Here is a 288,358-nt window from a genome sequence, read left to right on the forward strand (position 1 = left end):
AATTCAACATGTGGTTTCATTTTTGCAGCAGCATGTGTACAGCCTTAAGCAGCTGCATTTATGGGTTTAGGTGGTTGTTAAAACCACAGCTCAGCTACTCCCTTTTACCACTCCCTGGGTACCCAGGTGAACAAGTCCTTTGGCACAGCCCACGTGGTAAATTCGTACTTGGACTGTATAGTATAATGTGTGAATTACCCATCCTTCTGTGTACCACCAAAGCAAACTGTTTTAAAACCGATCGTTCTTTTCATGTTTCCTGGCACATGTGTAAATGATCTTGTCATCTTAGGATCAAACCAGATGAAAAGCCACGGGTTAAACCTTTACTGGTGCAGTGGTACACTGATTTGAAATCCATCTAAAGTGATGAATTGGGCAGTACCGCTAAGTGGTTGGCACTTCCGCCTGGCAGCACTAGGGTCATTGGTGTGAATGCCACCCATGGCGCTACCTGCCTGGAGTTTGCATGTTCTCCTTGTGCCTGCATGAGTTTCCTCCCACACTCCAAAAAGCATGCTGATAGGACCTTAGATTGTAAGCTCCTTGAGGGCAAGGACTGATGTAAATGTACAATATATACACATAAAAAGCTGCGCAAATTGACAGCGCTATAAAAGTACCTGTAATAAATAAAAATTAAAACGAAATCCCTGGTTGTCACCAGAAGTGGTTTCCCCTTTGGAAGATTCTACAGAGAATATGGTCACCAGGACAGATAGAGAGGGTGAATCTGTGTAACAAGCACACAGACAGCAATAAAAACCTGACAGGTCTTCTAATCCAGATATTATTAGACTGTCCTATTTGAAGCACACCTTAACCACTTTCAGACCGGACCATTTTGCTGGTCAATGACCAGAGGTCTTTTTACAATTTGGCACTGCGCTGCTTTAACTGGTAATTGCGCGGTCATGCAATGTTGTACCCAAACAAAATTTGCATCCTTTTTTTCCCACAAATAGAGCTTTCTTTTAAAGGTATTTGACTGACTCTGCGATTTTTATTTTTTGCGATATAAACGTAAAAAGACCTCAAATTTTGAAAAAAAATGATATTTTCTAATTTTTGTTATTAGAAAAATCCAATAAACTCAATTTTAGTCATACATTTAGGCCAAAATGTATTCAGCCACATGTCTTTGGTAAAAAAAAAAGTCAATAACTGTATATTTATTGGTTTGCACAAAAGTTGTCACATCTACAAACTAAGGTACTTTTTCTGGAATTTACGCAGCTTTTAGTTTATGACTGCCTATCTCATTTCTTGAGGTGCTAAAATGGCAGGGCAGTACAAAACCCCCCCAAATGACCCCATTTTGGAAAGTAGACACCCTAAGGAAATTGATAAGAGGCATGTTGAGCCCATTGAATATTTTATTTTTTTGCCTCAAGCGATTGAATAGTGACAAAAAAAAAAAAATTTTTTTTTTTTTTACACAAAGTTGTCACTAAATGATATATTGCTTACACATGCCATGGTTATATGTGGAATTGTACCCCAAAATACATTCTGCTGCTTCTCCTGAGTACGGAGATACCACATGTGGTCAACTTTTTGGAAGCCTAGCCGCGTACAGGGCCCCAAAAACCAAGCACCGCCTTCAGGATTTCTAAGGGCGTACATTTGTAATTTCACTCCTCACTACCTATCACAGTTTTGAAGGCCATAAAATGCCAAGATGGCACAAAACACCCACAAATGACCCCATTTTAGAAAGTAGACACCCCAAGCTATTTGCTGAGAGGCATGTTGAGTCCATGGAATATTTTATATTTTGCCACTAGTTGCGGGAAAATTACAAACTTTTATTTTATTTTTATTTTTTTTCACAAAGTTGTCACTAAATGATATATTGCTCACACATGCTATGGGCATATGTGAAATGACACCCCAAAATAAATTCTGCTGCTTCTCCTGAGTACGGGGATACTACATGTGTGAGATTTTTTGGGAGCCTAGCTGCGTACGGGGCCCCGAAAGCCAAGAACTGCCTTCAGGCTTTCTAAGGGCGTAAATTTTTGAGTTCACTCCTCACTACCTGTTACAGTTTTGAAGGCCATAAAATGCCAAGATGGCACAAAACCCCCACAAATGACCCCATTTTAGAAAGTAGACACCCCAAGCTATTTGCTGAGAGGCATGTTGAGTCCATGGAATATTTTATATTTTGCTGCAAGTTGCGGGAAAATTACAAACTTTTTTTTTTTTTTTTTCACAATGTTGTCACTTAATGATATATTGCTCACACATGCCATGGGCATATGTGAAATGACACCCCAAAATAAATTCTGCTGCTTCTCCTGAGTACGGGGATACCACATGTGTGGGATTTTTTGGGAGCCTAGCCGCGTACGGGGCCCCGAAAACCAAGCACTGCCTTCAGGATTTCTAAGGGTGTAAATTTTTGATTTTACTCCTCACTACCTATCGCAGTTTTGAAGGCCATAAAATGCCAAGATGGCACAAACCCCCCCCAAATGACCCCATTTTGGAAAGTAGACACCCCTAAATTTAGGGGTACACTAGTGAGACTCACAGGTAAAAAAGCACCTAGGCTGTCAGCGACTGTATCAAAACGCTACAAAAAAAACTGTTAGCGATCGCAGGGATCAGGCCTGACTCTGCGAACGCTGCAGTTATGTGTGTTTTTTGTAAGTGACAGTGATCGATCGATACTGCACTTGGGTGGGCTGGTCTGGGCTTGGCGGAGGGGCTAAACGCAGGTGCTAGCAGGTATCTGGGCTGATCCCGCTAACAATGCGTTTTGGGAAACCTAAACTGCTGGCGACGCTAATATAGATCTGATCAGATACTATATTACTAAGGGAGGTGTATGCTTTGCGCGTGGGTGTTAGCGGTACTGGCACTAACCTGACGCTGCCTGGGGCGACGCAGACCTTATCTGACCCTCAAACTTATATCACCCGCCGGGTGATCAGGGGGTTAAACCTTTATTAGGTAATAATGGCGGGTGCCCTGAAACTATAAAAAAATAACTAACCAACCAGCGTCACCTGTAACAGTTATATGGTGATCACTGGTGAAAGGGTTAACTAGGGGGCAATCAGGGGGCTTTATGCGGTAGTATATGGGGGTCCCTGGCGCTATAAAAAGCTGCGGCGAACCTAAATACCTACCTGCCTAACTAGCGTCACCTGTGACACTAATACAGCGATCAGAAAAACGATCGCTTATTAGGCTGGGTTCACACTGGAGCGATGCGGGAACGCCACAAATCCGCGGCGGGTTCCCGCATCACACTGCCCTATGCGAACTGCTGGGAGTGTCAGTGAAATGTTAATGACACCCCCAGATCAGTTCGCATATCGCAGTGCGATCTGCAAACTCGGACAGGAATCGGATCGCATGGTGTGAACACCCATGCGATCCGATTCTGCTGCAGACCAAAAAAAGGGTCCCGTGCGAGTTTGCTGCGGGTGCGACGCGAATTCAGCCATACTATCTGTATGGCTGAACTCGAATCGCACAGAGATCGGATGTGATTTGCACTGCAGTGCGGTGCGAATCACATCCGTTCTCATAAACCGCTGCAATGTGAACCCAGCCTTAGTGACACTGGCGACGGGGGGTGATCACGGGGTTAAACCTTTATTGGGGGGGTTAGGGGGGTACCTTAGAACTAAAGGGGGCTAACCCTAACTGCCCTAACAGTTATTACAGTCACAAATGACACCAATGCAAAAAAAAAAAAAAAATGCAATTGGTGTCACTGTGACTGGGGGTGCAGGGGTGATTGGGGGGGTGATCGGGGGGTGAAGGAGGGGTGAGAGTGTGCCTGGCATGTTCTACTGTACGTGTGGTGTGTTGGTGCAACTCACCGATCCTCTCTCCTCGGTGCCGGAACGAAAAATACCGACACGGAGGAGAGATTACATCACTTCCTCTGCCTGTGTTTACATTACAGGAGAGGAAGTGATGTCACGCTTCACTTCCATTCGTCAGGAGCGATCGCGAGGGGGTGGCCATGAACGAATGGCCGCCCCCTCATCCCGGATCGCTCCTGAACAGATACCGACCGCCGCTGGCACCGGGGGGGGGGGCCCGATCGGGCCCCCCACCCGCGGGAAGGCAGGGACGTACATGTACGCCCATATGCCTGCCCGTGCCATTCTGTCGACGTACATCGTCGTGCGGCGGTTGGCAAGTGGTTAACAAAGTATTATAAATACTAGAAATAATTTCACAGACAAGTAAAAGAAGCAATTGTTCTTTATTAACATTTAAGAAAATATCCAATTCTGCATCATCAAAAAGTCAATAAAACATAATTAAACCATCTACTATATATAAAAAAAACATCTAAATGTCTTGTGGCAAAACATACAGAAAAGACTGTTGTATCAGAGAAATGTCACTACTCTATTAGAGATGGACTCCAGGCAGATATAATACACAAATTAATGCAATTCTGTATTCATTAATAAATCATTAACCACTTGCTTACTGGGCACTTAAACACCCTTCCTGCCCAGACCAATTTTCAGCTTTCGGTGCTCTCACACTTTGAATGACAATTACTCAGTCATGCAACACTGTACCCAAATGAATTTTGTGTCCTTTTTTTCCCACAAATAGAGCTTTCTTTTGGTGGTATTTGATCACCTCTGGGGTTTTTATTTTTTGCGCTATAAATGAAAAAAGACCGAAAATTTTGAAAAAAAACGCATATTTCTTTGTTTCTGTGACAGAATTATGCAAATTATTAATTTTTCTTCATAAATTTTGGCCACAATTTATACTGCTACATATCTTTGGTAAAAATAACCCAAATTAGTGGATATTATTTGGTCTTTGTGAAAGTTAGAGAGTCTACAAGCTGTGGTGCGAATCGCACAAAATTGATCACATCTGATGTACTGGTGGCCTATCTCGCTTCTTGTGACCCAAACAAGTCAGGAAAGTACAAATACCCCCCAAATGACCCCTTTTTGGAAAGTAGACATTCCAAGGTATTTAGTAAGAGGCATGGTGAGCTTTTTGATGTTGTCATTTTTTTCCCACAATTCTTTGCAAAATGAAGATTTTTCATTTTCTTTATTTTTCTCCACAAAATTGTCATTGTAATAGGTTATTTCTCTCACGTGGCATGTGTATACCACAAATGACACCCCCCAAAAAATTCTGCTACTCCTCCTGAGTATTACAATACCACATGTGTGGGACTTTTTCGCAGCCTGGCCACATAGAGAGGCCCAACATGCAGGGAGCGCCATCACGTGTTCTAGGAGCATAAATTACACATCTAACTTGTTGACTACTTATTACACTTTTGAAATACCAGGACAATGACACGTGACACTGATGACAGATGGCACTGATACGTGGCAATGATGACACTTATACGTGGCACTGATGACACGTGGCACTGATGACAGATGACACTAATATGTGGCACTGATGACACGTGGCACTAATACGTGGCACTGATGACACGTGGCACTAATACGTGGCACTGATGACACGTGGCACTAATATGTGGCACTGATGACACATGGCACTAATACGTGGCACTGATGACATGTGGCACTAATACGTGGCACTAATACGTGCCACCGGTGACAGATGGCACTAATACGTGGCACCAATGACACGTGACACTGATGACAGATGGCACTGATAAGTGGCATTGATGACACGTGACACTGACAACAGATGGCACGTGACACTGACAGGTGGCACTGATGACAAATGGCACTGATACGTGGCACTGATGACAGATGGCACTAATACGTGGCACTGATGACAGATGGCACTATGTGGCACTAATAACACGTGGCACTGATGACAGATGCCACTTATACGTGGCACTGATGACAGATGGCACTGGGGACAAATGGCACTGACAACAGGTGGCACTGGGGACAGATAGCACTGCGGGCAGGTGGCACTGGGGTGGGGTGGATTGCACTGGGGTGGATGGCACTGGGGCGGATGGCACTGGGGCGGATGGCACTGGGGCAGGATGGCACTGGGGCGGATGGCACTGGGGCAGGATGGCACTGGGGCAGGATGGCACTGGGGCAGGATGGCACTGGGGCAGGATGGCACTGGGGGGGGGCATGGCACTGGGGGGGGGGGGGGGTGGCACTGGGGGAGGATGGCTCTGGGGGAGGATGGCACTTTTTATTAAACTTTTTTTTTACTTTTTTTTTTTTTTTTTTACTTTTTTACACTGACGGCTGCTGCAGCCGTTCTTCTCTCCCCTCTCACACGCTGTCTGTGTGAGGAGGGAGAGCGGCGCTGAGAGATGATCTCATATGTTTACATATGAGATCATCTCCCATTGGACACGCCGATCACGCTGTAAACGGCCGCTGTGATTGGCCGTTTACAGCGATCTGTGTTTGCCTGTCCCCGGGGGACACGGCAAACACAGAACTTCCGCGATGCGCGCCCGCGGCGGCGCGCATTGCGGAAGTAAACACCAGGCCGTCCAGGGACGGCCAGGCACGGGAAGCCGCCCGCCCGAAGGCCGGCATTCGGCTATAGGGCGGGCAGGAAGCGGTTAAACTGGAATTCAAGTCTAGATCTAACTAAGCTTAAATCTGCTCCCACCTATACTAATAGTAGGAGGAAGATTTATGCACTTGCCTATTCTCAGGGCGCTCCGGTCCGGTCACGTGATCTCCCCACCAGTTGGCTTCAGATGAGAGGAGAGCTCGCCAACATAATAACTTCTCTTTGGGATCAATAAGGTATTCTGTATCTGAAAAGAGGAATCGCCTGATCGGAGACGTCACCCATAGGCTTACTATGGGACGTCTGTTGTTGGCTGTCCCTTCTGTCTCCTGAAATCGCCGCTGGGGAGATCATGTGACGGAATGGAGCGCATGCTAGAATAGCTAACTACAGTATATGCGTCTTCCATCTACAAGGTATTTAGAATAGGAGTTAAAAAGCTAGCAGCATTAGCTATAGAAAGCTGTAGCTGCCGAATGAATAGTAGACTGCAGTAGCGTTTTTCAGCCTTTTTTTTTTTTTTTTTTTTTTTAGCTGTAGTGTTTTTTTTTTTTTTTAACAAAATTATACTCCCACAAAAGCTTATGGCCTAAAAACACTGATAAATGCCAAATAGCCATGCTTTTCAGCATTTTTAAGCTTTTTTCAGAGTTAGAGCGTTTTTGCAGCTTAAAAGCTCCTCTTAAAACCCACTAGTACTGGGTTTTTTTGTCCAGCCAGAAAACGCCCCTGACAAAAACTGCTGATAACAGCCTATGGGAGTTATTTACTAAAGGCAAATCCACTTTGCACTGCAAGTGCCCTGCAAGTGCACTTGGAAGTGCTGTCGCTGTAGATCTGAGGGGTAGATCTGAAATGAGGGGAAGCTCTGCTGATTTTATCATCCAATCATGTGCAAGCTGTTTATTTTCCTTGCATGTCCCCCTTGGATCTACAGTGACTGCTCTTCCAAGTGCACTTGCAGTGCAAAGTCGATTTGCCTTTTAGTTAATAACCCCTTATGTGTGCATGGACAAATGGGATAACATGCTGGGGAGTTTACTAGCTGTAGAAAAAACAAACAAACATCTGAAGCCAAAAACAGCAGCTGTAAAAATGCCCAGTGTGCATGAAGCCTAGTTAGATCTAGCCTGAACTTCAACTTTCTATCTATTAAATTCTCTGCCCTTGTTGTTTTAACTTTGGATAGTAAAACAGTAAAAGTTTTTTTTTTCTGCCAGTAAATACCTTATACAGCCCACTTCCTGTTTTGTGTCTGGTAAATAGCCTAGGCTTATGACACCATGCACAACTCTCGTGAGAGTTTTCCAGGAAGGGAGGGAGGGTGAGCCAAAGAGAGCTGCAGGGCTGGAGGTGTGCATCTGTGTGTCTGTGTAAATCCAGGAAGTGAACAGGCAGCAGCGTGCTGCCCACAGTTAAAATGGCTGCAGCCAGACTTAGTGGAGGGAGATTTCTGCAGCATATTTGGCAAGTACAGAATCACATTCTATATAAAATAATATGCAAAGTGGTTGGAGGGAAACTTCAGAATGGCAAAAATGTTTTTATTACAAATTATGTGAGCAGACTGTAGTTCCCCTTTAAGTGTGCTACATGCAAATGTGATGACAAGGAAGCAGAGAACAAAGTGAACAGAGGGATGGCATCATGATCTTGCTGCTTCCCTTTCACTGCCCAGACAGCAGACAATTTATGTAGAGATGTTGCCACTGTATTCCCTACCTGTCTGTATACACTCCTTCATTACCAGGCAGCTTTTTAAGTGCTGTAATTGTTTGACTGAATTACTTGGTCGTGCAACACTGGACCCAAATAAATGTGATATATTTTTTTAAACAAAGTTTTCTTTTGATAACAGTTACTAAATACTGTTTTGTTTTTTGCTATATAAAAGGAAAAAAATACCTTTGCTTTCCTTACTTTCTGTTTTAGAACATATTAAAGCGGAGTTCCACCCAAAAGTGGAACTTCCACTGATTGGATTCCTCGCCCCCCCTCCGGTGCCACAATTGGCACCTTTCAGGGGGGAGGGGGGTGCAGATACCTGTATAATACAGGTATCTGCACCCACTTCCGGGAATAGACTCCCACTGGAGTCAGGCCCCTTCCCGCACTCCCCCCCCCCCGCTGTCTCCTGGGAAACACACAGGTCCCAGGAGATAGCGGCGACCACTTACACGTGCAGCATGACTCGCGCATGCGCAGTAGGGAGCCAGGAAGTGAAGCCGCAACGCTTCACTTCATGATTACCTCAATGAGAATGGTGGCGGCAGCAGCTGAGAAAAAAACATGGCATGCTGGTATTGCGGTGGTTAAAACATGGAGCTTGGCAATGGTGCACTAGGTACAATGCATACTGGTGAAAACATGTGACATACATAGGCAGGATGGGGAAGTTAATAGGCAGGATAAGGTATATGAATGATTTACAAGGCACTACAGAGACAGCATGGTGATGATGTGTACAGGAGAGGATGAAAGGGTTAAAAATGCTCCCACATTACAATAAATCAAATTAACAAAATCTGCTGCTGTCTATCCTGCACTGATTAATTATTTATTCATAAAATAAAGTAAGAGGAGGGCTCTCAGATGTAAACAGTTGTACTGTTTACATTTGTGATCACTATGATTGGCTAGTAACCACTGCCACTCTGGTTCTCTACATTTTTCCTATCATCTGTGCCATCTAATGACAGCGTGATCATAGCAATTGGGCACAGGCACACAAAGGAAACACAGTGCTGTTTTAAAATGGCACCCCAGAACACTGCGGCCTCCATTCCGCTATTTTGAAATGCATCGCAGTGATGAAGTGGTTAAAGCAGATTTAAACCCAGTTACTAAAATCTTCTATAAGCTTTAATAATGTCATTTTAAAATCATCAATCATTTGAAACTTTCAACAAGATAATACCTGGGGATCCTGCCAGGAGGGTCCTTGCTCAGTCACTTCCTGTTATGGGGCAGCAACTCTCTCCCACATGTATTCTACACTGTCAGCCTGTTATATGTGACTCTATTAGACTACAAGCAGCTATGCCATCACACTATTTACAGACATGGGCCACCATGGTCACTATTAAGAAACTGATCCAGAGACATTATGGGGTCGATTTACTAAAGGCACTCTGCAAGCGCAGTTTCTCCAAAGCTTAGTAAATTAGGTAAAGGGTCACTTTGCAAAAAAATACCCAATCAAAATATATAACAAAAAACAACAACTTATTTTTGCTTGCATATACTTGGATGATGGAAGTCAGCAGAGCTTCCCCTCATTTACTAAGCTCTGGAGCAACTGCTCTTGTAAAGTGCACAGTGCATTTGTCTTTGGTAAATCAACCCAATGCTGGAGTGAGTTCACGTAGACAAGAAGTGGCTGGAGGAGATCAGCGGCTGTGAGATGCAAAAAGGATAAAAAAATTATTTTATAGGAAACAAAATGGGATTATTTTATTTTAACCACTTGCCATCCGCTGCACACAGATATACGTCGGTACAATGGCAGCGGTGGGCAAATGGGCGTCTTTTTACTTCCCCTTTAAGAGCTGGGGATAGCAGGTGTGCACACGCAGCATGACTGTGCCCGCGGGACCGGCGGACTCAATATCTGCCAGTCTCCCAGCAATTGTGTCACGGAGCCTCAGAGCAGGGAAGTGCCTTTGTAAACAAGGCGTTTCCCCATTATGCCTTGTGTCATGACAGAGATCACTGCTCCCTGTCATCAGGAGCAGTGATCGCTGTCATGTGACTTGAAGCTCATCCCCTCCACAGTTACAATCACTCCCTAGGACACACTTAACCCCTTCATCGCCCCCTAATGGTTAACCCCTTCACTGCCAGTGTCATTTACACAGTAATCAGTGCATTTTTATAGCACTGATCACTGTATAAATGACAATGGTCCCAAAGTAGTGTCAAAAGTGTCCGATGTGTACCCAAATGTTGCAGTCCCAATAAAAATCGCAGATCGCTGCCATTACTAATAAAAAAAAAAAAATCAAAAATGCCATAGAACTATCCCCTATTTTGTAGATGCTATAACTTTTGCGCCAACCAATCAATATACACTTATTGCGATTTTTTTTAACCAAAAATATGTAGAAGAATACATATCAGCCTAAACTGAGGAAAAAAAATGTTTTTTTATATATTTTTGGGGGTTATTATAGTAAAAAGTAAAAAATAATGCGTTTTTTTCAAAATTGTTGCTCTTCAATTAAAACTGCAGAAGTGATCAAATAGCACCAAAAGAAAGATCTATATGTGGGGAAAAAAAGGACGTCAATTTTGTTTGGGTGCCCCGTCGCGCGACCACGCAATTGTCAGCTAAAGTGACGCAGTGCCGAATCGCAAAAGTGCTCTGATCAGGAAGGGGGTAAAATCTTCCGGGGCTGAAGCAGTTGAGGGTAGGATATATTAGGGTATTTATGATGCACAGTTTTTTAGCAAACTAAATGTTATCCGGTTGGGTTTACATCAGCTTGTAAAGTGGTGTCATGAATCTGCTTCTGCTGTATGGCAGAGCTGAGTAAATCTCATGCCACGGACACACGACTGGTCTTCCCGACGGACTTTCGGCGGAGGTCCGATGGACTTTCTGAGCGAACGGACTTGGCCACACACGACCAGACTAAGTCCGTTCGAAAATACATTTTTAAACGTGATGGCGTAAACGGGACTAAACAAGGAAGTTCAGTAGCCAGTAGCCAATAGCTGCCCTTGCGTCGTATTTGTTCCGTCGGACTAGCACACAGACGAATGTTTTTTATAAAAAGCAGTCAGACTAGCCCACACAAGATCGGACTGTCCGACGGACTGATCCTGTTGGACCTAGTCTGCCGGAAAGTCTGGTCATGTGTACGCGGCATCAGAACTAGATAGACAGAAATACAGATCTTTTTGCAGGTAGAACTATTGCCCTTTTATATGTATTGCAACTCTATTAAATGTTTGCCTGGAGTTCAGTATTAATAAAAAAAAATAGAGCATAACATCAGTTTACAGGAAACTGCCGTTCTTCCAATGTCCCTTCATGGTGTATCCTGGAGTAAGACACATATGAAAAACAGATTCAAGCAATATCTCAAAATAAAGCATCACATTCATTTTTTCTCCTAATCAATCCGATTTCACACCTATACCTCAACCAGAGCAATTTGTGAGATTTATTGATCTGTTCGTCAGACCATGTATATCATCCCCTACATTAGTCTTGGACATGTAAACTGTTGATCCGTACGTTTATTAGCTAGGCCGTCCTTGCTGCAATACTGCGAACTGTCACTCCCGGCCCGGGGAATCCGTCATTTTTATTGCTGTGTTTTCATTTTATTCCGGAAATTATTCCAATTGATGCTGCTCCCCATATGACTATTATTGAACTGCTGAATGATGATCTCTGTTCAGCCACACGGAGCACCTGCAGGTAGGACTATATAAATAATTTTTATCAGTGTCAACAAATGAAAATGTTTCATGAGCTTATTTATTTGACTCTACCCACAATGCATCGCTTTGACATGGTGCGATTCAGATACTGGAGAGCGGCTTGAGGCAGATGGATTAGAGCTGGTCTGTGCTTATCAACAAGCTCAAAAGGAGCTGATAAAAGATAGACGCAGTTCAGAGGTGTGTACATTCACGAAGGGGGCTGTAGGTGGCGCTGTTGTTCAACAAGAGATGACTAGCGAGTTGGCCAAGGACTGCGCTTTGCTGTCTTTATTCTCCTGTTGGCTCTGGAGTGGCTCGCAGACTGACAGTTCATGACGCAAAGTGTCCAAGACTTCATAAATATGTTCTTTTCCTAGAAAATAAAAGGGTTTGAACAATGCGGAAAATGTGACAAATTATCTCTGGCATTTCACTTGCAACCTCAGTCTGCTGGAATTACAATAAAGATCGCATTCAGACTTTTCTCAACAAAGACATTATTTTGATATAAAGTTCTTAAAAAACAGTACCTGGCAAAGCCTGGAAGTCCATAAAATATACTTTGACATGAATTTTGGATCATTTTCCCACTGACAGATTAAGTAGGGCTTTTAGTGCTGTGACCTCTTGCTGTCATTCTGAACCGCTCTTTCCCGCGGCCTCCGGTAGGAAGAGGATCGAGGGTGTAAATCATTTCTTTCCAGTGCCCGAAATTACAATGGACTGTCTGAGGATGCATATAACTGGCACATGCGGGAATATTAGGATATATGCTGTTTTGAAGTAGAACTGATTTTAAAGTGGTACAGGCATACCCCACTTTTAAGTACACAATGGGGTTTATTTACTAAAGCTGGAGAGTGCAAAATCCGACTCACTTCTGCATAGAAACCAATGAGCTTCCAGGTTTTATTACCAAAGCTTAATTGGACAAGCTGAGGTTAGAAGCTCATTGGTTTCTATGCAGAAGTGAGTCTGATTTTGCACTTTCCAACTTTAGTAAATAACCCCATTGTGTACTTAAAAGTGGGGTATGCCTTTATTAACCCAAAACCAAAAATTTAATATATTGCAGTTTACCAATCATTAGATATGGTGGCTGCATTTGTTTTCTCTTTTTATCCTTTCTCCCCTCCCTTTGTCACCAACCTCCTGTATTAGAATGCCCCACTCTGGATATAGGAGAACGGCGGGCTTATTTGAACATCAGCATTTGTTAATCTGGGGAGAGGTGAATGTTATATATACTAGCAGACTTATGTCCTGTACACACGGTCGGACTTATAGATGGAAAACGTGCGATCAGATCCTGTTGTGGGAAAATCCGATCGTTTGTGGGCTCCATCAGCCTTTTTCTGTTGGAATTTCCAATACACAAAGTTTGAGAGCTGGATCTAAATTTTTCCGACAACAAAATGCGATCATTTAAATTCCGATCGTGTGTAAACAATTCCAAAGGACAAAGTACCACGCAAGCTCAGAATAAATTACGAGACGAAAGCTATTGGCTAATGGCCCATTTATAAACCCGTCGTAAGTGTTCTGCGTCTACGTCGTTCTGAACGATCGGATTTTCCGACAACATTGTGCGACCGTGTGTATGGGTCATAAGATACATCAATATATTAACCTCTTCAGCCCTGGAACATTTTACCCTCTTCCCGACCTGAGCACTTTTTGCGATTCGGCACTGCGTCACTTTAACTGACAATTGCGTGGCCGTGCAACATTACACCAAAACAAAATTGATGTCCTTTTTTCCCCACAAATAAAGCTTTCTTTTGGTAGTATTTGATCACCTCTGCGGTTTTTATTTTTTGCGCTATAAACAAAAAAAGCGACAATTTTGAAAAAAAAAACAATATTTTTTACTTTTTGCTATAATAAATATCCCCCAAAAATATATTTAAAAAAAACATTTTTTTCCTCAGTTTAGGCTGATATGTATTCTTCTACATATTTTTGGGTAAAAAAAAAAAATTGCAATAAAGGATAATATATTGATTGGTTTGCACGAAAGTTATAGCGTGTACAAAATAGGGGATAGATTTATGGCATTTTTTTTATTAGTAATGGCGGTAATCTGCGACATTATGGCAGACCCATCGGACACTATTTTGGGACCATTGTCATTTATATAGCGATCAGTGCTATAAAAATGGACTGATTACTGTGTAAATGATACTGGCAGGGAAAGGGTTAAACACTAGGGGGTGATCAAGAGGTTAAGTGTGTCCTGGGGAGTGATTCTAACTGTGGGGGGGGGGGTGGGTGGGCTACCACTGACATGACAGCGATCACTGGTCCCGATGACAGGGAGCAGTAGATGCAGGGAAATGCCTTGTTTACATAGGCATCTCTCCGTTCTGCGGCTCTGTGACACGATTGCGGGACACCGGCGGAAAATCGAGTCCACAGGACCCGCGGGCATGGCCACGCTGTACGGGGGATGTACAGGTACGCCCATTTGCCCACCGCTGCCATTGCGCCAACATATATTGGTGTGCAGCGGTCGGCAAGTGGTTAAAGTCAAACACCAGCTCACACTGCAGTTACACAAGCATTTTTTGGGGGGTATAAAGGTTTTCCATGAATAAATAAAAGCTGATCACCACCTCTGCTGTTTGCTGACGTCACAAAGTTGGTCCAGAGTCTACAGGGATCTCGTCAATAACGTCAGGATCCATCTACATGCCTGACTAGCAGATAGATCAGCCTTTCAGTGTGTCCCCTGCACAGCCCAGCGCTCTAGTGAGTGCTGGAGGGGCAGAGCACAGAGCAGTAACTGAGACACTGTGCTCAGAGCAGACCAGAGAACTGAGTGATCAGCAGTATTTGATCACTCAGTTCCCAGTGTAGAGGTAGCAGCAGACAGATGCAGCATCAGACCAATGCTGCATCCATCTAGGTGAGTGCGAACAGTCTTTTTTCAAATTCTGCACTTCTTTAGGCCACGCTTTAATGCGCATTGAGTTAGGACAGCCCATTCATTTGACTGGGCTACCTAACACACTAAAGCGCACATACGGTATTTTTGGGCAGCACAACACAGGTGGTGCTGCATGTAACATAGGAGCGTCTCAATGAATAGCACCACATCACATCAATGCAGTAATGTGCGCATTACCACAGCACAATAGTGTGAACAGGGCATAAAAGGATAACAACACTACCTTCTCTCTCTCCATCCAGCAGCATGCCAATCCCAGAACAGCTGTATCAATTTATATATAACGTGATTTAGACACACAGCTGCATGTGTGTGATCTCTCCTTAAATCCCCAATGCCATTTAAGCAATAAAAGCCAAAGATATTGGACTGCATTACAAATTATTCTAGTCCCATTGTGAATAATCTCTGAACTACACTGCATACAAATATCTTCTGTCCAATGTAGCCTTGGAAACCTCTCCGCTCCTCCGACATGAAACTCTGACATGATTTCCTCATAGGCTTTCTAGGTCAAATGTTTAAACTGGTCAGCCATGTGACTACACGTGACTACAAAGCAAATCAGCACACATGAATGTTATGTGCTTGCACGGTAACAGCGGCAAAGCAAGCAGCACACACATTCATTAATGCGATGTATGTGAGCCATATGTGCGTTTACTACACGTGTGGATATAAATGGCCAAGCTGGCAGACCTAATTCCTCGAAATTAAAACTCACAGAATCTGGAGCGCCCCCAGAACTCTGGAAATGTATCTCTCCATCTGTTTCTCATTTCATTCATCTTCCTATGCTAGAAATACTGCAACTTGTTTTAAAGCTCTAGAGTCAGCACTCTACAGAACTTTGATGACTGCCTTGAAAATAAAAATAAAAGTCCACCGACTAAAGTGCAAATTCCATTTTATTTTATAACGGTGAATGCAAACCTGTTATTTACCCATACAGGACCACCACAGCTGTATATGCTCACCTTTCCTTCACTCCCGCTCTGCTCCATTCAGGAAACAAAACCCTATGTAAGATCAGATAAAAGGTGGAGTTGAGGCGCTGAACACAGATCCTTTGCCCAGAATGAGGAATTCCTTGTAATGCCCAATGGTCCGACTTTGGCAGCTCTCCACAAAGCATAGTCAAAGAGACTCACCAAAAAAGGGGGTAATCTTCACACAAAAAAATTGAAAAAAAATTGTGCACCAAAATCCTTTATTATTAATTACACATGACAACAGAACACCAAACGATAGTCAATGCGTTTCTGGGGGCTATAAAGCTCTCCTCAAAGTTTGGACAAGGTAGACTTATAGCAAAAGTTCCTAAATATAACCCTCCGGCAGAAGTAAGGACTGATGTGCAATTGTGCCTTCCTCTATAGCCAAAGCCAAGTAAGGCCCATTAATACGTCCCACTGTCAGAGTTCTAACCAATCCTTTTGCTTTGAGTCCAAAAGATACCTTTTTGCTATATTGTCCAAGCCTCGAGGAAGGGGATTGTTGGCCCCCGAAACACGCTGGCTGTCTTTTGCCATTCCTGTTGTCAAGAATAACTAGCAATAAAGAATTTTGGATGTTTGAGATGATCATTTGATGCTCTTTTTTCTTAACATTGACTGTGTAATCCTCTAACCACGTGACAGCGCTGAACCAACTCCCATGTACCAGCATTGTCACAGAAAAAAGGGGGAGTGAGGCTCCTCCCTCCCCAGACAAATGGGGTGATTTAATTCTATCCATCCCTGTGTCAGATTTTCCCTACCTTCATGTCTGATAAAACATTTTAAGCAAGCCAGGAAGACCGGGGGAAATCTTTTAACTTATGGCCCAGATAGAAGTTGTAACCTGACATGGGGGGGGCTAATCCTTTCCTATGCTATACAAAACGAAGAAAAAAACTTTTTGGCTAGACATACACTTTTGTGCCCTGTATACACGGTCGGAGTTTCCAACGGAAAATGTGCGATCAGACTGTGTTGTTGGAAATTCCAATCATGTGTGGGCTCCATCTGTGGACAATACCGACACACAAAGTGCCATGCATGCTCAGAATAAATTACGAGAAATTAAAAAGCTATTGGCTACTGGCATCTTTAGAGTCTCGTCGTACGTGTTGTACGTCACCTCGTTCTGAACGATTGGATTTCCCGACAACTTTGTGCGTCCGTGTGTATGCAAGACAAGTTTGGGCCAAAATCCATCAGGAAAAATCTGACGGATTTTGTCGTCGGAACGTCCAACCGTGTGTACAGGGCATAAGTTATTAAAATGAAATGACAATCCATGAGATAGTGATAACTTGGTTCCCAGTACATAATGACGTTCATACCTTGCTGGGGTTCCCTGCATATCTCCAAGGTGTTCAGTAACACCCTTCCCAATTCCTGCTGGGAGATTTCCTGTAAAGAGCAGAGAAACATGAATAGAGTAAAATAAGTGAACTGTCAGTGATCAATCATTTAGATATAAAAAACTTGAAATCTCTATACTGTATGCAGATAACATTACCTTTCATACAGAACTGATTTATTGCAATATTACACAGCAGCATACACACAAAATATAATGAGAAAAGGACAGAATAAGCCATTCTATATTGCCGGTGGACATATTTTGATGAAGCTTCATCTTGGATAAGGAGGCAGCATCTACTTTTTGTCATTTTAATCATGTCTTAAATCTGAACTTTAGATAATAACCTGCATATGCCTATTTATATAGAAAGAGAAATATACACATAAACATTCTAGAATTCTGTTTTATGATCCAGATACCCCTGCCAGACAGCACAGCCTGGTCCTCCCGTCAAAGTATACTGGAGATAAGTAATACTGCCTGGTGCAGAACACACCCTAGCCTGTCATTTGACAATGAACAGAACTGCAGTATACTGATGAGATCATTCCTTTGTTCTATCCTCCTGTAAGCATGTTCACATGTGCAAATCCGCTGCGCATAATTTATTCAGGGTTTTGGCCTGCACCCTTTCAGCTTGCTTTGCAGATTACAGATGGCGGATATCAGAAAAGATTTAAGTACTTATGTTGGTTCCATGTGAAATATGTTTAACGATTTTATCAATGATTCATAACTGGAATACTTGTTTTTTTTTATATTTATGTAGCACCTTCCTAGATAGGCTTTTTTGCTCTTCTGTTATCAATGGAGCAGCTGCTGATTGTTTGAACTGATTGGGTCTCACAGACTGCAGACTTGATTGCTTCTTCTTGCCTTCTGAACGACTCCAGAACATAGAAGTGGAGCAGGTCAAAAAGGTACCCTGAATATTTATGGGTCAGCAAATCCCTGGGGAGGTGTGCCCAGTAGGTGGATGCAGAGCACATAAATAGCCTGGGGTCTGGAGCAGGCTTGTTCTTGTACAGTAGGAGAGGTTCCCAGCCTGAAAGACTTCTGCCCTTATGGATAGCCCAGCTAAAGATTCTACCTGTGCTCATTGAGGTCCCAGCTGTGGCAGAACTGGGGGGGCTGTTCTGCTTAATAAAAAAAAAAACTTTCACGTTAAGGTAGTGACTGTTGCTGCTGCTATCTCTAGCATATCAATACTAGTGTTTTCCTGGCCTTGGACATTATTGGAGGCACCTCGGTGTTGTCCATTTTTTTTGGCCTCTGCTGGAGGAACTGTACTGAGAAGTAGTATTACAGTGAGGAGTATCCTCGATTTATTGCTCAATGTTCATAGAGTAGCCAACTGCTACCTATGCCCTATCCAGCAATAGATTCCAAAAAGGCAACACCTGCACTGTTTATTGAGCCAGAAGAATGACTATTGCTGTGTGCCTGGCTGCTGCTACCCTAATCTGGGGTAAAACCCCGGGGCAAACCAGTGTGCCCTACATCTTTGAATTATAATTTAATTAACTGGAAAGGGGTTGATAATAAGAAGCATGAATTAAGATTAAACCCATAAACAATTTAAAGTACTTACAAACGTAACTATATGGTAGGAGCGTGGCACTACAGATTGAAGACCCCCTAAGGGCATCCCTACCAGGAGCTGAGGTGGCGTAGAGCTGCCCAAAGCCCAGCGAGGACAGCATCCAGGGGGGTAGATTTCCAAGAAGTGAACAATAATCATGAATAGCCATGGATGCTGAAACCAAACAAGGACTGTTATGAAAATAGTATAGTTTGTATATTGTGCAAAGTGTTCTATACTTGGTAAAGGGTAAGACAAATAATATTTTTATTATAATAAGAAGTGTCAGTGAGGTCCAAGCATGTGCAGGGAGGTTACATAAATAGTGAAGGTTGGAGAGTAGAGTCATGTGAGAAGTTGGATAGAGACCAGATACCTAAAATTGGCAAATGAAAATAATGGTGAAAAGAAATGACCTGAAACTGAACAATAAAGTTCCAGTCCAGAGTGATACAAAGGTGAACCATATAGATTAGGTAAAACCACCAAGGTGAATCAACCTCCCATGAATGGAGCCTATAAGGACATATAAGGACACATGCCCACCAACGTCACGCAGGAATGCACCTAGGGAGAGAAGCCCCAACAATCGGACGGACAAGCCGTTCAACGTTCACACCAAAACATCCCTCCCAGCAGTCACCGGGTGAATAGACAGTGCCGGCGAGGCAGACATGCTATATGACACCGCATATCCGGCAAAGAAGGCGTGATGTCGGCACACGGCCAAGGTGCCTCAGGTCCCATAATCTACATTATGGAAAAGTTACGCAGAAACACCACAAGTTGACTTTAAAATGGCCAAGATTTCTTGTTGCTGGTGGGAGATAGTTGAAGCCAGCAATGTGTTGTATGCCTGACAGACAATTGATGAACACCCCCATATACTGCACTTTGCTCTGGGAGTTTTTTTTAAAGGGACTCTTGTCCTGATGAAGGCTGACTTGTCTCCAGCTTCAGTATCTTATGAGCCAATCTGGAACAAGCAAGTGGCCAGTAAGTAGAAATTAGCTAATCAGTCTGTGCTTGTCAGAATCCGAGCTAAGGTTTATCTGGGGAAGCCATGATACACAATGATGACAAACCCATCATTTTCAGCAGACTTCATAGGAAGACTTTTTTTTCAAAGATTTGAAACTTAAATATCTTCCTCGTCGGCTATTCAGGAAGCATTGAAGCCAATGCCTCAAAAATGCATCTAGACGAGTAACATTTTTAGAAGGAGAGATTAACAGATCTGCTCGTTATATATATTTATTTTACAAATACTCATTTCACACAGAGTGCACTTATAACATGCAAAGCATCAAGTGTGAAACTATAGCAGTAGCTTTTTCCTTTCAGATTGTCCAGCTCTAATTGAAGGGAGGCCATACAGAGCACAGATGGATATGGGAGAGGGAGTTAAGAGTCACCAAATAACATTCAACTATGGGTGAAATGTGAGCATCAGCTATTGAGCTTGGTAAATTACTTTTTACAGAAAGCAGTTAAGATTGGTCTGGAAAACATTTAAAAAAAAAAAGCACAGAGCTGGGAGCAACATTTAACAAATTACATATCAGGAAATTAAATTTTTGGGGAGTTGTGTATATATAACTTAAAGCGGAGGTTCACACAAAAAATGTAACCTCCGCTTTTTGGAACCATCCCCCCCCTCCAGTGTCACATTTGGCACCTTTCAGGGGGAAGGGGGGTGCTGATACCTGTCTAAGACTTTGCACCCACTTCCGGGCATAGACTCCCATGGGAGTCTACGCCATTTCCGCCCCCCGTGCTGTCTGCTGGGACACACAAGGGTCCCAGGAGACAGCGGGAACCAGTTGGGATGCGCAGCGCTACTTGTGCATTCGCAGTAAGGAACCGGGAAGTGAAGCCGCAACGCTTCTCTTCCTGATTCCCTCATGAAGGATGGCGGCGGCACCAGCCGAGAGCAGAGCAATTGATCGGCTTCGGCTGCCGACATCGGGAGCACCCTGGACAGGTAAGTGTCCATTTATTAAAAGTCAGCAGCTGCAGTATTTGTAGCTGCTGGCTTCTAATTTTTTTTTTTTTTTTGAGTGGACTCCCGCTTTAAAGTCTTAAAGTTCAGCTTTGGAACATGTTATGTTCCTGCCTCCGTATTTAGGGTGGAACATGTAACATGTTCCAGCTCCTGCCTCATCTCTGCCCTAATCCTTCCTCCCTGTGACAGTGGTCGGGGTTTCTCTCCCGCACCTGCTACCACAATTTAAAAACAGTGCGGATGTGTGGGGCTCCGCCCACACAGCCGCTGATCGTGGGTGCAATGCCTTATAGGCTGCAGTGAAAAAAAAAACAATAAATGCACATTTTGTTTTGTGTAAAAAAAGTGCATTTATTCTTTTTTTAAAAGGTGAACTTATTGTTTAATTCTTTTGACAAAAAAATAAAAGCTAGGTGGATTGCCTCATTGGCACCTGAGGAGAACATTTATGTAACAATATTTTATTAGAACGATTGCTCAGCGGCCATGACATACATACATACATACATACATAGCTCACTGCTATTCAATGTTTAAAAAATGGAAACTTAAGCACCACACCACTGCTAAGAGGTCCAGATACAATTTTTTTTCCATTTTACTCATCTGTCCAGTGTTTATAGACAGCCAAAAGGAATATGTTGAGCAGACTGAACACTAATCCTGGTCATCTCCATTAAACTTGCTGCTAATTATCTTTTGGGTTATTTGAGCTTATCGCATCCCTTTCTGTCTTGTCTCTGCAGGATGTTAGGTCTGCATAAAATTACTGTATGCGGAGCTCTAAAACGACATAAACAGAGGCTTTGTTCAGGCAGTGAGTCACAGAGACAGCACATATGCGCTTCGCATCGCCTCTGGTACATCAATAGGGCACCGCTGCCCCGTGCTAATGTCTGATTTAAATAGACAGATTTCTAAAATACAGAAGTATAGAGAGGTTGAAAAGCTGTTGCAAAACAGCTGTTGTCTTCAAAACTGCACAACAAATATGCTTCTATTTTTTCTGCTAGAGCGAATTACATAGCCTTGGTAAGGTCAGTGAAAATAACTTGGCTTTAGAAAAAAAAAGTTAAACACAATAACTGTTCCCACACCTTAAATACATGTAAAGTAAATGTAAAATGAAATAATACATTTGCTAAAGTACTGTAGAGCAAATAATTGCCTTTTTTTCTATGCAATATTTTTATTGGGTTGTCATATTGAATAGTAAAAACACAAGGGCAAAGACATAGACATTTCATAATGAATAATTCAAAATAATAATTTTTAAAATACAATACTGTTTTCAAGTGTATCTGTGGTCCAAATGTAAAATCATATATTCCACATTGTATTTCAATTCATTCTAGCCAAATCATTTTGAAGTTTGAAAACGTACGTTTTGGAGAACCACACATATGTATTTCCTTCTGTGACACATATTCACTATGCCTTATGAGTAGGCACTGCCATGTCACACATTTCACAGAGCCTGCCTTCTGATCTACAGAGGTGGTGGAAGTAGGTTTGCCACCTGTCTGGGAAAAACCCGGACAGTTCGAGTTTTGAATCATGTGTCCAGGTTTCAGTCCGCCTGAAACAGAATATTTAGACAGCAATATGACTCAGAATAGGGCCTGATAGGCGGGTGAGGGGGCATGATGCATGCCACATTATTATTCTCTTTGGAGCGCCCAAAGGTGTCCCAGGTTGGTTACAGTTCTATAGCGTATGCTAAAAAAACTTTTTTTTTCTGTGTGCTGCTAGAGTGTTTGGGTTTGGCATATTTAGTATTTAGTGGCAAAAAAACCCCCAAAAAAACCCAAAGGCACAAGCAGAGGAGAAGCTGTAAAGCATATCGTGAATTCAGGAAGTTGTGGAAAGAGATGGCCAGCAGACAGGAAGCAATTACAATGTGAAAGGCAATTTTTCAAGTAAGCTTATATTGTATTGTCAAAAACATTTTTTAAATTTCATTTACAATGTTGGTGTTATTGATCTCCTGCAGTCTCTTTCTGTTTACATGACATTACTTCAGCAACTTCTGCATATCATTCCTTGATAGTGACAATAGCGCACAATTCCTGACTAATGTGTTTTGAAATAGACATTTGCTGTCCCAATTAGAAGCCCAACTGGGAGACAAAAGACAGTTTTCATTTAATAACTGTAAGTACCTAAAAAGAATGTACATGGCAGGATTATTCTAATGAAAGCTGCAGATTTAGGAAGATTGAAAACGGCTCCTGAAATACATTAGCATGTTAATGTTTATGTGGGATTTTAGTGCTTGGTTTAACATATAAGCTGAACTCCAGGAAACTTTAAAGTCCGTATTTGCAGTGAAATGGCACCCACACTGGAAGGTTTAGCTCAGCCTTTCTCAACCTTTTCAACATGGAGGAACCCTTGAAATAGTTCTCCGGGTCTCAGGGAACCCTTGCTAAAAATTAGAAATCTACAACTCAGGATACATAAAGCCCCATTCACACTATCAGATTGTCTGCTGATTTTTTCCTTCAGGTTTACCAAAACCATGTAGTACAAGGGCCTGCCTGATTGAATACACATTGAAACCCCTAAGGTTTGACCTCATATTATATGGTTTTGGTAAATCTGATGGAAAAAATCAGCACACAATCTGATAGTGTGTATGGGACTTTAGTGTGATGGTCAGTGGGAAGAATGTTCCTTAGGCCGCGTACACACGCGGGGACTGTTCGCCCAACTTTGTCCGCTGAACAGTGTTTCGGCGGACAGTCCGCTCGTGTGTGGGCTTTCAGCGGACAGTTTCAGCGAACAGTCTGCTGAACAAAGTTTTTCGGAAATTCCGAAAAACTGTCCGCTGAAACTTTGTTTCAGCGAACAGTCCCCTCGTGTGTAGGCTTGTTCGTCAAACTAAGTTCCGCGCATGCTCAGAAAGGATTTACACGCCGAAAGTTGTATTGCAGTGTATAGGACGTCGTATTTTTCGTCCCGTCGTACGTGCCGTTCACGTCATCGCGCACGGTTTCAGCGGACTGTTCGTTCGTCGTGTGTGGGCAAGTCCGTCCATGCTAATTTTGAGCGGACTGTCCGCTGAAACTGTTTGACGGACAAAGTTGAGCGAACAGTCCCCGCGTGTGTACGCGGCCTTACACTTGTGGTCATAAGAATTACCTCCTTACAGATAGCTAAAAAGATCAATGGTATCAGTGAGAACTTATCTGAGAGGCAGAAATTGCTGAAGGAACCCCTAGAAACCTCTGGAGGAACCCTGGTTGAGAATCACTGGTTTAACTGTTCTTAGAGACTTGGTAAAGCACTTATACTTACTCAACCCTCTGCTCCTGCAAGCTCCTCTGTGCTACTAGACCAGTCCCTGCAGGCTCTTCTTCCTTAAGCTCCAATGGACAAATGACCTCTAATGCAGTGGTCATCAACCCTGTCCTCAGGGCCCACTAACAGGCCAGGTTTTATGTATTACCTTGGGGAGATGCAGATTATAATACTGCAATCACTGAGCAGCAAACAATATCACCTGTGATGTATTTCAGTTATCTTGCAAACCTGGCCTGTTAGTGGGTCCTGAAGACAGGGTTGATGACCACTGCTCTAACGTCATCAAAACCAGTGCAGGGACCAAAGTACTTCTCAGCATCATCACATCCACGTCCAAAGCTCTAGAGCAAATATGTCGAACACAAGGCCCGCAGGCCAAATTTGGCCAACCAGGCCTTGCCGTGTGGCCCTCATTCCCAGTTTTGCTGCCGAAACGTGGTGGAATTCCATTTCGCCACCTATGGCTCTCACCCTCCACTCCTCCCTGCTGTCATTTGTAAACACAGAAGCCTTCTGTATTTACAAGGGACAGCTCTGCTCTCAGCAGCTGCTGGTACGAACAGATCCCTGTACATACTCATGGCAGAGACAGATCTCCAGAATCTTAGAGAGATAACGATCTCACTGCAAGGAGAGGCAGAGCCACCTACACAGGGAGGTAGGGAGATGCAAAAAGCTTTAGTAGATTGGGGTTGCACACTGTGCACAGCACCCCTAAACCCTGCACTCTGTACACAGCACACCCTGAACTCTGCACTCGGTACATAGGGAACCCGTGGAACAACACTCTGTACATAGCAAACCCCTAAACTCTGCACTCTGTACATATCACACTCCTGAACTCTGCACTCTGTACCTAGTCCACCCCAGATACAACAGGTTCTCCGAAGGCAACCATACTGCTGATGTGGCCCTTGATTAAATTCAGTTGACATCACTGCTCTAAAGCCACTGCCCTTGCAAAGTACATCCTTTAGTTAGTGCCTAGTAAATCAATTCCAAAGTGTTCTCTGACTAGAAGAGGTTTAGAGAGTGACATCACCTCTGTCTCTCCACCTTGTCCAGTCAGAAAATGGTTTGTATTTATTTAGAAAATGCAAAACATTCTCTGAATTGCACCTTAGCCGAGCGGCTGACTTCCTGTGTGCAAAATACAGCAGGGCAGCTGCTCAGCATGGGACCCGGAAGCAAGTGGAGATCACAGCGACAGAAGTAGCAGTGACTTCTTCAGGGATTTCCAGCTTCCAGCGTGATCAGCCAGGTATGGTATGGTCCAAGCTAGTCCAATGTAACAATGTATAAAATATCTACTGTATACCTGGAATTCTTGTTCAAAGCATCACAGACCAAATGTCTTTTTATTTGGATATGCATAGAGTGGAGAGGGATTAGAACACCTGTCAGTTTGTATTGCTGTCTGTGCCCCTGTTAGGGAGAGCCACTCTCTCAATTTGCCCTGTTTACCGTTATCATTGAAAGTGAAAGAAAAAGAAAATCCAAAGTTTTGGGTTGACATGGTAACAAGAACAGAGGGGAAAACTCAAAACGGGGACACTAGTTCTGGTGACCCTGGGGACAACCAGGGATTCCCTCACTTTGGAGGAATTTCATCTCACTTCCAATCTTGGCTATGGGACAGGAAGAGAGGGAAAATGTCCCCAATGGGACACACATGGCAAAAAAAAACTGAAAGCAGTTATAACCCTACATTATTATATCCAAAATGAAAATAAAAAATGTTGCACTAGTGACTCTTTAATTTGGGTACTTGCAATGAATAGGCTAATTGTTGTGCTTATACTTAAAAGTGTTACTAAACCCAGGACCATGCATTCACTATATCTGGTCTCCCACAGTACAAAGAACATGGAAATGCAATTATTTTAGTAATTATTTATTTTAGAAACTGCTAAATACTTTTTCTCATTAGTATATAGCAGTCTTGTGACATCTATCAGTGCCTGGTTAAAGCTTGTAGGAGGAGTTTTCATTTTCCCTTGATTGTCCTATCAGGCTGCAGGACCCCTGACCCTCTGTCTGGACAGTACTGATTGGCCCTGTCACGATCACATGCATCCTCCCAAGAAAAAAAAACTCTCTAGCAATACACAGCAAACTGAGCATGTGCAGCCTGTCTCCAGTAATGCTGTCTTATCCGAACATGTTCTGAAGTCAGTGGAAGAAGAGGAGGATCAGAGAAGACAGGATCAAAGAGCCTTTTTTACACAATGCAGCGGATTAATCCCTTGGATTCCACAGTGAGTATAACAAGCAAGCTTTACTGCATATACAGGCTGATTTTACTGTTCTGGGTTTAGTAACATTTTAAAATAGGGATTTTTTTTTTTTTTTTCGTTTTTTTATTCCTTGGTTGTCTTAAGCTTTAGTTTACTACTGAAGATTTATTTTAGCTCCTATAAATCCCCTTTACTGTTTGATATATGAGTTTATTTTTTAATTTGCTGAGGTCTGAACAATGCATCCACAAATCACGTCACTGCAACTTATTTGTTTTCTAAATTTATACAAACAGCTACAAATAAGAAAATGATACACATTTATTATTATAGCAGGCTGCAGTTTTGCGAACAAAAAGATTGACGGCATCTTTATGAATGCTTACAAGACGGCATACAAACTGAAATATATAAACAGTTTAATTTGCAGGACACAAGTAAACTCTCATTTCCATTAGGCTTTCTGAATCAGAATCTAACACAGATAAGCATTTTATTTCCAGCGTGTACAGCAGTAATGGGCTGCCATTGTTTTAGGATTCTCCATCCTAGCTCCATCTCATTACCTAAATTTAAAAGGAAAATATTTATTTCCATCTTCGCGGTTGAGAGTCATACGCATACATATTCATAACAAATATCTGAGAAAAGTCACAGCAGAGGGAGGTGAGAGGCTCCAGAAATTTAAATAATTCTTGATGAGAGATGATGAAATCCATAAGACTCTAACAGCTCGATGTCGAAGTTTAAGTCAAGGTCATAAAAGGAGAAGTTTTCAAAACATTTTTGTACATTGCTGTACTACAGTTCTGATTTTACATGATCTGCAGTGGTAGCTTTGAAGCGCAAGTTTAGCCAAAACTTTTCTATTTGTTTTGAAAAGAATTGGGTACAATTTTTAACCACTGTAAGGTTTTCAATGCTATTCAGGCCTCCGTTAGCGAGACTTACCCTAAACAAACCTTGGTGACAACAGTTTCGCTAGACAGTCAGGGCTCTTTCACATTGGTGGCAGTATGTGCCACCCTTTGAAAAGTGATCCACAGTAAATTACGTTTGAAAGAGAAGTTTGAGATCTAAACAAAACAACCATTTATACTCACCTAGGTGGATACAGCATTGGTCCGATTCTGTCCCCTGCCACCTCTAGACCGAGAACTGACCAAGCAAAGACTACTAATCATTCAGTTCTTGATGTTCAGTGAGCAGAGAGCCGACAGTCAATCCCTGGCTCTCTTCTCTGCCCCTCCAGTGCTCACTGGAGCTCCGGGCTGTGGAGAGGCAGGAGTGGCTGGCTTAGTTTCTGAGCGACTTGCTGAGAGGTCCCAGGCATCTGGGTTGATTACTGGTTACTGGCCCAGGCATCTGGGTTGATCTCTTCGGAGCCTGGACTGGCTGAGTGACACATCAGCCAACAGCGGACTTAAGCCCGCTGCTGGCTGAATATGAGTCACAGGAGTACAGAACTAAGTGCACTCCGATGACCCATAGAAGAAGTATGGCCAAAGGAGTTTTGGCCATACATCTCCCTTAAAGCGGAGTTCCACCCAAGAATCAAACTTTCACTTTAAGGGAGGTGACCCCCTGACATGCCACTTTTGGCATGTCATTTTTAGAGGGTCCCAGCTCCCACTTCCTCTCAGCGCACCGCGGCACCGGAAGGGAGATCACCTCTCCTCCTTTCCTCTTGGCAATCATTTGGGACATGTCACAGGTCCCAGGTGATTGTAAACTACAGTAGACACAATGCAATATGCTAGAATCAATATTAAATCTGCAAGCTGTATTTTATTATTCTACTAAAAGACCACATTGTGGTTGACTTACTAAAGGCAAATGGGCTGGTCACTTGGCAAGGGAAGTTGCACATTGTGAGGAAATTCTCTGCAGAACTTAGTGGATGCAGTGAAGCTCTGCTGATGTCCATCATCCAATCATGTACAAGCAAAAATGCTGTTCTTTTATTTTCCTTGCATGTGACTGGGTATTTTTTTAAAGTGAAATTTCACCACATTCATCAAGCCCTGGGGAATATTCCCTTGCAATGTGCAGTTTCTTTCAAAGTAAATAGTCAGTATGTCTTTAGTAAATCAGCCCCACTGAGTTGTCTCTTACCAGGTCACGTAGTTGCTGAAGAAGCTGTAGAACATCAAGAAGCTTCTCCTCAATCAGAGATAGCCTAACTCGCTCTGTTTCCAGCATCTGAAGATCTATCCTCATCAACTCAATTTCCTCAGCTTTCCTTTCCAGTTCTTCAATGAATGGCGTCTTCATCTAGAAAAAGTGAATATATTAATGACCAGGTTACTATATAAATATTTCTTGGGAATTACAACCTGTTGAGTTAGTCAACCACAAAATGAGAGCTGCAAGATGTGTTTGTACAGCTTCTTCACACAGAAGAGAAGGTTACACATAGCAGAAGTGATGCTTCAGGAAGAAGTATTTTCCAGCATTGAGACACAGATAATGGTAAATACACAAAGGCAAGCTGGACTACTGCATATGTGTCAGCAATCAATAAAACTTTATTGAAAGGAACAGCCCATCAAATTTCACTCTTTAGCTGGAAACACACTATTACATTTTTTTCATAGTGTGTAGGGGCTGAACTAAAAAAAAAAAAAAAAAATGCACAGATTTCTATACAGCGCAGATAGCTGAATCTCCTTGCTGGGCTATTGTATTGAGACAGATGATGGTGCCAGATGTCAATCTACAATAGCTACAGTTGACTGAATGCAGCCGCTCTTTATCGGGCAATTTTCCACCCGGCTACAAAGGATGTCGGATGGGATATGGTCACCAGAGCCACCCACTAATCAAATTCAAACAATATATGGCCAGCTTTTCTCTGATGTGTTTTACCCCAGACTCGGGGCTTGGTCATAGAGATGAAAGTAATGAAAATGGGTAGAGATTTATATACAAACAAAAAGAAGGAGAAGCGGAAAACATTGCTCATAATATAAAATATTCCATTCAAAATTGAAACTTTGCTGCATTCCACTATTCAGGGTAAAGGTCTAAAATATGTTTCACTTATTTAAAGGCATTGTACACTTTCCCTGTTTTAATGAGGTAATGGTGTAGTTACGCATATTCCCTGTGCTGTTTGTTTGCCTTACCTTGTGACGATGGGCTGTAATAATATTTATGTGTATTAAAATTGGAATCAGTGGTATATTTCTAGGGGGGAGGGGGGTAGCAATCTATCCACCAACCCCATCTCCTATTCCCCCCCCCCAGGTTGGTCGGCCCCAGCACTTACCCTATCTAGGCTGCGGGGTCACTCCAGTCAGTGGGCCTCTGTGCCTCCTCCTTCCTCTGCTTCAGGGCTGCATGGTTTCTCCTGCGTCTCCTCCCTCCTCTTCCATGGCAGAGGTAGAAGCAACTCAATAGGATCGCTTCTCCTCTCTGCCAATCGGGTCTCAGGACCCCCTTCCTGAGCCGGGATTGGCTGGGCGGAGAAGCAGAGAGACAATAGTGGATATTAATTTGCTATTGTCACACAAGTCCACCCTTTTTTGAAGCCAATTAGAGCCCAAGGCTCTAATCATGTGCTTCTAAAAAAAAAAAACACCTCCTATTGAAATCCATGCATCCGTCGCCCTGCATGTAAATTAGGGGCCGAGCACATGGATTAGCTGCCGCTAATTGGAATATTAATGTTGTGGCTACAGTTTGTAGTGTTATGACTGATCAGTTTCCCTATGCCCATGTATTCATAAAGCTAGCTTGTCCCTAGGGACAAGCAGCTTCTAAATCCGTGTCACACCATGCCCAATGCATGCCTCACCATTTCCTCTGTAGCATATTACAAATGTAGAATTGCTAATGTGATGAAACATCTCTTCCAGCTACATAGCAAGCTCTCTGTTAATTGCTCTGCCTATTTGTGTCTGTTTTAGATTTAATTACTGTTTAACTCTCACCTGCACCAGCATTAAACATAGAGTTCCAGGAAATGTCAGTTCTCACACTACAGACAGAGGTCATACACTAACTTGTTCATGTTATATCACTAAGAGAAACTTCTGATACAGGAATGTCAATATTGAATCCACTATAGGCTGCGCGGACAGGGCAACAAATGACACCATGAAACTACATGATGAATGCACATCTTATTCATGTGAAAAACTCAAGGTGCAGGTAAAAAGCTTTATAATGCCTTTAACCTCCTGTTGGTAAACACAACACACAGATCTGGCTGGATTTCTCCCTGCTATCATTCACCATTCAAAACTGAAAGCAAAGAGAGACCCAACCAAATGATCTGTGGGTAAATGCAGCCCACATAGTTTTTTTTTAATACTAAAACTGGAGAGTGCAAAATCAGTCTCACTTCAGCATAGAAACCAATCAGCTTCCAGGTTTAATTGCCAAAGCCTAATTTAACAAGCTGAGGTTAGAAAATTATTGTTTTTTCAGCAGAAGTAATACTGATTTTGCACTCTCCAGCTTTAGTAAATAAACCCCATATACTTGCATACACTTGTTAGGCACAAAGCTAACCCTTTGTTTGGCCTACTGATCACTCCTGTCACCCAGCCAGGATCATTACTACGGTGTACAGTATCTGTCACCAACGACATCAGTGTCAGTTAGTCAGTTAACTGTACTTGTGTTCCAATAGTATAGTATCCCCAAAAATGCAATGATAGCAGATCAACCCTGATCACTATAACAAAATAAATTTCAGCCTAATTTTATGAAGAAATTACATTTTTATTGGATATGTTTTATAACAGAAAGAAGAAATATTTTTTATCAAACTTTTCTGTAATTTTTTGTTTATAAAATAAAAAATAAAAAACCCAGTGGTGATCAAATACCAAAAGAAAGCTTGATTCATGTGAAAAAAGTGATACAAATTGAATTTGCGTACAGTGTTGCATGAGCCAAAAATAGCATAGAGCTGAATAGCAAAAATGTTCCTGGTCACGAAGGGAGTAAAACCTTCTGGAGATGAAGTGGTTAAAGTAAATGTTTTGGATAGACAGAAATAGTTAAAATCCTGTGATTGTTTTTTTTTTGCTGAAAGTGTTCTGTTAGGGAAGTCTCCTTTCACTTCTTGTCCCAGAAAAGTATCAGAGATGTAATAGGAACAGGTGCTCTTATTTGTAGATATGCCCTCAACATTTGTTGACAGCTCTAAAATGATAGAATTATAGATTGCCCCTCGTTTTCCGTCTTGGTGACAATGATCCAAAAGAATAACACAGTAATAAAAGCTTAATGGAGGGTCTAACCCTTTACCACTCTCTACAAAACAGAAAGAAAAAAATTTACCTTTACATAGACTTTTAAAGAGGAAGTAAACCCTTACAAACCACTTTGACCTACAGGTAAGCCTAGATTAAGGCTTACCTGTAGGTCCAAGAAATATCTCCTAAACCTATATGGTTTAGGAGATATTTGCCCGAAAACGGGCAACGCTGTCTACGGCGCATGCGCCGTAGACAGCGGCGCGCAGGCGCACTAAACGCGGCAGTTCCAAGAATGGAGCTGCCGTATTTGTCGACTCCCGTGCGCATGCGCGGGAGTGACGTCATCGCGGCTTTGCCGAATGACAGCGGCGGAGCTGCGAGACGCCACTCCCGTGCGCATGCGCGGGAGTGACGTCATTGCGGCTTCGCCGCTGTCATTCGGCAGAGCTGCGAGACGCCACAAGCAAGATGGATGCGGCGGACTACAGGGGACAGCGGCGACTTCGCTGGCTCCTGTGTCAGGTAAGTGACACATAATGGGCTACTATGCGATGCATAGTAGTCCATTATGCTTTACCTTTGCAGGGAAAAAAAGAGAAAGTAAACTCATCAGGGTTTACTTCCTCTTTAAACATAAAGAAATCTCCTCCCCACGTCGCTTTATTAACTTGTTCTATTATTTGTAATTATAAGGAATTCATCTTTAAGTTCTGTTTCTGTATGAAGTGAATTTTCTCAGTTTTGTATATGTATAAAAAGTGTTCCCAAAGTAGAACTTGCAGCCTCCTGGCAGTCCTATCAGCATATTGAATCTGACGTTCTTCGCAGATCATTATGTAAATGATAAAAAAAAGGGTATTGCAATGTACTTTTAGGTCAGTTCAGTACTGCTATATTTTATATGATGTGTTTCTCAACACCTAGATGAGAAACATTTAAAAATTCTATTATTTTCCTTCTGTTAAAAAAAAACAACAACAATTCTATTATTTCCTAATCATTTCTCATTTACTATAAAGAGGCTAGGTAAAAGGTAAACCACTCATGGTAGGTGCTTTCCTAGAATCAAACTGTATTCCTGTTTTAAATATAACAGATAAAGGTGACATCTCCTATCACCACCTGCACACAAATCACTTCTGATGCTGACCAGTCCTTACCTCTTCCATTAGAGCCTCCAGATCCTTCATTTCCTGTTCCTTAACTGCCAGCTCTTCTTTCATATTCGCAACCTTCTTGACCCATAAGACAAGCATATTCTTGTAATTATTACCATCAGACCTGATATCACACAGGAACTTTCGTATTCTCCTGTCTTCACACCTAGCAAAATAAATTCACAAGTTAATGTGCCCTTCAGATATACTCTCCCCCTCATTATTGTCAAGCCTGCTAAAAAATGAGAACATTCTAAGTAATCCGAAGTTCAAATGCAGCTTAGTTCTGCAATATTACACACTATTCCATTTTCTGCAAATTTTGGTCTTCAGATTTACCAAAACCATGTAGTACAAGAGCCTGCCTGATTGCGCTCAAAAACTCTTAAGGGCCAATACACGATCAGAAAATCTGAAGTTAAATTTCGTCCGATGAACAATCTGCTGATTTTCTGATTGTTGGTATGCTGCTTTTGACAGCCAATTACGAATTTTCTGTAGACAAAAACTGGATGTGCAGGCTCCAAAATTTTTGTCTGATCATACAGCGCTATCATTGGGCTGTCCACATGACTAGAGTAGTAGACTGGAATGTCCATGACCAGTGCAAAAGCTGGGTGAATCTTGAAAAACAAATTACGGACGTGGAACTGGGTGTGATGCCTTGGGTATCCAAACCATTGACACCATCTAAATTGCGCTCACATCCTCTTATTGGGACAACACTCCAAGCTTGCTAGAAGGCATGCAAGACCCATGCAATGTCTACTAAGGAATGCCCGATCACACCTATTAGGGGCAACCCAGACTTAGACTCAGTTACATTAAAAACAAGACAATGGAAAATTAACCCCCCTGGCGGTATTCCCGAGTCTGGCTTGGGGTGGAATTTTTCTACCAAAAGCGGTAACCCAGAGCCAGACTCGGGACCGCATCGCTGGATCCAGGAGGACGTTTACTTACCTTTTCCCCTGGATCCAGCGATGCCCCTGCGCTGTACGAGTGGCTCGTCCTCCGCTCAATTCATCATGGAGCCGATCTCCGTTCCCTGCGAGCGTTGCGCCAAATTCAAAAAGTGAAACACACAGTATACATACAGTATAATGTAATCTTACAAATTACATTGCTGGATGTAATTATTTCACACCCCCTTTGTCCCTAGTGGTCTGCCCTGTGTCCTGCATGCAGTTTTATATTATAAAAACTGTTCTTTATGCCTGGAAACTGGAGATTGTCCATAGCAACCAAAACTATCCCTTTACATCAAAAATGATTTTAGACCAGCTACAAAACAGCGATAATAAATTGGAATCACGCGCAGAATTGAGTGATAGCGATTTGTGTGGAGATCTGTCATCAATTACTGAAAAGTAATGACAGTGACAATTCTGCAACTGAGCAAATTTCTGTGTTTTTGATTTGATTACATTATTGAATAATTTTTATTATTGTTATATTATTATTTGGTACAATTATTTATAATTATTTATTATATTATAATTTATGATTTCATATTTCAAACTTTATCATACCCGGGATGTCTGCTAGACTTTGGTTTGGACAGATTAAAGTGAGTTATTGCTAAGAATTACAGGACTACAATATAAAACACCAAATTTTCATGCAAAATAATTGTACCGCTTTTAGCACCTAAAATCCGAAATAATCGTGCTGCCAGGGAGGTTAACAAGGGACACCAACATAGTTGTATCTTTGATCTTAAAAACCACGGGATAATAGTGTTGTGGTAACCTCCCCAAAAAATCAAACAACAATAATATTATTTATATCACTACAAAACAAATGCCTTTTAAAATATGTTTGCCATAACTACATGAGTATCACCGGCGAAGCAGCATTATTATTATCCCATTAAAGAAGATGAGAATGTGCGCTGCATATTGACATTTCATCAATTGCCGCGTCATGAATGTTAATTCTACATTATGAATGGTAGTTTACAAAACCGAACTCTACCGGGTCATTCCTTGATTCCGATCATGCGCGTTTGTACGTTCGACTTTTGTGTGATGATTTCTGTACTGACCATCTGAAAATTAGACGTTGAGCTGTCGTTTGTCAAAAATTTACTAGTCTGTTCATCCAGCTTAAGAAAAATGAAAGCCGGATGTCGAAAGGAGCATACTGATGGTAAGAATTTCAGATGGCTGGCCGTCGAATGACAATTCCCTTCTGAAATTGACACAGTGTGTACGGGCCTTAAGAATTGATGCTGCATGAAGCCAAAGTGTAGTCACACCAAATATTGATTTTATTTAGATTTCTCTTCTGTTTGCTCACTTTGCATTTTTTAAATTGAATAAAATAAACAATTAAATATATATTTTTGAAAGCACTCTTACTTTACAGCATCTCTTTACACCTTCCTAAAATGTTTGCACATTACTGTATGTCCCAGGTTGGGGCCTCAGATGGTTTTGATTTAGGGATCACACAAGAAAAGCAAATTTAAAATAAACATATTTTTTTACCCGTAAATTAAGAAAATGATATAACTGCTGTAAAAAACAAAAAGGGTAATTAAGCATCTTTTTATTTTTCAATGGTGACTGTATTTTACCTTTTGTCTAAACTGAGCGTACTCACCCACTTGCACAGCATGAGACATTGGACAGAATCTGTCGTACTTCTGCTGCGGTTTCCCCTATCCACCTGTCCTCCTCTTCATCAGATGCAGCTTGCCCTTCTACTGAGCGAAACAACTGATCATCTACTTGAAAATAGAAAAATAGACGGTTCTAAGACATGTTTCAGCTCTTTTTAAAATATATATATAGAAGTTCCCTGCATGGATGGCTGCTTTCTGTATTCAGTCTCCAGTTTTAGTACTTAGATGACAAGCTAGATAAGGTCAAGTATGCTTATAACCATTACAACATTTGTGATGGATTGGTTACCATGAAATGCTCTTCATTTGGTAGTTCATATAATTTCTAAAGATCACTAAGGACATGACTGACAAAGAGAAGTAAATATTACTGAAAGAATGAAAGCTTTTATCCACTGCAAAATATAGTAGTTCAAAATCCCCCAATGGACTGAGGGCTTTACATACTTACCATTTATCCACAATCAATAATATAAATGCATCTGGGTTGTTATAAATAATATACAAAATCCCATTAGAATTGTCACAAATGCATCAAGTTAGATGTTTAGTGTATAAATTAGTGGATTTTATAATCAACTAAGCCCATCAAAATGATGTTGGCCAATGGACATTCAACACCTTTAATGAAGATGGCAAAAGGAAGGTTGTAGAACCATAGGTGGAAGGGGAGTTGCACGTAGCATGTTTGTGTATAAATGTGTAATTATGTAATGTTGGTGGTGATGTGGTGTTGTCATTGTGTTGACACACACACACATTGGAGGATATAAATTATAGACACACAAGCAAGCAGCAGAAATTTTCATGAACAAAAGTGCACCATACATATCCTTCACAATGCATCGTCCTCTGATGAATATAGATAATTGAAAATTAAATATGTTAATTTGAAGAGTGATAGCAAATGCAGATTGAGAAAAAGAAACAAGAGTGACATCTATAAAAAGGAATAATAAAGTTGACTTATTAGAAAGAGAAATCAGGACAAGTGGGAGTTTGGGAGAGTAAGTATTAGGACTTTAAGATATATATATATATATTTTTTTTATTTAGCGGGTAAGACTATCTGGAGTTTTTATTCAAATAAATGTGGAGTTCCCCACCTCTCGCACTATCACTTGCCTTCTCGATGGGGAAGATACTTGTTGCATATTGCTATTTTGACAGGATCCCAAGAGATGCACCTTTTACAAAATGTTTGTCCATTGGAAGAATACTATATGGACCTTTTTTATTTTATTTTTAAAGCAATGTTTATGTCTTGTAATTGTTTTTTTTTCTTAAATTGAATAAAAAATAATTGAAATAGAAAGAGAAATCAATCTAATCCCCAGATATAGAAAGTCCTAAATCTTGAAAATATAAAGTCACTTAAATCCCTTTTCGTCCCTATTCTGAAGCTTGGCTTGTACATCAGCAAGTCATCTTCTAGATGCCTAAATGCACTGAGCTGATGCCATGTGATTGGCTGATTAGCAATTTATGTTACCAAGCAATTGAACAGGTGTACCTAATAAAGTGGCAGATGAGCGTATGTGTGTATATATTTGCCAGTTCCTGAAGAAGACACCTTTACCCTACTTTCACACCTATGCGTTTTTTAGTGGGTTTTGCAGTTTACAGCCCATTTAACATGGTTTCCTATGGTACTAGCCCACATCTATGCGCTTTGTGGCTGGTGTGTTTCTGGAAAGGGTCAGGGACTTTTTTCCCGTGATTTGCGGCAAATAGATTTCAATGGAGCTGCACAAGAAACGCAAGTGGTGCATTTGTGATGCGATTTTTTTATGTGTTTTGCAATTTTTTTTTACCACTGTATATATATTTACCGCTGGTTGAAAGCAGGGGGCCGGGAAGCGTCCTTGGCAAAAAAAAATTGTGAAAAAAGCGGCGTAGAGTCACCTCTGGGGGGGGGGGGGGCATTTTTTGGCATGGGGCCCCATGCCAAAAAAAACAAAATGGGCGTATGACCCCCCAAAATCCATACCAGATCCTTATTCGAGCATGCTGCCCGGCAGGTCAGGAAAGTAAGGGGATGAGAGACCCCCCCCCTGAACCATACCAGGCCCCATGCCCTCAACATGGGGGTGTATGGGTGCTTTCCCGACAACCCTTGCCCGATGGTTGTCGGGGTCTGTGGGCGGGGGTCTTATCGGAATGTGGAAGTCCCCTTTAACAGGGGGACCCCAGATCTTGGCCCCCACCCTATGTGAATGGGTATGGGTACATCGTACTCATATCTATTCACCAAAAAAGCAGTGAAAAGTTTAAAAAAACAAGAGCAAGATTTTGACAATTCCTTTATTGGTAAAATAGCTCTTTTTTGGTGAATGGGTAGGGCTACGATGTACCCGATACCCATTCACATAGGGTGGGGGTCGGGATCTGGATGTCCCCTTGTTAAAGGGGGCTTCCAGATTCCGATAAGCCACCCCGCCCGCAGACCCTGACAACCACCGGGCAAGGCTTGTTGGGAAGAGGCTATTGTCCTCACCAACATGGGGCATGCGGCCTAGTATGGTTCGGGGGGGGGGGGGCGCTCATCCCTTTCCTGACCTGCTAGGCATGCTGGGATAAGGGTCTGGTATGGATTTTTGGGGGGATCGTACAGCATTCTTTTAAAATGTTGGGGGGTCCCCTCCGAATCCATACTAGACCCGAAGGGCCTGGTATGGACCTGGGGAGAACCCTATGCCGTTTTTTGGACATTCAGCTTTCAGTAGGGAATCCCGCTGACAGCTGATGACTCATCGGTTGCTAAGGATGTGGTGGCCGGCTTCCTGGCCCCCTCCTTAGCAACAAGCTTTATACAGTGTGTTTTACTGTTTGAAGAAAAAGAAAAAGATGTAAAATGCATGAAAACTGCATGCAAAAACACATAAAAAACGCTGGTTTAAAAATGCTAAATGCACTGAAAAAAACGTATCAAACCCAGCTGCATAGGTCTGAACCTAGATTTACAGGTATATGTGCCAATAAACATGAGGTGAACATATAAGATATTATTTTAATAAACTAAAGTTATATTATAGCATCACATGGGTTAGATATATGGAATAGAGATGGCCAAAATAAAAATATATATTTTCACTTCAAGGTTGTACTATTGTTCGGATAACATAGTACAACACTCTACTGCAAGTGCACCTCAGTAGATATCACACAGCTATCAAAGGACACAGAACCCCTTCAAATTAGTTTTCTACATTCAAAAATTTGAAGTGCACTTCGACCAGTTTTTGTGATTCTCAGTTTCAAACTGCTTTCATAACAGCATCTTGAATTTTTTTTATTTTTTATGCATCTGTCACTTTGAAGATGCCTCTTTCCCCGCTCCGAGACTAGCAGATGAGTCATCAGTGTGTAAAACATGCTAAAGGTTTCTTACACTGATTAACAAGCTCTGCACTCTACTATAAATACTATAAAGAATGAGAATTAAAAGCAATCATTCCTATTTACAGTGTACTAACTTATATGAGATTCAGTAATAAGATATCATTAATACGTCTTCAAGTGTTATCTTACATAGAAATAATAGATGATCACTGATGACCTTATTATCCCTGAAGAACCTCAGCTTAAACTTTAAAAATGTTAGCAGACCATAGGAAGTGTGCTTATAATCTCTCTCGAGCAGAAGCTAGAGAATCTTCAAAGCTTGTGAAAACTCTCTGAACTAATATGAAATATGTAATAGACTTGATTTTTTTCAAAGACAGAATTTCAGTTTATTATATTATTTATTATATATTGCAGTAGCCCCCAATGGTTTGCTACTATTCAGAACAACCTGAAAACAGCACAACACGCTATTGACTTTAGAGACTATTCAAAGCCAACTCTTTTTTTTTCTCTACTTTTTATGTCTGTGTCCCCCAATGGTAAGAGTCTATTTGTCTTGTCATATTTTCTAAATGTCACTGGAACAAGAGGTGAGGGGAAATCTGACAATGGCGGCACATTCTGATGACATCTAACAGGGTAATTTTCCTCACTTTACAGAGATTTCCTGTTGTTTCTTCAAGACAGAAAGTGAAAGGAACATGCAGGATAAAAACCTGACGGGTTTTAACCATTCCCTACTTAATTCAAAAAACTTTAAAAAAAGTTTTAGGTTTAGATATACTTGAATGATAAATCCACTGTATCTGATAAAATATCTGTATACTATTTTGATCTCTCTGAAGGGGCATATACTGGCTTCTAAGGAGCCACGTGGTCATATTGTATATTCATAATCAGTCCTTGAGGATGATCGTCTATTGTCTATAACATATTGTTGTCATGAATCACCAGTAATACCTTCAAGCCCTGTCTGTCTGCTTACCTGGTCTGTGTATCAGCCTTGGGCCTGCACTCTCACACCTGCATGGTTAAGTAGTCTTCCCTCAGTGTGGCTCCACCCTAGTCTCTAGAGGATACACTATTTAACACTATGCTGTCTAAGTCTGCCCTGCCCGAGCAATATTGTGTGTTTGGTTTCCTGTCTCCTGCTTGTTGTGTGCTCTACGTCTGTTTCTGTTACCGAACTTGGCTTGTTCTTGGACTATCTCTGCCTGCTTGTTACCCTGACCTTTGGCGTGTTCTATGTCTGCTAGTTGCCTCGACCTTTGGCTTATCTCCTGACTATCCCTTGTTGTCCTGGGCTGCTGTTTCCTATCTAGCGTGAGCTAAGAGACCCTGGGGGCCACGACCTGGAGCCAGTTGCAGCGCAGTCCATCCTCACCACTAGAGGCTCTGGTGAACACCTGCTGGCTCTTAGACTCTGCACCCTGGGGAATCCCAGTGGGATCCGTGTTGGTGCTCCAATGGACCTGCTTTCCTGAGCCACCCAGAGTTCCATCCGCAGCAGTCAGCCATAGGGTCCACTACCTTAGCGGTGCACTCCTGGCCCCAACAGAGTGCATCTGTCACCTGGCCTCAGGTGACCTCCTGACAATTGTGTTGTTCGCTTGAATGGTTATGTCCGTGTATTTAATTAGGAGCTACATTTCTTACTGGTGCTGATGCATTGTAGTGTTGTATGTTGTTGACTGTTTTTCTATTTTGTACTTGTATAAAGCAATAAAAATAAGTTATAAAAATTTATAATCATATATTAAATAAATATATTTAAATAGGGAGTGAGCCTTGTTTTTCTTTGATTTATGATATAATTGATGACACGTAAACAACCCCAGACCATGCAAAGATGAAATTGCCTGTGGCTACCAGGTGCATTTTGGATGCCTGACATTAGAGACTGCAGAGAATCTATTATTTTCAACCAGACAGACCTTAGCAGTAACATCAGAAAATTATCAGGAAGCAAAGCTTGCTTATGTAATGAAAAATTATGGCTGCCCATGTGCTTACAGAATTATGAACTATACTTAAAAATCAAAAATATTAACACTGTTTTACATTTATCTGACTTTTTTTCTACTTTATAGATAAAAAAAAACATTACAAATGCTATAAACCATCTTGTAGTAAGCTCTGCTGTACTGAAAATGGATAAATATAAGTGTAGGGCATCTACTTACCACTCTGAACATGATCCATATCTTCAGTGGGGAATGTGTTCTCTACTTTTCTGACTGGAGGACCTGATCTCATGGTGAACATTTTCTGCTTCTGTGTCACTGAGCTAATCATCCCTTCTGACCTGAAAAGAGAAGAGCGCATAATAGTTTAGAGACACCTAGTACACGAGAATGGAAAAGATAACATGCTCAAAATGTGGATAAAAGTCTCAGTTGCGCACTGCCCAATGCCAATATATGATGCCATTCCTATGATAACAAGGACCAATCATTTGCCAACATATTTTAGAAAGATAGACACATGTTCTATCAATAGAATACTGGCTTGCTTGCTATTGGGATAGAAATGTAGCACCCCTGCCTTGGGCTGGCTACATTTAGTGATATGGCTTTGCTGTAGCCAGCTTTTATAGGTCTGCTCAGGTTTTTCCCTAAACCTTGTGAGTGACTGCTCATTTCTACTGCTGGAAGAATATTCCAGCAAATAGAGTGAGAGGTTCAATCACTGTGGTTATGAATGTTTATTGGACCCTAGCCAATTCCTAGGAGACTAACCCAGGAGGTATTGCTAGGGAAAAGATAAATATTTGGGAGGATCTAATCAAAGGCTCTTTCTCCCCTGGGGATCCCCCTAGGAGGAAGTATGTGTGTTCCAGAGAAGCCACTGCTACAAGACCTAAACGGGTGCCATGTGCTGTGGAAGCTTACCTGTGGAAGTTGGACTGAAGAGGGAAATGGAAGATTTTTTAAGGGGAGCTGGACAGTTGACATCTGAACATTGTGAATAGGACCCTTCACCCATAGCTCCAGGTACTGAAGCCTTCATTGAGGGTTAGGACAATAGCAGGTGCTACTAAGGGGTTGTGACTGCTCACAAAGTTTCACAGATTTGCCTGGCTGTCTTATTTCCATCAGCATTATTTTTGAGGCTACTACTAAATGGCCTACTACTAATACTGCTGGGATAGTATATTCAGGAAAGTTTTTTTCCTGAAAATTATTCTCAGAGAGTTTTTTATTTGCTTTCAACACCATGCACCTCTCCAACCCTCCTCCCTGCATTTTTGTTCAAGGCCTGCAATAAATATTAAAAAGACCTCTAGACTGGAGCCTAAGTTTGTTGGTGTGTTATTGGAATGGGAAAAAAGAGCAGGAAACCTCTGAACAGGTAAGGGTAACCCAATTTATTTCCAGTGACCCCTTTGGGGGGTCATCGCTTTAGAAATATAGTACAATAATAAATAAAGGCAAATTAACTAAAGCCCACTTTTTGTTTTGATGCACCTGAAATTAAAAACATCTAATTTAAAAACCGAGAGTTCAATTGGGCTTTAAAATCCTACACAAGACATTTTGTAGTTTAATGTTGCAAATTACATCTATAACTTTCTATTTCAAGTCAGCAACTATGGCAACAGTAAGGAGACATTTTATGTACTCTTTGGGGTTGATTTACTTAAGGGCCACAGACATGGGCTGAACATGAGATAGCATCAATAGACCAGCCAACATTTGGCCCACGTGTACGGCACCTGGTCTGACAGAAGCCAGCCATTTGGCCAGCTTCGGTCGAAGGGGCATGACCGAAAAAGGTTTGCTGATCAGCCAAGAGCGCTGAGCGGAATGTTCTGTTGGGGGTGGGGGGGCTCATCCCGTTAGAACACAATAGCTCAGCGGGCAAGAACGGTGTACTAACATTGGATTATTAGTACAGCGGCTCCTCCTGAGCTTTTCCGTTTTTTTTTTCCTTCAGCTCGCTGGCTTGAACAAAAAAAAATTGTTAGTATATGCCAGGCTTAAAACTAGAGAGTGCACAATCTAGTGCAGATGTGCATGGCAGCCAATCGGTTTCTAACCTGTTCAATTAAGCTTTGACAAAAAAAGAACTGGAAGCATTCTCTCAAGTTTTAGTAAATCAACCCCTTTGTGTACTAAACACATCCAAAACTCCAATTTCCTGCTCGTGACATTGGCTTTTCCCAGCAGTTTTCCTCCTATTAGCATACTGCGATTAGTCAGATGATTAAAGTGGGAAGACTTGCCTACTTAGAACTCCAAATTCTTATTGCATCCTAAAAAAGCCGAGGAGCTTGTGGAGGTCTTCAGAACAGGCTTATATACTAGAAGTACATGCATTCCAAAATGAACCGTGCTAAGAAAGTTATGTCAATGGTCTGTCTGAAAGTCCTAAAGAGCAGAATCTGCAATGAACTCGCAATGAATATGTATACAATTTTGTACCTTACTTGCAGAGAATTGTGTTTTTAACAACTCTTTAAAATTCATAAAATACTACAATGCATGTTTTTTTTTTCTTTGTTACTGGTTGTAAACCTGTTTTATAAATACATAAATAGAAGTAACAGATGCTGAGTCTGTCATCTCCCTTTCATTTTCATAGAATGTCAATGTTATTAAACAAACAAAATGTGCAACATTGGCCAAATGTTTGCAATAGAGATCTATTTTTGTTGGCCCCTAATATACCTTCTTGACATCAGGAAAATCCAAGTCAAAATACCAATTTCATCAGTCAATATAGATATCTTTTTAATCTGTACGTGATTTTTGTTGTCAGATGATACAAAATACAGCACTACAACAGCCTGCAATTGATTAAATATCCCCTGGATGACAGCTGCTTACTTGCTGTGGTGACAGCTATACATTGCAGAAAGGGCAATCTTTAAAAAAAAAAAAAAATGGGTGTCTTCCATGAACCTGCATTTAAATCTCACTGATCTGTTTTTTAGAGAGGGCTGAATCACCCCGTCTATCACCACAGACTCGTCACATGCATGCAGAATAACATCATGACAAAGGACATCATGTCGCTTTATATTGCTAAACCCCACTTCTAGGGGACACATTCTATGCTTGTCTGCCCATTTATTCATTACTACTTAAAGTGATTGTAAAGGATTTATTTTTTTTAATAATAAAAATATGTACCCTTCATTTGATTGTACCCTTCATTTGGAGAAGAAAAAACCTCTATCAAATTTTCCCTTTACTTTACTCCTTCTATTGTCTTACTCCTTTTTCATGACCCTTTCCCTTTTATCAGTTGTTATGTGGTACTCACAGGACAGGGTGGTTTTCCAGACCCATTGAAATGTACTTTTGCTTTACTTGTTTTTAATCAGACTGACAGTCAAAAATCTACCTTTCTCTTTCTTTTCAATTAAATGACATTTTTGACATTTGACTTTGACTGTCTATTTGATGCTTATATAGTGCAATATTGCATTTGAATTTTTATTTGTCTCTTTCCAATTGAAGTAGTTTGTTACCCTTTGAATATGTACCACAATCTTTGTAAAATTCTGATTGTTCTGAATAACAAACATGTCTATACTTATGTGCTCTGTGCAATTAAATTCTATATGTCTATATACACCTGCTCTGTACAAAATGATTGCCAAAACATTTTTTACCTTAATGCAAAAAAAGTAAAAATGTTTAAGCTTTAGAACCATTTTAAACTGGAAATTAAGTCCTGATAGATCACTTCAAGCTGACCCCTTTTGCAGGTATAGCTATATAAAACATTAAATATAAGTGCCTATACTGTTTAAAATCTAGTAATACACTGGGGTTGATTTACTAAAGGCAAATAAACTGTGCACTCAAGTGCAGTTGCTCCAGAGCTTAGAAAATAAGGGAGAGCTCTGCTGACGTCCATCATCCAATCATGTGAAAGCAAAAATGCATTTTTTTTTTTAGGTTTCCTTGCATGTGACTGTGTATTCTTTGTAACATGAAGCTTTAACTCTTTTACTAAGCTCTGGAGCGACTGCACTTGCAGAGTGCAACTACACTTGCAAAAGTACATAGTCTATTTGCCTTTAGCAAATCACCCCACCATCTCACCCTGCTCTGTACATGCTCAGTTGCTCTCCGTGTTAAGGCACTCAGTCAAAAATGTAGAGGCCGATCTGTTGACAGCATAAAGATTTACTGCTCAGGGGCTCCGAGCTTCAGCAAAATGGTAGCCTCCGGCAAGAAGAAACAGGAACAGTGCTTGAGACAATTCACAGTGCACACAAATTTTGGTAGCATAATTAATAATGTGGTATGTATGTTCCTTGCTAAAGAACATTCATTTTTTTATCAAGTTGTTATGGGCAAAGTTCTGCTTTAAGAGTGGACTGGCACCTGGGTACAGTACAGTGCTTCTGGTTCCCTATCTAAGCTATGCCTACACATTTAGCAGGTTGGCAAACAGCAAAAAGGCACTAGAAGCGGCATATGTAAACATTAAAGTGAAATGACACCAGGTGAATTTATAAAGAGTTTCTACAAGCTCTTTAGAATTCCATCCTGCCTCCACATTTTAAATGTCATTGCAAGCAACACATTCATGTACCTGTTAAAAAAAATACATAAATTTGGGGCACAGACCATGTCCATATAGACACGCCATCCTCAGAGCAGACATCATAGCAGCCAAGGAGTTTTATAGCTGGGTGGGTGATACTGGTTCCCCATCAGGTCCACTACCCTTGTAATTGACAGCAATCAGTAGGTGAATTCCAGAACCAATAGACCACCTGCTTCTTACTATAAAATCCCTCATTGCCTGCTGTCAAACGCAAGGAAAGAGAAGACCTGATTGGGAATTAGTCCCTCATCTTACCCATCAGGCTCATCTTACCCATCAGCTGTGAAGCTGACAGCATCCTTAGAAACCAGTGACAGGTGAGGAGGGGAGCAGTTAGAGGTTAGCAGTTCGCTAAAGAGCAGCGTATCGAGACAGGCACTTTAACTGTCTCTGTAATCCAAGTTATAGTTGGTGTTAATTACCACCAGTTTTATTATCTATGAATTGGAGGTAATTATTTTTTAAATTTAGTGCAGCCATAGCGACATGTTATAAAAGCAGGAACTACCAGAATCTGCCGCATGTTTTGGCAAAGATCCCAAAATGGGCAGCAGGTATTTCTGATTTTTTTTTTCTTAATAATTGACAATTTTTATTAGGTTTTAGTATTTTCAATACAAAGGTGTAAAACACAATTGAGGGCGGTAAAAAGAAAGAGAAGTGGTAATAACAAACAACTCTGGATAGGCGACCTTCATACATTAGGATTGACACAGAGTCTGATGGCATAGTTAGCTAGGTTACAACTCTATAGAACAGGAGGACACAATGCTGCAGAAATAACAGTGAGAGCTTCTCTGTCAGACATTGCATTAGCATATTCTGTAATTTATAATTGTGCGGCCCGCTTTTTCAGAGGAAGAAGAAAAAAAAAGGAGAGGAGAGGGGGAGAGAAAAGAGGAAAAAAGAGGGGAAAAGATGTAAGAAAACACCAATCAGCTTGGCTCGTCTTGTCTCTCCTGGGCTCCGAGTGCTTACAGTATACTGGGCGGGGGGTCTCATAGAATCAAGGGGGATCCATCCGTTGACACCAAGGATTCCATGTTGCCATGTGTCAGTCCACCCGGTCAATTAGTCTAGCTGACATGGACTCCATAACTGGACTCCATGGACTCCACGTCCTTGATTCTGCACTAAAGGTCAGATAGTGTCGGGGGGTTTCTTTGTTTCCATTGAAGAGCCACTAGACACCTAGCCACCATTAATACATTTTAGGCCAATTTTTTGGCTAATCTGGGTAATTTAGGAGGGGGAAGGCCCAATAAAAAAAACTTAGGAGAGAGAGGGATATCCACCTCAAACAGCCAATGGAGCAGTCCCTGGACCGAATGCCAGTAAAGCTGGAGGGATGGGAAATTCCAGTAGATGTGGAATAGCGTGCCCCAATCCTGGAGACATCTCCAGCAGCCATCCATGGCTGATGGGTATATAGCGTGTAGGCGAGATGGTGTCAGGTACCAGTAGAAGAGCACCTTGTATGTGTTCTCTTTATAGCGCGTGCACATAGAGCTGTTGGCCGCCCAAGACCATATAGTGGACCATTGTTTAAGGTGCAATTCCTCTCTGACATGTTCTTCCCATCTGCGCATGTATCTCTGTCTCCCCTGAAAGACCATATCATAAGAGTTTAAAAGTTTATATATGTTTGAAGTCAGTCCTTTCTGTGTGGGACCTGATAGGATTAAGCATTGGAATGGGGATGGCTTAGAGAATTGGAGGACTGGGGTGATGGTAAGTGCATAGTGCCGAATTTGGAGGTAGCTAAAGAAGGCACTACGGGGAGCTCATGCTTAGTTCTGAGTTCATCAAAGGGTAATAAGACCCTAAACACTGGATTCACCCAGTGTCTATAATGAAAGAAGTTTCTCTGCAACTATGGAGAAATCATCTGAATGGTTAAGCATTCGGGTAATTTAGGGTTGTAGAGGAAAGCCATAACTAAGGAGTCCTCAGATTGTAGGGGAGTGTTGCAGTTTAGTTGTCTCCAGTTTGTAGCAAGTTCATAGTGTGTAGCAGGGAGGTGGGGGAGAACATCAGAATTGGTGTTACATAATAGGTTGTTCAGGTGGATGGGAGCTAGCCATAATTTGTCTATTTGGGTCCAGCGGTTATAGGCCGGAAGGGTAAACCAGGATGCTATAGCTCTCAATTGGGCAGCATAGTAGTAATGATGGAGAAGCAAACAAGACTAGAGTTTGTAGAATTTTGGGAACAAAACATTATGGAGCAGGCTATTCGGTGTTGTTTATAATTCCACGTGAAACTTAGGAGGTCATTCTGAAGTTTTCTGAGCTGAGCAGATGGGATAGGCACTGGGAGAGTCAGAAAGCAATACAAGAATTTAGGTAATATAGTAATTTTAACCGAGACAATGCGTCCAAACCAAGATATTTGGTAATGTCCCCATTTAGCCAAAAGAGACCGTATAGATGCAAATAGGGGTCTGAAGTTTGCATCATATAGGGATTCATAATTAGTAAGATACACCCCCAAATATTTAATGTCATGGGATTTCCACGTATATGTAAAATTATCCGAAAGACGATCCGAGGGAGGTAAATTTATTGGGAGGGCTTCTGATTTAGAGGGGTTAACCTTGTATCCCGATAGGGACCCATATTCCTCCAGGAGTTTATGTAACTTAGGGAGGGTCATGTGCAGTCATATTACAGTTAGGAGTATGTCATCTGCAAACAACGAGACCTTAAATTCGCGACCCCTAACCATTATACCGTTGATGTTGGGGTCCTGTCGGATCTGGGCCGCCAGGGGTTGAATACACAGGGCGAAAAGCAACAAAGAGAGCAGAAAACCTTGCCTAGTTCCATTCGAAATGGGAAAGGAGGTAGATGCTGCAAAAGGTGTTTTGATAGAGGCGGATGGAGCTGCATATAGGTGCCTAACCGCCCTGAGGAACAGCCCCTGAAAGCCCAGATATTCAAGGGTGGAGAACATAAAAGGCCAGCTAAGCCTATCAAAGGCTTTCTCAGCGTTTAAGCTGAGCAAAAATGCTTCCTCTTTTTGCCTATTAATGATGTCTATTAAATTGATGACTCTTCTGGTATTGTCTCCTGCCTGACGCCCCAGGACAAAGCCCACCTGATCCATTTGTATCAAGGTGGGAAGGACTTCATTCACTCGGAAGGATAGTAGTTTCATAAAAAATTTCAGGTCTGAATTCAGTAAAGCTATGGGTCTATAATTTCCACACAGTGGGTGGTCTATCAGGTTTGGGTATGAACGTGAGGTGTGAAGTCTGCATGTCCCATGGGATTTTGTCCTTGCCCATGAATCCATTAAATAAAAGAGTCAAATGTGGAAGTAGGCTGGTCAGAAAAGTTTTGTAATATTAATACGTAAGGCCATCAGGGCCCGGGCCTTGTTATTTGGGAGGAGCTTCTCAAATCTCCTCATCGGTGATCAGAGAGTTGAGAGACTGTAGGGCCTCTGCTGGTAAAGTGACCACTCTGCTGGATGCGAGGCAAGCTTGCACGGGGTCAGTGAAACTTGCTTGGATCGGTAAGTGCGGTATAGAGGGGTTGTTGTAGAGATCCAAGAAGTAATCTCAAAATAATTGGGCAATGCACTCATGGTGAAAGTGAAGCATCTCAGCAAGGTACTTGCTAATAAGGTGTGGGCTTTGTTGCCTTTATCATAGTATAGCTGACGTAGTTTCTGAAGGGCTTTTTCAACTTTGCCTATAGCTATACTTTTGAGAACTGCCTGTAGGCATATAATTTCTCTCAAGAGACGGATTTAGGATGAGGCCATAAGTCTAGATTCTAAGTCCCATAGTCGCTGTGCTGTCTGCTGACTCAGTTGCCTGGTATTTTTCTTCCAACGTGTCTGTCATAATGTCGCAGTCCCAATAAAAATCGCAGATCGCTGCCATTACTAATAAAAAAAAAAATTAAAAATAAAAATGCCATAGAACTATCCCCTATTTTGTAGACACTATAACTTTTGCGCAAACCAATCAATAAACGCTTATTGCGATTTTTTTACCAAAAATATGTAAAAGAATATGTATCGGCCTAAACTGAGGAAAAAAATGTTTTTTTATATATTTTTGGGGGATATTTATTATAGCAAAAATCTAAAATATTGTGTTTTATTTTCAAAATGTATGCTCTATTTTTGTGTATAGCGCAAAAAATAAAAACCGCAGGGGTGATCAAATACCACCAAAAGAAAGCTCTATTTGTGGGACAAAAGGACGTCAATTTTGTTTGGGAGCCACTTCGCACAACCATGCAATTGTCAGTGAAAACGACGCAGTGCCGAATCACAAAAAGGGGCCTGGTCCTTAGCTGCAAAATGGTCCGGGGCTTAAGTGGTTAAGGAACAATTTGCGCATGTAGTCAGAAACATGCATGATGCGAGAAACAGTGGCAAGGTCATCCGCACCCAGGCCGAGCGCCAGGAGAGCAACCTCCCTGATGAGGCGGCCCAGATGGCAGCAAGCCTGCCGGAGGATAGGCCATCCAGGAGGGATGAAGGCCATCCCTTGCAGGGAGAGGACAACAAACTGGGGAGGAAAAGGTAAATCAGTCATTGCAGATATAAACTTCAACTTCGGTTAACGGTGCAAAGACAAAGTGTTCCTCCAGGGTTGGGCCTGTCATCTGTAAAAATAGAGCAAAAAGGGCATTATTAGCCATGGCAGTTCTCAGGGTGGCCATTGGTTGGGATTCTTATGGGGTGAGTCAGGGGGTCATCCCCTCCTCTTCATAGGAATCCTTTGCTAGCCAGTCGATAGGGGAGGAGGAGGAGGGGGATGATATGCCAACCCAGGAGGTCCGGAGTGGGGATCTTGAGGGTCTCACATAAGAAATAAATGCCCTCAGGTACTAGAAGTGTCGCCATGTTTCCAGCATGCATAGTCATCAGGCTAAAGGGGAATACCCAATGATAAGTGATAGTGTTATCCTGCAAGGAGTGAAGGAGCGGTTGAAGTAGCATACGCTTCTGTAGAGTGATCCAGGATAGATCAGGAAAGAGTTGGATTGGAGTGCCATCCACAAGGATTGATTTAATCCCCAGGGCTTTGAGCATGATGTCCTCATGTAAAGTGAATGAGTGCACTCTGCAGATGCTTGGTCCTTAGGCTTCAAAGCTCTGTGGGCCCTGTCCATTTCGATGTGTGTGGAAGCAGGGACTCCCAGCAAGTTGTTGAAAATTGTTTGGAGGACCAATTGCAGATCCTCTGGGCCAGAAGACTCTGGGAGGCCCCAGATCCTGATGTTGCGGCGGTTGGGATTGTCCAAATCTTCCAAGTGGCATTGCATGTCACGGAGCATAAAGAATTCATTTGTCTGCTGGGATTGGACTCAATGGACAGTGAGCTTAGTGGCTTGCAGGTCCTGATCTAGGTGCTCCACCTGAGTGGCCAGCTGATGGAAGTCTGCTTGCAGAGTTTTAATCTCACTAGAACAGGCTTCTTTGACCTCAGATATCAGTGGCTTAGAGTTGTCTTTGTTGGGTAGTGAGTGTATTTGTTCCCGCCAGGAGACGAGTTCATCTGCTGTAAGAATGGATGGTATTCTGGGCAGAGCCTGATGGTGGGCTAGAGCCTGTGAGGGCAAGGCCCTGGTTCAAACCACTCTCTCTGGTACTCCATCTGTATTGGTGGTGATGGACGCAGATGGGGTCAGGCGGGGGAGCAGGGGAGGGAAAAAGCTCCGGGCAGACCTCAGTTAAACTATAGTGCTGGATTTGCAGGAGTGAAGCAGTCTCTGTGGCTTTGGTGAGCCAGGGACTGAAGATAGGGTCTGGGATGCAGGAGAAACAGGCCGCAGCCATGGCAGGGATTGTGAGAGGCCCGATTGGGATGGAAGACCGGTGGGGTGCCCCGAAGGAAGAGGGAGTCAAGTCCAGGGCCATTAGAGGGTGAAGGAACAGGAGATGGACTCACCCGCAGAGCCAATGAAAATGTCCTGACGTCCTGTCAGCAAGATGACGGCGGTTGTTCCTTGTGGTGTGGTGGAGGTGGGCTGTGCAGGGCTGGCAGGGGTGATATATGTGCGGCGGGCCAGTTGCGGGTTGACATACCGATTGAGATAGTGTCCGTGGGACCTGTGGTAACCGTCAGCATCATTCCCAGAGCTTCTGAAGGAGGAGGAGATGGCTGTGTGGGACGATGTGCCGCCATGTTGTCTGCCTCCCACATTGGTGGATCCCGGGAGCAGGGAGAAGTAGGTCTGGATAGGGGGACCTTGTGGATTAAGGTGTCCTGAGGTTCCCCCATTTCTGCGAACTGCTGACTCAATTTCTGCTCTTCGGTCTGAAGCTGTTTCCCCATTAGAAGCTTCACTAAAGCAGGTCCATGGAGATCACATGTCCATCACACTCAGCATCCAGCCACGCCCCGAGTAATTCTGAATCTTATATTGAATATTAACTAATTTGTCATACATTTCACAGAACCTACTTTCTGAACTATAGAGGTGCTTGAAGGGAGGAGTTTCAAGAGGAGGCATCAGTACAGGAATGTAGTCCTTAGAATTTGAAAGTAAACTGCAGAAGAGATGCTGCAAAGCATGCAGGTAATCCAGTAAGTTGTGGAAAGAGACAGGCAGCACTCACAACATGAAAGGATAGTTTTCATGAAAGCTAATATTGGATTGCCAATTATAACTATCATTTGTATTGGTATTACAATGCTGATGTTATAAATGAAGGTGTATGCAGTGACCATTGAACTCCATTAAACATATTTTGTTTTTCTTAATTAAAATTTGTCTGTCTGTATTTCTCAGACTCTGAATAACAGCTGCAGTGCTTTACTGTGCCCAAAATAACTGCCTTAGTAAAAGGCAAAAGCAAATAAGTAAACTACTAATTATGTAGCAAAATGCCGAACTTGCGAGGGGAGGATCATGACGTGTTAGAAGGCCAGACCTCTAACAGAAAGTTCAATGCTTAGTAATTTCTCAGTGAAATGACACTACAGTACTGATTATGTACTGCTACAAAGGTCTGGAGCACAGATAAAGGGAGAGCTTCTGGGAAAAATTGTGTTTAATCTAACAGCTGCTGTCAATTTGTTAAAGATCAGCCAGAACATGGCACAAATCCTGGCATCTGGAGCCACCTCCCGGGACCGATGAGACAAACTCAAATTTGCTTTCCTAGGAAGAATTTAAAGTTTTTCAACAAACAAATGATGTATTTCGCTGATCAGATTTATTAATATGACACCTGTTAAATAAGTTTACTGTTAGTAATGAGGGATAAAATCTGCCAAATGGAATTATTGGAGGGAAAGGGAATTTTCCTGTATTGGCAGATACATCCGTGCCAAGTGTTTTCTATATCAAGGAGTTGATAAGCCATTACTGTAAAATATTCACCATTTTTCTACATGTACATTAGTATGGGTGTCCTATACAACAAGTTGAAATAAAAGACAGAACATAGAAGCCTATCCAAGGGATGTCTGTTGGAAGCTAGTCAATAATTAGGCAATACACGTCGTTAAAACTTAAAGTTAGTAAATATTTTTTACATCAACACAAGGGATGGTACTTACATTACATAAGGAGTAGCACTTGTTCTGGTGGCTGCTGCCTTTATTTAAATCTTCAGTCCTCTATCTTCCCCCCTTCCCCTCCCCGGTAATCTTCCAGTGCTGCAGGAGATCAATACTAGCCTCTGGACCCATCATAGGCACTCATCAAAGGTGCCGGTTATGCCTGCCCTTTCCACCTTCCTCCTCCATTCAAAAAAAACTGTAGCATGGTTTCTGGCAATGGAAAGTGCTCTATGAATTAAGGGCACGGGGATGAATGAAAGGTCTGCCTCCTCCATTCATAGAGCACTTTTCACTGCAGGAAGCTATAGTATGTGCCTAGGACAAGTTTGATGGCATGTACTAACCCTCGCAGAACTGGAAGATTACCGCTTTAAGGGGGTTTGCAGAGGACTAAAGATTTAGACAAAGAGAACAGCACAAATTACACTTCTCATTCAATGTAAATACCATACTTTGGATTTAAAAACCAACTGAATAAAAACTTTTAAAATGTAAACCCCTAAAAACAAAATACTACAGATTTATGGTCTTTACACAGGGTGGTATATTTTTTGGGCTGTTTTTCTTTTTTAAAGTCATTCTAAAGGATAGACATTTTTTTTACCTCCCGCCCCCCAAATACTTACCTAAATCCTGTATTGACCTAGTGCTGTGCCTGGCTATATCTGTTCTCTCTCTTCTCCCCACTTCTACAAGCTTGGCCAAGAATAACAACAGCCATTGTCAGTTCTTAACAACCAGTAAACAACATAGTTGTTAAGGAGCGAGCAGACGCCGTGTCCTTAACAACTGATGAGTCATCAGCTGTCAGCGGAGTTCCCTGCTGACCGCTGAATGTAAAAAAAGAATTGGCGGCAATTAAAAATGAAAGTGATTGTAAAGTCTCATTTTAAAAAAGAAATAAAATAATAACAAAACATGTTATATTTATTTCCTTTACTTCCTTTGTGCAGTTGGTTTTGGACAGAGCAGCCCAGATCCTCCTCTTCTCGGGTCCCTCTTCACTGCTCCTGGCCCCTCCCTCCAATCGAGTGCCCCCTCCCCCCACAGTCAACAGCTTCCTCTGGGGGGGACTGAAGCCAAGTAATAGCGTTGTATCCCCAAAAAACTGTGTCTTTTCCTATATATATGCAGATATCTACCAAATACATGACAATCCCATGTTCAAAGCCTGCAATATGGGGCCTGCTCCACTTGGAAACGCAAAGGGTGTTTCACAAGTCCTATCTCTATTTGAACCAGACTCTGGAAATCTGAAACCTTTTAAGGTCCTCACTGCCACTTATGATCTCCCAGACCAAAAATCAATGTTGTTTACTGGTTGTTAAGAAAGCCAGCGGCTGCCAATTCCTTAAATATCGCATGCCGGGACCACTACTTATTTATCCCATGCATTTATTTTCTTTTTTCTTTTTTTTTTAATTGACTAACTCCTATTTTATGCGTTATTTGCCAAGAGTTATTGCTTTATGCGGTAAATACTGCATAAAGCAATAGTTAATTGACATTTTCAGGATCGCGTGCGGTATTTGGGAATACTCTATATGAACTGCTTTTGTGACTGGAGCCCAATATTACTATTCTATTTCTCCACATGCCTAAACTTTCTAACAAGTAGCTTACCCATCTTTAATACCAGGCATAATTAAACCGTGTACCATGAAAACAAAACAGATGTAAGACCCCTTAAAGACATTTAATACAAACTGGCTTGTATAAGTTTGAACAGAACCATTGTCTATGACTGTTCTTTTGGCCCACAGTAAAATGACATTACTGTTCTATATCTCAGAAGTTTGGGAGAGACCTGAGGGGCGGATTTGAGTTTGCTTAGAGCAAAGATCAAGACAGAGGCGACGAAGAAACTGCATGAGAATCTGCCCATGGATTCTGAATGGTTGGAGGTGGGGGGTTGTGTTTCTATGGCGATGTTCAAACAGATCTCATTCATCCTTCTGCCTTTGTGTCTGGGGAAAATGTGTTGGGGAAAAAATGAAAGCTAGACAACATGGGAATCATGCATGAAATGGGTTTTGTGGGGGTTCAAGATTAAGTCAATGGCTATAAACAACCAGTACCGGGGATGAAGCAACTGAAATTAATGTAGACATTGTGTTCTTGGCTATTCCATTTCTACCACTGAAAATGGGAAATATTTATATTCTTTGGAAGTCTTACAGCGTGCTGTTATTTACAAAGGTATAAACAATGTGAACTTTTAATCAAAGAAGAAAGAAGTGCTTAAAAAACTCATTAAAATAATTTTTTCTGTAAGGAAGCTAGATACAATTGTCGGACAAAACAATACTTTTTGAAGCCCCGTTTAAAGTGGTTGTAAACCATAGAAAAAAAACAAAAACAAAACAAAAAAAACCTGCAATAGCATACTAGCTCATTATGAATTACATACCTGAGATCAAATCCCCTGCAGCAGTCCTCGTACCCCGCTCCGGGGCCGACATTGGTCCCTGAGTTACTTCTTGGTATCATGGGCTCCGGCACTGTGATTGGCTGGACCTGAAATCAAGCCCCTCCCGTCCATGCGCGTGGGAGCTGCCGGTAACGGCACAGTGTATCTGAAGCAACGGCATGTATGTGCCGTTGCTTCAGTTTGCCCTGGGGCGCATGTGCCGATGACATCGGCACATGCAAATACAGGGGATATCTCCTAAACTGTGCAGGTTTAGGAGATATCCAGTGTAGCTACAGGTAAGCCTAATTATATGCTTACCTTTAGCAAAAAACGATTGAATTTCTTTTTTTCAGAGGCTGTGCCATTTTAATGACAGCAGACTCATACCATTCTCTTGCAGTTTGTGCCTTGTAAAATTATACTTCTTGGATGGGTCTCCAATTTGTCACCTCTGGTGACAGACTGGTTTTGACGAACTAAAAAAGCGAATCTCCTATGAGAAAATATTGGAGGCATGCTCTTTTATGGTCGAGGTAGCCAGAAGCACCAGGAGAAGAAAATGACGGTAAATCTTTGTGAAAAAACTAAGGACAGTCTAGGCCAGTGATGGCGAACCTTGGCACCCCAGATGTTTTGGAACTACATTTCCCATGATGCTCAACTACAATTCAGAGTGCATGAGTATCATGGGAATTTTAGTTCCAAAAGATCTGGGGTGCCAAGGTTCACCATCACTGGTCTAGGCCTTGAGTAAACTGGGGGCCATAACAGCAATTTTGATTCTGTACAGTTTGGAACTTTGATATATAATTTCCACTTACCAAGCTGTAAGCAAACTGTATGCTGTGAAATGTTCATAGTATTTTGAAACAAGGAAGTTTGTCTGTGTCCTTGTCCGTATCTCCAAATTTGTGCTAAATTCCTTTTCTCCATTTTTTTGTAAATCTGCCTCATTGTGTAACAAATGCATTTCAAGCATGGCTGTTTTTAAAATGAAACTTCATAAAGAAACCTTTAGGTAAAAGGTAGATACTGTAGTTAATGCTCCTAATATTTAGTATTACATCCTATGACTAGGGATGAGCTTCGTGTTCGAGTCGAAGTCCGAACATTTTGGTCCGTTCGTGCCAAATTCGTGTGGCGCTCACGGCCCACAATGCACTGCGATGGCGCAGTGCATTGCTGGCTCATGATTGGCCAAGCATGCACTGTGACCCCGCATGCTTGGCCAATCGCAGCGCCAGCAGCGAGGAGAGCCATGATTGGCCACAGGCAGGATGCCTGTGGCCAATCATAGCTCAGGCTGTGTAGTGCACGCCCCACACTATATAAGGCCGCCAGCACGGCGGCCTTGTGTAGTGTGTTGGCGTCTGAAGCAGTGGGTGTTCTGTGTACCTTCAACACAGTACACACCGATCGTTTTCGGCCGATTTTCGATCTTGCTGTTGTGTAGTGGTTATTGTCTGCGTGCCCTGACTGCAGTATACACTGCTATATTCACCTCACCTATATAGCTAGTGATCTATCTTTTATAATAGAGCTTGCAGTCAGTAGTGTTAGGAGCTAGTGCGTGCTGTCTGCGTGCTCTGTACCCAGTACATACCGCTATATCCACCTACATAGCTCTTCTCTATTTGAGACCACTTGCCATCTGCAGGAGTTATTGGAAGTTGTGTGTGCTTCCAGCACAGCACAGTTCAACACAGTACACACCGATCGTTTTCGGACGATTTTCGATCTTGCTGTTGTGTAGTGGTTGTTGTCTGCGTGCCCTGACCGCAGTATACACCGCTATATTCACCTCACCTATATAGCTAGTGATCTATCTTTTATAATAGAGCTTGCAGTCAGTAGTGTTAGGAGCTAGTGCGTGCTGTCTGCGTGCTCTGTACCCAGTACATACCGCTATATCCACCTACATAGCTCTCCTCTATTTGAGACCACTTGCCATCTGCAGGAGTTATTGGAAGTTGTGTGTGCCTCCAGCACAGCACAGTATACATCTGTATATACCCCTTTATCTCTGGTGTTCTATAATAAAGGCATCTGCAGGAGTTAGTGGGTGTTGTGTGCCTCTAGCACAATATACACTACCCAACTGCTGTTTTACCCAACTCCCTTCAGGCCATTACCATGTCTGGAAGGCCAGCAAGGAGAGGCAGACAGGCGCGAGCCGATAAAAGAGGGCAAGCAGGCTCTGTGTCTAGAGACAACAGTGCTGGTCGTGGACGCGGTGCATTGTCATCAGCACGTGGCCATGGGACACGCTTGTCCTTCTTTTCGGCAGCTGGACATGTTGAACCGCAACATGCCAACGACTTGGTAGAGTGGATGACCAAGCCCTCTTCATCCTCCTCATCCTCTCTCACCCAGTCTCAGGGTACTAGCAAAGCAGCTGCCAACGCATCATCTTCCCTCCTCTCAATGTCATCATCAGTGACTCCTTCCCTAGACCCACCACGTCCTCCTGAGGAGTCTCCTGAACTCTTTGAGCACAGTGTTGGGTACATGCTCCAGGAGGATGCCCAGTGTTTTCTGGGCTCTGATGATGACACTCAGCTAGAGGAAGGCAGTAGCGTGAGCGCAGAGAGAGGGGATGCTCAAGAAGGACAGCAATCTGGCAGTCATGTTCCACAAGCTGCAGCATACTGCCAGGTTTGCTACAGCGATGAAGAGGGAGGGGATGATGAGGGCACTGACTCCACGTGGGTGCCTGGAAGGAGAGAGGAGGAGGAGGAGGAGGAGGAGGCACATGTCCAACGAGGCAGGATGCCCTCCGGGGGCCAGCTTAGGGGCAGCACACCGACTGAATCACACCGCAGAGCTCCGCCTGTGCAGAGCGCTGCCTTTGCACGTTATTCTAAAAGTTCTTTGGTGTGGGCCTTTTTTGAGACGAGTGCATCAGATCGCACCGCTGCTATTTGCAACATATGTCTCAAGCGTATCTCACGTGGCCAAAACATCAGCCGCTTGGGCACCACATGCTTGACCAGACATATGTTGACCTGCCATGCAGCTCGTTGGCAAGCGTACCTCAAAGACCCACACCAAAGAACAAAGCGGACCTCTCCTTGCTCCTCATCAGCTAGCATCTCCAACCCCACTAGACCTTCAGTCCTCTCTGAAACCTGCTCTGAGAGGAATGAAGGTGTAGAATTAGGTGTGTCACAGCCAAGTGCTTCTGGGCACTCTGCTAGCAGTACACCCACGTCCGATTATAGCAGGCAAATGTCCCTGCCCCAGCTGCTGGACCGGCGAAAGAAGTTCACTCCCAGCCATCCACATGCCCAGCGGTTGAATGCTAGCTTGGCTAAATTGCTAGCACTTCAACTGCTGCCTTTTCAGTTGGTAGACTCGGCCCCCTTCCGTGAGTTTGTACAATGTGCGGTTCCTCAGTGGCAGGTCCCCAAACGCCACTTTTTCTCACGGAAGGCGATTCCGGCTCTCTACCGGCATGTGGAAGGCAATGTCCTTGCCTCGCTGGACAGGGCGGTCAGCGGTAAGGTGCATATTACCGCTGACTCATGGTCCAGCAGGCATGGACAGGGACGTTACCTGTCTTTCACGGCCCATTGGGTCACTCTTCTGGCAGCTGGGAAGGATGCAGGACAAGGTGCAGTAGTGTTGGAGGTTTTTCCGCCACCACGCCTCCAAAATGCTACTATTGGTTGTGACACACCTCTCTCCTCCACCCCCTCCTCTTCTTCTTCCTCCATGGCCTCTTCCAGTGCTCTGTCCTCAGAACCAGCGGTGCTCCGTAGGCGTTCCAGGGGCTACGCAAGTACGCAGGCAAAACGATGCCATGCCGTGCTTGCGCTGGTTTGTTTGGGGGACAGGAGCCACACTCGGGCGGATGTTTTGTCAGCTCTACAGGGGCAGGCCGAGAGGTGGTTGACGCCACGCCAGCTTAAGCCAGGAATGGTGGTTTGCAACAATGGCACCAACCTCCTCTCCGCCCTCCGACAGGGACAACTGACCCATGTGCCCTGTGTAGCTCACGTCCTTAACCTGGTGGTGCAGCGGTTCTTGGGCAGGTACCCCGGCTTACAGGATGTTCTGAAGCAGGCCAGGAAAGTCTGTGTGCATTTCCGCCGATCATTTAATGCCTGTGCTCGGCTGGCTGAGCTCCAAAAGGAGTTGAACCTGCCCAAGAACCGCCTTATATGTGACATGCCCACCAGATGGAACTCAACATTGGCCATGCTGCAGCGGCTGCACACGCAGCAGAGGGCCATCAATGAGTACCTGTGCGACTACGGCACCAGGACAGGGTCAGGGGAGCTCGGTTTTTTCTCACCACGCCAGTGGGGCATGATCAGGGATGCATGCACTGTCCTGTCACCGTTTGAGGAGGCCACAAGGATGGTGTGCAGTGACAGTGCATGCATCAGTGACACTGTACCTCTTGTCCACCTCTTGGAGCATACGCTGCGTGGAATAATGGACAGGGCACTTGAGGCAGAACAGAGGCAGGAAGAGGAGGACTTCCTTGCCTCTCAAGGCCCCCTTTATCCAGACAGTGTTCCTGCTGTGCCACCCATCACACAGGAAGAGGATGAGGAGGAGGAAGAGGAGGAGGAGGATGATTGTGTCAGCATGGAGGTGGAGGCTGGCACTCAGCATCAGCATCAGCAGCAGCAGCAGCAGTCTTGTAGGGATGATTTACAGTCCCAAGAAACACGTGGACTTGTACGTGGCTGGGAGGAGGTAGCTGCGGATTATGTTGTCCTTAGTGACCCAGAGGACTCCGGACCGAATGCCTCAGCTAACCTACGCTGCATGGCCTCCCTAATCCTGCAAAGCCTGCGGAAGGATCCTCGTATTCTTCGGATCAAGGAGAGGGACCATTACTGGCTGGCCACTCTCCTTGATCCACGGTACAAGGGTAAGGTTGCCGACCTTATCTTGCCATCGCAGAGGGAGCAGAGGATGAGACATCTCTGGGAGGCCTTGCAGAAAGGTCTGTGCAACGGGTTCCCAGAGACTGGGAGGTTACAAACTCCTGGTCCTGGTTAACGTGTTGCTGAGGCATCGGTCAGAAGGAGCGGTGGAGAAGGTGGCCGTCTGACTGATGCTTTCAGACAATTTTTTAGTCCGCAGCCCCAAGGTATGATCGGTTCCAGCACCCATCGCCAGCGTCTGATTTACATGGTGCAGGAATACCTAGGGGCAAGGTCAGACTTGGACACCTTTCCCACCGAAAATCCTCTGGCTTACTGGGTCTTGAGGATGGATCACTGGCCAGAGCTTGCACAGTATGCAATTGAGCTACTGGCCTGTCCTGCATCCAGCGTTATTTCGGAACGCACCTTCAGTGCTGCTGGTGGCTTTGTTACCGATCACAGGGTGCGCCTGTCCACCGAATCAGTTGATTGACTGACCTTCATCAAGATGAATCAGTCTTGGATCACCCACAGCTACCAAGCACCTGAAGCTGATGTAACAGAATCATTTTTTTTTTGAAATATCACATCCCTTCAAGACTGCCTATGCTGATGCTGAGTGACTGTCCTGTTATGTTGATTGTCTATCCTCTTCCTCCTCCGCTGATATGTTGGAAGAACATTTCTGGTTCTGGTTGATGCCATCAGCCCAATTTTTCTGCCCCTGTTTAACAGGGGCGTTTAATTACAATTTTTGATGCAATGCTTTGCAGCAGGGCTAATTCCTGCAATCAAACAAGAGTATATGGGAGAGGTTGCAGTGTGGTGGCACCAGCACCAGTGCCTAAGGCCCAATTTTTCTGCCCCTGTTTAACAGGGGCGTTTAATTACAATTTTTGATGCAATGCTTTGCAGCAGGGCTAATTCCTGCAATAAAACTAGAGTATATGGCAGAGGTTGCAGTGTGGTGGCACCAGCACCAGTGCCTAAGGCCCAATTTTTCTGCCCCTGTTTAACAGGGGCGTTTAATTACAATTTTTGATGCAATGCTTTGCAGCAGGGCTAATTCCTGCAATAAAACTAGAGTATATGGCAGAGGTTGCAGTGTGGTGGCACCAGCACCAGTGCCTAAGGCCCAATTTTTCTGCCCCTGTTTAACAGGGGCGTTTAATTACAATTTTTGATGCAATGCTTTACAGCAGGGCTAATTCCTGCAATAAAACTAGAGTATATGGCAGAGGTTGCAGTGTGGTGGCACCAGCACCAGTGCCTAAGGCCCAATTTTTCTGCCCCTGTTTAACAGGGGCGTTTAATTACAATTTTTGATGCAATGCTTTGCAGCAGGGCTAATTCCTGCAATAAAACTAGAGTATATGGAAGAGGTTGCAGTGTGGTGGCACCAGCAGCAGTGCCTAAGGCCAAATTTTTCCGCCCCTGTTTAACAGGGACATGTAATTACAATTCTTGATATAATATTTCACAGGAGGGCCCCTTCCTGTGCCCACCCAGAGTAACGGTGAGGACTTATAGTGTTGTGGCACCAGCACCACAACCACCAAAGGTAAATTTTTCTACCACTGTTCAACAATGGCATGTAATTACAATTCTTGATATAATCGTTCACAGCAGGGAGCTCCAGTGCCCACCAAGAGTCACTTTGAGGGCTTACAATGTTGTGGCAAAACCAACACCTTGTTCCGCCATTTCTGCAGAGCATATAGGGCAGGCCCCTACTTTCAAACATCCAATTTACAAACATCTCCTACTTGCAAACGGAAGGAGACAACAGCAAGTGAGATGAAAAAAGATGGACAACAAAACAAATTATACAGGGGTGATAACCCTTCCCTATGTTTTCCAAAAAGCTTAAAAATAGTTTTTTTGACTGGAGCTACACTTTAAAAATGTACCAGTTGAAAATTACAAACAGATTCAACTTAACACAACAAACCTACACAGTCCCTGTCTTGTTTTCACCGCCTGTATACTGCTGTTCTGAGTATATAGGGCCTGGGGGCCACACACATTTCCTTTTTTTAATATGGGTACAGGGTTCCCCTTAATATGCGTACAAGACCCAAATAGGCTGGTAATGGGCAGGGAGGGCTACCCATGCCATTTTTCTCAATGATTTTCAACCATATTGCAGGAACCAGATATAACATTAAAACCGCAAGCAGTTTTAAATGGTGTTATTTCCGTTTAATGTCATTTTGTGCAGGGACTGTTCTAAACATGGGAAACACGTGGCACTTCACAGGCATACTACAGACACCCCCCAGGCACCATATTTAAAGGAATATTTCACTTTTTTTTCACTTTAATCGTCATTAAAATCAGTGTTCCCGCCAAAACGGCCATTTTTAAAAACATTTTAGGCACTGACCCCTTGTCCCCTGGGGCAGGAGCCAGGTCCCCAAACCCTTTTAAGAACAGTATCTTGCATATTAGCCGTTAAAATTAGCACTTTTCATTTCGAACGTTCGAGTCCCATAGACTTCAATGGGGTTCTAAAGTTTGTTCGAATTTGGGGTCCGTTCGAAAGTTCTGGTGCGAACCGAACCGGGGGGTGTTCGGCTCATCCCTACCTATGACACTAACGTCTGCCCATTTTGCCCAAAAGGAGAATAAATGAGCAGAAGTTAGAAAAGTATTACGTAAGATACTAAGATGGGAATTACATCTTATATGATGTTGTTTTACAACAATCACAGTGCCAAACTGCCACACTGTCATGTATTAACTGTTGAAGAAATTAATCTATAATACAAAATACAAGATGAATGGCACACAGGGGATGCATTTGCATTACTCTCTGCTCCTTCCAGCTTCATTCATCAAAATGAATCTTGCTAAAACAATAAATAAAAGTCTTTTTTTTTTACATTAAAAAAAAGGGGATTTACATGTTATCAGACCCAACAGAGATCCAAAAAACAACAGGCTTGTTCTTTAATTCATGATAGCGGGTGAATCCATGCAAACCATTCCTTTTCAAACTGTACTACCATAATTGCCGATGCACAGGACAGATGAAGGTTTGGTTCAGTTTGCCCTTTTCACTGTGATGGTTAAAACTATACAAGCTATTCACTAGAGACTAGAACCCCCATAATGTATTTACTATTGCTGGATTATGGTGAGTTTTTTTGCATGGTTCTCTTGGAGTAGAGGCAGAAAAACCCTGCTAAGCTTTGGCTGTCAACCATTCATCTACTGGAAAACATGTAAACATGGGGCTAATTTTAAGCAAGATATATGATCATTCTGAAGAATGTGCAAACTTTATCTTTAAGGCCTCGTTCACATCATGGTGCAGAGATGTCAGTTTTTCTGCACGCATTCTGTGAGGGCACACAAAAAACAATTGTTTTCTATGTGCCCTGTTCACACCACTACGTGCTGATTTTTTTCTGCGCAGGAATCTGCAATGTGTATGCAGTTACCTCACAGGAAAAAAAACTGATGTGACATCAAGATTGGCGTGAATAGGGCACATAACTGACGTGCATTAAAACTGATGTCAACATGCATAAAAACTGACTAAAACACGCATGAAAACTGATGTAAACTGATGTGAAACTGATGTCTCTGCAAGTGGAATCTGTGCAGTTTTCCCATAAGTTCCCATCAGTTTCCATGCATGCATGGTGTGAATGAGCCCTAACTGTCAAAACTTTATTCACTTTTGGAAAGCCATGATTTATTTTCTATGGCTACACCAGACACCTGTCAGATGATAACACGCTCTAGGAGAAAATGGTCAGACAAGTTTGAATCCATTGTTTATTCCATGTTGCTCTCAGCTGTAATGTCTGGATACTCTTCAAACCTCTAGACACCATCCCCACTAGAATAAATTATGTCTGTTCAAGGTAAGCCAAGTGCTTAGTGATTCTAAATTTTACAGCTGTCACCTAAACAAGAGGTGATGAAGAATATTGGTCGACAGGTCCAACAGTTTTGGTCAGTTGATTGCCTCCCATGGCTGTCGATATCATCTTTACGTGGACGACACCCAAATCTACCTCTCACCCCCCCAACTTATTCCAACTGTCTCCTCACGCATCACCAACCTACTAACCGATATATCAGCCTGGATATCACATCACTTCCTCAAACTCAACCTATCCAAAACCAAGCTCATGATATTTCCTCCCCCACATGCCACTTCCCCTGATTTCTCTGTCAAAATCAATGGCTCGACCATCAACTTGTCCATCCATGCCAAGGTCTCAGGTGTAATCCTGGACTCTAAACTATCCTTTGTCCCCACATCCAATCACTGTCCAAAGCTTGCCACCTCAACCTCCGCAACATCTCCGAGATACGCCCTTCCTAACCAATGTCACCACAAAGCTTATAATCCACTCTCAGGTCATCTCTCACCTCGACTACTGCAAATCCCTCCTCAATAGCTTACCTCTAAATAGGCTATCCTCCCTTCATTCCATCATGGGCACTGCTGCCAGGCTCATCCACCTTACAAACTGCCCGGCATCTGCTACCCCTCTCTGCCAATCCCTCCATTGGCTGCCACGCAACCAACAAATTAAATTTAAGATACTAACAGTAACTTACAAAGTCGTCCACAACCTGGCCCCCAGCTACATCTCTAACCAAATCTCAAAATACCAACCAAACCAACCTCTTCACTCCTCCCACGGCCTCCTGCTCTCTAGCACCCTTGTCATCTCACCCCATGCTCGCCTCCAGGACTTCTTCCGAGCCTCTGCTATCCTCTGGAATGCAGTACCCCAATTAGTCTGACTATCTCCTACTTTCAGGCGATCTCTGAAAACTCATCTCTTCAGAGAAGCCTATCTGGCCCCCACCTAACAACTGTCCATTTATTTTCTCCATCAGCACATCCCCCACAGTTATTACCTCTTGTATCTCTTAACCATCCCTCTTAGATTGTTAGCTCTAGCAAGCAGGGCCCTCTGATTCCTACTGTATTAAAGTGTATTGTATTTGTACTGTCTACCCTCAAGTTGTAAAGCGCTGAATAAACTGTCAGGGCGATATATAAATAAATAAGAAGAAAGCCATTTAATTTAGAGTGGACTCATCTTTTTGTGGCTTCAGCAGCAATTCTACACCAAACCAATATCCTTAACTTGCTGCCTGTGAAAAAGTCTGAAATGGAGAGGTAGCCAGGGAACCCATCCATTCTTTCGACTAGCCAGACTTTAGATTCTGCATGATACAGAATCCCCTTTACCGTTCGTCTTTTCTCCCCCCCGCCCCCGGGGTCTTTTATATGATCCACAGTCTGGATGAAAATACACTTCACACACTACTAAAAAACGGTGTCATCCATGGCCATTTGTCACAATATGTATATTTAATGTATCTAGAATAAAGACAGTATTTGTATGTAGAACCAAAGCTATCATTGTTTCAGCTTGTCAAGATTCATTCCTGTTGTGAACCGTAGACAAGTCATTTGAATGAGTAATTTAACCTTTGTAACAGAATTAGCAAACCCATTAAGGCTGCCAGTTGATTTGAGTGATAAATCAAGACTAAATTATATTTCTCTTTGATATTATATCAAATCTGAAGGTAACAACAGACCTGCTGCAGAGAGAAAGAAAAGATCTAATTCTGGATATCCTGCTATTGTATATAAACACAGCCATGCTCATTTCAATAAAGCACAGCATTCCTTTGTATATAAGCTGTCAGAGAGCTATTGAATCTTAAATTAGCCTTCTTTGAATGTAAAAAAAAAATCAACACATGTTGTGTATATTGCAAGACATTAATAAACTGAATGACTCAAAATACGATGTAATATCTCATACACTGTAATTAACGCACTGTAGATGTGAGATACATTATAACGGAAAATTTAAAGAGCTCTCTAAGGCAACAAGTAAAGTGAATCAGTAAATTGCGACTTTTGTGCAGAAAACATCGCAGCCGTGCTAGAGGCAGAAGGCCTTCCCAGCTTATATTTAGCTGGAGATTAATATAGACTATTGTGGCTAGATTCAGCAGGTCTCTTGTGCGAACTTCTGGGCAAGTATGCAGCTTCTTGTCACATGATCCTACTCTCTGCAATCTTAAGCCTTGGTGTCTTAAGTCATTTTTGAACTTTTTGTTGATCATTTATACATTATACATTGAGCTTCAGTGCTTTTATTTTAGCTAGTTACAAGGAGGGTGAAGCGGTTGTTAGGCACAAATCTGTGCAAAAAACGCACAGTACACACAATTTTCAGCTACATCCATTGTCTATTGGGACCAAAAAATGCGCGATCATGTCCAAAAGAAGCTCCTGTACTTTTATGAGCGTTGAGATGTTGCTCAGATGTGAATGTGTGGATAAAGGAAAAGGTCTGGTGTCCCCAGCGACACACTTCCATCCCTGTAATATACAACAAACAACAAAGGATTCACCCTGGGACTTTAAATGAAGTGGGCACTGTTTCCGCCAGTAAACATAACAGTAGTAAATATAGTATACTATATTTACTACTGTTATGTTTACTGGCGGAAACAGTGCCCACTTCATTTAAAGTCCCAGGGCGAATCCTTTGTTGTTAGATGTGAATGTGTATGATAGAATAATATGGAATCTGAGTGTCTAGCATAGAAGCGCTTCTGGAAATGTGCATCCAATCGCTCAGGTGTAAATGGGGGGCTATTCTGATACAATTGAGGCTGAAGTAGGCAAACAAAAGATGTGATAGAACCAAATAAAAGTGGTGACAAATCCAAGGAATGTTCTGCCTTGAATTTTCACTGGCTTAGGTTTAGTTGTATTCAAAACACATTGAAAAGATATCGACCCTCATGGAAGATTTATCATTCTGAAATGTTCCCTATTTGCTAAATCTCTCACCTTAGTTAACATCTATGCTCCCAACTCGGGTCAGCTTACCTTTTTGTCCTCAGTCTTTGACGTTCTAGACCGCTTTGCTCAACCGTTTATGATTTTAGGAGGTGATTTTAATATGACAATGTCGTCAGACAAGGATAGACGCACTCTTTTCCCCTCGGCTTCCCCACCCCGAGCCACTCAATTGTCTAAATCATTTCGCAAGCTGATCAGGTCTAGAGGCTTGTTAGACATCTGGAGGATAAAACACCCTACTCACAAACAGTACACTTTTTTTTCACATCCTCACAAGCTTTATTCCAGGCTAGACCACTTCTTTATCTCCTCGCCCTTGTTAACATCAGCAGTCTCCTCTGAAATCAACCCTATGACGTGGTCCGACCACTCTTCAGTCCACTTAGACGTCCACCTTTCATCTACGTTTCCTAAGACCTGCCATTGGAGACTGAATGAGACATTTCTTCACTCTCCAGAAACTAAAAGTCTTTTGACAGATGGACTCACAGAATACTTCCAACTTAACACAGGCTCGGTCACGGGTCCCTCCACCCTGTGGGAGGCCCACAAGGCTGTTTTTAGCGGTCGGTGCATAGCGCTGGGATCCCGTCTTAAAAAAGACGCGGCATCCCAGCGCTTTGCCATTATGACCGATTTGCGCTTAGCAGAGAGACTGCTGTTGGCCTCCCCCACGGTGGACAAGCTCCGAAAAGTCATCTCCCTGCGTAATCGGCTCAAATCCCTAGCAATGAGCAAAATAGACAAATCTCTTCTGTGGTCCAAACAGAAGTTTTATGAATTCTCAAACAAACCTCATAAGCTGCTGGTAAATAGGTTGAAACCACGTCCTTTTCAACCCTCTCCCGACTTTTTACGACATCCTGATGGTACACCTACTTATTGCCCCCTGACTATGTCACGGATCTTCGGAGACTTCTACCATAATTTATATAACTGCCTACAGAAAGACCCAAATTATGACTTTTCACAAGGGAGATTTGACCTCTTTTTTGAACACTTGAAATTACCTAAACTCCTCCCCGACCATCTTGCAACCCTAAATTCAGCCATATCACCCGACGAACTTGAAGCAGTAATCACACAACTCCCCAGCCAAAAAGCCCCGGGCCCCGACGGGTTACCCTATTCCTATTACAAAACTTTCCTACCTGTCCTGAGTCCCCACATGATCTCGCTCTATACTTCCCTACTTAAAGGCTCCACTCCACACGCCCAATTCCTACACGCTCATGTTTCGGTCATACCAAAACCTGGTAAAGATCCCTCCTTACCTGACAATTATAGGCCTATAGCGCTATTAAACTCAGACTATAAAATTTTTACAAAGATCCTGGCTAATAGGCTGACCCATATAATCCCTACACTCATCCATAGAGATCAAGTTGGCTTTGTACGCACTCGTCACGCAGGTGATAATACCAGACGCACAATAGACCTGATTGATTTATTGAACAAAACCTCCCGTCCAGCCCTTATACTTAGTCTAGATGCTCAGAAGGCCTTCGACAGGCTTAGCTGGCCGTATATGTTTGCTACTCTTACAAGATATGGTTTCACAGGCCCTTTTGTTTCAGCTCTTGAAGCCCTTTACTCCTGCCCCTCTTCCCAGGTCAAATTGGCATCCTACCTATCGTCCTCCTTCCCTTTGAGCAACGGCACGAGACAGGGTTGCCCCCTGTCGCCTCTTCTTTTTATCCTCTGCCTCGAACCCTTGGCGGAGGCCATCCGCGTTCACCCAGACATTAGAGGGATATGCCTACGCCACAGGGAATATAAAATGTCCCTATTTGCAGACGACATCCTCCTGACATTGACCAATCCCCATATCTCACTTCCGAACCTGTTGTCCTTGCTGAAAGATTTTAGCTCGATATCAGGGTACAAGATTAACACCAGTAAAACTGAAGCTTTACCTATACACATTCACTCTTCTGCTCTCACAATACTGCAAGACAACTATTCCTTTCACTGGTGCACAGACTCCATTAAATACCTGGGGATTAACATTACTCCCTCTTATTCGACCTTATACTTGGCTAACTACCCCCCACTTTTTCGTGACATTGCTAGGCTTTTGAAGCAATGGGATTCGCTTCCCCTCTCACTTTTGGGTCGTATCAATGTCCTAAAAATGTCAGTGATGCCTAGACTCCTCTATCTTTTTGATACTCTTCCAATCCCAATCCCTATGTCCCAACTTAAGGCTGTCCAAAGAGCTTTTCTTAACTTCATTTGGCATTATCGAGCGCATAGGGTTGCAGGTCCGGTGATGTTGGCTCCTAAATGGCGTGGAGGTCTGGGAGCCCCAGATCTGATCAAATATTACTATGCTACACACCTTAAACCAGTTATTACCTGGTCATCCCGGAAAGCCCCTACAGTGTGGGCTGAAATTGAGATGAGCATCACCGGGCCTGCACACATCTGTGCCATGCTTTGGGCAGACCTTAAAACCTCCATGGGTCCACTTCGTAGCATTTGTCTGGCCCCGATGCTGTTTTCCTTGGAAATCTGGAGGAAATGCCTAAAGTTGTTTCCTCTGGCCTCCCAATGCCCTCCTTTGCTAAACATACTGTTTAATCCAGATATCCCAGACAGCCTAGCATATGATAGAGTGATTCCTTGGTCCGAAGCTGGTTTGTTTCAACTCCGCAATATAGTGCATCCGCTCACCAGGAGGCTTCTATCATTCGCGGAATTGCAGAAACAGCACCAAATTCCCAAACAACTCTTCCACTTTTATCTGCAAATCAGACACTACTTTGCTTCTAAATCCCCCACTCTCGGTCTTGATAAGCCAACTCCATTTGAATTTTTATGTGCTCAGGGCCCATACCAGGCCCATTTAATCTCTGACATTTATAGAATACTCCATGAATCGGTGCCCATTACGGAATCTTCTCATTCATATATGCGTAAGTGGTCGCAAGTGTTAGAACATCCCATCCTACTCCCACAATGGCAGAGAATCTGGGAGGCCGTCTCTAAGACATCCCGCTGTGTGGAACAGAAGGAAACGGCTTACAAGATTCTGCTCTTTTGGTATAGAACGCCTGAAATTTTAAATAAATATGATCCCAAGACCCCTGCGATGTGCTGGAGATGTCGGGGAGATATAGGTTCCCATTTCCATATCTTCTGGGCATGCCCATTGATCCGCCCATTTTGGATTACAATACAATCCTTCGTCCAAGACTTGAGATTTCCCTCCCATTAGACCCTCTGTATTTCTTACTAGGGTTACCGATTCCTGGACTCTCTAGACATGCTCAGAAGCTCGCCACCTTTATTTTGTTAGCAGCTAAGAGAGCTATCCCTACACGGTGGCTATCACGTACCCCGCCCACTTTCCCCCAAGTCTTGCAGAACCTAGAACATATCGGCCGTATGGAAAAGCTTACAGCCATAGTCCATGACACTATGCCTCAGTTCTCTATGATTTGGGATCTGTGGTATCGCTCTAAACTATATACTGCTACTTAATATAGTCTTCTGATTTTGGACCTCCTACGCTGAGTTTAAGGCTCAAATTGAACGTTCACACTGTTCCATGCCCTTCTAAAGGAATGAAGTTTCCACATTTCCTGCTCACTGTCCTATGCCTATTTGATTGTGACGATTGCTGTTTTGTACCACAAATAATTGTTAATTTATGTGAGGATATACTGAATGTGCTGAAATCTCCTGCCTTCCCCCCCTCTCCCCTTTCTTCCCTCCCCTCTCCTCCCTCCCCCCCCCTCTCTGTTTCTGATTTGTCTTATATGATGGACTTACTGTTTACCTGTGCATATATGCAAACACTTTGCCATTGTTATCTTTATATTTTCAATAAAAATACAATTTAAAAAAAAAAAAAAAAAAAGAAAAGATATCAGCACTATAAAGGTTTCAGCAGGGCAGCCAGGGGCAAATGTTGAACACTTGGATGAGGTGTCTGAAATCAGTCAATGGGGTTAATATACTAAAGGAGTGCAAAGTGATCACTTTGCAAAGAGAATTTTCACTTAGAGAATAAGGTGAGTAATATTTAAAAAGGGCCCAAAATACATCTCTGGGAATTACAGACCAGTTAGCCTAACATCAATAGTATGTAAACTCTTGGAGGGGATGATAAGGGAATATATACAAGATTTTAGTAATGAGAACGGTATCATTAGCAGTAATCTGCATGGATTCATGAAGAATCATTCTTGCCAAGCCAATCTATTAACCTTCTATGGGGAGGTGAGTTGCCATCTAGATAAAGGAAGGCCAGTAGACGTGGTGTATCTGGATTTTGCAAAAGCATTTGACACAGTTCCCCATAAACATTTACTGTACAAAATAAGGTCCGTTGGCATGGACCATAGGGTGAGTACATGGATTGAAAACTGCCTACAAGGGAGAGTTCAGAGGGTGGTGATAAATTGTGGGGATAAATGGGGAGTGCTCGGAATGGTCAGGGCTGGGCAGTGGGGTCCCCCAGGGTTCTGTGCTGGGACAAATCCTGTTTAATTTGTTCATAAATGACCTGGCGGATGGGGTAAACAGTTCAATCTCTATATTTGCGGATGATACTAAGCTAAGCAGGGCAGTAACTTCTCCGCAGGATGTGGAAACCTCGCAAAAAGATTTGAACAAATTAATGGGGTGGGCAACTATATGGCAAATGAGGTTCAATATAGAAAAATGTAAAATAATTCATTTGGGTGGCAAAAATATGATTGCAATCTATACACTGGGGGGAGAACCTCTGGGGGAATCTAGGATGGAAAAGGATCTGGTCCTAGTAGATGATAGACTCATCAATGGCATGCAATGCCAAGCTGCTGCTAACAAAGCAAACAGAATATTGACATGCATTAAAAAGGGGATTAATTCCAGGGATAAATTGATAATTCTCCTGCTCTACAAGACTCTGGTCCGGCCACACCTAAAGTATGCTGTCCAGTTCTAGGCACCAAGGATGTACTGGGGCAAGTACAAAGAAGGGCAACAAAGCTAATAAACGGTCTGGAGGATATTAGTTATGAGGAAAGGTTGCGAGCACTGAAATTATTCTCTCTAGAGAAGAGACGCTTGAGAGGAGATATGATTTCAATATACAAATACTGTATTGGTGACCCCACAATAGGGATAAAACTTTTTAGAGGAAGAGAGTTTAACAAAACTTGTGGCCACTCATTAAAATTAGAAGAAAAGAGGTTTAACCTTAAACTACGTAAAGGGTTCTTTACTGTAAGCCCCTGTACACACGGTCGGAGATTTTGCCAACCAAATCCGTCGGATTTTGCCCGTCGGATTTAGTCCGACGGATTGTGTCCGAAACTGTTGCATACACACGGTCGGGCCAAGTTGGCGAAAAATCCGATCTTTCAGAACGTGATGATGCAATTTCGTTACGATGGGACTACATTCAGGCCAGTAGCCAATAGCTTTGATGTAGGAATTTGATCTGAGCATGCGTGGCACTTGGTCCGATGAAAATGCTCTACAGATGATCGGATTAGGTCCGTCTGGCCCAGTTGGTCGAGAAATATTTCCAACATGTTTGAAAATTGGGTCGGATGGAGATTCGGACGGAATCAGTCCGATGCATACCACACACAGTCGGATTATCTGACGACACGGTCCGATAAGACTCATTCCGACAGATTCTCCGACCATGTGTACAAGGGCTAAGAGTGGCAAGGATGTGGAATTCCCTTCCACAGGCGGTGGTCTCAGTGGGGAGCATTGATAGTTTCAAGAAACTATTAGATAAACACCTGAACAACCGCAACATACAGGGATATACAATGTAATACTGACATATATGGTAATCACACACATAGGTTGGACTTGATGGACTTGTGTCTTTTTTTGACCTCACCTACTATGTAACTATGTAAGAGTACTTCATTCTTACTATCATGTGCAAGTAAAAAATGCTGTTTTTTTACATTTTTATGCACATGACTCTATAAGCTGGGCATAATACATTTTCACTTAGCTTTCCATTACAAAGTGAACATGCTCTAATCCTTTCGTAAATCCTATGTTAGCGTGCAAGTGTAGGTAGATATAAAAGATCCCTGTTTTTTTTTATCCAGGTACACATGCATTAAAGTGGTTCTAAAAGCAGAAGTTTTTTTTTTATCTTAATGCATTCTAAAAACCTGCAGTATGCAGCAACCCCCTTTACCCCCCTAATATTTACCTGAGCCCCATTTCGATCCAGCAATGTTGCACCACAACCTTGGTTGTCCAGGACTTTCCCTCTTGATTAGCAGAGACCCAGCAGTGGGCGCTACTGGCTCCCACTGCTGTCAATCAAAGACAGTGAGCCAATGCGGAGAGAGAGGGTGTGGGCCAAGCTGTGGCTCCATGTCTGAATGGGCACACAGAGCAGCTGCTCGGGTGCCCCCATAGCAAGATGCTTGCTGTGGGGGCACTTAGCAGGAGGAAGGGGCCAGGAGCATCGACGAGGGACCTGAGGAGGATCTGTACTGCTCTGTGCAAAACCACTGCACAGAGCAGGTAAGTGTACGAAGTTTGTTATTTTTAAACTTAAAAAAAAAAAAGACTTTAATATAACTTTAAAAAAACTTGAATGTATATTTAATAGTACCGCAATCTGTCTTCTTATTACCCTTCTGTACTCCCCTGCTCCTTTGTCCTGAGATTGGAATAAGGGACAGCACTGTAAGCCAATCAGACTTTACTGCATTACACAGTGCTGTAATTCTAACAAATAGAGCTTGCCTATTAAAGGATAGAGCACAGAAATATCTTCATCAGACAACAGCTGTTTTTTTATTATCCAATACTCACCTTGGCCCAGCTTGCTTTGACTGCAGTGAACAAAAGTAATTGGTCAGGACCTTGTACAGTGTCTGGCAGGGGTGTCTGAATTAAACAAAACTAGCCTTTTTGTGGGTTTGTCTTTACCATGTCAGCAGCTACAAAACCCAGTTTCATCTTTCTTCTGTGTTTAAATTGTCGTTCAGGTTTGTCTGTATATAAGCTTTAACTCCATGCAAATATATAAAACAATCCTCTAATTTGATGTATAGTACTTTAAACAAAAATGTATGACTTTTTACCACTATAAATACCAGAAGCCTTGGCATTAGCTTTTAATAATCCTAATAATAAGCTCTACTGATTTGTACAGAGCTGTCAAGTTAACAATGGAAACTGTTACAAAAGGGATCGAGCATGTAGAGGGTTCACTGACCAATCAGCAGTCCAGGTGTCAGAAGATGATCTGGAACCTTTGGCAGCCAGCTTTTCTTAGTCATTTACGTGGATAAGTCACGCTATTGCAATTTCAGGAAATTGGACAGCGTCAAAGCTGAACTGCAGGAATTCTGCTACTTTTAGATTGTGCTGGTTTGCAGGGTCTAAGTCCAGTGAGGTGCATGCTAGCTTGTGGACTTATCTCTTTAATTTACATTTCATATGTTTTCTGAGTGCCAGGAGCAGATCTATCGCTGGACCTCCTGGTCTCAACTCCCAAGGCTGTAGAGTCACATACAGCCACTGTGCCCACCCCTCCTCTCTTCCTGCCCAATCACATAGGGCTTTGTATTAAGTAAACTCATTCACAGAAGACAAAGACTTCTGTGAATGAACAGCAGAGGTCATTGGCAGGCAGAGATGCTATGTGTGTGAAAACGCATCATCCTTCCTGTCAGAGCTCCAGGAGTTTAGTGATGTCTGTGCTCCCAGAGCTCCGTAAATCACGGTGGCCTACATCTCCTTGGACTTAACTCATAGTACCTTTTACAAAGTGGCTGAATTCCTAGAGGTCAGCTTTACTGTGCACATGCAGGGCACTCTCAGCTATAACTGCCTGGATTTCCACTTTAACCACTTTCAGACCGGACAATTTTGCTGGCTTAAGACCAGACCATTTTTTGCAATTTGGCACTGGGTCGCTTAACTGACAATTGCGAGGTCATGCGACGTGGCTCCCAAACTAAATTGACGTCCTTTTTTCCCACAAATAGAGCTTTCTTTTGGTGGTATTTGATCACCCCTGTGTTTTTTATTTTTTGCGCTATAAACAAAAATAGAGTGACAATTTTGAAAAAAACTCATTATTTTTTACTTTTTGCTATAATTAATATCCCCCAAAAATATATAAAAAAACATTTTTTCCTCAGTTTAGGCCGATTCTTCTACAGGCCGTATTCTTCTACATATTTTTGGTGAAAATTTTTTTTACAATAAGCGATTATTGATTAGTTTGCGCAAAATTTATAGCGTTTACAAAATAGGGGATAGTTTTATGGCATTTTTATTAATATTTTTTTTTTACTAGTAATGGCGGCGATCAGTGATTTTTATTGTGACTGTGACATTATGGCGGATACATCGGACATTTTTGACATATTTTTGGGGCCATTGTAATTTATACAGCAATCAGTGCTATACAAATGCACTGATTCCTGTGTAAACGACACTGGCAGTGAAAGGGTTAACCAGGGGGTGGCAATATAGGGGTTAAGTGTGTCCTAGGGGCGTGTTACTAACTGTGGGGGGCTGGGCTGTGTGTTAGTGAACACTGATCTCTGCTCCAATCACAGGGAGCAGAGATCAGTGTCACTTGTTGCTAGGCAGAATGGGGAGATGCCGTTTCCATCGGCATCTCCCCATTCAACCTCCCCGTGAGACGATCGCGGGTATCCCTGCGGCGTTCGAGTCCGTGGGACCCACGACCGGACTCACGGGGGTCCCCACCGGCACACGCGCTCACTGCCGGCGGCGCGCAATGCGATGGCAGGGCGGCCATTACAAATGGACGTACAGTACCTGTACGCCAATTTGCCTGCCCGTGCCATTCTGCCGACATACATCGGCGTGCGCCGGTCGGGAAGTGGTTAATATTAAATACAATGGGGCTAATTTTAAGATGAGAATTACACACAGGGAAATCCACAGTTATCTTGTTTTCATTATCGCACCCATAGCCCTATTCTAAACCTCCCATCTCTTTATTCTCTTAATCTAAATATATTGTCTTACATTAGACAATACTCATTGACCTGGAGGCAGGCAGCAGAATCTGACAACCGAGGGCCTAGCCTGTAGCTGATACTCTAGCTCCACATATCAGGGCTTGGGATGAGCCGAACACCCCCCGGTTCGGTTCGCACCAGAACTTTCGAACGGACCCCAAATTCGTACGAACTTTAGAACCCCATTGAAGTCTATGGGACTCGAACGTTCGAAATTAAAAGTGCTAATTTTAATGGCTAATATGCAAGATACTGTCCTAAAAAGGGTTTGGGGACATGGGTCAATGCCTAAAATGTTTTTAAAAATGGCCGTTTTGGCGGGAGCACTGATTTTAATGATGATTAAAGTGAAAAAAAAAAAGTGAAATATTCCTTTAAATATCGTGCCTGGGGGGTGTCTGTGTTATGCCTGTGAAGTGCCACGTGTTTCCCGTGTTTAGAACAGTCCCTGCACAAAATGACATTAAACGGAAATAACATCATTTAAAACTGCTTGCGGTTTTAATGTTATATCTGGTTCCTGCAATATGGTTGAAAATCATTGAGAAAAATGGCATGGGTAGCCCTCCCTGCCCATTACCAGCCCCTTTGGGTCTTGTACGCATATTAAGGGGAACCCCGTACCCATATTAAAAAAAGGAAATGCGTGTGGCCCCCAGGCCCTATATACTCAGAACAGCAGTATACAGGCGGTGTAAACAAGACAGGGACTGTGTAGGTTTGTTGTGTTAAGTTGAATCTGTTTGTAATTTTCAACTGGTACATTTTTAAAGTGTAGCTCCAGTCAAAAAAACTATTTTTAAGCTTTTTGGAAAACATAGGGAAGGGTTATCACCCCTGTATAATTTGTTTTGTTGTCCATCTTTTTTCATTTCACTTGCTGTTGTCTCCTTCCGTTTGCAAGTAGGAGATGTTTGTAAGTTGGATGTTTGAAAGTAGGGGCCTGCCCTATATGTTCTGCAGAAATGGCGGAACAAGGTGTTGGTTTTGCCACAACATTGTAAGCCCTCAAAGTGACTCTTGGTGGGCGCTGGTGCGCCCTGCTGTGAACGATTATATCAAGAATTGTAATTACATGCCATTGTTGAACAGTGGTAGAAAAATTGACCTTTGGTGGTTGTGGTGCTGGTGCCACAACACTATAAGTCCTCACAGTTACTCTGGGTGGGCACAGGAACGGGCCCTCCTGTGAAATATTATATCAAGAATTGTAATTACATGTCCCTGTTAAACAGGGGCAGAAAAATTGGGCCTTAGGCACTGGTGCTGGTGCCACGACACTGCAATCTTTCCTATATACTCTAGTTTTAGTGCAGAAATTAGCCCTGCTGCAAAGCATTGCATCAAAAATTGTAATTAAGCGCCCCTGTTAAACAGGGGCAGAAAAATTGGGCCTTAGGCACTGGTGCTGGTGCCACGACACTGCAACCTCTCCCATATACTCTAGTTTTATTGCAGGAATTAGCCCTGCTGCAAAGCATTGCATCAAAAATTGTAATTAAACGCCCCTGTTAAACAGGGGCAGAAAAATTGGGCCTTAGGCATTGGTGCTGGTGCCACGACACTGCAACCTCTCCCATATACTCTAGTTTTATTGCAGTAATTAGCCCTGCTACAAAGCATTGCATCAAAAATTGTAATTAAACGCCCCTGTTAAACAGGGGCAGAAAAATTGGGCCTTAGGCACTGGTGCTGGTGCCACCACACTGCAACCTCTCCCATATACTCTCGTTTTATTGCAGGAATTAGCCCTGCTGCAAAGCATTGCATCAAAAATTGTAATTAAACGCCCCTGTTAAACAGGGGCAGAAAAATTGGGCCTTAGGCACTGGTGCTGGTGCCATGACACTGCAACCTCTCCCATATACTCTAGTTTTATTGCAGGAATTAGCCCTGCTGCAAAGCATTGCATCAAAAATTGTAATTAAACGCCCCTGTTAAACAGGGGCAGAAAAATTGGGCCTTAGGCACTGGTGCTGGTGCCACGACACTGCAACCTCTCCCATATACTCTAGTTTTATTGCAGGAATTAGCCCTGCTGAAAAGCATTGCATCAAAAAGTGTAATTAAACGCCCCTGTTGAACAGGGGCAGAAAAATTGGGCTGATGGCATCACCCAGAAGCAGAAATGTTCTTCCAACATATCAGTGGAGGAGGAAGAGGATAGACAATCAACATAACAGGACAGTCACTCAGCATCAGCATAGGCAGTCTTGAAGGGATGTGATATTTCAAAAAAAATTATTTGGTTACATCAGCTTCAGGTGCTTGGTAGCTGTGGGTGATCCAAGACTGATTCATCTTGATGAAGGTCAGTCGATCAACTGATTCGGTGGACAGGCGCACCCTGTGATCGGTAACAAAGCCACCAGCAGCACTGAATGTGCGTTCTGAAAGAACGCTGGATGCAGGACAGTCGGTGGGAAAGGTGTCCAAGTCTGACCTTGCCCCTAGGTATTCCTGCACCATGTAAGTCAGACGCTGGCGATGGTTGCTGGAACCGATCATACCTTGGGGCTGCGGACTAAAAAATTGTCTGAAAGCATCAGTCAGACGGCCACCTTCTCCACCGCTCCTTCTGACCGATGCCTCAGCAACACGTTGTCCAGAACCAGGAGTTTGTAACCTCCCAGTTTCTGGGAACGTGTTGCACAGACCTTTCTGCAAGGCCTCCCGGAGATGTCTCATCCTCTGCTCCCTCTGCGATGGCAAGATAAGGTCGGCAACCTTACCCTTGTACCGTGGATCAAGGAGAGTGGCCAGCCAGTAATGGTCCCTCTCCTTGATCCGAATAATACGAGGATCCTTCCGCAGGCTTTGCAGGATCAGGGAGGCCATGCAGTGTAGGTTAGCTGAGGCATTCGGTCCGGAGTCCTCTGGGTCACTAAGGACAACATGATCCGAAGCTATCACCTCCCAGCAACGTACAAGTCCACGTGTTTCTTGGGACTGTAAATCATCCCTACAAGACTGTTGCTGCTGATGCTCAGTGCCAGCCTCCACCTCCATGCTGACACAATCATCCTCCTCCTCCTCCTCTTCCTCCTCCTCATCCTCTTGCTGTGTGATGGGTGGCACAGCAGGAACACTGTCTGGATAAAGGGGGCCTTGAGAGGCAAGGAAGTCCTCCTCTTCCTGCCTCTGTTCTGCCTCAAGTGCCCTGTCCATTATTCCACGCAGTGTATGCTCCAAGAGGTGGACAAGAGGTACAGTGTCACTGATGCATGCACTGTCACTGCTCACCATCCTTGTGGTCTCCTCAAACGGTGACAGGACAGTGCATGCATCCCTGATCATGCCCCACTGGCGTGGTGAGAAAAAACCGAGCTCCCCTGACCCTGTCCTGGTGCCGTAGTCGCACAGGTACTCATTGATGGCCCTTTGCTGCGTGTGCAGCCACTGAAGCATGGCCAACGTTGAGTTCCACCTGGTGGTCATGTCACATATAAGGCGGTTCTTGGGCAGGTTCAACTCCTTTTGGAGCTCAGCCAGCCGAGCACAGGCATTAAATGATTGGCGGAAATGCACACAGACTTTCCTGGCCTGCTTCAGGACATCCTGTAAGCCCGGGTACCTGCCCAAGAACCGCTGCACCACCAGGTTAAGGACGTGAGCTACACAGGGCACATGGGTCAGTTGTCCCTATCAGAGGGCGGAGAGGAGGTTGGTGCCATTGTCGCAAACCACCATTCCTGGCTCAACCACCTCTCGGCCTGCCCCTGCAGAGCTGACAAAACATCCGCCCCAGTGTGGCTCCTGTCCCCCAAACAAACCAGCGCAAGCATGGCATGACATCGTTTTGCCTGCGTACTTGCGTAGCCCCTGGAACGCCTACGGAGCACCGCTGGTTCTGAGGACAGAGCACTGGAAGAGGCCATGGAGGAAGAAGAAGAGGAGGGGGTGGAGGAGAGAGGTGTGTCACAACCAATAGTAGCATTTTGGAGGCGTGGTGACGGAACAACCTTCAACACTACTGCACCTTGTCCTGCATCCTTCCCAGCTGCCAGAAGAGTGACCCAATGGGCCGTGAAAGACAGGTAACGTCCCTGTCCATGCCTGCTGGACCATGAGTCAGTGGTAATATGCACCTTACCGCTGACTGCCCTGTCCAGCGAGGCAAGGACATTGCCTTCCACATGCCGGTAGAGAGCCGGAATCATCTTCCGTGAGAAAAAGTGGCGTTTGGGGACCTGCTACTGAGGAACCGCACATTGTACAAACTCACGGAAGGGGGCCGAGTCTACCAACTGAAAAGGCAGCAGTTGAAGTGCTAGAAATTTAGCCAAGCTAGCATTCAACCGCTGGGCATGTGGATGGCTGGGAGTGAACTTCTTTCGCCGGTCCAGCAGCTGGGGCAGGGACATTTGCCTGCTATAATCGGACGTGGGTGTACTGCTAGCAGAGTGCCCGGAAGCACTTGGCTGTGACACACCTAATTCTACGCCTTCATTCCTCTCAGAGCAGGTTTCAGAGAGGACTGAAGGTCTAGTGGGGTTTGAGATGCCAGCTGATGAGGAGCAAGGAGAGGTCCGCTTTGTTCTTTGGTGTGGGTCTTTGAGGTACGCTTGCCAACGAGCTGCATGGCAGGTCAACATATGTCTGGTCGAGCATGTGGTGCCCAAGCGGCTGATGTTTTGGCCACGCGAGATACGCTTGAGACATATGTTGCAAATAGCAGCGGTGCGATCTGATGCACTCATCTCAAAAAAGGCCCACACCAAAGAACTTTTAGAATAACGCGCAGAGGCAGCGCCCTGCACAGGCGGAGCTCTGCGGTGTGATTCAGTCGGTGTGCTGCCCCTAAGCTGGCCCCCGGAGGGCATCCTGCCTCGTTGGACGTGTCTCCTCCTCCTCCTCTCTCCTACCAGGCACCAACGTGGTGTCAGTGCCCTCATCATCCCCTCCCTCTTCATCGCTGTAGCAAACCTGGCAGTATGCTGCAGCTTGTGGAACATGACTGCCAGATTGCTGTCCTTCTTGAGCATCCCCTCTCTCTGCATTCACGCTACTGCCTTCCTCTAGCTGAGTGTCATCATCAGAGCCTACAAAACACTGGGCATCCTCCTGGAGCATGTACCCAACACTGTGCTCAAAGAGTTCAGGAGACTCCTCAGGAGGACGTGGTGGGTCTAGGGAAGGAGTCACTGATGATGACATTGAGACGAGGGAAGACGATGCGTTGGCAGCTGCTTTGCAAGTACCCTGAGACTGGGTGAGAGAGGATGAGGAGGATGAAGAGGGCTTGGTCATCCACTCTACCAAGTCGTTGGCATGTTGCGGCTCAACATGTCCAGCTGCCGAAAAGAAGGACAAGCGTGTCCCATGGCCACGTGCTGATGACAATGCACCGCGTCCACGACCAGCACTGTTGTCTCTAGACACAGAGCCTGCTTGCCCTCTTTTATCGGCTCGCGCCTGTCTGCCTCTCCTTGCTGGCCTTCCAGACATGGTAATGGCCTGAAGGGAGTTGGGTAAAACAGCAGTTGGGTAGTGTATATTGTGCTGGAGGTACACAACACCCACTAACTCCTGCAGATGCCTTTATTATAGAACACCAGCAATAAAGGGTAGATAAAGGGGTATACTGTACTGGAGGCACACAACACCCACTAAGCCCTGCAGATGGCTCTATTAGAGAACAGCAATAAAGGGTAGATACAGGTGTATATTGTGCTGGAGGCACACAACACCCACTAACTCCTGCAGATGCCTTTATTATAGAACACCAGAGATAAAGGGGTATACTGTACTGGAGGCACACAACACCCACTAAGCCCTGCAGATGGCTCTATTAGAGAACAGCAATAAAGGGTAGATACAGGTGTATATTGTGCTGGAGGCACACAACACCCACTAACTCCTGCAGATGCCTTTATTATAGAACACCAGCAATAAAGGGTAAATACAGATGTATACTGTGCTGTGCTGGAGGCACGCACAACTTCCAATAACTCCTGCAGATGCCTTTATTATAGAACACCAGCAATAAAGGGTAAATACAGATGTATACTGTGCTGTGCTGGAGGCACGCACAACTTCCAATAACTCCTGCAGATGGCTCAAATAGAGAAGAGCTATGTAGGTGGATATAGCGGTGTGTACTGGGTACAGAGCACGCAGACAGCACGCACAAGCTCCTAACACTGACTGCAAGCTCTATTATAAAAGATAGATATATCGCTAGCTATATAGGTGAGGTGAATATTGCGGTGTATACTGCGGTCAGGGCACGCAGACAACAACCCCTACAGAAGAGCAAGATCGAACAATCGGCCGATAACGATCGGTGTATACTGTGTTGAAGGTACACAGAACACCCACTAACTGCTTCAGACGCCAACACACTACACAAGGCCGCCGCGCTGGCGGCCTTATATAGTGTGGGGTGTGTACTACACAGCTTGAGCTATGATTGGCCACAGGCAGGATGCCTGTGGCCAATCATGGCTCTCCTCGCTGCCGGCGCTGTGATTGGCCAAGCATGCGGGGTCACAGTGCATGCTTGGCCAATCATGAATTTGGCGCGAACGGCCCATAATGTTCGGAATTCGCCGAACGGGCGAACAGCCGATGTTCGAGTCGAACGTATGTTCGACTCGAACACGAAGCTCATCCCTAATCAGGGCTTACAATATCCAGTTAATATGTGCTTACAGGGTAATTAAAGGGCCAGCCTGTACAGATCTGTCAAGATAAATGCTAAATTTCAGCACTGGTGAAAAATGTCTACACCCTTGATTACTGGGTTCACTGATCTTCATTAACCAATGACCTCATTTTAATTAATAATCTGCTAAATGATTTCAGACTAGAAACTTTCATCTCTGTTACACAGCATAAAGTGGATTTTGCTTTTCATCTGAAGCAGCGTATATAATTTAATCACTATGATAGAATCAGCAGTGTCATGGAGCCAAAATGGGTGAGGACACTAAAGGAGCTGGAGGGGAGACGGAAGCAGATTTAGTTCAAATCTGTCTCCAATCAGTTTTGACTATCACATGGTACTATCTACTGTTTGCTGCCCCTTCTTAGTCCAAACTGTCTCGCATTGTGTACATCAGAGCTTGTATTTTAACTTTTGTATTACCTTGATGTCCAATTGTCTCTTAATGAATAAAATTAATATATTTTTTATGGAAAAAATATTTTTTGACTCCTATTTGCTGCTAAAAAGCCCCATGGGAAATTCTGCACTTCCATTCAAACAGGAATATAAGTGTGGCCACTGGAGCGTTGTCATGCTGTTCATCACCTCCCTGCCCTGGAACAATCACATAGACAGTGAAGTCTGAACTCCCAGTCTTAATGCTTGTTACAGGTCAGTGACTTATTAGTTAGTGAAGCCAAGATCCAGATGACAGCCTTCACAATGATCCACAATTTCATTGATCATTGCAACTGTTGAAAGCTGTAACAGGTATGCTCAAAGCCTACAAAATGAATTGCTGGCAAAATGCACGTATGAGAGCAAAAATAATGTTTTTCAGTTCAGCGTGTGACAAGATGGATACATGCTGTAAATACACGTTATGACTATTGTCTCATCTGTCACTCCCCCCATGTAGTCTATATAAAAAGATTGTTCTCTCCCTTTGTCACTGTGAAGAGTCTGAACATTACCACAGAGACAGAATACAATAACTAGGTTAATGACAGAAAACTGTCCAGCACTGCAATACAAAGGATAGCAAAACACCAGCTGCAAGCATTAATGCCGCTTCAGAACGGCACACCAGACATCGAAACTATTTCTGATTTTGGCAATATTTACAAGAATAAAGGTAGAGCTACAGTCGCCATCCGCAATTACATAATCATACGTATCTATTTGGTGTAATCTTAAGTACATTTCTAGTAAACAATATATCAAATGAACCATAGGTGTAGCTTGAGGTTTGTGGGCCCCGATGCAAAAGTTGACCTGCCCCCCCCCCCCACTACTTCCAACATGCGTGCAGATACATCCACCGCACGACAAGATACTCAAAGTGGCTTAAGAGTTTTGCATTCCCAGATTTCCTCTTTACATCAGAGCACAGAGATCACCGCTGGAGAATCAGAGGACAGGGACCCCTGGCAGGTCCCTTGGCAGAGCTCCTTTACCATCCCAGCACTGTAAACAGCCCCCCCCCCCCACACACACACACACACACACACTACACAGGGCTGAAATCACATTCCTTTACACCATACAACCATACTCAGCTGTACCCAGCTATACCATCCATACCCAGCCATCCCATCCATACTCAGCCGTACCCGGCCATACTCATTCATGCTCAGTAATCCCATCCATACTCAGCTATCCCCATTCATGCTCATCCATGCCACATCAGTTCTCATCCATGCCACATCCATGCCACTAGAGTGCCTCACAAAGTGTAATAGGTAGTCAAATAAGATTTGAAAGTTATGCCCCTAGAACACCTGATGGTGCTCCCTGCATGTTGGGCCTCTCTATGTGGCCAGGCTGTGTAAAAGTCTCCCACATGTGTTATTGCTTTAGGAATATGAGAATCTATTTTGGGGTGTCATTTTTGGTATGTACATGCTACGTGTTAGAAATATTGTATAAATGGCCAACTTTGTGTATAAAAAATGCGTTTTCATTTTCTTTACACATATTTCAAAAACTTGTAGAAAAAAATGACATGTTCAAAAGGCTCAATATGCCTCATAGATTATACATTGGGTTGTTTTCTTTCCAAAATTGGGTCATTTTTGGGGCATTTCCATTGTCCTGGTGCTCCAGAGCCTGAAAAAGTGTAAGAGGTAGTACATAAATGTGTAATGTATGCCCCAAGAACGTCTGATGGTGCTCCCTGCATGTTGCGCCTCTGTATGTGGCCGCACTGTGTAAAAGTCTCACACATGTAGTGTCGCCATATTTAGGGGGATTAGTAGAATGTGTTTTGGAGTGTAATTTGTGCTATGCGTATGCTGTGAGTGAGTATTAACCTGCTAATATAACAATTTTGTGAAAAAAAATCTTGATTTTGCAAAGAATTGTGGGAAAAAATGACAACTTCAAAAAACTCACCATGCCTCTTACTAAATATCTTGAAATGTCTACTTTCCAAAAAAGGGGTCATGTGGGGGTATTTGTACTTTCCTGGCTTGTTAGGGTCTCAAGAAATGAGGCCGTCAGTACATCAGGTGTGATCAATTTTCTGAGATTGGTACCATAGCTTGGGGACTCTTTCACAAAGACCAAATAATATACACCAATTTGGGTTATTTTTACCAAAGATATGTAGCAGTATAAATTGTGGACAAAATTTATGAAGAAGAATTACTAATTTGAAATTTTTTATAATGGAACATTTTTTCTTTTATAGCGCAAAAAATAAAAAACCCAGCGGTGATTAAATACCACCAAAAGAAAGCTCTATTTGTGCAAGAAAAAAAAGACAAAAAATTCATATAGGTATAGTGTTGCATGACTGAGTAATTGTCATTCAAAATATGAGAGAACCGAAAGCTGAAAATTGGTCTGGTTAGGAAGGGGTTTAAGTGCCTGGTGGTCAAGTGGTTAATGTTTAAACTGCTGGCAACAAAAGTGAGTACACCCCTATATGAAAATGTCCGAATTGGGCCCAAAGTGTCAATAATTTGTGTGCCCACCATTATTTTCCAGCACTGCCTTTACCCTCTTGGGCATGGAGTTCAACAGAGCTTCACAGGTTGCAACTGGATTCCTCTTCCACTCCTCCATGATGACATCACGGAGCTGGTGGATGTTAGAGACCTTGCGCTCCTCCACCTACCGTTTGAGGATACCCCACAGATGCTCAATAGAGTTTAGGTCTGGAGACATGCTTGGCCAGTCCATCACCTTTACCCTATGCTTCTTTAGCAAGGCAGTGGTCATCTAGGAGGTGTGTTTAGGGTTGTTATCATGTATGAATACTGCCCTGCAGCCCAGTCTCCAAAGGGAGGGGTTAATGCTCTGCTTTAGTATGTCACAGTACATGTTGACATTCATGATTCCCTCAATGAACTGTAGCTCCCCAGTCCTGGCAGCATTAATGCAGCCCCAGACCATGACACTTCCACTGCCATGCTTGACTGTAGGCAAGACACCCTTGTCTTTGTCCTCCTCACCTGGTTGTGGCCACAAACACTTAACACCATCTGAATCAAATAGGTTTATCTTGGTCTAATCAGACCACAGGACATGGGTTCAGTAATCCATGTTCTTAGTCTGCTTGTCTTCAGCAAACTGCTTGTTGGCTTTCTTGTGCATCTTTAGAGTGGCTTCCTTCTGGAACGACAGCCATGCAGACAAATTTGATGCAGCTTGCGGAGTATAGTCTGAGCACTGACAGGCTAACCCCCCACCCCTTCAACCTCTGCAGCAAAGCTGGCAGCACTCATACGTCTATTTCCCAAAGACAACCTCTGGCTATTATGCTGAGTACGTGCACTCAACTCCTTTGGTCGACCATGGCGAGGCCTATTCTGAGTGGAACCTGTCCTGATAAACCGCTGCATGGTCTTGGCCACCATGCTGCAGCTCAGTTTCAGGGTCTTGGAAATTTTATATTAGCCTAGGCCATCTTTATGTAGAGCAACATTTTTTTTTTTCAGATCCTCTGATAGCTCTTTGCCATGAGGTGCCATGTTGAACTTCCAGTGACCAGACTGGTGAGAGTGAGAGCAATAACACCAAATTTAACTGCCCCCCATTCACACCTGAGACCTTGTAACATTAACAAGTCACATGACATCGGGGAGGGTGCCATTTGTACATTTTCACTTTTGTTGCCAACGGTAACCACCCCAGTCCTAAGAAATGTATAAGGACACCTGGGTAAGCACATCTTTTGAACTTTATATATATTAAATGTCCTCCCTGGCTGCTTTCTGCAGCTAGGGTGTGCCTTTTGTGTTTTGATCCCCCATATGCGCAGATATACATATCTTTATATGTTTCCTTCTAGAGCTAAATATTGCTTAAGGCATGAGAAACCGCTGATTGGTGGATGATTCTGCCCGGCCCGCCTGTGTATATTGTTTCTTATATTTTGCTTTATTGTCTATACTATCACTAAATAATTGTTATATTTTAATTTTAATGTTAAATACATTGTTTGGCTGCTTCTGTTTTTAATTTTCTATTTCTCATGATTATTAGATTGCCATCTCCTGAAGAAGCCCTTAAGGACATGCAACATGTAGAGGTAGTGTTTTCTTCATCACGCCTCTACCACCAACCAGCTTTTCCTCTAATAACATCACCTCAATTGAATCAGTTTGATCGATTTTTTTATTGTGGTAACAGTTAGTTGTGTTAGGTGGTGTGAGCGTTGTTTAGACCAAACACCATGTTTTGTTTTTAACATGTTATGCCAACAATGTTATTTTTAATCCTGAAAAAATAACATTTCTATTTTTTATTCCAACGCTATGGGTGTGCCTCTAAAGTCCATGTCTTTTCGTCTCTAATAATTTTGCAATTAATGGCTGTGCGTTGTGTTATATTGAGGGGACAGCAAATTTATACTGTTATACAAGCTGTACACTCACTACTTTACATTGTAGCAAAGTGTCATTTCTTCAGTGTTGTCACATGAAAGGATATAAGAAAATATTTACAAAAGTGCAAGGAGTGTACTCTCTTTTATTAGATACTGTATATGGTAAAAAGCCACAGGAAGCTTAACATTCAACATCTAGGTCAGTCTACATGTTTCACAGCAATTGAGCTTCTTCATGTCTGAAATGTTAAGCTTTCCTAAGAATAGCATAGGAAAGCTATGTTTCAGTCCTGAAGAAGCAGAAGCATAGTGAAATGTGTTGCTGAGATAGATGATAAAAGTTAAGCTTCCTGCAGCGTTTACCACATTTCCCATTACCAGACTTTCCTATAGACACACTCCTAAATCTTGTGGACAGCCTTCCCATAAGAGTTGAAGCTGTTAACATACAATATATATATATATATATATATATATATATATATATATATATATATATATATATATATATATATATATATATATATATATATATATATATATATAAATGTATATAAATATATATACACACACTACACACACACACACCGTTGTGCTCATAAGTTTACCCTGGCAGCATTCATGATTTCTTGGCCATTTTTCAGAGAATATGAATAACACAAAAATATTTCTCCCATTCACGCCTAGTGTTTGGCTGAAGCCATTTATTATCAATCAACTGTGTTTACTACTCTTTTAAAATCATAATCACAACAGAAACTACCCAATGACCCCGATCAAGAGTTTACATATCCTGGTGATTTTGGCCTGATAGCATGCACACATGTTGACACAAAAGGGTTTGAATGGCTATTAAAAGTTAACCAACCTCACCTGTGATCTGTTTGCTTGTAATTAGTGTGTGTATATAAAAGGTCAATGAGTTTCTGGACTCCTGACAGACCCTTGCATCTTTCATCCAGTGCTGCACTGACGTTTCTGGATTCTGAGTCATGGGGAAAGCAAAAAAGTTGTCAAATGATCTGCGGGGAAAAGGTAGTTGAACTGTATAAAACAGGAAAGGGATATAAAAAGATATCCAAAGAATTGGGAATACCAATCAGTAGTGTTCAAACTCTAATCAAGAAGGGGATCTGTTGAAACCAAACCACGGTCAGGCAGACCAACTAACATTTCATCCACAACTGCCAGGGAAATTGTTTGGGATGCACAAAAAGGAGGCACTTGAAGAAAGCCATTACTACACAAATGCCACAAAGTATCCCGCTTAGAATACACCAAACAGCACAGAGACAAGCCTCAAACCTTCTGGCACAAAGTAATTTGGAGTGATGAGATCAAAACGTAGCTTTTTGGTGACAACCATAAACACTACGGTGGAGAGGAGTCAACAAGGCCTATGATGAAAGGTACGGAGATGGATTGCTGATGTTTTGGGGATGTATGAGCAACAAAGGCACAGGGAATTTGGTCAAAATTGATGGCATGATGAATGCAGTATGTTATCAAAAAAATACTGGAGGAACATTTTCATTCATCAGCCAGGAAGCTGCCCATGGGACGTACTTGAACATTCCAACATGACAATGATCCAAAACACAAGGCCAAGTTGACCTGTCATTGGCTACAGCAGACTAAAGTGAAGGTTCTGGAGTGGCCATCTCAGTCTCATTGAGCCACTCTGGGGAGATCTCAAATGTGCAATTTGTGCAAGACAGCGCAAGAATTTACAGGAACTGGAGGCTTTTCTGCCAAGAGAAATTGGCAGCTTTACCATCTGAGAATATAAAAAGCCTCATCCACAAATAACACAAAAGACTTCAAGCTGTCATTGCTGTTAAAGGGGGCAATACACAGTATTAAGAATTGGGGTATGTAAACTTTTGATCAGGGTCATTTGGGTAGTTTTTGTTGCCAATATAATTTAAAAATAGTTAACACAGTTGATTGATAATAAATGGCTTCAGCCAAACACTAACTATGAGGAGTGAAAGAAAAGTTTTTGTGTAATCATTCATTATCTCTGAAAAATGGGCAAGAAATCAAATTCAAATTCTGCCAGGGTATGTAAACTTATGAGCACAACTGTAATTTTATATATATATATATATATATATATATATATATATATAAAATATATACACACACACATACACAGTATATATATATATATATATATATATATATATATATATATATATACATATTTTGTACACATGCATATACACTCACTGACATCTTTATTAGTTACACCTTGCTAGTACCGGGACCCACCTTTTGCCTTCAGAACTGCCTTAATTCTTTTAGATTCATAGATTCATAGATTCAACAAGGTGTTGGAAATATTCCTCAGAGATTTTGGTCCATATTAACACAATAGCATGATGCAGTTGCTGCAGATTTGTCTGCTGGACATCCATCAACCACATCCCAAAGGTGCTCTATTGGATTGAAATCTGGTGACTGTGGAGGAAATTGGAGTACAGTGAACTCATTGTCATGTTCAAGAAACCAGTTTAAGATGATTTGAGCTTTGTGATATGGTGCATTGTTCTGCTGGAAGTAGCCATGAGAAGATGGAAACACTGTAGTCATAAAGGAATGGACATGGTCAGCAACAATACTCAGGTAGGCCGTGGCATTTATACAATGCTCAATTGGAACTAAGGGACCCAAAGTGTGCCACCCCACATCATTACACCACCATCACCAGCCTGAACCATTGCTGCAAGGCAGGATGGATCCATGCTTTCATGCTGTTTAAACCAAATTCTGACCCTACCATCTGAATGTGGCTGCTGAAATTAAGACTCATCAGACCAGGCAACTTTTTTCCAATCTTCTATTGTCCAGTTTTGGTGAGCCTGTGCAAATTATAGCCTCAGTTTCCTGTTCCTGTTTTCCTTTCTTAGCCAACAGGAGTGGCACTCGGTGTGGTCTTCAGGTACTCTAGCCCATCTGCTTCAAGGTTCGATGTGTTATGCATTCAGAGATGGTATGCTGCATACCTTGGTTGTAACAAGTGGTTATTTGAGTTACTGTTGCCTTTCTATCATCTTGAACCAGTTTGCCCATTCTCCTCTGACCTGTGACATCAACAAGGCATTTTTGTCCACACAACTGCCACTCACTGGATATTTTCTCTTTTCCAGACCATTCTCTGTAAACCCTAGAGATGATTGTGTGAAAATCCCAGTAGATCAGCAGTTTTTGAAACATTCATACCAGCCCATCTGGCACCAACAACCATGTCACATTCAAAGTCACTTAAATCCCCTTTCATCCCCATACTGATGCTCGGTCGGTTTGAACTTCAGAAAGTCGTCTTTACCACGTCTAGATGACTAAATGCATTGAGTTGCTGCTATGTGATTGGCCGAATAGCAATTTGCGCTACCAAGCAATTGAACGGGTGTACCTAATAAAGTGACTGGTTAGTGTATACATAATATATAGTGTAAATGTTTTGGTAAAAACAGGAAGATTCTACTCCATATTTTGTTTAGATGTGTGGGGATAATTTTAATGCATTGTGTACATTCAGTGTAGTTTCAGTACACACTAAAATAAGCGGCATTGAGAGGTCGCAGTGCAAGGAAGCTTTTATTAGAAAATGCAAGATTTTCATACTTTGGCTTACACGCTCTCTGGTTCCACTGATCATTGGTCCCTAAATACAATTTCTGCTTTTGCATTTTCTCATCATATGCTTGGTTTAAATTGCACAGGTTTGTGACAGGGATTTCTAGGTTTACAAGACAGCTGTTGGAGGTGGGAATCCTCCCTTCTAGGACATGCATGGTCTTAAAATGACTAGAAGCATTTTGATTTAAATCAGGTTGATTAAAGCTGTTTTAGGGCATGTGAAATATACAGTTGACTACTGTCCATGATACTTTTGTTAATGTACACTAACATTACTGTTAGTATTCAATTTACACCTAAAATCCCCATCAACTGGTTACACTAGACTGATATCATGTTAAATACTTATTATGTTAGTTGATCTTTCATCAGCACAATAATATAATATTTACCAAGTATCCCCAGAATTTTTTTACTTGGATTGTGTGGGGAAGCGTTGATTTTCATTGTTGTCCCCGTTGCATTTATTTTTTCACATTTTTTTACTTGTCATTTGTGCAGGCTGTGCAGCTGAACAAGGGCCCTCAGGAACTAAGGGGCCCACTTATACTAGATGTGGTTGGGCAGGTGCTTGGACACCTCCTGTTGTCACATACACCAGGACCATGCTCACTTTCAGACCAAATGAAAAACAAACAACACACATTGACAACATCAAAAATATTTCAGGCAAAAATACCCCCCCCCCCAAAAAAAAAATAAAAAAAATAAACAAAAGTAAAAAAGACTTTCTCTCGTATGCACTCATTATTCTAATGGATGGAATAAGTCCTATGAAATATACCATACTCACCTTCCGTGACAAAGATAAGGGTTAACACAAAGGTTATTCCCGAAAAGAACAATACGTTCTTAACCTCTCTCACAACGGCTATAAACACTGCCCACGTACAGTTAGTTCCCATTTGGGGTGCGTGCTGCAGGGACGAGATACCTGGTCCAAAAAATAACCCCTAGGTACCCCCTTTCCAGGATTCTTATATAGTGATTATATGAGGGGTTAGCACAATCCCTTCAGAGTTCCATAGGACTCCTTTGCATTGTTGCAACACTAAATATGTAATCTAGATCTGTTCAAGTATGTTGTTTTTACTACCTATCCACCCTTGTTTGGTGTACATGCACCACGGTTATTGTTAATATCTTATTGTATATCCACTTGCATGTATGCTATGTTTTACCCATCTTTGTAATTGGCATTCTTTTCAATAAAAACTATTGGAAAAAAAAAGACTTGCTCTACTTACTTGCTCTTGCTTAGATCTGTTCTGCAAAGACATAACAAACAAAATACATGTTTTAAACTCTATAAGGACACCCAAATGTACTCTCTTGCCACACAGACACCATCAAGCAATCTGGCCTCTTTTCAGGGCAAGGTAAAGAATGCTATCTGCAAGTTTTATATAACATAGGTTTGTGTACTAATGAGGCAATTTAAAACAAATCCACAGTCCATGAAACACACAAAATGCAAGTTCACCCAGTGTAGAGACATTACTTCAAAGTGGGTACACCTGTTAAGGATGCCCATAAATCACTAACCCAAAAAACACACTCTCTGAGAATTCCCCCAAAAATCCAAGTGCTGTTCACACATAAAAAGTACAAAAAAAAAAAACAAAGTCCCTGAGCATGCCCAGACCAGCCCAAATGCAGCTAGCACAAAATAAGCCACCCCCTGTCCAAATTTAAGCACATCATCCAGCCTGCTACAAAATTACAGAAGGGACAAACACCCCCCCCCCCCCTGTCCAGGGGGGCAAACAAAGAGCCTAACATGAGCAAAAGTTATACAACAAATACCATTGCAGTCTATGGGTACTGACTTGTTCATTTTGCTAGTTCCCACTTCGCTGGCTTATATTCTAGTTATTGGCCTTAAAATGGGTATGCGGGCCCAGCAGTAGCGTCACTAGGGTTGGTGTCACCCAGTGCGAAAAAAATTGGTGTCACCCCCCACCAACTATAGTCCCCCCTCAGTACGGATCCTCCCCACTAAGTACAGACCACCCTCCATCAATATAGACCCCCCTCCCTCAGTATAAACCTCCCCCCTCAGTACAGACACCCTCTCAGTGAAGACCCCTCCATCAGTACAGACACTCCCCTTAGCGCAGACCCCTTCAGTGCAGACCCCCCTCCATGCAGACACCCCCAGTACAGATACCTCCAGCAGTACAGACACCCCCCAACGTGCAGACCCCCCCAGTACAGACTCCCCCAGTACAGACACACCCCAGTACAAACACACCCCAGTACAGACACACCCCAGTACAGACCCCCCCAGTACAGACATCCCCCTCAGTACAGACACCCCCTCCATGCAGATCCCCCAGTACAGACCCCCCAGTACAGGCACCCCCCAGTACAAACACACCCCAGTACAGACACACCCCAGTACAGACCCCCCCAGTACAGACATCCCCCTCAGTACAGACACCCCCTCCATGCAGATCCCCCAGTACAGACCCCCCAGTACAGGCACCCCCCAGTACAGACCCCCCTCAGTACAGACCCCCCTCAGTACAGACACCCCTCAGTACAGACACCCCCCTCGGTGCAGACACCCCCTTCCCAGTGCAGACCCCCCTGAGTACAGACACCCCCAGCAGTACAGTTACCCCCCTCAGTACAGACACCCCCTTCCAAGCAGACCCCCCCAGTGCAGACCCCTCCCACTACAGACACTCCCCCAGTACAGACCCCCTCAGTACAGACCCCCCTCAGTACAGACTCCCCTCAGTACAGACTCCCCTCAGTACAGACACCCCCCCAGTACAGACTCCCCTCAGTACAGACACCCCCAGTACAGACACCCCCTCAGTGCAGAACCCCCATCAGTATAGATGCCGCCTTACAAACCTCACCTCAGAACAGCAGATATACACGCAGCGGTGTGTGTCTCTCGAGCTCGGGCTCCTCCTCCTCTGTGGATGTAAACAGAGAGGAGGGGGAGGCGGCTTCATTTGTTCCGATCCGCTGAGGGCACAGCCGCAGTGCGAGCTTCGAGGCACAGGGCAGCAGGTGGTGTTAGCGGTACCGCTACCCACGGGTGTCACCCCTCTGGCGGGTGTCACCCAGGCGCAGGGGGTGCGGGCCTAGCAACGCCTCTGGGGCCCAGGACCCACCTTGAGGGACATATGTCACTAATTTGGACAACCCTAAAAATGAAACAAGGAGAAGTGTCTTTAAAAATGCAAAATTGCGTAAAAGCTAGTAACTTGGAGGGGGCTAGCTTACTCTGCCTGTAAAGTAGTGCATCTGTAGCATGTATCCAAAATGCTACTTCAAAGATGTACGGCTTTAGAGAAAACTTACAAATCTACATTGCAGCTGCAAGATTTTGACTCAAAAGAAACAATACCCCCCCCCCCCCCCCAATCATACAAGGCCATTTGGGTCTGTTAAGGCTTAAAATGAGAACCCCCACGTAAAAAATACCACCTCAAACTAAAAAAATATTGTGCCCCTCCCACACACTAACAAACCCCTAGCCAAACACACAGCAAGCCAGCCCATGAAATGGGTGTGGATCCTTTGGGGCAGGAGGGGCTTGGGCACCACAACAGTCAACCACCTTGCTCCCATATTCAGGGGGGCAAGGGCCTCTTCCACACAACTCTGGGCTGGGGCTGTGGGGGGCTGCAGACAGAGGGCTTTACAGAATGTGGAAAACCCCTTTAAACTAGTGGATACAAGGTGCTTGGTGGTTGGTATTGGGCTGAGTCCAAGATGCCCGAAAGGCAGCCAGCTATGTTGAGTGCATGTGGCCTTGTATGGTTCAGGAAGGGGTTGGGCGATCGCTCTTCTTGCCCCTTTCCTAGCTAGCCCTGTTGTATGCTCTGAAAAAGGATGTGGTTTGGATTGGTGAAGGCAGCCCACAGCCTTTTAAGAATGTGGTGTGTGGAGTTCTCCTTTAAAAGCAAAAGTTAGCCCATGGAAATCCAAGGTATTAGAGGGAGGAGACAAGAGCATTGGAGAATGGAGTGTGGGGTTCCCTTTTAAAAGCAAAAGCTAGCCCAAGGAAATCATATGCATTAGAGGGGGTAGGTTAAATGCCCTTTTAGGAGGAGCTAGAGGAGCGAGAGTCTTTTTACATAATTTTAACAAGGTGCCTGTCACATGTTGGCAACGTAACATGCTAAGATGACCTGTGTGCAAATCTCCTTAAAAAAATACATAAAAGTGAACCAGCGTAAAAAAAAAAATTGTCAAGTTTAGAGGTGCGCCCATTCAACCCATACAATTGCATGAACGTTGCTTAACATTTACTAAGACTTTGGCCGTGCAGTGAACAAACTCATGTGAACGATCAGAAGAGCTGCTTGCGCATGTGCACTGCTTACATCGATCTCACACAGTTCTAAATGTACTTGCAGGCACAGCAGGCTTTCTATGAAAAAGTCACTTTCTCATTCTATTTTGGCATATTTGTTACTTGGACAGTTGTTACTGAACTTCCTCACATCATCCCATAATATTGGCACCTCCATCTTCTGTCAATATTGAATTAGAGATGCCATGCGCCATGTCCATAGTTGCGCACAGATTTCATTCTCCCGTGCACCGAGATCGCTACAGTAAATGGGGGAATTACGCTCTGTTCTCAGCACACCATTTCGGAAATATGGAAAAGTGCGTTGCACCTCTACTGATGGTGCTCGGCTTTCGTAAATCACCCCCAATGTGTGAAAGGGGCCTTATAAGTGTCTTTTATGTAAGGTGTCTGAAAATTGTATACTTCCTATAACAGCGGAGATCCTCTATTCCCCCTTTCTCTCTGTGAATGAGCCCTTTGTGTCCGTTAAAAGTAAAGACACTGTATTTGTTTTAAAAAGGTGCGCCCTAATTCTTTGGCGTGATATATCTCCGATTTTACTGAAAGTTGAGGTAAACGGTTTTATAGTGTAGGACTATACCCTTTTGCATCTAGTCAATTTTTATTTTAGGTTTGTTTTTAGACTGAATATTGAGATTCTTGAAAAAAGCCAGGCTCACATTACAACTGTGGTTTCTACATGTCTCTATGCATAGCTCATGGAGAACACAACCTATAAGATAGTGCATGCTGACCTTGAACAAGAATCCATATTTAATTAACATTTGATATAGCAACAAGAGGAAAACCTCAGTATTCACTCGCTGTACATGATTTAGAGAATCATTAATTATCCATGGCAACAAAGATATTTAAATGTCACTCAGATCCCAAGAAAATGGCACCTACACATTTTGACCATAAGCTACTGTCCTGATAGTCATTTAAGGCTATAAATGGATACCTTTTGAGGTCTTCTGTTTAAATTTTAAAGCTAGTCATAAACACTCTGGAGTTGATTTATAACAACTGGTGCAAATGACATCTTCAGTTCATAGCAGTCAAGTTCCTATGTATGTCTAATGTTTTGCATTGAATGAAGACATATTGGTGGGGTGCTGCATATTGGTGGGGTGCTGGATCAGGATTGTGGTAGGAATGTATATTGCTTAGTATTTTAGTTACAAGGCTGCTCTCTAAGGTCTGATAAGCCCAAAGAGGGGGTCCCTAAATTACCAGTTGTAAGTTTATTAGAGCAAACTGAGGGCCAGACATGTGGTCCAGTTAAATTTTAAATTTCATAAGAGTAAAAACTAAATCCAACATGTTCCTAGGATTTAACTGATCCCCCCTCATAAGAACTTGTGCAAATGAGAGTTGGAAGAAAGCTAAACAGAATGCAAGTATCATGAATTACATTATCTATTAAAGCTTTACTTCTGACAATTCATTAGCATCAATTATAGGGCCTGCTCTTGAGGCTACCAGATTAGCAACAAAACTGACACATCTCTGCCATCCTAATAGGGACATCAACCTTTATTTAGGTTGATATTGTTCTCTCAAGTAAAATCCTGCGGTCTGGCTAAGTAAACTAATAAATGAACTGTGAGAGGTCACTATGCACCTTCCAATTCCTTCCACATCAGGCCACCTGTAAAGAGGTTCTGGCAGGGTCTTTAACGGCTTAAGGACCGCCTCCTCCACATTTACATCGGCAGAATGGCACGGCTGGGCACATCAACGTACAGGTACGTTGCTCTTTAAGTGCCCAGCCGTTCCTGAGCTCCGTGACCGTGGCCGCGGGACCCGCTGACCTGATCGCAGCTGGTGTCCCGCGATCGGGTCACAGAGCTGAAGAACAAGGAGAGGTCTGTATAAACAAACCTCTCCCCGTGCTTCCTAGTGTGGCTGTCACTGATCGTCTGTTCCCTGTTATAGGGAAAGATGATCAGTGATGTCATATGCCAAGCCACGCCCCCAACAGTGGAATTTCCGCCAACCAAAAATTGATAGCATGTTCTCTATTTTCCCGATCAGAAATTCTGATCGTGTGTATGCAATTCCAACATGCCAAAAATCACGCATTCTCAGATTCAACTACAAGACGGAAGCTATTGGCTACTGGCTATTCAACTTCCTTTTTCTAGTCCCGTCGTACGCATTGTACGTCACCACCTTCAAAGCGATCGGAATTTGGTGTGACCACATGTAGGCAAGACAGCTTGAGCCGAATTCCGTCGGGAAAACCATCAGAGCTTTTTCCGACAAGAATTCCGATCGTGTGTACGCGTCATATTTTAGTCTACTAAATCTCTGATACATTTTAGTCAACTAAAATCCAATGGTTTTAGTTCAATTGTAAAGCAACAGTTAAGCATTTCTCTAAAATTTCCAAACTCATTGTATACTCCCGGAGTAAAAATCTAACAACACGTAGTGGGGATGGGGAAGTAAATGAGATTGAGGGAGTACACACACAGGGTAGAGAACTGGTCTGAAGAGACTGTTATTTTACATAGTGCCAAGTACTACTACCATGCTGGAAGGGGAAACGCTCACCACGTGGTTTGCAGAAATTTGCAGAGATTTGTTCCAGAACTCCCAGGCAACAGGCAGACAGAGGAAGCCTGCATCGCTCAGTCAATACAGTTTGTCAAGGAGCTGGGGCTTTAACAGACAGGCAGAGCTCAGAGGAAGGCAGAAATTCAGTTGGGTAAACATCCCTCCCTCACATTTTTGTTCCAATCTTGTTTGTTGGTAAAAATTGGAATTGATTTTCATCGTAATTTTCGTCAATTGACGAAAATTTGAATTGATTTTTGTCTAGTTTTCATTGTGAAAACATGACGAAAATATTTTCGTCAACAAAATTAACTTTGCCGCAGAACCCTGCAAAGCCTGCGTAGGGGATGCTACTAAACATCAGTCTCAGATAGTATTCTGGTATCAGTATAATGCTGGTCACTGCTCCTTCATAGGCAGCGTAGAAAGTAACAGGTTTAAAAAAAAGGCAGAAACAGTAAAGTATATTTTCTACATGCAACAAATCTTAACAGAAAACTGATCCAGGGTGAGATGAAAACTGATGCAGTACTCTCTGGTAAATAGTATGAAGGCATCCTAAAATTAAAATAGATATAATACATTGCTACATGCAGGTGGAAAGGTAAAAAAATAAAAAAAAAGTACTGTCCGTCTATGTGATACATTTTAATGGCTTTAAAAAAAAAGTATTCAAATGCAAGTAATTTGCCCAAAAAAAGAAACTAACATTAGAAAAGCTTGCATTTCAAAGTATATCACTGCTAAACTGGGTGGATAAAATTGATGATTTAAAAAAAATAAAAATTTATAAATCAGAATTTTTTTTTATTTAAATCTGATTTTTTTTAATTTAAACACTTCAGCCCCAGAAATTTCCCCCCTTAATGACCAGGCCATGTTTTCCGATACGGCACTGTGTCGCTTTAACTGACAATTGCGTGGTCGTGCGATGTTGCACCCAAACAAAATTGACGTCCTTTCTCCCACAAATAGAGCTTTCTCTTGGTGGTATTTGATCACCTCTGTGTTTTTTTTCGTTTTTGTGCTATAAACAAGAAAAGAGCAACAATTTTGAAAAAATATATATATATTTTTTACTTTTTGCTATAATTAATATCCCCAAAAAAGTCTTCATCTGCTTAGGCCAATATGTATTCTTCTACATATTTTTGGTAAAAAAATAAAAAATAAGCCTATATTGGTTGGTATACGCAAAAGTTATAGCGTCTACAAAATAGGGGATAGATTTATGGTATTTTTATTATTTATTTATTTTTAATAGTAATGTTGATCTGAGATTTTTTTGTGGGACTGCGACATTGCGGCGGACAGATCAGACACTTTTAACACTTTTTTGGGACCACTGACATTTATACAGCGATCAGTGCTATAAAAATGCACTGATTACTGTGTAAATGTCACTGGTAGGGAAGGGGTTAACACTAGGGGGCGATCAAGGAGTTAAATGTGTTCCCTCATGTTTGTTTCTAACTGGGGGATGGGACTGACTTGAGGAGGAGACCTATCGCTGTTCTAAATTACTACGAACAGCAGATCTGTCTCTCCTCTCCTGTCAGAACGAATGTGTGTGTTTACATACACAAATCCCCGTTCTGGCTCTCATGCCTGCAATTGCAGGTGGCGGGCGGTCATCATGCCTGCTGGCTACGTGCATCGGGTCCCTGCCACGTGGCGGTGTGAGCCTGCTATGGTTCTGAAAGGAGCCAACGTACGGGTACGGCGATTCGTGGGAACGTGCCACGTCCCTCACCTTGTTGTGTCACTGCCACATCACCAGCCATCCTATTAAAGTGAATAAGACTGTCGGTGAGTCAACAGCCGGTCAGAGGAGGATCCGCTGCAGGACAGAGATAACAGTTGCTCTTTAAAAATTATGATTTAAATCAAGCTGATATGAATCAAGTCTTTTAATAGTGATTTAAATCAAATCCACCCTGCTGCTAAACAATTTTTTTTTTCCAATAAAAAAGGGAATGGTTGAAACTGATTTTTGGTTGCCTCTGCTCCATTGGGGAGATATCTATTTACTTTCTGTCATGGAGACGCAACTCAATGTAAGAGGAATTCTCTCATAAGTAGGGGGAAATCTCCTTTTAGAAAGTTGTCAGCTATTTAGGATACACTTTAAAATGATAGCAAAGGAAAAATTGTATTAATAAAAAAATAACAAATATGTCATAGATTGCATGAAGGTAAAAAAAAACCTTCAGCCTTTACAAACACTTAAATATTTGCAGACAGCAAGTAAAAGGTTTATAAAACTCTCACACAAATCATTTTATGCTTTCGTATATTGAATTCATGCTAACTTTCATACTAATATTGATATTATAATAACTATTTTACTCAACACTCTGATATGCACCTATAAATGACAACACCCACCTTTTGACCCTAAAGCTCATTCAAATATTTTATGTTGACCCTTATTTGGATTTAGCTGATGAATTCTTACCTTAGATATTCCAAACATCATCCAATCTCTGGCTGCAATCAATCAGATCCAGTGACATTTATATAATATCTATAGGTACTAAATCCATCATAGAACGCAGGCATTACCAATAGGGATGGGCCGAACAACCACCTGTTTGGTTCAAAACCAGACCTTTCGAACATCGCGAAAGTTTGGAACCAAATAACGAACCCCATTGAAGTCTATGGGACCCGAACGTGAAAATCAAAAGTGCCTACTTTGAAGGCTTATATGTAAGTAATTGGGAATACAATGGTTATGGGGGTCCGGGTACTGCCCTGGGAGACATGTATTAATGAAAAAAAAGCTTGTAAAAATGTCATTTTTAAATGAGCAGTGATTTATTGATGCTTAAAGTGAAAGTATAAAAATGAAATATTCCTTTCAATATAGTGCCTGGGGGATCCCCTTAGTCCACCTATAAAGTGGCACATCTGTTCTGTGTATAGAAGCTGCTGCAGCAATAATTGCATTTATAAAGCCCATAAAAAATTACATTCCCTGCAAGATTTAATTTGTAAGCAATGGCTTGTGGAGCCAGTCTGTATGATGAGGCCACAATGTAGTGCACTTGGAACAAGAGATCCAAAAAAATAGATTTTTTTGGATAAATTCTGGTGTCTCTACCACAGACTTTGGATTTCTACTTCTGTAATGGGTGCAGAAAAATTGTTCTTTGGTTGTCGGTGGCATCTTCAGCCCATAACCCTATAGAGGTACTCTTAATGAAAGCAAGATTTGGCCTTGCTGTCAAGAATTGCAATGATATGCACCTGTCAAACAGGTTGAGTAAAAATAGTTTAAAAGTATATGCCCAGCGTCTAAATGCATGCTTGTCAAAGCTGCTGGCTCTACAACTTCTACCTTTCAGCCTGGTGGATTCTGCCCCCTTCCATGAATTTGCAGAATTTGCTGTATCACAATGGCAGGTTCCCATTTGCTATTTCTTTACACGTAAGGCCATTCCAGCCCTCTACCATCACGTGGAAGGCAATGTTGTGGCATTGCTGAGCAAGTCAGTCAGCCGCAAGGTCCACATTACTGCTGACACATGGTCCAGCAAGCATGGGCAGGGATGATATATTTCGTTCACAGCACACTGGATACTGGCTCAGTTCTGCAACTCGTTGTGCACCTCCCCACGTCTCCATACATCTGGTGATGATGCAAGATTTGTCAGCTCTACCCCCTTCTCCTCCATGCCCTCCTCTGCTGAATTGTCCTATGAACCTCAAGTACCCCTTAAGCGTTCAAAGGGCTATTCAATGACTCAGGCTAAAAGGTGCTATGCAGTCTTTCAACAGGTGTGTCTAAGGGACAGAAACCACACTGGAGCTGATATTCTTGCAGCTCTACAGGTACAGGCCCAGGGGTGAAGCTACACCAGTTGGAGCCAGGAATGGTTGTGTGTGATGATGGCACAAACTTCCTGTCCACCCTTAGACAGGGAAAGTTGACACATGTGCCATGCTTGGCAAATGTCCTCAATTTGGTGGTGCAGCATTTCCTAAATAGGTATAGAAACCGACCTTGTGCATTACCAAAGATAACATTTATTTGAATAGTAAAAATAAAGGTCATACTCACAAACAGGCATTTAAAAAAGGCTTAATATTACTCCAAGGATTTGGAGCCGTGTCTTCTAGACACCTGCAACCTGGACCGGATGTTAGGAGGAACAAGATGGCATCGCAAAACAGCTTACGTTGGGAGGCCATTTTAGGCGATCATACACAGCCAGTGCTCGGTTGGCTGAAATTCAGCAGGAATTCCACCTGCCCGTAAACCTCCTGATTTGTGACTTGCCCACCAGGTGGAACTCGACTTTGGCAATGCTGCAGCAGCTGCACATGCAGGAAAGTGCCGTCAATGAGTACCTGTGTGAGTATGGCACAACGACAGCCTCAGGTCGACTTGATTTTTTTCCCCATGCCAATGGCTGCTCATAAAGGATGCATGCACTGTACTGTCATCATTTGAGGAGGCCACAAAGATGGTGAGCTGTGACAATCCATGCATCAGTGACACAATCCCTGTTGTGTTCCTGCTGGAGCAGACTGCTGGAGCAGACTCTGTGTGCCATTATGGACAAGGCACTTGAGGCAGAGCAGCAGGACAAAGAGGAGGGCTTCCTTTCCTCTCAAGGCCCACTTTTTGCAGACACCATTATTCCTATGAACACTTGTGTGTTCCACAGAACACACAAGAGGAGAGAGAGGAGGAAGAGGAAGACATACGTCAAACAGTAACAAATTGTTTTCCATCCCCAGAACCCTTGGGAGTAGTATGTGGCTGGGAGAAGGCAGTTCCAGATACTGTAATCTTCAGTGACCTTGAGGAGTCTGCACCTCATGCCTCCGCAAATTTGTGGTGCATGGGCTCCGTCATGTTTCAAAGATTGGGAAAGGACCCAAGAATATGTGGCCTAAAGCAAAAGGATCACTATTGGTTTGCAACCCTCTTTGACCAACCAAGCTGAAAGTCTCAGAACTCATCCTGTCCCCACAGACTATGCAGAAGATGAAATCTCTTAAGAACACCTTAAAGAGTAGTTTATCAAAAACTTTTCCCGAATCTGGTAGGTTACAGTGACGTGGAAAACGTATTTTGAGCTTTCTGTTTGTCAAGAGAGGAGCGGTGGAGAAGGTGGCTACCTAAGTGATGCATTTCTGAAATTGTTTAGTCCTCATCATTCAGGGCTCAGCTTCCACATCCCATCTGACTTTTATCAAAATGAAACAGCCCTGGATTACCAGCAGCTATTAAGCCCCTGATGCTGATGTCGCCAATTAAGTGTTTTTGGCATGTGGAATCTCTGCTGGACTTCTAGGTTGCCTAGATGGTGGTGTGCTGCTGGCAGATGTGCTGCAAGGACCTGGGACATCCTGCGCTATACCATTATACATCACCCTGCGCTATACTGAGAGGTCATGAGGTATAGCAGGGACAGACTGAGGTAAGTAAGGTGGAGTGTCAGATTTGTGCCCCTTTTGTTTGGCTTTTAGGTGCTCTTGCCAATGGGCTGAGTGGTGGGAGGTTAAATGCCTTGTCAAGCATGTGGTACCCAAATGGTTGGTGTTTTTGCTACGCTTGATGTGCTTGAGACAAAGTTTGCAAATAGCAACAGTGCGATCGGCTGCACATGTACTAAAAAAGGCCCAGACAGCTGAGCTGCGGGCAGTATGCCGGGATATAACAGCTCCACAAGGTGATGGAATAGGGTGTCTGCTGTCTATTCTTCCATGATGGCTGCCTCAGTGGGGTTGTGCCTCACCCTCACTTGCCTCCTCTGCTCTATCCAGCACCCAAGTCGAGTCAGTGATCTCATCATCTCCTCCATCCTCATTACCACTGGAGACAACTTGGCAATACGTTGCAGCTGGGGGAAGAACATAAATACCAATTTGTGTACCAGTGTTCTCCCCTTCTGTAGGCTCATGTTCCAGCCTTCCTCAGCCTCAGAACCAACATCTTATTTGATTAATAGCTGTGCACTGTCAAGCAGCAAGTGGCTGATGCTGTATTCAAATAACTCTGCTGACTCCTCCATGCCTGATGCTGGGGCTATGGCAGGAATAGCTGTGGACAAGGAGGCAGGTTTTGCCACTCTGGAAGCTGCAGGGGATTGCACACTAGTCTCTGCTTGGGTGATAGAGGAGAATGAGGTTGACGAATGACGATTTAGTAAGCCAGTCCACCACCTCCTCTGCATGCTGTGGCTGGATAGCACAGGCAACATCACTAAACAGAGGAAACTATGCCCTGCCTGAGGGCTGATCATGTCTACATTTGCCTGTGGACACATACGCTGCTGGCCCCCTTACAGTGCCATGGGAACATCTGCCTCTCCTTGCTGTGCTCCCTGACATGATGGGGGGTGCTTATTAACAAAATGTAATAAATATGTGTAAATGTGTAAGTGGATGCACTTTAATCAATGGAAAGTGGTGTTTGGTGCACTTTAGTTTGAGCATTCACTACACAGACACACTCAACGAATACACTATAAGATACTGCAATATACTGCATCAAACTTACAGTAACTCACAGAACTATGTGGTGTTAAACTTGCAATAACGCAATGAAATATACAGCGTTAAACTTGCAGTAACGCAATAAAATATACAGCGTTAAACTTGCAGTAACGCACAGAACTATATGGCATTAAACTTGCAGTAATGCAATTAAATATACGATATTAAACTTGCAGTAACAAGTTTCATTGCTTCAGCCAATCAGGGCTTTCCTTGCACTGTGCAGCGGTGCAGTGCATTGTGGTAATTCGGCAGGCCAAACAAACAGTCAAATGGCCCTATAATTCGGTTGTTTGGAGAACGTCCAGCCAAAGTTCGGCTCGAACTCATGCTCGGGCCGAACCGTTCACCCATCCCTAATTACCAACAAAGACCTTATGAAAGCACAGATTCCACTGCAAAGTGTTTTAACAGGTCCTATCAATGTAGAAGCCTCATCGCTTTCCACCTTAAAGAGGAGTGGAATAAGATTAGTGTCCAATCATGCTAAATGTCAAGCTTCCTAAAACAGGCATTAATCCAGTCATCCGAGCATAATATTATTATGATTTTATAGAGCTACCATCAAGCACAGAATTAAGTTACTTTATATTATGTCTGAATCTTCGGTCATTTTTTAATGAAAATATTCTTAGCACAAGACTATTTGGAAAATGTCAAATAAAATTTATTTTAATAGTGTCTCAGTGTTTTGCTTCCAATGTGTTATTGCTTCTGAACAAACGCTGAAATATCTAGTATGCCCTATTATGTTATCTCCTTGGTGCCTTCAATCTCTACTTATCTAATCACAAACTTCAGTATCCTGGGACATATGACTTTTAACCTTTTCCCTCAGTTTATGCATTCAATAATGATGATCTCAGTAGTATTGGGAGAAGGAGCTGGTAATATGACCCATGATAAATTCATTTGCCTTGCTTTTTTAATGTCAACCAATTAACCAATTAAGCGTGCTGAGGGTAGTGATTAATGGAACACATTAATCAGAGTAAGCTGCTAGGCACTTGGGTTTCCATAACAGAAGAAACACCAGGCTTAGTGTGCTGCAGAATAAATGGAAATTAGATGACTTTGGGGTCCTAATCTTTGTGGATAAACACCTTTCCAAAAATATTGAGGGTCAGCAGCAATTAGATGCATATGCACCTAAAAGAGAATTTCAGCCCACATAAAAAGTGACACTAAACCATATTCCCATTCTGCAAAATGAATCCACACACATACAGTACTTAAGGGTCCTGTAATCTATTTTTTATGAAAATGTTTCTTACTGTGTTTTTCTTCCTCCTTGTACTGTGAGGGAAAAATGTATTTGATCCCCTGCTGTTATAAATTGATTTGCATTTTAATGAGTGAAATAAGTAGTTGACCCCTTTGCAAAACACGAAGCCTCGTAAACACTATCCGATTTTCGTCAGGGTATTGTGTGTTGACAGACTTTTTGCCTAAAATCCAACCGTTAGTATGCTCCTTCAGACAACTGTTGTTCAACTTTCTGCCAACAAATGTTGGATGGCAGGCTAGTAACATTTTCGGCGGACAACAGTCTGCTGTCAGATTTACGTATTGTGTGTACACAAGTCTGTCACACAAGTCCAAAAGTACAAACACGCATGCTCAGAATCAATGCTCACCAAACACGACATTAGCAGAAGGTGCCCAAGGGGTGGTGCTCAAGAGCTGGAATTCCACGTAGTACGTCACTACGTTCGTGTTTGTGTGCCGTTAGTATGCAAGACAGGTTCCTGGCACACGCCCTTCGGACAAAAGTGTGACGCTCTGTTGGCCAACAATAAGATCGTGTGTACAAGGCTTTAGTTCTTGGTGGCAAAACTCTCATTGGTAATCACAGAGGTCAGAAAATTCTTGTAGTTGGCCAGCAGGTTTGCACACATCTCAGGAGGGATATTGTCCCATTATTGTCTATTTTTTTTCAAATTCACTTTACTATCCCTCGTCCCATGATGGCACTCTTCATCCGTTTCTTTTTTCTATTTGACATTTTTTGTTTCACCCCTATTTACACCTTCATGACTGTCCTTGGTCAGTTGGAGCACATTTGTCAGACATTTATACACTGTTCGTTATACCTACCTATACTCGATCACATACTTTTTACCATGTTTTTCCAGACCAGTGTTGGTCAGATGTGCTTTTCTGCTTTCCATACATGGATCACTCCTTCCCCCTGACCGATTCCTGTGCTGTTCCCCCAGTGGGATGTCCCTGCCTCAGCCCCGGGTCAGACTTCGTCATTGACAGCCCTCACATCCATATTGTAGGCTGTATTTTTACTCTGAGCTGACATGCGAGTATCAGACTTCTGGCCTCTGTTATATTATTTTTTGCTACTCATATAGGGCTGTTTACCCCTACACGTTTTATTTATTACTTATATTTACAGAGAATTTTGGCAACATACTCCTGATGAGTGGATATGAGCCATGAAACGCGTAGAGTTACTATACGTCAAGACAGTCTGATCCTTACATTTTATATCTATCATGCATTTGTCTATTCTATTGTACCATGTATTTTTTTTCATGAATTATAATAATCATGTGCCATATGTCAGCTCTTAATTATGTTCATCAATTTTATTTCTGTACCATGTATTTTGCTAAACATGAAATGTGCTTATACGACAATTTTTTTCATAAACTTTATAATACTTTTCTATTTTTGTAATTTTATTTTGTGATATGCCTCATTTAAAGTCCCATGACCAGCATTTTTGCTTGTATGGATATTGTCCCACTCCTCTTTGCAGATCCTCTCCAAGTCATTAAGGTTTTGAGGCTGATGTTTAGTAAATCGAACCTTCAGCTCCCTCCACATATTTTCTATGGGATTAAGGTCTGGAGACTGGCAAGGCCACTCCAGGACCTTAATGTGTTTCTCCTTGAGCCACTCCTTTGTTGCCTTGGCCGTGTGTTTTGGGTCATTGTCATGCTCGAATACCCAACTACGACCAATTTTTAATGAGCTTGCTGCGGGAAGGAGGTTCTTGGTACCTGGCCCCGTCCATCCTCCCTTTGATGCAGTGAAGTTGTCCTGTCCGCTTAGCAGAAAAACACCCCCAAAGCATAACGTTTCCACCTTCATGTTTGACAGTGGGGATGGTGTTTCTGGGGTCATAGGCAGCATTCCTCCTCCTCCAAACACAGCGAGTTGAGTTGATGCCAAAGAGCTTAATTTTGGTCTCATCTGACCACAACATGTTCATCCAGTTCTCCTCTGAATCATTCAGATGTTCATCAGCAAACTTCAGACGGGCCTGTACATGTGCTTTCTTGAGGAGGGGGACCTTGTGGTCACTGCAGGATTTCAGTCCTTCCCAGCCTAGTTTGTTATCAATTGTTTTTTTGGTGACTATAGTCCCAGCTGCCTTGAGATCATTGACAAGATTTTCCTGTGTAGTTCTGTGCTGATTCCTCACCGTTCTCATGATCATTGAGACTCCACGAGGTGAGATCTTGCATGGAGCCCCAGACCGATGGAGATTGACAGTTATTTTGTATTTCTTCCATTTGGGAATAATTGTACCAACTGTTGTCACCCTCTCAACAAGCTGCTTGGCGATGGTATTGTAGCCCACTCCAGCCTTGTGTAAGTCTGCAATCGTGTCCCTGACATCCTTAAACAGCTCTTTGGTCTTGGCCATGGTGGAGAGATTGGAATCTGATTGCTTCTGTGGACAGATGTCTTTTATACTAGTAACAAGCTGAGATTAGGAGAATTCCCTTTAAGTGCTGATCCGCCCCGTGGATAGCCTCTTGCTCAGCGGAGATCGCTGGAGCGATCTCCGCTGAGCAGGAAGAAGACAGGTCTGTCTCTGCACATTGAGCAGGGACAGACCTGTCACAGCACCGCTCTCCCCTATGAGAGATCGGGTGATGACGGACCACAGTGTTCGTTGTCACCCGATCCGATGACGGATGGAAAAATAGCTTTTTCCTCCGTCACACTTTTTCGGATCGGAGCGGCTCGGATGTCAGCGGACATGTTACCGCTGACATCCGATGCGCCATAGAGCTCTATGGAGCATCCGTTCAGGTCCGCCTGAAAAACTGACAGGCGTACCTGAACGGATCGGCCGTGTGAAAGGAGCCTAAGGGAATGCTCCTAATCTCAGCTCGTTACCTGTATAAAAGACACCTGGGAGCCAAAAATCTTGCTGATAGGGGATCAAATACTTATTTCACTCATTAAAATGCAAATTGATTTATAACTTTTTTGAAATGCATTTTTCTGGATATTTTTGTTGTTCTGTATCTCACTGTTAAAATAAACCTACCATTAAAATTATAGACTGATAATTTCTTTGTCAGTGGGCAAACGTACAAAATCAGCAGGGGATCAAATACTTTTTTCCCTTCACTGAAACATACTCCACAAGCTCCCAAGCCTCTCCTCCCCATCACGTCCTGTTGTTTGGTACAAGCTGTGAGCGTTAGTTAGGGTCACGTGCTCTGCTCTACACATGTTACAAATCCCATAGTCCCAAGTCCATCTCGGGAGCAAGAAAGCCAGGATGGCTATATTTATCCATACAGTGGGACTATGTAGAATGAACCTTCTAACAGGAAGTCAAGTACCAACAGCAAATGAAAGGAATTTAGATAGGTGGAGGAGACTGTGAGCAATAGAAAGTACCTTTTGGAGTTAAGGATAGATTTTTGTAAAACCAGAGTTTAGTGTCACTTTAAAGGTTGTTTTTATACAGGAGAAGCCCATCCATTAAAGCAGGGAACCAGTAGAAGAAAATGATGGGGGTAAGGGACTGAATCTCTAAACAAGAATTAGCTGGCTATGTATGCGCTCAGAATAGCTGTGTGTAGAGTTGCAGTACCAAGCAGGCGTGCACGCGTTAGGAGTCCATGGGTCTTGGCGGCAAAAGGCACACAGAGATAAGAATATAGCAGTGCAGCCAGGGAACAATTAAAAAAGGATGCTCCAATGAGGAAATAAAAAAAAATCTATTGTATGTGAGTTATATTTTTTTTGTCTGATTTATCCCACCGCCTGATTTCTCAAATTAATCAAACTAATCTGCATTTATTAATAAAAAATACATCATTTAGGATGTATGCTTGTAAAATGTGATCATAAATGAATTCATAAAATTTGGCACAATGTGCACAGCTTTGCAGACTGTCTGCTAAGCTATGCACATTGTGCCAAATTTTATCATCTTAAATGATGTCTGTATTTTTTATTAATAAATCCAACGTTATTTTTGATCTACACCATGTGGAAGCCTTCCTTGTTTTCTATGATTACCTTTTACCCACTGCTGGAGGAAAATCTTTAAAGACACCACACTAGATCAGGAGATTGTGATTGCCTCCTGGCCTGTGATATGTTTCCGCCCGTTCCACTGCTGAGATTGTATGCCTGCATCTTTCAACCACTGGAGATTGCAAATTTTGTCTTTGGTGTCCTTACATGCCTGTTTGACTCACCGCTGCTGGCGTGTGTCCACGTCCTCTGGTAAGAGTACTTATCCCTCTACCCTGGTGGTGGAAGCACAGTCCTGGGTGTCTGAATAGCACGGCAACACCACTACTTTTATGATTTTTTGACATGCACGTGGAAGAGCATATTATGTCATTCGATGTTTGATGGACTTTGCATCGTGATGATGTGCATTCAAGTGGCATTTTATTCACAAGCAATATGCAGATACATTGTTTTTATATATATATATATATATATATATATATATATATATATATATATATATATATATATATATATACATATATATATATATATATTGTTTTTCACTTTTGATTGGTACCACAACCATTTGATGTTTAATGCAATAACCTTATGGTACCTATATTAACACTTGATTAGTGCAGTTTATTTTTATTTTATTTTATTATATTTTTGCACAATTGATTATTGTGTGTGGTTTCTCGTCACCCAGTTAATTTCTGGATATTATATATAGCTATAGCGCTGTACTTTCACTTTATATCTTTTGTTTACAATTAGTCTTAGCCCTTGTACACACGGTCGGACATTCAGACGGACAATGTCCGATTGGACCGTGTTGTCGGATAATCTGACTGTGTGTGGGCTCTATCGGACTGTTTCTGTCGGAATATCCGACGGACAAAGTTTTAGAGCTGGGCTATAAAACTTTCCGACAACATGATCCGATCAGACTTTGTCCGATTGTGTATAGAGAATTCCGATTGGACAAAGTGCCACGCATGCTCAGATCAAATTCCTAGACCAAAGCTATTGGCTACTAGCCTGAACATAGTCCCGTTGTAACGAAATAACGTTGTCACGTTACGTATGATCGGATTTTCTGACAACTTTGTCCGACCGTGTGTATACAACACAAGTTTCGGACAAAATACGACGGATTTTGTTGTCGGAATGTCCGACCGTGTGTACAAGGGCTTATTGTTTAGTGCTGGCAGCTTCTCACTGTTATTCAGTCATTTTTTCACTAGTAGCACAGAAATTTTCTTTATAAATTTTTTTGTCCCAATACTTTTGTTAATATAGTGTAAGTGCATACTCCTTTGTTTTATTTTTTTAAACTTTCTGTATCTATTTACAAAAGTTGAGAAGGATGCATTACTAATGTCAGTGTTCCAGGACTATTGGGAATTTGAATATCTATATGTAGTTGAAAGATCTCAACGATTGCTTTTCTTCTTGGCCAGTGTGTGGGCTTTGTTGCACCAGTAATGATAACTGCAACATGGCATTTGGTTATGTGTTTTGTGTTGCACCATCCACTATAAAGGGAAGTATTTTTTCAATAGGACAGGAATGGGCCCAAGATTATATATTGTTATAACCCAAAACATCAGCTGATTTAAATCTATTTTTTTTCCACTATTATCGTATATTATTCAATCTGCCTTTAAGAAATAAAAACATTTCTAAACTCAAATCAAATAAACCTTAAAATATATTTGTTTTGTTCTTCCTTACCTTTTCTATCTGGCACTATAAAAAAAAAAAAAGAATAAATAACATTAAAAACGGGGGAAAAAAAACAAAGAACTTACAATAGGTTTACCATATGTAACACTTCGAACCAGCTTCTACTTCACTTGTAAAGAGAAGCAGCGTTCTGGATTGAGCCTCGGCAGTATGCACAATAAACTCTCTAAACTATTTGTAGTTGTGTGTAATTGTCTTAAAACGGATTGAACTGACTACACTAAGTATACCCATGAAACCATAAAAAGATGCAAAAAACATCTGTGTAAAGATATGTAAACGTGGCTCTATTACATTATCCTCCCGTGTGACTCAAATGAAAAAATCTAGTTTATAAGCCAACATTTCCATATCTAAATGGATACGCCAAAATACACATCAGTGCACATGCAACAGTCCCTTTCCTCGCTTTGCAAAACGTATTGCTTCCAATCAAGTAAAAATAATGGATGAGTCAATGATATCACTTACAGCTAGGCTAAGTCCGATTTTGCTTCTCAGGCTTTTTAAGCCGTAATGCGGAAAATGCACATTTTCATAATAGGATTAGAAGCCCTATTGTGTAAGTTAGAGCCTCTCGGGAAAAAATGTTTTCTCACTTAGAGCTGTAATGACGGTTTATTCTCTATCTGTAATATTCATGTTTCGCATTTATGTTGAATACTCTCAAGCATGAAATTAGCAGTATATTCTCCTGCTTTTCTTCTCTGACTATAAATCTGCTTTCTCCTAATTATAATATTTAGGATCTATTTACTTTCCTATTTCTTTCCTGCAAGGTAATAAAGAAGTGAAGCTGTTCAGACGCGGTTTGGCAAATGAAACATTTTGTTAATCAATTAATTAATAGAATTCCCTGCTGGACTAGTGAAACTTCCGATTAGTACCACACAAACATTCAACCAAAAACAACTCCACATAAAGTTCTCTTTGAAGCAGTGGTGAGACACAATTGTTACACCCAAGGCAAATGCATTCCAAATTGTGCTACTGCTGTATAGTAATGATGCATGATCCCAGATTATCATTCTGTGTGTTTAACAGCCAGAAACAAATGTGAAAGCTATGGGTAAGTCGGAGATCAGCAGCTCTCCAGCTGCTCCTCACATAAATTGTGTTCAGAAATGTATTTAGGGCCCCCAAGCACTACTATAACCATAGCAGATGCCTCTTCTGTTCCTCTGGCTTTGTTTCAGCAACGGGTTATATGTAACAATTGATAAAAGTTTGACATTAGAGACAACCATAAATCAATGTTTTTCTGATCAGTTTTTCTGCACCAGCATAGCCTTTATGGTGCCTGTGTGCTGCTTGTGCTATTAAAGGTCACTACGCGTATCTATACCTTCTGTGATGTTACTGGCAAATCTGAGTGAGCAGTCATTTCAGCTAATATGCTTCTGCATGGACATTAACACATCAAACGCCTTAGATGATGCAAAGGTAATTTAGCCCCCCCCAGCAAAAAAAGCAATATATAAACCCAACAAAATACTTTTTAATTAAAAAAAAATGTTCAAACACCCACAAAAGCTTAGTTGAATCTTCCATCGTGGTACCCTTAGTGGCTTCTAATTCAGACGACCTGCAAGTAAAACCAGGTCTGCCATCCAATCTTGTTGCATCGTGACATCAACACATCGCACTTGGAAGGACACCTTCAGAACACCACTTCTGGCACCCAATGGGCAACATGCAACTTACCAGGAATCAATGTGGGCACTGCACAAAGGCTCCTACACTACAAAACAGAGGAAAAAAATACTTGAACCCGACTATGACTGCAATTATGAGTAAGCATGACTTAGTTTAGCTTGTCTTAAAATAAGATTTTGCAATTACCTAAAGGCTGTGGTGTTGGTAGGGGGTGTCTAATGAGGCTATAGCCCCAAATGTAGGGCCCATAGCCCCAAGTCCTGGTCCGGTCCTACCATGAGAGTGTCACGGGCTGCCTGACACAGTGCTCTGAGTCTGCACTCCATGCTTTACTGACAGCCAGAGTCAGAGATCAGTGTGAGAGCGAGTCTCCTCCTTGCTCCACCCATATCATAGAGTTGGGAGGAACTTTCTCACATGAGCTCCTGAGCTGGGGAGGATGCAGGTCTCTCTGTATACACTAGCCTGTCTTCTATATACACTAGTCTCTCTGTATACATTAGCCTGTCTTCTATATACACTAGCCTCTCTGAATACACTAGCCTGTCTTCTATATAAAACCTTGTATTTTTTGAAGGCTTTCTCTTTTGCATTTATATGCATTTTTACATTGGCATTAAGCCATCCAGGACTTTTGTTTGCTCTTTTAAATGTATTACCCAATGGGATGCACTGGCTAATGCCCTTATTTAATATGCTCTTAAAGAGAACCCATCTCTCCTCCATGTTCTTTGTTCCTAAGATTTTATCCCAATTTATATTTTCTAGGAAGGTTCGTAGTTTAGGGAAGTTGGCTCTTTTGAAATTCAGTGTCTTTGTATTTCCATTATGTTTTCTATTTGTGTGAATTACACTGAAGCCAATTGAACTGTGATCGCTGTTTCCTAAATTGCCCTGCATTTCCACATCCATGATATGGTCTGTATTGTTGATAATCAGTAGATCTAGCAACGCTTTATTTCTAGCTGGTGTGTCTACCATCTGACCCATGAAATTGTCCTGCAAGACATTTAGGAACTGGCGAGCCTTAGATGAATGCGTGGTTTCTTCCGCCCAATCTGTCTGGATAATTAAAATCTCCCATTATGATAACACTTCCCATCCTTGCTGCTAATCCAAATTGTGATAGGAGGTCCGCTTCCTAATTAGCTGGGAGGAGAATCAGGAAGACAATAGCGGGTATTAATTTGCTATTGTCACACAACTTTTTCAAGCCAATTAGAGCCTAATCAAGTGCTTAAAAAAAAGACCTCTTTGAAATCCATGTGTCTGGTGCCCTGCATGTAGATTAGGGGCCGGACGCATTGGATTGGGGGGCGGTGCCCCTGTGCCCCTAATCGATGGGCCGTCTCTGCTATCAAACATGTCCTACTTTATTTATATACAGTTCAAAGGGGGATTAAGGTGCTGCAATCTAATAAACAACTCTCAGGCTAAGGCTTAAGTCTACATCTGCTTGTGTATAGACATCCAAATCACAGAATAGGTAAGTATAACATGTTTGTTATTTTTTTCTAAAAAAAGAAAACAAATCCTTTAATATCACTTTATTGGTGAGCCGTCACACATGTGCTTTCAAGCTTGTCTGTGCTGTGAGCTTGCTTACATCATACGATAAGCACAGTGACTAAGTTGTCATGGTCAGCTACCGATCATTATTTACGATCAGGAGTTTCCAATCCTGTGACTGCAATCACAGTGAGTGGTCACATGATAGGGAAGCCCACCTCTGCCTCACAGCATTCAGATCCTACTAAAGGGCCACTGGGCAGTGGTAGAAATCGATTAAAATTCAGGTGGGACTTACTTTTTATCTTTATGTTCTCCCTGGACCTTTCAAATTTAATTTTGGTTTCTAGACTGCACTGGCTGGCTCCTGAATTCTGCAAACTTTTAAAACAATCACCTAAAGTACTCTGAAATCAAATTCCAGCCAAAACTTTTAAAAGTAGTGAGAAAAGGAAGCACTGCGCTACTATAATGAAATCAGCAGCTAACATTCAAACAAACAAAGTTGAAATAAATGTGAAACAAAAAATGTAGCGCTAAAGTGAGAAACACAATGATGTATAAACATGCCCCTGTTGAAGACGCTTAGTGTAGAAACGCGTCGGGCAGCATTACGTGCACCCCATATTGCTCTTTACTAGTCTCTTTTGTGATCACTTTTTTTATTTTTTTGTATAACATATATTTTTAATAAAACCAACTGTTTTTTTTATCTGCACCATCCGGAGCCCCTTTGCTTTCTTTTTCCTATTTTATGTACCATCCATTTGAGCCCTTATTCGCAACGTAAAGTTCGGATATATGGGGTCCCCAAAACAGCATCGCTCTTGATACTGGAGAATATCGGCTGGCGACCTTTGGGAATACTTACCTTTATCCAGGATCGAGGACGTCTACATGGGGATGGTATACTAGGATTCACTGCATCGAAAGCTGGAACTTAATCCTCTGGGATTACAAGCACTGTAGACCCACTGTCATAGGACAGGTGGGTCCAACATTTCCGGTAATGCCGCGTACACACAATCAAACAAGCGGGTGGAAAAGTCCAGCAAACTGAAGTCCGCCAGACAATCCCCCCCGTGTGTAGCCTCCGGCATACTTTTTTGACCCGAAAGTACGGCGGACTTAGAAAGTAGTTTTGCACTCCAATCTTCCCGCTGGACTCGCATTTCGGCCGTACTTCTGAAATTAATGGACTTTTCCCGCCCGGAGAAAAGTCCCCTCATTTCGAGCGGGTCTCCAGGTAGGCGGGGCCCGCGAAGGAGACACCGCTGGCCCCGTCACCTGGTATGGACTTAAAGGAGGATCCCAATGCCGAAAAAAATCGGCGTGGGGGTCCCCCCCAAGTCCACAACAGACCCTTGTCCGAGCACGCTACCCGGCCGGCCAGGAAAGGAGGGGCGAGCGAGCGCCCCCCCCCCCCCCCTCCTGAGCCGTACCAGGCCGCGTGCCCTCAACATGGGGGTGCCTTGGGGAAGGGGGGCTGCTCGGCCAGGGTTGTCGGGAAGAGGCCCTTGTCCTCATCAACATGGGGACAAGGTGCTTTGGGGTGGGGGGCCAAGGGCACGCGGTCCTGGTACGGCTCAGGAGGGGGGGCGCCCGCTCGCCCCTCCTTTCCTGGCCGGCCGGGTAGCGTGCTCGGACAAGGGTCTGTTGTGGACTTGGGGGTATCCATCTTGTATCCATAGAAGGTTGAATCCTCAAATACCACTTCAGACAAAAAGGCCACTGTTGTTGGTCTATGATTTAGATGGGAAGATTGATCGCTTCTGTCTTATATGATAAGAGGACTTCTTTTATAATCTGATGAACTAACTTTAGTCTATTTTTTTGTATTTGTATTACACAGCTTTATTTTTTCTATCACATAATTATTATTTATGACATACAGCTGTATGTATATTGTACAGAGTGTTGCATACTACACGTAATACTTTTTGCAGTTTTTCTCACAATAAGTTTGAGACCTCTTCCTTTAGCATGGATTATTTGTATCTATTCACTTTTTATAAGTCATTGTGTTTCTCACTTTAGCGCTACATTTTTTGTTTCACAAAACTTTTAAAAGAGCTGGGAAGTGTTAAAACCCCTATGCTACCTGGACTTCATCAGGGAGATTTACCTTCACATCCCACCTGGCTGAGAGGCGTCAGACAGAACAAGAAGTACGTAGAAACCCCCTTAAAGGGTGCACAGCGACCCTGAATGTCAGCCTTTTCACGTACATGTTATTGCATGTTATTAAATAAGAAGCATCATTGTCCTTGGTAGTGTCAGTTGATCTACCGTATGTGCAAGGATTTTCTTTCTACTACGGATATCGTATATCATTTGTAGAGCAGTGCTGGAAGAATATATTTTTTTGGCTCACACGCTAGATCTAATTGGAATGATTATGTTATTACTGAACTTATGCAATTGTGCCCATGTTATTTTTACATTAGTGCAGGGGCGTACCAACAGTGGGGCGGGGGGTGCGGTCCGCCCCAGGTGACACACATTGGGGGGGTGTCAGTGGCGTATCTAATGGGGGTGCAGTCCACACCCGGGTTGGGTGACACTGACACCACTTACAGAGGGTGGGGAGAGCCCTGGCAGCTCTCTATGGCCGTTTTTTTTTCCAGCCAGATCACCCCCGTGCTTCGGCAGCAATGGTCTGGTCTTACTCTTTGCTTTCCTCCTTGCTCCTCCCACCACTGCTGCACTCCCGAACCAAGCCTGCACAGTTTTCCAGACCTTGCTAGCTGCTGCCCTGGTGTACTTGAAGCTGAGCCAGCTGCCCTCCCTGCCAGTGTCCTCCGAGGTGAGCTTGTGATAAGGGGGTGTGGGTTGGCATGGTGGTCGCTGCCCTCAGTTGCTGTGGGGTGTTTGTTTCTGCCTCCCTGACCTGGTCTAATAAGGGGGAAGGGGGGAGGCTGCTATGTCCACCACTGACTAATGTGCTAACTCACTGCTTTTAGTTTAAAGGGTGATTCAGTGATTGGAGTGCAATCATTTTCAATAAAATTTTACCTGAGTGTCATTTTTTGATTGGACTTTTTACTTGCATGCTGTTCCATATTTTGCTTGTTGTTTTTCCAATGCGGCTTTAGAAATGCCTTCTGGATTCCTGTGCAACTCCATGCGGTGCAATTTTCAACTCATTCATTTAACTGGGATGAAATCACATTGAATCGCACACACTAGTTTTTCAAAAGCGTACTGCACCAAATTGCATGATACTATGGTACCATGAAATCTGGAGCAGGCAAAAGCACTGCCATTGTGATCTGTGTTAAAGGTGTCCTTAGAAAAATATATGTACACCTGCAGGAGATCACGTATGCAGTGTGGGAAACGCATACAGAACATGGATTTCCTGCACCACCTTCTGGTATAAATGAGCTCTTAAAGTGGTACTAAAGGTTTGTTGTTCAGAGTGACCCTGAACCTCATCTTCTGGGGTCCCTCAGTGGCTCTCGTGGCTCCTCCCCGAATTAGATAACTCTCTAGGACAGTGATGGCGAACCTTGGCACCCCAGATGTTTTGGAACTACATTTCCCATGATGCTCAACTATATTGCAGAGTGCCAGAGCATCATGGGAAATGTAGTTCCAAAACATCTGGGGTGCCAAGGTTTGCCATCACTGCCCTAGGAGAAGCGCTCTCACGTGGGGGTTATTTTACTGACTCACTCTTGATTCATTCATTTGGTGTCCACATACGCCAAGTTTATGACTTGTCCCCACTCCCCAGCACCCACATCATTGGATTTGATTGACAGCAGCGGGAGACAATGGCTGTGCTGCTATCAATCTATCCAATCAAAGCCAGACTCCGTGGAGAGGAGGACAGCGCGTCCCCGCCGAGGAGATGAAGGGGCTCGGGTAAGTAAACGGGGGATTGGGGGTCCGGTGACTGACAGGTGTGTTGTTTTTTTTTTCACCTTAATGCATAGGATGCATTAAGGTGAAAAACCGCAAAGGTTTAAAACCCCTTTAAATATTTAAAATCAGATATCACTCATACATTTTAACAGTATTTATTTTAGTAGTTCCAATGCGCCCATAATTTTATTTTATTTCTGTTCTACAGATGCATAATAGGCTGTAAATGTAATTATTATTTTTTTTTTGCAGCAAGGCAGAGCAGGAGTAAAATAAGCCCATTTGTTAATAACCCCAAGCAATGATGTCAGTGGATGTTATAATTACCCCCACAGCATTGGTGTCAATGGGGGCTATGCAATGTAAGACCCCTTTCGCACTGAAAGAGCCACTTCTGCGTCTCCAATGTGAAAGTCCTGAGGGCTTTCACACTGGAACGGTGCGCTGGCAGGGCAGTCCTGCTAGCAGCATCTTTGGAGTGATGTATACACCACTCCTGCCCATTAAAATCAATGGGGAAGCGTTGTAGCAGCGTTTTGCAGTGGTTTTAACCCTTTCTCGGCTGCTAGTGGGGGGTAAAAGCACCCTGCTAGTGGCCGAAAAGCGCCGCTAAAAATAGCGGCATTTTACTGCCGACGCACCCTCCACCCCAGTGTGAAAGGGGCCTAAAGGGGTCCAGAGGTGTGGGGGCTGTGTAATGTATAGGGGTCTTCCTACATTTTACCAGCAGTTATGGATGCAGTGCTGTAGATTTCTTAGGTTGCATATTTTTTTCTGCATTTTCTGAAAATGCACCAAAAGTTTGCATCTTTGGCGCATTTTCAGAAAACAGGAAAATATATATTTTTTGGGGGGATGACACCATGTTTTACTGCACCAGGTGACACCAGCCCTAGTAATGCCACTGGCAGCAGCACAGGCCACAGAGCGTGGAGGCGCTACACATGACGTAATTTTATGTCAATGTGCGGTGTGCCGACTGCCCACCTGGGGGGGGGGGGGGGGGGTGCCAGATATAGGATCCGCCCCGGGTGCCAAATAGTCTAGGTACGCCCCTGCATTAGTGTTGACCCTACTAATCTATCGGCTTTTATGTTACGCTAGTTGAAATTAATTGCTTTCATATTTAATCAAAACAGTAATCATTTCTGTGATTGTACTCTTGACTTATAGTTCTTATGTATTATGAAAACAGATTTTATATATATATATATATATATATATATATATATATATATATATATATATATATATATATATATATAAATAAACCACAGAGTTCTAATTTCCTCTTATCTATAAAATCAGCAATTCAGTTTCCTATTTTCCTATGTCACCTCCCTTTAAGGCCGTCACTGGAGAGAATGAATCAGCATCATCGCCTTATGACCAATGAGCAGGGATCTGACCCAGGAAGCGTTAATACAAAAACGTGTAGCAGAGGGATTTTAATGACTTTACTGTAACAAAAAAATGGCTTGCCAAAATTACAGATTTTCTGGTGGGTAAATTAGTAAACAAATGTATTTAGCGGTTTGTCTTGAGTTCCAAGAAACTATATTAAAAAAACAGCTCAGCTAATGAAAAAGCATACCCTGCAATATTAGTTGCTTTTAAGGGTTCCAAAAATATAACTACATTTAAAATATGGCATTTCTAAAGAGAACAATCAGTTTTAATTGACAACACAATCTCATATTACAAAGCCAGGCAGTAGACAATGTCACACATCATTGAATTAAGACGCCAGACAAAAACCTATGAGTTCCAGTAATGGAGTGGTTCCAGATGTAGCTTGGCGATTAAGCACAAATAAAAGAGGAAAGAGCATAACTATACACAGCAAAATCATTACAAGTTCTTCCAGCCTTCTAAGCTGCAGCCTAAAGAAATCCTGAATTTCTTAGCAATGGCCGGAGTTGAGGGGCAGGTGAGTGCTCTCTCTAAACCAGTTGTTGTCAACCTTATTGAGACCAGGGCCCAGGAAATTCTTCCAAAACCTTCAGATCCACAAGAGTAAAAATAAATAAAAAATGTGGGGACACAAAATATGTATTGACATTCTGGAAGGATCTTGGTTGAGACGGGTATTACTGTAGGATGAATGAATGCTTTGGAAGGGGTTAGGGGACTCTGGAGCAGACTTGGTGACTCTGTACAGTATAATGTTTCTGGAGGTAGCAGGGTGCAACTAGGAGACAGGGTCTCAGGAGGGGGCTGGGAATTTTGCAGGGCAATGTGGGAAACTGGTGGTAAAGAATCGATACTGCCGCTGATACATCGCTGCACAAATCTCACGAGAAGCCACTCCAGGAGCGAATTCTCACTGGGTTGAGATCCTCCGCTTTCCTAGGATGCCAAGGGAAGGTCCACTAACATTACTCTTACCTATATGAGCCTGCTAAAAGCCAGGACTTAAAATATATATATTTTTCATGTTTTTTTTAATGCTTGCTTTTCTTTAATGTTCATCACTGTCACTGTGCATTTTTCTTATGTAAAAAAAGTGTGTGGAGAATTTGTAAGTATTGTATTTACAGGAAGACTGACCATAATTTGGACAGAAGCAAAGTATTGTAAACCCTCAGATATACCCAGTAAAGTGAATAGCCTCAGGTGATACACAGAGATGAAACAAATCCTTCTACATAAGTTTTACTTGTTTATCTGCAGCAATCTCTTGCCTACATCCCTTTAAATGTGCAGATTTGTGATACTATCCTTCTGCGTCTGAGTACAGAGTGAGTTACAGCTCTTAAACTCTCTGTGTGAGAGCTGATTGGAGGAAAGAGACCCATCCCTCCCCACACACAGCACAGGAACGAAGTAACACGCAGAACTGTATTCTGAATAGACAAGCTGTGTGCGGAGTTCCCATCCTCTGTCACAAATTTATCGCACGTCTTGGGTAAAACTTCTTTAGTGACACGCGCTAACAGAGGAATGAAGCACCAGAGAGAAATGACACTCAGAGCTTTGGATAAAGACAAGTAAACACTACAGATACAGTATATGTGATTTGTTCATATTTCATGACTGAGGTTTACAACCACTTTAAGAAGGGTGTGCTATCTACCTCTTGGTTTGACCTTGTTTAAGTGGGTTATTAGTCAAATTTATATGTATTGCTGTTTCTGGCTTTTTGTGATTATACCCCAGATTTCTTCCATCTTGGCCTGATTCCCCAACTTGTGCAAATACCTATCCATTTATCACATCTTTATGCATATATCTTTCTGGCTCAAATAATTTATCCCCTTTCTTGGACTGTGACCTTGCTGTCATCTTTGGGGATGCTGCTGTGTTTCACTGGCCAACTGTATCTGTAAGCAGTGCCCTCATATCTTTTGTGTCAAGCTTGGTACTGTTATTAATCTAATTTTAGATTAGATTTAGGCAGTACGTGTTGGTGAGGACAAGGTGGTTTGACTGCCCAGCTACCCAAAAAAATGGCGGCCAAAAGGGACCATTAGCTTAAGCTGAGTATTAGCAGTATCTTCTTATATGCCCATTTAGGCTAATGGTCCCTTTTGGCCGCCATTTTTTTGGGGAGCTGTGCAGTCAAACCAACTTGTCCTCACCAACACATACTGCCAGTTGACAACATTCTAAGATTGTGGTTTTATAATATGTACCAAGTACTTTGCTTATAGTATGGAACGTTTACGTGGTTATCGCTGTACAGTGTTAACTACTATCTATTTACATGTACGTATCTCTTTGCAATAGTATGCATTGTTTTCCACCTATACCTGGCCCCCACACTCGCTTGGGAGACTGCCCTTTGGTGCCATCATACCGCTGACCGGTTGATGTGAGCTGCTGGGTGAGTACTATCCCACTCTATTCAATACCAGTTATGTGATCGTTCTGCATGGTGCAGGGAATGATATGGATTATGGATTGCTTTATGTGTTTTACACAAAATTATTACCTATTGCCATCGTGTGTGGGCATGTGTGTTGTTGCAGTGTATTTTACTGCATGCATACATACAGTACTTGTGCTTGCAGTCTCCACTCTAATTCATCCCAAAGGTTTTAGTTCGAGTTGAGGTCAAGACTGTGCACACCAGTCAAGTTCCTCCACCCCCAACTCACTCATTCATGTCTTTATGAACCTTGCTTTGTGCTCAGGTCCAAATCATTTGGTGGAGGGGGGATTATGGTGTGGGGTTGTTTTTCAGGGGTTGGGCTTGGCGCTTCAGTTCCAGTGAAGGGCACTTTTAAGGTGTCAGCATACTAAGACATTATGGACAATTTCATGCTGCCAACTATGTGGGAACAGTTTGGGGATGGCCCCTACCTGTTCCAACATGACTGCGCACCATTGCACAAAGCAAGGTCCATAAAGTCACAAATTAGCGAGTTTGGGATTTAGGAACTTGACTGGCGTGCACAGAGTCCTGACCTCAACCCGATAGAACACCTTTGGGATGAATTAGAGCGGAGACTGCAAGCCAGGCCTTCTCGTCCAACTTTAGTGCCTGACCTCACAAATGCACTTCTGGAAGAATGGTCAAACATTCCCATAGACACACTCCTAAACCTTGTAGACAGCCTTCACAGAAGAGTTGAAGCTGTTATCACTGCAAAGGGTGGACCAACTTAATATTGAACCCTAAGGACTAATGCCTTGTACATACGGTCGGAAATTCCAACGGAAAAGGTCCGATCGGATTATATTGTCTGAAAATCTGATTGTGTGTGGGCTCTATCAGACTTTTTCCGTCGGAAATTCAGATGGAAAAAATTTGGGAGCAGGATCCCAAATTTTCAGACAAAAAAAATCCGATCTGACTTTTTACGATCGTTTGTAGAGAATTCCGATTGGACAAAGTGCCACGCATGCTCAGATCAAATTACGAGACCAAAGCTATCGGCTACTAGCCTCAACGTAGTCCCTTCGTAACGAATGAATGTCATCACGTTCGTAACGATCGGATTTTCCGACAACTTTGTCCGACCATGTGTATGCAACACCAGTTTAGGACAAAATCCGTCTGAAAAAATCCGATGGATTTTGTTGTTGGAATGTCCGACCGTGTGTACAAGGCATTAGACTGGGATGTCTTTAACGATCATGTGCGTGTAATGGCAGCTGTCCCAATACTTTTGACAATCTGGTGTATATCTGTCTGATGTGAATCATGTAGATTAGATAACTACCTTTTATGTTATTTGTTCTAGCCCTAATAAAAGGTGACTTTTAAAACCCCTGAAACATGTGGGATTTTCATGATCAACCTAGAATAAAAACATTTGTGGATTTCATGTAACAAGCTTGATGCTTTTCTCCCTACATTGGTAGAAGTTGGTATTATGCCAACCTTTGGGTCGCAAAAACCTGCGCTATTAAGCAAACTTCCGTCAGATAAAAATTAGGAAAAAAAATCGGTGCTAGTTTTAATTATCTTATGAAGCAGCTTGTACAATACCTTGATACCATTATTTGTAAAACATTCCCAAAGTACAAAGCGGACTATAAGATATCTGAATGTGTACCCTAAAGATAAGGTATTACCTTATAACAATATTTTCTGCGCAGAAAAACCAATGATTATGTTGCAAAACCTGATATTACCTTATTAAATTATCTTATAAAGATATTTCCTATGCAAAAAATCAATACTAAATACGTTGCATGTTTGTACTCTGGCTCACCACCTGTGTCTCTCTATTGGCCACTGAATGTGATAGGTGGCCTCCCAATCAATAAAAAAAAGTGATAAACGGAGTATGGCCATTCTAGTTCAGAATTTTCGTAACAAAGTGCCCTTGGTCTAAAATACGCAGATAATGTAATCAACTGCGGTCTACGCTTCTGCAGCTACCGCAGAGAGTGAAATTCTATGAAGCATCGATACAATGTTGGCAAGACAAAACTCCATTGATACATTTACCAAGCCAAAACCCTTTACAGATCAGCTAAGGTAAACAGAGCTCTGCCTCTGCAACATTATATCAGCTCCCTCTCTGCAGTACCTGATTTATTACACTGTCAGTGTCAGCATAGGAATTTCTATATACTTAGCAGATGTCATCATATTATTGGCTCTTCTGTCGAAAGGTTCTTTACCTCTTCTTATCGAATGTTCTTAAGACCAGGGGTTGACAAATTTGCTTTGAATTTAGGAGCCAGTTAAAAAAGTTAGGAGCCAGTTTTTTTTTCAGCTCCCGGGGTAAAGCCACTCATTTTCACCCCCTATCCCTAACTCACAATGGAGCACCCAGTCAATAACTCCATTGAAACGCTGTTACATCAGGGGTATGGGCTGACCAGAAAGAGTAAGGCTGGCAACAGATGGAACTGGCTGGCACTGGCAGGTGGCACTGGTTGCCACTGGAAGGCACGTGGAACTGCCAGATGGCACCGACAGGTGACACTAGTTGGCATTGGCAGGTGACACTGGTTTGGAACTGGCAGGTGACACTGGTTTGGAACTGGCAGGTGACACTGGTTTGGAACTGGCAGGTAACACTGGTTTGGAACTGGCAGGTGACACTATTGGCACTGGCAGGTGACACTATTGGCACTGGCAGGTGGCACTATTGGCACTGGCAGGTGGCCCTGGTTGGTGATGGCAGGTGGCCCTGGTTGGCGATGGCACTAGTTGTCACTGGCAGATGGCACTGATTGGCGGTGGCACTGGTTGGTGCTGGCAGGTGGCACTGATTGGCGGTGGCACTGATTGGCGGTGGCAGGTGGCACTGGTTGGTGGTGGCATTGGTAGGTGGTGGCAGGTGGCACTGGTAGGTGACACTGGTTGGCGGTGGCACTGATTGGCGGTGTCAGGTGGCACTGACTGGCGGTGGCACTCGGCACTGGCAGGTGGCACTGACAAGTGGCACCGGTAGGTGGCACTGGGTGGTGGCAGGTGGCACTGGGTGGTGGTTGCAGGTGGTATTGATTGGCGGTGGCACTCGTTGGCACTAGCAGGTGGCACTGATTTGTGGTGGCAGGTGGCACTGATTGGTGGTGGCAGATGGCACTGGTTGCCGCTGGCAGGTGGCACTGATTGGTGGTGGCACTGGCAGGTGCCACTGGTTGGCACTGGCACTGATTGGCGGTGGCACTGGTTGGTGGCAGGTGGCACTGGTTGGTGGTGGCAGGTGGTATTGGTTGGCGCTGGCAGGTGGCACTGGTTGGCGCTGGCAGGTGGCACTGGTTGGTGCTGGCACTGGTTGGCGCTGGCAGGTGGTATTGATTGGAGGTGGCACTGGTTGGCACTGATTGGCACTGGCAGGTTTCACACGGAGCACTCTGTTACTGAAATGTAACAGAGGAGCTGGCGGGACCCTGCTGGGGTGTGAAAATGACAAGTAACAGAGAGGTGGATATGTCAGATTTCAGCCTGATGTCGGGGGGGCGGGACCTGGCCGGGGTGGGCGGGACTCAGCAGCTATCAAACACCAGCCAACGATTGGGCTGCTTAAGAAAAGGGGCGGGCCACATACACGTAGCGGCCCGCCCAGATCCCATTGGCTGGTGTTTGATAGCTTGCTGGGTCCCGCCCCCACCCCGGCCGGGTCCCGCCCACCCCGACATCAGGCTGACAGATCCTCCTCTCTCCATTGCCTGTCAGTTTCACACACAGCGTGGTGCTGCAGAGTGTGGAGGAGGGAGAAGGACGGCAGTCAGTGTTAATGCTGCTGCATGTCTGGGGCATCGATAGTGAGTCGGCTGGTGGCAGCTTAGGCGCCAGGTCGCGATTTCTGGTCGCATTGGCGACCTGGCGCCTGGGGTTTGTCGAGCCCTGCTTAAGACTATTTTCCCTTAGCATTATGTAACACTCAAAAAGCAACAAGTAAAAACTGACATTACACGTAAATTACGTTACACATTTCATGTCAGTTTCTTTGTTTTTAAATATTTTGTCCCTACCTTACTCCATAACTGGGGGGGGGGGCACCCTCCTTCAATATGTATACTGCCAAATTAGGATGTTTTGACCCCTATCTGAATGTTCACTCTGTCAGGATCTGCACAAGTTTTGGATTAAAGCTTCTCTACAATCTGCAAGATTTCATTTGGATCGAGTCAGTCTGTTGGCTGAGATTGTGAGTTTTTGCTATCTCATCACAACTGGATAGGTTATAGATATCACACTTTTAAAGCTTGGACTAAGGAGGCATATTACAAACAACATGGGGATTATTCAGGACTTTCATGTGAATGCTAAAACATTTGCAAATGTTTTAGAAACAGACCCCTAAAGCCCCATACACACGACCAGAATTTCTGCCAGCAAAAGTCGGATATGAGCTTTTGGTCAGAAATTCCGACCATGTGTATGCTCCATTGGACTTTTGCTGGTAGAATTCCAGCCAGCAAAAGATTGAGAGCAGGTTCTCTAGTTTTCTTTCGGAAAAAGTTCCGATTGGAAATTCCCATCGCCTGTAAAAATTCCGACGTGCAAAAGTCCTATGCATGCTCAGAAGCATTGAACTACATTTTCTCAGTTTGTCGTGGCATTGTACGTCACCGCGTTCTTGACGGTGGAAAGTTCAGAGAACTTTTTTGTGACCATGTGTATGCAAGCCAAGCTTGAGCGGAATTCTGTGGGAAAAACCATCCAAGTTTTTTCTGATGGAAACTCCGCTCATGTGTACGGGGCATTAGAGTATAGTCCTAATCAGTTCCAGAATGGCTTATTGCAAAAACAAAGGCAGCACTGTAAACCTTTCAATCCAAGAAGGTAAATAGCAGACGAGGCTGTCATACCCAGCAAGCAACAGTGTGGGGCGTTCTTGGTTAGATTAGGTTAGGAGGGCTAGAAAAGATAGTATAATGCATTTTTTTTACTTAAAGTGCTACTAAAGTCTCAGTTTTTTTTGTTTTAAAATAACCTCCTCTCCGATCACTCCCCGGCGCTCTTGCCCCCCCCCTCCTGCTGAGTGCCCCCACAGTAAGTGGCTTGTAATGGGGGGTACTTGAGCCGAGCTGCTTCTCTGTGTGTCCGTTCAGACATGGAGCCACGGCATTGAATTTGTATGACACCACCTTTCTCTCCTCATTAGCTCACTGACTTTTATTGACAGCAGCGAAAGCCAATGGCACCCCGCTGCTATCTCAGCCAATGAGGAGGTGAGTCCCAGACAGCCGAGTCTCCGGTGCAACATCACTGGATGGAGGGGGGGGGGGCTCAGATAATTATTAGGGGGGCTGAGGGGGGTTGCAGCACACAGAAAATTTGCTTTTTTCTTATCTTAATGCATAGAATGCATTAAGATAAAAAAACCTTCTGACTTTTGAACCACTTTAAGTGCACTAGTCCTTTAGGCTGGGTTCACACATGCTGCGGCCATGGCTCACAGCATGGGGTCCAGTGCATCCCTGTTCACCAATTCAGGTATGTATCAGGTCCGAATTTTTGCCTGAATTTGCACCTGAATCAGAACCAAAGATGCACAGACCCTTTTAAAATGCGGGCCGTGGCCGCCCTGGAGATGTGTGAACTGGCTCCAATGAGAGCCAGGCACACTCTCCTGTCATGCAAATTCAATGCGGGGAAACCTGCATCCAATTTGCATATGTGTAAACCCTGCCTTATTGAGTTGTTAAACATCTCTTACATGTGTCATCGCCTTAGTTGCACTATACCAGAAAGTGATTTTTCAATTAAATCCAACCACATAGCAACACACTATTAAATTAATTAAAATAGACCTTTCTCATAAATAGGTTTGTACAGACAGACCAGTTAATTAAAAGATATTGTACTCAGACAGATAAATTCCAAGAATGAAATTCCCATTTGCTAATGTTGCTATGGATTATTTGGCATTATTTTATCCACATATATTATTAAAGCCTAAAGCCTATTGCACACTGCTATTTTTTTTTTCAACCTAGTGAGCTGCATGAAAATAAACGGACAGCTCAGCTTGGAGCCGCTATACTAACAATCTGATTTTAGTACAGCGATCTCCCCTGCTGTTCTACTGTGTTTTGACAGGTGGACGACCCTCCTGCCAGAGTACTCAGCTCTGCGCTCTTAGCCATGTGTACTGCAGCTGGTTTGAAAGAAGCCGACCGTTTGGCTGGCTTCTGTTGAAGGGGCAAGACCAAAAAAGGTCTACCGACCAGCTCCTGGTCCGCAGACCTTTTTCGGTCATGCCCTTTTGACAGAAGGCATCCGAATGGCCGGCTTCTGTCAGACTAGCTGCAGTACACATGAGCTGAAAGTCAGCCTGTTTCTGTTGAACTGGCCAATGCCCCCTGACGTTCAGCACGTGTGTACGGAGCTTAATTCTGAGCAGGGTTACCTTCAAAGATCTCAAGCAGGCAAACATTCTCTTTAAAACACTGTAAATCCACAGTAGGTAGGTGATACCAATGTGATACCAATTCTCCTACATGTTTCGTCAGCAATGATTCCTTCTGGGAGGATGGACCAGAAGACACCATTGCTGACAAAACATGTAGGAGTTTGGCTACTCTGCATCCGTCTGCATTAGCCATCGAGCACCATATAGTGCTCCCTGCTCTATACTATCAGCCTGCTGATCCACCCTGCTTTGAAGCTTGTCAGTGAACCCTTTAAGCTTTCAATAAACTTTTAAGTTTGATATGGACTCCACGATGGAGATTTGTATTTCTTTCCTGGCATTCTATTGGGATTAACTGTGGAGTTATGATCATCGTTTTCCTTGCTGACCGCCCAGCCTGTGTTAACATCCTATGTGCTTTTGACCATTATAACCTATGGTCCATCTTTTCTGGTAAGAGGCGTGATGATTTTTCCTAGCCGGTGGTGGATCTCTTTACATCTGAGTTGGAAGAACACATGCTAATGGTCTTTGTTCTCACTATGGACTTCACAATTTCCTTTATATTATAGCATAAGGACAATTATATATGCAACGTGTTTGTTTGCACATTTGTTGTCGTTTTTATGGTTAAGTTTGGGTGTATATCTGCAATTTATTGAATGCTGTTCCATATTGCACTCTCTGACACTTTACTGTTTCTTATTGGAACATGCATGTTTAAATATTTGCACTTATTTGCACAGTCTCATTTTGCACTTATAATTTGCTGTTCAATATTGCACTTTTTTTGCGGTTTCATATTGCAATTATTTGCACATTATTTGTTTGATCTGTATTGCTGCTTTGACACATATATTATGGAAACATTCTCTTTACTTGGGAGGATCTCAATGTCCCTAGTAAGACCCTAGACCCTAGTGCTATCCCCAGGCCATTTACAAAACATATAGCCCCGGGATGTATTTTATGAATGGCTGAGAGGAGAGGGGGGAGGAGACATGGCTGCAGTGATGAGGATTAAGAGATCTCTAGTGCATATAGTCAAAATGGCCAGGAAGTACAGCGGGAGCTGAAAACAAAATGATGTGCAGGACATAGAAGTATGCTAGCTCCCGAGGTACAAGGAAATAAACGGCTTTTCAAAATGTCGTTGGTTACTTCTGATGTGTATGGTCTGGTGTTCAGGCATGAGAGTCAGCAGCATAGATCATTTTTTTTCCTGAAATCTGAAGCTTTGCAAAAGTATACCAGCTATATCCTTCCTTGACACGTTAACTTGGAGACATTTTTTCTTTTCATTATAAGGTTGAAAACACACATTCCGAAAACATGCAGTACAATCACATACAAGTCTTATTAAAATAAAAAAAATTGGGACAAAGACTGAGGGATGAAAAAAATATTTCCCGGTGCATCATGGCAGCATACAATGGGTTTTGGCTCTGCCCCCACAACCTGTAGGACTGGTTAACTATAAATCAAAGACCAACTTGGCTCACAGCATTCTCCTTTTTGTTCCTCACCTGATCAGGACTACCGTCGTAAGGTAGCCCTTACCATTTGTCGCCCCAGCCAGGTTCAGTCTCTCCTGGGTGGAAATCCTTCCTGTACAGTCTCTGAATGAGCTATATGGTTGGAGCCCCATTCTGGTGGTCTGCATATTGCAGCCTCTCCTGGGTGGAAGTCCTTCCTGTACAGTCTCTAAATGAGCTATATGGTTGGAGCCCCATTCCAGTGGTGCAGGCCTGTCAAAGAAAGCTTTAAACAAGCTTTGACGCAAGTGACAGCATTTCCCTTTGCTTTCCATATGCTTTTTACTTCTTTTCTCTGTTTTATGGGTGCTTGCCATTTCCAAGATAGTGGCAGCAGTGCAAGTACACTCTGAGCATAAGAGGCAGGAAGTGATGCGGCTTCTCTGACCTGTTTCCTGGCTAGAGCTTTTTCAGGATGGGGATCTGTGGATACTCAGGCACTGATACCACCACTAATGGCAAAATGTAACAGTTTTAAATGGTTTTATGGCATTTTTGTAGCTCTCTACTCATGCATGCTGGATGCTTATGTGGTCATTGTTTGTAGGTATGTTTTCCCTTTTTATGGCATTCACCTGGGCTTTTCCTATCTTTCTCAGTGTTGCTCTGAGATCATTGTGCTCCTTATGGCATTCACCTGGCCTCTTCCTGTCTTCTTCTCAATGCTTGCTCTGGGATCACTGTGTTGGGCTCGGTATCCACTAGTGTGACTTGGGACTGCAAAGTTGCATGACAAGTGGTACCCCATGATTTCCAATGAGTACCATTCATATATGTGAGTACCATTCATATCTGTGCAACTTCAAGGTAGTCCCTGCACTACTTTGGTCCCACTTTGATGCGACTTGATGTCCATATACCTCAAGAATACACAGGCATTGCTTCAAGTTGCATAAAATGTGCGACAAAATTGCGCGACTTTCAGGTCGCAGTAGTGGAGACTTAGCCTTTTTTTCATTTCAGTTGCTGCTTTAATGTATTTCTGTGGGGAACACTGTCCAGTTAGACCAACCATTGCTTTTAAGGTATAGGGATTAGGTAAGTAGTGAAGACTGAGAAAAAGAGAACCAATATCTATAGTCCTTCTGAAGGTCAAGACAAGTCACCATCTAAGAACAGACATCCAGACAATGTCAATTAAGGTCATCATCTCACTCCTCCTTATCATTGCTCCCCATTTACAAACATCACAGGTTAGCAGCCCTAATAGTCACTGCATTTGTGGTGAAAAGTCATTGCCTGCCAAGCCAGTATGTCAAATCTTCCTGGAACAAGCAGAATACAGGACTGCAAGGACCTGAAGATGGAGGGAGCCTTCTAAAAGCCAGAACAGTCACCATTCAGGCGCAGACATCCAAGCAACATTGTTCAATGTCATTATCTCACCTCTCATTATTATTATTGCTCCGTTTACAAACACCACAGGTTACCAGCCCTAATGGTTGCTGCATATGTGGTGGAAAGTCATTGCTTGACAAGCTAGCATGTCACGTCCACTTGGAGCAAAGAAGGGGATGTCGGGAAAGTAGCCGCCTTGATTAAAGAATCAGCCAAGGAGTTACTACATGAAGCCTGTACTCTCAAGTCGGTGACTGAATTGCCTAGCACTTCCAGACAGAGAGAGTAGGTGGTGTCCAAAGTGGAAAGCTTGCCATGGGAAGAAAGTGTTAAAGGGGCTACAAGCTTTGAAGATTGCCTAATAGAGCCTTTTTGCAAGTGCAATTAAGTACGCAATTGCCGGGGGTGAAGTGGAGGAAACTATCCGCAAGGTTAGAAAGTACTCATTCCCTTCACTGAACAACTGGAGGAGTTAATCCAGGAAGAATGGAAGGGATCAGAGAAAAATGCCTGTATAAACAGGCTGTCAAAACTGTATACCCTGAAAAAGCTAAAGGTCAACCTGCTGCAGTCTCCTCTAATGGTGGATGCATCATTAATGTAGCTGGCAAGACATGTCACCTTGCTGTGACATTCAAGGAGGCTCTAGTCCAAAAATTAGATCTAGATCTGAAGTGCTCCTACATACTGTAGCATTTGAAGGTGCCAGCAGACCAATAATTAGCCCATGGCTGAGTGAGTGTAATGGGAGTGGTTTCATAATTAGCAACCAGCTGCTGCACCTGCAGGACTGAGGAATGTGGCTGGGTCTGCATCCCCTTAGACGGGATTTCCTATTGGGAGTATCTTACCAAAGATAAAATTTTTGTTGCAGTGGATGCCAAAAAATCTGACTTGTATCTTGGTGCAGATTTCTGGGAAAATCAGTGAGCCAGTCACATAAGCAGGGAATGTTCTGTACACAGATACTCATATTGCATTTTGCAGACAATGACAGGCCTGCAGATTGAAAAGAAGTGGAGTAACCCTTTAAAGAAGCCCTTCTGGAAGAAGTAAAGAGACAAGGTGGTAATCGCTTTGTAAGAGCTGAAATTGGCGGCAGATGTGTCAGTAGATGTCAATTGATGTTCTTCAAGAACGGTGTTCCCCGTGGTCATGGCAAGAGTGGCATTATGGCTAAAGCCAAGGTTGGCGGATCCCGTCTTATAAAAATAAATAAATAATAAAAATAAAAAAACTAGTGCAAGATATCAGACAATGGATCCAATCTATTTGGGAGTAGACAGGATACAGCCATCTCGAGGGTGACCACTAGCAGAAGTAAATTAGGAAAAGTCCAGCATACAGGCAGCAACTCCCAAGTAGTTACAAGGAGGTAAAATCCTACAGACCGGGAAAAAGGTTAGTAAAGGAACTGGACAAGTACCCAATCTTCATTATTGAAGCCTTAACAATCTATGGCACCTGTCTTGGGAGAACAGCAGAAGTCCTTATAAGGGTGCACTCATCCAGGGGGTGCCTGTGTAAAGCTTTACGCACATACCTGGATGGAAAATATTCAGAATCACTGGGCCATATCGGCTATATTGGCATGACATTGCTGGAAGTTTAAGGGATGTCCGCCTTTCTGGTGCAATCATTTTAATGGAAAAAGTATAACGTCATGACAAATGTTCACCCATGCAGGGGGGGGGGGGGGCGTAATTCATGAGCATAACGATCATAGAACATTGATAGGTGGGATATCCACCTTTCAATCTCTTCCAGTCAGCCAGGCTAACAGAGTTGATGGAGAAGTAAAAAATTTTGGTCCAGTTTTTAGCCGGATTCCAGTTGCCCAAAGGAGACGAGGATTCGGTTCACCTCTGTTCCTAGTAACAGATAAAAACAAATCAAAATGAGGTCATTTGTGATTTGTCATTTGTGTCCAGTGCTAAAGTTGGAAAAAAACAAAACAAAACTCAACAAGCACAGAAAGTTGGATCTATAATTGATAAATCTGTGAGACTGGATGCTCTGTAAGTTTATCGGACACCTACTTGGCCCAATTCATCCACCAGTTTCAGTACCTCCCCTTTCAGTCTGTACATCTCTCCCAGGGCATTCACAAAGGTCTTATTGTCTGCAATAGTGACATAAATAATTCAGTAGAATTTCCGCAAGGGAATATCCGTTCTCTGATAGAGAAAGTCAAAGGTGCTTTGGGAGTGAAGTCTCTTCCAGCACAACCGTGCCGGAGCATCCTTGGTTCTTCGTAACTGACCAATTGTTTTTGAATTGAACATCATCACATTAGACCCCAGCTAGAAAGGTTGGGGAGCGCAGGCTGCTCAAGGTCATGGGATGTTCTTCTTATCAGGCATAGTGTTGAATGCGCTTGAACTGAGAGTAGTGTTGAAAGCCCTTCTGTTATTCACTCCTTTTACAAGAGGAGTAAGATTTTTACTGCACCTAGACAGCAGTGGAAGGGTAGACTTCTTAGGCTGTCAGTGGAACTTCCTGTATCAATAATTGCAAATATACCATTTTGGCTTAGGAGTTTCTAGTGTCTGTCTCTACTATACTTAAGTATTGAGTCACCACTGCCTCTTCCAGTGATGACGGATTTGCTTTCTCATGGACAGTTTTGCCATCCATCTCCAAAAGACTACTTTTGATGGCATGGAAGTTGAGAGGCGGAAGCTACCAAGTCAAGGGTGCTCAGTGCAGGTAGTGGCTATCTTGTGTCAAGCCAGAGAGGTCTTCGTGAAGAAGGCTTGCCAAAAGATATGAGAAAATTATACAGATCTGACCACAGCAAAAGCCTGGAGTCCTTTATCACCTAAACCAGCCAAGGTTCTACAGCTCTTACAATTGGGGCTGAACAGGGGCCTAGGTTCAAATATGTTTAAAGTTCAAAGTTCAGCCTTGTCTGCACTTACAAGGGTTTAAGGAGTCCTTAACCCTTTAGTGATGCAATTGTTAAAAGGCTTGCATGAAGTTATAGACTTCCCAGGAAACCATTTTCCCTATGTGGAACTTGGTTATGATCCTCATCTCTATCAAGGCCTCATTTCTATCTTACAGAATTGGCTACACTCTGCAACCTAACCCTGAAGACCGTATTTCTGGTCGCTACAACCTCTGTGAAAAAGGGTGTCAGAACTGCAGGCTTTGTACTCAAGGAGCCTAATTTAACGCACTACCTGCACAGAATAACCTAAAACTCCAGACTGCTTTTATCCACAGGGTGTCTTTCTCCTTCCAATTTAACCAGGACGTCAATTTACCATCTTTCTTGGTTGAATGAGAGAACCACATCCCCTGGATGTTGACCTGCTTGGCAGCTATCTTTTTTCAACCAGGAAAGCTGGAATCTGTACTTGGTTCCAGTGTGGCTTAAGACAGGGTCAGTCAGCATCAACACGTACAGTCACCTCCTAGATGAAGACGATTTAAATAAGGCCCACTCTTTACAAGGCATTCCGGTTTCAGAGGTCTTAAGAGCACATTCAACTAGGGCAGTGCCAGCTCTGTGGACAGCTCAGTGCTGTGTCTCCTGAGGCTATTTGCAAATCAGCAATATGGTCCTCCTAGGACACCTTCATTCCACTTTAATAGGTGAACCCGGCTCAAGACAGTAAAATTTGGAAAATCCATGGTGCATGCTTGCGCTACTGATGATTATAACATTTATCTTGCACCCTCCTGTATGGCAAGTTAGTTCCTATTGTATGCTTCCATGATGCACCAGGAAAACTGAAAATTGTATACTCGCCTTTCCGTAATTTTCCTTTCCTGGTGCATCTTCATGGCAGCATACAGATTCCCACCCAAATGGTGAGTGTTACAGAGAATGCTGTGAGACGTGTCAGTCTTTGATTTATAGTTAACCAGTCCTATCAGGTTGTGGGGGTGGAGCCACAACCCATTGTATCCTGCCATGAAGATGCACCAGGAAAGAAAATTACGGAAAGGTGAGTATACAATTTTCAGTTTTTTTGCTGCCCACAGCAAGCAATCATAGCTTTTCTTTTCTAATGTTCTCTGGAAAATTGACTCCTTGAATCTGATTGGTTGTCAGTGGTAACAAGACCATTTTTTTGTCCTTTCTCCAGTCTTTCTGAATCTCAAATGCACATACATTGGCTCTGCTATCATATACCTCCTAAGCCCTCGTTCACACCGCATTATAAGTCGCACCCCCTTGCCAGCAATGGAACTGTTCATACCGCCTCTACTCACATCGTAGCGATTATGAAAAAGGTTCCTGAACTACTTTTTACTGGTTTCATTGTGACTTGCATAGACTTCTGTTAAATGAAAGCGGCAGTGCAAGTCACGCTGGTGTGGCTTTGAAACCGAGCTATTTCAGCATGTTTTTAAAGCCACACCAGTGTGAACGGGGACTAACTGCTATTTCAAATAGCAGTGTGAGCTGTAAATTTTAGTAAGTTTAGCCCTGCATCGATATCACCGTCGTATACCTGAGTACAGCAGCGTACAACCATTCATGCCAATGGGAGTCTCTACACTGAACCTGGACTGCCTGGACCACAGAGAAAATATACCAGCAATTGCACTGGATGGACTCAGGTGCTCGTGTGCAAGAGCCCTTTGTAAGTTCTCAAAGCAATGCACATGTCTGTCACGTTGATTCCAGATGTGAAGACCCTGTTGGGAAATGAACAGTCTCCCAAAGAACATATTGTCAGCACAATTCAAGACACTGCTTTTGTGTAAATAGCATAGCATTTTGATATAGTCTCCAGGTGCTTGATCGATGGCTAGAGAAGCTATAATTGGTGCAGCGAGGAAGCAATGAATTGGAAATCTGGAATTTATCTCTTGAAACTTATGTTCACACCTGATAATGCGTGTACTGCCTGTATTCAATCAACTTGGAATTTTAATTAGTAGATAGTGGGTGTAGATTTCTATTGGCAGGCATATAACTGCATCCTAAATGCCCGATGCGTTTCATGTATGACACACTTCCTCAGAGCCAAAAGCTCAAAAGTATCTACAAAATATAGAATATAATTAGTCTAATATAGCACTAGGAGTAGCAGGAACAGGCAAGGTTGCCAAACTTGGGTACTTACATGAGATAAAGTACATTGGTGTAAGGTGAGTATGGAGCCAGGGCCAGAAAGATTTGTCTCTCCCAGGGCTGAGGTAAGGCCACGCACCAGTAGGGCGCACACAGGGTGCCCAGAACACAGATCACCAGTCTTCATGGTGTATGCAAGTGAGCAAGGTGGTAATATTCAACAGATCTATGTTCAATAAAAATAATATCCATGAATGATATAGTATTTAAATGGTGTGCGTTGAAGATAGATAGTCAGATAAGACTGTGCTGAAAATTAAACCATGTGCAGATGAAGTTATGGCAGTGAGCCACAAACCAGGGAGACAGGAATGAAGGAAGAGTGCAGAGAACACCGTGACCAATTACCAAAGCATCAAAACGCAGTAAAGAAAAAGTGACTAATTGAAAGGGGCATTGTGAAAGGATAGCATGGTAATTACCTGGAGTGTGTGCATAAGAGCAGGGAGTTCCTGTGAAGGGCAACCTGTCCAAATATGTGGTAGGAAGAACTGTGCCACACGCATGTGGACCACCACCAGCATCACGTTGTCACAGAATGTGTGGGGAGGGGCCTACGATCCAGGCGGTAATCACTGCCATATCCAATGCCCACATATCCTAGCTGTGCCAGCATTGGTGACCAAGAACTTTGGTCACCACCGCAATGCCTAGAAGTGACGTCACAGCGGAGACACAGTGTGTGGTGCAGAAGCGCTGTGGGAACCCGCCCAACCCCCAAGCCACCCCGCTCACAAAGGGGCAGAAGGAGAGGGAAAGGGGAGGGCACCCAGAGTGCATCGTAGCTCCTGGGCAGGAAACAAGGTACGATCTGAAAAATGGGCAACCATAACAGACCACCAAGTAAATAAAATGCAAAAAGTGCCGTGAGATAACATGTCATAACAATATAAATGTCAAAAGTATGTGGGCCCCAATTAGATACACTAATATATGCCAATATATATCTGCCAATCCAGAAATCAATTGCCTCCATCCCTGCTACATATGAAAATATGGGGGTATTTGACATTTATATTGTTTTGACATGTTATATATATATATATATATATATAAAATATTAGTTGTGCTCATAAGTTTATATACCCTGGCAGAATTTATGATTTCTTGGCCATTTTTCAGAGAATATGAATGATAACACAAAAACATTCCTTTCACTCATGATTAGTTTTTAGCCAAAGCCATTTATTATCAATCAACTATGTTTACTCTTTTTAAATAATAATGGGAACAGGATCCCAAATTACCCTGATCAAAAGTTTACATACCCTGGTGATTTTGGCTTAATAACACGCGCACAAGTTGACACAAAGGGGTTTGAATGGCTATTAAAGCTAACTATCCTCACCTGTGATCTGTTTGCTTTAATTAGTGTGTGTGTATAAAAGGTCAATGAGTTTCTGGACTACTGACAGACCCTTGCATCTTTCATCCAGTGCTGTACTGACATTTCTGGATTCTGAGTCATGGGGAAAGCAAAAGAATAGTCAAAGGATCTGCGGGAAAAGGTAGGTGAACTGTATAGAACAGGAAAGGGATATAAAAATATATCAATGGAATTGGCAGTGTTCAAACTCTAATCAAGAAGTGGAAAATGAGGGATTCTATTGAAAACAAACCACGGTCAGGTAGACCAACTAAAATTTCAGCCACAACTGCCAGGAAAATTGTTTGGGATGCAAAGAAAAACCCACAAATAACTTCAGGTGAAATACAGGACTCTCTGAAAACTTGTGGTGTGACTGTTTCAAGATACACAATAAGGAGGCACTTGAAGAAAGATAGGCTGCATGGTCAAGTCGCCAGAAGAAAGCCATTAATATGCAAATGCCACAAAGTATCCTGCTTACAATACGCCAAACAGCACAGAGACAAGCCTCAAACCTTCTGGCACAAAGTCCTTTGGAGTGTTGAGACCAAAATTGAGGCTTTTTGACCACAACCATAAAGGCTACATTTGGAGAGTGAATAAGGCCCTTGATGAAAAGTAAACCATTCCTACTGTGAAACAAGGAGGTGGATTGCTGATGTTTTGGGGATGTGTGAGCTAAAATGACACAGGAAATTTGGTCAAAATGAATGTAGTATGTTATCAAAAAATACTGGAAAAACAATTGCATTTATCAGCCAGGAAAGTGCACATGGGACGTACTTGGACATTCCAACATTGACAATGATCCAAAACACAAGGCCAAGTCGACCTGTCATTGGCTACAGAAGAATAAAGTGAAGCTTCTGGAGTGACCAACTCAGTCTCTTGACATCAATATCATTAAACCACTCTGGGGAGATCTCAAACGTGCAGTTCATGTATGACAGAAGAATTTCCAAGAACTGGATGCATTTTGCCAAAAGGAATGAGCAGTTTACCATCTGAGAAGATAAAGAGCCTCATCCACAAATACCACAAAAGACTTCAAGCTGTCATTGATGTTAAGGGGGGAAATACACAGTATTAAGAACTGGGGTATGTAAACTTTTGATCAGGGTAATTTGGCTAGTTTGTTATCATTATGGTTTAAAAGAGTAAATACAGTCGTTTGATAATAAATGGCTCCAGCCAAACACTGTGTGTGTGTGTGTGTGTGTGTGTGTGTGTGAGTGTGTGTGTGTGTATAGATATAGAGATATATTTATATATAATGAAAGAGTTTCAACAGCAGGTAAAGTGATATTGAAGCCTTAATTTTTCTAATAAACTTTACGTGCTAAGCCGAAGTCTTATATTTTTTCCTATAAAAATAACAAACAAGTTATACTTACCTGCTCTGTTGCAGTGGATTTGCACAGAGCAGCCTGGATCCTCCTCTTCTTGGGTCCCTCTTCTGTGAACCTGGCCCCTCCCTCCTGTTCAGAGCCCCGACCTGGCCCTGCCCCCTCAATTCCCTGATTTAGCTAGCTAACTTCTTAGCCAATCAGGAAGGAGAATCTTGGACAGCTGAGACATTCATGGACATCGCTGGAACTAGATGGACCTCAAGTAAGTGTTAGTGGGGCTGCTGCATACAGAAGGCTTTTTATCTTAATGCATAGTAAAACCTTCTGCCTTTCCAACCATGTTAATGCCCTTCTCTCAGCTGATCCTCTCAGCGCTAATTCTGCTTTCCAGTTTCAGGCGAGACCCTGTCCCTTGCAGGGTCCTGTGGAGCACCCTTCCATGCATGCTCCTGATCAAGCCAAATGTTCTACTCTGTGCATGTCAATGTAAACACACAGCCTAGGATAGCAAGTCACTCCCCTGCTCCTCCTCCCTCCTCAAAGTTACTTGATGGACAGCTAGACAAACTACACTGTCTCTTATTACACCTTACACAAGGCCAGCCATAGATGATTCAAAATTCCACCAGTTCAGCAGGAACCGGACGCGATTCAATCCATGTATGGGCAGGCTGACTGTACCAACTTGATCGATCAATAAACTTGGGTACAACCAGCCAGACAGATTTACTTGTGATTATCGCTAGCTAGCCGCTAGCAATAAGCACTGTCTCCTCCAAGTGGAATACAATGTCTCGGCAGGAAGGATTCCCCTGTCAGCACCTGCCTTAATTTGCTCCCTGACCAAAAATTCATGGAAACTGCCCTGAAGGTACTGGAGCCAATGCCAGTGGATATATGAACAAGATAAAGTAATGGGGAAAGTTTTTCTGGTTAATATGATTTTTTTTTTTTAAGTGGAGAGCTTAATACTACTTTTAATAGTCTGCCATTAGCAACTAATAATACACAATTATATTAGGTTAGAAATTAAGAACATCAAGCACCTTTCACTATGGCCTAATTAAAAAAATATTTTTTTAATCTGTCTGTTTAGATAGTGAGAGTTGTCCTAATGATGGTATTTTTTTATGCCGCGATGAGAGGTTTTCATCGGAAAATGCGACCGTGTGTATGCTCCATCGGAATTTAGCTTGCCGAATTCCCACCAGAAATAATTTGAGAGCATGTTCTCAATTTTTCAGATGGAAGTTCCGATCGTGTGTATGCAATTCCGACACGCAAAAACCCACGCATGCTCAGATTCAACTACGAGATGAAAGCTATTGGCTACTAGATATTGAACTTCCTTTTTCTAGTCCCGTGGTACATGTTTTACGTCACCACGTTCTTGGCGGTCGGAATTTGGTGTGACCGTGTAGGCAAGACAGTTTGAGCAGAATTCCGATGGTGTGTATGCGGCATAAGGCAACTCATTCAGATCATAAAGTGACATCGCAAAGTAAAGTCCATGGAGATGGTAAGATGTGTATACACAGGGAAGAAAAATAACTTCCCAGCAACACAAGAATGTAAACAGTTTGATTTCACAATGTTCTTATTATGTCTACAAAATGATTATCATTTCCTCTTAAAGGATGTAGCCAAGAAAGCAAAGAAGCCATCTACACTTCAGGATTCGAGAGGACCATCAGCTGGCCCTGTGTGTACAAAACAAGCCAACAATATTTTTCCCATCTTAGGGTGGCTATATTTGTGGCAATTTTAAACACTTTGAACTAACGTACAATCACAAAAGCAAACAAATATATCAATGATCCACTCTGTTAGTCATTTTTTTCAACTGAAAGCTAGTGACTGAAATTGTGTATCCAGCATAAAATCCCCCCCCAAAAAATGGCAGTGGTCAGTGTGAGGAACATAAGTCACCCCTTGGTCATCAATGGAAGGAAGACAATGCTCGGAGTTGGTAGTCAATAAGAGGAAAAATGCCCCAGCATCGGAAGAAAATGGCACTGTTTCGGTGGTCAGCGGGAATAAGACTGTCCTAGCTTTGGTATAACTGGTTATTTATCTAAGGAGATGTTTCCTGTTCTGTGCTGCTGGCTCTGATATCAGCACTGAAACTATACAGGCACCATGCATGAGATAATACTGGTCCGGTCCTGGCTACTGGAGAATTCCAGAACATGGTACTTGCTGACACTCTGCAGACTGATAGTGAGGGCCCTAGCCCCTAGGCATTTGTCCCATCCTTCTTTCCCCCAACCAAAGCAAATCGTTCAGTCTGTGCAAGTCCTTGGCCTGTTTCTTTCTGAACTTGCAGAATCACTCATTCCCCACAACATAGAGACAGCTTGAAGGGATGGGTCATTGATAAGTGTCAGAGGCTTCAAAAAACAGCACCTACAGCCCTGAAAAAAAAAAACAGGGAAACAGGAGCAGAAGGTTTTAAACCAAACAAAAAACAGACCGTCCCGTTCAAAACTGTCCAAGTGACCTAAGCAACCCAACAAACAAGTGAAATGCTGTCTGCTTTCAGATTCTTTGACTTTTCTTCAATTTGTCTTTTGAGTGAAGCCGTTTCTAAATTTAAATTCAAATAAATGCCCATAAGAGAGGGAGAGAAAGTGCTGCCACTCTGAGTGCAGAATTTAGGGATAAACCATAAAGTTTAATTACATCAAGTTCAACTCACATTTGAGCAGAAATTTGCAGGCACGTTTGTATATTTTAAAGTTAGTCCTGGGGGATCCCCTGTGTCCAGCTGGGCAGCAGTCCCAGCCGCTTCGGTGGTCTCCGAGGCTGAGTGAGATCAGTGCAGCAGGGGCATCAGCCGTGATTGACAGGGGATGTTGTAGGATCGCGTTCGGAGTATACATACTCCTTCATCAGGCATGTGCACATGTCTGATGAAGGCGCATGAATGCTCCGCCGGCTTTCACTGCTGTCAGTCTGCAATCATGAAAGGGAACACTACCCTGCAGTAGAGTGATCTGAAAGTGAGACTTGGAGCGCAGCATGGAAGGGATGATGTCAATGGCAGTGTGGAGGGCGGTCAATGTGGACAGCTTTAATCATCAACCATGTGAGTTGCTAAATGTTGTACCTTCATTAAATGTAACAATAATACAGTACCTCTTTCTCAATTATTTAACTACAATGCTGTGGTTGACTAGTGGGGCCAGAGATAATAAGCTGTACATTTACTTTCTCCACCAGCTCATCCCTCACACATTTTGAATCACTTGACCCTGATTGTAAGTGCTAATGAGCAGGGCCCTCTGATCTCTATTCCTTCATTTTTGTAAAACGCTGATGATAAGAATGATATAATAGTTATAATAATATTGATGATAATAATGATATTAATAAATTCTAATTATATTAACAATGCTCATGATATTAATAATGAAATGATAATAACAATATTAAATTGGCTTGTCCCCACAACAGCTGTATTATATTTTATCAACATGTAAACCAATTTAAAATAGGAGATTTCGTTTCTATAGGTTCAGCTAAATTGTGTGGTCTTCACCAGGTTTTCCATATTAGTAGCATCTCATCATGCATACAGTAGCTTAATTTAAACTAATTTTCATTACTTGACTTCCATGACCTTGGAAGTGTTGAGTGTCCTGGCCTTTTTGGTTGTCAGACCTGCCTTCCAGCTCAACCAGAGCTTATCAGGAAATCTCTCCACGCATACAGCCCTGCCAGCTGGATGTAAAATAGAAGCCAAAGGGTCATTGTTTGTCAGCCTGCCACTGTGCGTGTTATTATTCCATACTGCAACCCTTTCTTCATTGTCCTTGGGGTTGTTATAGATCTGTTTGCAGGGGCTCTGTGTAAATATTGAGGTGACACAGCATTTGCAGAGAGGTGCATGAGGAGTACAGTATTTATTGAGGGTTACATTGTAGATCATTACAAACCTCATCTAATTAGAATTTTGGTACTATTGGTCTTGTGTATATTTGTGCCTATTTTTTTTTAATTAGCGTTTAATTATATTTTTGGCTTTTAGGATAATTTACATTTCTGTATAATTGCTTTCATAATTAATCAAATCAGTAATGATTTCTCTATTCACTTTTGACATATAATTCTTATGGATTATTAAACTAAAACTGCACTATAAGCAAACAGCTAAATATACCATTGAAATGCATACGGTATATGGGAGCTGTTTTACCTGCAAAAATATTTGTATTTCTGTTCATCCAGTGCTGACATATTGTCAGGGACATGCTGGCCACAATACAGCCAAAGCTCAGAGGCAAGGGCAAATGAGCATGCACGTTCCTGCAAGTGCCCGTCCTGCCGGGCACAGGCGCATGAGTATTCGCACGCAAAGGCCAACACCTATGCGCATGTGCCTGCGTTCACCATTAACACTAGCGCCAAATGGCCTATATAAGTGCAGCAACTGCACTAGTACTTTGCTGTCTGATTTGCAGGTTTACCCACGTTCCTGTTCCTGAGCTGTGTATTTTGATCCTTGTGTTTGACCCAGCTGACTTTGTTATATCTTTCATCTGCCTGATATCCTGTTGCCAACCTCTGCCTGCATCTTGACCATTCTCTGCCTGATGTTTATGCATATATCTGATCATCCATTGCTGACCTGGCTTGTCTGACCCTGCATCTAGTTATCCATCTGTCCTGCTCTGCATAATACCTGGTGATGCTGGTCTTCCATCCGCTGTGTGCCTGCATCTGCTGTTCCTGCTGCCATCCGCTGCTTCAGCTATCCAGCCTAGCTCTGGTGACACACCTGCCACACACCCCTGTGACCAACAGAAGATCTTGCAGGTGCTCTTACCTCACAACACTGCCGCGGCCATTGTTGCAACACCAGTAGCCCTTGAGCTGGGGCTGTACAAGAGGTCTCCCTCTACATGTCAGGCTCTGCCACAGGGTTTGTGACACATACAAGGTAGAGAAGGCACCTATCTTGTCATGTGCATGGGACTGAAGAAAATATATACCTGACGCCCATGGGATACTTGTCTACTATTATAAATCTACTTAAAGGAAAAAGTCACTTTTTTAAAGGAAACAACCCAGGCCACCCTTCTAAGTCCACTAACCTAATTTAATAATGGTACTAAAGGGGTGTGGCTTGACAGTGGCACTGTGAGGGCATGCATTCAGGGAGCACACCCTATCCTCACGACCACAGCTTGCAGGCAGGCACTCTCCCTATCTCGGTGGAAAATAACTGTTGAACTTATCAGGGAACTTAGTTTCCCTGAGCTATCAGATTTCTTCCAGTCACAGACCTCGGGGCTTGTGCTGCCAGCCTGACCCTATATGGTGCTGGTATGGTAGGGGGAAATTACTCCTACCTGCTCCCAAAGCAACTGCTACTGCTGGCTCAGACAAGGACATTCCACATAGAGCTGCATACACCTGCTCCCTCACTGCAAGAGGTACATACTGAGATCAGGGACATCTCAGCTCCCACAGATACAGTTCTGTCTACAGATACAGACACACCTAAATACTGAGCTCAGAAACATGCTCACTATGTTCCATTGTAGCTCTGGTTGTATGTTTAGGGTTGTTGTCCTGCAGAAAGGTAAACCTCCAACCCAGTTTCAAGTCTTTTGCACACTAACAGGTTTTCTTCTAAGACTGCCCTGTATTTGGCTCCATCCATCTGACCAGATTCCCTGTCCCTGCTGGAAAAAAAGCATCCCACAACACAATGCTGCCACCGCCATGTTTCACAGTGGGGATGGTGTGTTCAGGGTGATGTGTAGTGTTAGTTCTCCAAACATAGCTTTTAGGCAGAAAAGTTCAATTTTGGTCTCATCTGACCATCTTCTTCCACATGTTTGCTGTGTCCCCCACATGGCTTCTGGCAAACTACAAATTGGATTTCTTATGCCTTTCTTTCAACAATGGCTTTCTTCTTGCCACTCTACCATAAAAGTTAGATCTGTAGCCTGTATACTAATAGTTGTCCAGTGAACAGGTTCTCCCACCTGAGCTGTGGATCTCTGCAGCTCCTCCAGAATTATCCTGGGCCTCTTGGCTGCTTCTCTGATGCCTGACCTGTCAGTTTAGGTGGACGGCCATGTCTTGGTAGGTTTGCAGTTGTGCCATACTCTTTCCATTTTCCAGTGATGGATGGAACAGTGCTCCATGAGATGTTCAAAGCTTGGGATATTTTTTTATAACCTAACCCTGCTTTAACCTCCCTAGCGGTGATCCCGAGTCTGGCTCGGGTTGGGATTTTAGTTCCATGAGCGGTAACCTCGAGCCAGACTCGGGATCGCATCGCTGGATACAGGGAGGACACAGGGAGAGTTACTTACCTTGTCCCCTGGATCCAGCGATGTCCTCCGCGTTGTGTGATGGAGCTGTCCTCCGCTCGATTCACAGTGCCCGAATGTTGCCGAGCTCCGTTCCCTGCAACGTTACGGCGCACGGGAGTGGAGATTGGCGCCAAATTCAAAAAAGTAAAAACACACAAAACACACACAGTACTGGAATCTTACAGATTCCAGTACTGTATAAAAAAATTACACACCCCTTTTGTCCCTAGTGGTCTGTGCAGTGCCCTGCATGCACTTTTATATTATAAATACTGTTTTTTTCTGGCTGGAATTTGGAGATTGTCCATAGCAATCAGAAAGTGTCCCTTTTTCAGTGTTTTAGGATTTGATTACATTATTGAATAATTTTTATTATTATTTATTATATTATAAACTTTGTCATACCCGGGATGTCTGCTAGACTCTTGTTTGAACAGATTTAAGAGAGTTATTCCTAAGAATTACAGGACTACAATATAAAACGCCAAATTTCCATGCAAAATAATTGTACCGCTTTCAGCACCTAAAACCAGAACGAATCATACCGCCAGGGAGGTTAAACTTCTCCACATTTTTATCCCGGACCTGCTTGGTCTGTTTATTGGCCTTCATGATGTAGTTTGTTCACTAAGGTTCTCTAAAAAACCTCAGAGGGCTTCACAGAACAGCGATATTTATACTGAGATTAAATTACACACAGATGGACTCTACTAATTAGGTGACTTCTGAAGGCAATCGGTTCCACTAGATTTAAGGTATGGGTATGAGAGTAAAGGGGGCAAAATACAAATGCACACCACACTTTTCAGATATTTATTTGTAAAAAAAATTTAAAACCATTCATAATTTTTCCTCCACTTCACAATTATGTGCCACTTTGTGTTGGTCTATCACATACAATCCCACTAAAATACATTTACGTATTTGGTTGTAACATGACAAAATGTGGAAAATTTCAATGGGTATGAATACCTTTTCAAGGCACTGTATAATATAGGTCTGGGTCAGTTTTATTTAATTGTTTAAGTTTAGCGAGCCCAGCAGAAGGTACTAAGTGAACGTATGCACAGAGCCATCTGAACTCTGTAAAAAAGCTTTATTTCAGTAAAGCAGCTAAGTCTGGTAAATTTTATGTGAAAAAGAACCTGAAGAATAACCTGATGGGGGCACAGACAGCAACAAAAACCTGACAGGTGTTCTTATCCCCCTACACTCTGTCCAAAACTTTAAAAAACAGCCCTACAGTTTAATGAAATGACAAACTGTAGTGTATGCCTCCAAATATATTGTAGTCAAATAATGTGAAAGGTAAAAGCTGTACTCTTTTATGTCACTGAATAGATTCCAACAAGAGCCAAGATTTTGCTGTAAGACTCAATCTATTAATAGGCAGACAGGGAATGCTGTTAATGGCATATTGGAGTTAATGATAGTAAGATATCAATCACCAGTCTACAGGTTATGAGCAGCAGGAGAAAGTGGCAGATGGTGACTGGGGTGAAAACACACAAGCATTAAGGGGGTACACTAACGGAAAGCAGTGGGGGTCCTGGGAAAGGGTGGCACCAGCAGATGAGCACTGAGTGGGGAGGTCAGGGAAACACCAGATGATGGCATTAATCTAGGAGATGACAGTAACTGTTAAAAGGCAGGACATTCAATTTGAACTGTGCTTGCCAGGATCAGGGGTGTTAAATCCTAACAAATTCAATCAGCAAACTCAGTTGCATATATCTACTACCACCTAACAACTTTTATAAATGTGTAGCCAGTCAAACAATTCCTTAAAATTACAATCTACAATAAAACTAGAAGCAACTCATGAAGGTACTTAAAAGGCATCATTACAATGAGAAATGGTCATGTTTGTAATAATGAATTATTTAATTAGAGCACTGTGTACTAATTATCTTTAAGCAAGGCAGCGGAAATCACTGACTAAGGGCTATAGACTTCCCCATGACAGTGCTTATGTGCCCAGCGCTGGTACATGGGTTATATACTCCTCAATACCTGGAAGTATTTGCTATTTACCTACAACCCTGTCTAAACTACAACCCTGTCATGGCCAGGATACATAAAAATTTTCATAATTCATGAAACACTCAGCCAAGGAGTCATCATTCCATGGGAGCGACCCCCACCCAACAGAAAATTATTTAATTACCCTCTCAAGTGGAGAGTTGAGGTCAATATACAAACATTATGTTGAAGCAGAGTCACCTGAACCATAGCGTCCCTTTCACGAAACCAAGCGATATTTACCTGTTTTTGTTCTGCTCTTGAAACCACTTAAAACAAGAATAGAGAGAGACTGGTTCTTCAGACAATCAACGTATTGCGAAGCACAAATCAAAGATAATTACCTGTCATTGTTGGGTAGATAAAAGGATAGTTCCAATACTGCCATAAAAAGTTACACAGCTGGATTGTTCTCACAGAAAAATCACCCTTATCTAATGGAACCCATTGTTTAGACTCTAGGAATCTGTATACAGCTTAACTCTAAATATTCACTGAGTCTGTCCAAAGTTCACTTCAAAAAGACTTTTAGGAAGACATTTGAAAGTTATGCATTCAGCATTATTTTAAAATACCTATATTTGATAAGTCCCTCAAATTATATATTATATTCCAGGTCTTGGGTACAATTATGATTTTAGTGTCTACTGACCCAATGATAATTCTGTCGTATGGTAAAAACATAAGACTTAAATGCAAGAACAAATTATGACTCATGAATCATGACTAACTGTATAAAAATATACCTCTAGCATGTGTTTTCCTAGATAAACAAGTATTCACAGGATATACCAGAATTATACATTTAGCCACATATCTAACCATTTTATGTGATATTGATTCATCAAAATTATACTGGGTGTATTTTATATTGGACCGGTTACCAGAGTACTTAAATTATATATATATATATATATATATATATATATATATATATATATATATATATATATATATATTCCAGCACCAATATACAAACAGATACACATTATGAAAAGAGAACATATTATTTAACAGATCGTTCAGAACACGTTTTTCTGCCCTAGTGGTTGAAGGTGATATTACCTGAACTCACCAAAGTAAATCATTAGCTTTTTCCAACCAATGGAAAATAAGCCATACCTTCTGGGCTGAGCTTATTATAATTTTATGAGCTTATTGTCCCAGAGGTTTTAAAGTATGTGAGGTGCCATAGAGAGAGAACCACAGACCCACACTCTGACATACACCCTCTGGATGAACACAAATTTGGTAATAAGCGACCACTCCTCATCTCGTTGGACATTGCTGCTAGGGTGAATCAAACATACATCCTTTCCTTTAAACAGTGGTGAGAAACCAACCATATAATTATTGATAATATTTTCTCTACCCAAAATCATAGGAATTGTATCTTACTGTATACATTTTATCTTATCCAATACTGTGTGAGGGGCAGTTTAGTATTTACTAATTGTCTCACGTTATTGGCCTTGTGTGTTGAAGCCGCTTGTGGGTGAAATCAAGATCAACCTGTATTACAACAAATTTGGCTACTGTAGTCCCAGGGAAATTATTTATTTATTTATTTATTAATCTCGTAGCTATGTTAAATTAATATTTCCTTCAAATTGATAATATCTATCTGTTAAATCCATAAGACATACTTTGTATTCCTTTCGGCCGGAGAAATTCAGAGGATTGTTTTCCCGAACGACAAGGGATATTGTGTTTTTGAACTTAAGGAGCGATTACCGTAAATATTTTTTTAACATAGTAATTTGGGCTACCCTCGGATTATTTTTCAAATATTAAGGAAAATCAATTTATTGCCATGTTGATGTCTCTGGCAGGGTGTATGGAATATTAATCACCAGAAAATCCCAGTTCTGTATGAAATTGTATAATTATACCTGTAAAAGAATAAAAATGATTTACTTATTCATTTTATTGGGAGATATGTATACATTGGTAAGAATTCCCCATAGATTAACAAAGTCAGGAAATTATTGTGGTATGTTACTGATTGTCTTAACAAAGTTCACATTTTTACCGTAAGGCTGGAGGCACTGCGCAAAACACTAAGATCTTAATAATTCAAATATTAATTATTAAGATTCCATACCACACCAACAACAACCCCAATTTCAAATTTGGGATGGTGTTTAAAATCTATATAAAAACAGAATGCAATGATTTGCAAATCTCATAAGCCCATATTTTATTCACAATAGAAAAAATATCAAATGTTTAAACTAAAAAATATACCATCTTAAGAAAAAAAAATTAGAAATTGAAGGCACCAACACATCTCAAAAAAGTTGGGGCAGGGCAACAAAAAAACAACTCCAAAAAAGTTTAGACAGGGCCATGTTTACTACGATGTAGCAGCTTCTCTCCTTTTAGCACCACCCTGTAAACATCTGGGAACTAAGGAGACCAGTTGCTGGAGTTTTGGGAGAGGGATGTTGTCCCATTTTTGCTTGAGCCTATGCTACAACCTAGATATATTTCTCAGTAGTGCCTTTGCAGATATGCAAGCTGCCCATTGCATACCAACTAATGCACCCCCATACTATCAGATGCAGGCTTTTGAACTGAGCACTGGCAACAAGGCTGTCAGGGCCTGGACTTGAACCTGGGACCTCTGCTATGTCTGGCAATGAGCTTATTGCTGAGCTACCTGAGAAGCCTTGTGCCTTGACTTCTGCTGAACCTTGAATGCTTTGCTCCTCCCATGAACTTCCTGATTTAAGCCATGTCTCTACACTTCCTGTTTGCCAGATAATTGTGCTCTCTTTAGCCAGTATCTCGCTCTGGTCTTCCCTGCTGCCATCCATATTTTGCTACCATTTATTATCAATCCTTGGCTTGTTCCTCAACTACACTTCTGCCTGGCCCCAATCTGCAAAAAATCATTACTGACCTTGTGCTTGTTTACTTACTACACTTCTGCTTACCTGCTTATATGCTACTGGATCCTGGCTTGCAAGTGCACTTGGAAGTGCAGTCGCTGTAGATCTGAGGGGAAGCTCTGCTGATTTTATCACTCAATAATGTACAAGCTAAAATGCTGTTTTTTTTTTTTTTTTCTTTATATGTCCCCCTCAGATCTAAAGCGACTGCACTTACAAGTGCAATTGCAGTACAAAGTGGATTTGCCTTTAGTAAATAATCCCCTATATCTTTTACTTTTTGCTATAATAAATATCCCATTTAAAAAATGAAAAAAAAAAAAATATTTTCCTCAGTTTATACCAATATGTATTTTTCTACAGATTTTTGGTAAAAAATAAATAAATAAAAAATTGCAATAAGCGGATATTGATTGGTTTGTGAAAAAGTTATAGCATCTACAAAATAGGGGATAGGTTTATGGCTTTTTTATTTTTTTACTGGTAATGGCGGCAATCAGTGATTTTTATCAGGACTGTGGTGAACAAATCTCGGTGGACAAATCAGATACTTGACACATTTTTGGGACCAGTGACATTTATACAGCGATCATTGCTATAAACATGCACTGATTACTGTATAAATTTCACTGGAAGAGAAGGGGTTAACACTAGGGGGCGATCAAGGAGTTAACTGTATTCCCTAGATATGTTCTAACTGGAGGGGATGGGACTGACTAGGGGAGGAGACCGATCGTTGTTCCTACTTAGTAGGAACACACAATCTGTCTCCTCTCCCCCGACAGAACCAGAATTTGTGTGTTTACAAACACAGATCCCGGTTCTCACTCTGTCACAATCGATCGCGAGTGCTCAGCACTCTTCACACCCACTGGGCACTCGCATCGGCTCTGGGGACAGACTGCGCCTCCTACAGAATCTTAACGAGCCGGTGTACAGCTACAACGGCTCCCCCAGGGGAGTCACCCTGCCGCAGTATAACTGCGGAGGCTGGTCGGGAATCGGTTAAATGTGTTTGCAGTAATTTTATTTAACCAGGTTACCAGGGGGGCTGAGGTTGTTTTTGGGGCCGAGGCGCAGAACAGAGAACCCAAAATTTAACTAGTGGCGCCTTTGGGGGTGGCGCTAGATAAGTAAAAAGTAGTAAATAAAAAAAAAAATCACTTGTGGCTTTAACCAATAATTTTTTGTGTATTCATTCTTCGTGGTCCATATATCTTGGTGCTTCTCAGGGGTATGTCCTTTATCTACATACCTTATATTAAGGTATCCCTATTTCTCATCTCAGAACGTTTGGAGGTATGATAAAGGGCTCTTTCCAAAATGTAATGTTTTCAGTAAGGTGCCTCTCAGCCATAAGTATCCTAAAAAAATGCACTGCAGCTTTATCATGCTAAGTGGCAGATAAAGCTGGATGAGAAATAATGCAGTTATCAGCTTTCATTACTAGTGAGTAAATCTATCAAAGGTGCTTAGGAAATAATGCAGGTGATATTGAGCAGTGTGCGATAGACTGATGTATGGTATAATACTGATGTCAGCAAAGCTTTATTGGTCTAGTGAGTGTCACAAATGCTGGAAATGCTGTGTGCGCACAAATAATGCACCACTTATATTTCCCTGCTATGGATTTACTAGAACAGTTAAACAGCCATGCCTGTCACTGAGCAATAATTAACTGGCCCTGCAATCCCTAATTAAGACCCATAACTCTCTTCCTCTTAACTTTTATTACATCACATTAGAATCCATAAATATACTAATGCAGGACACTGTGGATCTAGCAGATCTCCCTACTTTAGAAAGGCTTAAAATAAGCCAATCATAAAACATTAACATAAAACACCATCATACAATGCGTCAACTCCTAAAGCGTTTTTTTTCCTCCGTAAATCTGAAAAATGGGAGCCAGCGTGCAATTCAGGAGTCTGCTTTTTTCTACTTCATGAGCATTCCTAAATCAAAAACAGAGGGCTGCCCAACTGCTGTTGCATATTGGAGACTGTAACTATCACTCATGTTGAATATAACCAATAGAGTTACAGAAGGAGGGATTCGGGCAAACGTCAGCTTTTTTAGAGAAAGTTCAAAGTAAGTGACCTAGTTATTGGTGGTCCTGGAACACTTGTGAAGATAACCAATAGTATGTTTACACCAGCATTACCTCTTCCACAATAGAGGTTTAAAGTTATAAAAAAAAAAAAAAAAAACTTTACAGAAGTATTACCATGTTTCTTTTTACCCAATGCCCCCTCTGTGATGCAACACCAGGATTTTTTTATTTACAAATTTTAAGAAATATTATATCCCTAAAGTGACACTGACCCCTACCTCGTTTGTACAGATCCCCCCACAGACAGTATCAAATCTCTTCAGCCACTCGCAACCTATGCTGGCGCTGTTGGAAGGAAATAGGCACTCTTAGCACTTGTACACACGGTCGGACATTCCGATGGAAAATGTACGATCGGACCGTGTTGTCGGATAATCCGACCGTGTGTGGGCTCCATCGGACTGTTTCCGTCGGAATATCCGACCGACAAAGTTTTAAAGCTGAGCTATAAAATTTTCTAACAACATGATTCGATCAGACTTTGTCCGATCGTTTGTAGAGAATTCTGAATGGACAAAGTGCCACGCATGCTCAGATCAAATTCCTAGACCAAAGCTATTGGCTACTAGCCTGAACGTAGTCCCGTCGTAACGAAATAACGTCATCACGTTACGAACGATCGGATTTTCCGTCAACTTTGTCCGACCGTGTGTATGCAACACCAGTTTCGGACAAAATCTGTCGGATTTTGTCCGACGGATTTTGTTGTCGGAATGTCCGACCATGTGTACAAGGGCTTACACATATTTGGTGGAGTTGTCCTCTATAAACCGGTTTGGGATAAAATAGCTCAATTACTTCCAAAGTTACATCAAACACATTCAAACTAGTCCCGGAAAACATTTTGATCTAAATACTCCCTGGATCAATCTCAAAAGCCAAGAAATCATTACTAATATTCTTCTTATGCCCGTCTAGAACATTGATAACTAGACCTGGCATATAGTTATTTCCCCTACAAATGGAAAGTCGATAGCTGAAGTCTGTCATTTAATGAGGACGGAAGAACTGATTGCCTAACAACATGATAAATACAAATTCTTTCAAATCAAATTTACCCCATGGATGCTTTATATGGACATTGAAGATTATTACCATGAGCTTTTATACTAAAATACGGGAATGTCTATTTTTTCGGAGGACTATTTTCCTTGACATTTATTTGTGATTATGGGCTGTCTCTCTCCTGTTTTAATCCTGATCTATCTACCTCACCTCTTCTCCATTTCTGCCCTCTTTTCCCTTCTAGTTACTTCATACTTTTGCCCCTTTTATCTTACTTACTACATAGTTACATTTGTCACCTTGAATTTTTTAGAATCTTCATAATAGTCAGAGATTTTGGATCCCTTATGTATATGATTCAAAATGTTAACCTCACCTCCTTCAAAAAAGCGACGAGAAACATGCTCTTTATCAAACCCCCAATGGAAAGTGGTAAACTAGGACTGAGCGGATTCGCATGTTGATCATCATCCTTGAATTTTTATGGAACCATCAATATTTGACTCCCAATGTTTAACCCACTCTGTGTAGTTGCTTTACCGATCATTCCCTCTTTCCTGTCTCAGTCCTATTGGTTATTGTAATTTAAAAAAAAAACAGCCTGAGTAACCGCTCCTTTTCCCCACAGTTCAATTTGTTAGAAACAAGTAGTGCATGTTAGTTGCAGTCATGTGCATTATTCTATGAACGCTACAAATCCCATAGTCTATGGTCCAAAGTTTCTAGTCCTCTGGACCGCGCAAGAGTGGTTGGCTATGTTCATACATACAGTGGGATCATAGATAAAGAGTATAGCTACCCTTTAACAAGAAAGTCAGATGACCAGTGGCGTCACTAGGGTTGGTGTCACCCGGTGTGAAAAAAATGGTGTCACCCCCCACCAAATAGTCCCCCCTCAGTACAGACCCCCCTCCACTAACTGCAGACCCTCCTCCCGCATTATAGATCCCCCCTCCCTCAATACAGACCCCCCTCCCTCAGTATAAACCTCCCCCCTCAGTACAGAGACCCCTCCATCAGTACAGACACCCCACCTTGGTGCAGAACCCCATCGGTACAGATACCCCCACCTCAGTGCAGACCCCTCAGTGCAGACCCCTCAGTGCAGACCCCTCAGTGCAGACCCCTCAGTGCAGACCCCCCTCAGTACAGACACCCCTCCCTCAGTGCAGACCCCCCAGTGGAGACCCCCCCAACAGTAAAGACACCCCCCTCAGTGCAGACCCCCCTCAGTTACAGACCACCCCTCAGTGCAGACCCCCCTCAGTTACAGACCACCCCTCAGTGCAGACCCCCCAGCAGTACAGACACCCCCCCAGTGTAGACCCCCCCAACAGTACAGACACCCCCCTCAGTGCAGCCCCCCAGTGTAGACCCCCCCAACAGTACAGACACCCCCCTCAGTGCAGACCCCCCTCAGTTACAGACCACCCCTCAGTGCAGACCCCCCAGCAGTACAGACACCCCCCAGTGTAGACCCCCCCCAACAGTACAGACACCCCCCTCAGTGCAGCCCCCCAACAGTACAGACACCCCCTCAGTGCAGACCCCCCTCAGTTACAGACACCCCCCTCAGTACAGACACCCCCGTGCAGACACCCCCCTCTGTGCAGACACCCCAGTGCAGAAATTCCCCAACAGTACAGACACCCCAGTGTAGACACCCCCCCCAGTGCAGATCCCCCAGTGCAGACACCCCCAGTGCAGATCCCCCCTCCGTGCAGACCTCTGTGCAGACACCCCCCCAGTGCAGACCCCCCAGTAGTACAGACACCCCCCATACATACCTCAGAACAGCAATCATATACACACACACACACAGCGGTGTGTGTCCCTCGAGCTCGGGCTCCTCCTCCTCTGTGGATGGAAACAGAGAAGTGAGGGAGGCAGCTTCGTTCCGCTCCATGCTGAGGGACACAGCCGCGGTGCGGGACTGTGCAGTGGGCGTTGTTAGCGGTGGTGCTACCCGCGGGTGTCACCCGCGTGCGGCCCGCACCCCCGCACCTGGCTAGCAACACCACTGCAGGAAATCGGAAATTTAGAAGAGGTTGACAGCAATAGAAGGTACTTTTTGAGTTAAGAATACATACTTGAATAGAAGTGCTATTTTTTAAACAGAGTTTAGTGCAACTTTAATGAAACAATGTCACATGATGTTATACAGTAATTCATACAATCCAATTGTTATCCATGAAAAGCATGAAATCTTACCATAAACCCAGATATAGATTTTTTTTTTTAGGCTAGCGCATATGCAGTGGCCTTTACTGAGCCCCATACCTAGGTGTTGTGATAACAACAAACACAAAAGATTTAAGTTTTAATATAAACTCAAACATTTCCAAAACAAATTGATTGCATCAGTTGAAAGAAAAATATCAGGACTACTGGGATAAACTGGTATGTAATACCTCAACATCCAGGCTGACCCAACGAGTACCACAGGAAACCCAAAGTCCTTGCAATGCTTTTATCAAATGTGCATTTTCTCTCACCTGGCTCAGAAGTTCAATAACAAACTGTTCAATATTCATCCTCATGCTGGTTAACCTTTTTTTGTTAATCTTCTATATACCCAAACATTTGGGAAGCCAAAAGATGTTTTCATGTCTCCATGCACCCTCTTCCAGAAAATTAATTTTTGACAACACAGATACAGTAGGTGCCATCAGTGGCGTAGCGTGGGTTGTTAGCGCCTGGGGTGAGGCAAGTAATTTGCGCCCTCTAACTTGAGGACTTTTAGCACTCCCCGAGTCCTATCCTTTCCCTTCCTACAATAGTACTAACCAACCTGATTCCTATACTGACCACTACACTACATGGACCACTTTACTGTCCACTATACTGACCACTACACGACACTGACCACTATACTGTCCACTACATTACACTGACCACTATACTGTCCACTACACTATACTGACCACTACACTGACCATGATACTGTCCACTATACTGACCACTACACTGACCACTATACTACACTGACCACTATACTGTCCGCTACACTGACCACTACACTATACTGTCCACTATACTAACCACTATACTGTGCACTACACTATACTGACCACTATACTGTCCACTATGGGGTCATGTGGCAGGGCTGGCCTGTTAAAATTGCTCCTGCAGTCCCACCTCCGCACATGACCCCATTTGCCCAATCCCAGGGTGCCGGAGACTGAACATGTGCAGAGGCGGGACTCCAGGATCTACCACGATCGTGGATAGGCCGGCCCCGCCACCACACATGACCCCATACGCCCAATCACAGGGCGCCGGAGACTGAACATGGCAGCCAGAGCGTGGGGACACAGGAAAGTAAATTTAGGAGGAGGCAGACAGAATTTTGCCCCCCTAAATGTTGCGCCCAGGGCCACGGCCCCCTCCGCACCCCCCACGCTATGCCACTGGGTGCCATTGTTGACTCTGGGGCTGTCAACTGAAACCTTTTAACCACTTGCCTACTGGGCACTTAAACACCCTTCCTGCCCAGACCAATTTTCAGCTTTCGGTGCTCTCACACTTTGAATAATAATTACTCAGTCATGCAACACTGTACCCAAATTAATTTTTTGTCCTTTTTTCCCCACAAATAGAGCTTTCTTTTGGTGGTATTTGATCACCTCTGGGGTTTTTATTTTTTGTGCTATAAATGAAAAAAGACCGAAAATTTTGAAAAAAAACACATATTTCTTTGTTTCTGTGACAAAATTATGCAAATTATTAATTTTTCTTCATAAATTTTGGCCACAATTTATACTGCTACATATCTTTGGTAAAAAATAACCCAAATTAGTGGATATTATTTGGTCTTTGTGAAAGTTAGAGAGTCTACAAGCTGTGGTGCGAATCATACAAAATTGATCACATCTGATGTACTGGTGGCCTATCTCACTTCTTGCGACCCAAACAAGTCAGAAAAGTACAAATACCCCCCAAATGACCCCTTTTTGGAAAGTAGACATTCCAAGGTATTTAGTAAGAGGCATGGTGAGCTTTTTGATGTCATTTTTTCCCACAATTCTTTGCAAAATTAAGATTTTTATTTTTTTTATTTTTCCACAAAATTGTCACGTGGCATGTGTATACCACAAATGACACCCCCAAAAAAATTCTGCTACTCCTCCTGAGTATTACAATACCATATGTGTGGGACTTTTTCACAGCCTGGCCACATAGAGAGGCCCAACATGCAGGGAGTGCTGTCACATGTTCTAGGAGCATAAATTACACATCTAACTTGTTGACTACCTATTACACTTTTGAAGGCCCTGGAGCACCAGGACGTGGCACTGATGACAGATGGCACTGATGACAGATGGCACTTATATGTGGCACTGATGACACGTGGCACTAATACGTGGCACTGATGACACGTGGCACTAATAGGTGGCACTGATGACAGATGGCACTAATACTTGGCATTGATGACGCGTGACACTGATGACAGATGGCACTAATACTTGGCACTGATGACACGTGACACTGACAACAGATGGCACGTGACACTGACAGGTGGCACTGATGACAAATGGCACTAATATGTGGCACTGATGACAGATGGCACTATGTGGCACTGATGACAGATGGTACTTATACGTGGCACTGATGACAGATGGCACTGGAGACAAATGGCACTGACGACAACAGGTGGCACTGGGGACAGATAGCACTGGGGGAGGGTGGCACTGGGGGCGGATGGCACTGGGGGCGGATGGCACTGAAGGAGGATGGCATTTTATTTTCCTTTTTTTTTTTTACTTACGGTCGCTGCAGCCGTTGATCTCTCCCTTCTCACACGCTGTCTGTGTGAGGAGGGAGAGCGGCGCTGAGAGATGATCTCATATATTTACTTTTGAGATCATCTCTCATTGGACACGCCGATTGCACTGTAAACGGCTGCTGTGATTGGCTGTTTACAGCGATTTGTGACTGGCTGTGTCCGAGGGACACGGCCAACACAGTAAACAGGAGGACGTCCAGGGACGGTCTCCCAGCAGTTAGCGTCTGCTCTGTAGCCGTCTTTCGGCTATAGGATGGGCGCGAAGCGGTTAATATCCATTGCAGTCTTTCTAAGGGAGCACAACAATGACTACTAATTTAACAGAGCATTCTTTTAAGGAGGTCCTTTTTCCACTAATCACCAGCATAAAGGGATCCTTCTTACCCTGATTACCAATGTAAGGGGTGATCTCTGCTGATCACCAATGTAATAGGGCATTCTTTCCACTTACCATCAATTAAAGGTAACCCTACTCCACTGACCACCGATCTAGGTCACCAATTTTGTATCTGCATTACTTTTGTAGCGCCCACCACCTTTAGGTGGATGCTAGTAGGTAAGTGTTAAGAAAATTGCCAGTGCCTTACCCTGTTTGTTTAGGCCTGGTTGTTTAATTTGGTTTGGGAGGAGTAATAGAATAGAGGGGGGTGTGCCCACCTGTACTCTGCCCTGGAAAAACCTCCCTTGCTTTCCCTAAGAAATGTTCTGGAAAGAAGGCAGGCTGGGGACTGCAGTGCAGGCAGTTTGTATAGATTGTCCTGGTCCCATCATTAATTTGTATGGGCAGGGGCGGGACTGATATAAAAACTGAGGTCACATGCTTCCTAGGGAGGATGGGAAGAAACTGAGTGGAGAGAAGCAGCCAAAATGTGACTCTAAGGAGCAGGCTTGAAGGCCTGGGGGTTCAGAGACACCAGCACTGGAGAGCAGGAACCAAAACCTGAAGGCCTGAGGGTTCAGAGACCTCAGTGCTGGATGGTTCAACAACACCATTACACCAAAAGGAAAACCCTGGGAGAAGTGAACCAGGCATCCCAGCTGCGATGGTTCTATCTACAAGACGCGGGAAGTAGCTGCAAAGAAGATGGAGTAGACCGGGATGTCATCCAGACTTTCCTGAATTGACCTGGGAGGATTGCAGGAGGCAAGATAGGCAGGTGAGGCCTGGGACTTACAGCATCCATTTACCAAGGTGCTTTTCAGAGGGGCACCGGTCAGTTCATAAAGGGAGAGAGACTTAACTACTCTAAGGAACCAGAAGGAGGCGGAAGCGCATATTTCCCTCTAATACAATTTTAACGGACTGCAACCAAGAGAATAAAGTTATCTGGTCAACATTAGACTGTTTCTGATGTGACTTGTGCAGGGGTGGAAGAACGGAGATATGTTAGCAGTAAAAGTATGAACAACCCAGCAGCTCCCAAGGGAGTAATGCGCTACACTTTTTTTGCCCATTATTAATCCTTTAATTTTATGATATCACTGAAAATTATTTTACAGCATAAAGCAGGATGGTATTTAAAAAAAAAATATATCTGCTTTGGGCGTTAAATAGGTATGCCACATTTTTCATTTTATTGGTTCTTATTTCCACACTTTTGGCTCACACAAATGTACCATGAGCTGCAGACATGACAACTATCAAAACGTGTTCCGTGAGACCTGAAACTCATTTTAAATGTCCCCCCAGGTGGCTCAAAAAGGTTGATGTAGAAGTAAGTCACTGATCTGGAAGACATATTCAGTCACAGAAGCATGAACTCCTCTCCTAAAGAAAATTCTATTTTCTACTTTTTATGTAGCTCTAATTTTTTTTTGTTCCACAGAGTTATTTGTTACAAAGTTACGAGCACCATTTCTTATATCAGAGAACATTGCTACATAGATATAAGTGACAGATCTGAAGAAAGAATGGGTCTTCTAGCAAGCACAGGTCAACCTGAAATAAAGGACAGGAAATTTCTATAAACAAACTGAGTACAGTGTGTTGTAGATCTGATGCCGGTGAATTGTAGGTATCTATGTTCAATATCAGGTAAATGGATACAGATGTCCTGTAGTTCTGGGCTAATTAACTCTTCCTATCCTAGGTCTGAAAGCTTTGGTTTTTGGCTGCATGCCTGCTGTTAGTTAGGAGCAAGGAACTTGATAACTGTTAAACCAAGGTTTGGAGTGTGTGTGGATTGAACGCAGATGTTAGCAGTTACTGGCTGCACAGACAGACCACTTCCTGTGTTTATTATTGAACAGACAGACCATAATAGAAGTGGGGTTGGGGAGTTTAATTGCCCACAACATAAATCAAAATATAAATCACATCTCAGTTCTTCAAACCCCCTTGTTTGGAGCTGGCCCCTTTTTATCTGAAGTCTGAAATTCTGATGTATATTCTACTGGAACGGGATGTACAGTGAGGTGAAAAATTATTTGCCCCTTCCTGATTTTTTTTTTTTTTGCATATTTCTCACACTTAAATGATTCAGATCATCAAACAAATTTTAATATTACACAAAGATAACCCGAGTAAATTCAAGACACAGCTTTTAAAATATTATTTAATTTATTAAGGGAAAAAGCTGCCTGGCCCTATGCGAAAAAGTAATTGCCCCTTCCCATACTAAATGAATGAACAATTTTTTGGAAAGCTGATTTAAATTACACTTGCCACACACTCAGGCCTGATTACTGCCAGGTTGAATCAAGAAATCACATAAACAGAAGCTGTCTGACAAAGTGAAGCATGCAAACAGATCCCAAAAAAAGCCACACATCATGCCACAATCTAAAAAAATGCAAGAATAGATTAGATACAAAGTAATGTACATTTATCGGTCTAGGAAAGGTTTCAACACTATTTCTAAGGCTTTGGAACTCCAGTGAACCACGGGGAGAGCCATTATCTATAAATGAAGATTATCCACAAATTGGAACAGTGGTGAACCTTCCTAGGAGTGGCCAGCCTACAAAAATTACTCCAAGAGCATGACGACGAATTATACAGGACGTCATAAAAGAACTCAGAACAAAATGTTCTACAAGAGCTGCAGGCCTCGCTTGCCTCAAGTAAGATCAGTGTTCGTGATTCAACAATAAGAAAGTGACTGGGGAAAAATGGAATCCATGGGAGCGTTCCAAGGCCAAAGCCACTGCTGAGCAAAAAGAACGCAAAGGCTAAAATCACATTTACCAAAAAACATCCTGATTATCCCCAAGACTTTTAGGCAAATATTCTGTGGACCGAGGAGACAAAAATATAACTTTTTGGAAGGTGTGCGTCCCGTTACATCTGGCATAAAACTAAGAACATCATACAAACAGTCAGACATGATGATGGTAGCATGATGGTCTGGGGCTGCTTTGCAGCTTCAGGACCTGAAAGACTTACCATAAATGATGGAACCATGAATTCTGAGCTCTACCAGTAAATCCTAAAGGAGAATGTCCGGCCATCAGTTTGTGACCTCGAGCTCAAGTGCACTTGGGTTATGCAACACGACAATGATCCAAAACACAACAGCATGTCCACCTCCAAATGGTTCAAACAAAGCAAAATTTAGGTTTTGGAGTAGCCTAGTCAAAGTCCGGACTTAAATCCAATTGAGATGCTGTATCATGACCTTACACAGGCTGTTCATGCTGGAAAACCCTCCAATGTGGCGGAATTAAAACAATTCTGCAAAGAAGAGTGGGGCAAAATTGCTCCACAGCAATGTGAAAGACTCATTGCCAGTTATCGCAAATGCTTGATTGCAGTTGTTGCCGCTAAGGGTGGCACAACCAGTTATTAGGTTTAGGGAGCAATTACTTTTTCACATAAAGCCAGGCAGGTTTGGACATCTTTTTTGCCTTAATAAATGAAACCATCATTTAAAAACTGCATTTTGTATTTACTTGGGTTATCTTTGTGTAATAATAAAATGTGATGATCCGAGTCATTTACATGTGACAAATATGCAAAAGAATAAAAAAATCAGAAAGGGGGCAAATACTTTTTCACAGCATTGTATATTTGGCATAAAAACCTAGGAATTAAATAGATGTTGTGGGTGTAGAGGACTTTCAAGGTGCCCAGTTCTGCCGTGTAAGTCCTCTACACCCACATCTTCTATTCATTTCTTACAATATTTGGGATGTTGGTGCCCTGTTCTTTCTCAAATAACAGTTCCTATTCCCAAAGGTAGCTCGCAAAGGTACCAGGTGCTGCAGCGACCACCAGCTGGTTACTGGAGCATACATGACAGAATGTAAATATTTGCCAGCACACCAAGTATCTTCAATTGCATCCCAAATGGATTTCACTGAAGAAAGATCACATCACAAATATTGTAGAGAAATGTTTCAGAGCCGTGCAGAACCCCTTCGTCAGGCATGTGATCCAGCCTACAAAACATTCTGCCTTAAGTAGACCTTATTTTAAAATGCACAGTTCATTTATCTGATATACCGCATACTGCACCAATAAGAAGTGCACCTGAGGAGGCCTCTTCTTTCAGTAAGTTGTCCAGTGGTGGCTGGTACCAAATTTTTGGGGTGGGGTGGCAAACGTGCTCCCCCCACGCCAGCCCTGCTCGCCTGTTCACCAGCCCCGGTCGCAAGCCCGCCAGGCCCAGTCAGGACCCAGGGGGCTTCCCCGGATTTTCCTGGCAGGCTAATTCGGTTGCTTCTTCTCCTAGCCAATTCAGTCTCAGGACCCGCTTCCTGTCCTGATTGCCTGGGAGGAGAAGCAGGAAGAGAATAGCAAATGTTGATTCGCTATTGTCACAAGTGGCTGGGCTCAGGGCGCAGTGATCTGCATCCCGAGCCCACTCTTTCTGAAGCCTCCGGCTCTAATCATGTGTTTTGCAAAAACAAAAACCCTGTAGAACTCTATGCATCCGACGCCCTGCGTGGAGATTAGGAGCCGGGCGCATAGAGATTAGGGTCAGGCTAATCAATAGGTGCTTTCTATTGTAAGCATTATGATGGATGCTCACTCTGGACTTGACATTTAGGTGTGCTGACTGCAATACAAGCAGAAAAGGGTATCATGGCTGCTATGTGCAACAGGGTCCAGAGGGATGGCCAGGAAATTTGGAGTTGGTTCACTTTTTCATTTTTCATGAAAAAAAGTTTTTTTTAAGTTTGTGTTGTAATTTCATTCCATTGCAATCAATGTGTATACATTTGATATATTACATAATGCTCTATAGTGTCCTGTGACTATTGAGCACAGGACCAGCTTTGAAAATGCCTCCAGAGAGTATTCCAAGATGCTGGCAACTATGTGCTTACAGCTATTGTCCAGATCTGCATGAGCGATCTGTGCTATGTGCACACTTCTAGTAATGAATGTAAATACATCACAAAAGAAATAAAAAGGCTTATGTGAGCCACCCCTGCTTTAGCAAGTAAGTTATTTACAGAACTGACCAGTGAGTAAATAACTATTATTACTTACAAGAATAAAGACTAAAGCCCCATACACACGATAGGATAGGCTTTGTCCGAAGGGCGTTGGACCAAACTTGTCTTGTATGCACACGGCCACACAATTGTTGGTCAACAATTAAGAAAGTCGTGACGTACTACGTTGTTTTTAAGCTCTTTAGTGCCACCCTTTGGGTTCCTCCTGCTAATTTTGTGTTAGAAGAAGTTTGGTTAGTATTGATTCATGCTTTTCATTGCGCACTCTTCATTTCGCACTCTTCATTTCGCAATTTTCAGTTTGCGCTTTTCAGTTCATTTCTGAACGGCCGTTCGTCAACCAGATATGTTGCGGAATCGGAGGACATCATGTGTTATTTATTATTGGCCTTGGAGGTATTGCTTTGACAATATTTTTTTGGTTAAATAATGATTTGATTTGGTATATTTTCTATATTTTTGGATGCATAAAATGCACTTTTTGGTTAAGTTCTGTTGGCAGACAGCATGTCTAATTGTATTTGTTTTTTCTTTTTTAATGCACAATAAAAAAAGTGTAGAATAACTCTTGGCTATGTGTTTTACTTCAAATGACATTTTGGGAGTAGGCGCTTACATTTTAAAAAATACTGCTTGAGTACTGCTTGGACCTTGAAGAAGGGGACATACCCCGAAAGCTTGTCCTGAAAAATTGTATGTTAGTGCAAATAAAAAAAGTATCACGGACAGTACTCAATTTTCTCTATCACAATTGCACTAATACGGCTACAATCACATTAAGTAACAAATACAATGTAAAATTAACAAGGGACACCAATTGGGACCGATACCGAGCATTTGTGCGAGTACTTGTACTCGGTGTTATCTATCAATGCCCATAAGTGCCACCTATCAGTGCCATCTATCAGTGCCCATAAGTGCTGCCTGTCAGTGCCATCTATCAGTGTCCATCAGTCAGTGCCATCTATCAGTGTCCATCAGTCAGTGCCATCTATCAGTTCCAGCCATCAATGTCAGCCACCAGTCAAACTGTCACATGACATTAAAAAAAAGTATCGGTACTTGTACTCGGTCTTAACGTGGTATCGGGACAACCCTAGACACCAACATAGGTGTATTTTTGATCTTAAAAACTACGGAATAATGGTGTTGTGGTAACTTGCCCAAATAAAAAAAAAAGCATAATATTCTTGATATCACTCGAAAAAAAAAGCCTTTGACAATTTGTTTGCCCGACGGACTTATGTAAACACGCTTAGAAAATCAGACAACACACATTTGTCCGCGGAAAATATGAAAACCTGCTAGCCAAAATTTGTTGGTGGAAAGTCCGACAACAATTGTCCGCCGGAGCATGAATGCGGTTGGATTTACCGACAACAGCCTGTCATCGAACATTTCTCGTCGGAAAGTCCAATTGTGTGTACGAGGTTTTAAAATAATCAGTGCAGAAAGCCGGCCAGTGATAAATATGTAGCCATAAAAAGGAACTTAAATTTTATATGCCTTTATAGTTTACATTTTAGTACAAAGATTTCAAATATTTAATTATCTAAATATTATAAATACTATAGTAAAATATGATAGTTCATTGTTGTAGCTGAGCAGAAAGCCTGAATAATTTATTTTTTCTTTAGCCTCATATAATCACTTCTTCCAGGCCTGGACTGGGAGTAAAAGGAAAGCAAGCATGTAAGGCACGCTAGATGTATGCATGTGACTAAACTTTGCTAAGCCCAGTGGAGCAATAACATTTATGCCCAGCACACCTTCTTGCTGAGTAAATTTGTGGGATGCATAAAAATGTGTGTAGGCTTCAATGCCCTTTCCCACAGACTCTGTCACTTTGCCAATTCAAGCAAATTGAGATGTTGTCTCTAAAAAACAACCCAAGACTTTCCTGGAGCCTTTAGGAAATACATGGTCTTTCCAGGTATAGGGTGGAATTTACACGCTCCTCTCCAAAGGGATAAATGGACCTTCTGACCAGGTCTATCTGAAAAACTGACAGGTGGACCTGATCGGAATGTCCATCTGAAAGGAGCCTTACACTGCAGAGACTTGGACATGTTCCAATACCCCAAACCTAATCTACCCGTTGCTGGCATTCTCAAGTAAAGCATTTAAAGTGTATTTAACCACTTTCAGACCGGACCATTTTGCTGGTAAATGACCAGAGGTCTTTTTACACTTTGGCACTGCGCTGCTTTAACTGGTAATTGCGCGGTCATGCAATGTTGTACCCAAACAAAATTTGCGTCCTTTTCTTCCCACAAATAGAGCTTTCTTTTGATGGTATTTGATTGCCTCTGCGATTTTTATTTTTTGCGATATAAACGTAAAAAGACCGCAAATTTTGAAAAAAAATGATATTTTCTACTTTTTGTTATTAGAAAAATCCAATAAACTCAATTTTAGTCATACATTTAGGCCAAAATGTATTCAGCCACATGTCTTTGGTAAAAAAAAAGTCAATAATTGTATATTTATTGGTTTGCGCAAAAGTTGTCACATCTACAAACTAAGGTACGTTTTCTGGAATTTACGCAGCTTTTAGTTTACGACTGCCTATCTCATTTCTTGAGGTGCTAAAATGGCAGGGCAGTACAAAACCCCCCCAAATGACCCCATTTTGGAAAGTAGACCCCCTAAGGAAATTGATAAGAGGCATGTTGAGCCCATTGAATATTTTATTTTTTTGCCTCAAGCGATTGAATAATGACAAAAAAAAAATTATTTTTTTTTTTTTACACAAAGTTGTCACTAAATGATATATTGCTCACACATGCCATGGGCATATGTGAAATGACACCCCAAAATAAATTCTGCTGCTTCTCCTGAGTACGGGGATACCACATATGTGGGACTTTTTGGGAGCCTAGCCGCGTACGGGGCCCCGAAAACCAAGCACCGCCTTCAGGCTTTCTAAGGGCGTAAATTTTTGAGTTCACTTCTCACTACCTATTACAGTTTTGAAGGCCATAAAATGCCAAGATGGCACAAAACACCCACAAATGACCCCATTTTAGAAAGTAGACACCCCAAGCTATTTGCTGAGAGGCATGTTGAGTCCATGGAATATTTTATATTTTGCCACAAGTTGCGGGAAAATTACAAACTTTTTTTTTTTTTTTTTTTTTTTCACAAAGTTGTCACTAAATGATATATTGCTCACGCATGCCATGGGCATATGTGAAATGACACCCCAAAATAAATTCTGCTGCTTCTCCTGAGTACGGGGATACCACATATGTGGGACTTTTTGGGAGCCTAGCCGCGTACGGGGCCCCGAAAACCAAGCACCGCCTTCAGGCTTTCTAAGGGCGTTACAGTTTTGAAGGCCATAAAATGCCAAGATGGCACAAACCCCCCCCAAATGACCCCATTTTGGAAAGTAGACACCCCTAAATTTAGGGGTACACTAGTGAGACTAGGTAATAAATGGCGGGTGCCCTGAAACTATAAAAAAATAACTAACCAACCAGCGTCACCTGTAACAGTTATATGGTGATCACTGGTGAAAGGGTTAACTAGGGGGCAATCAGGGGGCTTTATGCGGTAGTATATGGGGGTCCCTGGCGCTATAAAAAGCTGCGGCGAACCTAAATACCTACCTGCCTAACTAGCGTCACCTGTGACACTAATACAGCGATCAGAAAAACGATCGCTTATTAGGCTGGGTTCACACTGGAGCGATGCGGGAACGCCACGAATGCGCGGCGGGTTCCCGCATCGCATGCCTCCCGGCGGCAGTTCACACTGCCCTATGCGAACTGCTGGGAGTGTCAGTGAAATGTTACTGACACCCCCAGATCAGTTCGCATATCGCAGTGCGATCTGCAAACTCGGATCGCATGGTGTGAACACCCATGCGATCCGATTCTGCTGCGGGCCAAAAAAAGGGTCCCGTGCGAATTTGCGGCGGGTGCGGCGAATGGCTGAACTCGAATCGCACAGAGATCGGATGTGATTTGCACTGCAGTGCGGTGCGAATCACATCCGTTCTCAAACCGCTGCAATGTGAACCCAGCCTTAGTGACACTGGCGACGGGGGGTGATCACGGGGTTAAACCTTTATTGGGGGGGTTAGGGGGGTACCTTAGAACTAAAGGGGGCTAACCCTAACTGCCCTAACAGTTATTAGTCACAAATGACACCCGCCGGGTAATCAGGGGGTTAAACCTTTATTAGGTAATAAATGGCGGGTGCCCTGAAACTATAAAAAAATAACTAACCAACCAGCGTCACCTGTAACAGTTATATGGTGATCACTGGTGAAAGGGTTAACTAGGGGGCAATCAGGGGGCTTTATGCGGTAGTATATGGGGGTCCCTAGCGCTATAAAAAGCTGCGGCGAACCTAAATACCTACCTGCCTAACTAGCGTCACCTGTGACACTAATACGGCGATCAGAAAAATGATCGCTTATTAGGCTGGGTTCACACTGGAGCGATGCGGAAACGCCGCGAATCCGCGGCGGGTTCCCGCATCGCATGCCTCCCGGCGGCAGTTCACACTGCCCTATGCGAACTGCTGGGAGTGTCAGTGAAATGTTACTGACACCCCCAGATCAGTTCGCATATCGCAGTGCGATCTGCAAACTCGGATCGCATGGTGTGAACACCCATGCGATCCGATTCTGCTGCGGACCAAAAAAAGGGTCCCGTGCGAATTTGCGGCGGGTGCGGCGGGTGTGGCGGGTGCGGCGGGTGCGGCGAATGGCTGAACTCGAATCGCACAGAGATCGGATGTGATTTGCACTGCAGTGCGGTGCGAATCACATTCGTTCTCATAAACCGCTGCAATGTGAACCCAGCCTTAGTGACACTGGCGACGGGGGGTGATCACGGGGTTAAACCTTTATTGGGGGGGGTTAGGGGGGCACATTAGAACTAAAGGGAGCTAACTCTAACTGCCCTAACAGTTATTACAGTCACAAATGACACCAATGCAAAAAAAAAAAAATGACATTGGTGTCACTGTGACTGGGGGGCAGGGGTAATTGGGGGGGTGATCGGGGGGTAAAGGGGGGGTGTGAGTGTGCCTGGCATGTTCTACTGTGTGTGTAGAGTGTTGGTGCAACTCACCGATCCGCTCTCCTCCGTGTCGGAACGAAAAATACCGACACGGAGGAGAGAATACATCACTTCCTCTCCTGTGTTTACATTACAGGAGAGGAAGTGATGTCACCGGGGATTTCCATTCGTCGAGAGCGATCGCGAGGGGGTGGCCATGAATGAATGGCCGCCCCCTCATCCCGGATCGCTCTCGAAGGAATGCCGACCGCCGCAGGCACCGGGGGGGGGCCCGATCGGGCCCCCCACCCGCGGGCAGGCAGGGACTTATATATACGCCCATATGCCTGCCCGTGCCATTCTGCCGACGTATATCGTCGTGCGGCGGTCGGCAAGTGGTTAAACTCCAACAATTAACTTTTCTCATTTGCTCTTTTTTGCCTGCTCAACATGCCCTTCAAACTGCATTGTTATATTTATTAGATAATGGCAAAGGATGTTAGTCCTGCCAGACATCCAGCTTGTAATTCTTCATTATATGCTTCTGTTATTAGCCTTAAAGTAGAAGTCCACCCCAACACTAAAATCTCTAAATCTACAGGCATCCACGATCTAAGACTAACCTATCTAGCCCTGTAAAGAAGAAATTGTGATACATACCTTTTCTGAAGCCAGTTTAGTCCGGCCCCACACTGAGCTGTCAGTGGCGGCTTCACTGTGGAGGCGGGTGCAGAGGAGGCCGACAACAGAAGACCCATAATAACTCTATGTGTGACAACACTTCCCATTAATTTCCCAGCTGTTGTCAGATGTCTCCTCTGCAGAGCTTCTGCCGCTGGAGACCGGACCTGAGCGGCTTTGACAAATGTATAGCAATTTCTTCTTTACAGGGCTAGATAGGTTAGTCTTAGATCAGGGATGCCTGTAGATTTATAGATTTTAGTGTTAGGGTGGGCTACTCTTTAATCTTGGTGAACTACAGAACCACCCCACCTATGTTGTGTAGATGAGAAGGGGGAGTGTTCTGCAAAACAGCCCAGGGAGACCATGCTGCACCCCAATAAAGAAGCATTGTCACCCTAGGACAGGAAATATGTTGTTGGAAAAATCACCAGGTGAAAAAGAAGGGGGGGGAAAAAAACAAATGCATAGACCACATCTAAGGACTGGTAAATTGCAATATTTTAAATTTTTGTTCTCAGGTTTAGAAACACTTTAACACATATAGAAAATGACTCATATCCCACTTTTCACACATAGGGAGCTCAAATGGCAATTAAAGCAGCTCATCAGAGCTCACTTCAGTAAGAGACCTGAAGCTACTTGTAAAATTCCCTGGGGTCGGTATAGGAAAAATGTATATATAGATACATAAAACAATTTATTTTCTGTTTTTATTTTATTTATAGAAGAGAATGCTGTGTTAGTAGACCATACTGTCAGAATTGCACCATACATAACCTTTCCAAATCCGAGAAGTAAACCGTTTCGCTTTTCACACTTTCTGATACAGAGGCGATATTGATTTTTCTAGGAAATGCTGCTGTAAGTCAGTTTGAGGAAACCGAAGGAAGGGGGCAATATTATCTGTGAACAGCTGCTAGCTCTATATATGATATGCCCTGCTTGTGAAATGATTAGAAATAGCGCACGCAGTCAATTTCTTATAAATGTTATCTGAATTTTACAGCAATTTGAGTGAGTGAAAGGGAAACAGACAAATAGGGGGTCATTTACTATAGTGCCACGGCGCTAATTAGCACAAAAACTGTATTCGCTATAGCGTTGGTAAAAAATCTAATTTACTACAGTTCCCTGAAAACAAATAGTGCCCAAACCCTTGCTCTGCTAAAACCTGGAGTAGTGCACATAGAAATAATGTTTAGAGCCTGATATCATTGCCTAAATGGTACTGATATATGCGGTATATTGTTTAATGATAATCTGCTTTTTAACTGTGTGAAAAAAAATATTTCTACACTGAAATATCTTTAAAAGTCTGAAAATAGATATTCCCCATATTTGTACAACTAGGTGGCAACACAACTGAGCATGCTCAGACCTGCAAACAGCTCTCATTTTAGCACCCATGGATTTTTTACAGGGTGCTCTAGTAAATACCAAAATTAGCACTGGACCTTGCTTTGTGCACTGGTGTGCAGTCATGTTGGAACAGGAAGGGGCCATCCCCAAATTGTTCCCACAAAGTTGGGAGCATGAAATTGTCCAAAATGTCTTGGTATGCTGATGTCTTAAGAGTTCACTTCACTGGAACTTTTTATTTTTTGCGCTATACATCAAAAAAGACTGAAAATTCAGTAAACAAACACAGAGTTGGTATTGGCAGAGTATTGCACAGTGTTGGCAGAGTATTGCACAGTGTTGGCAGAGTATTGCACAGTGTTGGCACAGTATTGCACAGTGTTGGCACAGTATTGCACAGTGTTGCAGAGTATTGACAGAATATTGCACAGTGTTGCAGAGTATTGCACAGTGTTGCAGAGTATTGCACAGTGTTGCAGAATATTAGCAGAGTGTTGCAGAATATTAGCAGAGTGTTGCAGAGTATTGCACAGTGTTGCAGAGTATTGCACAGTGTTGCAGAGTATTGGCAGAGTATTGCACAGTGTTGTAGAGTATTGGCACAGTGTGGCAGAGTATGGGCAGAGATAGTATGGGCTATCAGCTGCCGTTTACCGTGATCCATGGTCACGGATGTTTCCTGGTGCGCACCCCAGGGAGTGTGCAGGAGCAAGATTTTGTGAGGACATCCCACGGACGTCCACCCAGAATAAGCCAACCACGCTGTAGCCGTCTTTCGGCTATGGTCCGGTCGGCATGTGGTTAATGCAGCTTCCAGCAGAACATACTCCCCAATGTATATGTGTGGATTATGGGATGGTGGTGGGTGTTAGTTTGAATATGTGCCTTTTTTAATATTATATTGGAATGCTTTGTGAGAATAATGACTGTTAAGTATGTTTCTATAATCTTGCAGATAAAAAAGTGATGCGTTATACACTAAAAGTAAAGCTGTGTCCACGCTAAGGTTTAGACAAATTTTCGATTGTACGCTCCTTAGAGCAGGGCCCTTAAAACCCAATTGCTAACTGTTTTGCTAACTGTTTTGTAGCACCATATATCCTGTAGAATATTTTTTTTTTTATGCTAGTAAATAATTTAGTTTTTTTGCTGGCAAAATAAAAGTACATTATTGAGCTTGTTTTTTTTTCTTTTTTTTTCTTCTTTTTAATCAGTTTTAGAGGTGGTGGTTTTGGGAAGTGCAATATGTTAATTATACCCATAGAAATTATAAGATATAATTGTGCACCAAAAAACAGAATGTCTTCAGCACACCTAGAAGTACATTATAAAGGTGTTTAGGTGGAGTCTTTATATATAACAGCTGTGGAGAATTGCAGGTAATGAATTCAGCTGGTGGATAGGCAGTGTTTGTATGTCAGCCCTGGTTCACATTGATGCGATTTGACACGTCAAATCGCATGCCAAATTGATGGCAATTGCACCGATCTTATCGGTTCGGCGCTTGCAATTTCCGCAAGTAGTTTCTGTACCACTTTTGGTGACTTCAGAGTGCGATTTCCATTGACATCCGTCTCTGAAATCCCCCCTGCAGTCAGGATTGACACGCGGGAATGAAATTGTGAGTTCAGCTGATTTCCTCCAATATTCAGTGTGAACCAGGGCTCAAACTAGACCTTTGTTTTTGTAATTCACCTGCTGCAATCCCAGGGACACCATTTCTTATCAAACTCCCTTAACCACTTCCTGCCCGGCGCACGACGATGTACGTCGACAGAATGGCACGGGCAGGCATAAGGGCTTACATGTACGTCCTTGCCTGCCCGCGGGTCGGGGGCCCGATCGGGCCCCCGCCCGGTGCCTGCGGCGGTCGGTATTCGTTCGGGAGCGATCCCGGACGAGGGGACGGCCATTCATTCATGGCCACCCCCTCGCGATCGCTCCCGACGAATGAAAATGCTCCGTGACATCACTTCCTCTCCTGTAATGTAAACACAGGAGAGGAAGTGATGTAATCTCTCCTCCGTGTCGGTATTTTTCGTACACCGAGGAGAGAGGATCGGTGAGTTGCACCAACACGACACTACACAGTAGAACATGCCAGGCACACTCACACCCCCCCGATCACCCCCCCAATTACCCCTGCCCCCCAGTCACAGTGACACCAATGTCATTTTTTTTTTGCATTGGTGTCATTTGTGACTGTAATAACTGTTAGGGCAGTTAGGGTTAGCCCCCCTTTAGTTCTAATGTACCCCCCTAACCCCCCCCAATAAAGGTTTAACCCCGTGATCACCCCCCGTCGCCAGTGTCACTAAGGCTGGGTTCACATTGCAGCGGTTTATGAGAACAAATGTGATTCGCACCGCACTGCAGTGCAAATCACATCCGATCTCTGTGCGATTCGAGTTCAGCCATACAGATAGTATGGCTGAATTCGCATCGCACCCGCCGCACCCGCCGCAAATTCGCACGGGACCCTTTTTTTGGCCCGCAGCAGAATCGGATCGCATGGGTGTTCACACCATGCGATCCGAGTTTTCAGATCGCACTGCGATATGCGAACTGATCTGGGGGTGTCATTAACATTTCACTGACACTCCCAGCAGTTCGCATAGGGCAGTGTGAACTGCCGCCAGGAGGCATGCGATGCGGGAACCCGCCGCGGATTTGTGGCGTTCCCGCATCGCTCCAGTGTGAACCCAGCCTAATAAGCGATCGTTTTTCTGATCGCTGTATTAGTGTCACAGGTGACGCTAGTTAGGCAGGTAGGTATTGAGGGTTCGCCGCAGCTTTTTATAGCGCCAGGGACCCCCATATACTACCGCATAAAGCCCCCTGATTGCCCCCTAGTTAACCCTTTGACCAGTGATCACCATATAACTGTTACAGGTGACGCTGGTTGGTTAGTTATTTTTTTATAGTTTCAGGGCACCCGCCATTTATTACCTAGTCTCACTAGTGTACCCCTAAATTTAGGGGTGTCTACTTTCCAAAATGGGGTCATTTGGGGGGGGTTTGTGCCATCTTGGCATTTTATGGCCTTCAAAACTGTAACGCCCTTAGAAAGCCTGAAGGCGGTGCTTGGTTTCGGGGCCCCGTACGCGGCTAGGCTCCCAAAAAGTCCCACATATGTGGTATCCCCGTACTCAGGAGAAGCAGCAGAATTTATTTTGGGGTGTCATTTCACATATGCCCATGGCATGCGTGAGCAATATATCATTTAGTGACAACTTTGTGAAAAAAAAAAAAAAAAAAAAAAAGTTTGTAATTTTCCCGCAACTTGTGGCAAAATATAAAATATTCCATGGACTCAAAATGCCTCTCAGCAAATAGCTTGGGGTGTCTACTTTCTAAAATGGGGTCATTTGTGGGGCCGTTTTGTGCCATCTTGGCATTTTATGGCCTTCAAAACTGTAATAGGTAGTGAGAAGTGAAATCAAAAATTTACGCCCTTAGAAAGCCTGAAGGCGGTGCTTGGTTTTCGGGGCCCCGTACGCGGCTAGGCTCCCAAAAAGTCCCACATATGTGGTATCCCCGTACTCAGGAGAAGCAGCAGAATTTATTTTGGGGTGTCATTTCACATATGCCCATAGCATGTGTGAGCAATATATCATTTAGTGACAACTTTGTGTAAAAAAAAAAAAAAAATTTTTTTTTTGTCATTATTCAAGCGCTTGAGGCAAAAAAATAAAATATTCAATGGGCTCAACATGCCACTTATCAATTTCCTTAGGATGTCTACTTTCCAAAATGGGGTCATTTGGGGGGGTTTTGTACTGCCCTGCCATTTTAGCACCTCAAGAAATTAGATAGGCAGTCGTAAACTAAAAGCTGCGTAAATTCCAGAAAACGTACCTTAGTTTGTAGATGTGACAACTTTTGCGCAAACCAATAAATATACAATTATTGACTTTTTTTTACCAAAGACATGTGGCTGAATACATTTTGGCCTAAATGTATGACTAAAATTGAGTTTATTGGATTTTTCTAATAACAAAAAGTAGAAAATATCATTTTTTTTCAAAATTTTCGGTCTTTTTACATTTATATCGCAAAAAATAAAAATCGCAGAGGCAATCAAATACCATCAAAAGAAAGCTCTATTTGTGGGAAGAAAAGGACGCAAATTTTGTTTGGGTACAACATTGCATGACCGCGCAATTACCAGTTAAAGCAGCGCAGTGCCAAATTGTAAAAAGACCTCTGGTCATTTACCAGCAAAATGGTCCGGTCTGAAAGTGGTTAAGTTTGCCTTCAAATATTGTTATATTTAGAAATACAGATTTGCATATCTGCAAATAAACAAAAATAAAAATTACTAATCGTGGTTGCTATCAAAAGAGTGTGGTTTCATCTGACCCAGAACTTGGTCATTGTAATCACTCAGAAGTGCCTGTGCTGATCAGGAACTCCATCTAGGTGGACATGGCAAAGTCCCTCTTTAGCAAATGGGAGGTCCTGCTCATTTGCCGGGTAAGTGTAGGATATGTACTTGTGCTTACTCAAAATGGATGTGGTAGTTAGATTTGGTGTGGGTGGGGTCCATTGTATTGTTTGGCATCACCACACATTTGCTTCTGGCCCATGTGCACACATCACTTCCTGCATTTGTTCTGCTGCTGTAAATCAGTAAGGACTATGCAAATATAAATGAGAGCTCCTCTATTAAAACATATAAGGCTTGTTTCACACTTGGGTGACTTTTCCAGCAAATTTGGACCTCCAAGTTGTACCCCATGATTCTCAATGATAACCATTCGTATATGTGCTACTTCATATCGCATATCGTTGGGGCCAAGTTGTGGCAGCAAAATAGTGTGACTTTCAGGTCGCAGCAGTGTGAATGAGATTTTTGGATAATACCTTTGAACTTGGCCCTACTGTCACTTGTGCATCCTGAAAGTGGGGCAAATTCGTCTCTGCACTACTTGGTTTGACTTTGATGCGATTTGAGGTCCATACACCACAAGATTAAACAGGCATTGCTTCTCGTCACAGCAAAGCTGTGCAATTTTAAGGTCGCACAAGTGCAAATAGGGCCTAATTCAAAGTTGTTATCAATTAATCTCATTGGGTTACTTTCACACTTGGGTGACTTTTCATGCAGCTTTGGACCTCAGAGTCGGATGAAAAGTCGCCCCCTTTGATTTCCTAATATATCTATGCAACTTCACCCATGTTCACGCTCTAAAGTGACAAATCAAATTGCAGGCCAAATCGGCGCCTATGGATGGCAATGGAACTGTCTAAATGGGTGCGACTCCGCACTGATTCCCAAAAGTAGTTCCTGCACTACTTTGGGAGACTTCAGGGGATTATTTCTTACCTCCCAACTTTTTGAGATGGATATAAGGGACACCTATTAGCAAAAGTATGCAGACATAGGACACACCCTCTAAAACATGCGTCCATAGACCTCAAGATTACACAGGCATTGCTTAACCACTTCCCATCCCGCGCATAGTAATATGACAGCCGCAAGGTGGCTCTGCCACCCCGGGCAGCCGCCATATGATGTCCTCAGCTTCCCAGTCATCTAGGGGGGCGCGCGCACCCGCCACGCCACTTGGGAGCCAATACGCATGCCCGATGGCTGTGATGTTAGCCAGGCACCCACGATTGCTTGTCACAGAGCAGGGACGTGGACCTGTGTGTGTAAACACACAGATCCACGTCCCGTCAGGGGAGAGGAGACAGATTGTTGCTGTGTGGCATCTCTTACAGTTCTCCAGGTGACATCATCGGATGGCCATAGAAGACCCCCACAAAAGAAGAGCAGCTTTTTTTTATTAGTAGGTAACCGGCTGCACGGAAGAACACAGAAGCAGGAGTAAACGGTGGCGACAGGAGTGCCGACTCGGGGAGAAGAAACATCAAACACTAGTAAATGTATTTTCTATGTATGATTGTTCTACGCCCAATAGACTAGTGGTCAGCACTTCTACCTTGAAGGACTCATGGGTTCAAATCCCACAGAGAGATACTAAAAGATTGAATTGGTGAAAAAAAAGTCGAATCACTATTGGCCAATTAGCCAAAACAGCATATGCTGAAAATAGGTGAATGCCAATTAGTCAATGCACTTTAATTTGGCTGATTCTATTATATTAACTCTTCAAATGCATGCAATGGTATGTATGTATTTAATAATATTATGGTGTGGAATTCCAAACACCACACACTAGCTAACGGGCAGTTTACATTTCTTTTTTTATTTTAATTTGCTTGTGCACTGAAAAATTAAACACAGCTGGTGGATGGCAGGTTGGCTAGGATTTGAACTCGTATGCCGTGTACACACGGTCGGACTTTCCGGCAGAAAAAGTCAGACGGAATCATTTCATTGGATATTCCGATTGTGTGTGGGCTTCAGCAGACTTTTTTTTTGAAAATTCTCATGGACCTAGAAATAGAACATGTTTTAAATATTTCCGATGGAATAAATTCCTATCGGGAAAACCGAACAGCTGTATGCTGTTCCGGTGTTCTGCCTAATAGAGTCCGGCCATCAATATGTGTCCGCTCCGTACTGCGCATGCGCAGTACGGAGCAGACGAAGCTTCGGAAAATCTCCGAAGCTGAACGGCGCCTGCGCCGTGAGTGGAGGTGGTAGCCCCACCATCCAAGCGGACATAGGGTTGTGAATTTTAGAGGGCCCCTCGTGGGCGAGCTTCGCTCGCCACGCTTCGCTCGCCACGCTTTTTTATTCTGACTCTATGTCCACTTGGATAGTGGGGATAGAACCTGGACTCACGGCGCAGGCGCCGTTCATCCTCGGCAATTTTCGGAATCTGTGTTCCTGTGTACTGCGCATGCGCAGTACGCAGGGGACAGCATCTGATGGAGGACCCTATTTGACAAGACACCGGCAGACCAAAAACTAAGCAAGGGCAGCTATTGGCTACTGAACTTCATTTTTCTAGTTCCGTCATACATGTTGTACGTCATAACGTTCTAAACGATCGGACTTTGGTGTGATCAGGTGTAGGCAACTCTGTTTTCAGCGGAACTCTGTCAGGAAAAAAAAGTCAGAGTTTATTCTGATGGAAAAACCGGTTGTGTGTACACGGCATTACCGTGAGTGCTGTGGAGACATCTGAGCAGACCACCAAGCCATTGTGCTAAGTACACTGCGACCTGCATAATCGTGTAGTATGATTAGAGAATGAACATAAATAATTACCGCTTTACAGTCACCTAAATAAAAATATAACAATTAAAACAAGAAAAACAACATACAACAAATAGGTAAGGGCCGGTTCACACTGCGGCGCGAGGCGAGGCGACACGGCTCGCCTCGCCTCGCTCCCGCAAGTTGTCCCCATTGAGTACAATGGAACCGTTCTGAGAGGAGCGACTCGAGTCGCTCCGACTCAGAAAAAAGGTTCCTGTACTACTTCGGGGCGACTTCGGGGGCGACTTGCATTGACTTCTATGCAGAAGTCCTCTGCAAGTCGCCGCTGACCCCCCCTGCAAGTCGCGGCGAGGAAGTCGGAGACGCCTCGCCGCGGCTCGCAGTGTGAACCGGCCCTAACCTACATGCTCAATACATGTAACTTTACAGAATAGCAGACATTACTCTGTAATGATCATTCATAACTGCATTCGTTAGCAAAAGAAGGAAAAAAAATAGGAATGCTAATTACAATATACATCAATAGATGCACATAAGGTAGAGGACATCTCACATAAAAATGACTCTTTCACATACATTGACCATGGTTGCAATGCAGTGCTATATAATAACTTAGTAGAAAGTGGCATTTGCATATACGCGGAACCACTAATTAGCGCTGATTTCCAAATTTACTAACATAACTTTTCATTCTCACATTCGTCTGTTGAAATCTTAATTGCCTAATTATATGTAATAGTGCACAGTACTTCCCGGCGCTATAGTAAATGACCCCCATAGTTGCTATGTTCAAACCACCACATGCCTTCACATTAACAAGCTTGAAGCGTCATGTATACAGCTATATAAAACCCACTGCTAGCCAAAACTTGACTTTTAAAGAACAAAGAAAGGGTACAGCCTCTGCCAGGTTTTTACTACTGTCTGTGTCATTATATGAGTTACAGCTTTAAAGTGATTGTAAAGTTATTTTTTTTTAAGCTTTTTCGCTTCCAATAGCTCTTTCGACACAAATTACGTAGGCATGCTCCACTGAGAGATGGCATGCAGCCATTGCTGGAGTGCAAGTAGAAGTGAAGTGATTGCAAAGAGGTTGCAGGAGATCAGCAGCACTGAGATGTAGCAAGAGATGAAAAAAACGTGAAAACAAGCTTTTTTATTAAAAAAAAATATAGATAAAACATGAAGCTGTGCCAAACTAATTATCATTTATTTAGGATATAGAAGAATAAAGCTTGCATTTCTCTGAAGACTGGAGTGCAGTCAACCTTTTTTTGCACTTGCAGTGGTTATTTGAGGAGCTCACCTGAAACAGTATCTGTGCACTTTTAACAGCAAATATTACCCCTACTGTTGCGTTTGGTGGACAGTACCGCCACCAAACATGACCCATTTAAGTGAATGGGGCCACAGCTTGCAGTTGTGGTGCAGTATTCCTATTCAAAAACCCCACTTGACTGCCAATAAAAAAACAGCAGTATCCCCTCTTGAATGCCTATCATCTGTTCCTGCACTGCTCTCTCAATCCACAGCGGGTCACTCTCAAAGAGCAACACAGTTGTAAATGAGCCCTAACAAATGAGTGCTGGGGTCTGACAGACGCACATCAAGTAACAAAAGAGCTTCACGTTTGGCACCAGGGGTATATACAAATAACTAAAAGGTTAAAAGAGACAATTTTCTAACTAAAGCACAGTAGCTTTCTGGAGTCCATATCTGAGAATATATTTTATTTATTTTTGTAATTTCTCAAAACTTCTTTTAAATTGAATATTTATCACTTAAAAAGTTTACATATATTGTGCAATAAATCCAATGGTTTAAACTGAAGAAAACATTACTGTGAAAAATAAAGTGACTTTTTAGCGCTAAAGGGACAAATTCTTTAGAAGCTTAAATCTTAGTAAGTTATTACAACCTCATGTGATCGTCAACCTAATTCCGAAGTTCTAAGACTTAGAGAATCAGTGTTAATATCAATCAATAGAGCTCATTAGCTTTATGATACTTTTTATCTGTGGTCCTGGCAAAAATGGCTCTACCATTCTCTACTATTTAGCCCTAGTCAGAGGGAAGCAATTAACCGTAACTATCAAGGCTGCCAATACTCATTATTCCAGTCTACTGTCTCATGGTGTCAAGGGGGTAAGACATGCAAAGGCAACCTTCATCCCCTTGCTATTTTCCCTCTCTGAAGAATTAGGGCAAAGCTGGAGGGCCTGAGCCATTTAACAGAGCGCTCATGTATTGTTAGACAGAGAAAGCCTCTTCTTTCCAGCAGAACCTTTGTGAATCATCCATACTAAGTGATAATGGAAACGAAGGAGCAGGAAACTGATCGTTCTCATCTGTCTGCAGCTGGCGGTTGCCCTTCCAACAATGTCCAGCGCCCCCCCCCTTCCCATTACACCTCCCAGATACTATACGTCTTTTTCCACCTTTCATTCAGGCTGTTTGATTTAAAGCCTCTCTTTCTCGGGTCAGTAAAAGGCCATGAAGAAACTCGTTGAATGATGCTCATTCAAATCATCACTGCTCTTCTTTCCACAGGGGAAAAAAAAGTTAAAACTGAATACTGTTACTGTTTCCATTCCTAAATTAGAACATTCATTCCATCAAGATTTTTATGCCAATTTGTAGATCAAATTAAAACGGTGACTCAAATCGAAACATAAAAACGTATTTTCTGAAATTAATATGGTAGTTGCTTACCTGTAAAATATTCATAAGAGTCAGTTCTAAATTTCAAATCCACTGCGGGGACTCCACTGTGCTTGATAACAACTGTTGCAGTCAACACAAGGGGGTTAATTTACTGAAGGCAAATAGACTGTTATGTCTTGTACAAACGGTTGGAAATTCAGACGGAAAAGGTCCGATCGGATTATATTGTCAGAAAATCCGTTCATGTGTGGGCTCTATCTGACTTTTTACCGTCGGAAATTCCGACGGAAAAAATTTGAGAGCGGGATCTCAAATTTTCCGACAAAAAAATCCGATCTGACTTTTTCCGATGGTTTGTAGAGAATTCCGATTGGACAAAGTGCCATGCATGCTCAGATCAAATTACGAGACCAAAGCTATTGGCTACTAGACTCAATGTAGTCCCGTCGAACGAACGAACGTCATCACGTTCGGATTTTCCAACAACTTTGTCCTACCGTGTGTATGCAACACCAGTTTAGGACAAAATCCGTCAGAAAAAATCTGACAGATTTTGTTGTCGGAATGTCTGACTGTGTGTACAAGGCATTAGGTTTGCAAGGGAAGTTAACACTTTGCAAAGGTATTTGCCACATAACTTAGTGAATAAGGGAAATTTCTGATTTCCATCGTCCAGTCACTCACACATCCCAATTGTCCCTCTGTCACTCTTTTTTCTCAGTTGTCTCTCTTTCTGGCTTAATGTAAGTATTTAACTATCAAACGGGTTTTACTTTACTAAACCTTTTATCTAAAATGTAAATTATTATATTTGTTATTTTGAAAAGCCAAAATAAAAGGAAACATAGGAGGTGAAAAAAATTGGGTCGAAACGATCATTTTTTTTTACACATTTAGTCTCGTGGTCCACATTACTGTAGATATGACAGGGGGGTGTCCTTTTTCTATAGACTTTGTGCTCGAATAATCTATTTCACAACATGTGCAAGCAAAAATTGTGTTTTTTATTTTTCTTGCACAGGTTTAAGTAGTCTCTGCAAAGTGAAACTTCACCACATTTTACTGCGAAACCTATTTGCATTTAGTAAATCAACCCTAATGGCTCTCTAGGTGTTAGACAAGCATCTAACCTTGGGTGGAACAGATCGACACTGAAAGCTTTTGGAAAAGGTCCTAAACTCATCAACAAACACTAAAACCAAGAACTTCCAGACACTTTTTCCCATCTGAAAACTTTAATTCGTGAACCAGATTTTCTGAAAGCAAAGGACTTGAAAATAATCTCTTTCATTCAGATGCTTTGGCTCCCCAGTTGTATTCTGACATTGATTCATAACATTATCTTAGAGGTAATGACACAAGCAAATGTGTCCTGGGAGCTATAACTGCCAGAGGTTTAAAGGGGAACTTCATTCAATGACAATAAATAAAAGTCAGCAGCTCTTCCTACAACCCATAGTCTTGACAGGTCCTTTGGATATTGCTCTGCCATCCTTGATTTGGGGGCCTTCAATGACTTACAACCGGATCCCCATGTGTGAGGAATGGACAGCGAGGATGCCAGTCATGTAGAATCTCCCGGATTCAGATTCTTTGCTAGACAGAATGTGACTGAAGGTCAGCTCTAGGTTAATGCACACCCTGACTCTTCTTCTCGCTTCTACTTGCTTCTTTGGATAAGCACCCCTGTTTCAATAGTTTGCAACTCAAACTCTACTGTAGACGACCTTTACATATTATCTTATGCATGTGAGGATTTCTAGAAGTGTCCAATATTTAAAGGCTAACTCCACTTCCAAAAAATAAATAAAATAATATAGCATATAGAATTGGGACACAAGTCATATTGTAATTGAATGTTATTAAAAATTACCATTCCTTTTTAATCTGCTGCTCTGTCATTTTCTGTAAAATGCAATGCAATATGGCTACCTGGATGTGTTCTGTACACAGAATGCATACAGAACGCCTCCCGGAAACATCATTTCCTGCTTGTGTGATTGGCTCACTGATTTTTCCAGGAATCTGCACTAAGATACAATGCAGATTTTTGGCATCTTTCTCAACAAAAGTGGAGTTACTCTTTAACGGTGTACAGAGTAAACTCCTCACAATTAGTGATTCACCTGTTAGTGGCCTTCTGGTTTGGTTTTCTTCAAGGGCTGGCCATAGATAAGCTATTTGAAAAAAAAAAAATAAGACTCGATTTCCCCACCCACACATTTGAAGTGGATGGGGGGAATCTTCCCCAATGAGCTATTGTATTGTGATGGCAGGGATACCCAGACTATAGTCGGCGGCACTGATCAAGCGCCAAAGATCCAACAGGGTGGATGTACAGAAATTGATCAGTAAATCGACTTCTGTACAACCATTCTGCCAATACATGGATCAAAATTAAATTTTGAGCATTAGAGTTATTATGACCCACACCGCTGCCTAACTGCATTTCTTCCAGGCATATTGCACTTTTTGGAATGGCTGTTAAACTAACCTTTAGAATGGAATTTATAGCTGCCTGGACCTTTTGTAGGAAGGAATCCTGGTCCAGACTAAAAATTACAACATTATCCAGATATGACAAAGCTATATTTTATTTAGTGTCTTGAAGTCCTCAGATTGCCATCCAGCTTAAGGATAAGCAAAATGGGACTTGATAGCTTACATTTAGATTTCTCTATGACGCCAAGGACTAACATTTTTTAGTACCTCTTCTGAAATGACTTTTATCAGAGTCTCGGAAAACCAATATGGTTCTAACTTCACTCTGATATGAGGCTCAGTCACAACATCTGGTTTACCTTTGCGAGTTGTTTTCTGCTAAAAAACCTAACTATCCTTTCAGGATTCTATGAGGTTAACACAGTAAATTTGGAGGGCTTTCCCTTTCTAGCCTGGTATACCTGTAGTAGGCATTGCAATTTTATTTTCTGGTCTTTTATGGATTCAATTTGCCAGAAAACTATTCAGTAAAGCAGGCACCAAAACTAAGGCTCTGTCCACCCCCAGATTAAAGGCTCTGGTTTTAGCAGCCCAAGTATAAAATCTGGCCTGTGAGTTTTTAATTACACTTTTCTGGGGTGTGGCCTCTTGCTCCCATGTTCTCTTATGAAATATCTAAGATTTCTAATGGACACCCACTGTACAAGATTTCAAATGGGAAAAATGCTATGGAGGATTGCAGCAAATTTTGTTTTTAAAAAAAGTTAAAGAGGGATTCCACCTACAAAAAAATATTAAAAGCCAGCAGCTATAAATACTACAGCTGCTGACTTTTAATAAATGGACGCTCACCTGTCCCAGGGTCCAGCAATTTCGGCAGCCGAGACCGATCGATCGCTCGGCTCTCGGCAGCTGCCGCCGCCAGTCTCGGTGAGGTAATCAGGAAGTCAAGTGTTGCGCCTTCACTTCCCGGTTCCCTACTGCGCATGCGCGAGTCGCGCAGCTCAATGGGAATGGTCCGCGCTGTCTCTGGGAAGCGTGTGTGTCCCAGCAGACAGCGCGCCGAGACAGGAAACAGCATAGACTCCCGTGGGAATCTATGTAAGGAAGTGGGTGCAAATACCTGTGTTAGACAGGTATCTGCACCCCCCTCCCCCCTGAAAGGTGCCAACTGTGACACCGGAGGGGGGGAGGGTTTAGATGAGCGGAAGTTCCACTTTAGGGTGGAACCCCGCTTTAAGTATAGTAACAGAAAGTTCTAGTCTTTTCCATCCTTATCAATCATTTTTAGCACACCTTTCAGTGTTCTGTTGAACCATTATATCAGTCAATCTGTTTGAGGGTGGTACACTTCCAGTAAGGGAAAAAAGTATTTGATCCCCTGCTGATTTTGTACAATTGCCCACTGCCAAAGAAATAATCAATCAGTCTATAATTTTAATGGTAGGTTTCTTTTACTGAGAGAGATAGAATAACAACAAAAAAATATTCAGATAAACGCATTTCAAAAAAGATAAAAATTGATTTGCATTTAATGAGTGAAATAAGTATTGGATCCCCTTATCAATCAGCAAGAAGTGACAGCGCTGCATTAACACTAAAAACTAATTATTAAAAAACTATCACAGAATTGAAATAAAACAAAACAAAATAAAAGTGTTTGCATAACAAAGTCCATAAGTGACATATAAGTGATGAACCTTCTAGAGCAGCCTTTCTCAACCTTTTCAACACAAAGGAACCCTTGAAATAGTTCTCCGGTCTCGGGGGAACCCCTGCTAAAAATTAGAAATCTACAACTTATAATACATTAGTGTGATGGTCAGTGGGAAGAATGGTCCTTACACTTGTGGTCATTAGGAAGAATCACCTCCTTACAGCTGTGTAATGCCACGTACACACTATTGGACTATCCGGCTGGACTTTCCAAATGAGCGGACTTGCACACACATGACCATACACAAACTGACTTTCCGGCGGACAATCTGCCGGACTTTCCAAATGAATGTCTTTCTTCTTCACCGTCGCCGCCGTCTACTTCCTTCTTCTGTTCTTCCGATGTTGACACGATGCTCTCTCCCGCTGTAATGCCATGGACATGATGCGCTGTGACTTATATAGGCATAAGGAGCGGGGTCACCGGGTGATGTCACATGGTGACCCCTCCCCTTATGACGTCATAGTCCCAGCATCCTCCGATGCTGAACAGAAGAAGGAAAAAGAAGAAGGCAATGGTGACGACGGAGAAAGCGGGGCTCCTCCGTCAGCAAAGGAGCGTGGAGAAGTCGGAAGAAGACCCCAGAAGTCAGAAGAAGATCCCCGGAGCTGCCTAATAAACTACTTTAAAAACCTTTGTAGTATGTTTTTTTATTGACACTTTTTCCCTTCAGGTGAATGGGTAGGGGTACGATGTACCCCATACTTATTCACATAAGGTGGGGGGCCATGATCTGGATTCCAATAATCCTCCCGCCCACAGACCTCGACAACCAACTGCCAGGGTTGTCGGGAAGAGGCCCTTGTCCTCATCAACATGGGGACAAGGTACTTTGGAGTGGGGGGGCCCCCAGGACGCCCCCCTTCCCCAAAGCACCCATCCCCCCATGTTGAGGGAATGCGGTCTGGGTATGGTTCAGGAGGGGGGGGGCGCTCGCTCGTCCCCACCCCTTTCCTGACCGGCCGGGCTGCGTGCTCGGATAAGGGTCTGGTATGGACTTTGGGGGGACCTCCACACCATTTGTCAGCATAGGGGTTACCCTTAAAACCCATACCAGGCGATGGGGCTCGCAAGGTGTCAATCTTGTCGACAGAAGTGGCAAGATTGACTTCCTTCTCTAGTCCCATCGTACCTGAAGTCACTTTCAAAATGAACAGACTTTAGTCCGTGTGTGGGCAAGTCCATTCATTTGGAAAGTCCGGCACACAAACGAGCGGATCGTCCTCTAGAAAGCCGAGGCCGGCGGAGAATTTTGAGTCAAGTCTTCTTTCTAAGTCCGCCGGACTTTTGGGAAGAAAATGTCCGCTGGAGCCCACACTGCCGGATAGTCATCTTGTGTGTACACGGCATAAGGGCCCCAATAATTTCTGATGGCTGCCCTGGTGGCGGAGTACATTTATAGATAAAAGGTATAGCATGTAATTGGCAGTTAGCTTCCCCTAGAAACTGCAGCACACTTCACACAGTTTACAGACTTTACATCAGGAATGGTAAGTCATTTTCTCTTTTAGCACTTTTTTTTATTTTTATTTTTTTGGTGTACCCCCTCTATTTAGTGAGCAAAACTGGACAATATATATTTATCAAGAACTGCATATCTCACCACCTCCCAGTGTACTTTTTCTTTTTTTGGTTTGTTTGTTTTGATCCTCCACCTTTTCCTTCCTGAGTAAAACGGAGTAATATGTAATTATCAAGGACTGCCTATTTCACTAATCATCCAGTGTATTACAAATGTTGGAGGAAACAGCAAAGGCGCCTGCTGGCAGATGAAATAAATAACAGAGACATAATATGAGAGGGAGAACAGCAAGAGGAGAGGCAGTGGCAAAAATCACCAAAAATAAGCTCAATCCTAAAATCAATAAAAAAGTATATGTCCCAAGAGGGAGGAGCGGAGAAACAAATAATGGAAAAACAACAAGGAATTTAGGTGAAACAGGCAAAAAAGAACAAAACAAACTCTCAGCAGATATAAGTATACTAGGCAGGTCAAGAATGGACCAAGATCCAGAAAGTGATTCAGAAAAGGGACAAGAGGAGGATCGGTACCTGAAAGCCCAGCTACCTACAAAGGCAGAGACAGCAGACATTTTTGCAGCAATATGCCCTGTGCACACTACCGGTTTTCCAGTCGGAATAAACTCTGAAGGTTTCTGAATTCCGCTCAAGCTGTCTTGCATACGCACGATCACACCAAAGTCCGACCATCAAGAACACGGTGACATACAACACGTACGACGGGACTAGAAAACGGAAGTTCAATAGCTAGTAGCCAACAGCTTCCGTCTCGTACTTGCATGTGTCGTTTTTGGTTCGTCGGAACAGCTTACAGATGAGTGGTTTTCCCGATAGGAATTGGTTCCGTTGGAAATATTTAGAACATGTTCTATTTCTAGGTCCGTCAGAATTTGACATAAAAAGTCAGATGGGGCATACACACGATCAAAATATACAATAAAAAGCTTCCAGTAGACTCTTTCTGTTGGACATTTCGCTTGTGTGTACGCGGCATTAGAAAACTCCTTAAAAACTAAAGAAAAAATGACAACAATACACAATGACTCGGGCCACATTCTGTAGAAGAAACAGAAAGAAGAACGGACAGTCATACACAGGTAATGAAAGAATTAAAAGGAGAAATTAAAAATCTAAAAATGGAGCAAAGGGAATTGGCATATAAAATGGAAGATCAAGAAAATCAAAGTAGAAGTAAAATGTGAGCGGAAAAAATAAATAAATAAATGAATCCATTATTTGGCAAAGAAGAAGCACAACCAATAAGGATAGAAAGAGTTCACAGAATTAGAAGACCAAAAGCTATACCAAAAGGTACACCGACTGAGTCCCCAAGAGACATTATCATAAGATTCCAGAACTATGAAGAAAAGGAGCAAATATGGGGCAATATGAGGAGCAAGTCACCAATAAAATATGAAAGAGACAATCTTCATCTTTCCCGGATCTGTCCTATGAGACATTAAGGAGAAGGAGAATGTTAAAGCAGAGTTCCGCTGAAAAAAAAATAAAATAAAAGTCAGCAGCTACAAAACGTGTAGCTGCTGACTTTTAATAATCGGACACTCATCTGTCCCATGGTCCAGCGATGCGGGCGTAAGAAGCCCCGCTCCTCTCCCCCTCTTTTCCATGGCGCTGGCATTCTTACTGTGGGTGCCTGTCTGTGGCTCCACAGCTGGGCATGCACTGCGCATGCGCGGCCTGTGCTGCACGCTGTGACTGGCTAGGCAATCTTCTGGGACCTGTGACGTGTCCCAGAAGATTACAGGGGGGTGATCTTCCTTCTGGTGCCACGGAGCCCCAGGAGGAAGTGGGAGCTGGATACCTCTAAAAAGAGGGTATCCGCTCCTCCTCCAAAAAAAATGAAATGCCAAATGCGGAAAGAAGGACACAGCAAAATTGAGATTTCCAGAAGAACTACAAGACTTTTGTAATAGACTGGACATGCCTGGATGGACATCAAGTAGCAGTAGCAGAGAAAGGAGATATTAAGAACAAAGAGCAATGGCAACTTATTGCTGAGAAAAAATACAATTTAATTTGATATGGATAACCGAACAGAAGGCTGGGGGGCGGGATGGAGCTGGGGAGGAAAAAAGGAAATAAAGCATAAAGGAGGGAGAACTCAGACACCTGGCGGGGTTTAGACCTGCTTCAGCAATGCCAGGACAAGCAGGTCTAGAGGGAGGGCCAGATAGAGCACCACCCAAATATAGAGGGAGCAGAAGGGGCAGGGAGCCCCTAAAAAGGGATTACATGGTTCTGCTCCATGACCAGGGAGAGGTCCAAAAAATAATCCAAAAGATCACCTGTATGGGGGGGGGGGGGGAGGGGGAGTTGGTCGGAGGAGGGAGGTTGGAGAGGGAAATGGGGGATGGGGGTGGGGAGGTGAAGGGGGGGGGGGAGTTGGAGGTATGGGGGGGAATTGTGCTGATGGTGGGAACTCTCCATGGGCCCCTTTGTACCTCTCCCTTAATGAGGATGTGGAGTCTGGGCACTGAACCTGTAGAAGCCCGTCGTCCTTTGGGACCGTGTTTAGACAGGGGCAGGGGAGGGACCCACATCCAATCACTGTCCAAATCTTGTCGCCTCAACCTCCGCAACAATCTCCAAAATATGCCCCTTTCTAACCAATGACACAACAAAGCTCTTAATTCACTCCCTGGTCATCTCTCGTCTAGACTACTGCAACTCCCTTCTCATTGGCTTACCTCTACATAGTCTATCCCCCCTTCAATCCATCATGAGACTGCTGCTACTGCCAGACCTTACCAAACGCTCTGTGTCTGGTACTCCTCTCTGTCAATCCCTCCACTGGCTTCCGCTCACCCAACAAATTCAATTCAATATACCAACAACTACTTACAAAGCCATCCACAACTCTGCCACTGGCTACATCACTGACCTAGTCTCAAAATACCAACCTAATTATTCTCTTAGTTCTTCTCAAGACCTCCTGCTCTCTAGCTCACTCATCAGGACTTTTCCAGAGCTTCTTCAATTCTATGGAACTCCTTGCCCCAATCTGTCCGATTATCTCCTACTCTATTAGCTTTTAGAAGATCCCTGAAAATCTTCCTCTTCAGAGAAGCCTATCCTACCCACACCTAACAACTGTACTTTCATTTTCTCCATCTGATCACCCCCCACAGCTATTACCTTTTTTTCCACTTGACCCTCCCTTCTAGATTGTAAGCTCTAATGAGCAGGGCCCCCTGATCCCTCCTGTACAGGTATACCCACTTTTAAGTACACAATGGGACAAGAGAATGTATGTAAAACGAAAATGTACTTAAAGTGAAGCAATACCTTTTTGCACTTCTAGGCTGAGTGTCAGGGGCTGTAGTGGAGGCATTGGGACTGTAGAGTGGGCATAAGGGGCTGCAGTGGGGGGTGTCAAGGGAACACTCACAGGTAGAATATGTAAATAGGCTCATCTGATCCCAGACATCAGGCTGTGGAGAGGAAACTGTGGAGAGGCTGGATGGTGTTCTCAGGACACAAACATAAAATTATATGAAAAAAATAAAATAAAATATATATATATATATAAATGGGGGAATAAACCATGAAAATATCTAGCGAGAATATTACCGTAAGTAAAAAATATAAAAATGACATTAAAAATTTAAAATAAGAAAGGAGAAACACAATATTAAAAAATCTGAAATTGTAAGGACATTCCATAGCTATTATAGTGCCCTTTATTCTGTAAGGCAAAAGGGGACACAAGAAGAAGAGTTAAAGAGAAAACAAAAAAATAAAACAAATCTGAGAGAAGCAAAATTACCAAAAGTATCAGTAGAAAAACTTTTAGCCCTAGAGGAGCCAATAACACAAGGGGAAATGAGCCTAGCGATAAAAAATACATTGAAAGGCAAAAGCTCAGGTCCCGATGGATTCACAATTTTATATTATAAAAAATGTAAAGAGCAATTAGTACCAAAATTAGAAACATACAGATGAGACAAGAATCTTTACAAGCACACATTACAATAATACTGAAAGAGGAAAAAGTCATAACTTTGTGCTCTAGTTACAGACCAATAGCGTTATTAAATAGTGATACCAAACATATGCAAAGATCTGTCAGGTCACCTTGAGGCGAGGTGACAGGTGCACACCGTAGGGATCAGGAGTGCACCGCAAGGTTGTGGACCCTACGGCTGACTGCTGCAGACGGGGGACAGATCCCACTGGGGTTAGAGCGTAAGATTCCCTGGGGCACGGAGTCTAAGAGCCAGCAGGTGTTCACCAGCGCCTCTAGTGGTGAGGATGGACTTGGCTGCAACTGGCTCCAGGTCGCGACCCCCAGGGTCCCCCAGCTCACACCCACAGTAGGCAACAAGAGGATAGGGATGGTGAGGGACAAAGCCAAGGTCGGGGCCACAAGCAGACAAGAATAGTCGGGGACACGCCAAACGGTCAGGATCACAGTCAAACAGGGATAGTCAAAGACACGCCAAAGTCGGTAACGGAAAACAGTAGAAGAGCACACGTCAGGAAACAGGAAGCTAACACACAAAGGTTGATCAGCAAGGCTGGCCTGCAGTGCACATTTTAATATAGAGCTCCCTGATAGGAGCTAGGGTGGAGCCATGCCAGAGGATGGATACAAAAGCAGACAGGTGAGGGTCGGCTGGTCTCTAGATGAACACATGGGAACAGGTAAGCAGACAAACTATTGCATAACCATGACAAGATCTTGGCTACAAGGCTAAAAGAGCTTCAGTGGATTCATGTGGATCAGACAGGCTTCATACCAGGCACTGAAGGTAAAGACAATGGAATAAGAACATTATTGATGCTGCACAAAGTGGGAGATGGAAAATCCCCAGCTCTACTCCTGTCAATAGATGCTGAAAAAACATCTGAAAGGGTAGACTGGGGATGTATGATGGAAACAGTGGAGAATCTGGGAGTGGGACTTAGGATGACCCAATGGATCTTTGAAATGTTCAATGTAACTGACAGGGATGGCCGCTTTCGCCTCTTTTATTTGTACTGTCACTGGAACCACTATTGACCACTATTTGTGGCAGTGTAGATATAGAGGGAGTAAAGATTGGAGAAACAGAGCATAAAGTGGTGACATATGCAGATGATGTGTTGTTTTATATAACTAATCCTAGAACGACATTACCAAACTTAATAAAAGAACAAAAAAAATATGGAGAGCTGTCAAACTTAAAGATAAACCCTGTGAAATCAGAAATCTTAAATATAAGTTTAAGGAAGAAGAAAGAACGAGCGATACAGGGAGAACCCTTCATATGGGGGAAAACAAAGTTAAAATATATGGGTATAAAAATAACTCCCTCACTGGGGGATTTATACCAGGACAAACTTCATCCCTTTACTTCATGAGATTAAAGCAGAAATTAAAAAATTAGCATCACGTCCATTAGCATGGGTAGGACGGATAAATATCCTAAAGATGGCAATACTCTAGAAAATATTGTGCTAATTTCAAATGCTTCCAATAGCTTTACCTCAGTTTTTTTTAGAGTAGTCAAAAAAAAATTCTTAAAGTATATATGGCAAATCAAGAAACCAAGAATACAGTTCTCAATACTTAGTAGAGAAAAAGCACACGGGGGTCAGCTGCATCAGATATTAAAGGGTATTACAATGCGATAGCACTGGCACCAATGATAGAGTGGACAAATATAAAAAGTGAAAAAAGTAGCATTAAAATGTAAAATACACTTAGTGGTGAGCAAGTATGTGTCCCACCTAAATATAGGATATTAAGAGTGAATAGCCACAAATTGACTAGGAATGTTTCTAGGATATGGGATTTATTTCACAGACAAATAGGAATATAATTCACCTTTGATACCACTAGATGGGACAAAGTTTTTTCCACCGGGGAATGGGGCACTATTTGAAAAATGGATAAATAATGCGTAATTAAAAGATATTGTAAAAAAGGGGAAAATACAAGCATTTCAGGAATTAACCACTTCAGCCCCTGAAGGTTTTACCCCCTTCCTGACCAGAGCACTTTTTACAATTTGGCACTGCATCACTTTAAATGGTAATTGGGCGGTCATGCAATGCTGTACCCAAACAAATTTTGCGTCCACAAATAGAGCTTTCTTTTGGTGCTATTTGATCACCTCTGCTTTTTTTATTTTTTGCAATATACACAAAAAAGAGCGACAGTTTTGAAAAAAAAAACAATATTTTTTACTTTTTGCTATAATAAATATCCCCAAAAATGTTTTAAAAAAACTAATTTCTTCATCAGTTTAGGCCGGGGTGCCCAACCTTTTTAAGAGCGAGGGCCACTTAAGCAACTTGGTAACCAGTCGTGGGCCACAATGAGCGGAGCGGGTTAATGACAGGTCACGGCTACTCTATAGGCCCTCCGATCCACCCAGATGGAAGGGGGTGAATTCCCTTCTATTTGTTTTTTATTTTTAGGATCAGATTGGAGGCAGGCGGGAGTAAACAGACAAAAGTCTGTTTACATATGTCGCTCTGTAAAGGTGAATTGAGGATCTGATTGGGTAGGGCCAATCGTGTGAAAAAGGCCTAAACTGCTTTCACACTGATGTGCTGCGGTTTACCCACACCACGGGTACAGCGTAGTATACCTGTTTCTATCCTGCAGGTTAACTGAACTTTGCCTTAGACTCTGCCTGTGGCAAAAGCCGGCGCTGTACAGGAAGCATCGGCTTATGGAGCTATGCTCTGCAGCTGCTTTCTTCCTCTACCACCAGCTTCATTCACAACACTGATGCTGTGGTATGACGGGTCGGCAACTTGCGATCTGGGCTTGCTAACCCGTCATTCCAGAGCACGAGGTAGCGGGCCACATCAGAGGGCTCCGCGGGCCACATGTGGCCCCCAGGCCACTGGTTGGCCACCCCTGGTTTAGGCCAATATATATTCTTCTACATATTTTGTGGTAAAAAAAAAAGAAAAATCGCAATATTCGTATATTGATTGGTTTGCGCAAAAGTTATAGCGTCTACAAATTGGCATTCTTATTATTTTTTTTTTTTTTACTAGTAATGGCGGTGATGTGCGATTTTTAGCGGTATTGCGACATACCGGCGGACAGATCGAACACTTTTGAAACATTTTTGAGACCATTGACATTTATACAGTGATCAGTGCTATAAAAATGCACTGATTACTGTGTAAATGACACCTGTAGGGAAGGGGTTAACACTAGGGGGTGATCAAGGGATTAAATGTGTGTTCCCTCAGTGTGTTCGAACTGTATGGGGATAGGACTGTGTAGGAGAGGAGACATTTCGCTGTTCCTACTTACTAGGAACAAATGACATGTCTCCTCTCCTCTGTCAGCACAGGGATTTGTGTGTTTACGGTTTGGATTTAAATATTTGTGATAAATTGTCTGGTAAATTATATTGTATATGGAAAAATAAACAATAAAAAAGTTACCAAACATCAGCCTCAAAACCTTAATGACTTGGAGAGGATTTGCAAAGAGGAGTGGGACAAAATCCCTCCTGAGATGTATGCAAACCTGGTGGTCTACTACAGGAAACGTCTGACCTCTGTGATTGCCAACAAGGGTTTTGCCACCAAGTACTAAGTTATGTTTTGCGAAGGGGTCAAATACTTATTTCACTCATTAAAATGCAAATCAATTTATAACTTTTTTGAAGTGCATTTTTCTGGATATTTTTGTTATTCTGTCTCTCACTGTTAAATTAAACCTACCATTAAAATTATAGACGAATCATTTCTTTGTCAGTGGTCAAACTTACAAAATCAGCAGGGGATTTTCTCTTACTGTAGGTGGGTAGGTGAGTCATTTTCAACAACCAACACCGCTTTTTGGCTACTATTGACATGAAAGCGTTCCTCGGTCTGTAAAAATCTATTTAGGAATACTGTTTTATGAAAACATGTGGAACAACACATGTAAATCTAAGATAATTTCATGTTTACTAAGGCTCACCGAGCATTTATGGTGGAAACTTTCAATAATATAATCAGCTTAGCCACCACAATTATTATCAGTGACTTCTAAGCCCCTGTACACACGGTCGGAGATTTCGACAACCAAATCCGTTGGATTTTGCCCGTCGGATTTTGTCCGTCGGATCTTGTCCGAAACGGTTGCGTACACACGGTCGGACTAAGTTGTCGGAAAATACGATCTTTCAGAATGTGATGACGGAATTTCGTTACGATGGGACTACATTCAGGCTAGTAGCCAATAGCTTTGATGTAGGAATTTGATCTGAGCATGCGTGGCACTTGGTCCAATCAAAATTCTCTACACATGATCGGAGTATGTCAGATCGAACCAGTTGGTCGGGAAATATTTCCAACAAGTTGGAAAATTGGGTCCGACGGATATTCCAATGGAATCAGTCCGATGCATACCACACACAGTCGGATTATCCGACAACACGGTCCGATAGGACACATTCCGACGGATTCTCCGACCGTGTGTACAAGGGCTAAGACTTCTCCAAGCAAGGCTGGTGCAAGATCCCATTTAAAGATCAGTCAACAAGCTTGATTCAGCCATGTCTAAAGCTATTGGAGGAAAGTCAGGCTTCATTTGTCAGAACTGCAGCCTATTTGTTTCCCGCCAAGGAAAAAATACCCTAATTCAAGTGGCAATCGCAAGACGAGGGAAAGAAGCACATACATACAGGCCAGGCTCCTAGAAAAAGGAAGTCCTCGAAAAGGCTTCTATTGGTCAAGGCTCCCATGAGTCCTTTTAAAGGGTATGCCCATCTAAGTTTGCCAAGTGAGAGCCAGACTGGTATTTTTTTGGAAGTTTCAGAAAAACAACTTTCAGGATCCATGGGTCCGTTCCACAGTTTCAATGATTGATACCAGCAAAGTCATGAGGATTCCTCACTCCCAGTTCATACCGACAAAAATTCTGCCTTGCACACAAAGCTATAGTTCCAGTGCCAAAAACAGAATGCATTGGAACGATATGCTCATTTTGTGGTGAAAAATAAAACAAACAATTTATTAATAGATATGAAGATTCTAAAAAAATGTATTCAAAAAGAACACTTCAAAACTCAGCATGCACTACAGCCAGGAGATTGGCTTCTTCTCATAGATTTAACAGCTGCCTATCTCCATATTCCCATAAGAGCCTTGTTTCAGAAATTTTTACTCATCATTTCTAAATTGTCTTCCCCTAGGGCTAACAATTTATCAAAGAGTATTTGCCAAGGTCCTATCGCTAGTAGCTTTCTTAAGGGAAAATAAGAAAATTGTATTACTTTGGTATTTAGACAATATTCTAATATTGAACAAGCAGAGACATGTTTTTCTGTCTCACAGAAAAAGTTTGCTTTAGACCCTGGAGAGATTTTGTTGGACAAGAGCATGGACAAGCCTGGACATCCCTGCTCAGGATTTATTTGGGAGTACAATTCAGGACACAACCTCTCTTCCTCCAGAGAAGACTCCACTGAAAAAAAAACCACAGCCCCTGAGGGCATTTTCCTTCACAGCCTTGCACTGTCTGATAGTAATTGAAGCCATGGTATCAGTTTCCCTGGTGATCAAATGGGCTCAGTGGAAGAAAAGGGTTTCTGGACCTGGGGCACACTGAGCTGTACACAGAGATCTGCATAACCTCACCAATAACAAGTCAGTGGTGGTGGACAATATAGGAGAACCTGATAAACTGTCTCTTTATCATAACAGATGCCTGCAAGAGGTGCTGGGGAGCAGACGGTTGGGAAAATAGGCTCAAGGATAATTTAAACTTTGGGCAACAGGTGTAGTTCCAAATGTTATGGAATTGCAGGTGGCATACCAAGAACCCACGGCCTTTAAGCACCTGGTCTATGGCAAGGCACTGATGCTCAAGATGGACAATAACACTACTGTGGAGAGGCAGGGGGGCATTCGGAGTCACACATTGTTGAGGGAGGTCTCGCCAATGCTGTCCTGGGCTCTGACCAACCTTCACAATCTGCCAGCAGTGTATTTCCCAGGCTTGCGGAACACACAATGGGATTATCTCTTGAAGCATTACCTTGACAACAATACGTGGGAATTGATGACCAAAGTGTTTCATAGTTTCATAGTTAGTAAGGTTGAATAAAGACACCAGTCCATCCAGTTCAACCTGAGTGAGTGTCTACAATTGCCCCTATCCCTGTACATTGCACACTCACATCAGTCCCTACCCTCAAAGAGCCCACAATCATATACTAGGGCCAATTTTGGACAGAAGCCAATTAACCTACCTGCATGTCTTTGGATTGTGGGAGGAAACCGGAGTACCCGGAGGAAACCCACGCAGGCACAGGGAGAACATGCAAACTCCAGGCAGGTAGTGTCGTAGTTGGGATTTGAACCAGTGACCCTTCTTACTGCTAGGTGAGAGTGCTACCCACTACACCACTGCGCCGCCGCCGTGTTCTGTCAGAATATTTGTTGGGGTCTACAGTGGAATGCTTTGTTTTTCCCAACAGCAACAAATTCCCCATTTTTACACCAGATTTTCATCCCCAGGCAATGGGGTCAGATGCTCATGTCAGTGGAACCCTCAAAAAGCTTATACCTTCCCAGCAATTCCTCTAGTTCATAGGTTTTATAAGCAATTGAGGGAAGAGAAGATCTAGATTCTGGCGGCGGTACCTTACTGGTCAAAATGTCCTTGTTTGCTGTTACTTTATCAGCTGAGTACTTAGGAATCCTATCCCTTACCTCTGAATCTGAACCTACACTGGCAAGGTCCGGTCTTTCACCTGTGTTCCCTTAACCATTCCCTCAGGGCTTAGATATCGAGTTCGGAAGATTTGTGTCTCTGACTTGCTCCTAAAAGGTGGTAGACACCTTGGTGAACTCAAAGAAGCCAAGTACTAATTCTACATATAACAAGATCTGGAAAAAATGTCATTAGTTCATATTTTAGTCAGGATTCATGGTTTTATCACCACAGGTCATCAACATCCTGAACTTTCTTCAAAAGAGCCCCCGATCTGAAGATATATAGCTATATATTTTTTTATTTCAGGTACTTATATCGCACAGTCAATTTACACAGCGCTTTACATATACATGGTACATTCATATCAGTCCCTACCTTCAAGGAGCTTACAATCTAAGGTCCCTATTTAACACTCATATATACATGGGCGAATTTAGACAGGATAAAATTAACCCAACAGCATGTCTTTGGAGTGTGGAAGGAAACCAGAGTACCCAGAGTAAACACACGCAGTCACAGGGAGAACATGCAAACTCCAGGCAGGTAGTGTCGTGGTTGGGATTCAAACCAGCAACCCTTTTGCTGCTCGGTTTTATATATATATAGGTAGAAAGAGAGCGAGAGAGAGCGCTAGAACATACATTATATATATATATATATATATATATATATATATATATATATATATATATATATATAATCAGAGAGCTGTAACTATATACAGTATATATAGTTAGAGCTCTCTGAAAGGCCAGGTGTCAGGGCTATCAGATCAGCCTCTACAAAAGACCAATGGGCTTGTCACAAACTAGTCTTGCGCTTTTTCAAAGCTGTTTGCCACCCAAGGCCTTCAAGGAGACTCCTGCCCAAACAGGATCTTCCTTTAGTCCTTAATGTCATAGCCTCAGAATGCTTCACCCCAGACCTATCCTGTTTCAGTTGGCACATGTAGCACCCTCTAGTTAGTGTGCTAGAGAGAGATAGCATTTTTTGCTAGTGTAGGTAAATTATCAGGCTTGGTGGAAGCCAAGCCTGTGTGTTTTTCTTCATCAGTGTTAAGTAACAACACCTCCCAATTATTTCCAGAATGTTATGGTGTTTTCTGGAAAGAAAGGAGGCGAGGAAAGGTGGACCTGCCTGAGTATTCTGAGGAGCCCTGACCAATCTCCAACTTGGTTTGGTAGGGGGCAGGCCTCCTTAAATACTCAGGGTTAGGCCAGCTGGGGAGGAATTGTTTGGGAGGAAGTCAGAGATGGAGTGCTAGGCTGCTGTGGCCTTTGTGGGAGCTCCCCAGTCTGGGGGAGGATGACCTTGGGCCTGAGCTCAGGTGCAGATGGGACCCTCTTAAAATACATGGAGATGTACTGGACAGGTGGCACGGGAGCAAGGAGAGGCCAGCAGGAGAGCACTGCAAGTCACAGCAAAGAGGGCTGATGGGTGTCACACGGTCAGGAGGCATGCCTGAGACTGCTGGAAGATTGCAGTCTGGTATGGCTGAAGAATCAGTGGAGTGGATTGTGGTGGCATGGGCAGTGGAGAGAGGCAGCTGCAGCCAAGAGGGCTGGAAGGGCATGAAGAGGTGGCACTGGGATCAGTAGCCACGTGAACACCTAGCATTTGGATTACCTATATTTTTGCTACGCCAAAGGGACCCAAGGTCCCTGCCTGCAAAGGGCATTCACATTAAGCCTGGCTGAGAAAGTGTCAGGCCTGCAAATCAGTACTTGATGATCCTGGAAGAGCAAGCAAGTGTTGAGGTGTTAAGGAGAGATAGTCTGCAAGCAAGTGTTGTGTTGGAGAGAAGAGAGCAGTTGTATATATACCGGATACAATTTCTGCAATCAACTGGGCATCTCATAACTAATAATCACCATCCAAGTTTAACCACTTGAGGACCGCCGTATTGCCATTGTACGTCAGCACAATGGCACAGGCAGGCATAATCACGTACATCTACGTGATTGCCTTCCAGCGGGTGGGGGGTCCCATCGGACCCCCTCCCGCTGGATACGGCGGTCCGATTCGGTCCAGCAGCGATCCGTGATGAGGGGATGGCCGTTCGTTTTCGGCCGCCCCCTCTGGATCGCTCCTGGCCAATGAGAAGCTTCCTCCCCTGTGTATTGTTTACACAGGAAGGAGGAAGTGATGTCATTCTCCTCGGGGCGGTCTTTTTGACCGGACTACGAGGAGAAGAGTAAAAGTAAGTCTGCACGAACACTACACTGACATGTAGGTACACACAGGCACACAAACCCCCCCCGATCCCCCCCCCCGATCGCCCCCCGATCCCCCCCCCGATCGCCCCCCCTCCCCCCCAGTCACAGTGTCACTGATTGCATTGATCATTTCTTTACTGATCAATGCATTCAGTGTCAGTTGTGACAGTAAAAACTGTCAGGACAGTTAGTGTTAGGTCCAGGGTAGCCCCCTATCACCCCCCAATAAAGATTTAACCCCCTGATTGCCCCTAGAGTTAACCCTTTCACCCCCTTTTGCCAGTGTCACTAAGCGATCATTTTTCTGATCGCTGCATGTGTCGCTAGGTAGCTAGTTATTTTTTTAGGTTCACCGCCAGGTTTTTATATCGCTAGGTACCCCGATATACTACCCAATAATGTTTTTAACCCCCTGATTGCCGCTAGTTAACCCTTTCACCCCCTTTTGCCAGTGTCACGATCGTTTTTCTGATCGCTGCATTAGTGTCGCTACAGTCGCTAGGTAGCTAGTTATTTTTTTAGGTTCACCGCCAGGTTTTTATAGCGCTAGGTACCCCGATATACTACCCAATAATGTTTTTAACCCCCTGATTGCCGCTAGTTAACCCTTTCACCCCCTTTTGCCAGTGTCACTAAGCGATCATTTTTCTGATCGCTGCATGTGTCGCTAGGTAGCTAGTTATTTTTTTAGGTTCACCGCCAGGTTTTTATATCGCTAGGTACCCCGATATACTACCCAATAATGTTTTTAACCCCCTGATTGCCGCTAGTTAACCCTTTCACCCCCTTTTGCCAGTGTCACTAAGCGATCGTTTTTCTGATCGCTGCATTAGTTTCGCTACAGTCGCTAGGTAGCTAGTTATTTTTTTAGGTTCACCGCCAGGTTTTTATAGCGCTAGGTACCCCGATATACTACCCAATAATGGTTTTAACCCCCTGATTTCCGCTAGTTAACCCTTTCACCCCCTTTTGCCAGTGTCACTAAGCGATCATTTTTCTGAACGCTGCATCAGTGTCGCTAGTGTCGCTAGGTAGCTAGTTAACTAGGCTCCCAAAAAGTCCCCCACATGTGGTATCCCCGTACTCGGGAGAAGCAGCAGAATTTATTTTGGGGTGTAATTTGACTTCTGCCCATAGCATGTGTGAGCAATATATCATTTAGTGACAACTTTGTGCAAAAAAAAAAAAGTTTGTAATATTCCCGCAACTTTTGGCAAAATATAAAATATTCCATGGACTCAACATGCCTCTCAGTAAATAGCTTGGGGTGTCTACTTTCCAAAATGGGGTCATTTGGGGGGGTTTTGTGCTATTTTGGCATTTTATGGCCTTCGAAACTGTGATAGGTAGTGAGGAGTTAAATCAAAAATTTGCACCCTTAGAAATCCTGAAGGTGGTGATTGGTTTTCGGGGTGCCGTGCGCGACTAGACTCCCAAAAAGTCCCACACATGTGGTATCCCCGTACTCGGGAGAAGCAGCAGAATGTATTTTGGGGTGTCATTTCACATATAACCATGGCATGTGTGAGCAATATATCATTTAGTGACAACTTTTTGTAAAAAAAATTTTTTTTTTTTTTTTTTGTCATTATTCAATCCCTTAGGACAAAAAAAATAAATATTCAATGGGCTCAACATACCCATCAGCAATTTCCTTGGGGTGTCTACTTTCCAAAATGGGGTCATTTGGGGGGGATTTGTACTGCCCTGCCATTTTAGCACCTCAAGAAATGAGATCGGCAGTCATAAATTAAAAGCTGTGTAAATTCCAGAAAATGTACTCAAGTTTGTAGACGCTATAACTTTTGCGCAAACCAAAAAATATACGCTTATTGACATTTTTTTTACTAAAGACATGTGGCTGAATAAATTTTGCCCTCAATGTATGACTAAAATTTAGTTTATTCGATTTTTCTTATAACAAAAAGAAGAAAATATCTTTTTTTTTCAAAATTTTCGCTCTTTTTCCATTTATATCGCAAAAAAAAAAAATCGCAGAGGCAATCAAATACCATCAAAAGAAAGCTCTATTTGTGGGAAGAAAAGGACGCAAATTTCGTTTGGGTGCAATATTGTATGACCGCGCAATTACCAGTTAAAGCAGCGCAGTGCGAAATTGCAAAAAGACCTCTGGTCCTTAAGGTGTTTATTGGTCCGGAGCTGAAGTGGTTAATCTCCTCAATAAAAATACAAAACAAAATGTATGGACTGTTTTCTGTCTGAGAGTGACTGAAATTGTCTCCCTGGCTGGGCAGGGTGGCAAATGGACTACAATTACCAGCAGCCTCTAAGGGGGTACCACTACACATATATCAGATAAAAGAGCTTTTCAGGTAGCAGTAACCTGGTGAGGGAAGCCAGGGGTTCCCCATGACGTATGGGTGACCCCGCACCCCTCTGATGTAACGGAAACCTGCGTTACATCAGAGGGAGGCGGCGTCACCCATACGTCATTGGGGAACCCCTGGCTTCCCTCGCTAGCTTCAAGGGGGCGGGCTCAGGTGATGGGTGGCCCCGCCCTCCTAATATAAGAAACGTCAGCGCTGGGATCCCCGCAGTGTCTCCTTAGTGGAGACAGAAGACGGATACATGCATGGACTGCGCTGGACTGAAAATCACCCGTCGCTGGATCAGATCAGCCATCACTGGACCCCGGAGAGATGATCATCCATCGCTGGATAGCAAGAGTGGATTAGCACCGCTGGAATCTTTTTTTTATTTTTTTAATTTTTAATAAAGGAATTTTTCAAAAGTGTGTTTGTCTTATTTAACAATTTTTTACACTTTCTTTGTGAAATGGTAGGGGTACTTTTGTACCCCCTTACCATTTTAAACAGGGGGGGCCGGGATCTAGGGGTCCCCTTGTTAAAGGGGGCTTCCAGATTCTGATGAGGCCCTTGTCCCCATCAACATGGGGACATGGTGCTTTGAGGGGTCACAGACCCCCAAAGCATCCTCCCAATGTTGAGGGCATGTGGCCTGGTGCGGTTCAGGAGGGGGGGCGCTCTTTCGTCCCCCCCCCTCTTTTCCTGCGGCCTGCCAGGTTGTGTGCTCGGATAAAGGGTCTGGTATGGATATTTAGGGGGACCCCGACGCCAATTTTTTTTTAAATTTGACGCGAGGTTCCCCTTAATATCCATACCAGACCTGAAGGGCCTGGTAATTGAATTTAGGGGAACTCCACGTTTTTTTTTTTTTTTTATCAATGAATGAATTGTCGGCTCCGTAATACAGAGAACACTCATTGAGTGTTCTCTATATTACGGGAGCCGACAATTCAAAGTGATTTTAAAAGACTTTATTTCCTTGCGAAATGCCACTTTGTGCAGGGACAGTTCTAAGCACAGGAAACATGCGCCCCTTCACAGGCATAATATAGACACCCCCCAGGTATGAAATTTAAAGGAATATTACACTTTTATTGTTTCACTTTAATGATTATTAAAATCACTGCTCCTGAAAAAACTGCCCTTTTTAAAACTTTTTTTTGCATTGATCCATGTCCCCTGGGGCAGGACCCAGGTCCCCAAACACTTTTTTAGGACAGTAACTTGCATATTAGCCTTTAAAATGAGCACTTTAGATTTTGAAAGTTCGAGTCCCATAGACTTTAATAGGGTTCTAAAGTTCACACGAAGTTTAGGTCTATTCGCAGGTTCTGGTGCGAAACGAACAGGGGGGTGGTCGGCTCATCCTTAGTAGTAATATCAGAGTATGGAATTTCAGTACAAAAGAGGAGCCTATAACAACTAAAAACTAAAGGGGAGGCTGGTGTTTAGCTTTACATCAAACCCAAGCTTGCAAAAAAGGTTTTTCAGACAACAGTTCTAGAATACAAGTACCGTGTGATGCCTTTAAGTACCTATGCTAGATTTTAAGTCATTTCCATTGTCCCCTAGAAGCCCCTTGGATCCTAGTGCCAGGCTGTATAGCAGGGGTCTCCAAAATTTTCAAACAAAGGGCCAGTTTATTGTCCTTCAGACTTTAGGAGGGCTGGATTGTGGCGAGCAGGAGAAGGAAATGTCAGTGAGAATAAAAATGGTCTTAAGGTTGTTGGTCAGTAGGATGGGGAGGAGTGCCCCCAATATTAGCAGGTAGTATCCCATCATTGATATCAGTGGAAGAAATATTGTCCCCTTATTGGTGTCAGTGAGAGAATTAGTGCCCCAAAGGCTAGATAAAAGCTAGCAAAGGGCCACGGTTTGACCCTTGATGTATATGCTCCATCAACTGTTTTCAAGTTAAGAAAAAGCCCTTTCCCATCTTAGTGGTAAGCCCTACAATTCAACTTTCAAAGCCTCTACTACGCATTCACGTTCTGGCATTTAACAGAAAAATGAAGTCAAGGCCCTATGTGCAGTCAAGGAGCTCAACACTGATTGGTTTCAAGACTAACATAGGAACTTGCAGAGACCAAAAGGTCCATGCACTTTAGGTCTGTTACAAATGCTTTAGGCCAGGTCAGAGTCACTTAAATGTTTTACTGCATAGGGTTAAGTCTTGGCTCCAAGGTCAAATGAATAAGTCTATCCAGGAACACCAAATCCTGATTCCTCAAATCCTCATTTAAATACTGTTCCTTGGTTAAAAAAAATATTTCTACCCATAGCAACTAATGTTATATTAGCTTCCATTTGACTAAATGACATTAATGAAAATAAATTGACCATTGACTGTCTGGGGATATACAATATCTGCAAGACTGCTGCACTTTTCTCAACCTCTTTGGCTTCTGGGCCTGTGCATCAGTGGGACTTGGGGGCAGGCAGGAGACAAAGACCATCAATACTGTCCAATCTAAACTTTGCAGCTTTCCTGAAATGTTCAAGTCTTTTGCTTTGATTATGCTATTATTCACCAGATCTATAACTCTAATCAAATATAAATTTGTGTTTGTTTTAAATTAGTTACAGTGGCGGATTGAAGACTTAACAAACTAATAAACATTTATAGCTCATCAAGGCTGAATAAGGGAACACTTACTATAATACGGTATAAGTAGTTATGAAAATATGAATAGCACTTAGCCTTCAGGAAGTTGTCCCACAAAGACTTTTATTTTGCTGCCGCCAACATGAGCAGAGCGTTATTATCCCAATGATGGATGTTGTTGTGATCCACATAACAAAGCCGTCACAATTCATTCTCACTGAGCCAGGACAAATTGTGAGAAATGTGATGTTAATTACACAAATGAGCAGATGTGACCTGGAAGCCGGGCAACAGACGAAGGCGTGGAGTCAAAGTTGTATTAATCTTCAGATACGCAACATATGGTCTATGTACAGTGTGTGGATGTGATCTGGCAATCACATTTATTATAAGCTAATGTGGCAGTGAAAACAAATGATGGTCACTAATAAATTCAATATACTGGAAGGTTCTTTATCCTGGGACTTCTGCTCCATGCCATGGTGATATGATGCTCATGGGGGAATTGTGGGGTTGAGATAATACCCAATTGAAAATGTAACTTATCTAAATGTAGAGGCCCATCTAAACATAGGGGCATGTTTAACCACTTTCAGACCGGACCATTTTGCTGGTCAATGACCAGAGGTCTTTTTAAATTTGGCACTGCGCTGCTTTAACTGGTAATTGCGCGGTCATGCAATGTTGTACCCAAACAAAATTTGCGTCTTTTTTTTCCCACAAATAGAGCTTTCTTTTAAAGGTATTTGACTGACTCTGCGATTTTTATTTTTTGCGATATAAACGTAAAAAGACCGAAAATTTTGAAAAAAAATGATATTTTCTAATTTTTGTTATTAGAAAAATCCAATAAACTCAATTTTAGTCATACATTTAGGCCAAAATGTATTCAGCCACATGTATTTGGTAAAAAAAAAGTCAATAAGTGTATATTTATTGGTTTGCGCAAAAGTTGTCACGTCTACAAACTAAGGTACATTTTCTGGAATTTACGCAGCTTTTAGTTTATGACTGCCTATCTCATTTCTTGAGGTGCTAAAATGGCAGGGCAGTACAAACCCCCCCCCCCCCCCCCCAAATGACCCTATTTTGGAAAGTAGACACCCTAAGGAAATTGATAAGAGGCATGTTGAGCCCATTGAATATTTTATTTTTTTGCCTCAAGCGATTGAATAATGACAAAAAAAGTTGTCACTAAATGATATATTGTTCACACATGCCATGGTTATATGTGCAATTGTACCCCACAATACATTCTGCTGCTTCTCCTGAGTACGGGGATACCACATGTGATCAACTTTTTGGAAGCCTAGCCGCGTACGGGGCCCCGAAAGCCAAGCACCGCCTTCAGGATTTCTAATGGCATACATTTGTAATTTTCACTCCTCACTACCTATCACAGTTTTGAAGGCCATAAAATGCCAAGATGGCACAAAACCCCCCCAAATGACCCCATTTTAGAAAGTAGACACCCCAAGCTATTTGCTGAGAGGCATGTTGAGTCCATGGAATATATTATATTTTGCCACAAGTTGCGGGAAAATTCCAAACTTTTTTTTTTTTCACAAAGTTGTCACTAAATGATATATTGCTCACACATGCTATGGGCATATGTGAAATGACACCCCAAAATAAATTCTGCTGCTTCTCCTGAGTATGGGGATACCACATGTGTGGGATTTTTTGGGAGCCTAGCTGCGTACGGGACCCCGAAAACTTAGTGTTTTGTAAGTGACAGTGATCGATCGATACTGCACTTGGGTGGGCTGGGCTTGGCGGAGGGGCTAAACACAGGTGCTAGCAGGTATCTGGGCTGATCCCGCTAACAATGCGTTTTTGGGAAACCTAAACTGCTGGCGACGCTAATATAGATCTGATCAGATCAGATATTGATCTGTTCAGATACTATATTACTAAGGGAGGTGTATGCTTTGCGCATGGGTGTTAGCGGTACTGGCTCTAACCTGACGCTGCCTGGGGCGACGCAGACCCTATCTGACCCTCAAACTTATATCACCCGCCAGGTGATCAGGGGGTTAAACCTTTATTAGGTAATCAATGGCGGGTGCCCTGAAACTATAAAAAAATAACCAACCAACCAGCGTCACCTGTAACAGTTATATGGTGATCACTGGTGAAAGGGTTAACTAGGGGGAAATCAGGGGGCTTTATGCGGTAGTATATGGGGGTCCCTGACGCTATAAAAAGCTGCGGCGAACCTAAATACCTACCTGCCTAACTAGCGTCACCTGTGACACTAATACAGCGATCAGAAAAACGATCGCTTATTAGTGACACTGGCGACGGGGGGTGATCACTGGGTTAAACCTTTATTGGGGGGGTTAGGGGGGTACCCTAGACCTAAAGGGGGCTAACCCTAACTGCCCTAACAGTTATTGCAGTCACAAATGACACCAATGCAATAATAAAAAAATAAAAAAATGCAATTGGTGTCAATGTGACTGGGGGTGCAGGGGTGATTGGGGGGGTGATCGGGGGGTGAAGGGGGGGTGAAAGTGTGCCTGGCATGTTCTACTGTTAGTGTAGTGTGTTGGTGCAACTCACTGATCATCTCTCCTCTGTGCCGGAACGAAAAAGACCGACACGAGGAGAGATTACATAACTGGGCCCCCCGCCCCCCACCCGCGGGAAGGCATGGACGTACCTGTACGCCAATATGCCTGCCCGTGCCATTCTGCCGACGTACATCGGCGTGCAGCGGTCGGCAAGTGGTTAAGGCTTGATTCACACCTTCAGTATTCAGTTTGCTTTTGATCTGTTTCTGCAGTGCTTTTTGCAGTGCCTTTTGCATTTTTTACACGTTCTTCGCACTTTTCGTCTTGCATTTTTTAAGCTTTTTTCTTTTTTTGCCCAAATTTGTTGTTAGGCAGATTAAAAAATGCAAACTGTAAATTGTGGCAAAATGGCGGTAAGATCATGGCAAAAACAGACGACATGCTTTTCTGCAGCTTCTGCTTTGAAGCCTATTGAACCAAAGACGCACCGTTTTGCATTTGAAAAGGGCATGGGTGTGAACAAGTCCCATAGGAAACCTTTTTTTTGGAAAATTTATTTTTATTCACTTTTGCATAGTACAAAAAGAGAAATAAAATAAAAACATGCTTTGCCATGCAGGGTCGGAATCATAAACATCATAACAACATTCCACCCCCCCCCCCCAATCCAGGTTCACCACCATGCGGGAAAATCCGCCCTCCCGGATGCAAGGTCCCCAGACCAATAGGGGTACACATATCAACATCATAATAAAGTCATTAATAAAGCAACTGTATAGTACTCATTGTAATGCGTTTGGCAATCATCTCTACTGTACATACAGCTATTGTAACAGCAGTTGGTCCCCGAATAATCCCAGTGGAAATGCAGGTACAAAAGAGCCCTATCTAGGCCCAGGCAGACCTCCCCTTCCAGCTCAGTGAAGTCTATATAGTCATTAGGCTACAGAAAAACCACTGTCCAACCAAATTTTCAAAACTTTGTCAAATTTCTTTGGCATCCTCTGCTCAGGTACGTTGCTCTATATAACGGAATCACTCTATTTACAAGCCCTTTCCAGTATGACAGTGAGGGCATCACAGGTTTTTTCCAATAAAGGATCAGTGCCTCCAAACCCGAGACGGCAACGGACCACCTTGAAATCCTCCTTACAGTTACCGTGCCTCGGACTAGCCAGTCCCGAGACTCAGAAACGGATGGATCTGTACCCCAGGCCATAAGGGCCTCTAGGGGCTGGTCAGGAGGACCAGGACCACTGAGTCAGAACATACTTCTGGTCCGAAACCCAGAACCACGTGACCTCAACACCTTAAGTACCCTCTCCTGGAATACACAGCGAGACCACTGATTGGCTCAGAGAGAGAGATTGGTACCCAATGCGTAGTACAACCAGACTGCGTTCCAATGCCTGTCAAAGGTGACCCCTATGACCAGGCAGAAAATAGTACAGTCCAGCCAAACTAATGCCAAGACCACAATTTACTGAAATTAACCCTAAAACCCAACTATGGTCTTAGGAAAAACTAAATTTACAAAAACATAGCGCTACAAAATATTTATAGGTAAAGTTAATTGAAGGAATATCGGATTGCCCCTTGGGGGATCAGGAGTGATTTTTTTCCCCTGCTGGAGAAAATTGGATCATTCTTTATTGTTTTTTTTTTACCTTCCTCTGGATCAACTGTGGAAATAGGATTGTGTATATAGGATTGTATATATTTTTTCCCCCTTCTACTGGTTAAACTGGATGGATTTGTGTCTTTAAAGCCCAACTGAAGCCTCACATGTTTTGATCTCTTTATAGTCCTGTATCAAGGAGGTTTTAAAATGTCTCAGCATAAAATTATTCTCTTCTAACATTACAGTGCTCTGTGCTAGCAGCCATGTGTAACAGCCCCAACCCTTACTTAGCACAAGATCCAGAATGATGGCCAAATTCTAATTTTGCTAATTTCAGGTGGAATTGGCCAAAATTTGGTCCATGGCCGAACCTTCTGACACCACCTGTCACAACAAACTGATCTGAAGTTCTAAGCTGTGTAGAAAAATTGTTGCTTGAACAGTGACTTCAACCAAACACTTGCAATGATTCTTCGGGAGTTCTAACAGCCAGGGGTGCAGGCTGTCAAAATACAATAGTCAGTACAAGACATTTCTTTGTCTACATTGTTTAAATACATGAATAAGTGAATGTACTATAAACATTTAGGTGTCAGTTTATGAAGCAGTGAAATCTATTGACTGCTTCATTCTCCGGCATTCACAGAGGAGATATTTCTCCTGTGTGCCTGTTTATGAAGCGGAGTAAATCGCTTCACCTTTGGAGGAGTGAGGTGATCTACAAACACTTCAAACAGTGGAGAACGCCCCCTGATACTGGAATCCTGTGAGACTTTACGAGATTACAGCACCAGAAATTCACAGAAACACTGAAATGTCAGTTTATTAACCTCCCTGGCGGTATGATTATTTCTGGTTTTAGGTGCTGAAAGCGGTACAATTATTTTGCATGGAAATTTGGCGTTTTATATTGTAATCCTGTAATTCTTAGGAATAACTCTCTTAAATCTGTTCAAACCAGAGTCTAGCAGATATCCCAGGTATGATAAAGTTTATAATATAATAAATAATAATAAAAATTATTCAATAATTTTAGACAAAGACTATCAGTAATAAGACATCTTTTTATTGCAAGCAAGATGGGATTAACTTTGTGCAATACATAAGGGTCCCAGGTGGTACACAGGAATCAGATCTGTTCAACAGTCCTTGATGGTAAAAGCATCCGAAATGACAGTAGGTTTACATCAAAGTGTTGTGTCTATCAACTCACGAAACAATACACAAGAAAGAAGTGCATTACTGATGAAGGAGGAAACCATGGCCAAGACATCTGCAAGCCATGTAAAACTGTCATTTTGTTATCATCATAAGTATAACTGTACTTGATATTTTTTTTGTAAATTTTAAGTAATATTTGAAATATGTATTCATTTTTTAACAGATGCTAGAGCTGCACGATTAATCGTTAAAGAATCAAAATTGGGATTCTACCCCCCTCCCGATCTTAAAATAGCATTTTCCCAATTCTATGTGTAGAGTTCTCTGCTCACTTCTGACAGCCGACAAAAAAAAAATCCAGACAGCCTGCCAAGTTTTTCTCAACATTAGAGATAACTATAAACAAAGTAACATCGTTCTTAGATCAAAGGGATGAACTTCGGTCTGTAAATGAGGTCAGTTTAACCACTTAAAGTGAAAAATATTGGGGGTTTTTTTCAACATTGTTATAGCGCACAAAAAATAAAACCGCAGAGATGAGCAAATACCACCAAAAGAAAGCTATATTTGTGGGAAAAAAGGGACATCGATTTTGTTTGGGTACAACATCACACGGCCACGCAATTGTCAGTTAAAGCAACGCAGTGCCGTATTGCAAAAAATGGGCTGGTCATTAAGGGGTCAAATCCTTCGGAGGCTGAAGTGGATAAAAACTAAACCTTTTTCTGACACTTGTTGTTTACAAGTTAAAAAGAGTATTTTTTTTTTGCTAGAATATTACTTAGAAACATAACATAATGTGTATATATATATATATATATATATATATATATATATATATTTTTTTTTTTTTTTTTTTTTTTTTATATAAGAGACCTCTAGAGAATAGAATAGCAGTTGTTGCAATATTTTAGGTCACACTATATTTGCGCAGTGTTCAAATGCAATTTTTGGGGGAAAAATACACTTTAATGAATTTAAAAAAAAATGAAACAGTAAAGTTAGCGCAATTTTTTTGTATAATGTGAACAATGATGTTACACCACAAGAATCACGAGAGAATCGTGATCCTTTTTCTAAGCAAAAAAATTGTTATTCTCATTTTAGCCAGAATCATGCAGCTCTAACATATCTTTTAAATATATCTGTTTCAAAGCAAGAGCATTTCTTGTAGCTCATAGTAGTCAATCAGGAGCCATTTTTGGCAGGATCAAATAATGTCTTCTGATCTATAAGAGACCTGAGTGGCTGACCTATCAGTTTACTCCCAGTAATAAGCCAGACCTCCTTCATCCATGTCCTGTCCTTTTCTATTGAAATAAACCTGTAAGATTATTCATACCAATTGCTGTGAAAACCTGATGCACAAAAAACTGCAGCCTGCATGAACTGTAGGGTGGAACATTATATATGCCGATATGTCTACATGTGGCATTTTGTTACCGTACTTCTCTGGCTATCTGTATCAGACATAACAAGACACAAATGAAAATCTAGCTGTATTATTGCTACAGTTATATAATCAAAAATACTGATAACTATGTCTGGGAAATAATTGGAACTAAGGCTTGGTTCACACTGCAGCGATACGGGAACCCTGCGAATCCACTGCAGGTTCCCGCATCGTATGTCTCCCGCACTGCCCTATAAAAACTGCTGGGGGTGTAAATTAAAGGTTAATTACACCCTCAAATCAGTTCACATATCACAGTGCGATCTGCAAATTCGGTCAGCAATCGGATTGCATTGGGTGTGAACACCCATGCAGTCAGTTTCTGGTGCGGACCAAAAAAAGGGTCCTGTCGAGTTTGGGCCAAATGCGGCGCAAATTCAGCCATACTATCTGTATGGCTAAATTCGCATCGCACGGACATGGCATGTGATTTGCACTGCAGTGCTGTGCGAATCGAATGCGATCTCACACCATGCAGCAGTGTGAACCGGCCCTAACTTTAAAGTGATTTTAACGTTTTTTTTTTTGTTTTTTTTTTGTTTTTTAAATAACAAACATGTTATACTTACTTCCACTGTGCAGTAACCCCAAACATGCTCTTCTGGGGATCCCCTGGCGGGTCTTGTGGCTCCTCCCCACATCAGATAACACCCCAGGAGAAGCGCTCTCCGGGGGGGGGGGGGGGGTTACCTTGCGGGCGTGCTCCTGAGTCCAGCATTTGCATCCACAGACACAAATGCTGGATTCAGCCCCGCCCCCTGGCTCCCACGTCATTGGATTTGATTGACAGCAGCAGAAGCCAATGGCTGCACTGCTATCAATCTATCTAGCAGTGCTGGTGTGCTCGTCCCTGAGGAGAAAAAGACCATGTTCAGGTAAGTAAAACGGTGAGGTTCTGGGGGGCTGCAGCATCAGAGAAGGTTTTTCACCTTAATGTATAGAATGCATTAAAGTGGAGTTCCACCCAAAAATGGAACTTCCACTTTAAGACCCCTTTCACACTGGGGTGCTTTGCAGGTGGTACAGCGCTAAAAATAGCGCACGCAAAGTGCCCTGAAACAGCCTCTGCTGTCTCTCCATTGTGAAAGCCCCGAGGGCTTTCACACTGGAGCAGTGCGCTGGCAGGACGCTTAAAAAAAGTCCTGCTAGCAGCATCTTTCTGCTCCTTCACCGCTCCTGCCCATTGAAATCAATGGGGCAGCACGGCTATAACGCCAGCATATCGCTGCTGTAGCAGCGCTTTGCGGTGGTTTTAACCTTTTCGCGGCTGGTTTTTAACCCTTTCTCAGCTGCTTGCGGGGGTTAAAACCACCCCGCTAGCAGCTGTATAGCATGGCTAAAATGACGGTAAAGCTGTGCTAAAAACAGCGCCGCTTTACTGCTGACGCCAGTGTGAAAGGGGTCTTAAGAGAGGTGACCCCCTGACATCAGACATTTGGCATGTCATTTTTTGGGGGGCGGGGGAGCCAGTACCCTCTTTTCAGAGGGTCCCAGCTCACACTTCCTCCATGCGCCCCGTGGCACCAGAAGGGAGACCACCTCTCCCCCCTCCCTCTTGACAATCATCTGGGACACGTCACAGGTCCCAGATGATTGCCCGGCCAGTCACGGCGCGTGACACGGCTCACACATGCGCAGTGGATGCCCGACTGTAAAGCCACAGCCAGTCGCCCATATTTACAATGCCAATGCCGCAGAGAGGAGGGGGAGATGAGCAGGACTTCGTTCCCACGCATTGCTGAACCCTGGGACAGGTAAGTGTCCGATTATTAAAAGTCAGCAGCTGCAGTATTTGTAGCTGCTGACTTAAAGTTTTTTTTTTAAGCAGAACTCCCCTTTAAGGTGAAAAGCCATGAGGGTTTACAACCCCTTTTTAAATTGTACAATAATACACACATATATATACTTTATGATTGTAAGCTCTAACGAGCAGGGCCCTCTGATCCCTCCTGTATTGATTTGTATTGTAAGTGTACTGTCTGCCCTCATATTGTAAAGCGCTGCGCAAACTGTTGGCGCTATATAAATCCTGAATAATAATAATAATAATAATAATAATAATGAAGAGGTGTTTTAATTACAGCTGTTATTAAGGGTAACAAACATTTGTCTATAAGCAATTCAATGAAAGTGGGTTTGTCTTTAATGATGACAATGGGTGGACATTTTTCTATTGGTTTGTATTGGTGTAATATTGTAAATATCGCTTGGTCATATTCTGACAATATATTTTATTTAAGATAATGAGCCAGGAAATAAAAGACGAGTGATGCATTATTCTGTGTCCGTGTTTTGACTTCAGTCTACATTGCTCCCCGCAGGGCTCTGTGTGCGTGTCTGGGAGTGAGGGCCGGCACAGGTTAGCATAAGCCCTTGTACACACGGTCGGAGATTCCGACAACCAAATCCATCGGAGTAATTCCGACAGATTAATTCCGGAAGAGGTCCGGAAGTGATGTTGCATACACACGGTTGGACTAAATTGTCGGAAAATCCGATTGTACATAACGTGATGACGTTATTTCGTTACGACGGGACTACGGTCAGGCTAGTAGCCAATAGCTTTGGTCTAGGAATTTGATCTGAGCATGTGTGACACTTTGTCAGTCGAAGAAGGCTACACATGATCGGAGTATGTCCGATAGGAGCATTTTGTCTGAAAATTTTACCGGCAAGTTGGAAAACTTGGTCCGTCGGAACAGTCCGATGCAGACCACACACCAAAACGGTCCGATAGGACACATTCCGTCGGAATCTCCGACCGTGTGTACAAGGGCTAAGAGTAATATATAGGGAGGGGGTACATCCTTAATGATAGAAAGGTACTATTAACTTGTTGTAAGTCAGGTTGGAGTATCCTGTTTAGTTGTCCTACATGAAGGATAATAGAATATTACACAATGCTACATCTGCTGAGGACGTGTGTATAGATGTGGCTTGCCTTCACTTAGCGCCCTGTCATAGACACATCACAGGTATGTAGATACTTTTTCTGAGGCGCTGGATTTAATCCTATTTAAAAAGGGACAAATTTCTGTGTAATACCTCTCCTTGTATATAGCTATAATTTACAGATTAATTTTAGTCATTGTGCCCGTGGCAGGAATCTGCAGCAGATAAAACAGTTATTGATTTCTTACTTTTGCTTGAAAATGTGTTAACTCCCAAAGGCATACGGACTGAGAAATCATTAATAATAGTTCTTAATTGAGGTGCTGAACAGCCTACTGATTTTTGCCAGTGGCAGTTTTGTCTTTTCTTTGATGCCTATAAAATTACCAGCTTGAGTTTGTGTTCGGTAATAGCAGGAAAAGCGCTATTTGCAGTACTGCTGTGATATAGAAAGCTTATGGCTGCAAAAGGCTTTGGTGGGTTTTTTATTACCATATTACATGTTGCGAGTCACTTATTACATATCTATTATTGAAATTGGCTCACTTACCTGTAATGCTGTAGTTCAGTCTCCAGCTGATCTACACGCATCTGGAGATAAGGAACTTCATTTGATTTTTCTTCCAAGTCCTTCACTTTTCCATAACATGCCAACAATGCTTGTCGGGCATCTGCTGTTTTCTTTCTTGTCTCCACCTGTTCTTTCTTTAGTCGTTGGTTACATTGCTCTAAATAAATGAGGACATTCTGAGTTTTGCTCAGTTCTTCTTCCAAGTCTTTGTTCATTTTTATAACTTCCTCCAACTGTTCATCTCTGGAGCTCTGGATCAGGTTGATCTCTCTCTGGACACATCTTGTTGTTACAGTGTAACGTTGGGACAACACCCGCCTGTTGGAGAGGGCTGAGATGTCTTCAGTTTTCTGTGAAGCAAGATTTCTGCGTAGGCCAACCTATAAAAGACATAAAATAAAACTAGCTGTTCAGTATAGGAAACTTGATTCACACCAAAACACATACAGAGTTTACAAAGAGGCAGATATCATAGAGTATTGAGTACAATTTACCACTAGGAGGGATATAAATTTCCAATAGCAACATATAGAGCAGGGGTCTCCAAACTTTCTAAAGTAAGAGCCAGTTTACTGACCTTCAGACTTTGGGGGGGGGGGGGGGGGGGGTTGACTGTGGCCATTTGGAGTAAAAAAATGTCCCAACATCAGTGGGAGTAAACAATCCCCCATCATTGGTGTAACTGGGAAGAATTGTGCCCCATCATTGGTGTCATTGGGCCCGATTGTTGGTGTCACTGAGAGGAACAGTGCTCCATCATTGATGTCATGGGTAGAAATTGTGCCCCACCATTGGTGTTATTGAGAGGAACTGTGCCCCAACATTGATGTCATTGGTAGGAATTGTGCACCATCATTGGTGTTTTTGGGAGAAATGATGCCCTACATTGGTTTCTGTGAAAACAATAGTGCCCCAAAGGCAAGATAAAAGCAAGAAAAGGGCCACAGCTTGTAGACCACTGATATAGAGGATACAATTTTCTACTAAAAACATTATTATAGGGTAGCCATTCTAAACCATAGGGTTCCTCCAGAGTTTGGTAGGGGTTCCTTCAGCAGTGGCTGATTGACCTTCCATCTGATAGCGCCTGCATTGTTCCTGGGCTAGCACCATTTAGTAGAGCCATAACACCAGTGATTTTTTTTAGTTGCCTATAAGGGTGGTATTTTCCCACTAACCACCACTTTCTTTCCACTAGAATAGGACACCAATAAAATAGAGCATTCTTTGAACTTAAATTCAATGTAAGGGGTATTAAACTTCTGAAACAACATAGATATAAGAAGGCCATCTCTCACTGACCATAATGTAAGGGGGTACTTTTCCATTAACCACCAATGTAACATTTTCTACTAATCACCAATGTAAGGAAACCCTTAAATGAACACCAATGTTTTATAATGAATGCACATCACAATGCAACTTTTCGAGGTAACACAGGACTCCTTTAGTAGCCCAGTCATTGGTCGCTGCTGTACTATTTTATAGAGGGCAGTGGTTCTGTATTCCTTGGGAATAGCTGAGAACAATGTAACAGGCAAAGAGTACAGGAAGTTGCCAGTGCACAAAGATCAACTTATTTTCCTAACTTATACAGGTATAACAAAACACTTTAATGGTATACTTACCATGACCAAAAAGGACCAAATGAAACAGGTTTATATATATACATATATATATATATATATATATATATAAACACACATAAATCAGTTTTTTTGGAAAAATTATATTTTATTTTTTCTCTCTACATCTGTTTTTTGAAAATGTGCGTGTCAACATATACTTGTTCTAGTCCTTTGATTTTATCTTTTTTATTCTACTTTCCCATATGGTAAACAGCTTTATAAACTTCCCCAATGGTAGAGGTCTGACTATGATTATTACCCCTGCTCTCTAAGAACACCATATTTCACTGCCTTGCCTGCCATATGTAACTCATTTTTTTAGTCTTACATTTAATGCAGCTGCCCCCATAGCAGCTAAAATGCCACATTATAAAGGGCTGAAATCAGCCTACACTGAGTTTATTAAATCCAGATGTGACCCACAGAGGTCTGAATAGCAGTGATGATTACGGGGGTCAACAGGCTGAGGGTTTATCAATGAAAATAAAAAAAATTACACCGCCGCTCATACTTTTACAATTTAACTCATTCAAACTACAGTTGAAGAATGGATGACCTCATCAATCAAAAGAGGATGCCATGCTATGCCAGGGCATGGGAAGTGAGAAAGTCACATCTGCTCTTTAAACAAAAATTTGAAAGCACTCATAAACAAATTAATTTATTTTTTTCAGTTAATGTTGGCCTGAAAAGCCAAATTCAAGGGAAAAAATATTCTTTATTTTTTTTTTTGGCAGTAGTGCCTTGCAGCTTGTTAGTTGTCATTCAATGCAGAAAGTTTGAAGTTTAAATGACACTCTTTATTGGCTAACTTACTTTATTATGTCCCTTTTTGTATGAGCGCCCTCCATTTTGTCTCAACAGAGGACCTCCGTTCTGGAGGACGGAATAGAAATAGTGAACTCACTGATTCCCTATGGGTGGTTGGATGTAAGCAGATGTGCATTCCTTATATCAGCCCATATCCAGTTAGGTTGTTAAAAGTGGGCCTGGACACAATCTTTTTCCATTAAGTCCAATAGACCTGAATGGACCCAGATTCAGGTAGCTAAAGGTGGATGCACATCCGCTTACATCCAGCCGCTTAAAGGGGTACATTGCAGTCTATTTTGTAACCGCTTCCCGACCGCCTCACGGAGATATACGTCGGCAGAAGGGCACGTACAGGCAGAATCCCGTACCTGTATGTTGCCCTTTAAGAGGCGGCGGCACGTGCACGCGCAGGACGCTCCGTGAGGCAGGTCGCGGGTCTCGTGGACTCGATCACCGCAGGGATACCCACGATCGCCTCACAGAGGAAAAACGGGGAGATGCTAAAGTAAACAAGCATCTCCCCGTTCTGTCTAGCAACAGTGTCACTGATCTCTACTCCCTGTGATTGGAGCAGAGATCAATGATGTGTAAAACACAGCCACACACCCCCACAGTTAGCAACATGCCTTTAGGACACACTTGACCCCTACACTGCCACCTAGTGGTTAACCTCTTAACTGCCAGTGTCATTTACACAGGAATCAGTGCATTTGTATAGCACTGATTGCTGTATAAATGACAATGGTCCAAAAAAATCTGTCAAAAATGTCCAATGTGTCCGCCATAATGTCGCAGTCATGATAAAAATTGCTGATCGCCGCCATTTAAAAAAAAAAAAATATTAATAAAAATGCCATAAAACGATCCCCTATTTTGTAAATGCTATAACTTTTGCGCAAACCAATCAATAATCGCTTATTGCGATTTTTTTCCCCAAAAATATGTAGAAGAATACGTATCAGCCTAAACTGAGGAAAAAAAATGTTTTTTATATATTTTTGTGGATATTTATTATAGCAAAAAGTAAAAAAGAATGCGTTTTTTTTTTCAAAATTGTCGCTTTTTTCGTTTATAGCGCAAAAAATAAAAAATGCAGAGGTAATCAAATACCACCAAAAGAAAGCTCTATTTGTAGGGAAAAAAACATCAATTTTATTTGGGAGCCACGTCACATGACCGCGTAATTGCCAGTTAAAGCAGCAAAAAGTGCTCTGGTCAGGAAGGGGGTACATTTTTCCGGGGCTGAAGTGGGTAATGGGTTAAAAATGGACGGGGGGAGCCTTAAAGATGTAAGCTTTTGGGACCCGTTAGCAGAGGAAGGAATGTCAAGAGTCCTGAAAGCTTACATCTTTAACCACATCCTGTCTGGCCTATAGCAGAATGACAGCGGTGGTTTCATTATCCTAACTGGGCATATTATGAAAAAATTATATAGCATTTATAAGCCATATTGCAAGTGAAAGTTCTTAACAATCGCCTTTCCTCTTCAATCTGCACAGCTGTAATTTTCTGAAAACTCAATGCAATATGGCAACCTTTAGTTAGCAAGTCTCACGTACCCATGCTTGATGTCCCACCACTGCGCTCATGCAAAAACACTCTACTAGAGCTGCCACTTGAAATAGTGATAAAGTTTAAGGCCCCTTTCACACGGATGATCCGTTCAGGTCCGTCTGTCAGTTTTTCAGGCGGACCTGAACGGATGCTCCATAGAGATCTATGGAGCGTCGGATGTCAGCGGTGACAAGTCCACTGACATCTGACCCGCTCCAATCCGAAAAAGTGTGACGGAGGAAAAAGCTATTTTTCCATCTGTCATCAGATCGGATCGGGTGACGACGGACACTGCGGTCCGTCGTCACCCGATCTCCCATAGGGGAGAGCGGCGCTGTGACAGGTCCATCCCTGCGCAGTGTGCAGAGACGGACCTGTCATCTTCCTGCTCAGTGGAGATCGCTCCGGCAATCCTCGGTGAGCAAGCGGATATCCACGGGGCAAATCAGCACTGATCCGCCCCCTGTGAAAGGACCCTAAATATATTTAAATGAAAAAATAGTGATGCTAATGTCACAATATTACCATGAAACAAATACTAAAACTATTTAAGTGACACCATGTGATAGTGACAACATAAACTGAAAAAATGATGAATAGTAAAATAAAAAAATGAATTAAAAAACAGAAAAAGTAAAAAAAAATCCAATTAAAGTCCATAAAAGTGATAATCTTCAAGTTATTAGCTTGTGATGGCTCCTCTATGATTTATACTCAAAATTAAAGCGGAAGTCCACCGGGACTCCGCATTTTTTTTTTTTTTTTTAAAAGCCAGCAGCTACAAATACTGCAGCTGCTGACTTTTAAATAGTAAAACTTACCTGTCCAGCGCGCCCGCGATGTCGGCACCCGAAGCCGATCGCTCGCTCGTGCTGCCGCCATCTTGGGTATGGGAATCAGGAAATGGAGCCTTTCGGCTTCATTTTCCGGTTCCCTACTGCGCATGCGCGAGCCACGCGGCGCAATCCGGACGGTCCCCGCTGCCTCTGGGAGCTGTGTGTTTCCCAGCAGGCAGCGGGGCACTTGCTGAAGGGGGCGGGCGCTTGCGGAAAGGGGCGTAACGTACGCCCCTTTCCGCAGAGAGCTAGCCCGGAAGTGGGTGCAGTTACCTGGATTATCCAGGTAACTGCACCCCCCTCCCCCCTGAAAGGTGCCGATTGTGGCGCCGGAGGGGGGGGGGATTCCGATGAGCGGAGGTCCATTTTAGGGTGGACCTCCGCTTTAACTTCCTTCCACCACACCGTTTGTGACAGTGATTCCACTCCCTTAAGAAACTCACTCACCAAATTGAAATGCCTTGCACTCTCATGCTCGGCATCAACACTTTTAAACCCACCAGGGTGAACATTACTTCCGATAACTAACCATGCACAACAGAAGAGGATTGCTCCACCTGGTCTAGGCTACAGGAGACCGATCTGTTGTGCACAGTCGGATATCGGAAGTACTTTTAACCCTGGTGGATTTAAAAGTGTTGATGCCGAGCATGAGAGTGCAAGGCATTTCAATTTGGTGAGTGAGTTTCTTAAAGAGGAAGTAAACCCGACCAAAAAAATTCCAATTTTCTACTGTTTATATAATACTGCACATCAGCCTTCATACTATCTATGTAATTCCTCAAAACGAGCGCTCTAAATACCTTTTTTTTCGTTTTCAAAAATATCTCCCTTCCGGGTATCGCCCGCGCCATTGCAAAGTCTGGTTTTGACGTCCTTTCCGGACGTCATTTCCGCCCTTAGTTAGATTTCATTCCGGAAATCTCGCGCATGCGCCGTAGCGTCATAAGAAATCCTAACCAAGCCTCGATCTCGGTTGCCGTTACTAAGGCAACAAAGCATTTCTCTCTCTCTCGCTCTGCTCTGCTCTCCTCTGCTATGATTCATTCCCCTGCGTGACGTCTTCAGTCACAAGGGGGAGTGTCAGGAAGAGCAGGGATATCTTTACAACATGAGACTTCTCCTCTGCCGCAATGAGGAGAATGGCTCGTATTAACAAAAGGCAGAGAGGCAGGAAGATCAAAGGCGGCAATACAATATACGCCGCATTCGCACGTCCATACTGCGCAAGCGAGGCTGACGTCATGGACATGTAAACGGCGTTTTTTTCGAAAATGACACAAGTAAGTTCACTTTCTCAGGCAGCGATCAGCTGCCTGAGAAAAGTATGATCTACTAAGCAAAACATGTTTAGGAGGGTTTACTTCCTCTTTAAGGGAGTGGAATCACAATATGGCAACCTCTACATCATTGGTGTATGAAATGCCCCCTGGAAATGTCATTGCCTGCTTGTGTAATTGGTTAACTGATTTAACCAGACTTTTGCAATAAGATACAAGTCAAATTTTAGGAATCCTCTGCACCAGAAAATACATATTTTTTTGGGCGAGATACCCTAAATGGATTAATTACTTTTGAAGGCATGCAGACCCTGCACCTTTACTCATCAGGACACTGAGAATGTACCAGGTGATTATAATTAACCAGACCTTCCCATTTAGAATCAGTAGTCAAAGGACATGGACAAACAACTATTTCTTAAGAGTAGAAATAGGTAGAATTGGAAACGTTTGTTTAACCATATGCTCACCGCAATACGTATATATACGCTGCAGTTTGCAAGTGGTTTACTGGGATTATATAGATAGTTAGATATAGATATATAGATATAGATATCAGCCATAACGCAAGGATATTTTTTTTTCAGCAGGCCGGCTGCTTCCATAGAGAATCAGATACTATTTGATCACTTCTATGGTCTTGGATGACCGGGTCGACATCATGACCTCACTTCCGGTCCAGGCTGGAAGTAAATAGTTTTTTGTTTTGTTTTTAAAGCAAAAGATCAAAATAAATGTTTTTTTGATCTTTTGCTTTTAAAAGGTAAATAAGAGATTTGAGGTCTTTTTGACCCCAGATTTTTCCATAAAGAGGACCTGTCATCTTTGCTTCTATTACTAGGGGATGTTTACATTCCTTGTAATAGGAATAAAAGTGCTAAAAAAGGATGGTGTAAAAATAAAAAGTCAAATAAATCAGAAAAAAAAAAACATAAAGCGTCCCCATCCCTTCGTGTTCGCATGCAGAAGTGAACACATACATAATTTGAGCATGCATATGTAAACGGTAGTCACACCATATGTGAGGTATCGCCACAAACATTAGAGCGAGAGCAATAATTCTAGCACTAGACCTCCTCTGTAATTCTAAACAGGTAACCTGTAAAGGCATTTAAAGTGTAACCTATGAAGATTTTTAAGTACCATAGTCTGTCGCTATTTCACGAGCGTGTGTAATTTTAAAGCATGACATGTTATGCATCTCTTTACTAAGCGTAACATCATCTTTCACATTACAAAAAAAATTGAGGTAAATAGTTGTTGTTTTTTTTTTTTTTTTTATTAAAGTGTATTTTTTTATTTTAATATTGTGCTTGCAAAACTGCTGCCAAATACCTTGTGTCATAAAGAATTTAAACTATCGTAATTTTATTCCCTAGGGCAGTGATGGCGAACCTTGGCACCCCAGATGTTTTGGAACTACATTTCCCATGATGCTCAAATACACTGTAGAGTGCATGAGCATCATGGGAAATGTAGTTCCAAAACATCTGGGGTGCCAAGGTTCGCCATCACTGCCCTAGGGTATCTGCTAAAAAAAAATATATATATATATATATATATATATATATATATATAATGTTTTGGGGTTATAAGTCATTTTCTAGCAAAAAATACTGATGTGCCAGAAAAAGCCTGGTCGGCAAGTGGTTAAATCCCTGCAATTTACATTGATCACCCAGAGTGGATTGTTTTCTTCTCAACAAAAGTGGAGTTACTCAATAATATATTACAGCCCTCACAGTTTCCTATAGGATGAAAACAGGTTTCAGCATACCATATGCTAGACTTGGTGAGAGTGATCATTACTTAAAGTGGTTCTAAAACCAGAAGGTTTTTTTTTTCTTAATGCATTCTATGTATTAAAATAAAAACCTTCTGTGTGCAGCAGCCCTCCCAGCCCCCCTAGTACTCACCTGGGCCCCATCTCCATCCAGCAATGTTACAGGAGAGACTCATCAGGAAGTGAAAGCAAATGAGGAGAATCTCTGATTGTCACCAAAGTCACTACAACTCGTGTCCCCACTGGAAGATTTCCAACAGAAGTAGAGAGGGTGACTCTTCCTAGCGGGTACACAAGCATCAATAAAAACCTGACAGATATTCTAATCCCTCCCCACTACTACTAATCTAAGGCTGGCCATACATTATAAAATTTTCTTATACAATTGTCTTTAGATTTACCGTCAACTATGTAGTGCAAAGGCTTGCCTGATTGCATACAAATTGAAAGCGTTTATGTTTGACCTTGTTATAGAAATTTCTGGTTGTGACTCTATAAATACAGTAAAAGTAAACTGCAATTGCAGGAACAGATTTACAGGATGCAATCACTGTGTTTAAAATGTCCGTTCTGACAAAATGTATTATTACATGTTACTTTATACACAGATAAGGAATGGGCGGTGTGAGATGTTATTAAACGCTTGCCGACCACCCGCCGGCAGAATGTTACCCCTGCGCGAATCGCCGTAGCTGTATGGCGGCTGCTTTAAGGGGTATAGGGGCGCCCAACGCGGTACTGAGGAGCCAATGAGCATACCTGGTGGCCACGATGTCCGACAGGCACACGCAATCGCTCCTGACAGAGGAGTAACGCGGATTTCTCTAAACACACAAATCCACGTTCTGACAGGGGAGAGAAGACAGATCGTGTGTTCCTAGTATATAGGAACACCGATCAGTGTGCTCCCCCAAGCAGTCCCATCCCTCCCACAGAGGGAACACATTTAACCCCTTGATCGCCCCCTAGTGTTACCCCTTCCCTGCCAGTGACATTTATACAGTAATCAGTGGTTATTTATAGCTCTGATCGCTGTACAAATGTCAGTGGTCCCAAAAAAGTGTCAAAAGTGCCCGATATGTCTGCCGCAATGTCGCAGTCTTAATAAAAATTGCAGATTGCCGCCATTAATAGTAAAAAAATAATAATAATAAAAAGGCCATAAATCTATTCCCTTGTTTTTTGATTTTTTAAATTCGGGGATATTTATTAGAGCAAAAACTAAAAAACATTGTTTTATTTCAAAATTGTCGCTCTTTTTTAAAAACGCAAAAAATAAAAACAGCAGAGGTGATCAAATACCACCAAAAGAAAGCTCTATTTGTGGGGAAAAAAAGACTTCAATTTTGTTTGAGTACAGTGTCCTACGACCGCGCAATTGTCAGTTAAAACGACGCGTACTGTATTTTTTTTTTTTAAATGGCCCAGTCAAAAAGGGGGTAAATCCTTCCGGAGCTGAAGTGGTTAAGAACTAACAAATAGAAATATGTTATTAAAAGTTAGCGAATAGAATAATTGTGATAGTAAAACCTTGAGAGGGGAGGGGGGAGTAAAGATAGCGAGAGCTTCTAGCAGAAGTTGTGTCTGTGTGTTAGGTGAAGGTTACAAAACACATTTCAACATTGAGAACAAGATGGTGTCTCTTCTGCTTAAATGAACAATACAGTGAACATCCATGTCAACCTCATAATTTGGGTTTTGGTCAATCTAAAGGAAAATTGTATAATGTATGGCCAACCTAAAACTAAACAAAAAAAGTTTTTTTCCTTTAGCTATGCTTTAACCCATCAAGAAACACACTCTGGCCCTCTATGATGATTACACACATATCACTAAGAACATTTGAAGAAACTTTTTCTAAAATACTATTCAGCAATAATCTTACAGCCGATAGGGAACCTGAGGATGTGGAGAATCCGCTTTTGGCAGCACCACAAGACTTAAATGAGTATTTAACCACTTGCTGACCAACCGCCATCATTATAGGGCTGGGGAAAAAATCTATTTAAATCTTGAATTGAGTTGAGAGGTCAAATAGTTTTTTTTTTTATTTATTTTTTCACCACTGCGCCGGTCCTGAGGTGCTGCGGGCAGGAGTTTTTAGGCGAGGCCGCGGCTTCGGCCTAGTCCGCAAGGCCGGATGGCGTGGACTAGGCCGAAGCCGTGGCCTCACCTAAAAACTCCTGCCCACAGCTCCTCAGGACTGGCGCGGTGTATACAAAAAAAAGAACTAAATTAAAATCGTGAATCGAGTTTTTTTTTTTCAAAATCGCTGATTTTTTTTAATCGCCCAGCTCTATGTCATTATACTGGGGCAGGTTGGCTTGGCTGCACGAATCACCATAGGTGTACGCCGGGCACTTTAATAGTAATAGCAGGTACGCGCACATCGCTGGAGCAGATGCACGTGGCTGGCCACGATGACAGCCACCCGCGATCGCTCCACAGAGAGCTAGTCAATGTAAACTGTCAATGTAACCAAACAGATCCCCGTTCTGTTTAGGGGAGTAGAGAGAGATCGTCTTCTGTTCCTAGTGATCAGGAACAGTGATCTCTCTCTACTCCCTGTCAGTGCACTCCCCCTACAGTTAGGCTCCTTTCACACTGAGGCCTGCAAAGCGCCTCTCCTGTCACTCCAGTGTGAAAAGCCAAGAGCTTTCACACTAGAGAAGTGTGCTGGCAGGACGCTAAATTAATGGGCAGCACCGCTGAAGTGCCGGCAAAGCCCCGCTAGCAGCCAAAAAGCACCACTAAAACGACAGTAAAGCACCGCTAATAATAGCAGCGCTTTCCCACCGCCGCCGCCCGCCTACCCCAGTGTGAAAGTGCCCTTAGAACAGGGGTCTCAAACTGGCAGCCCTCCAGCAGTTGCAGAACTACAAGTCCCATCATGCCTGTGCCTGTGGGAGTCATGCTTGTAACCGTCAGCCTTGCAATGCCTCATGGGACTTGTAGTTCTGCAACAGCTGGAGGGCCGCCAGTTTGAGACCGCTGCCTTAGAAACACCTCCCTATGGAACACTTAATCGCCCCCTAGTGTTAACCCCTTTCCCTGTCAGTGTCATTTATACAGTAATCAGTAGCTATTTTTAGCACTGATCGCTGTATCAGTGTCACTGGTCCCAAAAAAGTGTCAAAGGTATCTAATCTGATAAAAATCAATGATCAGCGTCATTGCTAGTAGAAAAAAAAAAAAAATGTATAATAAAAATGCCATAAATATATCCCCTATTTTGTAGATGTTTTAACTTTTGTGCAAACCAATGAACATCCGCTCATTGCGATTTTTTTTTTTTACCAAAAATATGTAGAAGAATAAATATTGGCCTAAACTGATGAAGAAATTCGATTTTTTTAATTTTTTTTTATATTTATTATAGCAAAAAGTAAAAAATATATTTTTTTTGTTTTTATTTTTTAAATGGTCAGTCTTTTTTGGTTTATAGCGTTAAAAATTAAAACAGCAGATCAAATACCACCAAAAAAAAGCTCTATTTGTGGGCAAAAAAAGGGCATAAACTTTGTTTGTGTACAATGTCACATGACTGCGCCATTGTCTGTTAAAGCTTACCAGTGCCGTATCGCAACAATTTGGCCCGGTCATTAAGGGGGTAAATCCTTTCGGGGGGCTGAAGTAGTTAACCCTTGCAGTACAGGGACAGCCCCACCACATAGGAGGATTTTTACTTTCCCTGGAGTTCATCTCTTAGTTAATTAATTAATTAGTTGTACCTGTATAAGGGTTCATTTATGCCACAATCCCAGTGTCCAGTTCTGCATGCAAGCTTGCATACATCTGTAATGCATTTTTGGTGCGTTTTTTAAAGGCATTATTTATGCTTTTTCTTTACTGGCTTAAATTTATATGCTTTTGCGGTTCGTTCATGTGTGTTCTGGTACAGGAGAAAAAAAATGCAGCATGCTGCGCTTCTTTAAATACACATAAAAGCACCGAAATGGTATAAACTAGGCTCATTAAAATACATTATTGTTCTGCCTTTAAAGGAGCGATCGACTGTCTTAAACAAGCCTCATTTGATCAGTAACACGGGGATTGTGGTGTAAACAGGCCCTTAGAAGAATAATCACTCTTAATCTTTGTTTACTTTTTCCATGAAACTTTTCAGATGAGCAGATTAGTGAAGGAGAATCCACCATTTGTATTGATTTGAACGAGACATCTGCATGGATTGAGCAATTGAAAAATAAAAGTTCCCATTTCCACCCTGCTGCATCAAACAATTGTTTCAAACTTGGAACAATAAAACAACTCGATCTCTAGAGGTCAACCACTGAACTGAGTTGTAGAAGAAGACATATTTTGGGACTGCCAGAGACCCTTCATTGGCTTGTGATGGGTCTGATGAAGGGTCCCTGAGCAGTCCTAAAACATTGCTTCCCTGTGTGACCAGAAAAAAGGGAAATACCCCCCAATAGGATGGGACTTTAAAGGCAACACAATCCAAAAATGACAAATAAATACGATTTTTATTATTGAAAACAATATACAAATGTACAAATATACAAAACAATACAAACTATCAAAACCAAATAACAAATTGTATAAAACTTGATGTTGTATTCCCACATGATCCAGTCCTCCCAACATGTTTTGGGTCAGAAACGTCCCTTCGTCAGGGGAAATAATCGAATGGCATCACACTGTGTAAGATCAAAAATACATATTTGTAATATTTATTTTTGATCCTACACAGTGTGATTCCATTCGATTTTTTCCCCTGACGAAGGTATGCTGTATTTTTGATCTTACACAGTGTGATTCCATTCCATTATTTTATCCTGACGAAGGGAAGTTTCTGTCCCGAAACACGTTGGGCCGACTGGATCATGTGGGAATACAAGATGAAGTTTTATCCAATTTGTTATTGCTTTTTATAGTTTGTATTGTTTTTTTAATTTTGTACATTTGTATATTGTTTTCAATAATAAAAATCGTATTTATTTGTAATTTTTGGATTGTATTGCCTTTAAAGTCCCATCCTATTGGGGGGTATTTGCCTTTTTTTCTGGTCACTTTAGGGATGTTGGCAACTTTTTTGATAGCTGGATGTTTTCTTTTTTGTCTTGCTTCCCTATGTGATCATGCAATAAATAGAGCTTTTGACTTGAAAACAAATTTGTTGGTGGGCAGCTGACAAATCATGTTCAGGGTGACAATACAGGAGCACAACTAGGAAACAATTGTCGCCCTGTATGGGCAGTACGATGGCAGTGGCGGCCGTTGGTATATTTGTTTGGGGGGGGCCACAAATAATCCACCCGACGCCCACCCCATCAGTCTCCAGCCCCGAACTTACCCGATCTAGGTCACGGGCAGAGCTTCCTCCGTGCGGCATCTCCACCTCCTGGTGCTTCATGGCGGCTCCCCCGGCGTCTCTTCCCTCCTCCTCGATGGCCAATAACATTGCTTCTCCTCTCATCTAATCGGGTGATGGGTCTCAGGACCCACTTCCTGATTGGCTGGGAGGAGAATAAGGAAGACAATAGTGAATATTAATTTGCTTTTGCCACACAACTGGGTGGGCTCTGCTCCCCCCGAGCTAACCCTTTTTTGAAGCATCTCTGCTCTAATCCCATGTTTCTAAAAAAAAACCTCACTGGAATCCATGTCCCCCTAGATTGAGGGGGGGGGGGGGGTAGTGCCTCTGCACCCTGCATTACAGGCCGCCACTGGTTGATAGAGTGCCAATCCTTTTCTGCATTCAGAGGCGACCATAGATTTGTATTGACAGTTTCCACCGCTAACAGCTACATCTACTTGCACACATTTACAACCACTGGCAAGAATCTACTGATTCCTCCTGGGCTTCCCCTTGATGCTGCTATTTGGCCATCTGACTGTACCCTAAAAGGAAGTGCCCCAACAAGGGCCTTTATGGCAGGATCACAATGGAATTATATTAATGAAAGCTGCAGAGAAAAAACAAAAAAGACTGAAAACAACTTTGGAAATAACATTTCCAGTGTAAAACATACATGAAGTGTTAGTGATCAGGTTCCTCTACTTGAAGCCTTTATGCAATAATTGGTCTCCCTTAGAGGCAGTGCCCCCGCGGATCCTCGGACTCACCTGCAGTGCCAGGCAGCGGGCATCACTGCTCTGCAGCGCCATCCTCAGGTCCTCCAGCAGTTCCCGGAGATGTCGGTTCTCATCCTCCAGCCTCTTTAGCTCCTGGTTCTCCTCTGTCATGGTCATCCCCGGACTCTCCCTCCTGTTCATCTGGCCCCCGGGCAGGCGGTGGGCCCCGGCTTTGGCGCTGAAGTGCCCGCAGAGCTTGGCATGGAAGTGTCGGAAGGTGAGGCGCTCCGGCAGTTGCTCCAGCAGCCCCTCGCATTCATCCATGCCGGGCTCCAGGTCCAGGACCCCGCAGAGGGTGCGGAACTCTTCCCCGGAGATGGTGCCCTCTCCCCTCCAATCCAGGTGATGGAAAACCTCCTGCAGGTATTGGTCCAGCCCGCCGGCCAGCACTATGATCTCATTGTCCGTCCCGCGGTCCAGTCCGTAGTGATGAGCCAGGACGCTGAGCAGCCACTGAGTGCGGCGGGCCGGCCGAGGGGGGAGGTACGGGGGGTCGGAGGGCTCCATGTCAGCCGGGAGCCCGGGACATCCCGGATCCGGAGCGCCGAGTGTGTGCACCGACTCCTGTCTTCACAAACTTCGTGCGACCCAATTTCCCACTCTTCTGTAAGTTTAACACAACTTCCCACTCCTGTGTGACACACACAACCCCCTAGCGCTGTGCGATCCCCTTCACACCCCGCTATGTTATGTGAGCTCTGTGTGCGCCTGCAGAGGCTGGAGCGTTGTATGAACTGAGGACGGGGTGCAGCGCTGTGTGCTGTAGGGGTGAGTTTAGAGGGTGCAGTGCTGTGTGCTGTACCGATGAGTGTAGCGAGTGCAGTGCTGTGCGGATGAGTGTAGAGGGTGAAGTGCTGTGTGCTGTACAGATCAGTAGGGATGAGTGTAGAGGGTGCAGTGCTGTAGGGATGAGTAGGGATGAGTGTAGAGGGTGCAGTCAGTGCTCTGTGGGCTTCTTACTATGGAGAGCAGAATGATGAGTCCTGGGTATGGAGTGTACAGAGTGCTGTGCTGTTTGTAATTAGTCCTGAGTAAGAAGTGCAGTAATGTATAGTGACGTGTAAGTCCCAAACATGGAGTGCAGGGCTGTTTGGAGTTAGTCCTGAGTATGGAGTGCAGTGCTGTTAGTCCTAAGAATGGAGTGTATAGAGTGCAGTGTTCTGACTTTGGAGCGCAGTATGGTGTAAGTCCTGAGTATTGAGTGTATAAAGTGCAGTGTTGTATGGTGTCCTGACTATGGAGTGCAGTGTTGTATAATGCTATTGTTGAGAACTGAGTGCAGTGCTGTATGGTGTCAGTCCTGAGTATAGAGTGCAGTGTTGTAGGGTGTCAGTCCTGAGTATAGAGTGCAGTGTTGTAGGGTGTCAGTCCTGAGTATAGAGTGCAGTGCTGTAGGGTGTCAGTCCTGAGTATAGAGTACAGCACTGTATGGTATTATTCCTGAGTATAGAGTGCAGTGCTGTAGGGTGTCAGTCCTGAGTATAGAGTACAGCACTGTATGGTATTAGTCCTGAGTATAGAGTGCAGTGCTGTAGGGTGTCAGTCCTGAGTATAGAGTGCAGTGCTGCATGGTGTCAGTCCTGAGTATAGAGTGCAGTGCTGTATGGTATCAGTCCTGAGTATAGAGTGCAGTGAGGTAGGGTGTCAGTCCTGAGTATAGAGTGCAGTGCTTTATGGTATCAGTCCTGAGTATAGAGTGCAGTGCTATAGGGTGTCAGTCCTGAGTATAGAGTAAGGATGAGTTCAGGCATGCTCCACGTGCAAAGCCCGCCAGGAAGTCGGCGCAACGCTATTCGCAGGCAGTGATACATTGCCCCGATGCATGGCTGCAGACATCGGGAAATGTCTCACTGCCTGTGATTAGCGCAGAGCTGCGTTGACTTCCTGGCGGGCTCTGCACGTGGAGCATGCAAACACGCCGGAGCTCATTCTTAGTATAGTGTGCAGTGCTCTATGGTGTCAGTCCTGAGTATGCAGTGTAGTATTATTTTTTGATGATGGAGTGCAGAATGGTGTTAGTCCTGAGAGTAAAGAGTGCAGTGATCTATGGATTTCTGACTATGGAGTGCAGTGTTGTATGGTGCTATTGCAGAGAATGGAGTGCAGTGCTGTTTACTAGTTTTCTTGAGCAAGGAGTGCAGTATGGGGTCAGTTCTGAATATGGAGAAAATGCAGTGCAGAGCGGTTTGCTGTTATTCTTGAGTAAGGAGTGAGGTTCTATATGGTGTTAGTTATGAGTATGGAGTGTACACGGTGCAGAGTTGTATACTGTTATTTGCTAAGAATGGAGTGCAGTGCTGTTTGGTGTTAGTCCTGAGTATGCAGTGCAGTTCTGTCCCAAGTGTTAAGTTCAGTGCTTTGTGCTGTCAGTTCTGTTCTGTCTATGGAGTGAAGTGTTGTGGGCTGTCCTAAGTAGGAAGTGTTGTGCTGAGTGCTGTCAGATCTAAGGGTGGAGTACAGTCCCTACTATAGAGTACTGGTCAGTATAGTGTGCAATGCTGTATGTTGCCAGTCATGAGTTCACGTGTACTGTTGTTTGCTGTCACTCATGAGTATAGAGCGTAGTGATGCATGCTGCCAATATGCGGTGCAATGATGTACACTGTCAGTCCTGAGTATGCTGTATGCTGTCAGTATGGAGTGCGGTGATAGATGCTGTCAGTATGGAGTGCGGTGGTGTATGCTGTCAGTATGGAGAGCGGTGACGTATGCTGTCAGTATGTAGTGCGGTGACGTATGCTGTCAGTATGGAGCTCGGTGAAGTATGCTGTCAGTATGGAGTGCGGTGACGTATGCTGTCAGAATGGAGCTTGGTGAAGTATGCTGTCAGTATGGAGTGCGGTGAGGTATGCTGTCAGTATGGAGTGCGGTGAGGTATGCTGTCAGTATGGAGTGCAGCGACAGATGCTGTCAGTATGGAGTGCGGCGACAGATGCTGTCAGTATGGAGTGCGGTGACAGATGCTGTCAGTATGGAGTGCGGTGACGTATGCTGTCAGTATGGAATGCGGTGACAGATGCTGTCAGTATGGAATGCGGTGACAGATGCTGTCAGTATGGAGTGTGGTGACAGATGCTGTCAGTATGGAGTGTGGTGACGTATGCTGTCAGTATGAAGTGCGGTGACAGATGCCGGCAGTATGGAGTGCGGTGACGTATGCTGTCAGTATGGAGTGCGGTGACAGATGCCGTCAGTATGGAGTGCGGTGACGTATGCCGGCAGTATGGAGTGCGGTGACGTATGCTGTCAGTATGGAGTGCGGTGACAGATGCCGTCAGTATGGAGTGCGGTGACGTATGCCGGCAGTATGGAGTGCGGTGACGTATGCTGTCAGTATGAAGTGCGGTGACAGATGCCGGCAGTATGGAGTGTGGTGACGTATGCTGTCAGTATGAAGTGCGGTGACAGATGCCTGCAGTATGGAGTGCGGTGACAGATGCCGTCAGTATGGAGTGCGGTGACAGATGCTGGCAGTATGGAGTGCGGTGACATATGCTGGCAGTATGGAGTGCGGTGACGTATGCTGGCAGTATGGAGTGTGGTGACGTATGCTGTCAGTATGGAGTGCGGTGACGTATGCTGTCAGTATGGAGTGCGGTGACGTATGCTGGCAGTATGGAGTGTGGTGACGTATGCTGTCAGTATGGAGTGTGGTGACGTATGCTGTCAGTATGGAGTGCGGTGACGTATGCTGGCAGTATGGAGTGTGGTGACGTATGCTGGCAGTATGGAGTGTGGTGACGTATGCTGTCAGTATGGAGTGCGGTGACGTATGCTGTCAGTATGGTGTGCGGTGACAGATGATGTCAGTGTAGCGGCCATAACCCTTGGCAGGGCGGCCTTAACTTTTGGGCTTACTGGTTACCTCCGCTTGGCCTTCCACATCTAGGGGTTCCCAGAGTTAGTACCCAACAACTTTGGATGCTGACACCAATAAAGTCCTTTTGACAGAGATTATGGCAGTCAGCACTTTGATTTAGAACTTGTAAAATCTCTGACCTTGAACAAGTTGTAACTGAAAGTGAACAGAAACCTTTTTCCTCAGTACTAGGGATGAGCCGAACACCCCCCGGTTCGGTTCGCACCAGAACTTTTGAACGGACCCCAAATGCGTACGAGCGTTAGAACCCCATTGAAGTCTATGGGACTCGAACGTTCGAAATTAAAAGTGCTAATTTTAACGGCTAATATGCAGGATACTGTCCTAAAAAGGGTTTGGGGACCTGGCTCCTGCCCCAGGGGACATGGGTCAATGCAAAAAATAAGTTTTAAAAATGTCCGTTTTGGCGGGAGCACTGATTTTAATGACGATTAAAGTGAAAAAAAAGTGAAATATTCCTTTAAATATCATGCCTGGGGGGTGTCTGTAGTATGCCTGTGAAGTGCCACGTGTTTCCCATGTTTAGAACAGTCCCTGCACAAAATGACATTTAACGGAAATAACGTCATTTAAAACTGCTTGCGGTTTTAATGTTATATCTGGTTCCTGCAATATGGTTGAAAATCATTGAGAAAAATGGCATGGGTAGCCCTCCCTGCCCATTACCAGCCCCTTTGGGTCTTGTACGCATATTAAGGGGAACCCTGTACCCATATTAAAAAAAGGAAATACGTGTGGCCCCCAGGCCCTATATACTCAGAACAGCAGTATACAGGCGGTGAAAACAAGACAGGGACTGTGTAGGTTTGTTGTGTTAAGTTGAATCTGTTTGTAATTTTCAACTGGTACATTTTTAAAGTGTAGCTCCAGTCACAAAAACTATTTTTAAGCTTTTTGGAAAACATAGGGAAGGGTTATCACCCCTGTATAATTTGTTTTGCCGTCTGTCTTTTTCAGAGCACGCAGACAGCACGCACAATCTCCTAACACTGACTGAAAGCTCTATTTAAAACGAGCAAGATAGCTAGCTATATAGGTGGATATAGCGGTGTATACTGGGTTCAGAGCACGCAGACAGCACGCACAATCTCCTAACACTGACTGAAAGCTCTATTTAAAACGAGCAAGATATTTAGCTATATGGGTGGATATAGCGGTGTATACTGGGTTCAGAGCATGCAGACAGCACGCACAATCTCCTAACACTGACTGCAAGCTCTATTATAAAAGATAGATATATCGCTAGCTATATAGGTGAATATAGCGGTGTATACTGCGGTCAGGGCACGCAGACAACAACCACTACAGAAGAGCAAGAACGAAAAATCGTCCGATAACGATCGGTGTATACTGTGTTGAAGGTACACAGAACACCCACTAACTGCTACAGATGCCAACACACTACACAAGGCCGCCGCACTGGCGGCCTTATATAGTGTGGGGAGTGTACTACACAGCCTGAGCTATGATTGGCCACAGGCATCCTGCCTGTGGCCAATCATGGCTCTCCTCGCTGCCGGCGCTGTGATTGGCCAAGCATGCGGGGTCACAGTGCATGCTTGGCCAATCATGAGCCAGCAATGCACTGCGCCATCACAGTGCATTGTGGGCCGTGAGCGCCACACGAATTTGGCGCGAACGGCCCATAACGTTCGGAATTCACCGAACGGGCGAACAGCCGATGTTCGACTCGAACACGAAGCTCATCCCTACTCAGTACCTGGAATGTTCTCTGTCTCCTTGACAGTACTGGAAAAAACGTGGATTCGTCAATGTCCTTCACAACTCAGTAACCAGGCACTTCTCAGGATAACAGCTTGTTGGCTCTCCTCCTAAGAGTCCTCCCCCAGTCACTTGCATGAGCTGCGGTACCCCTCCAAGCCGAGAGCACACCCGGATGCCTTGAATCCTCCCTCAGTTACTGCGCCTCGGACCAGCCGGTTCCGAGACTCGGGAACAGATGGATCCCTACCCCAGACCAGGCGGGTCTATTGGGGTTAACCAACCGAAGCATGTTGTGGGGCAACGAATGCTCCTGTGACCGGGACCCCTCACGGGGTTACCCCGGTCCAGAATCAGGAACAGACCGCTAGGGCCTTACGAACGAACAACCCGAAACATGTGCCCTCAACATCTTAAGTACCCTTCCCCAGACTCCTCAGTGGGGCCCGGCACACCCACTGATTGTGAGAGAAAAAGTTCTTGCCTATTACTGCTCCTTTCCTGCCGACTCATGCCACCTAGCGCTGATCTTTATGGTGCAGTTAAAAAAAGAACATTCTTCACCTTCTGTTCCAAGGCCCTGCGAGGTAACTGTAAATCCCAGACTGCGATCCACCATGTGTAGTGGCCATAACCCTTGGCAGGGTGGCCTTAATGTTTGGGCTTACCGGTTACCTCCGCTTGGCTTGTTCTTGCACGTCTAGGGGTTCCCAACAACTTTGGACGCTGACACCAATAAAGTCCTTTTGAAAGGTTTTTATTTGCAGGGGTAACATCCAACAACACAGTCTCATATGGGAACAGAGGGCAAGGGTGAAAGAACTCAGGCATCTTGATCTGCAAATATCACAAAGTCTCTAATACCACCCAGAGAGTAGCCACTCACAGCTGGGCACCTCAAGGCTGAACAAATCTCTAGCCAGAGATTATGGCAGTCAGCACTTTTATTCAGAACTTGTAAAATCTCTGACCTTGAACAAGTTCTAACTGAAAGTGAACAGGAACCTTTTTCCTCAGTAACTGGAACATCATCTATCTCCTTGACAGTACTAGAAAAAACGTGGATTCGTCAATGTCCTTCACAATTCAGTAACCAGGCACTTCTCAGGATGCCAGCTTGTTGGCCCTCCTCCGCAGAGTCCTCCCTCCACATGAGCTGTGGTGCCCCTCCAAGCCGTGAGCACACCCGGAACGCCTTGAATCCTCCCTCAGTTACTGCGCCTTGGACCAGCCGGTTCCGAGACTCGGGAACAGATGGATCCCTACCCCAGACCAGGCTGGTCTATTGGGGTTAACCAACCGAAGCATGTTGCGGGGCAACGAACGCACCTGTGACTGGGACCCCTCGCGGGGCTACCCCGGTCCAGAATCAGGAACAGACTGCTAGGGCCTTACGAACGAACAACCCGAAACACGTGACCTCAACATCTTAAGTACCCTTCCCCAGACTCCTCAGTGGGGCCCGGCACACCCACTGATTGGCTCCGAGGAAGTTGATACCCAAAACATCCAACCAGGCCTGGTTCTGGCCTGTCATGTGCACCTCACTGTACACAACCAGGCAGAACTCTAACACAGCCCAGCCAAACTGATGTCAAAGTTAACCTACACAATTAACCCTCAGAACCTCTCTACTGTTCTGAGACAAAAAACGAAATTTGTACATGAATGACACCGCTACATCAGTATGGAGTGTGGTGACGTATGCTGTCAGTATGGAGTGTGGTGACGTATGCCGTCAATATGGAGTGTGGTGACGTATGCCGTCAGTATGGAGTGCGGTGACGTATGCCGTCAGTATGGAGTGCGGTGACGTATGCCGTCAGTATGGAGTGCGGTGACGTATGTCGTCAGTATGGAGTGCGGTGACGTATGCCGTCAGTATATGGAGTGCGGTGACGTATGCTGTCAGTATGGAGTACGGTGACGTATGCTGTCAGTATGGAGTGCGGTGACGTATGCTGTCAGTATGGAGTGCGGTGACATATGCTGTCAGTATGGAGTGTGGTGACGTATGCTGTCAGTATGGAGTGCGGTGACGTATGCTGTCAGTATGGAGTGCGGTGACATATGCTGTCAGTATGGAGTGTGGTGACGTATGCTGTCAGTATGGAGTGTGGTGACGTATGCTGTCAGTATGGAGTGCGGTGACGTATGCTGTCAGTATGGAGTGTGGTGACGTATGCTGTCAGTATGGAGTGCGGTGACGTATGCTGTCAGTATGGAGTGCGGTGACGTATGCTGTCAGTATGGAGTGCGGTGACGTATGCTGTCAGTATGGAGTGCGGTGACAGATGCTATTAGTATGGAGTGCGGTGACGTATGCTGTCAGTATGGAGTGCGGTGACAGATGCTGTCAGTATGGAGTGCGGTGACGTATGCTGTCAGTATGGAGTGTGGTGATGTATGCTGTCAGTATGGAGTGTGGTGACGTATGCCGTCAGTATGGAGTGTGGTGATGTATGCTGTCAGTATGGAGTGTGGTGACGTATGCTGTCAGTATGGAGTGTGGTGACGTATGCTGTCAGTATGGAGTGCGGTGACGTATGCTGTCAGTATGGAGTGCGGTGACGTATGCTGGCAGTATGGAGTGTAGTGACGTATGCTGTCAGTATGGAGTGCGGTGACGTATGCTGTCAGTATGGAGTGTGGTGATGTATGCTGTCAGTATGGAGTGCGGTGACGTATGCTGTCAGTATGGAGTGTGGTGATGTATGCTGTCAGTATGGAGTGCGGTGACGTATGCTGTCAGTATGGAGTGTGGTGATGTATGCTGTCAGTATGGAGTGCGGTGACGTATGCTGTCAGTATGGAGTGCGGTGACGTATGCTGTCAGTATGGAGTGCGGTGACGTATGCTGTCAGTATGGAGTGCGGTGACGTATGCTGTCAGTCCTGAGCAGAGAATGCAGTTGTGTGTGCTGCCAGTACTTAGTATGAAGTATATGTTCTTTGTAAGATGTATTTCTGTATGTTTTGGTGTGTTTGATGTCAGTCCTATATATGCTGTTGATGAAGGACGCACCCTCGTACAAATAAAACTATTACATGCCAAGTTTAGGGAGAGTCCACACAAGATTCCTCTGATCTGTTCTGTCCAGCAATTATCTGACACATCCTTTGTGACTTGTGTATTTTAAAATGCAGCCACAATTCTAATAGCATTAGACATTTAAACTTGGGAATGCTAGGCTGTTGCAGATGAGGTCTCCGTGTCCAAAACCATAAATATCTGAGATCTGACATTCACAGAACATCTTATATTTTTTTCAAAGCTGAAACGGAACCCAGGAGAGACCAGCACTGACTGTATGTAACACAGCCTATACCAGTGATGGCGAACCTTGGCACCCCAGATGTTTTGAAAATACATTTCCCATGATATCTCATGCACTCTGAAGTGTAGATGAGCATCATGGGAAATGTAGTTCCAAAACATCTGGGGCGCCAAGGTTTGCCATCACTGGCCTATACAGTGAATTTCTGCTTTCCCAACACCCCTCCAAATGTGAGATAGGAAGAATTCTATGTAACCAAGGTGGACCAATGTAAGTTAAACAAAAAAAATAAGATAATTGCAGGAATTCAGTTTTAAAGGGGAAGCTGTGCCAAAAAAGAGGGTAAAATACTAGTTACCAATGTAGAGCTTACTCTTGAAGGAACCACTGGTGATGGTGGGTTCCCTGTTCTGCCGCGACTTTACAAAACCACTCAGTCCCCAATGACAACCTCTTCTAGAGGTAGAAGACCATGTACACCTGGACAACTTAAGCATTAGTGATTTACAATGCGACAATGCATGGTGATCTGGACAAAATTACATCCAGACCACCAGATAGCAGGTTAAGTAAATCTATTATCTTAAAGCAGGTAACAGTATAAGCCCTTGTACACACGGTCGGAGAATCCGTCGGAATGTGTCCTGTCGGACCGTGTTGTCGGATAATCCGACTGTGTGTGGTATGCATCGGACTGATTCCGTCAGAATATCCGTAGGACCCAATTTTCCAACTTGTTGGAAATATTTCCCGACCAACTGGTTCGATCGGACATACTCCGATCATGTGTAGAGAATTTTTATCGGACCAAGTGCCACGCATGCTCAGATCAAATTCCTACATCAAAGCTATTGGCTACTAGCCTGAATGTAGTCCCATCGTAATGAAATTACGTCATCACGTTCTGAATGATCGGATTTTTTCGACAACTTAGTCCGACCGTGTGTATGCAACAGTTTCGGACAAAATCCGACGGATTTGGTTGTCGAAATCTCGGAACGTGTGTACAGGGGCTAAGACTTGATATGAAGCAAATAATAAGGTCAAAGTTGCACAGCTGAATAAATTGAACACTATAACTGGAAAGCCATCTGTACTACGGCAGTGTTGAACTAATTTTAAACCAGACTAACCACTATTGAGCTAGATTAGACCTAACTGACACACAGATAATGTTTGTGAGCGCACTCTGTTATGCTGCGTACACACGACCGGTGTAATCGGAATAAACTCTGCAGCTTTTTCCGACAGAGTTCCGCTGAAACTACCTTGCGTACACACGATCACACCAAAGTTCGATTGTCAAGAACGCGCTGACGTACAACACGTCGATGGGACTATAAAAAGGAAGTTCAATAGCCAGTAGCCAATAGCTTCCGCCTTGCTTCAGAGCATGCATCATTTTTGGTCCGTTGGAACAGCATACAGACGAGCGGTTTTCCCGATAGGAATTGGTTCTGTCAGAAATATTTAAAACACGTTCTATTTCTAGGTCCTATTCTAGGTCCGTTCTTTTTCTAGATCCATCAGAATTTTTGAAAAAAAAAAGTCAGATAAGGCAAACACACGATTGGAATATACGATGAAAAGATTCTGTCAGACTTTTTCTGTCAGACATTACGTTCGTGTATAGTTGGCATTAGGATACCCCATGTGTATCTGTAAGTGTTCCTGAGCAGGGTACTCCTTAAAAGTGGTGGCAAAGTACCCAGTGCCTAGTATTCAACGTTAGCCAGCTTTCAATGGGGCCCTTTTTTAGGTGGTGCACTGTCTCTTCAAGATTCTCACTAAATAACAGAGGCTAATCAGCAAGTAGGGTCTTCATTTGGGCTAACCGTGTGTGACAGGCTATGTAGTTCAACACAACACTTTCTGGCAAGCAGCTAATCAGGTCCCAAAGGCTTAGTGATCTGCGGCTCCCAACAATCAGGTCCCGGATTGTCACACGGGCTGCAGTCTCTCCGCTTGGACCCTGAACCTCCAGTGATTCTCTTAACTCATTCTCTGAAGGCACCTCTCACTGACGTGGCGGAGCAGGCACAGCAACAGGTCCTCTTAGCTTCACTTTAATGGCTCCAGTCCATCAGCTGTAGGACACAGACCCTAGCTGCAGATCTATCTTGGTTGCTTTCTTCTCGGGACTGCCCAGATCTCATTTAGGTTACCTGGGAAAAAAGTATAGATTTTTTCTTCCAATAGCAGAGATTTGGGGAAACTGAGATCCAGTAGCCATAAATCTCTATAAAAAAGTGTGATGAACTACAATTCCCATGAGTCTCTGCAGCCCAGCCAGTTTTCCCTCACTCCAATTGGCTCAGACTTTCCTGCTTCCTAATTGGCTTATGCACTTTGCCAGGGGGGAAGGTGGGGGGGGGGGGGGGGATTTCACACAGATCCCTCCCCGTCAGCTGCAATGAGAAAGGGGAGAGAAGCTGGCTGCAGCACTCAGCTACACTAATATTCCCTGTGTGTGGTGACCTTAAAGCGGATCTTTTGCCTCGTTCACATGGGTGTACTACAGTGTATGCCCAGGCAAGGGCTGTGTTTACCTGCACAGGAATACACAGGTAGTCCCATTCATGTCCATTTGGGCTGTTGCGGCTGGAAAGACACAGCTACTGATCCCAATGTGAAATCTGTATAGGTGCGGTTACACAGCCCTTAACCCTTTCATGACTAAGCCTATTTTTGGCATTTGGTGTTTACAAGTTAAAATCCATATTTTTTTGCTAGAAAATTACTTGGAACCCCCAAACATTATATCTATATATATATATATATATATATATTTTAGCAGAGACTCTAGAGAATAAAACGGCGATTGTTGCAATATTTTATGTCACACGGTATTTGCGCAGCAGTGTTTTAAACGCAACTTTTTGGGAAAAGGGACACTTTCATGAATTAAAAAAAACGAAACAGTAAAATTAGGACAATTTTTTTGCATAATGTGAAAGATAATGTTACGCTGAGTAAATAGATACCAAACATGTCACACTTTATAATTGCGCGCACTTGTGGATTGACGACAAAGTACGGTACCTAAAAATCTCAAAAGGCGACGCTTAAATTTTTTTTTACGGTTACCAGGTTAGCGTTACAGAGGAGGTCTAGTGCTATAAATATTGCTCTGACGATCGCGGCGATACCTTACATGTGTGATTTGAACACCGTGTACTTATGCAGGAGCGAGTTCCGTATGCGTTTTCTTTGCTTTACGAGCTCGCGGGGACGGCGGGCGCTTTAAAAATTATTATTTTTTTTTATTTAATTTATTTTAAAATTACTAAATTGTTTTAAAAAAAAAAAAAAAAAATGTGATCACTTTTATTGCTGTCACAAGGAATTCAAACATCCCTTGTGACAGTAATAGGTGGTGGCAGGTACTCTTTATGGAGGGATGGGGGGTCTAAAAGACCCCCCATCTCTCCTTTACACTTCAATGTATTCAGGTTGCCGAAAACGGCGATTCTGAATACTGTATATTGGCATTGGTCATTGGCAGCCGAGTAAACGGGAAGTGACGTCATGACGTCGCTTACGTGTTTACTATTAGGATACAGGAGCGAAGCCGATTACGGCTTCGTTCCAGTTCCTCCCCAGCAGCCGGAGGGATCAGATGTTGAATCGGTGCGGGAGCACCGGTAACAGCGGCGGGAGGGGGGATGTCCCCTCCCGCTCCTCCAGCATAACAGCCGAGCGGCTTTTAGCCGCTTCGGTTGTTATGGCTGGATAGCCAATCGCCCGCTGGAAAAACGGTACCGGGATGATGCCTGCAGGTGCGGGCATCATCCCGGTATACCTCCTGGAAGCCAGTGTACGCAGATCTGCGTACGCTCGGCGGGAAGGGGTTAAAGTGATTATAAAGGTTAGGTTTAAAAAATAAATAACAAACATGTCATACTTACCTCCGCTGTGCAGTTGGTTTTTCACATAGTGGCCCCGATCTTCCTCCTCTGGTGTCCCGCACAGCGCTCCTGGCTCCTCCTCTTTTTGTGTGTCCCGCTGAAGAAGCGCTCTATGACGGGACACCCGCTCGGGCGCCCTCTTGTGTCTTGCTGCTGCGTCCATAGACATAGACAGCAGGACTCAGCTCGGCTACGCTCCCCGGCACCCGCGTCATTGGGTTTGATTGACAACAGCAGGAGCCAATGGCTGCACTGCTATAAATCTATCCAATCAGGACACGAGACACCGTCCGGATCTGGTGTGCTCGTTCCTGTTGTGGGAATTACGGGGCTCAGGTAAGTATAAGGGGGGCTCGGGCCGCTGCTGCAGCACAGGAGGTTTTCACCTTAATGCATAGAATGCATTAAGGTGAAAAAGGGCAAGGGTTTACAACCCCTTTAATGCACACTGTCTGTATTCAAAGCCATGCACCTGTATGTATGTCAGATTGGGAGCAGTGGCTGTGTCCGTGCATCCACTGCATCCTAATGGACATCAGTGGGGTTGCCTGCACAGGATGCATGTAACACCTGTGCATCCCTGTGTGAGTTAAAGTACTTGAAAAACATTACATATACCCAGTGAAGTGACCGACCTCAGGTAATGCACAGAGATTAAACAAATCCCCTACATTCATTCAAATGGCAGAATTTACACAGGATCTCTCAGCTCTGAAAGCAGAGGGCAGAAGTTACATCAGTGAGGAGAGCTCTGAGAGCTGATTGGAGTAAAGGGACACACCCCCCTTTCACACAGCACACATGAACAGAGCTGAAGCTGTCAATCACCAGGAGCTCCCTCCGAATCACCTTTTTTCTCTTGGTGTCAGGGAAACTTGTTAGAAGTGATTAATGCTGATAACAGAGGAAAGAAGCAGCAGACAGAAATGACACTTGCCATTTCCCCCCCAAAAATAAGACCTACCCTGATAATAAGACCTAGTGCTAGTTTCCAGGAGGGCTACAATATAAGCCCTACCCCGAAAATGAGCTTTAGCTTGGTGTGACGCTGCTTGGCCCTCCTCTTCTCTCAGCGGGGAATCTCGGCCCCCTCCCTGCATTGCTCAGAGTGGGAAAGACAGCTCGGGGGCAGCAGGCCATGGAAGTGCTGAGCAGGGCTCAGCTGATCTTCATTTCTCTTGGGTGTCAGTGGGGGATCTCGGCCCCCCTCCCTCTACACTAATCGTAGCCATAGAAGACGGCTCAGGTGGGCCATTGAAGCTGGTGTCATTGGGAGATCTCAGCCCCCCCCCCCCCTCCTTCTGCAATGCTCAGAGCATTGGAAGACAGCTCAGGCAGGCTATGGAAGAAGGTATTTGCACTGTTGCATTGCAGAAACACACACCTTTTGCAATATGTGATCCTGTGATAGAGGGGATTCTGTCATTTTACAACCACTCTGAAGATAGCACATTGCATGGCAAACCCGAAAATAAGCCCTAGTGTGTTTTTGGCTGACAAAATTAATAAAAGACTCAGGCTTATATTCGGGGAAATATGGTAGTACTTTGGATTGAGACAAGTACACACTATAGAAGGATATGCTTTGTTTATATTTTACATCTGAGGTTTACAACCACGTTAAGGTTCACTGTAATCTGAAATCAGGTTTTAGACTCTCAATTTGTAAATTTGCATCTTGTCCAATGTAAACTTTGCATATCACTTCTATGTTAGGCTCATCAAACACCTTACAATTAGGGATGAGCCCGCAGTTCAAGTTGAAACGTAAGTTCGACACGAACATTGGGAGTTTGTTTGTTCTAAAATGAACCGAACATATGGGGCGTTTGTGGGAAATTCGAGTGCTGCGGAACGCCCCATAATGCGAGATAATTGGCCAAAGCATGCACCTGACCTGCATGCTTTTGCCAATCACAGTGCACTCTGCTGAGAGAGCCATAATTGGCCAAAGGCAGGGTCACTCAGTTACGTCAGCAGGTGACCTCGTCCTTGGCTATATAAGAGCTGTCAAAGCAAAAAGACAGCAGTCGGGATGCCTCCCATGGAGCCAGAGTTTTTCCGTTTAGAAAAAAAAAATCGGGACCGTCGACGCTGTGATTGAACATGGATGGACATCGCGAGACACTTTATTTATGTATTTTTTTAAATAAAGGAATTGTCCAATACTGTCTCCTGTCATTTTTACTTTTTTGACACTTTTTTTGGTGAATGGGTAGGGGTGTAATGTAACCCATACCCATTCACATAGGAAGGGGCCGGGATCTGGGGGCCCCCTTGTTAAAGGGGGCTTCCAGATTCTAAAAAGCCTGCAGACCCTCACACCCACCGGGCAAGGGTTTTGGGGATGATCCCCTTGTCCCCATCAACATGGGGACAAGGTGCTTTGGGGGGCCACTCATTGAGGGCATGGGGCCTGGTACGGTTCAGGAGGGGGGGCGCTCTCTCATCCCCCCTTTTACTGCGGCCTGCCAGGTTGTGTGCCCGGATAAGTGTCTGGTATGGATTTAAAAAAAATTGACGTGGGGTTCCCCTTAAAATCCATACCAGACCTGAAGGGCCTGATATGGATTTTGGGGGACCCATACCATTTTTTTAAACATTTTGGTGCAGGGTTCCCCTTAATATCCATATTAATATCCATACCAGACCCGAATGGACTGGGGGGGACGCTCGTTGTTTTTTTATGTATATTGGAATTCGGCAATACATTACAGCCGCAAGCAATTTTAAATTATTTTTTTTTCTTTAGAAATGTAATTTTGCTGCGGGACTGTTATGAACATGGGAAAAATTTGCTATTTTACAGACAGACTAAGGGGACCTCCCCCCAGGCACGATATTTAAAGGCATATTTAATTTTAATTGTTTCACTTTAAACATTATTAAAATTACTGCTGCTTTTGAAACTTGTTTTTGCATTGATACATGTTCCCTGGGGCAGTACCTGGGTCCCCATACACTTTTTATGGCAATAACTTGCATATAAGCCTTTAAAATTGATTTTTCACGTTTGTGTCCCATAGACTTTAACAGTGTTCACATGTTCGCACTCATTTTTTGTCTGTTCTAATGTTCTGGTGCGAACCAAACTGGAGGGTGTTTAGCTCATCCCTAGTTACAATCTAAGCATACAACCTCTGTACAATCAACCTTGGATCTACCAAATGTAAAGTAATCTGATACGAGGACCTACCTGAGTAAGGTTGCCACCTTTTCTTCAAGCCAAACCCGAACACTTTTGTGGCACAGGGCAATTTTTTATTAATTTTTTCAGTAAACACTATAGGATTATAAAAGACCTGGGATACATTTGGGTGCCCCAAGGAGAGTAGTTTTGCCTCTCTAGACATTCCCGGCCAGGACAAGTACTGTCAGTGAGTAAAGCTGCGATATCGCTACCTTTTTTGGGGGCATCAGATCAGCCCTGGGGTTGGGAGGCAGTGTCAGTTTCATTCCGGGACACTGTATTGTCCTGGAATGAAGTTACCCGGGACAGACCTGCAAAATGTGGGACTGTCCCGGGCAATCCGGGATGTGTGGTCACCCTAGGCAGAGCAACAGTGACCATTCTTTATTACAGAAAGCTCCTATGCAGGGGGCAAGCAAAGTTTCTCACTGGATTACTGCACAGATCTGGAAGAAATGCACAAAGCACACCAGGATTCAAGTTAATATATATATGGCTCTTGTATTCAGACAATATTTGATTATCCCAGAACTTAGCTTTAGGTTGGCCACACTTGGCTCTAATTTTTGGCTAGTTCCTGCTGAATCGACCAAAATTTGAGCCATGGCTGGCCCTGTTGGCACCACCAAGCGTCACAAAAGATGACTGAAAAATCGAATTGTGGACCCAACAGTTACTCCATCCAAGCAGATGCAGTCAGTGGTTGAGTATTTAGACAGCTGAGGGTGTTGTAGCTATCTGAATGCAAAGGCAAGGGAGATTCCTGCATCTATGTGGTTTAGTTTGAATGGGGCAACAACTTTTCTTGATCATACATCACGGGACACAGGAGCTCATTACATAGTGGGTTATATAGGCACCTCTGGTGATTGGACACTGGTTAACCCCAATTAAGGAGAATTCCTCCCCTATATAACCCCTCCCATATGGGAGGCACCTCAGTTTTTTCGCCAGTGTCTATGGTGGTTGGTCACGTAAAACATGTGCTATGAAGAAAGCTCTGTGCAGGTCCCTGCGGGGGCCTAAGGGCTGCAACAAACCGGATCCATATCTCGGGCCGATATTTGACTCCCAAGATGGTATGGTACCCGGGCCTCGTCATCTGAAGAAACGAGGTTTGGCCTGTAAGTCCTCTCCTATTGGAAGACTGGGCTCTGGGAAAACCAGACTTGGTGTACTGTTTACATAGTGGCACGAAAGTTTCTGGCAGAGTCTTTTACAAGGTCCAGGTAGGAGGTTCTTCTGAGAAAGAACCCCAAAAAAACCTGAAGGTTGGCACAACTCTGCCCGCCGTGATGGGTGAAGGCTGGAATCTGTCTGTTTCAGCAATTCCTGCGGCGAGTACAGGTAAGGGAAGATAATCCTATATATAATTATATTATGGATTTCTTCATTTAAATAGTAGTATGTCTTACCTGGTTTCCACCACTAGAGGGAGTAAGAGCAGCCTGATGCATACTTACATGCCTTTCAGTACACACGCTCAGTGAAGCCTGGTTCTCCAGAGTTCTCACGTCTCCACTGCAGTCCTTGCCACAATAAGGTAATACAGGGGTTCCACGTAGTCTGGGGGTCCCACGCAGCTCTAATGGAGATTCCTTTTCCCCCCCTGGATTCCGGCAGTCCTCGGGCACGCGCGCTGAACGCGCTCCCGGGCTAATGGGGGAGGGGGGAGTGTGGTTGTGAGCCGTGCACGTTGGTGTGCACGGCGCTGTACCGCGCAGGCGCCAGGCGGCAGTTTTAAAAGCCCAGAGCGTCAGGGGGCTGTAAGTGTGAGACACAGGAGATGTGGGCAGTAAGCATCCCAAGGGATTGGATCCAGGCAAACCTTAGACACCTACTCAGCATCAGGTTGTGCAGTATTAAGCATATATATTTATTGTGAGACTTTAAGCACAACAGTGATTGCACTTTATACTAGTACCTCTGCTTTGTAGCTTAGGACTATGTCTCCTCGTAAGAGGGTCTCAGGGGGAGGTAACAAGGGCACTGGTAAATCACCGCCTAGGTCCAGGGGTTCTAAAAATGCCTGTAAGTTACCATCCCCCCCTGCAAGACCGGAGCCAGCCTCACAGGAGTCAGTGCCCCTGTCAGGTTTTGCAGCCTCTCCTAATGTCTCAGCCCCAGTATACGTCACTGAGGACTCCCTTAGGGCTACATTGGAGGGTTTTGAAGGGAGAATCATGAATTTTATTTCTGCTTCCCTGAAAGATAGCAGGAAAAGGGGTAGGTCCCCTCCCTCTGCTGGGATTCCTCTTTCAGATGATTCTTCTGACAATGAGGAGAGATCCCTATCTTGGGGCAGGGATCTTGAGCAGTCGGAGGAATCAGAGGAAGAGGAGAGAGTCCCCTCCTCCCAGGCGCTCAGAAAACAGGTGCAGTATTATTCTGAATTGGTGCATACCACATTCAGAATGCCTGCTGCTGAAGTCGCTACGTCCTCTGTTTCTTCCCTGGGAGTCAGGAAAGTCCCACAGACTGCTTTTTCCTTTCCAATTCATCCCTTAATGGATAAATTGATGTATGAGGATTGGGGACATCCCAATAAATTGTTTGCTCCTCCTAAAAGGTTTTCTATGCATTATCATCTGGAGGAAAGTTTCACCAAGAAATGGGGGTCCCATCTGTCGATGCGGCTGTTTCTTGTGTGAATAAAAACCTGACCTGTCCGTTGGATAATGCTCAGGTATTTAAAGATCCAACTGATAAGAGGTTGGAAACATTATTAAAAGCCTCCTTTTCCATGACTGGCGCTGTAGTGCAACCTATGCAGCCATGGAGTTGTGTCAGTTTCTCAAGGAACAGGTTAAGCAGATGCTTGGCCTCCTTCCCAGTGAGGAAGTGGAGAATTATGCAGAAATATCTCAAATTGTGTTTCATGATTGATGTGATTTTGGATTCTGTCCAAGCATCTCGTTTGTCTCTCCTGTTGGTACACATGCGAAGGGTCCTATGGCTAAAGAATTGGGCAGCTGAGCTATCATGCAAGAAGCATTTGATTAGGTTCCCGTTTAAAGGGGAACGTCTGTTTGGAGAAGAATTAGTCAAATTTGTCCAAAAAATTTCAGGGGGTAAATCTACTCTCCTTTCAGTCAAAAGGAGCAAACGTCCATCATTTAGGCGTTCTCTCTCTCCCGGAGCATCAAGCTCTAAGCAGTGGCGACGGCCAGGGGCAGAAAAAGACTTGGGGGCGAAAGCCTGCCAAGCAGAGCCCAAAAGCTTCCTTGTGAAGGGGCGCCCCCGCTCGGCCGAGTGGGGGGAAGGCTTTGGCAGTTTGCGGAAGCCTGGCGGGAAGAGATCCGGGACAAGTGGGTGATCTCTTCGGTATCTCTGGGCTACAAGCTAGAGTTTCAGGAGATTCCACCTTCTCGATTTCTAAGGTCAAGGATCCCCAGGGACCCAGTAAAGCAAAAACTGCTATTTCTGCCCTTTAGATCACTTACTATCCCAGGGGGTGATAATAGAAGTGGACCCAAAAGAACAGGGTTCAGGGTTTTACTCGAATCTCTTCACTGTTCCGAAGCCAAATGGAAGTGTCAGACCTATCCTGGATCTGAAGGATCTGAACCGGTTTGTACGCATCCGGTCCTTTCCGAATGCAGTGAATTCGCACTGTGGTCTCCTCCCTGCAAGGGGGAGAGTTTATGGCATCAATAGACATCAAGGATGCATATCTCCATGTGCCAATTTTCCCGCACACCAAAAGTATCTAAGGTTCGTGGGAGAGCGGCGCCATTTTCAATTTGTGGCCTTGCCGTTCGGGCTCACTACGGCCCCTCAAGTCTTCACAAAGATTCTGGACCCTCTCTTTGCAAACTTAAGAGCTCAGGGTATAGTCGTCATGGCTTATCTAGACGACTTGCTTCTCATGGAGAAAACAGTAGCGTTCCTGAACCACAGTGTTTCAAGAACACTAGAACACCTGGAACGCCTAGGTTGGATTATAAACCTAGAAAAGTCGTCCCTACAGCCTGCTACCAGGTTGGAATAACTGGGTATGTTTATTGACACCGCTCAGGGCAAGGTGTTTCTTCCAAGGCCAAAAGCCTTGGCCATCGGGGATCTGGTGCGCCTAATTCTGGGCAGGAGATCTTCCCCCATTCGGTTGTGCATGAGACTGTTAGGGAAAATGGTTGCCTCATTCGAGGCCGTTCCATTTGCCCAGTTCCACTCAAGGCCTCTGCAAAGATGCATCTTTGCGGCTTGGAACAGGAATCCCCAATCCTTGGATCTTCCTATGCGTCTATCCCCAGGGACACGCAAGAGTCTCGTCTCGTGGTTACAAACGGAGAATTTGCTGAAAGGCAAAACCTTTCTTCCTCTTCCATGGAAGGTTATTATGAAAGAGGCCAGCCAGACAGGATGGGGAGCAGTGTTAGAGGAGACGTGCTCGCAGGGGAAATGGTCTGCGATCGAGAAGCTATTGCCCATAAATGTCTTGGAGATCCGGGCAGTTTATATGTCTCTCATAAAGTGGTCTTCCAGACTACGGGGTCTCCCTGTTCGGGTTCAGTCCGACAATGCCACAGCAGTGGCCTATATCAATCACCAGGGCGGTACCAGGAGTCTGGTTGCGAAAAAAGAGGTGAATCGCATACTTGTCTGGGCAGAAAAGCATGTTCCTTGCCTTTCTGCAGTCTTCATTCCAGGAGTGGAAAATTGGCAGGCGGATTTTCTGAGCCGCCAGCAGTTGTGCCCAGGAGAATGGGCTCTGCACCCCGACGTGTTTTTGGACATATGTCACAGGTGGGGTACTCCAGACGTAGATCTGTTTGCGTCCAGGTTCAACAGAAAACTGGACAAATTTGTGTCAAGAACAAGAGATACACTTGCTCAGGGGTCAGATGCTCTGACAGTTCCCTGTGATCAGTACAATCTGATTTATGCCTTCCCCCCGTGCCCACTTCTGTCACGGTTCCTGGGAAGAGTCAAGAGGGAGACAAAATCGGTTCTTTTGGTAGCCCCGGCTTGGCCCAGGCAACCGTGGTACGCAGAGATCATGAAGTTGGCAGTAGGCAGGCCATGGATCCTCCCTCATCGGCCAGATCTGCTCTCACAGGGTCCAATTTACCATCCTGCTTTACACAGTCTGAATTTGACGGTTTGGCTGCTGAGACCCACATTCTGAGAGACCGTGGGCTTTCGGGGCCAGTCCTTTCTACTCTGGTCAATGCCAGAAAGCCGGCCTCCAGGCTTATTTACTACAAAATCTGGAGGGCATATGTTTCCTGGTGTGAACTCAGGGAATGGCATCCTAGAAAGTATGTCATTAGCAGGATCTTGGCCTTTCTCCAGTCAGGCCTAGAAATGAATTTGGCCGTAAGCACTATCAAGGTGCAGATTTCGGCCTTGTCAGTGTTTTTTCAGAAGCCACTTGCATCGCATTCCCTGGTGCGGGCTTTCATCCAGGGGGCTATGTGGATAAGGCCGCCAGTCAAACCTCCAGTATGCCCATGGGATCTGAATTTGGTTCTCTCGGCTTTGCAGGGGCAACCTTTTGAACCTTTGCATCTGGCTTCATTAGTTCTTTTGACCAAAAAATTGGTTTTCTTGGTAGCCATATCCACGGCTAGAAGAGTGTCAGAACTAGAACCTGTCTCCAGCAAAGAGCCGTATCTAATTGTTCATAAGGACCGGGTGGTCATGCGCCCCAACAGGTCCTTTCTACCTAAGGTGATTTCGGGATTCCATTTGAATCAAAATGTAATCCTACCATCCTTTTTTCCGGACCCACAGTTCGCAGAAGAAGAATCTTTGCACACTTTGGATGTGGTAAGGGCAATCTATCTTCAAGCAACGGCTCAGATAAGGAAAACTGATTGCTTATTTATTTTGCCGGAAGGCCCTAGGAAGGGCCAGGCGGCATCAAAATCCACTCTCTCAAGGTGGATTAGACAGATTATTTCTCAGGCCTATAGTGTTAAAGGGAAAATCCCTCCTTTTCAAATGAAATCGCACTCTACTAGGGCTGTAAGTGCTTCTTGGGCAGTGCATCACCAGGCCTCCCTGGCTCAGATCTGTAAGGCTGCAACTTGGTCATCAGTCCACACATTCACCAGATTCTATCAGGTGGATGTCAGAGGGCAAGAGGATATCGCCTTTGGGCGCAGTGTACTGCAGGCTGCAGTTTAGGTCCTCCGGCCCATGGCGGTCTATAATTATGATCGGTGTCTCCCTCCCCTCAATCTGAGCATTGCTTTGGGACATCCCACTATGTAATGAGCTCCTGTGTCCCGTGCTGTATGATCAAGAAAATAGGATTTTTATATACAGCTTACCTGTAAAATCCTTTTCTTGAGAGTACATCACGGGACACAGAGCTCCCGCCCCTCTTGGGTTTTACGTGGTTTCCTATTGCTTTGCTACAAAACTGAGGTGCCTCCCATATGGGAGGGGTTATATAGGGGCGGAATTCTCCTTAATTGGGGTTAACCAGTGTCCAATCATCAGAGGTGCCTATATAACCCACTATGTAATGAGCTCCTGTGTCCCGTAATTTACTCTTAAGAAAAGGATTTTACAGGTAAGCTGTATATAAAAATCCTATTATTTCTGTTGTTCAGCAAGCAGGGGTGAACAACAGAATTCTAAACATGTATGCCTAGCTTCGCTTTTATGCCCTGTACACACAGACGGACATTCCGACGACAAAACCTGTCTGATTTTTTCAGACGGATTTTGGCCCAAACTTTTCTTACATACACACGGTCGCACAAAGTTGTCTTAAAATCCAATCGTTCAGAACAAGGTGACGTATAATACGTACGATGGGACTATAAAGAGGCCAGTAGCCAATAGCTTTCATCTCGCAATTTACTCTGAGCATGCGTGGCACTTTGTGCGTCGGAATTGTCTACACATGATCGGAATTTAAATGATCGGGTTTTGTTGTCGGATCCAGATCTCAAACTTTGTGTATCAGAAATTCAGATGGAAAAAGTCAGATGGAGCCCACACACGATCAGAATTTCCGGCAACACAGTCCGATCGCACATTTTTCATCGGAAAGTCCGACCGTGTGTACAGGGCATTCCTGTATACAAGTTGTCCTTTCGAGGACAATTGATCTCTTATTGATTGTTCCTTTCTTTCTGAATTGTTGGAATAAAAGACTCTTGAACAGTGATCTCCTCCACCTGACATCAAGTCTACTATCCAGGGTAGATTGGGTAATGCCCCATTGATTTTCCCATGCTGAGTTATCTTGGCTGTATCAGATGAACAGGGTATCCATTGAAAGGTTCCATCTCATTGCAGTTCTGATGCCAGTCTCCTGAGATTTCCAAATAGGATCATTTGCACTCTATTGCACTGAGACTATTGCACCAAATTCCAATGACCACCACTCAGCCCTATTCCATCTACTAATCTTGGTGATGATGTTCATCTGGGCTCATTTACACCTGTATTGCTCTCTGAAGAGTGATCCCCAGTGGATCGCTTTTCCAAGAGCCACTGGCATAACTGACGGACCTTTGGGGGCCAGCAGTAACTTTTTTTTCTTCTGACAGTCGAATATATATTTTAAATGGGAATACTGCACTACAACCACAAACAGTTGCGACATGGCTCCCTTCAACTAAATGGGTCTCATTCAGCAGTGGTGCTATCCCCTTAGACCCTTTTCATACTGGGACCACGGCCACGTTAGCGCTAAAGGGACGCTCATTTTAGCGGTGCTTTACCGATGTTTAAGCTGCGATTATGCAAGACTTTTCACCCGCTAGCAGGGCACTTTTAACCCCAAAAAAACACTTTTAAGGTGCTTTGAAAGTGCTGCCCATTCATTCCAATGGGCAGGGGCATTTTGGGAGTACTGTATACAGCACTCCCAACCTAAGACATTCCTTTTTTACCAATCCCCAGCCGCAAGTGTAAACTAATGCCGCATACACACGATCGGAAATTTTGGCCAGCAAAAGACCGATGAGAGCTTTTCATCAGAAAATGCGACCATGTGTATGCTCCATCAGAATTTAGCCAGCAAAAAATTTGAGAGGGAAAAACTTTCTATTGGAAATTCTGATCGTGTGTATGCAATTCCGACGTGCAAAAACAGGCAGACAGAGGGAGACAGCAACGGCTGTGGATGGGGGGCTGGGATTTGGTGTCCTCCATGCCCCCTGCCCACAGAGACCCCCACATCCACTGGCCAAGAAGAGGTCCTTGTCCCCCACAAGGTGCTTTGACCTGCCAGTCTGCTTGGATAAGGGTCTGGTATGGATTGTGGAATAGACCTCACGCCATTTTTTTTGCCGTGGGATTCCCCTTACAATCCATACCGGACCTGAGGGTCTGGTATGGATTTGGGGGGTAACCCACACAGTTTAAAAAAAAACTATTTGGCATGGGGTTCCCCTTAAAACCCGTACCAGACCTAGGGGTCTGGTATGGACTGGGGGGGGGGGCCCACACAGTTATTTTTTCTCATTGAATTTGTGTTCAAAACAAATGAGATGTGCAATTCAGGTGCGTTCCCATAGAAGGCAATCAGCCTGGAATTTGCATCTGAATCGCACCACAGTGCTCAGAAAATGCACAGGACACATTTTAAATTCACAGTGAATTCGCACTGCTGATGCACTGCTTCATAGAAACCCAGTTTGGTTCACATGTCATCCAAATTGGATGTGACTCAAAAGCGAATCCAATTTGCAAATATGTGAATGGAGCCTTATACTTCTTCAACAAACTGCAGTATTTAGTAAAAAGCGCCCAGCTGAAACGCCTTTACAATTTCTACTGCTGCAGATGCCAATCATACAAAAGGGCACAGCAAGTGCACATAATCCGAGATCATTTACATTAACCATTGATTTTTATCTACAGAAATATCCACCAAATCGACAAGTTTTATATAAAAGATTCCTTTGTTCTGCAAAGTGACTTTGTGTAAACAGTAAATTTATTATGCTAGGCCTGCAGTAATAGACCTGAACAATGTTAGCAAAATGTTGAGCTTTCACACCATGTCATATAATGTGTCATAATACTAGCTGTCTGACACAACCACAAGGACCTCCATGGGATCTCCAATGCTGACACTTCAAGCGAAGATGACTCAGGTTTCATTATGATGAAGGCCAGCAAGGACATATGTGAAAATTATATAATAAAGTGTAATTTGGAAAGTATCACGTTGCAAATTTGTGTAATTCCAACATTACTTGTTTAGCGCCCTCCTAGCTAGGCTGCTAGGTCAATTTAGTTTCTGGCTCCAATGTAGTGAGTGGAGTGGTTGTTGTTTGTTTTGGTCTGATCAGGATTCCTGACATGAGAGTTTTTTTAAAATCAAAAATGGTTTTATTCAATTCTTACAAATAATTTACAGGCAATATAGACATATAATCACTTTCTCCACAATTGGGTTTATATACAGAAAGCAATAAAATAAAGCAGAAAACAGAACATGTTGTACACCAATATATATATATATATATATATATATATATATATATATATACACAGTGCCTTGCGAAAGTATTCGGCCCCCTTTAACTTTTCAACCTTTTGCCACATTTCAGACTTCAAACATAAAGATATAAAATTTTTATTTTTTGTGAAGAATCACCAACAAGTGGGACACAATTGTGAAGTGGAACGAAATCTATTGGATTTTTGAAACTTTTTTAACTAATAAAAAAATGAAAAGTGCGGAGTGCAAAATTATTCGGCCCCCTTGCGTTAATACTTTGTAGAGCCACCTTTTGCTGTGATTACAGCTGCAAGTCGCTTGGGGTATGTCTCTATCAGTTTTGCACATCGAGAGACTGAAATTCTTGCCATTTTTCCTTGCAAAACAGCTCGAGCTCAGTGAGGTTGGATGGAGAGCGTTTGTGAACAGCAGTATTCAGCTCTTTCCACAGATTCTCGATTGGATTCAGGTCTGGACTTTGACTTGGCCATTCTAACACCTTGGTACGTTTATTTGTGAACCATTCCTTTGTAGATTTTGCTGTATGTTTGGGATCATTGTCTTGTTGGAAGATAAATCTCCATCCCAGTTTCAGGTTTTTTGCAGACTCCAACAGGTTTTCATCCAGAATGGTCCTGTATTTGGCTGCATCCATCTTCCCCCTCAATTCTAACCATCTTCCCTGTCCCTGCTGAAGAAAAGCAGGCCCAAACCATGATGCTGCCACCACCATGTTTGACAGTGGGGATGGTGTGTTGAGGGTGATGAGCTGTGTTGCTTTTACACCAAACATATCGTTTTTGCATTGTGGGCAAAAAGTTTGATTTTGGTTTCATCTGACCAGAGCACCTTCTTCCACATGTTTGGTGTGTCTCCCAGGTGGCTTGTGGCAAACTTTAGACGAGACTTTTTTATGGATATCTTTGAGAAATGGCTTTCTTCTTGCCACTCTTCCATAAAGGCCAGATTTGTGCAGTGTACGACTGATTGTTGTCCTATGGACAGACTCTCCCACCTCAGCTGTAGTTCTCTGCAGTTCATCCAGAGTGATCATGGGCCTCTTGGCTGCATCTCTGATCAGTCTTCTCCTTGTCTGAGCTGAAAGTTTAGAGTGACGGCCAGGTCTTGGTAGATTTGCAGTGGTCTGATACTCCTTCCATTTCAAAATGATCGCTTGCACAGTGCTCCTTGGGATGTTTAAAGCTTGGGAAATCTTTTTGTATCCAAATCCGGCTTTAAAACTTCTCCACAACAGTATTACGGACCTGCCTGGTGTGTTCCTTGGTCTTCATGATGCTCTCTGCGCTTTGAACAGAACCCTGAGACTATCACAGGGCAGGTGCATTTATACAGAGACTTGATTACACACAGGTGGATTCTATTTATCACCATCAGTCATTTAGGACAACATTGAATCATTCAGAGATCCTCGCTGAACTTCTGGAGTGAGTTTGCTGCACTGAAAGTAAAGGTAATAATGGTTGGACTCATGAGCTATGACATGTTATTGCCATCATCCCGTAAATAGTAGATACAATTAAATGACACCTCAAATTTATTTGGGATTTTTAAGGCAATATAGAAAAAAATATATTATACTAAAATGTATATGAAAAAATATATAAATTTTTATTACAACTTTCAAACCACAATACAATACCACAAAGATCAATAAAATGACAGTGTTGTGCTAACATATGTATATGGCATAGAATATTACTACATGCGTAGACTCTATACAGCAAAACAGGCAGCTCTTTTCCTACGCGTTTCGAAAAATATGTATTAATAATTTCTTCTTCAGGGAAGCCACTGTCTGTAAGCACACAACAAACAATCAATATTACAAAAAAAATCACATATATACAAATGAACATAATATATTAAAACCCAATACTTGAATACTCACATGCTGATTTTTTATGCCAAAATAGGCATTTTCTCTTGTTTTGGCGACCGTCCCAAAGACGGAAAAACAAGCCAAGAGAAGAGAGGATAAAACCAAAAAAGTGAAGATGGTAAGGATGGTAGGGATCTGTTACAGTATCACCGCATTCAAAACCCTGGAGTTAAAATAAACTCAACAAAGGATGGGAATAAAAGGTTCCTTTATGTAAATGTCCGATGGCCCATCAGATAGGAGAATGTTATGTTGTATGAGCCTCAGTCTTGTCTAGGAAACCTAAAACAAACAGAACCAAGGAATATTTTAGTCTAATCCCTATCGTTACACTTGTCATAAGAAGGGGGTTCCTAAAACGTAGCTTACCGCCATATCGAGGTTCAATGTTTCCCAGTCTTTTTACCAATATCACCGTATCTGGAGAATCCAAGGGACATAAGAAAAATTCCCACCTGCTTAGGGCTTCTGGCGTCTGCCTTAAATAGCCCTTATTGAGTAGATTGGCGCCAAAAAGTTCCCCCAATGGAAATGGAGACTCCTCCCATCTATCCAGCAACTCATTTCTAATAGGAGGTTCTTTAATGAACTCCTCCTCGTTTATAACAGCATCTTTTTTCATTGGAGATCGCACTTGGCAATTACTCCAAGTATAAAGTCCCTTATTGGTCAAATAGCGGCGTTTTTGCCGCTATTTGTCGCACTTCCGGTGCGTCATCTTCCGCCGGAACCGGACGTGACGTCATTTTCACCCGGAACAGGAAATGACGTCATTTTCACCCGGAACCGGAAGTGACGCCTTTTTTTTTTTTTTTTTTTTTTTTTTTTTTTTCTTAGACTTCCGGAGGTGACATCCTCTCTCCACTGAACAATAACTGTATACAATAACCACACGTGATTTCAAACACATGGGAGGAAACAAATAATAAATAATGGATCGCTGAATCTGTTGCAATCCACTTCAAAGGGCTTATCTCAATCGACTCTTATTAATGGGCATGTGGAAATTAATCCACAAAGGTGACCAAAAATCCACAGATGAACACCAATTGAATTTGTCCCCTGCGATATGTCACTAAGGCAAGAACTAAAGCCACCGACACAGAAATAAATTAGGTAAACACCCGACCGCCACACAAAGTGGCCGTCGGGGGTAAAACCAATGCCCACGTAGGTGGCAAAAAAGAGGGGAGCAGAAAAAGGGTTAAATATAACCCCAACAACAACCCCTCCCAATAAAGCCACATGGGTGGGCTTACCTGTGCCAGGAACGCGGTGACCACAGATCCCATCAAACCTATTGTAAATCGCACTTGTGAACATGTGTTAGAGACATCAAGTATTGTTCACATAGAAAAAATTATATACAAAAATGAAACTATATTCATTTTTTATTTATAAGTATGAAGGAGAGAGAGAAAAAAAAATCTTCTTTTTTTTTTTCTCTCTCCTTCATACTTATAAATAAAAAATAAATATAGTTTCATTTTTGTATATAATTTTTTCTATGTGAACAATACTTGATGTCTCTAACACATGTTCACAAGTGCAATTTAAAATAGGTTTGATGGGATCTGTGGTCGGTATGCCTACAGGTGTGCTTATAATAAAACTTACCTGTAGGTACAATTAATATCTCCAAAATGTGCACCATTTAGGAGATATTCACAACTTTTTCAGCCAGTGAGGTTCTATGAATGTGCCATTAATCTAGAGCGTTGTGCAGCGATTGTGACCATTCAAATGGCTGGAGCCCCCAAACCCAAAAGGAAGACCAGGTTAACATGGTCTTCAGTGGTGACAGCGTGCCATTGGAGGGATACTTTTTACAGGTAAGTCTGTCATAATGTGCTTGTTTGCAGTGCATACTAGAACACTATGCTATTTACTTGTTGGATGACTTTTAAGACTTCACTACTGCTTTAAGGGCACCTGCAAGATTCTTTATTAACATCTAAAACAGGGGTATTTAAACTTTTCACTATAAGAGCCACGTCATATATTTTACAAATATTTACAGGGTAACAAAATTAGTTTTATAAATGAATGAGTCTCCCCTTGCATCAGGGTCCTCATCCCCATTAAAGTCCCCCTTACATTAGAATCCCCCTTACATAAGGGTCCCCATGAAAGTCCCCCTTACATCGGAATCCCCCTATTACATCAAGATCCCCATCAGAGTACCTGTCAGGGAAATGGTCAAAGAACTGGCAATCTTTCCAACACCCATCACGGCCACATCACGCTCCAGTGCGTATTGGAATATTGGCGTATGCTGATGAGCGACGGTGCCTCCTGGCCTATATAAACCTTCTGCTGAGACCTGTGCATTGCTGGATTATCATCAGCTCCCCTGTGTTCCTGTGCATCCTGATCTTTGACCTCCTGTTACAGACCTGGCTTGCTTAACCTGTTATCCTGGTTTGACCTCTGGCTTGTACTACTGACCCTGCTCTTGTCTGCTCCACTGTGTTAATCTCGGCTTGGCTGACCGAATGTGCAGCAACCTGTCTCACCGTGCATGACCCCAGCTTGTTCCAGTTCTGCTACCCTTATCTCAAATTGACCGATTTACCGTGCATGACCCCCGGCCTGGCTCCTGGTTCTGTTTCCAGATTGTTCATCTGCCAAGTTTGCCTGGTACTTTGCAAGTACACCTGCCCTACAGTGCATCTTGCTTGTTCCAGCAACCTTCCGGTGATCAGCGTATCAAACCACAGTAACTGGCAAACCATGCTTCTTTGGCACTGTACTCCCTGTACCACTCTGAGGTGTGCACTGCACTTAGTCGCAAGGGGAGCTCTCTCAGCACCTCGGCCTTGCACCTTGTACGTACCAGCATAATCCAGCCACAGTGTCAGAGGCTGACAGAGGTGCTTCCCCGCTAGAGGCTTTGTACCAACAGGTCACTGCCCTCTGTCAAGCAGTACAAAGACTACAGGAGGGCTACTTCCAGCTGGAATAATGACTGCAAAATCTGACAATGACACCTGCCCCTTCAGATCAAGGTCCATCTTCCGGCAACTCTGCAACTGTTGCACCGGCCCAAGAACACATCACCACTACACAGACTGTGGTAGTCCCTCCACCTGAGCCATGGGTGCCAACTCCTGAACGGTTCCCGGGGACCGGAAGAAATTCCGATCATTCAAAAATGCCTGCTTGCTGTACCTGGCCCTACAACCACTGACTTTTTCCATTGAAACTATTAAAGTGGGATTCATCATCTCATTACTGTCAGATGAACCCCAGGTTTGGGCCCACAGCTTATTGGAGCAAAAGAACAATCCAGTAATCATTTCTGTGGACTTGTTCTTTGAAGCTATGGCACAACTTTATGATGACCCGCAGCGTGTAGCCACTGCTGAAGCCACTTTGTATACTTTACAGCAAGGGCGGCGCCCCGTAAAAGACTACACAGCAGACTTTTGCAAATGGTCTGCTGACACAGAGTGGAATGAAGCAGCCCTGAGATACCAATACCGTCAAGGACTGTTTGAATCTCTCAAAGACGCGTTAGCCAGAGTTCAGTCCCCGCTACCCTGGAAGGCCTCACTCAACTTGCTATTCAGCTCGATAGACACGTATGGGAACCCAAGCCTTTAGACCCACCTGGATGTTGCCCAAGGTTTCTGCTTTTCCAGCAGCCATGCCTCCCATCTCAGTTGAGCCCATGCAGATTGGCTTAGTCCACTCAGCTCTGACTACTGAAGACTCCGTCATCGGCAAGCTAACCTTTGCTTTCCAGTGGGGAAGCTGGATATTTCTTACGTAATTGCCCCATAAGACCCAGTAAGCCCTCTTCACGTATTCCAGTATATTTCCAGGTGGCAAGACCTTTCCCATCTCATCTTGTTCTTCCTGTTTCATTTCAGGTGTCAGAAGAGGAAGTTCGGCTTCTGCCAATAATTACGGGGCCTGTAGCTGTTTTCTGGACTTGGCTTTGGCAGCAAAACTGGGAATTCCCCTTTTCCATAAGAAGCAACATCTGACAGTTCACCTAGCTGATGGCTCCATGCCCAGTTCTGGGCCTGTTACCCAAGAGACTGGGCATGGAGCACCACTCCTTATCTTACCTTACCGTAACTGAATCTGGTCATGGAGAGTTCCTATGCTTTGATGTTCTGAGCTCACCCATGTTCCTGGTCATCTTAGGCGCACAATCCGCAAATTAACTGGTCCTACTGCTGACAGCCATCTGCCTACCGAGAGTTCGTTGATGTCTTTAACAAGAAAAATGCTTATGTCCTTCCTCCTCACTGGCCATATGATTGTCCAATTGAGCTACTCGCAGGTTCCGAGATACCCTTTTGCCGCATATTCCCTCTCTCTGAAAAGGAGCTTGAGACATTACGGCTATACCTTGATGAGAACTTAGAAAAGGGGTTCATCTGTCCATCTTCCTCTCTCGCTAGCGCTGGTATCTTCTTTGTGGAAAAGAAAGATAAGACTCTACGGCCATGTGTGGATTACAGGGAACTTAACAAAATCACCTTTATAAAACCGCTACATGCTCCCTCTTATTCCAGAACACTTTCAAAGATTCCGCAATGCCCGAATCTTTACTAAGTTAGATCTATGAGGTGCCTATAATCTGATCCACATTTGTGAAGGTGAAGAGTGAAAAATGGCATTTAGAACATGATTTGGGCACTTTTTTAATACTTCGAGATGTTATCTTTCGACTCTGTAATGCGCCAGCCACATTCCAGCATCTGGTAAATGATATTTTTCAAGCATTCCTGGATCACGAGGCAGGGAGCAGATCAATGATGCAGCGGATGATCTCGGAGCTTGCAGTGCTGAGTCTGAGCTCAGTGTATCTAAGGTGAGTGTGGGGATCGGAGGTGACAGTAATGTGCATCGCTGAGTGTGTGTGTCTCTCTCTCCCCCTGGGCTCCTCCGATAGGCTGCTTTCAAGATAGTCTGTAAGTAACCCGCACTGCTTGTGCATTGGGGCCACATCACGGCTGACTCAGAATCCTCTTTGCTCCACTTTCCTTCTACTGAGCTGCTCCGTAGCCTCCAGCTTCTGCCCTGCTCACAGTTTGAGAGCTGTGAGTAGGAGAGTTTGGAAAAATTTGAGAGCTGTGAGTAGGAGAGCCAGGAAGAGAGAGACAGAGGATGGCATTCTGTGCTGGAGGAACGAGAGAACGTTACTTGTAAAAATAAGGGGAGGAGGTAATCTTAGCAGAGCAAGCAGCTGAACATCATACACTCAGTCCTTTGAGGCTGAACTGTATACTATGTCCTGTGAGGCTGAGCTGTATACTATGTCCTTTGAGGCTGCGCTGTATACCGTATATACTCGAGTATAAGCCGAGATTTTCAGCCTCTTTTTTGAGGCTGAAAGTGCCCCCCTCGGCTTATACTCGAGTCATCGCTGTCTGCCCGCTCGATCAGCGTGTCGAGCAGACAGACAGCGGCCATTCTGATTCAAAAGCCGCGCCTCCGGCTCCCCCTTCGCCTGTGATAGGCGGAACACTGAATTTCCCAGCAGCCTGTGTTCCGCCTATCACGGACTTCGTATCATCCTCGTACTACGGACGAGGATGATACGACGTCTGTGATAGGCGGAACACAGGCTGCTGGGAAATTCAGTGTTCCGCCTATCACAGGCGAAGGCGGCGGCGCAGCTTTTGAATTTTACAATGGCCGCCGACGAACGAAGAGGGCACGGGACGGAGGCAAGGCACAGGACGGCACGGCACGGGACGGGACGGGACGGGACCGGAGGCAAGGCATGGCGGCGAGGCACGGCGGCGAGGCACGGAGGCAAGGAGGCTCGGCACGGGACGGAGGCTCGGGACAAAGGCTCAGGACACAGGTAGGCTGGACACACACACACACACACACACACACACACACACACACACACACACACACACACACACACACAGGGATGGATGGATGGATGGAGACACACACACACAGGGATGGATGGACGGACACACAGGGATGGACGGACACACAGGGATGGACGGACACACAGGGATGGACGGACACACACACAGGGATGGACAGGCATGTCTTACCCTCGGCTTATACACGAGTCAATAAGTTTGCCAGTTTTTTTGGGGGTAAATTGGGGGCCTCGGCTTATATTCGGGTCGGCCTATACTCGAGTATATACGGTACTATATGTTCTGTGAGTCTGCACTTTATACTATATGTTCTGTGAGGCTGCACTGTAAACTATATGTCCTGTAAGGCTGCGCTATATACTATGTCCTGTGATGCTGAGCTGTATACTATGTCTTGTGAGGCAAAGCTGTATACTATATGTCCTGTGAGGCTGAGCTGTATACTATGTCTTGTGAGGCTGAGCTGTATACTATGTCCTGTGAGGCTGAGCTGTATACTATGTCATGTGAGGCTGAGCTGTATACTATGTCTTGTGAGGCTGAGCTGTATACTATGTCTTGTGAGGCTGAGCTGTATATTCTGTCCTGTGAGGCTGCACTGTATACTATATGTCCTGTGAGGCTGCGCTGAATACTCCTGACACTATGAGTGGAATACAGGGGACGGAGTGGGTGGATTCTATAAGTGTGGCTTATTTGAAGTGGGATGGGTCAAAAAGGAAGGAAGGGGTCTTGTGGCCCCCCAACCTAAAACTTCACCAGCCACCACTGTGAGAAGCGGCACCCATGACTGAGCGCCTGTGAATATGTTTATCGTGAGCAAAGCGTGGATTTGTTTTCAGATGTGGCACTTAAAGGTTATAGTCCGACATTAACATTTAACATTAAAATAATTATTCACATCCAAAATTAGGAAAATGCCAAAAATAGACAACTGGTGATCTGTGGTCCTCCAAAGTCAGAGTTTTCATGGTACACTGATACATATGATTTATTGACCATCTAGTAATCCAATCATTGTACCATTTAGAAGATATGTTAATCGCACATCACGCCATGACAATCCAAACACAGAAAAACTTGAAGTAAACATCTTTATGTAATTAGTGAACTGCTATAAGCATTGTCATTTTTGTGACAATTCTCTTTGAAGGTCACGTCTTTGTTGTTTCATAGTGTTTATCATAATTCATGTAATGGTATTAAAAAGAATTACGGAATAATCATTGCCCAGACTGCCTGCACTGTGATCATATAACTACACCCTGGTTATTTTGTTGTTAAGATTCAACAGGTAATATAAAGCAAGCTTGAAATTACATACACGCTGTAGGGGCTCTGAGGTTAAAGTAGAACTATGAGTAAAACGTTTTTTTTTTTTCATTTTGAAGAGAGTAGGGGAAGGTGATAACCCCTGTCAGACTTTCTTTTTTTTTTACATCTGTGTCCCATTGGGGAGATTTCCCTTTATTTCCTGTCCCATAGCCATAATAGAAAGTGAGAGGAAACCCCTGCAAATTAAGGGAATCCCTTGGGGACCCCAGGACACCTGATCTAGTGTCCCCATTGGAAGATCCAATGGCTCCTGATGCCCCAGCAAATCCAGCGAGACCCGGAAGGGGAGAGAGGAGCTGCAGACGTGCACGTCGCTGGATTAAATGATGGCTCAGGTAAGTTAAAGGGGGGTGAGCGGGGATGATGATGATGCATAAACATTTTTTACCTTAATGCAAGTAATGCATTAAGGTAATAAATGTTTGGGCTTTAGAACCACTTTAAGCTGCAAAGGCAAACAGCTGGGGGTCTGTAGCTGCAACAAAAATTATACCTCTGTCATGTTTGGTATGGGTCTATGCCACAAATGCCCTGCAAACACGTGATGCAATGCAGTGGTATGGCATTTACAGAGTTAAAACTGGCGGTGAGAATGCTTTGGCACCACAGCAGCCTCTTCCCCCAGCATTCAGCGTTGTCACTGTGCACCAAGAAAGACCTATTAGTAAAGTAGCCAGGGGTGGCCCGTCCATTAGGGGCACCCGGGCGCCACCCCCTCTCTCCAGGCCACCCCCTATATGCAATGTATAGATTCATGCATAGCATGAATCTATCCATGGCTGCCTCAGCCACCCGTTATTCTTGCGTCCGGCACCTTTCAGGGCACCGGCGCATGAATTACAGCGGCCAGGGTTTTTTTAAGCACCTGATTATAGCCAGAGGCTCTAATAGGCTTCAAAATAGGGTGGGTTTGGGATGCAGAGAGTGTGACCAGAGCCCACCCAGGTGTGTTGCAACAGCGAATGAATATTCGCTGTTGCAACACTGATCCTCTTCCCGGCAAATTGGGAAGCAGGTCTGATACCTATCACTCGATTGGCTGAAAGGACAGGCGATCCTATTGGACACCTAAGAGGAAGGGAGGATATGCATAGCAGAAATGAGGAGGAGATAAGCCGCTGACCGATGCCTGGATGCCCGATCCCCACCGCTGCTCCTCGAATGCCCGCCGATGCCTAGATGGGGTAAGTGCTGGTGGACTGGCCGGCAGACAGTGGAGGGTGGGGAATGTTTGGGTTGCCACAGAGAGGTTTGGTCGTTTGCCACCCCCCAAACAAAAAAAACACTGGCCGCTACTGAAAGTAGCCAAGCAGCTAAATACACTGAGAAGTATTGGTCCTGCCAAAATAATTGTAATATTTGCAACCAGTTTCATGTCTGAGGCACCTTACGGCCTGATTTACACCTATGCATTTTTAGTGCTTTTTGCATTTTGCAGATTTGTACTACAGTCCATTTAACATGGAGGTCTAGAGTTAGACTTATGACTTGCGCTAACACGCTAATGTGCTCTAACGCACACAGAAAAATACCTCACATGTGTAGTTTGAACGGTGTTTACATATGTGTGCTTCTGAGCGCAAGCTACCAGGGACAGGAGCATTTTTTTTTTACTTTATTTTTTTTTTTTTCTTTCTTTCACAACATTTTTTTTTATCACTTTTATTCTTATTACAAGGAATGTAAACATCCCTTGTAATAGGAATCATTTGTGACGGGTCCTCTTTATGGAGAAATGCAGGTCAGTAAGTCCCTATGCTCGTCGTCCGGCGGCGGCGATTCTTTCTCCGGGTCCCCGGTGACACGGGAGAGCCCGGAGAAGCACTGGATGGTGGCGAGAGGTCCCCTCCCGTCGCCTATAAGAACGATCAAGCGGTGGAACTGCCACTATGATCGTTCTAATGGTGCACAGAACCGCCAGCTGAAAACAAGGACATCTGAATGATGCCTGTAGCTGCAGGCATCATTCAGATATTCCCACTGAAAGTCATATGACGTCCTTGGGTGGGAAGTGGTTAAAAAAAGGAAACACAGTTGATTGATAATAAATGGCTTCAGCCGAACACTAACTATGAGTGAAATAAATGTTTTTGTGTTATCATTCAAATTCTCTGAAAAATGGCCAAGAGATCATAAATTCTGCCAGGGTATCTAAACTTATGAGCACAACTATATATAGTATATAAAATGCAATTTTTATTTTTCAAAAGGTATTTCCCAGTGCTAAACCTTTCATTCAGTTTCTAAATTGCTACATTTGTAAATGTCAAAAGCCAGTATAAAGGAATAGTAGTAGTAAAAATAAGCCCTTCGTGTTTTTTTTGTTTTTTTTAGTATAATTCGCCTTTAGAGGGCAGTGGCAGGGGGTGTATCTTATGCTTACATACTTTTTCTAATAGGTGTCCCTTGTTCCCATCTCAAAAAGTTGGGAGGTATGCTATAAAGACCATATTTTGTGCACTAAATTTGTTCAAGCAGGAAGGTTCGGAGTTCATACATCAGTACTATGTGCAAGGATGCTTACTGTATTTTACACACATATGTACGTAGATCACACCTCCCCCTTAAATAGTAGATTATATTATTTGAATGTTTGAATTATTTGAATATTTGCAATTATAGGATCTAGAGGAATTTTTATGCAGGCATATGCTCATACAGAATTTACAAATGCAGCAATTTAGAAATCAGATGAAAGGTTTAGCACTGGAAAACACTTTTTGATAGATAAAAAGTGCATTTTATATACATCTACTGTATTTATTGGCGTATAACACTCACTTTTTCGCCATGAAAATTGGGTACAAATAGTGTGTGCGTGTTATACGCCAATACTACAATTTTAGTTGCCTCGGAGGGGACAGGGAGGAGGGTGGGACGAGCGCTGTCAGATTACATACAGTGAAAATCTCCTGTTTACTTGGCGGCCTCTGTAATAGGAAGTCCCGTCTCCTGGGCCACCACTGTTCTGTCTATCATAGGATATTCACATTGTATGCAATCTGACGGCACTCGTCCCGCCCCCCCCTCCCTGTCCCCTCTGGGCTGCAGATGGGCACTGACCTTTATTTTGCTTCAAAGTTCCTTATTTCAAATTTAAGTTTTTTTCCTGAAACTTCCCTCTTAAAATGAATGTGCGTGTTATACGCTTGTGCGCGTTGTACGCCGATAAATATGGTATATAGATCAGACCAAAGTGAGGGAGATATGAGGAGGAATGAGGGACATTGCTCCAAATCAGGGACAGCCCCTCGAAATCAGGAACAATTGGGAGCTATGACTATATTCAAGGACCCCAAAAAAACAATGAATTATAAATATAGTTTACAAAGATAGAAACAAGAGTATACTGCATGATGCATGGATACCTCCCAACTTTCTAAGATGAGACAGGAGCCATTCACAGTGGCGCAGAAGGCCATACACCGTAAAAAAAACAGCATATTTCTGTGCATGCAGATCACAGGCGTTTGTGTACAGGCACCAACACAAATCAATGATAAGCTGTGGATGTAAGCTAGCAACCACCATCTGAAACCTGGTTCACACCTATGCAGGAGGCAGTTTGCATATTCCAGGTGCATTTTGCGTTTTTCAGTACACATTTTTGATCCATAGAAGTCTATAGAGTCAAAAACCAGAAAAATGCTCCGATGTGAACGTGACCCACAGTAGGCTGGATTCACACCTATGCATTTTTAGTGCTTTTTGCTTTTTGCAGATTTGCACTACAAAACGTGTTCCATAGGAAACCATTATAAATGGACTGTAGTACAAATCTGCAAAATGAAAAAAGTACTAAAAATGCATAGATGTGAATCCAGTCTAAACAATGTAACGACTATTGTGCTTTTCTGCAAAACTGAAAACACACTAAAAATGCATAGGGGTGAACTAGGCCTAAATGATTTTGCATGCATTCAGGGACGGATGTGCAGCCGTAGCCTGCCATTAATTAGTACAGATCGCTATTTGAAAACACCTTTGACTCCCAGGCACAGAAATGCGCTTATTTTTTGTATGGCCCCCCTGTGCACATGTGAATGAGCTCATAGCAAAGAAGTATGTAGGCAAAGGACATACCATCCGGTTACATGGACTAGTAAAAAATAATAATTCAGGAACCATTGGTAAAACCATATGTAGTTTTTATTTTATTTTTCTCCACTTTTTTTTCTTTATGCTTTTCAAAATGACAAATGCAGATGTTGGATGAAAGGTTCAATTTTGTTTATTTCTTATAGATATCTATACATCAGAGTGAAAAGAAGGATATCTGAGGAGGAAAGAGGGATGCAGGGATTTGATTCCAAATGCGGGACATTTGGGAGCTACATATAAACACTGCTACATAATTTATATACAGCAGAGCCGCTCATTTACACTAAGTTGGTACGCCAAGTTGGAAGTGTGAAAAGAAGTCAGCATAATCTTTCTTTCTGTAGAATTGTACACCAGCACCTGCTTCTTCCGCTTCATTTCCTACCAATGCTTGCTCTGCATGCTGTAAGACACAGGCCAAAGAACAATGTAAGGGATGGCATTTGGTCTTTTGTGGACGTCTCCAGTACCCATCTGTCATTTCTTTACCCAAAGACAACAGAGGAGGCTCAGCACTATTGTAAATCGTTTAACCTTTGTGATCATATGCTGTAGGCACCATAAAAATGAAGGCATAAGGCCTACATGGCTTCTTTAGTGAACTTATTAGGTCAAATGTATGTTTTGCTTAGAAAACTCATACAAAAAACAAACATTTCTTATAGTGTAATTTACTACTTCTCAGATATGATGGCAGTATTTGTTTTCTTTTTTAGGGTCCTTTCACACGGGGCGGATCAGTTCTGATCCGCCCCGTGGATATCCGTTTGCTCAGCGGGGATCACTCCGCCGATCCCCGCTGAGCAGGGAAATGACAGCTCCGTCTCTGCACACTGCGCAGGGACGGACCTGTCACAGCGCCGCTCTCCCCTATGGGAGATCGGATGACGACGGACCGCAGTGCCCGTCGTCACCCGATCCGATCCGCAGACGGATGGAAAAATAGCTTTTTCCTCCGTTACACTTTTTCAGATCGGAGCGGGTCGGATGTCAGCGGACATGTCACCGCTGACATCCGACGCTCCATAGAGCTCTATGGAGCACCCGTTCAGGTCCGCCTGAAAAACTGACAGGCGGGCCTGAACGGCACGTCAGTGTGAAAGAGGCCTAAGGCTTTCTTTCCTTTAATTTCACCTGATGATCTGGCCAGACAGTTTACTTTTTCAAAAGAACTAGCTGCCTGCAGATGTAGCAGTTAGAGGGATGAGACAAACCACTTACCACTGACGGGTGCTTACAACGATCAGCTTTATTTATGTAAAACCTTTATCCCTAAAGGAAAAAACTGCTGTAACTGCTTATGTGTTAGCTGGAGTTTGGCTTCAGTTTGTTAATATATCTAAATCTGCCAGTCCACCTAACACTCCCCTCCCTGATTAACAATGCTGCTGTCCAAAGCTGTATCTGTTGCTCCTTCATTTAGAGTGTAGGCACTCTAATACAAGAACTATGTTTCTCACTAGATCACCGGCAGACAACAAGGTTAAAAAAAGCCTAAAAAAAAACAAACAATGCAATCATCACATATAAGTAATAGTAAACTGCAATATATGAAATTTTTGGTTTTGGGTTTCTTACCATTTAAATTCACATGAATAGCACCCAAGATACTAAGAGATCAAAATGTACAAGGTAAACTGTTAGCTCAGCCTTGTTTAAAAGCAAGTGTAGAACACCTATTCCAGATTATTAGATAAATTGTGTACAAGTTGGATGTATAAGCACTGAGTGCCCTTGAGTCTATTAGAGAAGATGTGCTACAGACAAATCCAAGTTCTCATTACGGAGTTATGCCCAAGCTATTATGTAGCAATCCAACCACTCATACTCAATGTCTACAGTATTTCCCATGGAAAACAAAAAATAATAATTTAATAAACCACTCTTTGGAGGAGTGAAGTGAAGGTACTGCTGGTGGTCCGCTATTTAAAGTGGTTGTAAACAATTACAACACACTTTGACCTACAGGTAAGCCTAGATTAAGGCTTACCTGTAGGACCAAGAAATATCTCCTAAACCTATACGGTTTAGGAGATATTTGCCCGAAGACAGGCACCGCTGTCTACGGCGCATGCGCCGTAGACAGCGGCGCGCAGGCGCACTGAGCGCGGCATTTCCAAGAATGGAGCTGCCGCGCGTGTCGGCTCCCGTGCGCATGCGCGGGAGTGACGACATCGCGGCTTCGCCGAATGACAGCGGCGGAGCTGCGAGACCCCACCGACAACATGGATGCGCCGGACTACAGGGGACAGCGGTGACATCGCTGGCTCCTGTGTCAGGTAAGTGACACATAATGGGCTACTATGCGATGCATAGTAGCCCATTATGCTTTGCCTTTGCAGGGAATGAAAGAGGAAGTAAACTCATCAGGGTTTACTTCCTCTTTAAAGTGCTATTAAAGCCTGTTTTTTGTTTTTGTTTTTTGTTTTGTTTTTTAAAACAACAAACATTTAATGCTTACCTTTTAAAAAAATATAAACTGAAGGAACACTATCATCGTTTAAATGCTACAAAGAATATAACAGAATATGTAAAAAGAAAATCAAGGACACAAAAATTCTAAATGAACGACACATTGCAAAAGATAGTAGGACACACCCCAACAAAAATATTCAAGGGGGCGTGGCTGAGACTGGCATGTGAGAGGACGTGCATCACGGAGCTCCCACACTGATCCTGTAAAGATCCTCTTCCCAGCCAGCTAATACACCCGAAATCAGGCTGATCTCAGCACAGGGGATCCCACTGGTGTGTGTGCCTGGAACCGCGACCGCGGTCCGTGGAGAGTATGATGACCTGAAAACACGTGGAGACCGGGACGCCAGATTCCCAACATGGCGCCGCAGCTCCTCTCTCACAGTGTGCTCATGGCAAGGAGAAGCACAAGGATCCTGGTAAGGCTCCTAAGACCCCTACAAGCACAGCGAAAGACCCCCCGAGGGACATGTTATACTATGCCCAGAAAATAGTGCCCCAGACGGCCCAGGGGAGTGGGGAGGACATGTCTGCCACCTCTGTGGTGTCACATACTCAGCAGGAGGAGGGGAGCAACGCACAGGGCCCTGTGGCGTCCCCCAGCCGGAGCCTTCCTACTATGGAGGAGGAGGATGAGGGAGAGGAAGCAGCTCAGCCATCCTTAGCAGACATACTAAGGGCAGTACAGCGATGCACAGCTTCAGTTCATACTCTGCATGATCAGTTTGGTGGTCTGAAGGAAGAACTGGGGTTTATTAGGCATGACCTACAGAAAACAAGGGAGCGCACCACCACGGCGGAAGGCCGCATCAGTGAGATAGAGGAAAAGCTGACACCCCTGCTGAGAGACACACAAATTACAGCCAGGATTGCTAGAGCGAATGAACTGAAATATGACGAAATTGAGAATCGATTGAGACGGAATAATATCCGTATTGTGGGGCTCCCCGAGAAGACGGAGGGTAGGGACCCCACAGACTTTGTTGAACACTGGCTGCTGGAGGTGTTTGGGAAAGAAGTGTTCACACCATTGTACTCGGTTGAACGAGCGCATAGGGTACCGCCCAGGCCCCTTCCACCAGGGCAACCGCCCCGCACTATAATAGCCAGGTTTAAAGATAAAGAAATAGTACTGCGCCAGGCAAGAGAGCGACGCAATGTCCAATATAACGGGGCATGCATCTCATTCTATCCTGACTACTCAGCAGAGATACAGAAGCGCAGAGCAAGATTTACTGATGTCAAAAAACGTTTGCAAAGGCTTAGAGCGTCATACGCCATGTTGTTCCCGGCGAAACTGCAGATTACGGCGGGGGCAATCCCACTTTTTTGAGGCAGTTGCCGAGGCGTCCGCGTGGCTGGATGCTAATGAACACATTATCAGACAAGCGGGAAGAAATGCGGCGGAAGGAGACTGACCAGACCTCCACTTCAGCATGATTGTATAGCGATTGTCATTACACCAATTTGCTGGGAAGCCATTACCTACTGATTTTCCACAAGCGTGAGCAAGTGAAGTTATTTTTCACACAGTTAAGCAACAGTTAAGCAACACTTTGGTTTGGAACATTCAGTGGTTTAATTGAAGAGCCACTTGGAGTTTTTGGGTATGTTCAACCCAAGTTTTTTTGTACACTTTTTCTCTCAGTATTCCCCCCTTCTACTGAATGTTGTTTATCCCCTATTTTGCTGCATGGAGGGTCCGCTCTCACTTTTTGGAGAGGGCTACCCTCTCTGCCCCTGCGGGGTCCGGGAGAATTTTTGCTTTACAGTTGTGATTTTTATGTTTTTGTTCTGTTGTTACCGCAGCTTCAGCTCGAGTAGGAACCGGCAGGCGTACAGGAGGGACTGTGTTCTATGCTGTTTCGTCTTCCATGCCATGGCAAACTCAGTTTATTGGGACTCAAGGTATCAAGATTTTGTCACACTTGGCGCCCCACACATATGCACGCCCTAAAGCGCCTAGGGCACACACGAAGCCTTACCCTATTATGTTGATGAGTGACTATCTTCATGTGTAATGTACCTTTGTTGTCTTGGAACATTAGGGGCATTCAGAATCCTCTGAAACGATCTATGGTTTCTACTATCCTTAGGAAATATTCCCCTGCCATTTATGCACTGCAGGAGACTCACTTGGTGCCGGAGACGATCTCCTGCCTGGGATTTTCCTGGGTGGGTAGTGCGTTCCATTCCACTCACACCTCGTATTCCAGGGGGGTGAGTGTACTGGTACACTGGGCCATAGCTTTCCAACTGCTGGATAAATTGATAGATACTGAGGGGAGATATGTGATCCTACTGTGTAAAATTTACCAATTGCATTGTATAATTGCTGCTGTATATGTGCCACCTCCTTTCACGACAGAGGTGTTGAGGGTCATGCTGACGTACCAATTGGGTCACTCGGATGTACCCTTTATTATAGTGGGCGACTTTAATTGTTACATGGATCCAGTCCTGGATAAGCATCCACCTCCGGCGGCCTCCAACACGAGGGCTCGAACGGCATTGCGGAAGTTTACGGAGGAGTTTGGATGGGCTGATCCGTGGCGCAATCGTAATCCACTACAGAAACAATTTTCTTGTTTTTCGAAGACCCACCTCTCTCTGTCGAGAATTGATCTGTGTCTCTGTTCGCCTCAGGCAATCCATTTCTTGGAGGATATTAGGTATTTGGTGAGGGGTATATCCGATCATTCGCCCCTATTGGTTTGCTTGGTTGCCAAGCCGGCTACAGATTTGCCGAGGGCACCATGGAAACTCAATGCATTTTGGCTTAATCTATTTCCCTCCCATGACAGGGTGTTGACTGAGATCTCTGAGTTTTGGAGCCGACATGAGGATTACCCTGATTTAAGGCTTGTATGGGAGACATTTAAAGCACATCTTAGGGGACTCCTGATCAATGAGGTGGCGGAAATTAAATCCAAATCACATGCTATCAGGGAACAGACGGAACGACTGGTTAGCCGACTGGAGGCAGACTACATTGCTGACCCCTCTGAGACAGCAAGGGCGGCGTGGCTAGCTGCGCATGAGGCGGTTACCCGGATCTCCAAGGAGGCGGCTGACAGGAAAAGATTTTTCCACAAGCAGGCCTTCTATGAGGAGGGAGAGCAAACGGGCCATCTTTTGGCCAAAATTGTTAAGGTCTCCCAGACGTCCCCGTCTATTGGAGCGTTGCGCGCTGAGGGAGGGAGGCTGGTAAACACCCAAGCTAAGGTTATGACAGAATTGGTGAGATTTTACTCAGATTTGTACAAATCCAGGGCGTCTTATTCGACCACTGAATTAGGAGAATGCCTGCAGGGAATTGATCTGCCTAAACTTTCTGACTCTCACAGAGCACTCCTGGACTTTCCAATTAGCTTGGAGGAACTACAAGGGGCTCTTAGCCTCTTCCCGAACTCTAAGGCCCGGGGGGACGATGGTCTCCCAATGGAGGTCTTTAAACAATATGGGGAGGCAATTCTGCCTCACCTATTGAGAGTTCTTAATTATGCAAGGGAATGCCAAAGTCTGCCTGACTCCATGACCAGGGCTAATATTGTTCTCCTTCTAAAACCAGGTAAAGACCCCTTAGACCCGGGCTCATATAGACCGAAATCCCTTCTGCAGAGCGATATCAAACTCCTGGCCAAGGTTTTGGCCTTGAGATTGAATGGGGTCATCTCCTCCATTATACACGCGGACCAGGCAGGTTTTATGCCCCAAAAGTCTACAGCCATTAATCTCCAAAGGCTCTACCTGAATCTTCAAACAGAAGGAGAGAATTTGGGTGATCGGGCCTTGCTCTCGCTGGATGCCCACAAGGCGTTTGATAGCGTGGAGTGGGAATACTTATGGGCTGTCATGGGTAAGTTTGGCTTCGGCGAAGGGTTTCTGTCATGGGTGAAGCTCTTATATTGCTCGCCTCGGGCGACTATCAGAGAGGCGGGACATGTTTCCGCCCCATTCTCCCTGCACAGGGGCACTCGCCAAGGGTGCCCACTGTCGCCCCTCCTGTTTGCCGTGGCCATCGAACCCATGGCATCCTTGATTAGAGCAAATCAGAGGATACAAGGCTTCCAGTATGGGAAATTCCAGGAAAAAATCATGCTATATGCAGATGATACCATGCTACTTCTGGGAGACACATCTGATTCCCTGCGGGAGGCTATGTAGACGATAGGAAAGTTTGGTGTGTATTTAGGACTAAGTATAAACTGGACCAAATCCTCCCTGCTGCTGCTGGATGCTAATCCGGACAGTGATGGTCGGATGATACATAGCGTGCCTGTGTCCATGGGTCTGAAGTACCTGGGTATACAGGTCACGTCGGATCCTCTTGATTATGTCTCCCTTAACCTGACCCCACTTTTAAATAGAATTCGAAATAAAACTAAAATCTGGTCCCGTCTTAAGATGTCACTGGTCGGTAGAGTCAATTTGATAAAGATGATCTTTATGCCCCAACTTTTATATATTTTGCACAATACCCCTATGGTAATCCCTCTGAAATTCTTTTGCATTATTAACTCCATTTTTAGAGCTTTTATTTGGTTAGATAGACCCCCCCCCCTGATTAAACTGGAACAATTACAACGGTCAAAGGAGGCGGGGGGCCTCGCCCTCCCTAATCCTTGGGCCTACTACCTGGCAGCACAGGCACAACATATAGCAAGGGCTATGCAGGGGGGGGACAGGGGAAGAGGAGGAGACCCTATGCTTGGACCCAGTTAAGGCCCTGATGTGCCTGACCTCTGGCCATGGTAATGTACCCTCGGGAATGGAGGCCTTGGCATACGCAAAATCAAATAAACGACTGCCCACCTATGCCCTTATGCAGAAAATTTGGAATAAACTACGACAAATGCAGGGGGTGGAGGGCTTCACTGAGTACATCCCTATATGGGAGAATAAGCATTACGAGGAGTTGCTACTGCTGGATTGTGGTGCTCGGTGGAGGAGACACGGGGTCATGTACTTGGGTCAAACTCCCTTCCCCGATTTGAGGGAGAGATTTCACTTGCCGCAGTCTATGCTTTACTATTACTTGCAACTGCAACATGCAGTGAAGGCTCAAACAGGGGGGCCCCGTCGACTCTTTCACCGACCCCGATCTTCTGATCTATGGTTAATGTGACACAGTTTCAGGGTTTTATCTCCAGAACTTATTCCATGGTCCTCGCTGCCTGCCTCGGGGGATTCCCGCAGACGGCACTGAGTAAATGGGAGAGGAATTGCGGTACATTCGAGGAGGAGCAATGGGAGGAGGCCCTACAGGCAGTACAATACTGCTCACTAAATGTGGCCCAGCGGCTATCTCAACTATATATTGTGCTCAGAGTTCACTACACGCCGGATAGGCTGTTTAGGATGGGGGTGCGACAGGACTCAGATTGCCCTAGGTGTGCCAGGGATCACGGTGATTTGATCCACCTGCTGTGGAGATGCCCCAAACTACACCTATTCTGGACAGGGGTACTGGACACTATTAACAGAGTGTTTCAGATTACCATACCCTCAGACCCAAAACCATGTCTCCTTGGGATCCTGGATGACGTTTCCATGGGGAACAATAGTGGACAGGCCGTGGCCAGGGCCCTGTTCCAAGCACGGAAGATGATTCTTTGGCACTGGAAGGCGCCCGAGCCCCCCACACTGGGGGAATGGATCGCCCAAATGGGGGATACTCTTAGGATGGAAAAGTAAATTTTTCAACATAGAGGGCATCCGGAAAAATTTGAGAAACTCTGGGCTTTTTGGTTGGATACTCCTGGCCTTTCACTGGTTGACTTAGTTCTGGACAGAATGCTGAGATAAGGGTTAGGGGAGTGAAATTAGAATGAGAGGGGCAGTGACTGTTAGACATCCACTGAAAATACATGACTGTATGGGTGAATCAGGGGACAGGTGAAATGTAATGCATTAATTGCTGTGGAGGCTGGGGCGCTGAGGCATGTGAAGCAGTGAAATAATTGTCTGTATATTCCTTTTGTAAGGATGAACAAGTTTGTACACTGTGCCAAAGATTTGAATTTGAGATGTAAGCTGCAAGTTGTACTCAAATGTTTTGTTGTTACTCAATAAACTTTTCTGATTTAAAAAAAAAATATTCAAATACATTAATAGTAAAAAGGTCAGGTCTGAGCATGTAGGCCCTTTACAAAATAATCTAGAGTGGGTGAGCGGGGACAAAGAGAAGGCTAATTTATGAAATACTTTCTTCAGTTCTGTGTAAATAAAGAAGCATGGGGGAGCTTGTGTCCATAATGGGGGTGGTATTGGCACAGCCCCAAATGATCCACAATGGCTCAAAAATGATATGGTCCAGACAAATTTTGACAGAATAAAGGTGGATAAAGCACCTGGACCAGATGGCATCCACCCACAGAATCTAAAAGAATTGAGCTCTGTCATTTCAAAACCATTGTTTCGAATTTTTAGTGACTCGTTATTGACTAGAATGGTACCACTGCTTTGGCGTAAGGCCAATGTGGTGCCCATATTTAAAAAGGGATCAAAGTCTTTACCAAGTAACTATAGACCTGTTAATTTAACTTCTATCGGAGGGAAGATACTGGAGTGTTTATTAAAAGATCATAGATGAATTCTTGCTGGGAAAAAAATATTTTAAGCAACAGACAGCATGGATTCATGAAAGACAGAAGTTGTCAAACAAACCTGATTTCTTTTTATGGGGAGTTAGGTAAAACCTTGGACCAGAGGGGTGTAGATGTAGTATACTTGGATTTTGCAAAAGCGTTTGACACAGTTCCCCAGACACAGCTCATGTGTAGGGTAAAGTCCACACTGCAGGGGTCTCAAACTGGTGGCCTTCCAGCTGTTGCGAAACTACAAGTCCCGTCATGCCTCTCTGCCTGTGGGAGTCATGCTTGTAACTGTCAGTCTTGCAATGCCTCATGGGACTTGTAGTTTCGCAACAGCTGGAGGGCCACTAGTTTGAAACGCCTGGTATACAGGCTTGGAAATATCAGTTTGTAAATGGATAGAAAACTGTCTGAAAACTCAAATTCAGAGAGTAGTGGTTAATGATTCTTACTCTGAATGGTCTAATTGGTTATAGTGTACCCGAAGGTTCGGTGTTGGGACCCTTACTTTTTAATACATTTATAAATGATATAGGGTCTGGGATTAAAAGTACCATTTCTGTCTTTGCAGATGACAGCAAGCTATGCAGTGGATTAATGTCCTTGCAGGATGTCTCCAATTTACAAGCTGACCTCAATACACTATAAAAAGTCCACATGCGGTGCTAAAAAGAGTGTCACAGTCCTTTACATGAAAAAGGAAAACGGGAATCCCATCAACAGCTTCAGTGTTTGTTAACAGCACTCCTCACCACAGTGACAATCAAAATCTCCTTACCAGAAGGAAAAGAATAAGAGGCTCGTATGATCAACAGCTCACACGCCAATCTCTTCATAAATGATCAGCACTGTGGCAGTTTGGAGGAATGACTTGCTTCAAACACCTCTCTAGATTACCAGGACCATTGGGACAAACCTGGCTCACTTGTGTATCGTTTACAATCATGATGTCATCAATAAAATAATGATGCAGCACATAGTGAAGGCCATATGGTAAATTGAATTAATTTAATAAAGTTGTACTTACATCACAGAAGTAAAAACAGGCATTGACATGTAAAATCATAAAATTCAGCGTCTCTCAGCATGCTTGTGTCTCCAAGGCCAGTCTGAATATTCCGTCCAATAGGACTTCGTCAGAAGAACACCCATTTATGTGAAATCCGGATATCGCACCCACTGGAAGTCGCCAGCTGGAACGCATCACGTGTCCAGGATTGCGTTCCACCAGACCCAAACAGGAAGCGCGCACACCCGGATGTCACACCTATCTCAATATGTCAGCCGGGACGCATTGCGGGACCATGATTGCATTCCACCTACAGAAGTACACAGAAACACACAGGGACACTGGGAACCACAGGCGTGCACACGGGGTGTGACAAATGTGCCTGGACACACCCTAACCTTGGGGTCGGCAACCCATTGCTTGTGATCTACTGGGCATTTGCGTGCAGGTGATGTGAAGACTACGATCCTTCCTTGCTGACCCCTGGGACCTGGACAGAAGGGGTGGCGGCGGCTAAAATAAATATGTATTTTTCTCCTGAAGAAGGTGAAAGTTGGCTTCTCCCTCTCTCCCTCTTGCCAGCATTCAGCTGCTACAGGCTGCCCTGTGTGCCCCCCCTTCCAAAATCCACCAGGATTGTTTCAGGAAGGAAAGCGGGAATGGGCTGGTGAATATGTAATTTACTGGACCCTTCCTTTTCTGAATGGACAGAGTCAGTGATTGGTACCGATCACTGACTCTGTCCATTCACAACTGAAGCATAGTAAATTGTGTTTAAAAATTGGTGGGCTCGGGCACAGAGAACTGCTCCCTGTGCCCACCCAGTTGTATGATGATAGCAAATTAATATTCACTATTATCTTTTTGATTCTCCTCCTGGCCAATCAGGAAGCAGGTGCTAAGCTCCGATTGGCCAAGAGAAGTGATCATATTGGCCGCCGAGGAGGAACAGGAGATGCAGGGGAAGCCGACGTCTGCCACTGCCCGTGACCTAGATATGCGGGTGATCCGACCAATGGAGGGGGGAAAATATAGCACCAGCCGCCCCTGTATTTCACCAAAGTTCCCCCAACGGGGCTCCTAACAAAAGTAAAAATAATAATAAAAAATAATATTGTAAAGAATAATGAAAAAAGATAAAATTGAAAAAAGATAAAAAATGAAATAATAAAATACTACTGACACCATCCACTGCCCTATTGACACTATCCAGTCAGCAATCATTATCAACAAAATGGCACCAGGTTCTGCAATGTTCAGCATTGCCTTGGGCAGTGGGGTGAAGGGGACACCAACAAAAAAAATGCTAATTGCTAAATGCGCAAGAAGTGTTTATTTAATTAAAACTCTTTTAATACATTTTACAATATTTGTTTAGGATTATTTATAAGAGTGTGAGTGCCTGTGTGTGTGTATGTATATATAAAGATATATATACATACACATACAAACACACATACAGTCAGACCCATAAATATTGGGACATCGACACAATTCTAATCTTTTTGGCTCTATACACCACCACAATGGATTTGAAATGAAACAAACAAGAACTGCAGACTTCCAGCTTTAATTTGAGGATATTTACACCCAAATTAGGTGAACGGTGTAGGAATTACAACAGTTTGTATATGTGCCTCCCACTATTTAACCACCTCAATACGGTGCAGTTACACCCCCTTCCTGACCAGACCAATTTTCAGCTTTCAGCGCTCTCACAGTTTGAATGACAATTACTCAGTCATGCAACACTGTACCAATATGAAACTTGTGTCCTTTTTTCCACACAAATAGAGCTTTCTTTTAGTGGTATTTAATCACTAGTGAGTTTTTTATTTTTTGTGCTATAAATAAAATAAAACGTAAATTTTGTGAAAAAAATGCCTTTTTCTTTGTTTTTGTCATACATTTTTGCTAATTAGTAATTTTTCTTCATACATTTTGGCCAAAATTTATACTGCTACATATCTTTGGTAAAAATAGCCCACATTAGTATATATTATTTGGTCTTTGTGAAAGTTATAGAGTCTACAAACTATGGTGCCAATCGCTGAAAATTGATCACATCTGATCAGGCCTTCAGTACATCAGGTGAGTCTCATTTCTTGAGACACTAACAAGTCAGGAAAGTACAAATACTACCCAAATTACCCCTTTTTACAAAGTAGACATTCCAAGGTATTAAGTAAGTAGCATGATGAGTTTTTTTAAGTTGTCATTTTTTCCCACAATTCTTTGCAAAATGAAAAAATTTTTATTATTATTTTTTTTTTTTACAAAATTGTCATATTATCAGGTTATTTCTCACACACAATATGTGCATACAACAAATTACACCCCAAAATACATTCTGCTACTCTTCCCGAGTACGGCGATACCACATGTGTGAGACTTTTACACAGCCTGGCCACATACAGAGCACCAACATTGATGTAGTACCTTCATACGTTCTACGAGCAAAAATGACGCATCTCATTTCTCAACCACCTATTACACTTTTGAAGGCCCTGGAATACCAGGACAATGGAATTTCCCATAAAATTACCCCATTTTGGAAAGAAAACACCCCAACGTATAATCTGTGAGGCATAATGAGTCTTTTGAATGGTTAATTTTTTCCCAGAAGTTTTTGGAATATGTGGAAAAAAATTAAAACGCATTTTTTTTTACACAAAATTGTCAATTTATGAGATATTTCTAACACATAGCATGTATATAGAAAAAATTACACCCCAAAATACATTCTGCTACTCCTCCCGAGTATGGTGATACCACATGTGTAGGACTTTTACACAGCCAGGCCACATAGAGAGGCCGAACATTGAAGTAGTACGTTCAGGCGTTCTAGGAGCATAAATGACACTTCTCATTTCATTCCTACCCATCACACTTTTGAAGGTCCTGGACCACCAGGACAGTGCAATTACCCACAAAATGACCCCATTTTGGAAAGCAAACACCCCAACGTATATTCTATGAGACATGGGCTGCAAATAGGTACTGGGTGCTGGTACTCTGATGGCCTGGTGACAGGTACTCGAGTACTCTGATGGCCTGGCGACAGGTACTCGGGTACTCTGATGGCCTGGTGACAGGTACTCGGGTACTCTGATGGCCTGGTGACAGGTACTCTGATGGCTTGGTGACTAGTATTTGGGTACTCTGAAGGGCAGTGACAGGTACTCATATGGACTGTGACAGGTACTCGGGTACTGAGATGAACTGTGACAGGTACTCAGATGAACTTTGACAGGTACTCGGGTACTCAGATGAACTGTGACAGGTACTCGGGTACTCAGATGAACTGTGACAGGTACTCGGGTACTCAGATGAACTGTGACAGGTACTCGGGTACTCAGATGAACTGTGACAGGTACTTGGGTACTCAGATGAACTGTGACAGGTACTCGGGTACTGAGATGAATTGCGACAGGTACTCAGGTACTGAGATGATGAGATGAACTGTGACAGGTACTCGGTACTCAGATGAACTGTGACAGGTATTCGGGTACTCAGATGAACTGTGACAGGTACTCGGGTACTCAGATGGACTGGGACAGGTACTCGGGTACTCAGATGAACTGTGACAAGTACTCGGGTACTCAGATGAACTGTGACAGGTACTCGGGTACTCAGATGAACTGTGACAGGTACTTAGGTACTCAGATGAACTGTGACAGGTACTCGGGTACTGAGATGAACTGTGACAGGTACTCAGGTACTGAGATGAACTGTGACAGGTACTCGGTACTCAGATGAACTGTGACAGGTATTCGGGTACTCAGATGAACTGTGACAGGTACTCGGGTACTCAGATGGACTGGGACAGGTACTCGGGTACTCTGATGGGCTGTGACAGGTACTCGGGTACTTTGATGGGCTGTGACAGGTACTCGGGTACTCTGATGGGCTGTGACAGCTACTCGGGTACTCTGATGGGCTGTGACAGCTACTCTGGTACTTTGATGGGCTGTGACAGGTACTCGGGTACTCTGATGGGCTGTGACAGCTACTCGGGTACTCTGATGGTCTGTGACAGCTACTCGGGTACTCTGATTGTCTGTGACAGCTACTCGGGTACTTTGATGGGCTGTGACAGGTACTCGGGTACTTTGATGGGCTGTGACAGGTACTCGGGTACACTGTTGAACCGTGACAGATACTCGGGTACCATGATGGACTGTGACAGGTACTCGGGTACCCTGATGGACTCTGACAGGTACTCGGGTACTCTGATGGACTGTGACAGGTACTCAGGTACTCTGATGGACCGTGACAGGTACTCGGGTACCCTGATGTGCCGTGACAGGTACTCGGGTACTCTGATGGGCCGTGACAGGTACTCGGGTACTCTGATGGGCCGTGACAGGTACTTGGGTACTCTGATGTGCCGTGACAGGTACTCGGGTACTCTGATGGGCCGTGACAGGTACTCGGGTACTCTGATGTGCCGTGACAGGTACTCGGGTACTCTGATGGGCTGGGACAGGTACTCGGGTACTCTGATGGGCTGGGACAGGTACTCTGATTGGCTGGGACAGGTACTTGGGTACTCAGATGGGCTGGGACAGGTACTCGGGTACTCTGATTGGCTGTGACAGGTACTCAAATACTCTGATGGACTGTGACAGGTACTCTGATGGACTGTGATTGACAGGTACTATGAGGGGTGGTGACAGGTCCTCTTTATTGGGGGGGGCAATCAGTGGGATTGGTGTACACTAGGCGGTAACGAGATGTTACCGCAATCTCCTCCTCACACACGATCGGTGTGTGAGGAGGAGAACAACCCGGTAACATCTCGTTACCGCGGTTTGTTTACATTTTAGTGATCGGCTGTGAAAGGATCACAGTCGATCACGTGGGTAAACAGCCGGCCAATGGCTGTTTACCAGCGTCGGTGACATGGCATGCGCCGTGCACAGCCGGGGTGTGACCATCTGTGATCTGTGATCTGTGATCGGCCGTGACTTCATCATGGCCGATCACGTGGTAAACAGCCATAACCAATGGCTGTTCACCCCCTTCGGTGGCGAGCGGTGTCTCCGTGACACGCTGCCACAGAAGAAACAGGGATGCGCGCGCACAATCGCGCGCATTCCCTGTTTAAACGGGAGGCCGTCATATGACGGCCTCCCGCCACAATAGGTACGCCGCCTGGCTGTCATTTGACGGCCGGCAGTCAGCATCTAGTTAAGGGACCAAAAGTAATGGGACAATTGGCTGCTCATCTGTTCCATGGCCAGGTGTGTGTTATTTCCTCATTATTCCATTTTAAAAGGAGCATATAAAAGGTCTAGAGTTCATTTAAAGTGTGCTATTTGCACTTGAAATCTGTTGCTGTCAACTCTCAATATGAGATCCAAAGAGCTGTCACTATCAGTGAAGCAAGCCATCATTAGGCTGAAAAAAACAAAACAAACCCATCAGAGAGATAGCAAAAACATTAGGTGTGGCCAAATCAACTGTTTGGAACATCCTTAAAGTGGTTGTATACCCACATTTTTAACTTTTACCTACAGGAAAGCCTATAATAAGGCTTACCTGTAGGTAAAAAAAATATCTCCTAAACCTGTACGGTTTAGGAGATATTCCCCTCGGTATGCGCCGCTGACTGCAGCGGCGCATGCGCACAAGGGGTTTCTCGCCGTCAAAATCCGGCAGCAGCCGAGCGGCCGGACTGAAATCTCCCGTGCGCATGCGCGGGAGTGACGATATCGCGGCTCCGGCCACTCACAGCGCCGGAGCCGCGATACCCGGAAGAAACGCCGAGGGAGCTGACATGGATCGGGCCAGATGTCGGGGTCTCGTTCTAAGGTAAGTATTTCATAATGAGCTAGTATGCGGTGCATACTAGCTCATTATGCCTTTTGCTTTGCAGGTTTAAAAAAAAAAAAAAAATGTGCGGGTTTACTACCGCTTTAAAAAGAAAGAACACGCCGGTGAGCTCAGTAACACTAAAAGACCCGGAAGACCGCGGAAAACAACTGTGGTGGATGACCGAGGGAATTCTTTCCCTGGTGAGGAAAACACCCTTCACAACAGTTGGCCAGATCAAGAACACACTCCAGGAGGTAGGTGTATGTGTGTCAAAGTCAACAATCAAGAGAAGACTTCACCAGAATGAATACAGAGGGTTCACCACAAGATGTAAACCATTGGTGAGCCTCAAAAACAGGATGGCCAGATTAGAGTTTGCCAAACAACATCTAAAAAGCCTTCACAGTTCTGAAACAACATCCAATGGACAGATGAGACAAAGATCAACTTGTACCAGAGTGATGGGAAGAGAAGAGTATCGAGAAGAAAAGGAACTGTTCATGATCCAAAGCATACCACCTTATCAGTGAAGCATGGTGGTGGCAGTGTCATGGCATGGGCATGTATGGCTGCCAATGGAACTGGTTCTCTTGTATTTATTGATGATGTGACTGCTGACAAAAGCAGCAGGATGAATCTGAAGTGTTTCGGGCAATATTATCTACTCATATTCAGCAAAATGCTTCAGAACTCATTGGACGGCACTTCACAGTGTAGATGGACAATGACCCAAAGCATACTGCGAAAACAACCAAAGAGTTTTTTAAGGGAAAGACGTGGAATGTTATGCAATGGCCAAGTCAATCACCTGACCTGAATCCGATTGAGCATGCATTTTACTTGCTGAAGACAAAACTGGAGGGAAAATGCCCCAAGAACAAGCAGGAATTGAAGACAGTTGCAGTAGAGGCCTGGCAGAGCATCACCAGGGATGAAACCCAGCGTCTGGTGATGGCTATGCATTCCAGACTTCAGGCTGTAATTGACTGCAAAGGATTTGCAACCAAGTATTAAAAAGTGAAAGTTTGATGGATGATTGTTAATCTTTCCCATTAATTTTGGTCCCTTAAAAAGTGGGAGGCACATATACAAACTGTTGTAATTCCTACACTGATTTGGATGTAAATACCCTCAAATTAAAGCTGAAAGTCTGCAGTTAAAGCGCGTTTTGTTTGTTTCATTTCAAATCCATTGTGGTGGTGTATGTGGGGGAACGAAGCCCCGCTCGTCTCCCCCTCCGCTCTGGGGTGCCAGCATTGTAACTGTGGGTGCCTGCCAACCACTGCACATGCGTGAGCCTCGCCACGTTCCGTGACTGGCTGGGCAATCATCTGGGACCTGTGACGTGTTTGATGGGCACAGTGGCAGTGTTCGATGGGCACAGTGGCAGCGTTTGATGGCACAGTGGCTGCGTTTGATGACACAGTGGCTGCAATTGATGATTTTTTCCAATTTGTTTTGCGCCCCCCCCCAAAAAAAATTTGGAGCACCAGCCGCCACTGCTTTACAGTCCAGTCACAGAATTTTATTCATAACTGAGTGATGTGCAGACTCTAGCACAAATAATGCAAGCCAATTTCCAATGACCGCTTGATGAGCCCTCCATAATGACATATTATGGAATTTAATGGTTAGTTTATTTGGGTCTGTTTGCTTTTGTAGGTGTTCACTATGCTTTACTAGCTTTGAAATGCTAATGGTCTTATTATACAATTATAGGTAGATTAATTACAGCAGTGTCCGATGTCACACTTCATTTCAAGGCCAGCAAGCCGATTACGATGACATATTTCACAGAATCAGCTAAAAAATGTATAATCTTCTGCCTGAATTGCATTATTCATGGGAAACATTATGTTGATTGATATTATTATATTGAGTAGAGGTCACAGTGATGAACCTGAATGTGGAGTCACAGGGTGCAGATTCAGAATATTCTTTTGAGCTGCAAGTTTTTATGTGAACCTTTGAAAGGGGTTTTGTGTAAGTTATTAATAAAAACTAAGACTGCTGTCCATCAGCTTAATTATTTATGGTTCATACATACGATGAGCCTCTGACACTGTGACTGCCCACGTCTGAAAACTGATTTCAACATGGCCACAGTTTTCTCCAACTTCAACTAAAAAAAATTCATCATGGTGGATTCAGGTGTCACCATTTATTGAAACTTTGGTGACTGCTCTACAGTCCAAATGTGGTGTCTGAAATGGTTCTGGCATTTAGCAAAGAGTTAATGTGCCCCTAACAAATAGAAAAATGTTCATGGTTTGGAGGAATGCAGTTTATACAATCACAGTGTCAGGGGTTTGTGAGCATGCGCTCCCCTGAATAAAAAAATTGACTTTTAAAAAGACTGGAATTGGCAATGTATGCAAACATATGTTGGTGATAAACGGAGAAGTGTGGGAATAAAAAAATAGCACTCTGCCTGGCTACAAACCTCATAGACTTCAAGCCCGGTCAGATTTAAAGCACTCTGCTCTTAATACATTTCATGAGGAACAATGGCAACCTGCATTTATCTTTGCACACAAATGCTCCATTAGCTCCCGTTTTCAGGAACTTTCATATAAACTACTATCACATTGGTATATAACTCCTGATAAGTTGAAACAGTGGTTCCCACAGTCCTCTGATTTGTGTTGTAATCAAGAGAGGTGTTCTCTAGTGCACATTTGGTGGAAATGCCCTCTAATAATCCTATTTTGCCAGAAAAGTTTGAATTAATAAAAAGTATTACTGATACTAATATTAAATTGACACAAGCCTGTTGCTTACTTCATGTTTCTGATTGCTCTATGAAAAAATTCTAAAAATCTTTAACAAGATACGGTACCATTGATAGCAGCTAAAGTCTTAATACCACAATATTGAACATTTACCTACATTTCATGAATTAAAGAATGGATTAATACAATTCAGGAGCTTTACAATATGGAGGAATTAGTAGCAACAGCTAATGAATCAGTAGAGAAATTTAATAAGATATGGTCACCATGGATCATTTTCAGAAATTCACCAGACTTTTCTGAGGTTACAACTAATGCCGCGTACACATGATCCGACTATCCGGCGGACTTAGTCCGGCGGACAAACCGCTGGAGTTTGTAGCGGGGGTCTTTCCAATTTTCCAAACGAGCGCACCTGACCACACACGACCGGACTTTTCCGGCGGACTTTTGAAATGAACAGAATTTCCCACACATGGAGAAAAGTTCATTAATTTTGAAAATAAAATAGTTTAATAGACAGCTCCGGTGGGCTTCTTCCATCTTGGGGGGTCTTCTCGCCGGACTCCTCTGCTATATTCTGCTCTTTTGCTAGCTCTTTTACTAGCAGAGGAGCCCGGCTTTCTTCGTCGTCGCTGCCATCCGGGGGTTTACTTCTGACTTCGGGGTCTTGTCCCGCTCTTCGGGGGTCTTGTCCCCCTCTTCGGTTCTTCTTGCTGGGCCTCCGTTATGTTCTTTTAGCTCTTTTACTAGTGTTGGCCCGGTCTTCTGTCGCCGCCACCTTCTTCTTTTCTTCTCTTCTTCTTTGCGATGTTGACACAACGCTCTCTCTGGCCGCAATGGCAGGGACGCGTTGTGCGGCGACTTATATAGGGACAAGGGGCAGGGTCACTGGGTGATGTCACATGGTGACCCCACCCCTTATGATGTCACAGCTCCAGAGTCCCAGAGGAAGCGTTGTGTCAACATCGCAAGGAAGAAGAGAAGAAGGCGGCAGCGACAACGCTAGCAAAAGAGCTATAAGAAGATAGCGGAGGCCCGGCAAGAAGAACCGAAGAGCGGGACAAGACCCCGAAGTCGGAAGAAGACCCCCGGACAGCGGCGGCGACGACAAAGAAGAAAGCCGGGCTCCTCCGCTAGTAAAAGAGCTAGCAAAAGAGCAGAATATAGCAGAGGAGTCCAGCGAGAAGACCCCCAAGACGGAAGAAGACCACCAGAGCTGTCTAATAAAGCCGCCCCCCTTCCCCAAAGCACCCCCTGATGTTGAGGGCACGCGGCCTGGTACGGCTCAGGAGGGGGGTCGCTCTCTCGTCCCCACCCCCCTTCCTGACCGGCCCGGCTGTGTGCTCGGATAAGGGTCTTCTATGGTGTATGCCTTTAAGTCCATACCAGGTGACGGGGCTAGCGAGGTGTCAATCTCGCCGATGGAGGCAGCGACATTCACTTCCATCACTAGTCCCGTCTACCTGGAGTCACGTTCAAAATGAACTGACTTTTCTCCGGACATTTCATTTCAAAAGTCCGGTGGACTAGCACTGAGACGGGCGGATTGTCCGCCGGACTGCCGAGTCCAGAGACAATTTTGAATCAAAACGCTGGACTTTTGGGAAGAAAAAGTCCACCGGAGCCCAACACGGGCGGATTGTCCGGCGGATAGTCTGATCGTGTGTACGTGGCATGAGAGATACCGTCAATTAGATATGTGTGAAAAGTAAGAAATACTGCGCCAACCTCAGTATAGAGCCGCCAACACAACAATAAGACTAATTGTTAAATAATCTAAAGAATAAAATGTGTAGCGCTGAGAATATGTCTAAAGCCCCATATACACGATCAGAATTTCTGCCAGCAAAAGTCGGTTGTGAGATTTTGGTCAGAAATTCCGACCATACGTATGCTCCATCAGACTTTTGCTGCCAGAATTGTAGCCAGCAAAAGATTGAGAGAAGGTTCTCTATTTTTATGGTCGGAAAAAGTTCCGATCGGGAATTGCGATCATCTGTACAAAGTATGACCAAATTTGGGGTTATCACAAATTCATACATGTGATATACGTGATGTATGTGATATACACACTCAGCTGCTTCTGCTGGCTCTTCCTGATGTCCCCTTGGTCAACTTCCTGGTTGCAAGCACATTACATCACATTCACGCAGAGGAGCTTGCTCACCATTGACCACCTGGTAGGTTGCCACCTCACGGAGGCCTATTGATAAGCTTTTTAATGTCTTTTTTATTGTTGCATATTTATTGTTTTTTCATTTTACCAATATGTTTTAATAAATGCTACGCTTAGGTAGTGGCGCTTTTCTCTCCTTCTTTTTACTACTGGTTTGGAAATCCCTTGCCCATAAGCCTGGAATGGCCCTTACTGGTTTTCAAACTTTGGCTGCTATTGACTTCCATGGGGTTTGGATTTAGCACTCAAATTTCAGTAAAGTTCACCAAACCCAGGTACATCTCTAGGCACCACTTTTGTCAGCATTCTCTAGTAATTCTTTTAATATACAAATCCATTCTGGACAACTAATATACATATGGATCCCCCACAGCTCTTAAAAATAAAAA

The 288,358-nt window shown here is 43.5% G+C and overlaps 1 protein-coding gene and 1 long non-coding RNA gene across 3 annotated transcripts; one reads left to right on the top strand and one right to left on the bottom strand.

The window, feature by feature from the left end:
- Positions 1 to 7,619: 7,619 nt before the first annotated feature.
- EFCC1 (EF-hand and coiled-coil domain containing 1) lies at positions 7,620 to 229,770 on the bottom strand. Of its 2 annotated transcripts, none has more exons than XM_077452159.1 (8): positions 228,558 to 229,770; positions 214,553 to 214,953; positions 40,879 to 41,000; positions 35,326 to 35,449; positions 32,722 to 32,884; positions 28,464 to 28,622; positions 17,193 to 17,262; positions 7,620 to 12,289 (listed from the first exon to the last, which is right to left on the bottom strand). In XM_077452159.1, the coding sequence occupies exons 1-8, from the start codon at positions 229,071 to 229,073 to the stop codon at positions 12,156 to 12,158; spliced, it is 1,689 nt and encodes a 562-aa protein (XP_077308285.1). In that variant the 5' UTR covers positions 229,074 to 229,770; the 3' UTR covers positions 7,620 to 12,155. The 2 variants fall into 2 exon arrangements, with proteins under 2 accessions (XP_077308285.1, XP_077308284.1); XM_077452158.1 differs by having other exon boundaries at positions 35,326 to 35,452; positions 228,558 to 229,769.
- Positions 229,771 to 259,969: 30,199 nt separating this feature from the next.
- LOC143927796 (uncharacterized) lies at positions 259,970 to 277,208 on the top strand. The gene is made up of 2 exons (XR_013262325.1): positions 259,970 to 260,686; positions 276,801 to 277,208. It is a non-coding gene; the product is annotated as an uncharacterized LOC143927796 (long non-coding RNA).
- The last annotated feature ends 11,150 nt before the right edge of the window (positions 277,209 to 288,358 follow it).

The sequence above is a fragment of the Lithobates pipiens genome, unplaced genomic scaffold (assembly GCF_037356315.1).
Source record: "Lithobates pipiens isolate NorthernLeopardFrog02 unplaced genomic scaffold, aLitPip1_a1.2 Scaffold_23, whole genome shotgun sequence".
Lineage (NCBI taxonomy): Eukaryota > Metazoa > Chordata > Amphibia > Anura > Ranidae > Lithobates > Lithobates pipiens.

Coding starts and splice junctions, on each gene's coding strand:
- EFCC1 (XM_077452158.1), bottom strand. CDS start 229,073: ATGGAGCCCTCCGACCCCCCGTACCTCCCCCCTCGGCCGGCCCGCCGC. Junction 41,001..214,552: donor ACTGAACTACAGCATTACAG/GTAAGTGAGCCA, acceptor TTCTCTTTTCAG/GTCAGAAGGGATGATTAGCT. Junction 12,290..17,192: donor ATGCAGGGAACCCCAGCAAG/GTATGAACGTCA, acceptor TTTATTTTCTAG/GAAAAGAACATATTTATGAA.